Below are 242,858 nucleotides of genomic sequence, written 5' to 3'. Positions count from 1 at the left end.
AACCTTCAGCATTGTACAGTATAGTGCATCGAAATCAACAGTTAGAGTGCTCTCATTGCATACACACGAGTACCTTATCTTCTAATACTTGATTCATATTCCTATGATTAAAAATGAGTCCTCATCTGATGAAAAGCAGCACTGGAATTGTCAGAAACTGCAGAAATTGACTATGACTTCTTGAGAGGCAATCTGCTTCCTTCTCTCCAAATAAAATAAAACCTAGCCACCAAAAGAAACCCAACGCATATATTGTATATTTCAGAATATATAGCTCTCAACTTTATCCTGTATCAGTGGCTAGCACTATATATCCTGAGCTTAGAAACACAATTTAGTTCAATTTCTTCACAGGCACTTGTCAGTTTAGGTGCCTCTTAATAGAACGTAACTGGGGCCAACAGCACTCCATCTGATTTTTGCAATCCTGCTGTATCTCTCCCAACCAATTGCTATCAGTAGAAATGAAATATATTGAAGTATTAGTGGTCATCAAGTGTCACATCTAGCTATTGTGATGACATCCCCAATGTAAAGTTAGCAGATAGTCAACCCTGTGTTGAACTGACTTTAATTCGACAGGTTGCGTTATTGATCACAGTCATTATAGTAGACTACTTTGAAGCTATCAATCTGTGAGATGGAAAGTTGCGCGAGAGTGCTATCCCCATTTGACTTGTCGGCATGCTGTACTTCTCAGAGGGTCTGGAGATTTCCAATGGAGCACCTCCGAGAGTTGATAGCTGTTGCTGTGAGAGTGTCTGTGTGTGAGCTCCTTTTGTGGCTGCACTTCAGCATTTGTAGTAAGGTTCATTTGGTTGGGGGTCATGCCTCAGCTATTTTCTAACATCATTCTGCCACTATTCTAGGGATTCTCCCATTGCTGATGACAAACTCTATCACTTTTCCCAAGCCAAGAGTTGTATATCACACTGTGAAACACCTTGGAGTAGGGAAGCTCCCCAATGACATGTTAGGATCTTTGTGATTGAAGACAAATGGATGTCTAAAACCATCCTCTTAGTCTATTCTATCTATTAGCGATACTCTTCTAAGCACCCAAGGCCTAGTATATTGAGAACTAGTGTTCTGAGCTTTTGACGGATGTTCAGGACAGACTTTGGTCCTTGTCTTTTGGAAACCGAGCCCTGTGATATTGGGTATGTGTAGAGTAACACTGGGTCCTGTATGTGTCAGAGGAGTTGGCAAGTCTGTACTCCCCTGCCCCACAACAGCCAGCCACTCTTTATCTTTCCTGAGAAAAGTCTTCCTTAGGAAACTGATATATGTCTTCTCGTTTTCCTGCAAGCAGTAAACACAAAGAGGACAAAATCATGACAAATTGGACAGAATTTGTTTTCTTAGCATCAACTTCCTTATTTTAAAAGGATGCACCCTGAAGACATGCTTCTCTGAACACAGTGGAAACAACCTTAGCCAACAGTTCCCTCCTCAGAAAACTCCCCATGAGTTGCTCCAGACAGCTCTGTGTTTAAGCTGCTCTTTTTCTTCAATCCTCTCAGCAGTGCGAGGATGTGGAAAGAAAGCAGCTACTGCTGCTGGAGGCCTGGTGTTCTCAAACCCCAGTGTCTGATCTCCATCCCTTGCCTCTCTCATGGTTTGAGCCTGGTCAGCAGCCAAACACCCTGCAGCCACTCACTTCCCCCTTCTCTTCTGGCAATGAGAATGGACAGATGAGCCAGGCTTGGGATTTAAGATAGGACCAGGAGGGGCAAATCACCCATTATGGTCATGAGCAAAAGGCAGACTCGTTAGGGGAAGAAAAAAAGAACATACATTTATTACAGACACTAACAGCACTTAACAGAGTAGGACAGTGAGAAGCATTGCCACATCTTGAGAACACCTTCCCCCCACCCCTCCCTTCTTCCCCAGCTCAGTTCTGCTCCTGATATCTCTACCTCCTCCCCCAGCAGTGCAGGGGCAGGGAATGGGGGGTGCAGTCAGCAGCTTTCTAGAGCTCTTCTGCATTCGTGTACCTCATTGCAAAATCTCCAAAATAATTTCAAATTAACGTCTTCATAGGAGGCATGCAATAAATGGTCATAAAAGGGAAAAGCAATACAGTTTCTGATTTGCCACTGCCCTATGTCTATGCTACACTGTGTGTTGCTCCACTTTGTCCTAGCTCTCTGTAACTTTGAATATTGGAAGCTCTGAATAAGTTATGGGTATAAGTCCTGTGCACCAGTGTACTGTGCAGTGGGGAGAGAAAGAGGAGTACAGAAGACCAATACTGTTAAAAGGATGCTTTTGTAGATGATGCTAATATCACAATTCTGACAAATGCTGGTATCCATCCATAATACAAATGAGTATTATCTACTGCATAAGCCTGTTATGAAACTTAGTATTTATAAAAGCATGTGCAATTCTGAGTTCACAGATCCACAGAGGAATGTGTTTTCAATGCTCTCACTTGACTCCTCTCCCCAAGATGCCTTTTGTGTACATTCCCAGATGTGTCTCTGTCTTGAAAATGCTGAGTTTAAGTCCATTTAAAGCTACAAGTTTTAGCAAACAAAACTTCTGGAGGAAAGTGTGGAAATGTTCCTCACAGGGAACCTCTTTTTGCAACTTGCTTAGACAGCAGGGCATTTACTATTTCATAACTTGCCAGAGCAATGTTTTCTTCTTCTCTTCTGCTTCTTATTAAGAAATATGATTGTTGAAATATGTCTCAAGATATAATGCAATTAGAAGGAATGTGCCTTTATTTTAATCCATTTTCAATAATTCATAAGCCTTTTGCCATGCAATTAATGAAACAGAACAGGAACTAGACTCTTCTGATTTCAGATTGATTGTGAACCATATAAATCTGATGTGTAAAGGGAAAAGTTCACTTCTATGTTAAAGAAATTTGTGGACAGATGGTTTGGATTTAAAGAGAAGAGTAGCAGGATTTCTGGAAAAATTACACAGGATTAATAAAAATGTAAGTTGAGTTCAAGCTCAGTTCACCAAGAATCTGAAGGCAAAAGAATTTGAAACTCTACTTCAGTGTGAGCAGAAATGAAAATGCCCAGAAATATACATTGAAAAGTCTTGCTAGTCATTTACATTTATGTTAAAATTTTGGGGAATTACTAACATCCCTGTAAGCATTTAATATTGTTATCAGGCTCAGATTATTGTTTGTAAAGGGTTAGTATACCTTTACCCATTCAAAGACAGACTTCCAGAGGAAGATGACACTGTACTTAAGTGCTACCAGAGCAGCACTGGAGAAGCATGTATGAAATAGAAATCATTTGCAGAGATTAGAGCTGAAAGTTATTGATATTCTCTTAACAAGTCCTTTTTCAGATGTGAGAATCTGCATGCTGAATATCTAATCTTAACTTTTTGTTACGACAACAAAAGATTAAGGTTTTAATTTTCAAAAGGATCCAGTGGTGGTTTAGCTAAATTCTTGGCAGTTTCCAAATTCAGCCTGGGACATTGCTGGGACCTGGTTTTCAGCAGCTCCCTGCTTTACTTTTTCTAAGAACAGTGCTGCTCTTGGAAAGACTCTTCCACTTAAACTTGCAGAGATTGATTCTTCCAAAGTCACTAAAAATACAGATGGCTGTGGAGATGATTTTTTGTTTTGTTTTCCTGAAAGAAATAAATATCCCTTACAGACCTCTCCTATCATTCTGCAAGAGCTAGGTATATTACCAAACGCAGGGGTCTAGGAGGGCACATCCCATTTATCTGATTAATGTAACCATTATCCACAGCTATTTACACTGGCTGACATCTGAATACAGGAGGGGAGTTTGTATAAAACTTACAGGACCATGAAAAAAGCTTTTTGTCTAAACACATACGAGGCTGTTTGGTGGCCAAATAATGACTTGATTGTAGCAGTAAATGCCAGAGTAAGAGCATTCATTTCAACAGGGGGAGATGGGTCTAAATGTAGTGTAACAGAGTGGATCCTGGTGTTTTGGGTTGTCCTCAATGGATGCTTATGCTGGAGAAATGAGGATGAGTTATGATTGGCTATTTGTCATTGCCGGAGACTTTATGGCTGCATCTCTTCTAGTAAACTCTGTGGTGCCTGGGCTGGCTCCCAGGCACAGGAACACGATCATATATACTAGTAAGCTGTCAGCACGATCCCACACCTTTGCCAGCTGGGGGTCTCCCAAATGTTCGCCAGGCACAGTTTAGGAATTTGGACAATCTAGGGACGATTCTCAAAAGCACTTTGTACATCAGTCTCTTGTTTTGGACAGGATTTTATTAATTATGGATGTAGGCCAGACTGGCACAGGGCCCAAGGAAATCACTGGGCATAATTTATTGGTATAGATGTAGTCTCTGGGTCCATCTGTTGAAAGAAGGTTTTGGAAATGGATAATGCCTTTAGTTTTTGCTTTGTGAGCGTAGAGGAAATTGTTGCTGATAGTTATGATAGACAAAAGTGAATCAAAAGCATCTGCAAAGCTCTCCTAGTCTTCTGGATCTGGATTTGGGGACTGGGTCATTTATAAAATGAGGCCAAGTAATTTGGGGTCTGTGTAGGAAAAAAAGAACAGTAAATTGGCTGAGATTTTTTTCTTTTTAGTTTCCAAGCCTGACTTTTGACATTCCCATGATATGATGTGGAGTGCCACAATACCAGCCATGAGGGCTGACTCAGTATTTGCACAGGCCTGAAGCCCAGGCTCTGAAGCACAGGGTTCTCACAGGTTGTGGGCTTTCTATTTACAGACTTGAGAAACGGTAAGGTAGTGTTGAGAGTTTGAGAGCAGATTAAGCTGTGCAGTCATACCTACTGTGTCTAACTAGATGCTTATACCTTCTACCTCAAAATAAAAACCCATTGTTACTATGGTCCATGCTAGGTATTGACAGGTACCTCGATGGTGGTAGTAGAGCTGACAAAACGCAGCAAGGTGCCTTCTAAAGTCCTGGGTGCTGCATCAAGCACAGCCCTTTCGCCAGCCCATACACATCAGCCTTTTGGTAGCAGTAGGGGAGTGAGCAACAAGGTGGTGTGATCCACCTGTGAGCGGTGGGAGCGCTTCCTGCACTTCTCCCTCAGACAAATGTGTGAACCACAAGATGGGGCATGAAGCATGGCGCTCTATTCCCCTAGTTTGAACTGGGTCAGTGCAGAGCTTATCCATGTCCCCTCTGCCTTACCTGTGTCAGTGAACAAGAGATTTTAGCAGCTTTTAAATTTCCTGCTCCACCCTGCAAAGAGGGCTCCAGGGCAGAGCATAGGACATAAAGCTATTTGCAAAGTGCACATCAGTCACTGACTCCAATGTGTAAACATGGCATTAAAAAAGGAACTGTCGCAAGGGAGAAGCTCTTTCTGCAGCAATTAAGATGACCTCCGCGGAGCAATTAGATATGCGAGGATTGCATATGCATTCATCTAACGCGTCCTGATAGATTAAGGTAATTTCTTGCAGTATGTAGCTGTTACTACAGCTGGTAGTATATTTTGATGTAGTGGTGATATCGTGGATTTCCTAGAACAGTCGAGCTGTTCACACTCACAGTAGCAGCCAGGAAGCAGCTCCTATGATCCATGTATTTGCAGACACGGAAATTACAGTTAGAGGTGCTCTGAGAAAGGACGTGGGTAAAAGTCTAAGAGGAAAACCACCACCAGTAAATTCTGTTCTATCTGGTACAGGTGTGTACTAGATTAAGGGGAAGAAGAGCATTTGTGAAATTTATGAAGGAAGAGCAGTGGGTGAGCATGCTATCTTGATTTGGAATAAGGCATGTTTTTTGGCTAATTAGTAGCATTATTTTTTCATGAAAAACAAATTGGAAATCTCAGGAGTGTTAGCCGCTGGGCAGAAGTTCAAAGGTATCCTAGCTGGAGCAAAACAACAATGCAGGGGCCCACCCCTAGTGTTTCCTCACTTGCCCCTCTATGGCTAGCTGGGATCTCAGATCAGGCTCTGAGTTTTGGTTGGTATCTGAAGCTTGGGGCTGGCTCAGAGGGAGAGATCTAGTTGTGACAGAGATTGTTTCCTAGTGACTGGCTTGGAAATGTCAAACCGTTGAAAACAACACATAAATTTCAGTGTCTATGAAATATTTTTTTTCAAAACAGGGTAAAATATGTAACAGAATGTTCTGTTCTCATGAGTATCTCAGGGGAAAATTAGTGGAAGTAAATTATTTTTTCTCAATTTTACCTAACTGTGAAAGAAGTGAAGGAGGAACTAAAAACTCCCTGCACTCTTTTTCTCTCTTGAAGTCACACTCCTGTGGAGCCAAGATGGTGTATCTTGATCTATGACTTAGTCTGACACTTTGCAGTCTGTGTCTCTTTCATTTTTGTGTGTTTTTTTCTTTTTTTTTTTTTTTTTTTTTAATCCACTTCAGGTGTGGCTTAGATTTTGAAACCGTTTTTTCCCTCTTTTCTGTAAAAATGCCAGAACAGCAGCCCTGGAGTGTTGGTCCAAAGGCAGCAGAAAAGCTGAGGCTGTACGCTGCTCTGACAACCCGACTATCTTGGCAGGACCACAGCCAGTCCTTGGCTTTGCTGCCAAGAGAGCAAACTGGTGCTGTTGGCAGCCTTTCCCATGACATTTAACGGGGTGGAGAGCTGCTTTCTGGGAACTGTGCTGGAACCCCCAGTTCAGTTTTCAGCAGCTCTCCAGAAAACCCATCAGGTAGCGGTAGCTTTTGCTTGGGACCGTTGTCGTGCAGGCGGCGCTGGGAAGGCCTGAGGGTGCGCAGACGCGTAGGAGGCCACTGGCGCACCAGCAGAATCCAGGTTTCCACTAGAAACAGGAGATCCTATGGTTTCTGACACTACTTGGTTGCCTTCTGCAATGCTTCCACCATGTCTGGTTTGCAGATTCATGGGTATTTCTGATACTATACCTGTCCCAATGCATCCGGTGCAATTGTTCCTCTCTCTTCACCTTTAGTATGCTTGCTTTTTACTATTGTTGATTTTTGTTTCATTTTCCCATATTTAAGGCTTTTCAATATGAATTACTTTTCCAGGTTTATTCTACTTGCCCGCGGATATTTTGGGGTCATTCATATTTATGTTTTACGTATCTCAATCTACATTAAGCCTGTTCCACTGTTCGTGAAATCCATTTGCAGCATGTCATGACTATTCAGCTGTGGGTAGTACTGGAATGATTTATTTTGTGACCAGAACTGCAATTTGCCTTCTTCCAGTTCCTAAATTAGCTGTCACCTTTAATAAAGTCAAATGTTTCTTAGCATAAAAATAAAATATCTCCACATCTACTCACCTCTGGGTTATCCGCAGTTTGATTTCCCCTCAGCCTCCCTCCTCCCTGCGATGCTCCCAAGGAAACACTGCCCTCCGATGTTACGGATGGGATGAGTTTTTCTGGTCTGAATCCAAACTCAGTGCTTGTGCTCAGCCAGGTCTTTCTTTTTCAGCCATTTAGAGCACAGACGTTGACTTGGTGAAAACTGTCCGGACATTGTTCAGAGCTGGCGAGCCCTGTTGTGGCTCTCTCCGTGTGCCAGCCGCTGGTACCCTCGCCAGAGCCCTCTTCCCATGTAGAGTGACGAGGATCTTTGCCAGCAAGGAGACAGCTTTCTGGGGAGCGTTTGCCAACACCAGCATACTCTGCCAGCGAGAAGCACCTTACGTGGGACTGTGGCAGGAGCGGAAAGAGGTGAATTGCAGCAACCTGCCTCTGCTCTGAGAGAGTCCTTAAATGCAGACGTGTGAGTGGTGGGTTTTCATTCTTTAAAAGGGCAATTAAGCCTTTGTGTTCTCTTCCTTGGTTATGTTGGGCTGGCAGAATTGGAAAAAACTGTAGCAAAAGAGTTATTTTGGTGTAACCTCAGTACAGCCTAGTGAAATCAAAGCTACCCCCGGGTCCAAATTGCTTTTGGTTACTGTAAGCTATTACAAGGTCATTCTGCTGCGACTGAAATCTTATCTTTCTCATAGGAGCAGTGCAACAGAATCAACACAGCAATGACTTTCTGCAGCACTTATTCTCCTCTCCCCTCTAAAGGGTGTTTCTGAATATGTGAAAGTGGATATAGAGTAGTCTCATGAAGAAAATGGCTATTAGGGATCCCAGGCTGCTTTACTGGCTTTCTGTGAACGTGAAGATGTTCAGTGCTATCTCATGTTGCACATGTATGGTAAGAATAACATCCAAGCAAAAAGGAGTTATCCTTATTGAAGGTGGAGGCGTAAGAGCAGTCTGGTTCCTACCCAAAACCCAGCACAGTGCCTCACCGCCTAACCCAGTGCTGAGCCCTGGGGTATTCAGTTTGGTCAAGGCAAGGTGATGGTGCCAACTGTCATGTTGACCATGACTTGCAGCAAGTTGGGCTTGATTGGGAAAAACCGAGCACCCACCTAGCTGTGGAAGGCAGCCTGAAACCACCCCCAAATCTGCTGCTGCTTGCTGTGGGTCCCTGTGCATAAGCCCCTGCCAGGGGAGGCAGCTATCTGACCCCAAAATGAAGTACTCTCTGAGCTCTTCTAAAGGTACCCCCCTGCTCAGAAAAATCATGCCTTTATACATACTAGCACTTCTGTGGGAGAAAGTGCTGCTACCAGAAAGGCTGGTGGCCTGGTGGGACCCCATCTATGCTGTATTTTGTGGACTGCAGAGTACTTTGAGGCTGCATAAACAATTTAGAAAGGAAAGCCATTATTGTAAACCGTATTGAAAGCCGGCATTGCTGGTAGGATGAGAGAAGTGCCTGGTTCTCAGCTGCTAACAAACAGTGATATATATCTATATATATATATTGCAGGCTAGATGCCATACCTTTTCATGATCTGTTCTGTAGCTGACAGACAACTTGCAACAGAATGAATTTTTGCAGCTCCCTAGAGTCTTGCCTTTCATGTCTTTTCTCTGCCCGCCCCACCCCCCCACCCCCCACCCCCTCCTCTTCCTCTACTGTTTTTTGTATGTCAGGACCTACCTAAGATGGAGAGGAGTTTTTGCTGGTTTCCTTTCCGGAATATGCTGACACATACATTTAGTCTTGTATACCAAGACAGTCTCCCACACAGGTGTTTGAATCTCTTCGGGTCCATTGTGTGTTGTTTGGAAAGTGGTCTGAAGTAAAGTAAGATAGTCCCCTGACTCTCATCCTGAGATACAGGTGTTGGCATAGAGGACTTTCACCAGTAGACCTATACCAACTCTACTGGCAGTGTTTTGCTGATACATGTGGAGACTGGATTTCCTTTTTGCTCCTTACAGCAGCTCACAATGAAATAGTTACCGTAGCCATGTCAAGTGACATTTTCAAGCCTTAGAATTTGTTCTGCTGGAAGGAGGGATCTCCCCTTCTCCTGCTACCAGTGCTGAAAACCTCTGCTCTCAGTCTGCATGCTCCTCTGTGGCTACACCAGCAGGTCCCTTTGTGAGCAAGGAAGGCCACTCAGGTCCAGTTTTCCTGACTGCTTCTGCACTCCCTGCATGGAGGTAATTTTTGATTTGATAAAGTATTAAAGTTTTCTGAGTCAGAAATCTGCAAAGAAATTGGGCTGTCAGCAGGTAATTTTATAGCACTTGGGTTTCTTTGCTGTAGCTGTAAATAGCAGAAGAGGTAGATTTGTGTCCTCTCTGAGGATTTCTGAATGCTCAAATGATAGAAGTTGAGGTTGTAAATCCTGTCTGTATGTATTATTAGGTAATACCAAAAAATAAATTAAACTAATATATTACAATTAAATCAGAAATCTAATAAGCAGAGGCTTGTGTACAAAATATGGGGCTGTAGATTAACTAGTGAAGCTTGCAGAAATGTTTGCTTTTTATAACTGCAATGCCAGGATGATTTGGGAGTGATGTTTACTTAGAAAAAAAAAATTAAGAAATCTTCTAGATGTTCTATCTCCAGAACAATGAATCAACCAGCATATCAATCTAACCCATTTTTGAGAATCACCTGCCAAGTTAAGAATTTGGGCACATTACTCCCCCTATAATAGAGAAATAAATATTTTAAGAGGTCTTGAAAAGGGTTGACTGATTTTATTGTATTGAGCCAATTGCTTTTAGAGGTCTCCTCCTCCACATGAGACAGCAGTGGGACTTTCATTCTGGGTTCATTTGATGCATCATCTGTATCATTTTCCTTTTGTGCATGCTAAAATAAAAGTACCAAAAGTGCTGACCTGAGAGCTGACAATATCTGACATGATCAAAGAGCAAGACCATGGCAGGTCCACACAGCCCTGTGAGGGAGGGGAGGCAGCTAGAGGAGAAAAACCACATCAGGAGGATCACAAGAAGCCACTGTGTACAAGGGGAATGTGGTGGCCACATCAGTCTTTGGCACAATCCTTGCTGACCACTCACCTGCATTAGGAAGGACCAAGAGTCATGATCCTTCTCTCTCCCACCCGGGCACCCTAATCCACAGTCCCTCCTGGGGGTGGATGGTGTGTGAAGGCGGCCAGCAAGGGAAGGGCTGTGCTCAATGTCTGCTTGTTGTGCACCTATCCTCTGCATGCCATACTCTGGACAAGGATGAGCGACCTCCTGGTGGCATACAGGTGATGGAAGAGGAGCTTCGTACGGGTGATTCTACCTCTAGCCACAGCCATTTCTTAACTAGGAAGTGTCCTCTTCTGTCCTGGGCAGCTTTAAACACAGCATGGGGAACTACAGCACCGTGTGAGCCACACTACCTCACCGAGAGTTTTCCAAAGGAGAAGACTGAATTCTTCTGACTAAATCCCACCAACCTTATTAGGATGAATATTAGTAATGTGTTACTAAAGAGACAGTTACCCAGAGGAGGAAAATTATGTGCTCAGTTCATCTGAGCCATTGTAAGAACCAAGGTCAGTGCTGGAATAAAAATTCAGGATCAGTTTACATGCCACCTTCGTCGGTGTGAAACAGCCCGTGAAACCTCAGCAGCCGAAAACAAACTGATCATCTGGTTATGGAATGTGCTCTCCTGCTTTCTTATGCAAAATTTCTACCCTCTAAAGTAGATGCAGGGAAGCCTCAATAAGTAATTTCACTAAGTAATTACTCCAGGGCCACAGAAATGGTCTTCACACCTCATCTTGGAAAACTGTGATTATAAGAGGACAAATATTTTTAGTGGTGTCATCTGAGGTGGAGGTTGTGTGCAAGTATTGTGAGCAGTGCTGGTGACACAGCAGCTCTGTTAGAGAAAAAAGATGACTTAAAATTTTCTTACTGACAGACCAGGCTCCTTGTAGCAGGCTTTACAGAACAAGTTAGTACTTTCACTCCCTCAGTGGCACCATCTACACCCCACTTGAATTCTTGATTTGCTGCCTACCTAAGGAATAACTGAGTTTAAGGATTTTTTAACACCTGCCATGTTAACCTCTTCAGTGTTCTTAGCATCCTGTGCTGGGACAGTTCCCTGGCTCTCCAGGTCTCCCACCTAAGGTACTAGGAATATCCAAGATGTTGACCAGGGAAACTCTTGTAATAAACACTGAACGGTCCTGCTTTTGAAGCATTGCTTAAACATGGTCTGTAATGGCCTTCTGCATGTGGAGCTCTTCCCCTGCCTCCCCAGGGGCCATCTAGAAGAAGATGGTCTCCCAGCAGAACCATAACCCCTCCCCTAGAGGTCTAGCTGGTGGTGAGCCACAGCCCAGTTTGGTTCAGCAGAGCTGTGTGGCTGTGATCACATTGACTGAGAAAAAGGTTTTTGAGTTATGAGAAAGTACATCGGCTAAAGCCATACAAGATGAGAAAAGTGGTAAGTGATGGTGCAAAGTTGTTGCATAGATGATATTAGCAACTACAGGATGCAAAAGAGGAATAGTGACGTGAAATGGTACAAAACCCTAAGGAAAAACCCAACAGCACCAGAAGCAACTCAATGATCAGCTTTTCCCAAGAAACCACATGTAGTCTTTGCTGTCTACTGGGAGTGTCAATCAAGAAGTGGGTGCTCTGTACTCCCAGAAATTGTGCGTATCCAGTTGCAAAGTCCCTTTGCATTTATCTGAACAGAAGTGACCCAGTGAGGGATGGGTACAGAAGGCAACTTTCATAAGCTGGAAGAGAACCAAAGCAGGCAGCTGGTGTTTCTGAAGGCACACAGGTATTAAAAAGTTTATTTTTTTAAGATGGCCTGTCAGTGAGAGCCACAGTAATTATTGGAAATAGTGCCAGTGATGTGATAACTTCACTGATAACTCTATGCACCTCATTTCTACTCTGAAGTCATGTGACTTCATGGTAAGGTCACTGGATCTTGTGCCTACCTGCTTGATTGAGGAAAGTTATATTGCACGTATTTGCCTCCACAGAAATATTTGCAGACCTATGATCATCATGCCCCTGCTGTCTCACTAAACTTAAATGTGAGCTCCTCATGACTGGCAGCAGAATGTGTTGCAATACTTTAACAGCTCCCAGATTTCTTTCCTCAGTCTTCTACTTTTTCAAAAGCTTTCTTGAAATGTGGGCAGCAAAGCAGCTTGTAGTATTCCAAAAGCATTTGTACCAGTACTAAATGCAGATTTAATAGAGTATGAACTGCCATTTTCTGGATTTTATCCTAACAGAAGGTTATATTTTAATTACATCAATTCATGAAGAAGTTTTTATTTCCTTCCTTCTTCATACAGCTTATAAATTCTTTTATATGGTGATAGTCTAATATTCTTATAGATTTCATATGTCATATCAACTGTAATGTGTATGTTTAGATTACAGCATTGTTCCACAGACTAAGCCTAGACTTCAAAACCTGATCAAGACTAAGTAAAAATGTAGACAATTACTCTGAGCAGGTTTCTTTTTCAATGTAAAGTTAGCTTTGGTTTGTGCACTGCAGCCACAGCAGATGCAGTAGTATAGACAAATATCATAGGTTGGAAAGCATCCTGTGCTTCAGCACAAGCAATTTTGTACTCTTCTAGTATGTATGAGACATTCTGTCCCAGAATTTGTATATTCACATACAGAGTCATGGTATATTCTTATAGAGTCAGCAATGAAGCAAAAAGACACATTTTGATTTGGCTTGTTTTATTGTCCCCATGGTGGGCATTTGGCTATTATTGTTGGCTAATCAAGCTCTCTTGAATGTTCATTCTTTTCCATGAAGTGTGAACCTTCATGTAAAACACACCATTTATGGAGCAATTAGTCAGCTGTGCAAGACTGACTACTGGGATAATCAAAAATAGGAAACTTTCAACTGTCAGACAGTTGACAGCAATTGTCTAAATGGGTAAATTACAATTCTTTTGGAAATCCATATTAGTTTGGCTTAGAGCAGTACAGATGTTTTGCTCTCACGAAAAGCAGACACTTGGAGAGGGGAACAATGGGCACAAATTAATTGTCATTTCAAGTGAAAAACATACTTGGGAAACATATCAAATATTTAACTAACATCACCCAACAAAGAATGAAATCCCTCATGCTGATGTTATTCTTACTGCCTATGCCCTAGATCTAATAAAATATTGTTGCCGTATTTTCTTCATCCTGTTATATTACCTTTCTACCTTCTCCCAAATAATAGCTTTTTCATTGTTTTATGTTCTGATTAGCTGGTCATTTAACAGACCTGCAAGAGAAGGCAAGCTAATCAGATAGTGAAACCTCCAGCTTCCACCCTCAGCCATGAAAACATGCTTTGATCCCCCACAGATGACAGCAGGCAGTAGGACGATAAGGCTTCCAACTTCCTTTTCTTGTTAATCATGGTTGCAAGCATGGGATTTAATCTCTGCAGCAGTAATTCTAATGGAAGTAGGAAATTTTCCAAATTAGAAAGTTCCTTGTGAAAACTCTTCTTTGGTGACAATATAGCTTCAACATTTCATGACTTTACATGTCAGGGGAACACATAGAGGACTGAAGAAATTTAGAACTTCAGAATTCTTAGTTCAGGTGATTATAGCTATGCAGCAATTCTGCTGATTCAGGAGACAGCCTCCAGCCAATCTATCTTTGTTTTCATGAAGAAGCTTGCATAAGTTCGTAAAGAATTAACCAATAGTGATTTCACAATTAAAAACAAAACAAAAAGTCTGCTAGTCAGTGGGAAATTACAGTTGACTCTTGGAAGTCTTCTTCAAATCTGTGGTAGCTGAATATTTTGGGAAGATAAAATGTACATATGCAGTAGTGCAACAAGACAGAGGTATGCTAGAGTGGGCTGTCATGAATCATAAGGAATCTGGGATGTTCCCAGTGCCAAGTGAAGAGGGACCTGAGCCAGGGGATAGAAATACAGTCTGGTGATATTGTTTTCAGATTAAAAACACTTAGAAAAAAAATCTACTTCTGACCAAATATATTATTTTTCCTGTAATTTTACAAGAGAATTACAGTATGTGTGCTGCGTTCCACAACCTAGACATGTCCTGAAACTCATCTGAAAATCTTAACCTGAAATAATTTGTACTGACTCATTTTTATTCATGAATTTTCTGGTGTATTCCTTGGAGAAGGCTGTGATAAGAAAGATAAAAAAAATATTCCTAGATTAGTTCAAAAATAGGGTTTCAGGGGATGATGTAATGTCAAAGTATCAAGATTGAGTGACTGTGCTTTTTTTTTTTTTTTCCCCTAAATATTTTGTGATACCACTTCCCCATTTTTTTCTCTTTCCTCTGCAAGGTGAGATCTTGCACCACCTCCTTAGTGCTTCCCTGTGGAAAAACTTTCTGAGAAGTTCCCTCTCATTCCACCCCCTCCAAAGACACATTTGATGTTCATTGGTATCACTGATTTTTTTTGTACTCCTAAAAGACAATTTCAACACAACAGCGCATCTCTCTGTTATTCTCTGTTATTCAACAGATGCTGAGATAATTTATTCTTTCCATTAGAAACTGGAGGGAATTTACTGTGATAGAAATATAAGAGTGTGAGGTTTGTTTTCCCCTCATATTCTATTCCTATCTGTATGGATCACATTTAGAGTCTTCCTGGCAAACATTTCTGGTGGAACAGCTCCAGTTTGCCACCATATCCCCACTCTGCTTTCTTTTGGCAACATCATTATTTGTTTGGCCAGCACTGAAACCGAGCTCTGGTATGACCTGTGTAACAAATTAATTTTTAACCAGAGGACTTGTGCATTTTCAGTATTGCTTGGGCATCTTGCTTGGTCCTGGTGCCCAAGGTGCAAAAGAGAAGTATCAGGCAAGATGAAGCATGATGAAGTAAAGATGAAATAACAGTAGGTGGGATCCATGGGTTGCTGATGCATCCTTGGTGTAAAGCCAGAGCTGCACTCTGACATTGAATTGGTGAGTGAAAATAAACCCCTAGATACTGCACCACCTTTGTGATCAGTGCACTCCTTTGCACGAACCAGCTTTTTCTAAAATAGAAGTAATGATTCAAGTACTGTAACACCAAAAGAAGAATTGTCTACTAAACAAAATTAAACCAAGGGAAGAGAGATGTATCTAGTTATTTCACATGTAAATCTTGCTTTCAACAGCCCAGATCTGGGAGATCAATTGTAAGTGCAAATGGCTGTAAGCTGTAGGTCTAATTTAGTGATAGTAAAAACTACTTAAAAGAAAAAACTATAGAGCAAACAAATAATTCACCTCAGCGTATGAAAGTACATTTAATGTTACAGTGAAATTATTGCTTTATCATAACTTTAAATTATTTTGCTTTAAGTAAAAAAAAAAAAAAAACAAAACAAAAAAACCCAACAAAACTCTTCCATGCTATTTTATGCAAGTTATTAGGCAACAGTGATTGGAAGCCACAGAAGAGTGAGAAATTTATTGTTAATTTTTAGAATTTTCTTAAGACTTATAACAGATATAATATTATGACTATGCCAGGTTATTTTAAAAATCGATCATGTTGTAAGTGATCTCATAGCTCAAAAGGTAAAAGGATTGTTTCTGTAGGTCTCAAACACTAGAGTTGCATGTGGTACCTATGGAACTTGTTACAGGAGTGAGTTTTGTATGGATGTAACAGGACAGGAACTCTTTCACATTCCTGGTGGACCAAAATGTTGCCTTTATTTTGTAATCAAAAGTACTTGATGTGTGGTTCAACAACATTGTGTTGTACAGGAGCAGAATAATTCAATTATGATACAAACAGAAGGCTTTGATGTAGGAAAATTCAGTCAGTGCAGATTAGCAGCCTTCATAATTTTAAAGATATGATAATAGAATGATTGAACTGATGCATGGAAAATACTAACCCTTATCTGTGTTTCTGTAAGGGGAGCAGAGAAGTCAACATAAGTTTCACTGTGGGTTGCTAATATTTAGGCAGATGGGTCTCTTTTGCCCCTACATAGGTCCACGACATGCATTGGTTAAAGCACATCCCATTGCCATTTTGATTTATCCGTAGTTTATTATGGATGGTTACATACATAACTCAATTTTAAAAGTTAAAACAATGAGAATGAAAGCAAAATAAGGAAATTCAGAATGAAATTCAGAAAATGTCATTTCAGATTTTCCTTGCAGTAGTCTTCATCCACAACTTTTTTTTTGCCTAAAACGAAGTGATTTTGACAAAACCCTTCCTTTTTTACAAAGGAAAACCTCCCACATTTAAAAACAAGTTTTCCCTAGTTTAGAATCGTGTCCAGAAAAGGAAAGCATTCAGCATTACTTTGTCTCTTACAGCTTTACAGTTCAGAGAATAAAACCTGTAGTATGATTTTTTGGTCCCATCTAAATGAATGGTGAAATCAATAGTAAAATTGTATCCATTAAGACTGATTAATAGAAAACCAGCAGAGTGTATCAACAAGGATGTTCCTCTTCATGTTGAAATATAGAAGACTGAGGACCTTAATGCCCAGAGACAAGTAGAAAATACAGTCCTTTCTAAATGTACGGGAGAAGATAATCTTTTAGCTGCATAACAAAGTGACCTATAATTCTTATTGGTTCAATTACAAGAAGCTTTATGCTAGTTGTATTACTTGTTCTTGAACTATTCATCCAAAATTGGTAGAGAATCGTATTTTTTAAGAAGTGCTGTTCATATGAACACTGGCATCTCCTGGACAGCTTGGTACACGGTATTTGAAGACCCCAGGAAAGAGAACATAACTGAATATCCGAGGGGCATGATTTTTGACATGCTGCTGCTGCAACTGTCTCAACAGATGACAATTGTAACAATAAACAGAAGATGCATTTCATTTAGACATGACAGATATTGTCAGAACTAGAGCAAAACAAAGCTGGAGAAAGAAAAATGTCACAGGAATAAACAGGAACAGCAAATGAATGTGTAGGTATTTAAGAAGAAAGTTTTTTTTCAAACAAAGGGAGAAATAATATAAACAGGAAATGTGTATGCCTGACTTATACACACACCCCACCACACACTCCAGTGCAGCCCTAAGACCTAGCTTCTGGTTGCTGAAGTTTCCTTTTGCTTAAATACGAAAAAAGCTGTGATCCGCAAATAGTAATAATAATGTATTCTGGCCTTACAATGTTTTCACCTAATCTGATCTCCTGAGTAATGTGGGGCAAAATTTTGTCTAGAAGAGGTCTGAGTTGAGCTAAATAACATATGTTTAGCTAACTTTCACCCTCCAGAGAGGCATTCAGGACTGTCTGGAAATTATTTGTTTTAATGATTTTGCCGCTTTGTCCAGTGATTTCTTTCTAAGTGGTAGTCACCTTAATTGAAAATGTTTATGAAATTTTGCCTTCTTTCTGATTTGAAGTTTTCTGCCTTTTACTTATAGCTATCAGTTCTTATTCTGCTTTTTCTAAGCAGAATTAATGAGACTAAAACGATGGTAATGTTAAAGACAAAATAAATAGTTAGAAACCCCCCTCTTTTTTCCAATATTAAGTTCTAAATAAATTCAGTGATTGCTTTAAGGTTTAATTTCATTATATATGGATGTAATACCAAAATGATAATCCAGTTGGTTTCATATTACTAACCAGCCTCTCATTTACCAGGAATATGATGTATAAAAGTCTGTAGGCAGGTCTGAAACTGAATCTCAAGTTCTTTAATTAAAAAAAAAAAAAACATAAATTGATAGAAATGTTTGGGAATTATGACTTCTATCAATTCCATTACCTCTGCAAGAACAGTGATTTTGTAGAAGAGGGGAGACCCAGAAGAATATGGTCCCCCTTTGCCACTAGATAAGATGGGTTTTATATATATAAAATTGATGGAGAATCACAAATCAGAAGAAAATGAATGGTGTGTTGGGAAAAAAAAAAAATTCTTCCATCTATATAATCCCTCTTATAAAAATTCTTTTAACAGCTGAATGTCAATGAATGATTTGAGATGGAGAAAATTGATTTATCCTATGCATATTTTGGGTTAGATCCAAAAAGAGATTTAATCACTGCGCTGAACTTGTTCTGGTCCCATTTACCCTCAGATAATATACCTAGTGCTACTTACACAAGCATATTAATCAGTTTTGAAGAACATGGGTACCTTATTTCACATTACTGAGCAGTAAAAGCATCTCTCTGTTTTTACTGTCATTACACATATTAATCATGCAGCGTTCTGCCTCTTTCCAAATCCCCAGGGAGCTCCAATGTGCTCCTAGCCAAGGCACTGCACTTTCTCAGGAGCAGCCCCAGGGCAAACACTACCACACACACTTACAGCAGAGATCTTGGCTCTGCTATGTACAGGGGAGAATAACTATCCCCAAGGACCATACCAGCAATAACTCTCTGCTTGCTGTTGCTTCCAACCCACCCCCATTTCCCCCATTTTCCAGGAGACAGTAGGAGCCACAGGTGTAGCATCAGTGAAAGAAGCAAAACTGCAAAACACCTTCCTCAGATTGCCTGCAGGCCTGTCTTACTGACTTCCCACACTCTAGCTAGTAAAGCTTCCTCTTCAGTTTACCACATTTAATTCTAAGTCCTAACAATGAGCATTTATCCTGCTGACTTTTTAAATGTGCTTCCCTAATGCGGATTGACAAGGATGCGTATGGAGCCTGCTGAGAGTCACAAGCAGTAACAGCTGGATAAGGGAAGGTGGCAATGCCAGCAGCAGCCGGGAGGCAGAAGGACATGAGACACGAGATGTGATGACTAAGGACTGACAAAGCTAGGAATAACACAGCCTCCCCCACCCCTCGAAAAGTTGCAATAATTCTATTATCACCTTGAAGAAGGTCTTCCAGCCTTGCTGGAGTAGCAGTCTCCAGGGAAGATGGATGTAGCTAACAGGCTACTCATTTAGCTAGAGTGGCACAGCTGTTTGGCATCTCTGCAGCATGCATCAAAGTAATATGTTTTAATGACACACCATCAGGCTCTTCCCTAATGAAGATGAGCAAGGAAGGGGTGCAAGGGAGGAAACAAATCATCACAGATGCACTGATGTGGCTGAGAACGACAGTGGCATACGTTCACTTATTATTGCTAGTTGCCTTGCCATTTGTGTGCTCATTTGGAACCCAGCACAAAACCATCTTATATAGGTGCATCTTAATCTGCAAGATAACTCAAGGAGCCTTGGTCAGTGTAAGCAGTAGGCTCCCTCCAAAAAAAGCTGCTAGCCAAGCAGAGTTGCTGTGTTTGTGTGGGTTGCCGATACAGGGCCTTGTTTTGTTCATGGTTTGGTTGCTGGTTTCTTTGTGAGTGTGATGATGGGTACCCAAGGGTTATAAATCATATTCTTTGTGTTTCACAGCAAGAATTGCAGTCTAAAAGCTTTCAAAAAAAAAAAACCCCATGGCTAGCTTTAGGAAAGAAACCTGGAGAGACTATCTAGTCCTTTCTCCTATCCTAAGGCTTGATTAAGTCTGACCTGAACTATAGATACATATATCTAAAAAAAATATTTAGTTAATTTTTCTTTAGAAAGTCTGCCAAGGGAGGCAGTCTCCACAGTCATCTCTGCTAAAAATACTCTGGTAGTTTACTATTTTCATGATTAGGAAGTTATTTTTTTATAATCACTACTCTAAGTCTCCCTTGTAATGTAAGCTCATTGCTTCTTAACCCTTATGAGCTCTGGACTTGGAGAACCAATTGTCCTTTTGTTTGTTGCAGTTGTTTTTTGTGTATTTGAACACTGCCATTAGGACTCCCTTCAGTTGTTTCTTCTGCGACCAAAAAGTTTCAACTCCTGCCCTGGAACAACACCGCATTTTAAGGTAAGTTTGTTGGCAGGGATCAGACCCCTGAGATTGTCATGACTGAGATGCACCTTCCCCTCTATTATCCTCAGTGAGCTTCAGTTATCAACTGTCCAGCTAGAAAAGAGTTTGTCAGGACAAAAGTAATGCAAATGTTAGACAAGTATTTTGTAGTGTATAGCAGGGTTCAACAAAAATTAACCTAAAAACCTACAGGGCTGGGCAGAGAATTGTCTCCTTGATCCCTGTTATTTTCTACCACCTGCAGAATTCTCTAGGAGAGGTTAAAATCTTTCCATGTGTGATAAGACAATTTCTGTATCAACTCTCAGTGAGACTAAAGCTCTTGCTTTTAGCTAGGATTTTTAAAATGTCATCCTTTGTCTTTATGTTTCTGATTCTTGCTTGTGAAAGGTGCTAATGGTACTACTCACTTTCCTGAGGATGTGGAGCAGTCAGAACAGCCAGATAGTCAGGCGTAGTGGCAAGAAGGGATGCTAAAGGCCTCATCCTACATCACTACCCTAGGCAAAATCAGAATTCCAGCAACATCATGTTTAAATGAGTTTGGACCTTGGCAAGGATGGGTTTAGTGTTCTTAATTTTTACCAAATGACCTGCTATTCGCAAAGTCAAAACTATAAAAAAGGGATAAAGAAGTCAAGAATGGAGGGAAGAGCTGTGAAAAGTGGAACAGATGCAACGACATTCCTACAGCTCTGAGTGTTTTCTTTTAACATTATATTAATTTTGTCGTTGAACAAATACCCAGAGGTCTGTGGGCTTGTATCGTTTAACCTCATTGGTTTACAAAATTCAACATGAAATCTTGTATGACCTCTCAGATTTGGGAGTTGCCTATTTCTATATGCCTTGGAAGAGACTAGATGCTGGAGGAAAAGCCCCTTAAGATCTTTCTGTCTAGATGTAACTATCTCTAGCAACACTCAGAATTCTTAAATTATGACAGCTGTAAAAGGTAGCAGGACCTACCACTCTCTGTGTTTTGGTAATAGGTTCCCTTACTCCTCGTTTCAATGGCACATTCTCCTTTCTCTCTGTGTGTTTGCAATCACTAACTTTTTTTGATCAGTTCCTGGTCCATTCTGCTGCCACTAGGCTGCCAGCTCCTGCCTGCCTTGGGAGGACGGGCAACACTGGATGAGTCCAAAGACAAACTATATTTCTGGATTCTGAAACTGCCATTGATGTCCGTAGCAGGCTACTCTTTCTGGGAGGTGCAATGTGAAGCCAGTGCCAGCAAAATCTGCATTATTTCCATGAAAGCAGTCATGAGAATAACCACTACAACTAGAGTCCATGGATAGATATAGTTATTTTTGAGTAAGAAGGCCTCAGATCGTTTACAAAACAGGTTCAATCCTATTTTGCCAGTGTGTTGCAGGGCAGTAATATCTGAGTAGAGCAAAAGTAAATTTTCTCTAATATGTGCGTATTTATACAGCTTTAAGTATCTTCATGGTTCCTCGTGTCATAAACTCCCTTAGCTGCTTATTCTAACGGTTGTAAATTTTTTTTCTATTGTTTAACCTAAATTTTTGCAACTGCAGTTTAAACTCATTACTGCTTGCTCTATCTTCAGTGCAAATGAGAAAATTTTTTATCCTGGTCGTCTTTAAAGCATCTTTTTGTACATTAGTTAAATGTTAATGTCTCTTCTCTGTCTTCCTCTCCTCTGCTGAAAATCGTCAGTCCTTGATATTGCTGGGCCTTTTCCAGGTACTTTGTTTCTCTACTTGAAGTCTTTTAATTTGTCTCTCTTTAAGCAAAGAACCTAGATTGTAAGTGCAGTACTCCTGACAGAGCCAGTCAGTACCACAGAGAAATCTCTCCTCCCTTGGTTTATAAACACTGCTCCTCCAGGCAGCAAAGCAGAGCTCTTGTGTCTCATGTGACAGTGTTAACCCGCCTGTAATTATCCACTGGGATAATGAGATCCTACCATGGTAGTTTGCCATATGCTGACTAGAAAGTTCTTAATATATGACTGATTTTGATCAAGAGTATCAATTGTTTTCTTGCTTCACTGGTTTTAGATTTCTGAGCTTGAAAGAGTAGAGATTTTGTCCAGAGCTTGAGGATGTAAACTGGGCTATCTTTAATCCCTTGAATAAGGGTGAACTGGGCTCCAAAGTGGTGAAATACCTGGGGATGAGAACCTGACCTCTGCACTCTTGCATGGTACACAAGGGACCTTATGGTGACCCACTGACTGGCCACAGGAGTTTCCTGGGGAGCTGGCATGGGGCTTTTTGGGGAGCAGGCAGGAGGTGAGTATCTGGGGCAGAGCCAAGAGACAACTGAAGGAGCAGAACTGTGGCAGCTGGTACAGTGCATATCATCAAAACTGACAAATAGGAACCACTACTGCATCTTTCAGGATTGTCAAAATTACGAGAGAGACCATTACTAGAGCAGCCTACAACTGGGAGAGCTTTGTTTTGTTTTGAGGAGTAAGGTGGGATGAGAATATGGTGGTTTTGCAAATCCACACTGTGGGCCATGTTTCCATCTGCCATCATTCAGCTTATATCTTCAGATAGTTACACAAGCTGAAGATTTGGGACAATGTGTACACCTGCGTGTGCATGTACATATATTAGGTTCACATTAGATGTCTTAATCAGTCTGCTTAAGAGCTCCCTTTTAGAATATCTTCATTTCAGCCTAATTTGTCATCTTGTCAGATTACTGCCTTTACAGCAGTTGGTACTAAAATATGGCATTATGCTAAACTGTTAAGAGCTTCTATGGTGCTGTACCCTCTTCATAACCTGGCCCAGCCCCAGACTCTTGGCATATTATTTCTGTGTATAATTTTCAGCTCATCATGCTTTGTCCTTTGGGAAAGGACTGCTATTAGAACTGGAAAAGTAGCCGTGCGAGTTATTTATTTTCCATTCTTGGTAATGACTCGCTTTTAGTTAATGAATTGGAAAAAGTACATGAAATTAATGGAGCAAGGTGCTGTCTAACTGTAAAGCGGGGGATGCTGTTCCTGGCCCTATGATTCCTTCCCAGGTAAAGGTCAGGAATTTGCTGACTTTGGGCATGTTCTGCTTTATACTTTGTTTCTCAGCTGAAAAATAGCACTGTTAATCCCATCACTTGTGGGATCGGAAGAGATTTGCAAAGGCAAAGAGAGCAATCAGTCATTTAGCATCTATTGCAAACTAACAGGTGCCTAACTCACATTTGTCCTTTAAAGAAGCCCTCTCTTAATTACTGTATAGTGCTTGGTAATCCTGGGATAAAGCTTCTGTTTATTAAAGGATAAACCAGAATTACAAATCCTAGCTGGGCAACCAAGTGTGCACAGTTTTCGAATAGGACACTTCAGATCTGCTTCTATTCACAGCTCTGCTAATAACCTACTACAGGGCACTGAGCAAGCCACATTCCCTTCCTACTGCCATCTGGTAATGGGATTCTGACAAAGTAACAGCTGATATTGTGATATTGACCTCTCTGAGTTCTATAGATAACAAGTGTTATTTAAAATTTAACAGGCATTATGATTAATTGTTTTCCTCAGCACAGTGGAATTACACTGTATTTGCAGTTATTTTATCAACTTTGGGCTTTACTAAAGCCTACTGTGTCCATTTAGGTCTTCTAAGAATGAAACTCCTGTGTATTACTCATTTTGGCAATAGCTAAATCGAAATAGAAAAATTGTACTTTAATAAGTATTAGCCCCCTTTATACAATTTCACTTACCTGTTCCACTTAGAATATGCAATTAGTTTGGGAATATGGTTGCCACTGTGACAAGCAGAGGTGAGCAAGTTAAAGTTCACAGAGACTGCCTCTTGGCACAGACTGTACCATATGGATCTGGGAATCTACACTGCCTGAGCAAGCAGCAGTGTGTTGTGAAGCCCAAGTTCCCTCACGTGACTGTTTGGAAATGTGCTGCTTCCCTAGCTTTATGGGTTTTGTCAAGAGCAGATATTAGTGGGCAAGGATCAGCTTCATGAAAAAGCAAAAAGGAAGAGAAGACACTGCTCTGTAATGCTTAGCTGAGAAATAAGATTCTTAGCAGACAACGGGTGTCTTCTAGAAACAGCCCTGTGAAGCAGGTTTGAAGTACATAAGCAAGATTGCCTATGGAAACTGATGGTGTACCCAAAATCAGACAGTAGAATGTGTTGTTTTTTTTTTTTTTCATCCTTACCTTTTTTCCTTATCACTGCTGGATGGGCAGGAAAAACAACAAAGGAGACCTTCTGAAGTGGTTGAGAAATATTAATATGTCCATAACTCCATAACTTGGATACAAGTTGCACAACCCCCCCTTCAGGATTGGAAGAAAATTGAGTGGAGACCCAGCTACAAATCTGAAGTCAGGAAATGTCTCTACCAGAACCTGCTACTAGGTTTTGACGTGTCCCTTTGACCAGTGATACCAGCTTCATCTGTGTGCTCTATGGGCTATACGTTACAGCCTCTCAAAACCGTATGGGGTTGTGCCCTCAAAGTGGGACTGTTCGCCCTTCCATGCCTGCTGTGAATTTTTCTTTCTTTTAAAAGTTAAGTTTCTGGTTTTCACTTGAATTTCAAAGCCTTTTGAACTTTTTTGGAGAGCTCATTCCAGGTAAATTCAACCTACAGCTATTTTGGAGTATGTCACAGCCCCAAAGAGCACCTTCCCCAAGTCTGTCCTCCTCCCCCCTCTTAAATCATCATTGTTCTCCTGGGTTTTGGCTGGGACACATGAGTATCCTAATCTGTGTTACTGTTTGTGGTATGCTGCTCTGACATGCCAGAAAACAGGGCTAGCAGAAACTGGAAACCCAGCTTCTCAAAGGAATTTTCATTTAGGCAGAATTGTGAGAAAGGGAAAGAGAAAAGAAAAATCTGTGATATCAGACCAAACACACATTCATCTTGTGCATGTTCTGCCTTGCTGTTCTAAGTGACTGTTTTCTAAGATCTTTCAAAGCATTGGGGTAAAAACAGGGTGTATTTGATGCTGGATCGTTTTGTACTAATGATGACATTACCTGAAGAGAGAAAACACTGCTGAAACTCTCTTCATTGACATTTAGCAATGTCTAATAAACAGGAGTTAAAAAGAAGATGGTGTGAAACACCACTTGTGTTCAGTATGATAATTGCAAGTGGGAGTCTGATCTTTCTTCCCTTAAGTCAATGAGAAAGCGATGATTAACTTAACTTAGACCCAATACTATTTTTATTTACTTAATTGGCTTATTCTAGAGAGCTTTTCATGAAGCATGCCTGGGAAGTGCATTTAGAAAGCACTCCAGCTCTGAAGAAATTGCTTTTCTGTTCCCCAGTGGCGCTAGTTTTGACAGAAGACAGAAATAGATGTGGGAGCTGACACTCAGAAATTGTGGGAAAAGCTGAATAACATCCACCCAACAGTGACAGATTTTTGGGAAATTTTGCTTAAGAACCCATCTTATCTAGACCTAAAGGGTAGCAGAATCTGAGGTCTGGTCCACCTCCTAAGAATAACCATGCTCTGCTCTCTGCACACAGAAAATCTTAGTCTGTGTTTATCAGCAAAATGTCATTTCTATGGCAAGGTTATTGCAGTACATGGAAGAAAAGTGATAATGTCATACCTGCGGTCTTACCTGCCCTTTCCAAAGTACATTATGGGAGTGTGTGGGTGGCAGACATCTCAACTCCATTGTATTTTCAGAGGTCATATGTCGTCTTAATAGACAAGCAAGATGTTTTATCACTGACTCTGCAATACTTTCATTCAGATCTCACAACTGAAAAAGAAATCATCCAAAGCATCCGGTGGTATCTGGAAGCTGCCCGAAATGGGAAAACCCCACAATGGAAATGGATATTAATTGTCAGACAGGTTAAATTATTAGGAAGGTATTGGCCACGTTAGCAGTGAGTGTGTAGAGATGTGTGTTTTAGAGGAACAATGATATAAAATATTTTGAAGTCTAGGTGGAAAACTGATCCCTGTTGGGTGTTGCAGAGCTGTGATTTTCAGTAATGCATTAGTGTTTGCCTTCTAAGTTTATACATGTGGAACAACTGAGAGTCATTTCAGGCAATATTAGGGTGGTAGAGAAACTTGCAACAAAACTGAGGTGGACAGTGACAGATGTCTACTGTATATTAGGATCATTGAAAGTATAGCAGTCAGCAAAATTTTCTAGTAGGATTTCATTATGTTTTGAAGAAGTACCCAATGCCCTTCCTTCACACTTATTTTAACATGCCTCCTTTCCACAGGTTGCTGGGTTTTTTTTTACCCCACAGATTTTTGAATATATGACACTTTCTGTTTCCATTTTTCTCTGACTTAAGTGACATTGACAACTGTGTTAACAAAATATTTCAGGAAGGAATGGGCCCCTTTATTTAAATAGATTCATATTGGTATAACCTAAGAGGGGAAAAAATGGGATAAAAATTATAGATATTTATGTGCCAGCAAAAGTAGGTTTGGAAGAACGGTTCAAAAACCTAAGGGTGCTTCTCTAGGTGATTATGCAAGAAGAAAAATTTAATAAAGGGATAAGATATGTAAGCTATCAGAGCTGCCAGTAGCCTGTTGTAGGTCATTTTTTGTGCCTAGATTCACTTGGAGATTGAGGGTGGGAGTATTTGGACAGGAGAGAAAAGCATAGGGGATTTCTTCTGATGAACTGCAGCATGTTTCTGACTGCAAGAAGAGTTGTGAAAGTCTCTCTCAGATTTCTAGTGGGGAAGAGTGTGGTGGTGACCCCTGTTTTGGGGTGCATGGCAGCTGGTCCTGGGCTCTGCTCCCCCCAAGGCAGGCTCAGCCCAGCTCCTGCCTACCCTGTGCCATGTGGCAACAACATCTCCCACGCAGGGCCCCAAGGGGCTGGGGAGGAGGCCTGGCACGTAGCTTTGGGTCCCACCGTGGCACTGAGGTGGCTCCTGTGCAGCTCACGGGAGATCTGGGGCCTGGGAAACCCAGGCGGAGACCCACACCCAGATGTAGAGCCGCAGCCTGGCCTCAGGGAGGTGGCTACAAAAAGGAGCTCTTGGGCATGAGGGCAGCCACAAGCCGAAACTGTTCCTTTGCCCTGGCTGAACAGAGTGTAGCAACTTGCTACCCTTGTCTTTCCAGATTTGCTTTCAGAAAACCCCAAACTGGGTCTACTGAATCATGTGTAGAACATCTGTTTTAGTAATACTTAACTTCGGGGGGTCTGTGTGCTCCTCACATTTTTTTTTTTTTTTTTTTTTTTGTGTGAAAATACTAAGATATTTCATGTTTTGCACTGGAAACAAAAAGCTGGTTTGTTTGTTTGCTTGTTTTTTCATACTACTGAGATTTCTTAATTATTTAAGATATGAAATACTCATTATCTAGCTTCCAGCTAACTAGTTTTTTTCCATCACATTGCACCATAGAAATAGTTACATAATATTAATAGATGCTTTACATAACATTTCTGAAATACTAAGAAATGAACATATTTTATAGTTGCCATCAAAGGTTTCAGTAGCTCTAATAAATAATGATAATGGTGACCCGGGAAAATATACTCTCAGTAAAGTTTGTGGCTGGTTTAACAAATTGCAGTAGCACAGATTGTGTGTTTGATACACACTCTGAGTAAATTATCACATGTAAAAAGCTGCCTATCATCTCTATTTCTAATGCTACGTATAGATTTTATTGCTTTTTGAGATGAGCCATTTAGGTACTGATTTTCTATTCCTAGAGAGCTAACTGGAGTGTGTTATGAAGCCCAAGAATGTCTTTTTAGATGAAAAATATACTGATATTTGTAACAGATGATGTGTGAATGTAAGCTTGAGAGTTAACGTCAAACTCATAACACTTGCAGTTAGTCTTTCCATTATAGTCATTTGCTCTGGCCAAGTGAAAAAGGTATTGCAAATATCACTGAAAGCAGACTAAATAGAAAAATATCTGGATGTTGGATGTGTACAATTAGAAATGTCAGATTCTTGATTATCATTTTGTCATCAGCTGTCTATGAGAAGGATCTTCAAACCACCCGTTTCTGTAGATTTCCTTCAAGATCTGAGTCACCAGTCAGCTACCTCTGCTTAGGATAAATTTGTACCATTGTTTATTTTCAGTAATATGAGATTTGCAATTTTTTTCTGATTAGCTATTTACTCTGAGACAAATCAATTTTTCTGAATAATTGTCTAGATTTCTGTCGCAGCTGTTCAGAATAGCTGATTTTCCTGCATTAGCAATGCAAAAAGTCTTGTTGATCACGTCAGTATAGATCAATAGTTGCCAGAACTCTTTTCTTGGTAATGCATTTATTAGTATGAAATTCTATTAGCCACATAGCAGCTATTTGTACATATTGCCAGTTTTAGATATGGTAAGTAAACCAGTTTTAATAAAAGCTAAAAGGCCCCCATTATATCAAGATTGAGGTAATTTTCTGCATTTGGGTCACAATCCTGTACTCCCGAATGGATGAACTCTCCGATGTGCTCTGGGCTCTGTGTCAGTGCAGAGATATGCATATGCAGGTTACGCGTGTCTCTGCTGCTGGTGGACAGCTTGGCATTAGATAGTGCGTGTGAGTAGTATGTTCTCCCATGTTTTCTTGCTTCTGCTTTGGAAATGAAGAATTTTCAGTATTATTAAGCATGGATACCTCAGCAGGGAACTTCCTATTTGTAATAATTTTCTCATAATACAACCAATATTATATACTCTATGAGATCAAGTTTTGGTTTTCATTATCCATGCAGTCTGAGAATAATCCATGTGTCATTGAAAGCAAAACACTCATACATTTAGGATGTATATTTACATGATATACATTTAAACATCAGTAGAGATTGAATACTCTTAGCTACATTGAAATTCCAATGAATTCTGATAATGAACTTAAACGTGTCATCAATATGTTTTGCCAAACAAGGATTTTCTTGAGATCTTGATGTTTGCCATTTTTGCATTGTAATAAAGATTTTTTGAAGAATAAAAAAAGGTGAATTAAAAAAAAAGAAAGATGAAAGAAAAAGAATGGATGATATCTTCACACTACAGGCTGGAGGCTAAGGGACTCTTCAGAAATGATTTAATCTGTGTTTCAGATTACTCAGTCCAGGGCCTTGAATTTTGACCTCCCACATTGCAGCAGTGATGTGCACAAGGTGACAACCAGCTAGTAGCATAGTCCTGCATGCATGGGAGAGCAAAATTACACTCTTAATGCTCTACACACTGGTTCTGTGTCCTGTGTGAACTGTTCTGGGCAGGGTAGCCCAGGTCTGCTCTTTACTAACCAGTCCCACCTCATCTTGTCTTCTCCCCAGCCCTTCTGTGGATCTGAGCCACTACTTTCTCTGCAGTCTCTCTGCAAAGAGAGGGTGCACAAGAGCTGAGGGATCAGCCTTGCCACCTCTCCTCTCCCTTTCTGCATGGATGCTCTTTCTCCTCTGAGCAGGAGGGAAGCAGGGCTGCTGGGGGATTGGGGGCTCAGATGATGCTGTGCTGGTGGAGGGGTGCCAAGGCCCACCTGGCCATGATGTGTCCTTTCCAGAGAGGTCAGATTTGGTAGAAAAGATAGTAGGGCAGTGGGGATAGAAACATGCTACCCATTGCCCCTGTCCCCTGAAACAATGTTAGACTGTTGTCTAGAGGTTTAATATCACTATACCTAACAATGTGATGCTTCTTGGTCTCTTGAAAAAATACAGCTATCATGATATCCCCTGAAAATGGCCTAGTACTGATGCCACTGGTGCTACCAAAGTGGCTGAAGATCTGAACATTTGCTCATCTTTCACATTTTGATGAGAAATTTTATTCTGTTCTTATTTTGTTGACAGGCTTTTGACCAATTTTGTTTAGCACATAACCAGCATTCAGACTGTGGATCCACGCATAAGGGAGAAGCTTAGCGTATTGTTTTTCTCCATCCATTCAGAAAATACTTGATTTTATATAAAGGTCTTAGGCTTCTGTTTGCCCTGGTTTGGAAAATGCTGAGTCCCTTGATCTTTGGATCTGGTTGCTGTGGGCTTTAGTGCCAGCAGCAGTTTGCTGGATTAGGTTTTTGCTTGTCTGCCTGGAAACCAGAGTCCACCCGGCATATATTGTTAGCTGCTCTTCCACATGTTAAATACTCCATCTTAGATAGCAGAGCTGATGCTCAGTATCACTGTTAACTTAGTTTGGCAATTAGCTGGATAGTGCCAACGTAGTTCAGGCAAGGAACACTGGGGGAAAGGAGCAGTGTACCTTTTCACCTGTGCATGGCAATAATTCCTTTCTCCCATGGAAATCCAGCTCGTTTAGGGACATTAATTTCTCCTGGGAATTTGGCACCATGTTGCTTTGATGTCTGATTTGACAAGAAAGTAATGTCTCAGGGCAAGGTAGTAGGGCATCAGGTCTCAGTAAGCCTGATATAAAACAGAGTGTTAGAGGGTAGGTGGTTGCAAGCCAGACAACAAAGCATTTAAGAGTTGAACAATGAAGGTGGGGGCAGTCATATGATAACGGGGTTTGCATGTTTTACATCTCTACCCACTGCTGGTGTGACAGCTTGTCCCAGTGAATTCCCTTGTTATAGCATAGTAAATTGTTTGTCTGTTTATTTTGCCCAAATTCTGTATTTTCTTAAACAAGCTGATGCCAAATTGTACATCTACTTGACAAATGCATGTTGTGATGACTCTTATTTAACATTTGCTGTTCCTCTGTGTATTTGAGAGGGCTATATAATTTACTAGTAAGGTATTTTTAATTTACTTTATAACCACTTCTTTGTCAGGTATTGTCTGAGCCAGCTGCTAGATTCTTATTTTATATCTAAGTTGACTTAATCTTTTCTTCAGGGAAGAAATTACTGTACATAATGATAGACAATTACAGTGACATACCCCTTTGCATGAATATCTCAACTGATTTCTGTTTCTTTGTATTGCATATTTTGCCTAGGCTTTTTATTCTGAATTTCCTTGCCTTGTGTCTGTTCCCTGCTTTGTATTACTTGGCTGTCCAAGTGTTCTTACTTGACTGCTTTGTCTTCCCTGCCTGCAGATGAATGTATTCCCTTCCCTCATGTGCTCTCTCGTGTCTTGCTTCTGAGGAGTTGTCTGCTGTCTTTATTGCTCTTACTCTCATCTAATTTTTATTTCCCTAACTCAACCATTAACTGACTTATCTGGGGGAATGTTTGAGTGAAGTAAGTTTGAAGCTAATATTCATCTGAATGCCATTACAGATTTGACATAAGTTAATTACTCTTATCTGCTCTATTCACGTTCTTGCATTTTCAAAAGGCTTTGGCTATTTATACAGTGACACCTATTGCTTATTCAGAAGAAAAGTTTTTTTCAGTTTTTAAGACTAATATCTAATTTTAAACCATTGTATATTGAAAACTATGACTTTGCTGACATCTAATTTTCTCTGCTTGGAGACTTGCTGACCTGAATGACTCATCAGCCTGCTGGCTCTCTTCATATCTGCTGTCTTTGGGGAAAATTTTCAAGCTGGGTTAGGAGCCCAGTTCCCGTTCATTTTCATTTGGGGCGGGGAGGGGAGAATGTTGGAGACTTTTGAGAAGTAGTTATTTCCCAAGCCCGCAATTCTTATTTGGCTGGTACAAAGTTGGTTTTCAACATCAACACAAACCATCATGGGGTTTGTGAATGAAAGGGTTTGAAAAACAAAGCTGTTGCTGCCATGCAGACTTGTGTATTTGGAAAAAGTCAGGGTTGAGGGCTTCTCTGGCTCCTTCTGCTCCTCCCTCCTTTTTTGATTCTTATTTCCTAGTGTGGCTACTTTATACGTGGACTACTGTTTGGCCAGTTTCCTGGACTATGAAAGTGCAGTCCTTTGAAATTTATTTTCTGAGTCACATGGATGAGGGCTTCTACAGTACCCCCCCTCTGTCATCCAAACCTGGTTTCCAATACCCTTCAGCCTTAATGACAATGCTCTAGGGAAAATATTAGTCATTTATTTAATATATCATTTCTTGGGAGCATTCTTCCCAACACTAGATCACCCTGGGTTTCATTGAGAGAGGCAGCAGATAGACTACTAGACAAGGCAATGTGCTGGCACCGGGGACCTTTTCTCTCCTCTTCATCATTGTTTATTTTCTCTCCCTCTGTCTGGTTTATCTGTTTAGACAATAAACTTCTTTCTTTCTGTGTCTAAGGTTCTTTTATACTTCAGTTTTACAGTGCCTACATCAATTATAGTCACAGATGGAGCCCTCAGGTGTAGTTGTAATACAAATCTTTAAGAAGAATAATCTAGTTACAGCTGATTTGAATGTCTATTGCTTCTGAAGGAGAGGATAATCCCCAGAAATAAATAGGCAAGCACTGCATATAATGCCTCCAATTTTGTGAGTTCTTTAATCTGTTTTATTTTGTTTTTTCTTCTTTTCTCCCCTTCCTCCCCTAAGAATAAGAGAATCTCTTTGGGACACTTATAAGGCAAAATTTTCTGTTCACCCCTTCCATTTTACAGCCTATTCAACTCCATATTCTGGTCAGATGAGGTCTGTGGAAGATATTTTCAAAAGCTCATCTCCTAAATACCTGTTATAGTCAAGAGCAGACCAGATCTGGGCTTTAATTGCTTTGAATTTCACCCAGAGAGGATCTTGTTACAATGAGGGGAGCCAGGAGAGTTTGCTTCCCTAAACTAGAGGTAGCTTTGGGAAATAGCTTCTTAAGATTAAAGAACTGTGTTTTCTTCAAAGTCTGTAAAAAATTTTTTGTTGCCACTTTTGTTAATGGGCAATCCCTGACCTGGAAACATAATTAAAGAAACAAGTTAAAGTTGAAATTAGTGTTTGCTCTCTTTCAGATGCTGATCTAAAATTTACAAGTCAATTCTTCCTTCTTACATTATCTTGCTGCGCACATTAGATCAGGGTGAAAGTCTTTGCTTCCACTGACTTTACTACTGTATAGGTGAGATTTTTAACTGTCTTTCCTACCTGTGTTCATCTAAGTTTTGCTAAGGCTCTCTTCAAATGAGATCAAGACTGAGGGATTTCATAAACCTGTAATGCCTCTTGCTTCAGTGCTGACTGTGTAATATCCTGTTCAGTTCTCTGCAAGTCTTTTTTTATTCCACACTTACCCTTTCTTGTCTTTAGGAAACATTTGTCACATGCAGCACAAGTTAAATAAAGTCATCAGTGCTGCACACAGAAAATCCCTTGCTAGTGGCCTGGAATATGAGGCAGAGGAATTTGGGGCTGCTGGCAGCAGGTTTCCTTGGCAGAGCTTGCCCCAGATTGGCAGCCCTGCTCTGTCGAAAGGGGAGTTTGTTACCCTGTCACATCTTTATGTCTCATATATGATACCCTTGGTCTGGTGGCGTGCCTCCCCAGAGGAGGCTGTGGGGAGGCAGGTGGTGGCAGCAGCAGCAGTGGTTTTCAACATGTGTCATCCCCAGTTTATCATTAAGCTCAGTTTATCTCTCCTTCTTACTACCTGGGTCTATCTAATGCTCGGTGAACCTTGGCCTCAAATGAATCTGCAGTGCAGCCGGAGCCCTAAGGGAGGACGGTTATATAAGTAAATACTGTTAAAATCTGTCTTGGAAGATAAACATAAATTGGAGGCAGTATCCTGGATGAGTTTTTCAAATAACATGGCTACAGGACCTTTCTAACTGTTCTGGCTCTTCCTCTAATGGTGTTTCATAGCTATTTTAATTTCTTGCCCTTCTACTCCATTTATATATTTCTATTTGAGATTATAAAATGGGAAGAAAGCCCTGCCTATGAATTTTCGGATTATGTCTGATGTTAAAACTCAGCTCTGTTTTACAAGACAGCGGATCTGAGGGCTCTGTTAATTTACTCTGCATAGAAGAGCAGAACATTAGAATTGTGTATGCTAAAAATGCCAACACTGAGTGTAAGAAAACATGACAAACTGAGTTTTTCCTTTGTACATGGAGCCTAAATAAAGCCACCCCTACTTCCCCCGTCTGTTGTTCCAGTTGGGATTATATTATTTTCTTGATAAAAGAAAAATAATAATTTTTAAAAATATTGGTTTTGATTGATGAAGGTATTTTTATTCTATCTCCTGGTATTTTATTTAATTATCATTACTGAGATCCTTCAAAGGCTAAAGTTAGGCAAATTGTGAAACAAAATCCTTTATTGAGCCATCTGAAAATGGAAACATTGAGTTTCTCACTCCTTTTTCTCTTCCATTCATGCTTATTTATCCAAATTAAAGTCCTTTTTGGCTAAAAATGTTAGTTGAGTTTGGCTGTATCTGCAGTTGAAACAATTCTGACAAATACCACACAACCTTTTTCCCAGGATTGTGGCACATCATAAATGGTCCCTGCCTTATCTCTAAGGAAAGAATCAAAAAGGGAATTTTTAAATCTGATTAATAGTTCTTCCCTCTCTGTCACAGGGTCTTAGTGTTTTGAAACCACTCTCTCTTAAAGCTCTGAACACACAGCCACAGGATACCAAAGGTCTCCCCGATACGTTTAAAATGCTCCCACCACTGTTGCCTTTGAGGCAGGAACAGGTCTGAGAAAGCAGCTGCCCTCTTTGGGGGCTTGAGCCTTGATCTGACTCCTAGCTGTGCTGATGTGCATGGCAAATTCTTCTCCATATGACTCACCTTGATCGAGTCACTCATGTGTCCATGTGGTGCAGCACAGATGGCAATGGATTCACATTTTTATATGCAGCCTGTATCTTAAAACTGCAGAAGCTTATCAGACCCATGAGCCCTGTTTCCAGAGCTTTGTTTTCAGCTCAATCATCTTACTCCCTCTGCCCTTCTCCATGCTGTTTTACCTTTCCACAAAGCCTGCCTGCTCCTCCTGGGACAAATTTTTGGCAAGAGGCATGTGGGGTATAAAGATTGGCACACACTCCTTGAATGCCTCAGTTTGCCAGGCCTGCCTGTTCCCTGTGCAGGAACCCCAGTTCCTCTATATGTGTTTGTCTATACAAAGCCAAAACCCTAACTTATTAATTACCCATTAACTTCCCTGAAGATTTTGTATTTTCCTGTTTTCTTCTTCCACGGCAGATGCAGCTGCTATAACTTCTGGAAATCTGCTGTGGGAGTCATTTCTGGCATGCAGACCACCACTAGTATGTGCTCTGCTTTCAAAATCACCTTAGAAGTCTAGGGGGAAGGTGTCTGCATATCAGTTTCTAGATTTCTTCATTCTCTCTTAGGCTGGAGGTGGAGATGGGCCACCAGCATCACAAAGAGCATTTTAAACAATTTTGAACATGGTAGAACTTTGCTTAGGAAGAACTTTGCACTCCTTTGCATTATTACCAAAAGATTACATGAATGTCCTCTGAAGTTTAATTAATAGACCATTTGATTTTGCAGCACTGTTGATGTGGACAATAAACATAAATCTGTAGCTCTTTAGTGGGAGTGTTTTCCCCTGAATGTTGTAAAGTTGACCATTTCAGTTGCGTCTGAACGTAGCTTCCTTCCTCTTTTCTAATGTTCCCTGGTAGCTTTTTTGAGTTCTTCTTGTCTATTACTTTGCGGTGCAAAGGGCTTGCAGTGCTCTGTCTTTTAGTCTTTTGCGGGCTTGTTTAAAACATCCAGGTGTGTTTACTGTGAGGCCTTGGTATGTGTAATTTAGGAGATGCTCAGCCTTTTTAATAAAAGAAGAATTGCCTTTCTCCCAATACATTTAAGAGAATGTGCTACATGCATTTTTTTTGCAGAGTTTACTGACACCAAGAATTCATGAAAGCTGGTGGCTTCCCAAGGGGTTTGTGTAAATATGTTTTATTTCAACTCACACGATTTTTCTCAATTGAAGCCAAACATTTTGTGTTGCGCTTTCTCTTGGAAGAAAGCAGAGAGTAATGCTAGGACATACCACTTAGTCACACCAGAAAAATACCCCTGGCAAATTCCCTCAAAATGCTTGAGAGCCATTAGCAAGAATTAATCAGACAGTTGTTAACTGAGTCCCAGCAGAGAGCTGTCATGCCCATGGATCTTATGGAGGAGAAAGAGAGATCTCAAACACAGACAATGCTCACATCTGGAATTTGGCTCTGGGATCATATTCTTCCATAATAGGCCAGAGTAGCACCTTTGGTGGCTGTACAAAACAGGAGCTTTGAGAAGGGCTGAAGGCTTGGATAAGATAAAGGTAAAATTTATTGGACTGTCCTAAAAGCCATTATTCTTCTCTGTGCTATAGGCCATTTCATTTATTTCCTGTTGGGGGAGGGACAGCAAAGCAAATTTAGGTCCTGGTTTTGCTAGCCTGGCAGGAAGCTGAACTGCTCCAAATTCACATTGTTGCGACTATTGTGAGAATCCTAGTCTCCATTCTGAATTTAAGAATTCATAAAATTGCAAGTAAGTTTGTTAGAGAGGACTCTTTTTGTGGTTTAACTGTTATTAATAATAGTTACTTATTTTCCTAAGCAAAGATTCAGGTAAAAAAGTTCTAAGGCTAGAGCTGGACAGCTTGTGATCTTGTGGTCCCTAGAGTAAATAAGCACTCATGAAATGCTTAAATGCACATTTACAGAAGCTTAGACAGATTTGAATCCCAGAGTGTGTAGCCACTTTGGATAAAGTGTTAGAGTCTCTTGTCAGGCTTCAGACAGCCCACTGCCATATTACACGTCTGCTCTGCACCGTGGCTTTCCACCAAGCATCTTCTCAGACAATGGCAAAATGCAGGTTTTGAAGTGGCACCCGAGCAGGCAAGTGGAAAGACTGTGACATAAAGAAGTGTTACCCTTTCATCAGCTTGTATTGATGCCCAAAACTTTTAATTTTAAAACCCAGAGGAGACTTGCCAGGTTTAGGGTCTCCATCAAACATAGTCTGGGTTAGCTGAGCGAATGATGCTTGCACAAACGACTCCACTGGCTTTCTCCACTCTCTATATGAAACCAGATACAACAAAATGGCCTGAAATATACCTCAGGGTCTTGGGCGCACCTCCATGAGAATCTCAAAATTTGTGTCTGTACGCATCGGTGAAACAACAGCATTCCTTATGTCACATGGGTAACAGTATTTGTACTTCTCCCTTCCATCTTGTGTTAAAACATCCTTGGAGGCTTTGGGATAAGTTCTTGCACCCCTTAGCATGCTAATAAGGGCTAGTATTTAAGGATGACCTTGGTTTCAAGTAGAACCACTGTTTAGGGTCACATCACTGCATGCTACTGTTTACCCTCTATACTACTATTTACTCTCTTAGTTTATAGTGGACTTCAGTTAACTTGAAGGAAAAATATCCATGATTTATCAGTGGAACAAATCAAGATTGTTTTCTTGACTTCAGTAAATAACCTAATATTCAGTGGCTGATTTTCTAGTTTAACTACTCTGTTTTATTGTACATGTACTGATAGGGATTGATGTATTGACAGAGTTATCTCACACACTTATTTTCTCTAAAGAGCTTTAATAATTTTGTTTCAGCAAACTTGCATAGCATGTTAATCTGTGCTGGCCAATACATGTCACAATCCTTTATCTCAAGAGACAGTAAATAGGAAGATATGCCTTTTAAATGCAAACTGAAATCAGAGATCAGAGAGAGCAAAGAAGTGTTAAGTTATCTAGTCTGATATTCTCTGACAGTGCAAGATCATTCCCCAGAAAACCCCCTGTGTATGCATGGGTGTGTGTGTGTATACATATGTATTTACATTTGAATATGAAATAGATTCATTTCTTCTTTCTATGGAGAATATTTTGTCCTACTCTTTTTAAAATTAACATTAACAAGAGATTGGTCCACAAAGGAGAAGTTACTGTTTTTTATGTTGCTAATGGTTGTCAATGCTATCAGTAAAATAGAATGAATGCATTAAAAATTAATTATTCAACAGCACCTGCTGGTGTCCTTAGAAATACTGCAGCACATTTCTGGTAAATGTTTCTTCATTACCCTAAATTTTTTGCTGCCCTAGCCGTCAGTTGGGAGATTACAATATAAGGAAAGGAAAAAACATATTTTCTTTTAATAGCCATCAATTCTTTTTTTATTAGGCTTACATCCTACTCTAATGGAGCTCTGCCTCTCTAGGGAGCAGCGAACCAACCACAGATGATCTTGGTCCCATCTGTGCACTAACAATTAGAAGCATTTTAACTCTGTGTGCAGGGGGATGAAATTACATTATTCATGAAGTGATCCCTTGCAGCTGTCTGGCGTTACCTCAGCTTGCCTCACGGATTTGTCACTCACTCATTTTCAGTAAGTGGCAGCTATTAGCAGCTCCATGGCCTCCCCAGTTGTCTTAACTCATGCCCTAGAGTCAAGGAAGTACAACCAGTTTTAAACTCACTTGTGATCCATAGGTTGGTAAGTTACCTTGCTTCATTCTCTCAGTCAAAACTTCCATTGACACCACTGAGGACAAGTAAGGCTGCTATTCCATTAGGTATTTTCTTTAATTATTAGAGACATTTTAACAGTCAGCTTGACATGCCAGTTTAAATTATCATATGGATGTTGCATAGCTGTGAAATGAAGCATCTCAGCACCTCACCAAAAAGTAAAAAAGGGCTACAGGATGAGGTCTGGCTTATACACCAATACAAAGACATGAGTGAAAGTAGGTACTTCTTCTCTTAGAACTTTCTGTGGGTTGTCAAAATATGGAGTCAGGCTGATGATGTCATCAGCTGATGACAATAGTGACATGGAGCTCTGGCTCCATGTACCTACTATGTGGATAGAATACCCAAACTGTCATGGCAACAAACCTCGTTTTGCTCCTTTAGTATTACTCCTTCCTTTCTCTTCTGTGGAGAAAGCAGAGAAATGGAGGGACTCTATTTTCAGTTCGTATTTGCAACAGAAGTTGCCCCTTAGCCCAGCCAGGGTGCAGGGTACCAGGAATGGAAAGGCAGTTGCTGTTTGTCTCATAAATTATGACTTGTAAGCTGCTCACTCAGCTCTCCCTCCATCTCTAGATTAGCTATCTCTGAAAGGGGCTTCCCTATCAGCATGACGTTCACATAAATTTGTATGGGAGCAAGCCAGGTTTATCCTTCAGAAGGACATGTGTATGATGCTATATATTACATTGTCTCCTTGTTCTACAGATACAAAAATGAGTGACTGCTTCTGCCAGTGTAACATATTTCTTTATTGCTGGTGGCTGGAAAAAAAGAGTAAGCCTGTATTGTGTTGTACCTTTGAGAAAAGTAATAGGATGGGTGTTAGCTCTAGCTTTCAGCCATACTTGCACTAATTCCATGTTGACAAACAGTTTCTCTATCTTTGACCTTGAAGAAGCTGGAGGTCATAAAACAAGATGAGAAATCATTCAGTTAGAGATAACAGGAAAAATTTCTATGGCTCTGAGTCCATTTTATGGCCTTGGTGACATCTCGAAACAGAAAAATTCTACTTATCTGAGTTGTTTTCTTAAAGAATTACAGATATCAAGCATGAAATAATTAAGTTATTAGTTAAGGCCCTCTCTGAAAACATTTGAGCCTTACCCTAAATTGGTTTTTCCCTGGAGACTCAGCCAGACAATGAGACTAGACTGATTTCTTCCCATGCAGGCATTGAAGCTGTTACAGTGCAATGTTTCCCAAGAAACAACTGAATGCAGGGGCCACTAATTATTAGCCTTTCAGCCTGCTACAAAGCTCAGCTGTCTCTTTCTGTACCCTCTTGTTTCAGGTTGTCATTAAGAATGAATTGTACTGACAAGGGCATCCTCATTATGATAAGGCAAATTTCCTTCACAAGGAAATGCCATTCATTCTCTGGAGACAAAAAGCAAATCTTGTCCAATGACTAAATGACTGATGTGAAAAATGTTAAAAAGGGGTGAAATGATTGTATAGGTAAATAAGGTTTCTAAATAAATAAGGCAAGGAAAATGCCATATTGTTAATGAATAGCAAGATATATGAATCAGAAGATGAAATACTGATTGAGACTCAAGTATAAATAATGCAGTGAAACACTTGGGAGTGTTTTCCCATCCCATATTTTCTGTAGCTGCCAGGCCTTTTCAGGATGAGATGTAAGCTGTCACTGAGTTTGAGCTAAGTTGGGTTGGAGGTCTGGGGGCACTCATTTCTCTCCCTTAGTTGCACCAAAAAAAAAAAAAAAAAAAAGTATCTAAAGGAAATGTGTGTTTAGCTTATGGGAAAAGTAAAAAAGAATCTTGTTAGTCCAATTCAGCCAATCCTTTAGACTCAGCTCAAAATGAGCTGCTTCAAATGTACTGCAGCTTTTCCCTTTTCCCGCTCAGTTCTCCAGTGCATTTTGTGAGGCGCCAGGTCAGGTGTCAAGATTGAAGCATTAGGGGAAGTTTGAGAAGACAGCAGTGATTTAAGTACTAACAGAACAGACCCACCCGCCCCAACCCTCCCAGGCACTGCACCACCTCTGCTGTCTGTCATACAGAGGGCAAATGTTCCCCAAGATTTATCACCTTGCTAATTAAGCAGCAGCTGCAACCCTCCATGTAATTTCATCTGCTAGTGACATGTGAGCTGTTTGGAGAACTGCAGATTCCCTAGTCATCAAGTTTATCAGGGTGTGAATTTGCTCCCTTTGATGCTAAGAGCAATATATATATAAACCACACCCATCGAAGCCAGACACATTTACCTTAGCATTCTGGTGAGCCTTAATTGTGGATGTGATTCCTTTTGCTCAAGGCAAATAAGTAATTTTCATAGAGGGCTGAAGTACCAGCTGCTGCATGAACACAGATCATGTAGTTGTGAACAATTTTATTGATAGGTTTCCAGATTTAGTTATTTAAAAGTTTTGCTACATAAAATGTATTCCATTAAAAGTATTTGCTACATAAAATGTATACCTGTATGACTACAGGTAATATTTTGACTATAACTACTAAGCTCTTTTCCCTCACTGGATATTTAAGGAACACTCCAAATTGAAACATATCCAGGTTTATAAGGTTTAATAAATGTCTGGTATTTTGTTTCCCTACTGTAATTTTCCTTTTATTTTTTCATCATTTAGTATATTAAGCTAAATTAATTTCTGTCCTGTTCCTAGGTGATAGACATGCAAATCAGAATGACATTTTTCCAGATCCATCTGCACTCATGTCTAAACTGTGCAATGCAAGGCAGTGAAGAGATAACAAAGTCACCTGTGAACAAATATGGTCACACCAGTATGACAATCTTCCTGAACTGAGTGGCTGCATCACTTGAATAATTATCTCAGGCACAGCACCACAGTAAGGTGCCTATATGTCCCTCCAGGGCCATTGCCCTGGCTAGTACCTCTGTGCCCAAATACACAACATGGATGGGATTAGGCTTGCAAAGTGCCATCACATATAGCTCTCCATCATCACTCAAAATGCTGAAAAACTGGAGAGGGCTCTGTAAAACAATGGCAGAGTGACTACAAGGCTTGAAAATCTGCATTATACTGGGAGATTTAGAAATTCATTGATTTAGCTCATCACGGAGAGAGCATGAAGACATAAGATGGTTGTGGTCTGAAACAAAAATATATTCTTTTAGATAAAATTATGAAAAAAATTAGAGTCCAGGTAAAAAGGTAAGGGGGGGTTGACCTTTTCAGATGTGAACAGTGCAAAAATATACTTGAAGCTATATATCTTGAAGTTCAGGTATAGAGATAGCCTATCTCTGGTAAATATACCTCTAGTACATATACTAGACCTAGAACTAGAACTCCTTTTAGCCAATGGGAGAAAAAGAAGTGATTTGTCTAGGTCACTCTTCAGCTGATCTAAAATAGGTCAGCATACTGTGCTTAGGCAGTGCCTATTTTTTTCCACTGTCTATAAAAAGAGTCTAGCTCAGGCGTAGGTGTCTAGAACTGAGAGAGAAAAATTCTGTTCACAACATACATTTTAATACAATACGGGTCACTGTGAACTGGAACAACTTGCAAAGGGAGAGGGACAGCTTTTTATGCCATTTGCCATATTTAAATCAAGATTGGCTACTTTTTAAAAAAGATATTGTCTTGTTCAACCGGAACTTGGAATAGGATTTATTAGGGAGGATGGTAGATAGTCACTTGGATAGCGACATATAGCTGTGACCACTACAGTCCTGTTGAGGCAAAAATAATTAGTGGCCATAAAGTATGACGCAAATGAAAAATAATGAAGAATCCTGACAAGTCCTTGTATTGTAGCACTGGGTTACTTCTATAGCAAATCTTCATCCTGAAAGGCTTTGATGCCCTGGACATTGCTATTAAGCGGTAGTGTGAATAACCAGAAATTTTCAGCACATGGCAGATCATATCTGGGTATGATGCAAAATGAATTCAGCCATCTGAAAGTTGATTGAAAGATGGGGAACTGAAACCCCATCTTTAGTGCCTAGCAGAGATGAACTGAAGTCAGTAATGACAAAATGCACCAAGAGGAAGAGGCCCACCAAACCTCTGCAGTATGACAGCTGATTTTCTCACTGACTGGTGAGTCCAGTTGCTTCAACCTGGGGTTTCTTTTGCTGCTCACTGCTTGCTGGAGAATAGTACACAATTAAACATTGCTTTACCACCAAAAGGAAGATTCAAGCCTGGTCTTGGGAAAAACACTGTTCTTTAGTCATCTAAGGACTGTGACAATCCATTGTTTCTATAAATAGGTGAACTGTTTGGAAAAAGGCTATTAAAGTAATTTCAGATAATTTAATTGTGAGTAATTTTAAATAATTTCATTGATGATTATAAAACTGTGGAAGGTTTTATGGATGCTTGGATTTCCATATACAATATGCGAATTAGAAGTTGTGCCAATTTGTCACTATACCAAATTGGAACCAGTCAGCTTTAGTTTGGTGTCCTCATACACATGCAGAAGTCAGTGCAATCAAAAGTAAATTGTTTTTTTTCAGGATTTTCTGCTTTTAAAACCGAAATGATGCTAGCAAAACAAGAAAAAAGACCGTAAGATTTAAATATTGTTTTATCTTCACTAAGCACAAATTATTCTCTGCATGCAGTTTAATCCAATAAGAAGAAAATAAATTCTAAGTCAGTAGAGACATGCCAATAAAAATGTCTCAGCTCCTAAATCCTCACAAACTAATGAACTTAATGTCTTGCTAGAAAAGAAATAAAAAAAATACAGCTTATATTTTCTGTTAAGCTTCTTTTTACAGTTTGCAGTCAATTTATACGTCTGTATGTAATACCCTGGAATACAGAGGTAAAAACATACTGCCAGAGTGTTCATTTCACTTTGGGAAAGCTGATAACACTTCCTGATCAATAGCAATTCACTGTTTCAGCTAAGTGTAAATGTCACACCTGGCTGGTAAACCCTGTGAGGAGTTTAAGTCTGTAAGTTGCTACCTTCCATGAATGCACTTTTATTCAAAGGTACAGGAAAAAAAAATCATGAGTGTTCCTGTACAACCACAAGCCAAATGGTGTAGGAGATGAGTTAACTGGCAACAGATTTAAACTGTTACTGTGCTGTAAAATTCTTTCTTGAGCGAAGACTGTTTGTCAAATAAAAGGTCCTTCTCAGCCCTGCTCTTACACATCTCGGCCCCACCTCAGCCTCTGCTGGCAATTGCCGATGGGTGCAGCAGGGGGGAATAATCAGGTCTGGCCATTGGAATATTTTGGTAAGTGTAGGGGGAGTCTCTGGTTCTTTTACACTGATAGGGCATGTTATTGTAGTTTTAGATATAATTACATCCATCATTAAGGGGGAGAAGGTAGTTGCTGATTTGTAACAGACATGAGCTTCAGTAATTACTGCAGCATCTTAGATGGCTCTTCAGATCTCACAGCCAGAGGTCACTGGAACTAACAATCCAGTCCCAAAATATTAATGAGTGCACTCCGGTGGCTGAATACGCACTTTGTCAGCCCAGTTGTGTGTTAGCATTTAATTTTGGTGTTACTCTCCAACACGGGCTGAGGGCTTGCACTTCAGTAAGCAAAATGTTTGCTTGTTCTGACTTGGACACTGGTCCTCATCTGACACAACTGCCCAGGATATGCTGGTGAGGACTTGGGATTCCCTCAACTACATTCAGAACTCCTTTAGCATAGTGCATGTATGGTTAAAGCCAGGCGCTGGTGCCAGTGAAGTGAAGGTGGGAGTAGAAGGAAAGAGGGCCTAGGAAAAAAGCAGAAAACTTGTGTTTGTTTGGACCATTCCAAGGTGTCTTATCAACTGCATAATTAACAGGTCTTCAGAATTAATGAGGATCCACTAATTTTTTTTTTTTTTCCCCCAAATATCTCATTTCTTGCAAACATCAGAGCTTGTATATTTGGAAGAAGGAAGTTTGACACAACTAAAAGAGTATGTCATTGGTGTAAAGCACAAGGAATTAGACTTTTAACACTGCCTTCTCTTCCAGACCTGCCAGTGCCGAGTCCTACTTGCCACAAAACACAGAAAGATGTAGCCTTTGCTAGACTTTTAGAAATGTTGCCTTATTCTATTGCCACCAAGAGGCTGCAGCAGAGAAGGGCATTTGTGAGTAGTAGCTTAGAAGCAATGTGTAAATCAAAGCTGGGGCTTAAAAGGGAGCTTGTCCGGGGTTATCCATACCTTAGCATTTTCCACATGATACATGGTATGGGAGAGAAACACAAGATAGATTGGTGGAAACTGTCACAACTATATACTGGGTGCAGCTATCATATTATTAAATGAAAAAAACAAAACTGAAATGTCAACATGTATGGTACATGTCTTACCCGGCAGCAGTTTCTACTCTGGTCTTCTCATATCTGCCAAGAGGAAGGCAGAATTAGTAAAACTGTTCAGCAGATCCCTCTTGTTGCTGCTCTATAATAGTAAGACACATGTTGTAGTATCACAACACATTTATTGGAGGTTAGTGAGCCACTGTGCCTCAGACTATGAACTCTTAGGTTTGAGATATTAAAGGGTTATACATGGCAACGTTATTTTACATTCTGGCCATCTATCCTCCAGCATTGTTCAGAATCTTGTCTAAGTACCATAGAAAATAAATACCCTTTGCTTAAACCCTTTGGTTAAAATGACAAGCAAAAGTATTAATCACAAGGATAATAAACTAGGGGTTTGTACAAAAACGTTGGTGGTAGTTGTCAGAACAATAAACTTTTAACTAAACCTTTTTCTCAATTCTTTGTCTTCCACCATTGTGTAAACACATTTGATAGTCAGTTTCACTCAGTATGTCCAACCACACAGGGTTTTTTTTTTTGTGGAACCATAAATACAGACAGTCTCTGGGGAAGATTTTAAGAGCTAATAATTTCCATATGTCCAAAATGCAGCCTGGCTTCTGCATGGCTGTTAATAGGCACATATTTCCCTTCAGCTTCATGTCCAGGCTACTCAGATGGTGTGGTGACAACACAGAGAGGGAGGCAGATGGGGACTAAGGATCACAACGCAGCATAACAGATCACCCTTTCCTTCAGAATGTGAGAAAATGCACAAATGCAACCTGTGATGCCAAATAGGCCCGTGTGCTGCAAATACCATGCCTCAATTTAAAAAGTTTTAGGTCTGGCACCCTGATTCCATGCTGGGATGCATGAGAACTTTTGCTAGCAAGGAATTCTGGAGCAGCTTAGAGAAATCTGGGGATTTCTTTCCCATCTAGCTCATTTATGCAAAATTTCATAGGGCCTTTTTCAATGGGCACTTGTCACAACTGTCTACTGTTTTGCATCATGTTTTAAAAATAGCATTCAGGCTCAGGCACACCTTTTAGACAATGTGGATTCTCCCTATGGATCAATATGAAACTTAAAAGAAAATGTCTAATTTATTGGAGAGAGAGGAATTTTGTAACGGCTTTCCAAGCTATAAATCTAATGGGGTGAAAGCTTTGTTTCAGTCACTTTTGAAAGCGTCTCAGACGTTATGGCCTCTATGTCTTGCTATCGGAAATTGTTTTGAACCTCTGACTGCTGCTGTTGAATTTGTGAGGAGAACAAGACTGGGATTTTTCCAAATCTCAGCCATACAGATCGATAGTATATATTTGGTGCTGTTCTATAGGATTATTTTTTTCCAGATTGTGGACTGCTTTATTAGTGTGATGGATGCAGTGTGAGTCTTGCAGGTAAGGGAATGTAAGATAGCTGCCAGCTCTCTCTTCTGAAGCATTTCTGTAATCTGGAAGCTGCTGCAATGACTGATGCACACACCATGCAATGAGACGGTATCTTCCTTGTTATTGACTAGCAAGAGCACCGACGTGTTGGTTTCTATAGTGGTTGCCATTTAATGTCTATATTTTCTAGTTACCAAAAGTTACCATGTATGGCATCTGACTCATATCAAGCTTTATCCAAGGGACATTTTATGAGGGAAGAACATGCTAGCAAGCTTTAGTCCATTTTGTGAAACCGTAGGGTCAACTGCTTAAGGTAGTGTTTTGAAAGGTTGCTAAAGGAATGGGACATTGAAATGCAGTAGGAATTGGATGTCAAATTCCAGTAGGTTCATCTGAAATTCCAACTCCAGTAACTTGGCAAGAGGTAATGGGCTTCTGTTTACTGTAATACCGAGTCTTAGTGGCAGTTGTATCACTGGGAAGGCATCAGTTCAGGAGAGAAGCAAGCATATGTTTAACTGCACGAGTAGCCATTTTCACTTCCTTAATTAACCATGTGTGCAAGAGCATTCCCAGTAGTAATGCTTTCTTTAATGCAGTTTTGTTTTAGGACTTTTTGACAAGTCTGCAGAATATGAATATTGTTTAACTTATGGGGGTGTCATAAGGCTTATTTAATGAAGAACAAAGACCTGCTGTGTTAGAAAAAACTGCAGAGGAACTCTAGTTTTGGAGTTTGTTTTCTGTATGATCAAAGTATACTGTATAAATTGCAGGTTTTCTGTAGATCCTATTATTTTTATTAACTTTGCTTTTTTTTGACTATATTTGTAGAAATAGGTCTACCTAAAATGCCACTGGTAGGTGAATTTTTGAATCTTTTTTCCAAAATCATTAGGATCAGAGCAATCTGAATGTTTTAGTTATGAAAAAAACTAAAATGCAGTGACAGAGAACTGTCCCCTTTTTTCTTGTTATCCAAGAAACAGAGTGCATCCAATGAACTCATGGTGCTGCCACTTTAAAACAAATAAAGTATATTTTTCACAGAGCTTGCAGTTAAACTACCAACCTCACTGTTGCAGAATACTGGGAGGCCAAAAGTGTAAAGAAGTTCAAAAAGGAGCTAGAGACATCAGAGAAAGTTCTGCAAGCACCTGTTAAACACAGTCACAGCATAATCCTAAATGACTGATGGCCAGAATTTGGAAATATATAGTAGTGATATGACCCTTCTTTACATGCCTTCCTTGTTAAAAAGGGGATACTGGGCTATCCAGGCACTTCACTGATCCTAGCGCAGGAGGCCAGGTATTCCTAGGAATTTCGCTTGCTAGAATAAAGCAGAAACAGAAGCAGAATGGGTAAATAATTGAGGTATGGGCATCTGAAAATTGAGACAACCAGGGCCTCTGATTTTATTTTCTGTCCTCCCTTGCTCCCTCACCCTCCAGGTCTCCTGTACAACTTCTGCTTGGAATGTAGGCACAGATGCTCCAAATGACTAGATATTTACCAATTACTTGATATTTACTGCAGGTGCCTAAACTCCTTCAAGGCAGTGGGTGTCAAGTGTACTTGTATACTATGTCTCTCTGTAAAGTGAGCACTTTCTTACTTTACCAGCTTATGAGGATAAGTATGTTTTTAACACTCTAGAAGCACTGAGACATTACTGTAATAGCAGAGAGATATATACATTATAAGAGGTAGCTGTGTAATAGACTGCTCTATTAAAAACCTGTGAAGTGAATCGTCAGCTGATGTTAGCCGCCTACCTCCACTGAAGTTGAACTGATGATCTGAGTCCTTTATCTTCATGTTTTCAATTACCATCTAAGCATCAAGTTGTCATGTCTCACTGGATCCTGCACACTGAACCACTGTCAAAGAGGTGTCCCCACTTGTGTTCTGTGCAAGGAAAAAAAGTCAAACCCATATATTTTCTATACAGTTCTTTGGCTAGATTCACATACACCGAATATGTCACTGCATAGTATAAGGGGGCAGGATAATTGGATGGGGTGAGTAAGAATAAAGTCATCAGGATGGAGAATAGGAAAGTCAACATGCAGCATTCATATGCCTCAGCACCAGTCAGATCATTCAGGGGAAGCCAGAATTTGGCCCACATCCTCCTGTTTAAAAAAAAAATGTGTGGGTTGTACACTTGTTTGTGTTATATCCAGTTACAACAATATCAAACCAGATCAGCATGGATTTAAGCCAAAAATCTGGTTTCTCATTCTTCTGGCACAGAAGTGAGTATTCAAACAGTTACAAGATCTTAAATTCACACATTTACATAACTAATAGTCTTACTCATAAGAAAAGCAAGAAGTAATACAAGTCTAATTTGCCTTTCTTTCAGAGCAGATGCTCCTTCAGATTTATGTACTGAATTATTCATATCACAGTGAGTTGAGGACTATCATTCTTTGTGTTAGAAAATTTCCATAGTGGACAACATACTGCACATATAAAACCACATCACTTCATAACAGCTGAATATCTGGTCTGAAGTCTCCTGGGATTTCTACAACTGCTTTATATTTATAGCAAGACTGCAAATTATCTTTTTCTCACTCAGTTTGAAATTCAGTATTACATTCACATTGGTTATAAGCCCTCTCTAGATGTTAAGGGATCTGTACATCTTTTTTAGAAGCTATTTGCTCTATATTTGAGATCTAATATTAAATTAATGGTGGTTATAAACCTTTAGATGTGTGGTATTCTGGTTCATAACTTAGGATTCCTCACTGATGCATTAAATAAAAATTTCTCAGAGACACCCAGGGCACTGTATAGGCAGGTAACATGTAAAATAAAGATGCATTTCCATAAATCCAAACATTGAAAACTATGACCTCACGCTAATCCATTTTTAGATTTTGTTTTGAATTGTGTCATCAATAGTTTGAGTATTCTGTGATGTACGATTATTGTATATTTTACTTATGTAGTTTATGAAATCATTATTAACCATTTAGATAGCACCATAAATTTGCCATCACAGAGCAAAGCACATTCACTGTACAGAGGTTCCCCTGCATTTTGTAATGTAGCATTCTGAGTCAGTTAGATAATTCTGAATATGTCAACATCTAACTAAAAGTATAGTCACCAAGGACCTGGAAGTCACTCAAACTGCTGAAATGCTGCAGTGTCCACTGTATCAAAATTCATCTCTGAATTCAGTGTCATAAGAACTTTGGCATTCTTAATGTGCCCTTTCTTAAACAGATGCTGAAGGAAGCACAGTTTTGTCACTGCAATGGTTTTAGATGAGGTAGTGTATAACAGTTTTACAAATTATTGTTTGTATTTTTATAACAATTGGTATGAATGTTAACACACAATAGGTAAGTAGAGTCTAGGGTCTCTCAGCCACCCACGTTTTGTTGGTGTGAGGCTGTTCTCCCTGCATCATTGAGTGAGACGGATGCTGAGGTAAGGTGATCTCTGTGAATGTGGACATGCATGCTAGAAGTGCTACACGCTTTATAGGAAGATTATTTTTACTATGGTTGAAAACTGTGACAAGTGGGCTTGAAATCAGTATTTTCCTACTTGAATGCTCCAGTAGTTTGAAATTCTACCTGCTAAAGTTCCTGCAGTGTCCAAATTGTTATATAATTTCCGTATATAAAATTGTCACACATTTAAAGTCAGTAGTAGCAGGGATGTCCTAGGATTAGATGAAAGTGCTTAAATGCCTCATATAGATACTGTACTACTTGCTGCAATGGCAAGTTGATAAAAATCAGTAATTACAGTTTTGTGGACAAGAACTGTCTGCTGCAACAGCACTGGAAAGTTTCCACTTCTATTTCACTACCTTCCTTGAGACCACAATGTAGCAAAATTGAGTTTACTTGTCCTGAAAATGTTTCCCTCTGTCTTTTCTTCTTTCTGTCTGCCTGTCTCTCTGTTTTCTGTCTCTCTCTCAGCAGCATGGCTCAATAATTTCAAAGTGTAAGCCTTATTCTAAAGATGTGAGAGGCTGATTTTTCAAACCCTAGTTGTTAGCAAGCTTGAGAGGCTCAAACATATCCTGCAGAGGATAAATGGCCAGAACTGGGAACTGTGAGGCAGGGCCAGCCCTGTATCTGTGCTATGGGGCAACGTAGCATTTCTATTGCTAGCACTGTCAACACATGGTCCTTCGGTTTAATTCACTCTGCTTTTAAATCATTGTGATGCTTTTGCTTAATGTAATTTTTTCTCTGAGAACAATATTATTTCCTATTCCACAGTCCCTTGCAAAGGCACCAGCGTCTTAATGTGCTTGTATTAGGCATGCAGCTCCTGCAATGTTCCGGTGGGAACAGCGCTTTATAATTTATGGATGTGCTTTCTGAAATAATAACTCAAAATTACATTCTGTTTTATTTAATCTTTTTTAATTGGCATCTCAGAGGCTTTGCAGGAGTCTGGCTGCAGATTTTCCTCTTAGTATTGGATTATACTTTTTTTTTTTTTTTACTATTAACTACTGCATGCAGAGAAAAGCACACTCTTTGACAACAGGCCCTGCATGAAGATTCTTAATTAAATTGTACTCAGCATGTTGTAAAAATTGCAAGGTTTTGGAGACATGAGGTGCACAGATAGTGTGGCATTTTACATGACAGCTTTGCATTTCAGCAGGATTCCATGGCACTTTCTTCTTGGATGATGTCATTTTCTCCATTAACTGAGTGCTTATAGCTCCCTTCCTGCAGGGTGGTCTCTGACACTGGACCACTCTGGGATGCAAAGCATGGGGATAACAAGGTTTCCCTTTGCAAATAAAACTCAGTTTGAGCTATTAAGAGGCTTTTGCAACACTTTTTCCTGCTTTGGCCAAGCTTGTTTTTTCTCAGTTTCAGATGACTCCAGTATATATGGGTGCCTCTCTACCACAGTCTTTTGAAACAAAAGAGAAACCACAGCTTGCTAAGTGCAGTGCAGCTTGCTTCAAGGACTAATGCTAAAAAAAAAAAAAAAAAAAAAAAAAAAAATTAAGGAAATAAGGGGAAAGAGAGAGCAGTGAGGAGTAATGGGTGAGGGCAGACACCACCACTCTGATTAATGCTGATGGTTTTGAAACCAATATAATCAGCTTTATTTGAATGACTCCCAGTGTTATCTGGATGAAAGTGCAGACTGTAGCCTGCAGGGTATCTCCTCTTCTGTCCCCTTCTGCAAAGAAATGCCTCTGTCTTTAATGCATTAACAGCAGCTCTCTGAAGCATGCAGCAATGAAATAGGCCACCCACACTAGGGTGACTGGTTTCCCTCCTGGCCAGAAGTCTGTACCTGCCTGCTGTGCTGACTGTGGGAACAGCCTGGACATTAAATGCATATGAGTGAGAAAGAGTTTCCTCTAACAGATGCTCCTCCTTCCGTTCTCCATTAGGAAGGGCTATGTGCTGAAATGCTGCACACCTTTTTTCTTGTAGAGAACAGTTAGAGTTCAGGTTTCCAGTGGTGGCCAAGCTACCAGAAGAGGTCCCTCCTCCACTGTTGCCCACCCACACTCTTCCCTTGCCCAAGTGCTATCCTGATCCCAGCCTTTCATTCCCCATGTGGTCTCTTCACCTCTCCCAAGGCAGCTCTTCCTGAGGTGCATGGCAAGGCTGGCTCTGAAATGATCATGATGAAAGCATCACCCCAGAAAGCTTATTTTCTGAGCTTAGATCCTTCACCTCTGAGTTCACAGCACAGCCCTACAACTAGAGGCAGAATAATGCCATGCGGGGCAGGGGCAAGGTGCTGGCAACTCTTCAGGTAGCTTTACACTTAAAAAAAATGTCATATCCTCCCTGTTTTGGGGGAATGTGAGAAGGATATTTACTGGACTGCAGAGGAGAGCAGTTTGCAAGGAGTGGGTAAGTGTATCTTCTTGTGCACTTCCCTCCTTTGTCTCTAACCTTCTTGTGTGAGCCGCTGTGGGGGAAATCACAAGTCATGGTTTTGAAAGCTTTTTCCACACTCTTATGCCCACACCATCCAGAGGGACTGTGGGAGGGAAAATTAACAGCGACTCCTTTAGAGGTTTCTGGGACACGCTGTGCTGCTGTGGGGGGTGTTAGCTGTCCTTTCCCTTTCTCTCATGAGTGATGCTGCTGTAAGCCTTTGCAGGCAGGTGTGTGGGTCTGGCATCACCTTCAGGGGCTCTGGCGGATGGAAACGATCCCTGCTAAGACAGGGCAGACCTGCCACCATGTATTCAGGTGAGCCTTCCTACCTGCTCTGTGCTGAGAGAAAGGCTGACTCCTAGGCTCACATGGGCTGCAAAGAGCATAGAAACATGATCCAACATAATGATATGCAATTCTCAGCAGAGCACAGCCTATAGCTACGTCTTGCTTTTCGGGAACTGCCTGTGAATTCAGCCTTTGTAAGGAACCCCTGACTGAGATCCTTGCAAAGTAAGGGCTCTGCTTATCCCTGGCACATTCCCTGTATGTGTAGCATCCCCATATGCAGATGCCTCCCCTGCAGTATGACTTGTGGAGCATTCTTCCAGGAGGCACCCAAGTAAGGTCGTGACCTGCAGCTGCAGTGAAAAAAAAAAATCTATATTAGTAACAATCACAAAAGAAAGTCATAGTTAGGCCATGGTGTCTTACTGTGGGTTGTAACATGTGCAGTCCGGGTGAATTTCCTAAACAGAATTGGAAAGCGGGACACAAGAAGCTCACCTCAGCTTTGAGTTAAGATGTTTGGTCACATCTGTCCTGCCAATCCACCTATCCCTGTAATTCTTGTGGTCACTCATTAGAGGTGAAATCAGACAGTGACAGATGCATGTTTTTACAGATACGTGCCATTATGATATAACATACATGTGACTACAGGACTAAACAATGTTATGTGAAGGTCAAAGCCTCTAAGAAATACAGATAATTACAAAGTGGAAAAAATATCTTACTTTTTGTTGCTTACTCCTGTGATTGACAGGCATTCATTCCTCTGTCTGTCCTGCATACTAGGTATAACAGAAATACCCATTATTTATCTCTACGGAAAATATTTGATACCAGTGTAGCACATCTGGATGCAACTTAAGTGCCCACACAGCCTCAAGGGCATCTGAAACAAACCCCAGCCAGCTACTATTTTCAACAGGCTCAATATAAACCAGAAACAAGTTATCTCTATTTTAATTTCCTTCGGAGGGGATATGTTCCCCAGCCTTCAATATCCAGGTCTCTGATCAATCAATAAAACAGTCTGTCATAGATATTTGATAGCGAAAAATATATCTGCAACACTTACAGAAGAGTTCTCTAGACTGTGTACCTCTTTCCTGTTTAATTATTGAGAAAGCCTTATCCCTTACATGTGAAAACCATTCCCCCCTGCCCCATAGTAATTGCCTATTTTTGAATGAAAGCTCTCCATTAACAGAGAGATCTACATGTATGTCCTGTTACTGCTTCCCTGTGGTAGTTTCTTCAAAAAAAAAGCCATTAGAACCTTCATAAATTCAAGCAATCTGTAAGAACAGCTCTCTTCATTATTTCTGCAAAAGTTTTCTCTGCAGTGTACAAGGGTGTGTGGGAGGTGGTTCCTGCAGGGAGGTAAAGAAAGCCCCTGTAATCTAAGGAACTTGCTGGAAAAATCCAACCAATGCTTTTAGCACAAGATTTAATTGGTTGTTTTCAATTATTGCAAAGAATAGGACAGAAATACAACCTCTGTAACCAAAAAGAGGAGCAAAATAGCAGGTTTGCTAGCTCCCAAGCACCTTGATATGAATGTCTTGCTCCTTAAACTCTCTGTCTTCATTTGCAATATCTATGTATTGGTACAACTGTGCTCATCTTGGACAGTTTCCAAGCACAGCCCTTCTTGAAACCCCAGGAACTGGCCTGGATCCTTTACTTGTGTAAATCTGTGTTACCCCATGTAACTGTCAACAGGGCAAAGCCTGGATCTGGTCCTGATCCAAATGGGTTTTGATTATTTTTTTGTCTAAGGGAATCAGTGTGTGAGAGAAGCATGGGGGTGCTTCAGTTTTCAAGCCAACATTACCTTTATAAAGTGGGTATCCATATTCACAGCACACATTTGGTGCTGTTTGGGATATGGGACTGGAGGCTCTGGGTTGCCTTCTGAAACAGGTTAATTTTGCTGACTTGAGTGGGGTCACAATAGATGCCATGCATGGAAAGGCTGATTCACCTCAGGTAAGGACCTGACCCAGAGAACTGGGTTTATATAAAGAGAAGGAGACTTATCTTTCCATCACTCAAAGAAAGGGAACTTTCCACGGAACAAAAATGTTAAAGATCCACCAATCTCACTTGAGGCTTAACCTGACAATTGACGTTCATTCAAGCACCCATCCACACACACTCTGAGTTCAGATTAATTTTAGAGCCACTTGTTCATTAATATAATAATTAATTTTGCTGTTAGCTATTTTCATTTCCTAGCAGAATAATTGTATATCTCTTCCCTACTAAATCAAACCTACCTGCAGTATATCAGAATGAATAAGACCATCTATTTAATTTCCCAAGCATTAAATAATTAAAGCTTCCCTGAAGGGGAGGACTGTGTGTTACTGCCACTGGTGAACAGATATGACAGAGATATACTTTCTTTAGGGAAACATACAGAGGATGAAATATCTCCTACCCGTGTATGCCACAGTTTATCTCTATGCTTTGCATTTATTACTAATGAACACTACTAATTAACTGTGCTAAAATACCTCTCCAGGGAGTGCTACATATCTGAAGTGCAATATTGTCAAGTGGATCATTTCAGGATACTTGGAGTGGCTGGCTGGCTGTAGCCCACAGAAAGCCCAGTGAAAGCACTGTGCTGGAAAGCAGCATGAAGAGCGCTGTGGGAGGAGATCCCCCAGCCAGGGACCGTGCCATAGCAACATTCCTGTTGTGATATGCTGACACAGAGCAAAGCCACCCCCAAAATTATAGCCCTGTCATGCTAGTCTTGCCATGAGGAGTGGAGAAAGATCCCAAGTCTCCTTTTTTCAGGACCAACTCCTCTATTCACATCTTCAAACCCCCTTTACTGGGAGAGGTTTGTAGGGACCTGAAGTTCAGTTAAGCCAAAAAAAAAGAAAAAATAGAGAAAGAGAAACTTTTAGAAAACACTACAAATAACATTAGAGCTCTGTTGTGCAGTGCAGTGATGTTTGTGTAGCTACCTTGAGGAAACTCAAGTGTCCTGATGTTTGCCCTCAGGATGCAAGAGAGATGCAGCAAATTTTGCTCAGGAAAGAGAACTTACTATGCGGGAAGTCGTGACACTCCATCCATTGAGATGGAGATAAAAGGTTGAAGCCAGGATATATTTTGATGACTACAGCCATCATAAAAAAGGGCATGTGAAGGTGACCTGCAGGCTTTTCCCTGATGAGACTGTTTCCATTCTTGGAAAGTGGTTATTATGTTCTCTTTCAGTAGCTTTCAACTCCTGACTGTCAGGCCATGGAGTAAAGAAAAAGGGCTTCCCTAAGGCCACTTACGGAATATATTCTGTCTAGTCGCACTGGTGCCAGCTTTTGCTGGGCAGAGGGAGGACACTTGAGAAAGGGCCTTGTCCCAGTGGAGCCATAAGATGCTGGGCAGAGCCAGGGACAGGAGCGTGCCCTTGTGCCCGCCGTTGGGTAACCATCACCCAACCACCACTCTGCCCAGACAGGTAAGTAAGGCCTGATATGATCGGGTACAGGAAAGAGAGAAAAATGCCTCTGCTTCTTTTGCTGAGTGCTGAGATCTCAGAACAAAAGCAGGCCTTTGTTTTCTGCTTGATAAGGCTTTGACATTCTTTCCCTTTCCCCACTGCTTTAACTTGAACTTTTTGATAACGTTGCCCCCCAGTCAACGTTGCAGGCAAATGATGTATGAAATTATATGTTGGAGTGGGACCAGAAAGTCTTTGTCAAACCCAGTTTTTAAATGTTCCTTTTAAACGCTGCAGAGAGCACAATCTGTTGAAGAAACTAAGTGTTCCTCTTTGGTGTTTGATACTGAAGTAATGCCACATATTATGCTAATTCCTTTGATGCAGTAACATAACATAAGTGAAAGCAAGTATAATAATCACATGGCATAGTGCCAAAAAAGCAAGACAGCAGCTAGTGTGAAGCTAAGTGCAATTTTGTACGGTCTAGAGACTAATGAGCTGAGTTTTAACCACACCAGCCAATTTGAAATGATTGCATATGCTGGTGTCCAGCAATCCTGAAAAGTCAGAGCACAGGCTTGTACATACTCATTGCTAGCTCAGCTGTAAGGGTAGAATTCCATGTAGATGTATGGACGTGCACATTTATATGTTTGTGGCATGTGTGAAAGGTCTTTTGAATCTTTCTGTATTTAAGAGAATGCTTCGCAAGAACAATATAGATCACCCTCATATCTGAAGCTTATTCCCACTCATCTTCACCTTCAAGATAATCAGACTTGGCCATTAAAATGAGCTGAGCATTCAGAGCTGAATTCTGTTATCTATGAATATTGGATAATCTGCAATGAAACTGAGTGTAAATTCCAAATTATAACCTCCAGGATTATATATGAAAGTTCATTGTAAAAGCTCATTTTTGCTAGTGTTTTTTTGTTTGGTTTTTTTTTTTTTTTTTCCCCTGGTTTTAGGTGTTTCAGCCAGTCAGGAAATGGAAAAAAAAAAAAAAACAAAACAAAACCGGGTGAAAACAGATAATTTGCCACCCACATAATGATCAGTGAATAGCTGAAGTGAGGTTTCCACTAGTTAAACAAATTGTTAGGTTGATTAACTGACATAGAATTGCATGTAGTGGACACATAGTCAAATATCAATTTGGCTATTGAAAATATTCAGCTATTAAAAAATAAGCTGGCCTAATAATAAGGGAATATGAAAACCTCACTGATGCTGTCCTTTGCTTTTCCTAACTTTCATCTCACTTTCGTAATTTTTGACATTTGACTCTCTGTTCAGTATAACATGTAAAGTGCTGCTGTGTATGTTTAGACTGATAGCATGTGTCTGAAGTAGAAAATTCAGCAAATGGAAGGTCCTGTTATTTACTGGTGATGAGATGCTGGGTATTTGGGGTGCTTTCTCTCTACATCTGTCAACATTTTTCTGCTTAGTCATAATTAAATCTTCTTATTTCTGCTTCCCCTCCCTTTCCTACATATTCAGGGTGAGGATGTTGCTAATTACAGACTAGCTCTGGACCTTGCCGTGGGTTCAGAGCAGGGAGGCAAAGGCTGTGAGCCTGTCCCAGGAGGCCAATGAGGTCTCTCTGCCCAGGTAGTGGTTGGAAGCAGGAGGGACTTCTTATGCACAGAAAGGCACAGAACATCTTCTTGCGACTACTTACGTTTGGAAATGTTTAAATCAGCTGGTGCCACCTTTTCCCCCTACAGAGTTCCCTGCTTATCTAGGTGCGTGCCAGGTCTCCGGGCCAGGTCTCTGCTGGTGGCTGGCTGCGTGCAGGAGGGACTGCTGTGTCCAGAGGGCTGGAGGGAGAATAAATGAGGGATTTATAGCTCAGGGAACAGGAGATACTGGTGAGGAAAGACAAGGCAGGAAAATCTGATTCCAAACAGGAAGATAATAAGAATCACTGTGTTAAAGTCAAGTGCCTATTTTTCATGCCGCTACCCTTCTGGGCTGCATCTGGCCCTTAAGCACAATTAATGATTTTTTTTTTTTTTTTTTCTCCAAAGAAAATTTCTTTCAGAAATGTTCAGTCTCAGCCTAGCACAATTAAGATTCAGGGCAGGTAAGCGGGCAGGATGTAAGGAGGGGAGCCATAGTCTCTGTGCGTGTGTACATTTCTGTCAGATACAGTAGCAGGTATAGCAATAAAAACCTGTTTCACCTTATGAAACCTTGTGAACATACCATCCTGTCTTCTGTTACAGCTGTAACTGCAATGGCATGTCTCCTAGGAATCCTCTTTAGGATTTTGTGGTAGTCTACAGATTACATGGTAGACTATGCTTTGCAATTAAACTAAGTAGCGTATCTGTGATTTATAGAACAATAATAAATGATAGCATTGTATGTCTTAGGTAAAAATACCAAACAGAGAACAATATGATCCTGTTGATACTTGCTATCCAGCAAGCCTGATACATCAGGGGCTGGACAGGAGACGATGTTCTTAAATTTGCTTTGTAGACTATTATGTTCCAAAGAAGATAAAAAGCTGGGGGAAATTTGCTTTCCGGGCTGTAATGATGTTCAGGAATTTTATTGGTCTCTTTCGTTGTAAAGAGAGAGATGTAGATAGAGGAGTATTACGAAGATACATCAAAGCTTTTCAACTTGAGTTGTTGCAGCTTCAGAAATTCCCCAGGTTGGTAATTCACATCTGATTAATTGGGTTCTAAATCTCTTTAGCCAATACTTAGAGAATTTGGCCAGCACAGCCAACAGCCTTTGATTCCTGTTAGTGGCAAGAAGCAGATACTCTTCCCAGCACTTCCACACACACACCTGCAGCCATGGCCACAGGGCAACTGTGCAATGCCTGTGCAGTCAGTCTCAGTCCCAGTATGTTACTGGGGGTCTTGGTCTCCATCACTTTGAAAGGGGAGGCTCCAGAAGTGCCTCTGGGATGCCTCCTTCAACATACGGGGGGTGACATGTTTTACTATGTCTGGTGGCAGGGTTGGGCATTGGGGGGTCTTTAGTGCTCAAAAAGGCACCTTCCAGCTGTTCCCTGCGCCTGGAAGCCACTGATCGCTGTCTGGGAAAAAGCAAATTTGGTTTTAAAGGCAGTTTTGGAGCACACCTCAAAATAAAATTGGGGCGTATCTGTTATGAAATCAGGCTGCCATGCTATTATAGCCTTGGCCTTGCATGAGTGAAGGCTGATATTTGTACTAACACATTATCCTCATTATCATCATGGTTATTAATTTTATATGTAATTCCTTTATGTCCTCACAGATATTTTGTTTTAAACTAGGTGAGCAGTCTATAACATCACCATTTTAATCCACTGCATATATTTTAATCCATTAGCTGATGACAGTCTGATAGCAGGACAGAAGAAAATAGGATTGGATCACCACAATTAGTGAGGAAAATGTCTCAGTGACATTCATATGAATTATTCAGTTTACTTAATAATCCACAAAGTTACAATCCTTTTATTATATGACGAAGCCAATGCATTAGGGACTATGGAAAAGATAAGTTCTATCTGAAACATGAAGCTTTATTAATATCATTGCTTTCCATCAACATTCTTTAAAATCCATCCTGACTTTTTTAGAGATCATAATACTTCATCTTTCTCCAGTCTTCTCTTAGGAGAGTTACTTCTGTAGTAGATCTTTATACACTGTAAAATAGGTTTGCCAAATACAGGGTAAGCATTAGCTTTCCAGGTCAAGCTTCAGTTTCCCTTGCATGTATATTTTTCATTCTTGTCTGAGGATAGACAGGCTTATGTATGATTGCACTGCAGAGGAAGAGTTATTTATTCAATGGTTCATAGACTTGTTAGTATCAGAATGACCCAACACTGCATTTACAACTCTATCATGGTGATAACATTGTGCAATATAGTGGATGTGAAATACAATTTGTCAATGTTTTTATGTTCTTATAGGGCATACTAACGGCAAAATTTCTTGCTGAGTGGTTGCTTTTTGATATATAAAAGATTAATTTGGTGACACTTTTATATAATGAACACTAGGCTAAACTATAGCACTGTTGTATTCAATACTCAGCTGCAGGATCTGCATAAGGCTTTTATTCATTATATTTCTTACTGGCAGGAAAATAAATTAAAACTTGGTACACAGTTGAACATTTATTTTTAAGCGTCATGTGGCTTAACAAGTCTCCATAAACCATCTGAGCTCTCATAACTAGAAATGTATGTACTTTCAGTCTAATTAAAAAATAAAATGCATTAGCTCAAGCTATGTATTTAGTCTTGTGTTCATATACTGACCGTGACTGACTATTTTGTTATTCCATTTTTTTATGAAGGTGTATTTCTTTTGCCACCCATAGTACCTTAAACATTCTGCTTCTGTTTTCAGGTAAAGGGACTTGGTTTCAGTTTCTAATACATGAATGTCTAACATAAGTCTTTACTTGATGCATTTAAAAGGAGAAAAACAAAGAAATTGCATCCTCTACCGATGTGGGAGAACTTCTGTTGGTAGGAGTTTGTTATTTACCTTCACTATCGGGAGACTTTCAGTCACTGTGCATGTGTCATTGCAACCACCCTACAGGAGCAGATTACTTTGCCAGTCTGTATTATTCTCACATTGAAACATGCAACAACAACAAAAAATACTGTAGATATATACTCAGACATTCATAGATGTATACATCTAAGCATTTAAAGCATCACCATATTGCCATCTTAACTACTTTTCGGCTTAATAAAAAAAAAATCCTTCTTGGTTTAAGATTTCATAACATCCTTAATTTTTTTTTGTTGCTGTCTTCTGTATTTTTCTACCTTGTACTTTTCTCTGTTTTTACCATTCCTTTCTCTTCACTGGTATACCACTTATAAGGGAAGAGACTCTGCAAAGCCCAGGCTGAGGTGGGAGTAGTCAGTGAAGAGCACAACTCCTTCAGAAACTCAAGTATCCTCAGCCATACGGCTCCATTCACAGACTTGAATCCATTCAGTTGTGGGAATAAACACATCAGCCCTCTTGTATATATCAGCTAAAACCAGCAGTCTGGGTGAAAAAATGAAAATTGGGCAAGCAGCTACAGTGGTAGAGAGACTTCAGGTGGCAGAAGTCAAATAATTGGAGAATGTGCTGTTATAATTAAAAATTACTGAGAAAACTGCTCAATAACTTACAGTTCCTAGATGCATCAAAGCACACCTGTAAAATTATTCTCTGTTCAAAAATCCCATTCAGTGGAGATGCTGTGGCACATTTTCACTTAGTTTATAGTGGTTGAACACTTTTTCCTAAAGCTCTGTACCCTGTGGATTCCTCACAGAAAATTACTCTTTCTGTAATCCATCAGGCAGCTAAAATTACTTGTAACAGCCCACATCGATAGCAGCTATTAAGACATTACTCATTTCTTTTCCTCTTCAATACTTCATATAGTAAATGGCACAGCTATTGACTTCATACAGACAGCAGTTTTAGGGAAATGGAGATGCCTCGAGACAGTTTCCTTGAAGTGTTTTTTTTCCCTGACCATAGGATGTTAGTCTCAGATTGCTGAAGTACAGTATCCTGATATAAAATCTCCATGCTTCGGATGTCAAAGTAAGCACCCTCAATGGAAGTAAATGACTAGATGACACACCACAAATATGTATCTCAGGGAGTTTCACTTGCAATTTGTGTAAATGTTTGACTTCTGAGCTTAAAATATATCCCTGCAGCTACACCCTCTGTAAACAGTTTTGTCAGCACCATTTTAGACTTAATATCTGAGCTGGCCAGAAATTGAAAGAGTCTGGTTAAAGCAGGTGGTAGGAAGACTGAGACGCTTGGTGGCTGATGCAAATAGAAGAAAAAGAGAGGCTCAGGGGATGTTGGGAATATCCTTAGACTTACAGGAAGTCAAGGAGATCAAATGGGTAACAGGAGAACAAATGGCCAGAGGTTCAGGTTTCCCCATAAGCTATTTTAGTTTTAGGGCCAAAACTGTCTGGATCCAATATATAGTCTTGAAGAAAGAAAGGAAATATCTACCTTGATGCTTTTGCAATGCAGGCATGTCAGTATTTTCTTGGCAATTCGCTCTTGGTTTATCCAGTTTATTTCCAGTTTTCATAGTACTTGCAGCTGCTGAGGGTTATTGTAGATGCTGTAGCAAATTGATAAACACTGTGGCTGAAGTCCCCCAGTGGGAGAGTTCAGGTTGCTTGGCTTACTTATTGAAGGTATATCTGTTGCCTATAGCAGCTGCATCCTTACACACCAACTGCATTCAGATTTTAATTGTGTTGAGTCTCCTTAATTGTTAGTCAGATGTGGTAATCATAAATGCAAAAATATGGAGGATCATACTGATATGCAGAATGTATCTGCAGTTTCTTAGAGTCATGGACCTTATGCAGAAAAAAATGGGGCACAGTGATTTAAAAGCCATTTCAAATCATGAGAGCTTCGCTTCTGAGCATTCACTGACTCTGAAGCAATAAAAACCCATGCCAGATTTTGATTAGTCAGCGGATGTTATTTTTGAGTAAGAAGTCCTTCTGTTCTGATTTTGGCTTCTTGAACAAGAATAGCCATGTACAGAAACTCATTTTTGAAGCTGAAGATGGTGCAACGCTCTTTTCTTGACTTTTCTCCCTTGAAGAAAATTATAGCTTTCAAACAGTTAGGTCAGGCTGCACTTCAGAATATAAACAGATCTTTATCTCAAAACAGGTCAGTCCCCCTCCTGCCAGCTTCTTAATTTCATGTGATAGCAAATGTCTTACCATACACAGTTCTTCCTCATTGGTTTTCAATTAGCCTTCTCCAGCTACCCAACTGTTTGTTCAATGGAGAGAAAGAGGCTTTCAGTCATCAGTGAGGTAAACCACTCCATAAATAAAACATCCAAGGTTTAGACTTCTGAAAAAAAGCAGAGAAGGCAGCTGTTAAAAAAAGTCAGACATGAAAAGTACTTTTGTATGTTGAAAAAAGTCAAAGCACTGTAATCGTCTCACCCAACAAGAGGACAGAGCAAAATATCTGATTAACAGTGAACTGCAGTGTTGCATTAAAATTTACTGCAGGAAGGCAAGAAGTGCAATGGGCTTAACGGAAACCACAGAGGAAATGCTGATTTCCAGTGTGTTATTAGAAAAATTAGAATGAAGCCTTCCTTGTAACCTTAAATCTCGGGGGTTTTCTGAAGAAAATGCGATGATTTTAGGATTCTAATCTATGATTGTTATTTGTTATTAGGTTTCTATACTATTTTGACACAATAAATTTATTCACAGGTGTAACTTTCTGTTCTTCAAAATAAATAAATACAATTATTTAATTTTCTGTCATCTGTCATGCTCTGACTATTTCTTGTCCTCTTTCCAGATACGCTCATATTCAGCTCCCTTTTCTGCAAAACACAGGGGAAAACATAGCAATAGATTGACCATCGCAAAGGGAAGCATATGCTATACATGCTCAGGCTCATGTGACAAGCTTCAACGGTGTCGTGTGTGTTTTCTATTGCAATTTAAACTTATTCGTACCTGAAGGAGGGCCACACACTTAGTCAAATGAAGAAATAAACATACAGAGAAAGAACTATGGGAGTCCCACAGCGATGAATTAGGTTAAACTTTGCCATTAGTCTGGAAAATTATGCTGATGTTGCTCTTCCTGGGGGCACAGAAAGAAACTCCAACTTGAAAATAGCTGTTCAATGGGTACGTCAACTAGTTTTTTTGATTGAGTTATATCTGTCAGACGGCAACAGATAAAAGCACAATTTATTTTTCTGTTGATGAAAGATAATAGGGATTTGCAAGGACATTGTTTTCATATCTGTGCAGCACACACAGCTTAGCACAGCCCTCCTTAATTTGTGATCACTTGTTCTGTCCCTCATTAAACCAGATGCCTCTGCACCTACCCTTATGTAGGACAAGGTCTTTTGACTTCACTCTATTTATACATCATGTACAACACAAAAAAAGTAAAGGGCCTTCTGAATGAGCAGGATTGATTGGAAATGTGTTATCTTTCCTATCTGAGTTGTGATGTGGCTGGTTCATGCAGAATGGTCAAGGTCCCATTTGCTGATAGCAGTAAGCTGACCTTGCTTCTTCAGGGAGACTGCTAACAGATTTCTAAACACAGAGGCAAATTAGCAGCTTTCTAGTCCAAGGTGACTATAGCTGGTCTAGAACTGTTGCAGCATCTAAAACTAGACACCAGAGTTTCCCATAATGGGAAGGATATAGATTTCTCCTCTGTCCCTTTTCCACAACTCCAGGAACTTATCCCTCCCACCTCTGCATGAGAAGAGCATAATGCAGAAGGCTGGCATACTATGTGGGGTCATATAATCAGGTACCACATGTTATTCTCATTATGTGACCTGATACAGGGAGTGTTTGGTTTTTTTTTAAACAGATGATAGGTTGCCCTAACCTGGCTGGCTCTCTTGCATGGCAATAAACTGCAGACTTTCCCTCTGTATTGCCACCTATAGTGGAAATAATCTTATCTCCTAGGCAAGAGAACTCTGTTGCACTTCAACAAATTTCAGTTAAATTGAAATATATCTTTCAGAAAGCCATCACATGGTTTAAGGATTGAGTGAGGATGAATAGTTCCTCTCAGTTGGTGCCTGTACTTGCTTGCCTTAATATAGAGTTGCTACTTCTCATTTACCTTTTAGCTTCTGGCTACTGGCTGTTTTTACAACCTGTGTTCATCTAAAGAGCTTTTAAAATCAGTTGTTCCCTGTGCAGGTTCATACAGATGTCAGTTATGGACACTTGCTCTGGAGGACTAGGCCTCCTCTGTCTATTAGGTGGTGAGATGGTGGGTGAGTGTGCAGGAGGACAGAGAGGCAGAGCTAGAAACGAGTCAGTGCGATCACACTCAGAGGTCCCACGCTCCTCCTGCTGACTGCCCTCAAAGGGCCACGTCATGGACACAGGCTTCCACAGCTGAGAAGTAATGTGCATGCCTGTGGATTTCCAGTACACTTTTTAGACTTGAGTGCAAGACGTTCTTGTATTTAGCAAAGAACGAGCTGTCACAGGCTGTTTAAGTTTTGTGAATTTAAAGCAAATGGAATGAAAAAAAAAAAAAAAGAGAACAGACCCACCATGTGCTCCAGACTTGACCCTGTGGCTTTGTTCAGGGAAACTTCCATAGATGTAGTATTTAAGATGGGCCTGAACATTAGAAAACTTGTATCCAGAAGTAAAGTATAATGTTCATTAAAATTAGCTGTGATTTGACTGGGGCTTCTCTGTTTTAATGCTGATCCATCTCACCTGTCTCTCGAGTGTGATAAATTGCAGAAAGATTTCCTTGCCATCAGCTTTGAACCTAATAGTTAAGATTGGTTGAACAGCTGAATAATTTACTTGATGATGAATTTCATACTGTTTTTGAAAGACTTTTATCTGCAAGTTGTTTCTCACTTTCCATATAGCTCTGTGATATAAGTGTTAGAGGAGTTCCTGACAAATTTCTTGGAAGTAAAAGCAATTACTGTTAGCAAACAGCCTTCAAAGAAACATATGTTCATCCATTTTAGTCCTGCCTGTGTTGTATATCTAAAATTAGAATGTATTTTCACTGGAGAAGAACCTACACTGTTAAATCAGTCAGTGGACTGTAACAGGATGGTGCCAGCCAAGAAAATGTATTTTGTTAGAAGTGGACACCTCTGGCTCTTCTGAAGATAATTGGCTTGGTTGTTTGAGACAAGTCATGCTGCTCTTCTGGGAAGAAACATGTATTAAATGCCAGTTTGAATAGTTAAAGAATGATTCCCCTTCCCATGGAATCACCAGTTTTCATCTTACATTAATGGGTTTAAAACCTGCCTTAACAAAGTGGGTAGCCCAGAGAATTATTGTGTGTTTCCCTCTGACTTCATGAAATGTAATGCATCCATGGAAGGAAACTTAGTGTCTCCACCTCCACAGAATCAGGTCGATGTTTCCATCCTCATAGCAAGACAGATGGTTTCCACAGCAGAGGATTATTTTTGGGTGGTGGTGAAGAACAGAAGTGTAAACATCTAAACTTTTGAACAACACTGAGAAGATTCTCCACCTGCGAAAAGCAGTGTGGGAAAGATCAAAAACAGCCTATTTTGTTCACATCAATGTGGTATCTCCCACATGTCCTGACACTTCATTTACTCCAGTTTCTGAATAAAAACAAGTAATGGGATTTCCAAGGTAGTGGTTATTGCTTTTTATCCTACATATCCACCTCATAGCATGTGGAAATTATAGTTTCCCTGCTTCTTTCATGTCTCTTCTGATTACTTCTCTCATAAATTGGTGTTGCTCTTTTTCTCCTCTGCCAACCCACAATTATTTATCTACTTACTCAGAGGCAGCATGACTGACTCAAAGGATAGTGCCATCTCTCCTGGGAACATGTACAGACCATGTGCAACAAGTCTGATGTCCCCAGAATTACAAATCTGTGTATATAAATCTATTGTCAGGTGGGGAATCAGCCACTCTAGAGTATAGGACTCATCTGTCTTTAGGATGATATATATGTCCTGCTTTACCAAATGTGTACGACAAATGGAGTGGGGAATGCAAAAGCTTACCCAGTGGATGGTCAAGCAGGTCTGGAGGACAACTTTAAGTTCAGTCTTGTTCACAGGGTGACAGGAAGCCTTTGTTTCATGCTTTAATTTCAAGATTAAAGCCATTCATTTTGCCCATAAATTAATTTAATCCAGAACGAATGTTTTATCTGTAGACTTAATGAAGGATTTCCTCATATCCTAATGACTTCTTCACTTCTGGAAAGGAGTATTGTTTCTTGTAAGAATCTGTAGTAATTAAGACAAGCAGCCAGTGTTCCTAATTGCTTCAGAAGACAACAGCAACATGGTGATATCATGCTGTGTCAAGAAACAGTAGAGCAATTCCTGAGAAAACATTTTTTTCCAATTCATTTAAGTGCTTGGATTTTTTACCTCTGTGTCTCCTCTCATTTTTTTTTTTTTTTAGCAAAACAGCTAGTACCAAGCTTGTTACAAGACTCTTCATCTTCTCAGAAGAAGTTCTGATGGGATATGGACACAGGCAGTGTTTGTTTTCACCTAGAGAACGTGACGTTCTCAGCATTTTTTCCATAATAAATGGATTGCTTTCTTAGTTTGGATCTTTCACTATCCCTCCTAATGACTCAGTTATAAATGTACCACCTTTCATGAGGCCACCCCGGATAGCCAAACATTGCCAGTTGTAGTATTTGGGAATGTAATAATGTTCCTATGACGGCCATACACTTGCCTTCCATGGCAGCTGGTCCTGCTTTTGTGAAAGCATTGCCTTTGGGTTCTCTTTAATCTCTTTGAGACATGAGCTAACTTTTGAAGGAATGTGGATCTATTTGTGAAAAGAATATCCCACTGATTTCCAACTCTTCCACTATGCTATGCTGTGATAGAGTCAGATTTCTGTACCTCTTGCATCCAGATCACCAGAAGATGCAAGCTTGTTTGGTGCTTAGGCAGTACTCAAGACAGAGGTACTGGAATATCTTAATTTGATGTGGAAAAGTGGAAGACTAGGACACAGTTCTGGATAACAAGTTTTCCCCAGACTTCTCAAGCCAATGTATTTGCAGAAAGCTAATTAAAAGTTTCATTGAGCAATCATGTAAGAAATCTCCTGAAAGCTAAAGTTATGTTCCTTTAGCTCTGGAGCATAAATAATTTAATGTGACTCTCTGACTGATCACAACTCTGCAGTGAATCCTGATTGTCTAATTCTTAAATAAATTCATAATAGAAACAAAATTTATTTTCATACACCCCCAGATGTATAATTCCAATATAAAATTGAATGTGCAATTATTGTACTAAAAGTAGAACACAAAATTAGCTGATATAACTATCCTTCACTGTTCATTCTTTTCTCACATGTTGCAAACTCTGAAGCAAATTAGGACCTGAAGCACAAGCTCCTCTTATTATGCCTTAAGCACAAGACTATATTTCTTTTTAATGTATTGTAAAAATCATGTCATTAGCTACTTATTCCCACCCACAGAAGAGTAAGGAAAATTCTTCAGGGACTTTAGGCTAGTCAAGAAGAAGATATAAGAAACATTTCTTGATCTAAAGGATTATTTTATAATAATGTGGCTAAGACGAAGTATCTTCTAAGAAGTGTTTTACTGCTGTCTGCAAGGAATTTATTTGCAGCAAAAGGAAATAAGTACAGATGTAGTAGCACTATGGCTACTACTTCATGAATTTAATTCTCCTTGACCCTAGCAACGCTACTTCTTCACTTGGTGGTCTGCAGATTAAAACAAATGTGCAAAAGAGCAACAGAACCAATGAAGTCAGATTTCCGACAGATTTGTGTGCTACATCTTCTCTTCCCACGCAGCCACAACCACCTTAGCTAATCATTCATGTTTCCTTTGAGTCTGCACCGTACTGCTTCAGTAACACGCAGTTAAAATCTGTGCTTAACGTACACCAGTTATTGCTTCCTGGTACATGGGAGGAACTTCTGTGTTGTTGGCAGATATTGTTCAGCAATAAGCAAGGACAGCAATTGCTGTAGACAAAGTCAGACTCTTTTCAACAACGTCACAGACAGGAAGAGGTAGATTATATTTATCAAACAGTTTTAGCAAAGGTGATGGGGTGAATAATGTTTGTGCAATTTCTCTGTCAAACTGGCCATTTCAAAAACAAAATAGAAAGAATTTGTTCATTATAAATGCTCATTATCAGTCAGCTGGAACTACATATGCTTAATAACTTAGTGACCTACCATCATGAAATACCTCTTTGGGCCAGGACCTTGTACCAGTGTCTGTTTACAGAGCAATCTGTTGTTTGCAGAATTTATAACTAGGATATTCTTGTGGCATGAGGCATCATTCAGACTGCTGTTCCTGTCACAATATTTGTCAAAGACATGGCTGAGGACTTCTTTGTCCTTAGTGAATGGTTACTTCTGTGTCTTCCTGCAGTAATGTCCCATTTATAAGTAACTGCCTGTGTGAGGTATGGCTGTATGTGCTTCTCAGGAGTGACTGAGCTACAAAGGGTAAAGTATAAAGAGGCTTCACTGTGTTGTTCAAATGTTTCCTAGCACATTGGAAAGGCCTCACTGTAAGTCTCTGACCCAACATAGTTTTCTGTGGCAAAGATGTCCCTATCTGGACTGTTCCCCAAGTTCCCATTCTGGTCAGAAAAGAGAAATTAGCATTTGTAGTACACAACTTATGTTAGTCTGTTGTTGACTTCTAAACTGAGTGAGCTGCGTCCTTAAATGCCTATGTCTTTCCATGGACAAAGTCAACTGAGAGTGACTACATCAGACCTCCTTTGTACACACCTTGGAGACTAGCTCCCCGTTATCACAGACGGAGCTTAGTGAGCAAGCTCATAGGTCCCCTCATGTGGACACTAAAGTTGGGTAAGATGAACCGCAGTGCTCTTGGCTGTTTGTTCTTGTATTTTCAGAAGCATTTGCAAACTGTGTTGTCTGCTTTTCATTTATACTTTAGTTTCTTCTTACCTTGGCCTGGCTTTAGCTAAAAATGATATTTAGGTAACTGATTTATGTCAAATAAATGCATCCTCTACTGGACATTGAAAAAAATTTCATACTAACGAAGGACAGGGTTATCCTTCAGGTTACTGAAGACTGAACACTGTAAAGCATTAGAAATATAACAGGAACTTACAAGCAGTTTCAGGCTCCTTTTTTTTTCTTTCTCTTCTCTCCCCTTGATTATTTTGTTAGGGTTTTATTCTGTGTCTTATGAGATCAATAATACATCTAGTTAAGTTACACATAACATTCTATAAGAAGGAGTTGGAAAAAAGGAAGGGAGCTAGGACTGCAAATCTCTCTTTCCCTGATGTTATCAAAACAAACTTCCACCTCCCAAATTAACCTCTCAAATTCAACTTTATCTGTCTGTGAAAAGACATAACACATTGCTGTTAACCACTTATTTGAAGAGAATAATACCTGATCCTTCTGTAATGGCTTTTGACTCTAGATTGCACAGAAGATCTGTACCAATAGCCCTGCTTCACCTCTGCTGTGCAAACGGAAGGCCATGGCCATCCAGCAATTGCCAAGTCAAGAACTGAACTCAGAAGTCCTGAATGTTAGTCCAGTACACAATCCACAGAGTGCAAAATGCCAAAACACTGTCTAGATGAAATTGGTTATTATTTTGCTTAGGGATCACACAGAAGAGAATTTGAATTCGTTCTCTGTATGCTCAGTGGACTTCCTGCTACAATCTTTGTCTTTCCAAGTAGCACTTCTTTCTTTGCAGGAGACAGATAAACATGAAATACAAATTTCCTCAACTTCTCTGACGCTCATTGGATGCCTCACAACACAAACAGTGAGGTTCACTGTCGCAGAAATCTGCTGTGTGGGCAACCAGAGAATATTTCTAAGGGATAAAATAGATATCTCAGAAAATCAATAAGCTTTAGTGTAGGGAGTAGCCATGACAAGACAATGCGTTTGCAAAACCCCAGCCTGCACAATTTCTGCCAGTGGGCTCAAGTAGGAGAAAATCAATAGTCATTCACACCTGATGTTATTAGCTGAGCTCCTACTTTCTGAAAGAGGCACTTCTCAGGGCTGGGTAGCTTGGGAAATGATGCCGTGCAGGGTGTTGGGCAATCAGCAGCATGTTATATGCATGTTTATGCCTTTGGATGCCAGATGGAATAATTTAACTGGCCTGCTCCTTATTTGGCTCATTTATTAATGGTATCAATAAATGGCATTAGTCCAATGCAAGTTAGTTGAGAAGGAAGCTTTGTACAAGTACAGAGCTGAAATTAGGCATTCAGGTAGAATTAATACAAAATAATAGATACATTTTCATCTGATGAAAATATGTGCTAAAATTCATGGTATGTCACACTAATCCGTTAGACAGCTGTATGTCACAGTTACCCTGGTGCATGGCAGGTCATGTCTTGGTCTCTGTGCTGCCATAGTGTGAGACAGGTGATAGAATAACTTTGAAAGCCTCGATATATGGCGGCGGAAGCTGTGCTGTGATTTAAGTGTAGTGTTAAGGCATGTAAGAAACTGGCTGGTCTTGCAGGCATGGTGCTGGCACACCACTCTGCTGAGGCAGTTCCTGGGGGTGAGCGGTGCACACACCACAAACCACTGTCAGTAAAAAGGGACTTATCCTCTTTCTGGAGGGGAGATATAGGCCTGCTCTGCATGAGGGGAGGCCACTGGTCCAGTAAGAAAAGTTTTGAGGAATTGGACACACTCTCCTCAGGTCAGAGCAGACCTGCTAAGCATGTTGACAGCATCAAGGATAGTAGGAAGCTTTTGACAAAAATAATGAAATGTCTGTTAGACTTAGAATTATGTTTAACCAAACAGTAGCAAAATGATTTTTACAGGGAAAAATTTAATATCAGTGCTCCCCCAAAATGGAGCAGTCTGTAGCTTACTTTAGTTTGCCAGAAATCCTTTACCTCTTTCAAATAGCAGATGGAGCAGAAACCTGGGTATGTTGGTACTACTGCTCAAGTATGTGAATAAAAAAATAGTAACTGTAAACAAAGAATTTAAATTCCTTTGTTCAAATGGGAAGTAGGGGTTGTTCTATGGAGCTGAAACGTGCTTTTTCCCTCCACAATTCACTCTGAAAATTTTAATGCTGCCTCAAATTAAAATATTGAGTACTACTTGGCTTTGGGAAGAATGTAGTGTTTATGCCTCTGAGGGTTCTGAAGAAAAATTGCTTGGGTTGGCTTTATATTATTTTGCTGTAACTGGGGCTGATGTGATTATATTGACATAACAGAAGTCTAAGAAATATGACCCACCACAAGTATACTGACTTTGGAATAACTTCTCCCAACTTTTTTACAGTTTGTTTGTTTTTTTTTTTTTTTTTTTCCCTAGTTTTCTACCTACTAAGTCCCTATGTTTCACTCTGAACACCTCTAAGACTTTGAGTACAGCTTCAGGGTACACCCTTGTTCAGGATAAGCTGAGTTTATAAGTAAATTCAGAGCTGAGCTGAGTCAATGTTAGCTTATCCAACTAGCAAATGACAAGCTTTATTTCAAGGCTCCATCAGGCCCCCAAGCCCAAGATTCCAGCTCCCCCAGCCCAGCCTGGCTGGGTGGGTGGCAGAAGTTCAGAGAGCATTGCATCCCTAGATTGCTTTCTTATCTTAAAAATTAATCTTCTCAGTGAATTGGCTCATTACCTCTATGTGTAAGACCACCTCTTTATTCACTTTGTTAGTTCATACTGCTACGTCCAAATTACAGCAAAACCTTTGGTTACTAGAGAAAACACAAGCATTGGAGACATAATTCCCTTCAGCAGTAGTAAGACAATACTTACATACAGAGTGCTGCAGGGTGCCAGAGCGATCATTTCTGCATACCTGATTCTGGAGCATTGATGCTTGTACTAGTTGTTTCAGTTGCAGTCTTTACGCACTTTAGAAGGTGTCTTTGTTCAAAATAATCAGTTATGGGTATACATAATATGGTTTTCTATGTTTTAGCTATAGGATGTGTATACAATTATGCACCACAAAGTTCCTGTTTTCCTTCCACTGTCTTTGAGATGTAACATCCTCATAACTAATGGCTTCATTAACACAATCTTGCCATGCATACCTCTTTGTTACAGGGTTATTTATTTCATTAGGCCCTAAAACCGGTCCCTCTCATAGTTGTATTCCTTTAGTGAAGAGTAATCAGCCACTCAAAATGCCTATTTATAGCACTGAGGCTGCTGACTTCTTCCTGTGCCTGCATTCGCAAAACCTCTTCTACACTCTTGTGAGAGTTGGCGCTACACATTCTTATTTTAGGATCATTGATAGTTCAGCCTACATGGTAATAGCCACTTAGAATAATTTATATAATCCTTTGGTAAGGGTTTGTTATTCATACCTGTGGCAGTACCATTAGCATGTTATCAAAATTGCTTTACAACAATATATAATGTACAGCCACTCTTTCCAAGTGGCTGATAAAGCTAAAAAACTCTTACCAACCTGTCACCTGCTTTTCTGCAGCTGCTAGCTGGCTTTTGTGCTGCAGTGCTTCTCCTGTTTCCCTCCATCCACTCACTTCTGAGAAGTGAGCTTGCAGAACTACTGGGTTGGGCTTCGAGTTTCTGCACTTCTCTCCTTCCGTGTCAGTCATTTTGGATGGCCTCCTATTGCTTACATATTTTTGCACATTACTACATCTCCCATTTTCCACATCACACTTTCCACCCCACCCCACACCCCCCTCATTTTCTTTCCCTTTTGAGCAATTATCCTGGTTACTAAAATAGTAATTTGGTTTGGAGACTGTGGTGTCCTTGCTGCTGACTGTGTAACTGGTATATTTGTTTCTCAGGATTGGCAGCTTCAGTGTTCTCTCACACAGGCTGTATATTTGTTTCTGCACAAGGTAAAATAAAGGCTGCAATGAGCAGATGAAGGTATAGCGGTAAGATGTGAGCAAGCTGCCAATATTTCCTGCTCAGGAATCAATATTTTTTTATTCCATTTAGTTCACTGTGCAGTTAGTCTGAATAGGCAAATAAATATTTCTCCTCTGGGTCTATGGTCAACAAGATGAGAATCATTAAAATATTATCTCCATTCAGTTTTTCTGCAGAAAAAATATTTCTGGAGGATAATGTTTTTCATGCTTTCAAAGGCTGTGTGAAAATTACCAGCAGAAGATATTGTCCTGATGAATATTAAGCCCCTCACCTGAATATAAATTTTCATTTTCTTCTGACAAGCTTCAATGATAATTTCATCTGCTTGTGCAAATGACCTGATCACTACTAAACATTTCTTAATTTGAGCAAATCCTCCAGACCTTTGCTCCATGTGGCCGTAGCCTTAGTCAGCAATTCATAGCTAGTATTATAGACTGATGGCATCCTGAAAGGTGTCCACAATCTCACTGTCAGCCCAGGGCTGCTGGTTTCATTCAGTGTCTGCAATGCAGGGATGAGCTGTGCAAGTTGTACTGCAGATGGGATGGAGTTGTAATGCCTAGTTAGCTGCTCTGAGGGCACCAGAAAGCACTGCCCGCCCAAAAACCTCTCAGTGGTGAGAGCTGGGGAGGGAAGAGTCTCTATTCCAGCCATGAGGGTACCTCCAGGATGCTCTGACACTGCGAAATTGGATTACTGTAGGAGGAGTGCATCTCTGATTGCTTTCAATTTCCTTCACAAGGCTGAGCCATGCACAGTCATTGCAGGTACTTCTCTCATGATGTGTCTTGAAAAAAAAAACATCCCAGCTCAGAGGGCAGGTGTACACAGTAGCTCAGAAGGTGAAAATCAGTATTCATCTTTTCATAATGATTTATATTTGAGATGACTACTAAACCTACCAGTTTTACAGCTGCACGTAGGGGCTGACTGGGGGCTTGTTTGACTCAAATGCGTATGACTGAAATGTTTTTGATTGGGCAGTGAATAGATAAAGGTGAGGAGAATGACTTTATTTTTTCTTAATTTGAAAAATGACTCTTCTCACAATAACAGATTACAGAATCAATATCTTTTTCCTCAAAACTATTACTGTGATATAATTTTCCCCAAAAGTGAAAACCCCTGACCTTGCTAAATTTTTGCCACAAAAATAGATGTTCATATCTTCATAATGTATGTATTGGTGCTATTTTATTTACCACAGTCAGTTTGACAACTACAACAGGAAATAGTTCCCTCTATAATTTTGACTTTAATCTTTTTCAAAACGGAGGAAAATCCCACTGTACTTTAGTTAATGAGACTAATATGACTGTAGTCACAGATACAGTTAAATTGCCTGTATTGTTCCTTTCATTCCTCACTATAATGTCACCACCACCATCACTTACGAAATTTTACATAATGCGCAGCTACCTGAAACAGCTGTATAAATAGACATTTTAACTACTGCAGGGCTAATTCCTCCCTGCTGCAACTCCTTTGCTTACAATGACTTACTTCTAGCAGTGATTTCGCATGAATAATAACACATCTAACATTTGTGCCCACAAGAGCTCCATCTACTTACAGATATGATGTTTCAATTAGAAATTTCTAGCAGGTCAACCAAACAGAAATACATGAGAACAGACAGAGTAAATTATCCATGTTGTTAGATCTAGCTGTTGGAGGTCTCAGTGGGGGACTTAGATGAATGTATTTTGGTAATGTTAATGGGAATGACACATTTGTCTTCCCTCACAACATTGACATTATAGTCCCCTATGGCTACAGCTGAGCAGATCTCAGAATTTTTATTTTCATGGCATTTTGCAAGCCCTCTGAGCATGTTGCCCGCCATAAACATTCCTCTTGCCCACCTCTGTCTGATCTTCCTTTTCCTTACACATCTCCTAAACCCTCTGCCACTTTTATATCCTCTGCCATTTATATATTATAGCTGCACAAGGCAGCTCCAATTGCAACTGGAATCCTGCAGTGTTACCCATTGCACAAGTAATAAAGATACTAACTTTAAAAAGTACCATGTAAGTAGACAAAACACAGCAGAGGCAGAGATTGATGGCAAATCCAGCTTTGCTACTCTAATGTAATCTACCTGATTAGGCTAGTTCTTCCTCATAGGTATAGTTTCACCTAGCTCATTATTCTTTCCCAGATATTTTTGTTGCATGTCTGTTTCCATGTTCTTTCTTCTCTCTGCACACATCCTTTTCCAGTAACAGTTTCATCCAGTTGTTACTCTAATATATTTTTTCTTTATTTTCTATACATTTCTCTGACGTCTCCAGTATCATCATGATGCTTTCTTCAGTTCTATCAGACAAAATATCCTCCCCCCACTCCTAGTCTTCATTATGACTCAGTCCTAAGAAAAAGTAGGTAGGCATATACACATAATACCTTTAAAAACCTTAACCAATGGGGTTAGGAAAATCTGGTGAGCTTGCTTGATGAACTCAGCACCAGCACATTTTGGAGAACTGGAGCTTGCGTCAATTTTCTTCTGGCTGGGAGAAACATCTGCTCTTTCAGTAGACTTTTATTCTCTTTTGCTTGAATTCAAAAGCTACAACTGGGAACAGCTAAGACCAAGAAACAGGTTTTGAGTTGGGATTTAATAGTTATACTGTCTTTTAAGCAGTGGGGCAGTTCCAAAGTTCTTGGTTAGTCCAATCAGTAATGAACTCAAAGGAAAATAACAGATTAAGACATGGGATACTTATAGTAAGAGCCACAAAAATTTGCCAACACACATTAGCCTTATCCTCTTATGTGAAGGTAGATCTTGGCAAAATGTCTGTCGAATATTTGTTTTAAAATGCTGCTGCCAATGCATTCTGATTACTGTAGCAGTTGTCCCGTGTCTGTCACATTGGCTTTGCTTTGGTTATACTAGAGAAGGGAGTAGGAACATTATGTTGGGCAGAGGGTAAAGACTGAAATAGATGGAACTAAGCTGCTGAAAGGGCACTGGAGACTGTATTTTCCCCATCCTCTGGCTAAACATTATTAATGATCTGAAATTAATACTTTTATAAAGTGCATAAAACCTTCATTAATGCACCTTCTGGAATCTTTAAGAACTAACTACCTGGGGAATGGAAGCAGTTGCAGTTGAAGTTTTTATAGTTGGATTTGGTTAGGGTTTTGTTTTTTTTTTTTTTACATTTTCTTGGAATACAGTCACTATTAAAATACTTGTCTGTTGAAAGATTGCATATCTCTCTTTCTTTTCTCAGTGCAAATTCTTCTGCCAAACTTTGTTAAACAGGCTTCTGAAGGTGAGGAGAGATTTGATCTAGAGACATTGGAAAAGCCAAAGTACAGATGCTAAATTCTTAAGCAGCGAATCTGACTAGAAAACAAAACAAAAAAACACACAGAAGGACTGAATAGTTTAAGGGATTAGTAATGGATTTGCACATCTCAATCAGTGGCTCAAACCCAGAGCAGGTTAATAAGAGGAGCTCCACCCTTCACTCAGTGCCTAACTACACGCAGTCTCTTCTCTAGGGCTTTTGTTATGAAACTTCACTTAGTGAAGACACCTGGGCACTAATCCCTTTAAGACTCCATACATTTTTAACATTTCTTCATGAAACCCACTGTGTAAATCCTGTATGACTTTTTCTGCTGTTACCTTATTACACCTTAGTTCATCTAATCCAAGCAAGCTCAACTACCCTGTGACAGTATCCCACACCCTCTGAACCGTGCGAAATAGCACCAGTGGGATCGCACAGCCACGGAACTACAGGCACCCACGGACTTCTGTGGGACCAGAGGCGGGCTCTAAAAGGGCAAAATGAACAACAATGTCAGGACCAGAGCTGGGATCTAGAAGGACAAAATGAACAACAATGCTGGGACCAGAGTTAGGCTCTGGAAGGACAAAACGAACAACAATGTCACCAACAGAGAAAAAAATGCACGTACCTTCCCACAAGGCTGTGCAGAGACTGATTAGATAATGGCCCAAATTCCAAATATCCCCATTTCTCACTGAGTTCATTGTTTACAAAGCGCTGTGAGTACCATTTGTGCTAAATATTGCTAGTACATGCCTGTCACAGCTAGGGATGTTGTTAAGTAAAGTGACCAGACAACTGCTGGAGATGTTAATGGATCTGGCTAGGTAGAATCATAGAATAGTTTGGGTTGGAAGGGATCTTAAAGATCAAACAGTTCCAGCCCCCCTGCCCCGGGCAGGGCCCCCTTCCCCCAGCCCAGGGTGCTCCCAGCCCCGTCCAACCTGGCCTTGAACCCTTCCAGGGAGGGGGCACCCACAGCTGCTCTGGGCACCCTGGGCCAGCGCCTCACCACCCTCACAGTAAAGAATCTCTTCCCTACATCTCATCTAAATCTACCCTCTTTTCATTTAAAACTGTTACCCCTCATCCTATCACTACATTCCCTGATAGAGTCCCTCCCCATAATTGAAGAAATTTTTTCTGCTAAAAAATACCACCTCATCAAAACCCAAGAAGTCTATAGAAAGATGTACTTTATATCATAGATGTCCTCAGAACATAAGATAGTGTCTGATCTACTTAACATAAAGATCTCAACCATTTTTTATTGAGCTGAATAAGGAAGTTGCCTATATTCAGTGTTCATGCAAATATAATGCCTGACCCAGCTGTTGGCAAGTGTTGTATTTTGATGCAGAGAAAAATTTGTAATGGTTCATTTTTTGGAAAGGATATTAAAAAAACACCAGGGTAGGAATTATCTCTTTTTTTCACTAATAGCTTGGGCACAAAATACTTTGTTTCACAAAAATTGTTTTCTCTGCAGCCCTTATTATTACTCAGAACTCAGTTGCTAGATTCTTTCCCGAAAGAAAGGTTAGAAGATTTGAAAGATTTCTACTGGAAATAGGACCCCCCCTCAGTTAATGCTCGGTAAACCAAACCATGCAATCCTTCATCACACTCATGCATTTCAATAGTAATTCTAAAAGGAAGAGGATTGCAGAAAAGGGTGTGTAATAAAGATGTTTCAAGCTGGCTCAGTTGCCTATCCTGGGCTGGTTTGTACTCTTTCTAATAGTTTTCAATATAGTATATGTTACTCTGTTAGAAGAGAACTAAGCCCATTTGGAGTGAGCACCCAAGGGACTGGACAGTCTGAGTCAGCTAATTCTATGGGGTGGTCTCCAAATAAACAAAGAACAGATATATATTTATGATGGACCAGATGAATAGATGAGGGCCTTTCTTTTTATTTCCACATGCTTTGGAAGATGCCTCTGCTTTGGCAATCTGCCTAATACACTTGATCAGTCAGCCTTTCAAAAAGATTTTATCGTATTTCAGAAAAGCAAGGAAAAAACAAATCCCCCTGAAAACCAACCAACCAACCAACAAACAAACACAAATGAATAACCGAATAACTTTTCAGAGCAAGGAATCTCGATTTCTGAATCTGAACTCACTGTGGTGCCTTTTGCTCTATTATGCCAGAAGTAGTAACTCAGATGTCTGTAGTTTTACTTTCCAAGATTTAACTTTTTTCCTTTATTTTTTTTATTTTCCAAATATACCCACTTACCCAAATATGAAACACTTTTCTCTTAGCCCCCTGTAAGTGCCGACTAGGGCAATTATCCTAAGCTTGCATTGATGTGTGATGTTTCACTTGTAAGGAGACTAATCTAAGCCTGCCAAACTCTGCATCTAGAAGCATTTATAGCTGTCAAATCTAATGAAAGTCAAGTGACTGATCTTCTAGGTAGCAGCTGCAGCATCCTCCAGAAACTAATTTAATATGAGACCTGTGGCAAATCCATAGAAATAATGTTGCTTAGATGCTCATTTTACTTTCCATTTTTTCTTTGGTTTGTTTAAACACAATGAGCCAAGAGAGGATAATCAGGTTGTAGAAGCAGATGTGAGAGAATTTCTCCTGACAGGTGTAGCACTATTCAGAAAGAGCTGGATTGCATTGGACATTCAGAGAATCTCATTTATTTTGAGGATTTTGTGTTTGCTCCAGCCCCAAGTTGCAAATATTTTCCTGGCAGTATTTTGGCTGTTTGTCTCATGCATAACAGATGCTGCAAACAATTGTATTGTTAGTAGACTCTGCATTCAGTGTTCCTGTAACTCCTGAAGCGATCACTAGTAAAAATACCTTGTTATTTGTCTTGTCATGAGTCAGTTCTCAGTTTTGGTTTATTAATATATCCAATATAGCAAGTCGTCTCTCAGGTTGCAGATGCATTTAAGACTTTCCTGTCATTTGGTCTGAACTTCCTCTTGCGCATGCCAGAGTGTAGGTGATAAACTATAAATAATCATCCCAGAGAACAGGACTTAAGTTCTGTATGAAACACAGGCCCTAAAAGTATTTTGTTCTTTTCAAGCACAAAATCATCCTGCCTGTGACCCTGTATCACAGTGGAGCATCATTTATATTATCAGTGTACGACCAGAAGACAATTTAAAGATCAATTCTAAGTGTTTTAAATCCTTCATTCTCTTGAAATTTGCTTGCATATTAATGGCTTATAGAGTAAAGCTAATGAGCCAGAAATGGAGTCATGTAAATTAGAGGTTTCTCCAATATAATCCTGCTGCCTTGAAAAATGATACAAAGTATTTGTCAATGTTTCTTACCCTCCTGTGCTTTTATAATGGTCCCCAAGTCTGAGACATTCATCATTTTCTTATTTGCTGCATAGTTAACTCTACATATTTGGAGAAGTACCTATATAGTGACATTCAGAAAGAGTGAAGCTAGCTGGATATGTCTATGCAAAATGTTCATATACCAATACACTGTCCTGTTATGTGCAGGAAAACGTTTTAAGATGGTTCTGAGAAGGCTGTTTTCCATGTGATTCAAATGGTCCAAAGGGCTACATTGTGTTATCAAATCTAAACCACACTTGGCCAAAATTAACCTGAACATGATAGGCAGAAACCAAAAAAAGGAAGCCATAAGCTACCTCTGTCAGTATTGTTTGAGGGGGTAAGAAATGCTGACAGGTGCAGATGCCTTCAACTATGCAAAACTTGAAGTATATTTTAAAGAATAAAAATTGCACCGGTGATCTGCTACTGGCAAAGGGTCCAGGAGAAGAGTAGCTGGGGGTTATGAGGATTGTAGCTAGCCAGAAATCGAGGGTAGAAGAGAAGAGGTATGGCTGAGGCTGATGTGGACGTGAAAGTGAGTGGGAAGATACTGGTGGATCTGAAAGGGGATCCTGCATGAGCTGATAGGGAGGGTCTCACGTGCAAGAAAGGGACTGGAAGCATCTCTCCAAGGTGGGGGGCATGGCTAAACCATTCTTCTCTCTTCCTCTGACAGTCAGAAATCTGGAGGTCTGACAGGTAGAAGCGGACAAACTGATCCACTTTCACTGCCCACTGCACACGTGCTGGTATCTAGAGAAGCCCACAGCCTGCATACAGGGAATCACCCTGCAGTCTGCAGGAGACCTTCACCTGCTCTGAACCTGCTCATATATAAATAGGCTGTGGGGGCTTAGCCTTGGTGTCTTGGACACCTCTCCAAGACCTCCAGACAAGTTATAAATGCCTTGTATACCTTTGGGTCTTGCACCTCTCATTACCACCCTCACATGAGAAAGAGTACAAAGTCTTTTATCTTTCAGAGGTGTTGAGTGAAGGGAGAGCACAATAGTCAGCAGAAGGAGAGATGTAGCAGCTATTAAGGTCCTGATTTGATGTCCTCTAATAAGCTGCTGGCTGTGATGTGCCTACACAGCAGCAATAAGTGTCAGTCAGCAAAGATCAGCTTTTTTTTTTATGTCTTTACTACTAGTACTAATAGCTCAATAGCACATAATGACAAGGGAGTGGTGGAAGAAGTGCTGGAAGTGGGAGGAGGAGGAGAAGTGAATGTTGAAGGGAAATTACTGTAGAACAGGTGAGAGAGAAGGGCCAGTTTCTCCCAGCTAGCTAGAAGGCTCCCTGATGATAAGCCCGTCAAGATCTGGGATTATTGACCAAGGCTGTATCTACACAGATATACGTGGCGAGACGGGAGCTCAGCCTGTCATGGTGTAACCTGCATCAGCCCAGGGCAGGCCCGATTCAGCAGCACAGTCATGGCAGAGCTCAGGTCCCTTTGCACAGGCCCGTCCTCCTCTTTCCCCAAGAGCAGACAAGGCTTGAGGGAAGAGGCCCTGCAATTCCCACCCTGACACGTGCCAGATCACTCGGGGCAAGCCCGTGTGCTGCTCCCTGTGCTGCTCCACACCTAAGACTGAGACTGAGATGCAAAGCTCAAGTGTAGCCACGTACCATAAGAGAGCTACCAACATCAGGTAGTTGTAACAAATCTTGTCAGCCAGCTAAAAGGGCACCTTCAAATTGGAGAGATAACTTAATTTGCTCAACTTCAGAAGACAAACAAGTGTTTATGAATTTCAGACTGACTAGGTTTTGTATTTATTTATTATTTGGTATTTTTATTATTATCTAAAACCAGGATCGTCACATTCCAGAGCTCAAACCTGAGAGATTAGGAACGGCATTCAAGCCCTAATATTTGCCACACCTTAATTTATACACTTATAAAAGACGGAATATCTGTTACATTGGTTGTTGCTGGTCAGTAGAAATACGTCTTAATGGTAGAACTGGCCTCTGTTCACTAACTAAATAAATAAATACCACAAATATAATTCAGTGGTTATTTAGAAATTAATTCAAATAAATACAAATTCTATCTACTCATTTAAAACCAAACAGTGGCAGAATGCCCAGCACAAAAAGTACACCTTTAGACTCATGTCTCAAAAATTAATAAGCATTATTTCTGCATTAAGGTGCATAATACTGACTGGCTGCATTGTTTTTCTGCTGCACTCCTCTTTCACATTTCATCAGAAGAGTAACAAAAGTAATTGAAAAATAGCTTGAAGATTTTAATATATCTTTATCAAATGAGATGATGTAGCCACTGCTTATTGTGCTGTCTGATCATGAGGGTAGAGCTCTGATGCTGAATCTTTCACTGTCAGCAGAATAAATCACTTGACAAGCTTAAAGAAAAGAAATAGACCTAATAACTGTGTAAGATGTTTGCACAAATCATAAATATTCATTTGAAGATTTCTCTGATTTTAAGAATAAAATAAAATCCAGATTACATTTACATATATTCTTTTCATATATTCATATATTCATTTCCACATTCTAAAGTCACATCTTCCATATATGTGTGTGACTTCTGCATACACATTTAAAGAAGTCAGGCACATAACTATTTCATTTTATATTCAGCAATCAAGAACTCTTACAAAGTGACATTCTTGCAGCTAATAACATTTAGTATTTTTATTTCTATTTTTCAAAAAAATTCTTTTCCCATCAGTCAGACCTAGTAATGAAAATTCCAGATTCTGCCATCCATGCATAAACATACTGCTCCCACTAAACTCAGTGTTATTTCCTATTTTCTGAATATGAAACACAGTACTGAGCCTAGAACTACATTCATGTGAGAAAGGAAGAAACTTTTTTTAATTAAGTATATAGATTTGAGGCAAAATTCTGGATACACTTGAAAACTTCAAGAAATGTGAGTCTGTATTTTGTTAGTTATATTTGCTATCCATATTTTATTTTATTTTAAGGATCATTTTAGGAATTTGACTGCTACCCAATGTGCAGAAATAAACTGCATGTTCTTTCTGTTCCATTAACTTTTCTTTATATCCCTCAGCCAGCTACTTTTTCTTCTTTTTGTATAATAACAACAAGATGGTACAAGTATAAGAAATAATGATCAGAAAATGCAGGAAATTGAGGGCGATTTTGTGAAAAGCAGCTGGAATTCTAGATCTGTAATGCTGGTAGTAATTTACTCGATTTTGCATTTAACCTGTCGGTCTTCAGAAGCATTCACTTTGCTTCAGAGAAAAATAAAATAGCTCATGAAGTTATTACTAAGATGACAGCATGAGAGAATTTTGAAAAAGTTTGCCGAGTAAAGTGCATTTGAAGAAATTATGCACTCATACAGTTAATAAAGATTCTGCTGTTGTGAATGGAAGTTACTGAAGCTGTCTAGCCCTGATGCAGTGTGGAACCTAGTGAGTCAACAAGTAGAATAAAAAACCCCACCTAATAGATCACCGCACATTACACCTTGATCACAGACTTTACTATATCTTATGGCAAGATAACTCTGAAAACAGAGACAAAGCCAATGTGAAATATTAAGCCTAGGGACATGGATGACACCTAGAAGGTCTTAAAGTGGATCCATGAATTTAAAAATTGATGTGGATGTTGGCCCACCAGTCTTTAAAGATTTTCAGCCTAGTTAATCTGGATTGGATTCTGATTTTGCAACCATGTAAAACAAGGATAACTATTTCAGCTAAGTTACATCATAGTTTTTGTGATGTGGTTACATATGATATATGTTTCCTCAAATATATTCTAAAAGTTACAAAGATATTGGAGGCCTTACCCAACACTTTTAGGGCTGAAAATGATCATTCATTAGTGGTGATGGGGAAGACACCTCCACTCTGCATCAGTTAACTTTTGGGATTTTCTGGTACTCTCATAAATTGCAGACAAAGATAGTTGCTAAGTGAAAACAAAAACTGACCTAGGTAGAACACTTGTTGGATTTGGAGTAACTATTCTTTCTTATTTAGGTGGAAATCTCACATTTAAGATACAACTCAAAAAAATTATGATCTTGCACTGGCAGTTATCCCATCAATATCTTAACTCCATTTATTTTCCTGAAGTTTTGCATTTACATTATCTTGCTATCCACAGAACACTATATATATATATATATGTGTGTGTGTGTATATATATATATATATATATATATATATAAAGACAATGTTCATCATGAAAACGACTGCTTTGGATTTATGCAAATGAAGATTGTGTTTCAACAGTGGTCCTGCCACTGAATTCTGAAATACAGAACCTCAGAACAATCCAGGTAGGAAGGAAACTCAGGAGAGCATCTATTTCCACCCCTAATCAGAGCAACCAATGCCAAGCCAGATAGGTTTGTTCAGGGCCTTGTCCACTCTAGTGTTGAATCACTTCAAGGATGGAGATTTCACAGCCTCTCTGGGAAACCTATTCCACTGTTTGACCACTCCCATGGTGAAAAAATGTTCTAACTGGAATCTCCCTTGTCGAAGCTTGTGTTTGTTGCCACACATCCTGTTGCTGTGCACCTCTTGAGAAGAGTTTGGCTCCACCTTCTCTACAAGCACCCACTGCGTAGTTGCAGACAGCATTAAGGACTTTCCCTGACCTCCAGGCTGAACAGACTCAGCTCTCTCAGCTTCTCCTTGTACATCGGGTGCTCCAGCCCCAGCCAGCTTCGTGGTCCTCTGCTGGACTTATCCCAGTTTGCCAATACTTCTCTTGTACCAGGGGATCCAAAACTGGGCACAGTACTCCAGATATAGCCTCAGAAGTGCTCCACAGAGGGGAACAATCACTTTCTTTAGCCTGTTGTCTACACTCTTTCTTATGCAGACCAACATGCAGCTCATCACTGCAAGGGTGCATTTCTGACTCCTATTTATATCTGAGTAAAACCCATATTCAGGCTTGTCTTCAGCATTACTTTCAAGAGTAGCTCATTATATGTTTTGTACAGATCTGTGTTCATGCCATCAACATTATAAATCAGCTGGATAGAAAACACCTCTCTTTGCAAGCCCTGTATCTTCAGCAATGTGACTGTAGTCGCCTGAGCACAATGCCTTTGAGAGCTTGTTTGGATTGTCTTGGTGACATGTAAAGCAGATCTGTGTGACTCTTAAGGGAGGGCTGTCCGTAGACTTCCAACATAAAAGAAAGAGGCTCCATACACTGTAAACAGATATGGAGTGAAAATATAAATTATTTTTCTTCTGAGGGAAAAAGTTGCAGTAACTTGAATGCACAAAATCACTACTGCAATTGGTGTTTACATGTATGTATATATTCTATAAGTATAGAAGAATAAATAGAAGCAGAATCTAATAACTAGATAAAAATGATTAATTGATTTGATTCAACTGATGTCCCTACCCAATTTTGAACATCTGTTAGAGAACAAGGGCTGTTAAACCTGCACATTACAACCATGGTCACGTCAACTCAGAGAGGAGCTAAACTGGCCTAAAATCAGCTTGCTTTCCAGTTTCATGAATTGTGGGTAGTTCTAGCATAGACAGTGCACATGCCGAACATGGACAGACTGCTGCCAGTCCCAGTTTATGTGCTGTATTAGCCCAGTAGGATCCTGCTCACACCTGGGATATCTGACTGTGACAGCGATTTAGCCCCTGGACCTGAGCAACTGGCAGCCCATTCCTCACATCATTCCGCTGCCCACGTCCACAGATATTCCCTTACTTTGTCCCTGCTTTGTGTGAGAGTTATGATGTAAATAAAACCCCGAAGAGACTGGAACCCCTTCAGTCTTCTGCACTGTATGTTGCAAGTCTTGGTTGTAATAGTGGCACTTAGGGTGATGGTGTGTATGGAAAATTCAGGTAAGCTGAAGATTTTTAAGTCATTTATAATCCAGCACCACCCAGAAAGGTGGTAGAAGAAACAATTTTATTTGTGCTTATTCACATTTGGAAAAATTCCTTTTTTAAGATAGCAGTAAGACACAGGTATAAGAGTGGCAGTGATTGTCTACCAAGAATGGAATGGCTCAAGTGACTTCTCTGTTGTTTTGAATGAAGACTTCAAGCAAGACTAGATGGAAAATACACCTGTGTGCAACAGGCTGTTGAGATCTGACCTGGTACAACTGGATGAAACTGTATGGTGTGTTAGACTCATGGTGAGACTACAGAATCTATGGAGCTATTTATACCTTCAAGTCTGTAAAACAAAATTACTATCTCAGATGATGGGAGGAAAGAGTTATAAGTTGTGCTCCATGTCAGGCAAAAGGTCTGGGCAGCTGTAAAATGTCTGTTTCAAAAGCTTCCTTTAAAACCCCCCAAAGGTGGGGTTTTTCCCTCCATCCATTATTAAGACTAAAACACTGCGTGGCAATGACTGATTTATTCTTCCCTGATTCTAAACCATGTCCTGACTCTGCCAGAGAGGACTAGCACGCAGTGCAAATTCTCTACTTACAGAAAAGAGTAAAAAAAATCTTTCCTGTATACTTAAATAGTTCATATAACACGTGAACATATTAAACCCCCCCCGTAAGAGCAAAGAAGAAATATAAAAGTTTGCAGGATCTTACACAGCCACTGCAGGACATGACAGGAGAGAGTCAGCACTGAATGGTCTGTAGTCTGTGTCTGTGTCTGTTTCTGTTCCTGTTCCTATCAGAAATAACAGAAAGCCAAGTAACTTCTGCTTGGATTTTGGAATTCATTTTTCTGTCCAGGAGTAATTAACAGTTTTGGGGACAATTGGGCTGTAATGGCTCTGGTTGGGAAGGAGCTAACTTGCTTCATGGTCCTGTGTTTCCTCTCTACCACCTTCTGATTTTCCTGTGGCATTTTACAGCTCATGTCTAATAACTTGTGACTGATAGACCTTAAAGGACCTTAAAATAAGGGACATTAAGATAAGCTGGACCTTAAAATCAGCTAGGACCAAGGCAGTGCAGCTCTGCTACGTAGGAAGGCAGAGGTGGAGGGGCCCATCCCAACAGGGGGGCTGTGGGGCTCATCTCTCTGCTGTGGGGAGGTGTCTGCAGGTTTGGATGGGACTGGAGAGTGTGTAACTCAGGGTGGTGGGTGCTGCTGATGAAATCTCTCTTGGACATAAGTAAACAACCCCACCTCTCCACAATGTCACAGAATCATAGAATGATGAAAGATAACAAGTCCCTGATAACCTGACATGCCATGTCTGTGTTTATCACAGACTCCTCTCAGCTGCTGTGAAGGTGGCCCTTCTTAAGAACAAGATGTTTCCTCTGACCTTTCCACTGCAGATAGGAGCTATGCTGCAACCTGAGATCTGTACTTCTGATACAGGTCCTGCAGCCAAGCCACTATCAGGTCTCCATGTCAATGTCCTGAATGGTACCACTTAACTGATAGGGTGCAGACCCGTAGCCCACGGATCAGCCTCCTTAGGTCAGGGAGAGGTAACACTGAGGTCGGTGTGGTTGATCGCTGCTGTTTCCTCCTGGGAGAAGAGAGGTGCTTGCAGAGTTGTCATAGTGGACCGGCTGGACAGATATAGCAAAACCAGAGGTGCACGCTCCTGGCCACCAGACTCATGCTGCAACACCTTAGCCGGCCCTGGGCTGTCACAAGGACATGGGCAAACGAGATGTGGTGCAGTCAGGCTGTCAGCTGTCCTGTGTGAGGCTCCCTGTAGGTCTATGTGCAGCTTGGGGACCTGGAGGCCTCCATTTCCTGGTGGCCAAGCTTGGCTCCCCTCTGGCATTTCCCTGAGCCCAAGGTTTCCAGACAGTTCCCTCAAACGTAAACTGCATTGTCTCTTACCTCAGGAATAGCCTGTCTATTTGGGTTGGACCCACCAGAGACCTGGCACAGAGTGCAACAGCCTGCATGCTGGGCACTGTCTTTCTGTGTGTGCGGACACAAGTGCTCCTCTTCCCCTTGGTACAGTTCCACTGGTTGTGACACACGAGCCTTCCCGGGGTAGCTGTGGTTATCTGGACTGCTGGTTTCCTCAGCTGCTGGGTTTAAAGGCAGTGTGTGAAGCAACAGGATAACAATCACCATCAGACGTGTTTGCTCTGATTTTACTGTGTGCAGTGATGCTCCACAGGGTGCAGGCTCAGAAGGACATACATCTCAAAAGGCTTTTTTTCTGTAATTTATCTGGCTCCCTATAGAATACTTTAGACTACTATTGTATGTGTGCTTCAAAATAGCAGACAATTTATGTGCAGTTATGTCAACAAATCAAAACAAGATGGAATCATTTCAAATCACTAATGAAGTTAGTAACATCACTTGAAGTGCTAGTGCACCAGCAATAACAGGGTGGCTCATTAGTTTCTGTCACTTAATCCTATCCCAGTAAGCCTCCATGTTAGTTATGACAATAAAGACAAGAAGAAAATAAACCAGTCTTTCAAGGCTTCTCCTCTTACCCTGGGGACCTTGGAACGTCCCCAGGCAATTCTACCCTGACAGAGAAGCACTTGCCAGGGAGAGTGCTTACCTGGCTGAGTCCTCCTGCGTGTACAAAGCATCACCTTTTTTACCCCGATGATGGTTAAAATTCTTGTTTGCTATTCTTTTTTGCAACCCGCCCTCCCACCCCCACCCCACCGGCCGAGTCCTGTCTTCATTACCTGTGTGTTCATGCTTTGAAGGTGCAGCTGCAGGGCAGGAACTGGGGCAGCAGTGGTAACCTCACAGCCGTGGCATTTGCCTGCCAGCTCTCCAAAGGGCACAGCTCTGCTGGCAGCAATAGGATTGTTATGATTAGCTGTATCAGCTGTGGATCTGGCACAAAATATCCTCAGGCAGTGATTTGTCGGGAGAGGGAGAGTAAAAGAAGGTCAAGGAACTATATAATCTGACATGCCATAAACACAACATGACTCTGAACATATGGTTGAGTTCCTTCACAGTACACTTAAATGCAGACGTAGCTGCTACAGATAGCAATGCCTGTGAAATCAGACTTCTGAAATCAGAGTTGTTAAATCATAGTACTTGATTAGTATTGAACTGTGGGACAACAAAGGGAGGCTTCTCTGCAGTAGTCCAGACACTGCGAGAAATCCTACCAGATAAAGGACTGCTGTTGGAAGTGTAAAGCGATGCAATGCCCCTCCCAGTGAAGTGGTTTTGTCCAAGTCACACTACCTGATAGCTGAGATCAACTCAGAGTGCACCAATGGAGAGCTATTGCAGCTCAGCTGAGTCTTGATGTGTTGTGGACAGCCCAACATCCACCCTGAAACTGAGGGGTTTTTAGAACCACAAAGAAGCCCAGGGTTAGGTTCCTAAACTGTTGACCTCTAGGCACCGAGGTGTCCTAATTTCCCAATCAGTCTGAGCATTCATGCTGTATTTAACATTTTGAAGGCTGTTTCTGTTAAATAGTCATTCACCATAAACTTAGAGAAACACTTCAGCTGTAACATTAAAAGAAGTAGGGATGTCATTCCGCGATAAGGGAACGCAAAGGTTGGACAGAGTGATCCCTACAGAAATGACTCTCTGGATCACTGTGGTGAGAAGTTGGACCTGTGCAAGGGACTACAGTTTACCTGTAACAGTGGATTTCCTGGCTGAAACTGTACTGAAGATCAGTCTTGCACACTTTGTAACAGCAGCTGTGTTTGATATTCTGCACTGAAATAGTCTTGGAAGATGTCACTCCTTCATCACTGTTGGAGAGCCTGTGCACAAATTTTACATGGATGCACAGGGACAATCTTTATGCATATAACTTCTACTAATTTTAGGTCACCAATATATCTGGTGGAGAATTAGAGCAACAAAACCTTATGACCAGAGGTGTCAGTTTTACCTCTCCATTCATTAGTCATTAGGACAAGATTGAAATATTTAATGGATTTAGGGCATTTCAAAAAATGAGAAAACAGATGTGTGATAGTGCTAGCTAAAAACATTCAGAACCCTGTGGATGTACATCCAAATTCTGACTCATGCAACCAACACATATGACTTCATCTGCATATTTTCCACAATGTCACTATTTCTTTTAGTACATGCTGCCTGAGATGTGTTTGGAGGGGAACAGTATTGATTGGCCTCAGTTAAGAAATCTTCAGTTGAAGAGGTTGTACACAGTACTGTCTTTTGCCAAGCAGAGAAAAAATGATGAGCCTGAAGTGGAGGTGGCAGGGCAGGTACAAAACTGTCAAATTTTTTGAGTCATTTAAAGCAACAGAAAGAAGTCGCTGACTCAGACAAGGATAAAGATGGGAGGAGGTAAGTTGGATACAGAGGCAGAAGGAGCTGGACTGAAGCAGCCTGGGAGTGCAGTGTCCAGCTACCAAGCTGCATATTCCTCAAACCAGAGAGAGGCCCTAAACTCTAAATTTAACATCGCTTTCCTGATAGCAAGTATCTGTGAAACACGCTGGTGAAATGCATGCTGCATTGGCACCGCCAATGGGGCCAGAGGCCAGGACGAGGACAACCTTATGCTGGGAGAAGCTTCTTCAGCCAATAAAGGAAAAAATTAAAGTCGGATTGAGGATTTGGCATGGCATTCTTTATACATGTGCTCTCTTTGTATAATGTAGCTATAATAATGTAATTTTAATGCTTATGTAGTTAGCACATTTTTTCTAATAACTTAGTAAGAAGGTGGGTTTTTTCCCTGCAAGATGCTGAAGACTCTCTTATTCCTTAAGTTACTGCAATTCAAGATACCATACCCTGGCAGGGGTGGGCCCTGTTTTCCAAGCCCAGGCAACACTTGAGGAGGACCAATTTCAGTTTGACTCCCCTGGATTAACATTATGCATGCTGAAAAGAGAAGCTAGTATAAAAAGCAATAGATTTTATTTAAGAGAATTGGAATTTTCTTTGCTACTGTGTTGCTTCTGTTTTACACCTTGGCCATTTCATTTGTGAATGATTCATTAAGGTTCAAGTGATTAGATTAGGCAAATGTGCTGACTCAAAACGTAAGAGGAATGGAGGAAGAAATGAAAGGGAAAAGTCATAGTAAATATGCAATGCATTTTGCAATAAGCACTTTTTTTGCTAGGTCAAGGTAATACAGTTTTATTAGCTTGCACTAAATGCATACAGTGGAATGATGACTGCAAAATATGACTTAGAAATCTCTGTATTCAGGCTAATAGAGATGTTCAGAGTGACACAGAAAGAGAAATCTTTATGCCCCCAAACATACTTTGTATATCTGAAGTAACCAAAGTGGAATCTTTTGACAGAGGATAGATTTTTAAGGATTTATACCCTAAAATATGAAGTGATATGAAGGTCTTCAGACTGAAAGCAAGAGAAGAATGTTGAACTTCTCATCACTGAAAAATCCCCAATTTCTACCTGAGCATCAGTTTTCATGTGTTTCTTATACTCTCACTGACTTGATTACCTCCTGGAAAGACTCCCTCATCTTCCCTTATGCCTAGTGGTAGGGAACTCCAGAGCATATTTTCCATTATTTTCATCCCACCTGGCCCTGCATAGCTGGAATTTGGAGTTTACTGGTGGCACAAGGCACATTTTACAGGCAGTAGCTGTTGAAGGGCAACTTTACAGGTAACACAGGTGAGAAGATGATTGCTGACTTCACTTCTCTTTGACTGGTAGGCTGGCAATACTGCAAAGAAAAGAAAAGAGGGAAAAATCTATCTTACAATGCTGGCTTTTCTGGAGATTGAATCAGAAAGAAGCAAATACGGAAGCTGGTAACTGTCCTTAGTCCTTGTGAGTAATCTTGACTGCTCAGGTGTTTCTTGGAAGGGCGTCTCTGATCATTAACTTCTTACCATGGGTCATAGGAGGTACATTTGGTAGTCAGCTCCCATGACCAAACCTAAGTTATCATAAATAATAAAACAAGAACTGGGACCTTGGTAAACTTGAGAAATTTCCTGAAGGACTGCTTTATTTTTAAACAAGGTTCTGAAGTTGAGTCAAAGACACTGAAGGGCCTCAGCTGAATATATTGTAGGAGGCTTTCAATAGGAAGAGTGAAACCACTGGATATTTGAGGAAAATTGAAAATATTAAGCCTTCCAAATTGTTTTGATTCAAACTTGAGCTATTTATCTTACTCTAATGCTTTCACATTTCTTAAGGTCACTTTAAACAAAAGTCGAGCTTTCAGTTTGAAAAACATCAATTACGATTTCCACAGACTCAAATTTTTTCAAAAAGTACATTTAAAAACAGGTAATTAATTGAGAACTGCCTCTTTCCTGCAAGTGGCTTTTATTCTAACGAATTCACATTTTTTGTGTAAAGATTTAAAAACTTTCAACCACTTCTGGTCATGAAACATGCAGAATTCAAGCCAATGTTAAATATCTATTTTAAATTTGTGATTTTTGTTGTCCATAGTCTTCATATGGAGACATATGACAGCTTAAAAAATGATTGTGTCTTTAAATGCCTCTGTTTTTAAGATGCCTCGGGCTGAAATTCTAAAAAGTTCAAAAAACTAGTTCCTTAACATCACAAAATTCAAACATTTGGAATAGATTTGCACTTTTGAAAATTCAGGCTGTTGTATATTTGGTAAAATAAACCAAAAAATATTTAATTCACATAAAATAAGACATTGGTTTTGTATTCAACAGCTTTTTCCTTGGAAGCTAAAACAGCTTCCAAGAATGTGTAACTTACAGAATAACCATATTAAGCATATTTGAAGGCAATATATAATGTTCATTCTTGTAATTTTCCACAATTAATACATTTTGACTATTACCTCATTACTTTATCTGGAGAGCTAATAAATGACAAATGACATGTGTTTTCCATGACTCTGCATTTCAGTTATTTATCAGGTTACCTCTAATATTTCAGTTTCCTTTATCAACTACCTGGAAAAATCAATATCTGATAGGACTCCATGGCGGGTAACAAAGTATATAAGCGTGAAGTTTGTATTGCTTGGTCTCAATTTGTCACTTCAAACCATCTGACTAAGAAGTGACCCTTAAATCCCCTTGTCATTTCACCATTATCTGATTTGCAGGAATCCAAGACTTAAGCAAACATGTCCAACCAGAGTGAGGCAGAACTCATTCACAGGTTTAAGGGGATTTCCTTTACCACCAGGTCTTCTCCAGATCTTTTAAAATCCTTGGATACTTTTGATGCTAGAGAAGATGATGTCCTTTTGGTTTCCTATCCCAAATCTGGTAAGTTCTACTTTTAGGTGTTAATTGCAAGAAGTCTCAATTGTTTGTTTCATGTTCTTTTTTAAACTACTTAGGAAATGTACAAGAAACAGGGAAGGATATTTTAGTATGTGAATATATTATTCTGTCAGTAAGTGTTCAAATTACAAAAAAATATGGGTCATTTATCTAAATTTTGATTCTTTAATTGAAAATAATCTCAGGTGTTTTCATATTGGAAAGCAAATAAGTATTTATTTCTTGTAAGCAAAACTGTACTTCAAGGATTTTCCTGAGAACTTTCTACATTCAATTATGAACAAGTCAAGAGTTGTATTAAGTTATTTGTACGGCTCTTGGCTGTGGATTTATTAATTTCTTATTCACTCTCCTCACACCTCACTCAAACATATAAGCACACACCAAAGAAGCTCAGTCAGTACTTCCCAAATATACAAATCCAAGTTACTACGAGGAAAAAAAATCCAAACAGGTTATTCTAAAATTAATAATAAAAATAATATAACCACCTATCAGCTGACAAGCAGTTTGTCTCATGAGATTGTTTTGGTACCAACATTAACACTTCTCAGAGTTACTTTGTACTTCAGGTACAGCCCTAATTTTTACAGTTGGAAAATTGGAGCCAATGCAATTATTCAGTTATGCAAATATTCTTGAATCTGGGTGATTAGAAGTATCACTTGTGCACTAGTGAGCTGTTTCAATATGCAAAACATGTTTCACGTATTTTCTCAGTAACAAATCTTACTTCTTTTCTTTTCTTTTTTTTTTTTTCCTCTTAAAATTACTATTCTGCAGGCACACACTGGCTTGCAGGAGTTATAACAAAGCTTTACAATACTCAAGTTACACTAACATCTCCCATTGAATTTGGAGACATATCCAAACTGGAGGAACTGAATAAACTCTCATCAAAGAGAATCATCCCAACGCACTTAGACTACAACATGCTACCTCCAAATTTTAAGAATAAAAAATGCAAGGTAAGGCAAAACCATATAAAAGCAGTAAGATATGTAAAGTATCTATTAGGAATCTATTTTTTCTTGTTGTTTCTTAATAATTTTCAAATTATTTACAGTTTCCAGAAGTGGTTTGCTGTGAATCTTGGAGACACAGCTGACCAGCAGTCAAAGGCAGTGTGAGCAGAGACTTGGGCTAGGCACTGGGTTCTGCTCCTGCCCCACTGCTCCCACTGGGTGATTTGTGTAGCAGGCACCACACAAAATACATCAACATCTTTTCAATCAGAAATATATTATTAGGGATGGGGGCTTGTTCTCATGGCACCATTTCCTAGTGGCTGGAGCATTTACTTAGAAAACAGTTATTTGGGGCATTTAATGGCTGTTCTGGGGGTAAAGATACTCTACGCCTCCTGTTCGGGAAACATAAGAATTGAAATGTAGGAGACAGATTCAGATCACAGTTTTGGGTTCCTCCCATGCTAATGTGGGAAGCCTTTAAAAAAAATCAGCTTTGGGCCTCAGATTTTATGTTAGAAGTTCAAAATCTCAGGATTATTCAGATCCAGATTTTTGGGACAAGGCTGATTTGAATGAAAGGCCAAAATTTATACTTTGCAGCTGTTCTGTGAATGTTAATTAGTAAAAGGTTTCATATGTTAGACTTATGAGATAATATACTCGCTCATGAGTTAAAATGAACACTGCCTCTTTCATAAAACATAAACACTACCCAGCTGCAGAAAACACACCTCTGTCCACATTGGAATTGTTTACTAACCACTTCTGACTCCAGCCTAAGCAGGGACAAATACATTTCTACCTTAATGGCATGGTTACTGATGGAGAAATCCTAAAGGAAAGGGTTCTGACACTGCAAATTGCCTGTTAAAATGCCACATTTATGCACAGAGCTACTCTCAAATAAAGGAAAGATATTATCATTAATAACCATATCATCTTCATTTACAGATGATCTACATCAGCAGAAATCCAAAAGATACCGCAGTTTCCATGTACCATTACTACAGAGATAACCCAAACCTTCCCACTATAGACACCTGGACTGCTTTCTTTGACTTGTTCTTAAAAGGAGATGGTGAGGATAAATGCTATGTTTTCTCCTTGCAGCTTACATTAGCTTATTATGCACAGAAAGAGTTAAGAAATGTGAACTGTGTAAAAACTCCTTATTGAACTCTGTATTCATATGGCTTTAGCTAGGGTTTTCTTTCAGGACAAATTCTAATGCCAAACTAAACAAGAGCAAATAATAGGATGCTATCTTCAGCCCTGCAAGTAAACATTTTGATAAGTGGCTGCATTATTTCAGCACAACTGCTCTTTGCAGGTTTTTGCTGCTCTCTGACACATCTGTTGAAAAACACGTTCTCACAGACAAGTTACTGAATTCATTTCTTCCCACAAATACTCTGAAGCCCCTGACAATTCATTGATTCTGATGTAGATTTGCCTGTATGAAAACATTTCCAACCTTGTCTTGTGAACCACAATAAGACTGATTCGCACCCAGAATTCCTATTTAACCTGTGACAGAGGAGGTACGCGTGTGCGGCTCCTCCCAAGCAGACGTAGGGCAGGCCCGTGGGGCAGGCGCTCTGTTTGAGGGTGCTCAGCCAGCTCTGCGTGGGTCACTGCCATGCAGGCAACAGGGCGCAGGGGGAGAGCCACCCCCAGGCTGCACGGAGAGCTACGCTGGCAGGGGTGGTGCCTTCTCCAGCCTTGAAGACAGCCTTGGGTGGCCCTTTGAAGGGAGTCTGGATGCTTTCATAAAGCCCTCCTGCACACTCTCTGCCTGATGTGTTGTCTTAGTAGCAGGGTCCAAAGACCAAGGACAAGAGTGAGTTTTTTATGAGTGGCAGTAGTGGCATGGAAGCTGTCATCAGGAACATGTTATCCACTCCCATTTTTAGTGTTTTATTACTCTTTTCAGGACATACGTTCCTGCTATACAACCATAGTGATGACAAAAGCAACAGTGATAGATCAGCTTGAAAACTTTGAAAGAAAAGTTCCATTGCAGTCATCATGGGCTTACATCAAAGCTCGAGGAGTCAATTTGTTTACTGGCTTGGGTGGGCTTTGTGTCAGATCTTGTCTTCCTAGTTCAGAGCAACCTTAAGGCTTGTGCTTCAGTGGTTTGCAGGATCTTGCATTGTTTAGTATCAACTCTGAACATACAATAGTGAAAACAGGAAAAGAAGATTACATTAAATTTTAAAAGCGTCTCCCATTTATTTGTAAATTAGTAGCCACCTTCTATTTTCTGTGTGCTTATACATGGCATTAAAAAGATAAATATGTTGGTTATAATAGAAATTTATGTAAGAGGTGATACTGAGAGAGGGAGTTTGCCATTTTTGCTCCTAACAGCAACATACAAAGGTTGTGATGCTTGATTCAGATCTTGCAGAGTTAATCTCAGTTCAGAACACCGGTGAGGACACACAGAGACAACTGTGATGCTGTCCCTGGGGTCTCTGAGGCTGTATATGCTGTACCCCTGAAGCCAACAGCGCTCTTCTATGCTATTGTTGGCCCCATCCCCAGTGTGGTTGACCAGAAGGAGAGCAGGGTTTAATTGAACACTGTGGAGCACACATACCCTGCAGTTAGACAGTGGTTTGTGTGCAGGAGATGGCTACAGGCTGGAGCATTCAGCAAAACACTTAACTACATCTCCAGGCTTGCAACCAAAATGATGCCCATTACAATATTATATTTTTCTGGTAGTGGTTATAAAGCAAAGTCACAGTTCTGGAGAACACTGGCTGTGATTGCTCTGTCCAAGCCTCTTCTCACACCCTACAGGAGTCTTTCAACTCAGCTTTCAATGCAGTTCATCTTGTCTTTCAACCAGAAGTGTCAGAATTTTGGTTTTTAAAAGAAAGCTGAAATTTAAATCTCCTCCCATGGTTCACCAAAAGGAGCATTCAGGCAAAACAAGTACTATGAGTCAACCATAAAACCGTAAGTTATCTGTGTTGTTGGGTGAATGATGTATTTGCGTAGTAACTTCTTTACATAATGCTTCTTTTACTTTTAAAAACAATACAGTTTCCCCTCTGCTGGAACAAAATACAACTAACAGTGTGCTCTATTTAACAGATTCCTTATTTAATTTCCTAGTGAAGTGATTATATTTCTAGCTGTGACCACAGACCTGCAGACATCTTCTGAGATATTTGGATCTTGTTAGGCCAGTGCATTTTCCTTCATTACTGGCCTTTCCTTAGATTTGAAGCCTGTTTCCACTACAGAATCGTATCTCAGAACATTACTTGCATCTCTGATACAAAACCAAATTTCAACAAGAACGGTAACCTCTTTGGATTGAAAATTTCAGTCACTTCATAAAAAGGATTTAATCTGGTTTAGAGGAACACAGGGTACATATTACGAAGGGACCATTCCCCTGAGTGTTTGAATTATAATCAGAGTTATTTATGAATAAAGTTTGTATGAATCTCTTTTACATCGGTTTCCTTTTCAGTTGTCTGCGGATCCTGGTTTGATCATTTCCTAAGTTGGGAAGAACATGCAAATGACAAAAACATTCTGTTTTTGTTCTATGAAGACATGAAGAAGGTAAATATGCTCTCTGCTCTTACTTCAGAATGTAAATTAACATCATTAAAATATCAAAGAGCAAATTATGACGAAAAAGGAGAAAGAAAGAAAATATGAATGTATGTCTTTGAGCATATTTTATATTTGCATAGAACTTTATATTAGTGAGCTAATTCTGACTGCACAAATTATATAACTATCAAATCCTGTGAGAGTTGTATTTCATAGATCCAGGAGTGGGATGAATATGACATGATTTTCCCCAGGCTACAGGAAGAACTTTAAGTTCCTCATTCTTGGTCCTATGGAAGGACCTACCAAGCACATCTGTTGAGGGCCACACATTAACCTGCTATGCCTGACATTTCAGCTGAAATTTTCAAAAATGACATAAGACAACAGAACCACTCACGGTCACTGGGACTTCTGCTCCCATTAAAGAAGAAAATTAGAGGCCGGGGAGTAAAAAAAAGTTTTTATGAAAGGAAATTACAATGCAGAAAACTCAAATGCCAACATACCTTAGCTTTCAGATAATGAATTTCTGGGTGAAGATAAAACATTTTCTAGTGTTTCCATTAAAATAGTTTTGTTAATTTTGGGGGGGAAAAAGAATCTACTACAACAAACATAAAAAAGCCATTTGAGATCCTGAGTCACTTGTTGGATTTCTACATATAACACCTTCAATTAAATAAGCTACTTCTACAGAAGCTGAGCTGTGAGTACTTCTCTATTCCCAGTGAAATAATTCCAAGAGACAGGAGAGCACTTTGCCTTAACTAGGAGTAAAATTGGCAATGTACACTGTATTTGTTATCACAGACTCAGCATTTACTCATTTCTGGAAGTATAGCTAAGAGGGGAATCAGGTTTACTGTACCTGTCATCTATACAGTCTAATTACATGTTTATCTTTGCCTGAAAGCAAATAAATGTGTGATAAACTTGATATGTAATAAAAAAGATAATTTTCGTAACAGCTAAAAATCTGATAATCAGCTCAGAAATATAAAAGCTTTATTCTTGTATCTCAGAATCTCCCTAAGATTGTAAAGGAAATTAGTCTGTTCCTGGGTTTAAACGTCGGTGACAATGATATCCAAGACATCTGCAAGAAGTCCTCTTTCTCAGAGATGAAAAACGACACAGAAAAGGAAAATAGCGATCCCAACCACACCGTTTGTGCACTGACATCCAACAGGAAGCTGATTTTCCGAAAAGGTAAGTTCCCTGGGTCAGACTTAGCACAGCAGGAGTGGGAATCCAGCCAGAGGCCGCAGTCCAGGTCTTTCCCAGGCTGCAATGACACTTTGGGTCAGCCCCGGGAAGCCTCAATCAACAGGATCCTTCAGTTTGAAGGCATCTTAAAAATAACTTTCTAAGTTCTCTGGTTGCAAATGTACATTTACCCTAGAGAAGCATGGAGAAATCTGAACAACAGGCTGACTAATGTTGTTCCATGGGAGCTTTTGAGCTAAAAGGAAAGGTTCACGAAGCATTACTCTTTATCTGTCTTTTTTTATCTAAAAGTTGACCACCTCAGTCTTTTACAACATGTCCCCTTGATATCACCTGTGAAGGTCACTTAGTTTACTAGAGTGAGAAAGAGTGAGACACATTCCTTCCAAATGAGACTGCTCATAGCCTTTATCTTCCGTACCACCTCTTATCTTATTGAAATGTTCCTGAAAAAGGACTATGCTGACAATGACAACAACGAAAGATTGGTTGACTCAATCACCTGATGGCTTCATAGGTAGCCTTCAAACCTTGGCCAAGTTGGACTCATGGTAAAATCTTCAACAGTGCTTAGCTCAGATGTGACTTTAAAATACTTGCAGGAGCCGTTTGCTTGCTCCTGCTATTTCAGAAGCTTCCTCGGATTTGGATAAGTAAATCAAATCCATCACGTCTAGATGAATTTTGACTATTTTTACTTAGTTAATTTCTGAACAATAAATGACAGTTTAAAACTAAGAGTTGTTTCAATTAATAAATAGGGAAATGGTACATTTTGCTAATTCAGAATGTTTTTAACAATGAGCTGAAGCAAATGCCAAAATACAAGCTGTCAGTAAAAAACAAACAAAAAATCAGGTACACTTTTCTAAGTCAGTGAACTTTGACAGAGCTATGTTGAAAAATTTGGAAAATCCCGACAATTTCACTTCCAAGTAGTTCCTATATAAATCCCAGGGGTTTAGCTAGTTTCAGCCAGTTTACAGAAGATTTATATGTATATATTATTATTCAGGCTCTCTCTTCTTGTCCTTGCTATCTGGAATGCTGTTTTAATCAGCACTTTTGGGATGTCGGGTCTTTAGAGGATGCACGTGAGGCGAAAATGTAAGCATTGTCTCACTAAAATACGTCATTTTAAAATCCAATTTCCTATTTGCTCAAACTGGGTAACAGTTGAAACACTTTACTGAACACAAGTGTGAGTGGCCACCTAGATGTAGTTAATTGCCCACTGAAGTAGTGGGACATCTTGTCCACAGAAAGCCCTAAAGGTCTGGGCTCCTTTTTCAGGAGTCTTTTTTAGTCAAGGAGAGATATAGCTGCTTTTGGGGCACCGTTAATTTGATGAGTTTTAGATGTTGACTAGGATGAGATGAATTTCAGCCAGGAAATAAACATTTCCTTCTACTGACTGTGAAAGAGCTGAGGGGATGCATACATCTAGGGTGCAGCAAGATGCCTCCCTGCTGAGAGGACCAAGGGCTCTAATTCCATCTAGGAAACCTGCTGCTCTTCATGTACTACTTAGTGTTGTTAGTCCCAATCAAGTCTGAGGCTGAGGGTTTATGGATGATGATCCAGTTGCTTCCATCAGAGTCTCACCAGACCAAAAGAGCAATTACTCATAATCATGACCTACTGCAGAGGCTACGCTTAATACTATATTAATAATTTGTGCCAACTGCAACATTGACAAAACTGGGTTGCCTTTAAATAATTTTCTGCACTATATATTGCTAGCCTCACTGTTCTTTTTCTGCTCCTGCTTTCCTAGGTGCTGTTGGTGATTGGAAGAACCATTTCACTCCAAAACAGAATCGAAGGTTTGAGGAGATATTTAATGAGAAAATGAAACTCAGCAAAATGGCAAAAAGTCTCACCTATGAATTTTGACTTCACGTGAAGAACAATACCCAGTTATCAACAAACACAAAGCAATTGGTGGGAAATTCTCATTCAGTTTACAATCCTCCCAATAGAAAGGACTGCAAACATGACATTTTGAGGATGGGAAAATTCTGACACAATGCCAGAGCTGAACTCAGTTTTCAGCAGGCAGATATATATGGTTTAACAGCCAGGTGTCAGACCCATTTTTCTACAACCAAATCTACTTTAATATTTATTTATTTTTTTCTCTAGAGGGATACAAATGGACTTCTTAGATTGGATTTAGGAATTTTACCTAAGACATTAAGAAAAAAACACAAAACAAACCCGTAAGAATCTGAATATATAAAAAGTCTAAAAGCACATCATAAGAAAATGACCAAGGATTTGACCCCAGACTCGCTCCTTCCCTGAACTACCATTATTCGGAAAGTGCCTATCTCATCAGGCTTTGTTATTGATACTGAAGTTGAAAACTGCAGCTGTACATCTGAAGATCTGGATTAAAGTTTGTTTATAAAGGTCTCTCTCTTTTTTTTTTTTTTTTTTTCATAATACGTAGTTCTTTGATGTAACTTATTTCTGGGCTAGGTGTTGTATAGTGCATGTGTTTTAAACGCAACTGACACAAATCCACATAAATTTCTGCACCATATGTTGGGGAACTACAAATGTGGGCTTTTTCCATTTGACTTGCTTCTTGCAAAATGCTTGTTTCCAGTGTTTTGATGAGAACCATTTTACTTCACAGTCCTTGTGCAATAGAATTAAACAGTTCCACTGTGGCAAACAAACTGCCACGTGGAGACAGTTTAATCTGAACATAACTTATTTATTTGCCCTGCCCTGATAAGACAGATTTTCTAAGAATCAGCTGTCTGTGTTTACATCCTAGGGACTGTTCTAGGAACCTAATGAAGTTTTAGTGTGATGTGTTTTTTGTCCTTACCTTCCATTTGCTTTGCAGGCTGGCTTTAAGAATGCTTCTCCCCAAACTAGTTGTCCCCAGCCATAAAATTCCAAGGAAACAGCAGGCAGAAAAAACAGAGCAAAAGCTGAAAAGAAACTCGTGCAGACAAGCATGATTACTCTGCTTTGCCTCCTGTGTGCTCGGAAGGTACACATCTGCAAGGCAAGCTCATCCCCTGGATGTGGTGGTTCTGAATGCTGAGCTATGGCTTTATTTACAGTGAACACTAGTGCTCTCTCTAGCCACACATCTCACACTTGCCACCCAGCCCCTTCATTTCATGCCTTGCTTGTGCCAGCTGACATCAATACATAACGATTTTGCATCTGCACAAGTGATGTGCAGAAGTTACATGCTGAAGAGATCAGTGAAAGAAAAGCCTTTTCGACTGCAGTCCCTTGCCATTTGCCAATTGAACACAATTTAAGGGAGATGCTGCCCTGAGCACTGGTTTCTGCAAATGACCCATTTGGAAACCAGAAACTTGTTTCTTTGCTCTTCTGACACTAACATGACTTCATCTTCCTCTAAAAATGACACAAACCACTGCTGTCCTCCTCTCATGTGTCATTCTTCCACTAGTAATAAATGGCAAGAAATCAGCTAATGAAGATGCTTGAACATTTTACTTAAAGACTTATTTTTTCTAGCCCTGTAAGTATGGTAAAAATCCAAAGGGTCCTTGGGCAAACAAAGTTTGCAAGTGAGTTTATTAACTCCATTAAGAAGGAAGACCACTGTAAAGCAGCATTGATATGTATATTCACAGTATGAAAATGTGTGTGAAGGGACAGGGTGAGGACATGGCATGTGGTTGACTGAGGGGGTTAAAGCATACAGTCCTGAACTGGCTGAAGGGATAGCATTAGAATATAAGGGAGTGAGTGTTTTCCCAGCTGCCTGACCTCTAGCACTGCCTTGCAGAGTTAAATGGACTTCTAAAATAAAGCTTCTCTTAGAAACACTTTGTACTTACACAGCATTTTCAGTCTCCAAGTGCTTTATTCAAGCTTTACACAATGCATCCACACCTGAGATAGAGTTCAGCAACTGGTTGGCAGCAAGTAATAGCCTGAGAGAGAAAGCAGCTTCTGCTAGTAAAACTACAGGCTAGCAGGTCCATCCCAGGCACCAGCACAGCTCAGTGCAGCTGCAGACAGCGTAACAAAACTTGCCTATGTCAGAGGTCCAGAAAGCTCAGCTGGGCACTGCTGCTCAAGGACAGGGGTATGTGACGGTAGCTACTGGCAACCAGGGTCTCCCAGCAGTTGCTACGCCTACCCTTTCTTTCATCCTCTTTGCTCTTGCTCTCCCCGCTGAGCTGCTACCCCCTCTCCCCTTCTATGAATGTAGCAGAGGGATTCAAATTTAATTTTTCAAAGAATTGTCAATCTGGCTCCACAAGTCATTTCAGCAGGTCATGGAGATGTTAAAAAATTTTCAAAACTTCCATAGTAAGATGTTGTAAAAATGTCTCTTCTCTCAGTTTTTCTTTGGCAAATAAAACTTTTGGAGAAAATGTCAAAAATTCAAATTTTTGGAGAGAAATTTCAGCCCTAAAAAATATAAAAATACTGGTCTAAAGTGTACCTAGACTGCAGCAATATTAGGTTTGGAAGAAATAAAGCCCTGTGCAATCTCTGTTACACATAAATGGTTACAATACTGTATTCCTATTTGCGTAATATATTCCACCTTCCTAAGGGCTCTTCTCAAGACTGATTTAATTAAAGAGGCCAGCATTAAGCATTTATGTCATCAGAGCTGAGATGTGAAGCTTCTACCTGCTCTTGTCAAAGTTAGCCTGCTTTGCCTGCTACGCAGGCTTACCTGGCCTTTGGATCAGATGAAAAAAAGAGCAAGAGCATTTGGAGGGCCAGAACTCTTGTGAGAGGAACACATGAATTCAAGGCCTTGCTTCAAGAACTTTTTTTCCTGAAAACCTTCTAAAGTAGATCTCAGAGAAGAAAAGGTGCTCAGGTAAAGACCCTAGCAACCTGATTTTAAGTCACATTAGTTCTGATACAATGAGTTTGATGCCTACAGCAGTTTCTTGAGGGAAAACAACTGGTGAAAAAATCTCTCCGAGTAGCTTCAGGAACACCCTGTAGAAGATGATGTGAATCTCGACAAGTGGGGGTAGGGGAAGGAATCTGAGCCAGTTCTGGCAATCTTTGAAGCCAGAAGTCATAGGAAAATAGAGAAGACTCAAGACAGGAGATCAACTGGTGGGTTTCTTCACTGGGTCTAAGTAGAACAGAGATGCTTAGGGGATCAAGACAAGGGTTTACTTGTAATCATCTGTCAGCTGGAAAAGTAAATGTGGAAGACCAGAAGTAATTTCCCTGAGACTCGCTTCATGACCAGCTGAGAGAGGAAAGACAGTCACAGACTACAAAGAGCAAAGGGCACTCCTGCTGCAAAGGAATCAAGCCTGGCAGAAAGGGCTGAGTGTGTGCGCGAAGGCAATTGCTGAAAGACCATGTTCAGAAAGGAGGAAAAGGACTGACTGGCCATATCACTCTACCAGTTCCAGACTCACAGGTGACCACAATCCACCTTCTTTCAAAGGACCAGCAACCATGAGACAATTCTGCAGCACCTTCTCTATTAACTTGGATAGGAAACAGTTTTCCCCTTTCCCAAATATTTTTATCTGTCCTGCATACCACAGAGGATAAACTGTAGGAAAGGATAGTGAGACACAGGTGTGTGTGTGTGGTGAGGCATTGTCCTTCCTGGGCTCCCACAGAAAGGGCTTCTCCTTGACTGAGCAGAGGGGAGCAGCAGCACCTCGTGGCCCCAACAGGGAGGGAGTGGGAGCACCCAACAGCTGCTCCAGCAAAAAACCCAGCAACAGAAAAGCATGCAGTCACAAATTGCAGTGCCATGCCTCCTTTCAGCCTCTTTCCGAATTGGTCCCACAGGCCAGTGCTAAAAGGAGAAACAGCTGTCTTGGAAACAACTGCAGCCCCGTGGCACCAGAGACATGTCCACGCTGGTGCAGGCTCTGCAGCCATCCAGGTTTCCTGCTAGTGAAAAGGGAAGCAGCACTGCCTCTAAAGAGAACAGAAATGTTTGTTCTTCACTGACATCTATTGACTGCAGCGTTTTAACTGCAAAGCACTGCAAAAGAACTAGGCATTAATTTTCAGAGGATGCTGCAGGGCTCAGAAGCAGACTCTGAAGGGGATCAGGCACAGGTTTGAAGGCAGGTCTGTCTCTGGGACAGTCCTGACACACAGCCTGCTTATGAAGTCTTTCATTCCTGACTGCCAGTGTCTAGAAGGATGTATCTGGGAATGATCAGTCCACACCACTGAGAATCTACTAGCAGCCATAGTAGAGACAGGATGATGGGACACATGATGGCATTCACACGTAAGCAAATAATGACACACTCAGGAGTAATAAAAGCAGATTTTCCTTTTCTGACTGCAATGCCTTTTACTAAAACGAAGGATAACTGGTGGTTTGTTCTCTATCATTTGTGACCTTGGTAAACTACTTGGATATAATCCAACAGCTAGATACGTATCACTGTGCTGATCAAACTGCAGTTAGTTGCCTAGCTACTTAAGAGGAATAAAGAATTAATCAATCTACAGCATTGCTTACTGGCTAAATTAAGGATTTACCTACATTACAATAAAGAAAAAAAAAAAAAAAAAGAAAAGGTACAGCAGAACTTCACTGGTACGCAAATGAAACACAATATAAAGCTATCTCATATATTTCTGTGCTATCCAAGCTCAGACACCAATGACAGCATCTTAACTGAAGCAGCACCGACTTAAGTCCCCTGCCTCTTGGCAGGGGCATCAGTACAGATGCACTGCAAGACACAAGTCCAGTTGGCTCGTCATTCTCTATGCAGCCATGCACTGCCCACAACTTTATCCTGAAACCCCCTGAAATCTCTTGGTTTCCATTACAAATCAAATGTGTGCTTTCTTTAAACCAAACTGTATTGGTTTAACCCCAGCCAGCAATTAAGCACCACGCAGCTGCTTGCTCACTCCCCCTGCATCAGGATGGGGGAGGCAATCAGAAAAGTAAAAGTGAGAAAACTCGTGGGTTGAGGTAAAGAGAGTTTAATAAGTAAAGCAAAATCCATGCACACAAGCACAGCAAACCAAGGAATTCATACACCAGTTCCCATGGGCAGGAAGGGGCTCAGCCATCCCCAGGGCAGCCGAGATCCATCACGTGTAACAGCTACTTGGGAAGTCAAACACCATCACTCTGAATGTCCCCCCCCTTCCTTCTTCTTCACCCCAGCTCTATATGCTGAGCATGACATCATATGGTCTGGAATATCCCTCGGGTCAGTGGGGGTCAGCTGTCCCAGCTGTGTCTCCTCCCAACTTCTTGTGCACCCCCAGCCCACTTGCTGGTTGGGCGGTGTGAGGAGCAGAAAAGGCCTTGGCACTGTGTAAGCACTGCTCAGCAATAGCAAAAACATTTTTGTATTATCGACACTGTTTTCACCACAAATCAAAAACATAGCCCCATACCAGCTACTGTGAAGAAAATTTACTCTATCCCAGCCAAGACCAGCACAAACAAATAAGGAACTTGGGCAGCCTTGCTCGTATGAGTGGCAAGGCGCTCAGTGACATGGTGGTAAAAACCTGGCAGTGCATAAAGCATACAAGAGCAAGAAGTAAAAAGCAGCATGGCTTGCAGACAGCCAGCAGGTTTTTTTTTACAACAGGAGTGCACAAAGACACAAGGATGTTGATATGCTGATGTGGCAAGTCAGAACTAGGGCTTGTTTGCAAGTCATCAGAACTACCACCTGTAAAACCTTTTCTGGCACAAGCATAGCTCCCCCTCCTTTAAGGGAGCACATGGAAGCATGCATAGAACTAATTAATCCAAAGGCAGATCACAACAAACATTCTGAAGAAATCTTTGAAGTTCATTAAATCAAATGAATAGGGGGCGGTTAATATTTGTCTAGGTCGGATTACTTCGTCCCATTCCCAAGGTTTTTAGATCTGGCTTCACCTAATCAATCACAGTATTTCAGCTGGGCATTATTGATCAGAAGGATCCGTGACTTGTGACACACTCCCTTCCAACCTGAGACTGTGTTTCTGCGGACAAGATGTTGCCAGGAAAAAAAGGTAAGAAAATAAAAGTAGTAAAATTCTTAGACGGAGTGTACAGGCAATAAAAAGTTGTTCAACTACAGCCTTCGTTAATAATTATGTCCCTGGAGAGACTATCTCCATGTTTAACTTTAATACAAAAACGGCCATACTGGCTCAGATATACATTAGTTTAGCCCAGAAACTTGTCTGCAAGAGTACATGAACAAATAGGACAAGCACATGATTTTTCCTGAGTATTCTCCCATCATCCAATTACATTCTGTCCAACAACTCCCTAAGCAATTTACCATTAGTATCTATGACTGATGGATGCTGATTCAGCTGATTTCACACTCTGACACAGTTCTGAGTGCACTTTTGCCCTATTTTCAATGATTTAAGATTAGATGATTGATTCCTACTGGTAATAGTAATGCCATGTCCTGCTTCTCACTGTGCCAGAGCTACACATTGACATTTTAGAAGGAACCACTGATATATATTGTGAAATAAGGATAAAAATGCACTTTGGTATTTCCCATACAAAAAATAAGATGAAGAAACCAAGGAACCATATCAGGTGTCAGACTCATGGAACACATGGCCAAAGGCTGTTTTAAGTGTGCTGAGGCTTTTAAAGTGCCTGTAAGCCATGCCCAGCTTTGGAAATCCACGAGCTGCAAATGTTTCAGGGCCACAGGTAAACTGGAAAACACTGTCAAATACAACATGGTAAATTTATGTTCCTCAGGCATCTGCTTTCAGTCACTACTAGTTTCTTCAGTGGTCTTTCCCTACCTCCCTGTCCCTCTTAGTTTTACAGACATCAAACACAAATCCCTTCAGTCACCTTTCTTCCAAAGTGAAGAGTTCTTACTCGGCTATTGCACACACTGAACCCAGTTCTTTCCTTTCATCATCCATTTTATCCTCCCACAAACCCTTTGAGTGCTACAACCTTTTTAACATGCAAGAAACAAATCACAGTATTTTACATATGGGCAAATCACTGACGTATACAGTGGAATAATTACTTTCATCCTTTTCGTTCTATATGGGTTTTCTATTAATTCCTAAAATTCAGTTTGCCTTTTTAACTGCTGGCACATACGTCAAACTAGTAAGTATTTTTCTGGATTATAACTTCTTAGTATAAATGAGTATTTTTTATATATGACATTATGATTGTTTTTCTATTAAGCTCATCTTCTTATACAAATCAGCCCTGGTCTTTACTAACCTGAATAATTTGGCATCATTGCCTCCAAATTGCCCGCTGCTCATTCCATTTGACACCATTTTTACAAACAATTAAAAAAATCCTTCCATCTGCAAAAAGAAAATAATGGCAACGGTTTTAGGGTAAGTGGTCTGTAATGCTAGAGGTGTGGGAGAGTCTCAGAATGGAACTGCTCCCAACAATTTCTCTTCCCTCCAGTATCTCTAGCAGTGGGAAAGCTCTATTAAACCAATGCCACATACATAAATGTACGTAGGATCAGAAATGGGGATAGGCAAACCTGTCCAAGAATGAGAAGCAAACCTGCAATCCAAGGATTTTTCAGACAAGTGCATTAGTGACAAGTTTTTATAACTCATTTATGCAACAGGTTCAGACATAACAGTATTTTTCTTCCACTGGACATACCCTATTATTGCTCTTATAATGCTGACATTTAGGATAATTAGTCCTTCTGGGTCTAACTAGACTCATTTAGAGTTATTTCTAGAAACAGGAAATAGTGTTATAATACAAATAGAAAATATAATTTAAAAAAAAAAATACCCTTCTCACATAGGCTCTGGAAAAGCTAGTTAACTAATGTGTGCTCAAGGTTTAAAAGTATTAAGACCTTGAAATCACCAAGTATTATAAAATCTCTCTAACTTCAAAAGGCTGTTTTATATGATTCATATTGATTTGAAATGAACTAAGGTCAGAACACGTTGGATCACCCTACAGGAAATAGCACAGAAGTGGAGAGAAACATATATTGAATAGGACAAAGATCAGATAAAAATAAATTAATGAAGCCAGAAGTAGGTGCAGGGTTAATCCCTACTCCTTGTGCCAAAGTCAGCAAATGTAATGTCAATGTTACAGTCTACCCTCCTCAACTCTCCTGGCAAGAGAGTAAACAGCCAAAACCAGTAGAGATCTCAAGGCCTAACCTAAATGAAATGGGAATTCTCTCCGAGAACATCCTGCCAAATAATTTTCACTGTTCTGCTCAATTTACAAGAATATCCTTGCATAGAAAGAGTGGGCTAGATTTAACAGCTTGGAAAGAGAAAGGAACCCTACCCTTTCACACAGGCACAAAGCACACAGCCTATGAAACCAGGTATTCGAAAACATGGAACACAGGCAAGTGAAGGAGTTTATTTAAGAGGGTATAACCACACACACAAAACACTCAAGATCTGCCTCGAAGGCCAGATCAAGATGAAGGTTTTGAGTATCTGTGTGTGCATGTAATTAATTTGGGCATTAAATTTGTCCACCTTCATCAAGTATAATCCATTTGTGTAGCACATGAACTTGGAATGGCATGATTTACAGTATACGAACTCATCACAAATCACCCTGTAACCATTCTCTATTTAAAAGACTAAAGAAAACTGTTTATTTTAAATGTTAGTTAACCATCTATTTTTTTCATAATGGCTTACCACAAATTACTACATATTTTACTTTTCAGTTTCACAAAATCATGATAAAACAGCCCCCATTATCTAAGATCTTTATTGGAATATACCGGGCAATTTAAAATAACATGACTGAAAAAGATTATTCCAAAATCCACTGTAACAAAAATGACCACTGAAATCTAGTCTGAGTGAACTACACATCTCTAATGAAAGGCAATCGTGGTGTCAGGATATGTACTGAAACAACAGGCATTGGCAAAAGAGCTGAAACTTGCCTGGGACTTCGGATTTCCCCTTTAAGGTGTTAGAGTTATCCTCACTATCTCTCTGTGACCTCTGAATCCTTCATATGATTGAAGATCTTCTATAAAATCAAGAGTAATAAAGATATCCCTCATGCTACTCTGGTTTATAGTTAGGCTTTCCCTTGCAGTATGGGCAATACAAATCTGAACCTTCCAGGTAGTAGACCATTCATCTTCAAAATCCCCAGACAAGCTTTATTTTGTAAATAGTCCCTATAACTCTTCTATTCTTCACATTCTTCTTATATTTCCAATGCAGTATGATACCACGTTTTTCTAAACAAGAATTTGTCAAAGTGAAAACTTTTATATATCAGCTACCATTTCTTTCTGCTAATTACTAACATTGGTACAAAAGTGTTTCTGCATTTATTTTTGATACATTGTCATGGTTTAACCCCGGCCAGTAACTAAGCACCACACAGCTGCTTGCTCACTCCTCCACCCTCCCAGTGGGATGGATAGGAGGACTGAAAAAGAAAAGTAATATTTGTGGGTTGAGATAAGAACAGCTTAATAACTAAAATAAAATATAATAGTATTAATTATAGTAACGAAAAGGAATATAACAGAGAGAGAAATAAAAGAGAAAAAAAGACAAGTGAGGCACAATGCAACTGCTCACCTCCAGCTGACGGATGCCCGAGCAGTGATCTGTCCCTCCCGGCCAGCTCCTCCCGGTTTATGTACTGAGCATGATGTTCTGTGGTATGGAATAGCCCTTTGGCTAGTTGGGGTCAGCTGTCCTGGCCAGGCTCCCTCCCAGCTTCTTGTGCACCTGCTTGCTGGCAGACCATAGGAAACTGAAAAATCCTTAATTTAGGATAAGCACTACTTCATAACGACTAAAACATCAGTGTGTTATCAACATTATTCTCACACTGAATCCAAAACACAGCACTGTACCAGCTACTAGTAAGAAAATTAACTCTACCCCAGGTGAAACAAGGGCATACACGTAGAAATTTTGGGTAGAAACCCAGTGTATATGCAGCACATTCAGCAAGCAGCTGAAACATCTGAAGAGTTTTTGATTCAAACAGTAAGCTACAAACTGTACTGCCAACTCATATTTCTATTATAATTACACTTAGTTATATTTTTGCTTTCTCTAACATAAAAGGGATGGGAATCAGGTTCATCACCGTCACCTTGTTTAAAGCTATCTATACGCAGGAAACTCTTCTTGAAATCAAAAGTGAGCAAGTTATTTGATGATGACAAGGTGAAGTAACCAAAAATTTGGCCATTCCTATATATTATCAAACCTGAACTGTTCATCCAACCTGGACTTCTGAAGCTTTGCCACATAGTCTATACAACTAAAATAATTCATCTACCTATATCAAAGTCTAGTTCTGTCCAAAATATGGCGCTCTCATTATCAAAGTCCATGGGATTTATCCAGCACAGAAACCTAAAACCTCACTGAAAGGCAATACTTAAATGAGAACTTAGAGCTGATAAGTACAGTAAACTATTCACTTGTTAACCTTGCTATTGTAGATAGGTGGTAAAAGAATTTCAGTTTAAAATTTTGCTTCGTATAAGGAAGTAAAGACAAAGTTAATCAGAGGGCAATATATCAGGTGCTATTATATTGGGAGTGTCTATTTAACAGAGTAACAAAAGAAAATGACAAGCCATTATTATTCACCTCAGTAGTAATTGCCTGTGTACCATGGGTATTTTTTTATTTTTAGAATAACACAAGTCACTATTTGACTCACTGATAAATGCTAGGACTGAAAACTGATGCATATTTTCAGTGTCAGTTCTACAAACTTTTACGGAGTTCTTTAAATCATGACCCAGTAAAAACTGTATTTTTCATAAATACGAACATAGATGTATACCAGCTTTAAATTAACACACTATAGTCTGAATATATATATTTATATAAACCCACAATCAACAATAGAGTTTTCTGGGCTTTTTTTTGTGGGTTGGTTTTTTTTTGTTTGTTTGGTTGGTTTTTGTTGTTTTTTTTTTTTTTTTTTTTTGTTGTTGTTGTTGTTTTGGTTTTGTTTTGTTTTTTTTTTTAAACAGCATTTACTTTCCCATACAATAAACATTAAAGATTTTATTTTTTTCTACTCATTAGTGGTTGTAATAAAGCCTTCATAGAAAGAAACTGAGCTTCTGCAAAGGAAAGATCTCAGAGTTAATGGGAAATTTAATTTCAAATTTGGCAAAGCATTTGGGTATGTTAGTTTAAGCATTGCAATAAAACCCAATATAAACAGATTCAAAGATAAGAGGCATAATTCCAGATGCCATTTAATTATTTATGAGCTTGAAATTGAACACATGCTTAACTGCTTTTCTTAACTAATACTAGCATTAACTGCTTTTACATTAACTGAGGTGTCTTAAAAATATAGGAAGAAGTTTGATAGTTATTTTATACCTGACCTCTGTGTCATATGATAAAACTCTTCCTTACTGGAACAAAACCCATAAAAAGCAAGCACACAACTACATCATGTTGACAGGAAGGGTAAACCAAATGAGCAAAACTGATGCAATATTTTTTTAAAGTCTGAATTACAAATCCTCAAGTCATGCAAACTCATTGATCCCCCAAAATATTCAGATTATGAAATAAAGACACATCATTCCTGTAGAACAGGTGTAATGATCAAGAGCAGGTTTATAGGACACTACTTTCTGTAACATTCCTTCCATTGCACTTAAATGGCTTTTAAACTAATCATAAATACGATCATGAATATCAGCACTCAGAGTGGGGCCTTAAATTAGAGGGAAACATCTTTTTAACTCTACAGCAATGTAAAAGTTAAAAGATAAGCCATCCTTTGGGATACAAACTTAACAGAAAGGAAGAGAAAAAGAAAAGTGGGATTGACCAACTGTGTTGTTTTGTTTTTTTTTTTTTTTTTTTTTTTCATTAGTCCCTTATTTCCTCTCCTGCTGTTTTCATTTCCCTTCCATTTTCTTTCCTGCTGAACTCATTTCTTCCATTTGCTTTCTTAAAGAGTTCACTTTTTCTAATAATATGAATATGTGTTCTGCAAACTCCCGGACAGCTCCACTGCCACCACTGCTTTTACAGATATAACCAGCAGCCTTCTGAGCAACTGCGCAAGCATCAGCAGGCACACCACTCATGCCAGCTTTCTTCAGGCATTCCACATCACACTCTTCATTTCCTATGGAGAAAGGTGACAGACAAGGCACAATATCACAGAGGGGAAAAACTGAGCAAACTCAGTATTTTTCTGTCTACATATTAATCTGTTTTTCAAAATCTGTATTCTTGCCACAATTTTCATCTCAGCAGTTCAACAGCACTTTGAATATATGAGTCAGTGCTCAGAAAAACCTTAGTGATACATGTCAATACTTATCACACTTCACACAGTCTTCCGGCAAGAGAGTAGTAAAATTATATGGGCAACTGAACAAGCATTTACAGGACTATACACTTAAGCTGTCACTGAAAGATAGTTTTGTACAGAATCATATGGCTTTCAGTTTTAATTCTGTCCATTTTTCTATTTCTGTTTTGCAATTCAGAATATAATCTATACAATATCCATCTGAAATGAACGAGAATCTGTTTAAAATTGTGAGCTTTAACTGTACGCTTGTGTAATATCAAAAGCTTTCTTAAATCTCATTATAAAAACAGCTAAGACTTCCCTTACCAAATTAGACTCTGATTGACCAATGCCTTTAATAGAGACCATACTCTGATAAGCCTTAAAATACGTACCTGTTTTTTGTGACTGTGTGCTGTAATTTGCACACTGATTTCATTAAGTTTAGTGTATTAACAAAGAGCAAAGTGATTTGAAGCTGAGCAGCTCTATGAAGTTTGTATTTATGTATACTACATGAATTTTTACTACCAAAAAAAAAGGAACTAACCTAAGTAAGCGACTTCTTTCCAGCTCAAATCCATGTCTTTTTGCCAGTCCTCCAGGACTTGTAATTTATTCGTTGCACTAACTTTTGCTATACATCCCAGCTGCATGGCTGACACTGTTTTTGAACAATCTCTTTCAGAGATGAGTCGAACCTATTAAAATAAAGTCAAGTTAGAATAAATTCTTCATACAAAGAAATATGTAAGTTGATTTAAAACAGCTGAAGTTTTTCTAACAGAAGCTACCTCATATCAGAAAGGCATTGAATAACTGGCTTGTTTGATCAAAACTCAGAGCAGAAGTGATTTGTGTCCAAAACCACATTACAGTCTCGAAGTTGCTTTGGGAAAGTGAAACACCATTCTACAGGCTTCTCTGAGGTTCAAAAAAAAAAAAAAAAAATTACATTTGTCTTTTTAAATGCAACATGTACCAAATAAAACACTGGATATCACAGTACAGTGACACGTTGACTATCTAGTGCAATATAATGTAATTAAGCCACAGTAGGGAATAAGAGAATTCCCAAGGAAGATTTCTGTAATATTTGTAGAAGTAGAATATAATAAAGTATCTTCTGTGACTCTTCTATCTAATAACATAATTTTATTTACGGCAGGACTTCAAAGCATCAACAGAACACTAAACAAACTGAAGTAGCACAGCACATTAATCTCCTGAAGCTCATTCCAAATTTGAAATTTCAGAATCAATGTAAAAGGTAAGCTAACACCAGCAAATGATTGCAGCAGGATTTTTAAAAGTGTCAGACACAACCCCCCCAAGTTTTCTGTCCAAGTTGTGGACAAGCTTATCTTCCCTAATTGCTTTTAAATACTAACAAATACTCGGCACTGTTTTTAAGTACAGAATGAACAGGAGTGGTGCACAAAGCAAGAGTATATCAGTAACACATACCAGAAATACATAAAGTGCAGCACAAAGACCAGGAGATTTTTAATGAAAGATTCCAAGTCACAGCAAGTATGGAAATGGGCTCCCACGGGCAACAAAACAATGATTACAAGCCTACTCCTCTTTTTGTCTCACAGCAAAGGAGGCTGAGGGAGTTTTGAAAAACTATCTACTCCATTTCACTGCCCCAAGGCAGCATCAGCTGCATTGAAGTATGTCGTGAATATCTTGCCTAACCTGTTATAAAAAAAAAAAATAAAATCCTACAATAGAGACTCCAAAAACGTATCTGGAGAAGTCTACTTGGGGTATAGCTACCTTTGTCTTATCCATGCCTATATCTGCAACAGAACCAAGTTAAAGCTCTTTGAAGGCAGCCTAAATCGCTACTAAGTTCTTACCCCCCAAAATTTATTCTAGATATATCAAAGGCAGCAGCACAGACAGAAAATAACCAGGAGGCTAAATTTACATAAATGCAAGCAAAGACTCAGATCAGCAGAATTTAGTAGCAATAATAAAAATCAATAATAATAATGGAAGTAGCCATGCTATAATCCGTGTTGTTTCAGTTTTTCACTTACACTGAATTCTTACAACTTCAAAGCACGTAAGTTATGGTTAAAACAGCTATGCAGACAAAAGTGTTTGGGGTTTGATTTCCCTTCTTTACAACAATCATGGGTGATCTAGGATGAACCACATAATTTGACTGTTTTTTTCTTCCTATTCTGTAGCCAGGAGGTAACAACACATCTCTGCTTGGTAAAGATGATTTCTGAGTGCCTAGACTACACAGAGAGCAATACTCTTGGTGCTATCAAAGCACCAAAAAAATTTCTTCCCGCATTTTTTCAGGACAAAAGGAGGAAGATGCTATAGCAACTGTGAATGAGATTGAGAACTTTTTAAAAAAAACTTTTATTTTCCTCTAAGGGATCCAAGAACATTTGTCCAAACCCTGAACCAATGTATTATGCTGCTTGACCACAAGTACTCTGATGACACTTCCATTTATATGCTGCAGGGTTTTAGAATCTTTTAATGTTCAGGTTACAGCAGACATAAAGCCTCACACTTCAGAGCAACACTTACCTGGATTCCTCTTTTCTTTAATAGATCGATACCAACAATGTCTCTATAATCGTAGGAGACCATTTCCTTCTGATCTTCTGTCACATAAATGCGACCATTTGTCAGGCATCCATCAATACTGCAAACCAATAGCTTCACCTCTTTTAATGGCTCTTTGCCAAAATATCCAAAGCTAGACAAAGAAGTTATCATTTCAGGATGGAAGTTTCTGCACACTCCAAAACCAAATATTTCAAATGCAACCGTGATCTTCAGGCAGAAGAATCAGCTTTGAAATACTTTTTTTTTTAATGTCTTTTCTCATCATCATCACTCTCCAACTATATTCTTCCTCTTCAAAGAAAAAAACCCGGAACTATCCAAAAGACAGCTCCGTTACGGTATCCATTTAAAAATAAGGTTGAGATTTATTTCCTTAGCATAAAAGGTTATGTTCTGTAGCATATATTTGGGATAAAACCAAAATGGAGTAAAGGATGAAAAAGGCACAGACAATATATTCCTTTCCCACCCATTATTTCCTTAGAGAGGTGCAGAGCAGCTGCAAGGACAAGGCAGCTGGCAAGCTGTAATCAGCTCATGCCTTCTACATGAACACTGTCATGTGAATCAGTAAATGTGGTCCAGACCATGGAAGCCTAGGATAAATCGGCTAGAAAAGCCAGAGATGATGCTAAAACACTGCTATCATATAGTGAGGCTTACAGTTTTCCCCAAGTTGAACTTTAAGGGAGAAAGGAAAAAAAAAAAAAAAAAAAAAAAAAAAAAAAATATCACACCACAAACACTAAACAAAACATATAGCAAAGGTAATTCAGACAATTTCAACAGATAGGAAAAAATGATGGGCGGAAATAAAGCTGTCCAATTATTTTTGATCTTGATTACTTACATTACATACATGATGAACTCACATGACTCATACTTTGAAACAATGAGCAATATCAAAGAAATAAAGGAATAAAAAGTGCTTTTACCTCAATACTCTCTGCTCTGCAATAGGCCAATCAATGTCTATATCAATATCCACACTGTGCTCTGCGCGCATTTCATAGTAGGCCATTTTACCACCCTAAATAAAATCGAACCCATTAAAATTTTCTGTTTGGGTTAATACAAATACAAAACTGTACAATTTAGTACCATGTAACAAAAGCTAAGTATCTGGCTACACAGTGGTCACGATAGCTTACATAAACTGAAGCATCAATAACGATGTTTTTGCCAGTGACAAAGAACCAAGCATTTGAAACAACATTCTATAGGCAGTGGTTAGTATGTATTTTCATTTTGCAACTAGAGAAAGCACTCAAGAAAGATGTTATGCATTATAGTCATTACGTCACACTGATTTCACTAGGTCTTTTAATCAGTAAAATACTAATGCCTTTAGCATTTACTTAGTAAGAGTATGCTTATTTTTTCTTTGCTATGTACACAAAGACTTAATTTGAAGTGGAAAAATATCCACCACACCCCTCACCTCACCACAACTCCTCAGAGAGTTAGCAGCCCAACCTTCATAAAAAATACATTTTATATATATAAAACACAATTGTACTATCCAGATCAATGCTTGCAAGTCCACACAGCACTAGCTGGCACTGCATGGGGTCTATGCAAACTAGAGAGACCTAAATCTAGTATCTCTGCATTACTGAGGTATCTAGAAAAGAGAGAACGAACCTGACATTCTTGACATACCTAGTAAGGTATTCCCATTAGAAATATGGAAATATCTACATTGGTCTTTTTTTCAGTTCTGCTGACAAATACTGGAAAGGATCTGTAAGATGGAGAACTTGTCTTGCATGAGAAAACTAAGAGACTATACTTGGAGACAAACAAAATGAAAGCTGAAGTAAATAAATTTGTTCTGCATTACTACACAGGAATGTAAACATCAGAAAAGGGAAAAAGCCTGTTTGAGTACAAAACAGGCGTAAGACTGAACTGGCCAAGAATACAAGATTATATGAGGAGCCTATGACACTGCATGAAGGTCAGTTTCACACCTTAAGAAACACTAAAATGAATTACAAGATACACACTTACATCCTGATGAACTGATACTGGTTCAGGCTTATAGCTATCTACTGCTCAATATTATTTGTATGAATTGGTTTTCTGTGGAGGATGCTGTTACTGGAACTGCCCTAGATACAGTTAGCCCTAAGAAGTTACAAATAATAAGCAAGCTGTCCTGAGGTCAAAGTGCTGCTACTTCATACTGTCTTCATCAGAAGCAGAAATACATTATTGAATTCAGAACCCTCTATAACAAGTACTAAAACATGTACTGTTTTAAAGAACATGAAAAACAGAAGCACTAACCTGCAAGTAGCCTTTCTCAATCAAATGTCTCTTGGCAAAATAAAACGAGCCATTTTCATACAGCTCCCCAGGCCAATCTTGCCTCCGGTACCGTTTTGCTGGATTCAGGTTTTGTGGCTCTGTCATTTTGTTTTCTGTTAACAGAGAAAAATGACAAAATAAGTTTTCCAGAATCCCTGTTCAGTCACTTAACTTTCTTTAAATAGCTTTCTGTTGAAAAATTAAGGAGACAATTCAGTGACCAACTTCTTTTGTTATTGCCTCTTGTTGCTTAGCCTTATAGAGAATCAATGAACTGCTTCTTTCTTGGAACTGTGGATAACAAACTGGAGGACTGCCCTGCATTTCTAGCACAGGAAACGGAAATTTTTCATTCCAACTTAAAAAAACCCACCCGTAAACCTGAGAGGTCATCAGCTACAAAACTGGTTGCAGGGACAGGAACGGGGGGGACACATTATTCTAGACTGTCCTTGTCAATGTGAAAGAAATACTACATTCTTTCAGTACTCTATCTCCTAGTACATGATAGGAAGGGGTTTAACTCAGAGTGAGTTAACTCAGCTACCTACGTCTAAAACCAGGAATGCCCTGAATGAACTATGAGAGGACCAACCTGAAATCTGGAAGGTGAAAAAAAGACTATATGAGAAGAAATTTTGCCTGTGAAAACAACTTGGCACTTCCCCAAAATATTACCTATTAATGGATACACATTTTGTTAACTTTTCATACACGGTTTAATCAGTGTCCGCAAATAAACAAATAAATATCTTCAAACAAACATGATCCCATAAGATCCCACATTGTTATCAATGCCAGTAGTACATGCAGCAGAAACTGAACCAGGGACCAGAGGCTTCTGTCCTTATGCCACCCAAACACATACACAAAGCAGCTAAAATTCACTAGGTCTCATGGTCTCGTTCCGGGGCATTCTCAAACACACAAAATGTCCTAAGGCTTTAGTATATATACGTATTGCACTTCATAAATACACTAGAGCTTTGTGCTCAATGACATAAACATTTCCAGTCAGAAAGACACACCCTTCTCTTTCACAGCATATCTATATTAAACCTTAATGCAGAGGGAACAGCAGAAATACACAGGAAAATAAATAGAGTTCTATTAACATAATCAGTACCTTAAAGCCATGGGGGTGGGAGGGGAAGGAAGAGTACAATAGTAAATTGTATAATGCTTCTGTGAATGACTGTCACCTGAAACACCACACTCCTGAAAGGGCATTTGCTTTTACCCTTAAGCTACTAACGTCTGCACAATGTGTTCCTTGTTCTCCTCGTATATACTCCTTGCAATCAAATGATTCTTTATCTCTTGCTACATTAAAATATTTTGGATATTGTTTTATACTAAGGAATCATTTGCTCTTTTAGGTAGGCTTTGAGGCTTTTTTATTTTAATAATCTACCTATCGAGACTAGGTGGCGCACAATCACCTCAGAAAGACACATGGCACGTGCAAACGAGACAGCCTTTCATAGATGTCCATTCTAGCATCTCCAGTTGTGAAGTGGACTTTCACCTGGTTACCTGAAGTGCAATCCACAGAATCCTAAACTGTCATCCACGATTCTGATACCCCTCTCATACTTTATGAACAAACTATGTCATATTATTTCTCCTCTTATGAGGAACAATTAGAATGTTCAAGTTATTCCTTTATTCTAAACAAAGGCCCAACTTATCTCTAATACCAAGCTTCATTTATTTTGTATGGTCTATTACAGCACAATGCTTTCTAAACTCAATTTTTTTTTTCACCTGAAGCAATTTATCTCTCAACAGAATAACTGTAATGTCTGAGGAACACATCAATTTTTAAAAAAATACAATGGGACAGTATCTGAACTAACCATTTCTAGAAAAAGAAGCGAACATTTCTGCTTTAATCACAGAAACAAAACCAAAGTAGATAATGTGCGTAATAGTTCTTTGTACATTGACAAAAGGTACTTCTGTAGCTACAACAAGGTACAATCTTACTTGGAATTAAAGAGTTCAGTCTTTAGTCATCTTGGCAACTGTAGCCTAAAGGCATATTTTCTCTGGGAAAAATAGTCATATTCTTCTGTATGAGCCAATTAACATGAGTTCCTTATGACTCAAAGGCAGTTTGCAATTTGACAGAAGTCAACAGCTAAATTAGCAGGCTGAAACAAACCCTAAGACTCCAGGCTAAGAGGTTGCCATCCTATCCTCATTTATTAGCTACTGCATTGTAAGAACAAACTCCTTCCTAGTTAAGACAGGACCTTAGAGTTGCATCTACATATGCCTGAATACCCACCAAGCAGAAGTTAACACGTAAAGTTTTTGGGAGCTGTATTCTGTGGCTAGACAAGCTAATAACATTTTAATTTTCAATACCTTATCACTTCTACAAAACAATTACAGAAAGAGTGAGCAATGATCAGTAATATCAAAATAGGACTACTTAAAAAGAATTTCTAAGCCATCTCACACCTCTCCAAGAATTCAGCCCCTGCCTCTGATATCAATTCCTAATGTAAATATCATTGGTAGGAAAATAAACCATTTAAAAAAAAATTATTATTAAAGTATAACTTTAACCAGAAACAGCTAAATATTACCTCCTTTTTTTACCTCGCTCCATCTAAATTGATGCCGTCTCACAACAGAGAAGACAGAATCATACCCCTCCTTCTGGATCAGATCTGCCACTTTTATAAGATCACTGGGATGTAAACAGGGAGACGTTGCTTGGATATTTCCTACAATATCAACCTCTGAAGAAAAACAAACAAATATTTATGAAACAGTGAATATTTTTAATAGACACAACTACAAAGTGTAGTATGAGTGGATGCCACAAAAAAAAGGAGACTCACTCTCACTTTTATTTACTAAAGGCTTTACTTATTTTTCTAGTAAGTGAATCATCCTTCTGGGACTACAACATAAAAGCTCAGCATACTTCATTACTGATTTACCCTGATGATGATTAAGAAACTCTCTGATAGCTTCTAGAGAAGTTGAGGAGTCTTGAGAAACTTCAGGGCTTCTGCGATGAACTTGAGCACCAAACTGCTTTGCAACCTTCTCAATTTCATCATGGTCTGTAGAAACCCATACACTGTTGGCAGACAGCAACAGAAATTAATATAAAGAACAAATCCCAGCATTGTTGACTTGCCTTCCATAATCTAACCCAAACAACACCCTGGCTTACGTATGTGCTACACCCTGCAATGAAAGGAAATAGTTCTTGTAGTTGTTAGTAAAACTATCCCTGTCAGTCCAACAAGCAACTTTTAACAATAGAGATAAAAAAATACACATTCACTAGATTGTAAAATCTCAAGCTTGGTTTGCATTTCAGTTTAATTCTGTAGGATGCTTGATCTACCTTCCGTGTATGAAGCTTAAGCAACATAAAATTCAGAAGTGTCACCAGAAAAATCCACTGTCAGCACGCCACAATTTTGTTGGCATGCTAAGAGATCAATTGATTGTGAATGGGTTGAATGAGGCATTCATAATCATTTAAGAGTTCATAAACAAGGCTGACAACAAGTAAAACTGCCACACAGCTAGAAGATTAGCTTATTCTGCAAATGTTTTAAAATGCATTAATTAGGCTCCATACAATGCCAGAGAAAGAGCCGTTCAAATCACAATCATGTATGTTTTGGCACAGAAAACCTTCAGTACTGGTAAAGCAAGATTTTGATTGTTCGGAGATAATAAACATTTACAAAAGGAAGGGCTAAGTCTGAATATCATGTGATGATAAACACTGGCTGAGCACTGTGAGGCCACTGCTGCCATCACTGTGACAAAAAAGCACGTAACATATAAAAACAAAAACTATGAAAAATAATCCTTCTTCTCTCAGCAACACTGGCATTCTCAGTGCACTGTACATAGCAAATGGTGCTTTAGTTAGGTTTTTCTTAATACAAAGACATCATGGGATCATCAGAACAAAAATATATATGACAGTGACAGCAATGCCAAGTCACACCCATGTGAACAAATGCGGAAGAGGTATTTTCCATAAATCACTCCAGTCTGGTTAGCTTAAATATACACTCCCTATTCAACTAACAGAGTTTTGTTGCGTAACGTGTATCCTGTCAGCACAGCTGCTTCAAAGGTGACTGGAAAACCTAGCACACTTCCATCTAAGGCACCTGTTATGCCTCAAAGTTAGGCCACGTAACCCTAAATGGCTTCCTGTTTGGCCAATTCAGATATCAAATAGAAAATGAGGCAGTCACTCAAATCACCATATCCACCACTTGTCATTAAGCAATGTGGATTCACATGCATTAGGGAATTATCAGTAACCTAGGTCAGAAATGTTTTTGACTGCTTATTAAAATAAAACCAAATCAGCAATGCTTCCCTTACTTTTCAGGTACAGTGAAAAAAAAAATGAATTTCCAGAATAGATAAAAGGTACAGCAGCTGTAAGACACAGAAGGCTCGTGCTTACTTCCAGCTCTGAATCTATCTGGGCTACATTTCTACTTGACTACACCACGTCTCTGCTCTGAACATAATGCAGTAGGTTTGCATTGGGAATCTGCGCCACAGTATGCTACATACCAAGTGCATCCTAACCACATACTGGTTTTTATTAAGTTTATCAGTACGGGTGTAGAAAATTCTGTTTTGTTCTGACAGAAAAGAGCTATTTTTAATGCCCATATTCTTAACACTAACAACATACTTGTTTCTATCTAGCTTTAATTATCGCTACCAAAGCTTCATGCACTTTGCCACAAACTGAGCTTCTGTTGTGTCACATAAGCACACGCGATTATTTCCTTTTGCTCAACATTTATGAGACACCATCTGCTATGCTGTGTCCAGCTGTGGGCTCCCCGATACAAGAAAGGAAAACTGGAGCAAGCCCAGCAGAGAACCAGCACGATGACTGGGGCCTGGGAGCATGTGCCTGCCAGGAGATCCTGAAAGAGCCGCGTTGGTTCATTTTGATGAAGAGAAGGCAAAGGGGCGACTTTATTGCTATCTTCAAGTACCTGGTGAGCAGGTAGAGAGAAAACAAGACAAATTTTTCCTGGACAAGCACAGTATGAGGATATAGACATGTACTGCTAGAACAGAAGCGCCAGTTTGTTAATCACAAAACAATTTTTCAGCCATGAGGGTTATCAATCACCGAGCCGGTGCCTGCAGGGGCTGTGGGGTCTCCATCCTTGGAGATACCCAAGCTCAGCCCCACGCGGCCCTGAGCAACCCTAACCAGCCCAGCTTCACGCAGCGGGTGGGACCTGACGGCCACCAACCGCAGCAAGCCATCTTGTGATACAGTGACTGGCCGGAGATGATTACCTACAGCCCGGCAGTTTCATTTAATGCAGCCATGCCACTAAAGCGAAAACGTCAACGCTCACTGGTAATCATCATCAGCTGGTGGCTCCCTGCCACGAACCAGAAGAACTTTAATTTCAAATTACGGTGTCGCAAGGCTTATGACTCCTGCATTCCTTCGCAGCTCCCCCTCACCAGGCAGGGCCCGGGGAGCTCACGGCAGGGTGCGGCCTGCCCGATTCATAACCCGGTGCCACCTGGCCTGCACCCCCCCGCCTTCACGCCGGATCTCCTCCCACACACCCGCCTCGCTCACGAACCCGAGGGAGCAGCTTCAGCGCGGCTAAAGCCGTCCCGGGGGAAACCAGCCGCCCCGCTATCACGGCCTGCCGCCAGTAGTTCGGCCGGGACCCCAAGCCTCGGAGCCGTCAGGGAGAAGCCGGCTGAGCAGCGGGGAGGTGGAAGCCCCGGCAGCCCGCACTGGGAACCCCCCGGCACCCCATCCCCGGGCCGCACCCCCGCTCCTACCCCCCCCCAAATCCCGGGGCTGCCCGTCCCTTCCCCACCCGCCCGCCGGCGCATGCGCACCTGTGGAAGACGCCGGCGTCAATGGCGGCGCGCAGCACCCAGCCGACCAGCGGCACCCCCGCCAGCAGCTTGATGTTCTTCAGCGGGATGCCCTTGCTGCCGCCGCGCGCCAGCACCAGCGCGGCCAGGTGGGCGCGCGAGCCCCCCGAGCCCGCTTCCATGCCCGCGCGCCCCGGCCCCGCCCCGCGCCGCGCCGAACGTGCCTGCTGGGAAGTGTAGTCCCCCCGCGGGGCGGGGCTGCGCGGCTGTGGGTGGGTGTAGGGGCCCGGCGCGCCGCCCTTTTGGGGGGCGGGGGAGGGTGGGGCGTCCGTTCTCCCGCCGGGGAAGAGAGGGCACGGTTATCCCCTTCTTGGCACGGGGCACCCCGCAAAGCCCTGTCCTGGGCGGGAGGGAAGGAGGGCAGTCGCCCGGCGTCTCCTCAGGTAACTCCTTTGAGGAGGGATGGAGGGTCCCCAGCGCCCCGCGCTACCAGTGTGGCCCGGTCTCTTTGTTTAATACTTTATCCACTTAAAATAATAACTAAATAAATAAACAAACAAACAACCGGAGGCATAGCCGGCCGTGCGGGGGTTCCGCGGGTACTGGAGAGCCCCGGCAGCCGGGGCGGAGCGCACTGCGGCCTGCGTCTGGAGGGCTGCACAAGCACCGGGCGACAGGATTCGCTGGTTTTTTTTCGTCAGCCACCAGCATAAACCTTCTAACTCCAGTGTTTGGTTTTGTTCTGTGGTTTTGGTTTTTTTTTGGTTTTGTTTTTTTTTTTTTTTTCCTTGCGTCATGCCCTTCCCGCGTGAGGAGTCCCGGCAGAGGGCAGAGTAGTCACACCGGAGCGTTTTTTGCATGGGAAGGGAAACCTTCCTTCGCTTACCGCTTCTGCTTTCCACCTCCTAAAACAGTGCGTTAAAGCATTAAAACACCTGATGTTAAGTTATACGAACTTACCTATAGAAACCGGATGGGACAAAATAAAGTATTACACTGCCAGTATAAAGCTGGGCAGGAATTCGGTTTTTAATGTCATTTGGAAAACGGAAAGTAGAGGCTGTTGAACAGCACCATAAAGTTACTTCTGCAGACTGTGGGTCTCAGTCCATAATGGAAACGTATCACATGCAGTTCACTGAAGTCGTCCTTAGGTTATTTAAAATGCGTTCTGGAGCAGAAGGACTTCATCTACCACTGCCAAAGGAAACACTCCCAGTTACATTCAGCTGTAGACAGGCATTTAAGAAGAATAATTGTGTGTGTGGTTTTTTTCTTTCTGAAGAGGATATCTGTTTAAAGAAACCCAGCAGAGATAGATAGCTTGCTCTTCTCTTACGCAGATCAAGACAGAACCTTTTAGACCTCTTATTTTTTAGATGAGATTGAAACTAGTAACCCTACACTGTTAAGTACCATATTTCCTGCAGGTCACTTTCCATGCAATTAATTTTGAAATTTGTTTAGAGTTTCAAACCTTTGTCACATCTAAGCTCCTACCTGTTTAGCTAGTGCTAAACTGCTTCTGCCAGAGGTTACTGTGCCCACAACAGATCGAGTTCAACAAAATATGTGCCTGAACAACATCAACTTCAGTGCAAATTCTAGCGGTCTGGCTGAGAGCTGCTAACTCTGCTGTACAGGCAAGAATCTCCATGAAGGTCTACAGAAAAGTGCTGTCAGCGCTAACTTTGTAACCTGGGACAGCTTGTTTGCTAGACCCTACCTGTCAACCCTTTTAGACATAGATACAACAGGAATATCAGATGCCTGCCAAACTTCTGAACAAACACAACACCTACATGGTGCACTTCTGCTGCAAACTAAGGTCCTTTTTGTTGAGAAGAAAGATACAAGTCCTCCTGAGGGCGGCTTTATGGACTGACTTTTGCTCTAAATCATACGCTTTTGTGCAGTTCACTGAGAAATTCTTCTAAAGTTCCCAGAGATGGCATCTCTATTGCATGTTATGTTACAAAGAAAATATACAAGGCTTTAACAACTGAAGAATGAGAAATCACATGCTATATTAAATCCCTTTCAGAATTTCTTACATAACTGTTATGATATTCAAAATACCTACCTGTTAAGTAGAAATGGGTTTAAAACATCTGTATTTTGGTTCATCACCTTGTGAAAATTGGATGATTTATCAATAATAATATTTCAGCTACATAATTCAGTAATGTCAACTGCATAACCTTCCAGACAACCTAGCGATTCGTATGATAGCAAAGCTTTTCCTAATCCTTACTGAATCTTATTTTATGTAATATAAGTCCATTAATTCCCATTTTATCCAAAACAGATCTAGAGAATAGATTATTTCCTATCTTTCCTCAGCAGGTATGTGTGTATTTGAAAACAGGCACTCTCGCAACTCTTAGACTTTTCCTTTTCAGGATCGTACCCATTAGTTCAGTCTTTCTCCTAGTTCAAATCTTCCAGACCTCACCATTGCCATTATTCTCCTCTGGACAGCTTACAATGTTAGTACTCAAAATTAAACAGAATATTGCAAGTGAGCAAAGCAGGAGGATTACTACTTCACAGACCTTGAAGGTTGTACTCATATATACATCTGTCTAATTTAACTTTTCTTGCACAATACTGACATAGTTCAGAGAGTGATTTGCTATGACCTAAGATTTGTTTCTGCAAGAGCCGGTACATAGCCAGATACTTCCAACCCCTGCTTTTGCAGCTGGCTATATCTGCCCAAATGCAGTATCTTGCATTTATTCCTGCAAGAACCAGATCTGTCCCCACCTTAAAATATTTTCATGTAAACTACATTCCTCTAGTTTATTTACATGAAAGCTATGTGAGACCTTATCAAGAGTTTTACTAGGCTTAAGATATATGGTATCTACTCCATCTTTCTCTAGCCATAGGCCTGGTTTTCTAGATTGAAAGTATATTGATTTGAATTGTTCTAGGTAAATTTTTATTGACTGCTATTAATGGCTTTGTTTTCCTTTATGTGCTTACCAAAACTTGTTGGTAATTTATTGCAGCATTTTTTTCCCCAGGATCAGGTGTTCAACTAGTGGTTCAAATGCATCTCTATCAAAATTCTAGTTCAGATCTGGAGTGCACTTCTGAACTGACTCTCAAAGCACGTAAACTGTTACTGTGACACGCTACTTGCTAAAGCAGATGTAGTGGGTAGTTCCCAGGCTCTTCCTTTCCTCCCATTTTTAAAGATAGGGGGCATTTTATCCTTTCTAGCCTCGGTAACTCTACTTGTTTCTGAGATTTCATCAGCCAGCTGCTTCAGTATCCAAGGATGAAACTCAGCTCTGAGCTAGTTTGAGTACATATTACTCACCTAAATACATCCTGACTCATTTCTTCCGTATTTGTACGGATGTCTTGCTCCTGAAGGGACTGTGTGGGTAACAGCACTCAGTGAGATAAGAACATATGCTATTCTAATAATAGAGCAGCGGAGAGCAAAACAAAGAATATAATGCTTTCTGCTTCTTTGGAATATGTACCCTGTTTTATATAATCACAAAGTGGCCTGCAGGCACAGGTTTCCCAGTGTGGAGGAAAGGGTTTCAGCTCTCTCATCACTGCTGGCTGGCGCAGCACGTATTCCCATATCACATAGTGTGGTCAAGGTCTTGCGACTGTACAGCCTGCCTGGCCCTGGTCCTGTCCTGCCCGACTGTCCCTGAACAAGTAGGGCCAAACTGGCTCATTGCAAGGAAATACTGGTATACTAGTAAAATTAGTGGGAATAGATCTATTTTAAAAACATGTTCCATGCCATATGATTCCACTGGGGATAATAAAATCTGTGAATTTCCTTTCTGGCCACTGTTCAGTTGCTATAAAGTATCACATTGTAGTTTCTCTCAAGAAAGTAAGTCTGTTCATTCATGTCTGAGTGTAAGAGCAAATGAACAAAACTGGAGGCATTCTGTAGGTCTGTGCTGAAGTGTTACTGTGGTCACTGTTGAAACGTTATAATCTACTAACAGGGATCACATTGTGGAATTTAGGCTATTAATTAGGGAAATGTTTTTTTATGCTGTGTTTAACTGTTGTTAATGTGTATCAGGCATGGCTGAACATGCAACCTCACTAGTAAGGATGGCAGGGGTCTGCTTTCAAACTAACACCCCCTGAATTGCCAGTCATGAGATCTACCCTGTCCTTCCATCTTCTGAATTGCCAGTCTTGAGGTCTGCTCTGCTCTTCCTGACATTCACACTGTTGGCAACACTTGTCATAGGCTTTAAGACAAGGAAAGTATGTAATAGTTATTCTCTTAAGCTCACACTGGAGCTGCACGAGCAGACCATTGTGGTGTGCTGGTCAAAGCCAAGGGCCTTCAAAAACAATGGTAAAACAGCTGTTGACTTAACTGGGGCCAGGATTTAATTTTGTGTGCATGGAGTCTAATTTGGTTTACGTTAGTAAGGCTCCGTAAGTAACAGTGCAGGTGGGTCCAGTTGCAGGGTCCTGTCTTCTTCTAGGACATTCCAAGCTTAATGAATCCTACAGAAATAGATAAGAAGGACTCAATGGAAGCATGTAGGGGAAACCTCAGGGATATGCTACACCCAGGTAAACTAGGAGTTACTCTTTCTAGGCCTCTGCAGCAATAGGAAAATTCAGAGATCTAGATCTCCTTTCCAGGCCCCGAACCATGGATAGCTCCAGTGAAATCCATGGAGAGTTACACGGGAATCAAACCAATGTAAAGGAAATAAGGAACGGGCGTGGGAAAGTCTAGCAAATTACCCGTTCCTGTTATTGGAAGCTTCATGCCAGTCTTGGGCTAATATAGTCTGTCCATACATGAGAGCTAGGTGAATAAAGGTTAACATATATTTATAAAAGAGGCCAATGAAGTGTTCAAGGGTCTGAGATTTCTTACAAGCAGACAGGAAGGAATATGATTACTTGGAGCTAACACTTGACCTGCTGTATTACTTGGACTTTCTGCAGAAATGAAACGGAGCAAACTATTTTGCTGCAGCGTAATGAAATGCACTGTATTTAATTCAGTGCCTGCTGGATGGATTGTGTTCCCTTTGGCAATCTTATGTACACAGAAGAAATCAGAGAGAACTGGAATAAGCATAATTCCAAACTACTGAAATGAAGTCTTTATTATTATTACCAAGACTATTACATTATTTGACAGATGGTGTTGAGATTACATGTCTGACTATAAAATAATTGTCAATTCTTGTAATAACGACACTGATTTATATTTGATTTTTACCATAAAAGAATCCAAACAACTTTGTAAATCAAGTCAATGTTGCAGACATTTACACTTACACATCGTTTTTGATACCTTAACTTAGATTCATCCTACCTAAATCCAGATGTCTAAATGAGGCAATAAGCTGGAAACTTGAATATCTCAGTTTCTTTGTATAGCCAAAGTATATAGTTCAAGCATCCTTCAGAAGGTACCTTTAGAGAACAGTTGAAGGCATTTAAACTTTGGATTGCCCTCAGAGAGGGTACATCAACAGCTTTCCCCAGCTGGAAAGTGAGTTTTAGTGGTGCTAGTTATCCCACTATACTCAGGTTTTTCAGATGCCAGGTTAGTGTGTCCTGATTACATGGACAAGGTTAAGCTTTTTGCCAGATTTGCAAGCAGAAAGAAATTTCCCACTAGTTCATACTTGCAAAGACCTTTGTTACCTTGATGGTTGTTCTTTAGATTTTCTTCTGTAGTGTGACTTAGTTGCGATCCTCCATAAAACCTTCTTCAAAAATTCCCTCCTACTTAAGGGACTTAGTACATGAATGATATTTTCTTCCTGTAGTTGGTGGATTTTCACTCTTTTTATTCCAACTTGTATGTCTTGTTACAGCATCAGGAAATTTCATGGTTTGGCATTTTGCAATTTTTCTTGACTAACCCTCTATCATGCGTATGACCAGGTGATTTTTTCTAGCCCATTATTCTTACATCTTCCCTCCATCAACTAGCCTCTGGGAGACTAGCTGAGCCCCAATAATATGAGATAGTTGTTGCCAGCTGGTAAAGCAAAGGACTGAAAATCCTGCCTGGTTTTCATTCTTAGGCTGAAACTGTGAAGAAACATTGAGGGTAATGGAGGTTTTTAATCAAAAGAGGAGAAACTGAGAGGGGATGTGATAGTAATTGTCACACAAGTAGAAGATTGTTGCAAGAAAAAAGAAAAAATCTGTCATGTTAGCATGCTCAGGACAAGAAGTTACAAGCTTGAGTTACATCAGTGAATATTCAGGCCAGATATTAGAAATGGTCATTGGAAGGGCAACTACCCCTGCATTGCTTAAGGGAGGATGTGACATCTCCCTTGTTGGCAGCTGAGACTGACACGGGGTTAGGATTTGTTCTAGGTACCATTGGATGACTTAAACGATCTCTTTAAGTCCCTTCCATGTCCCTTTCTTTTTATTTTCTTAAAAGTATGATTTGCAAGGAAAACGATCTAACAAAACAAAACAGAGAGAGAAGAACCCCAAACCCACTATCATTTGCAAGCCTCAGAGAAGATTACAATAGAGAGGAGTTAAAAGAGGTAGTCAAGGGACATAGGAATATAGGTTTTTAAAAAAGTAAAATTCATCAGAACAAAACCTAATGCTAGATCTTAGAGAAAGAGAACTCTTATCTATTAACAAAATGTCTATGTGAGTTGATGTTATGCACTAACATTCCCTCAAATATTTCACTCACTCACAGGCCCATATCACAATTACAAGCATGTACGTGTGTCTCCCTGGCAAGGATCACCTGTGTGCAACAGACAGCAAAGGACACTGTCTGTCACATGTTCATAATTTCTCTGGAGTTCTTGACTGACAACAATAAACTTGTTTTTGACAGATCTTTTATACCCTTTAGGAATCAATGTTTGTTTTAGGGCAGTCCTGTGTTTCAGGCTCTTGCTTATATCAACTTCCATAAATTTTAGGCAAAGTTGCTGCGTTCGCCCTTTTTTTCTTGTTTGTTTGAAATGTATGTCTGTTTGCTGCAGCCTTGTTGTCGTCTTCCAATGGTGAGGATGCAGCATCTTCTGCTGACAAGTTATCTTGTCCTGTGGTCTTAGAGTGCAGGCCTCTTGAGCCTGACCTAAACACCACATTACTCAGTTTTACTGCTGAGAACAATGTTTTGGGAACAGTGTCAAGGGAATAGTGTTCTTCATTATCAGTACAGGCTATTCTTTTACCCCTTGTTCTGCTGTCTCATCTGATGCTTTCACACACATATGTTTCCATTCATATTGTGTTCATAACACTTAGTAATTTTTTGTTACAAATCTTTACAACTTCAGCAGCCAGCTCACTCATTTTATCTGTGCACTGGGTCATTAAAGAGTTTATCTGTCTGAGTCCATAAACATCCTCAATCTTCTGCTGGTTTGCCCACAATATATGTCAAAACTATTTGAAAAGCATGCTTATTTTACACGTTAACAAATTCTTTCACTTGAAGCACATGGACATGTATATAATGCCTCTTTTTTGCCTGACACTGAACGTCCCTGACTGCTGCTAATGGTTTTGGTCTGCCAAGTGCAAAGCTTTGCATGTTGTTTCTCAGTAGAAGAGAAATCCAAAATTTGAAATTGTGGGCTAATCAGAACAGAGCTTGCTTTATTTGTGCCTAGTCGAAATCATTTTATACCTTCCTTTATCTAAAGCAGTAGATTTGATTATAGATTCATACAGCTCATAGTCTGCCATCTTCTGAAACTGCTCCTGTAGCATAGGCTGGTATAACCCTGCGTAACAGAATTAGCAACAGAAAGTACTATTTGCATGGCATTTTGGCAGCTGTTGGGAACAGTGCCATCTAGTGCCAGTATTATAACAGCAGTTACACCATGTGGTCCAGAAGCAAGTAATCATCAACAGAAGAAATCATCAGCAGAGGTGCAATAAAAGCTGTGCTTAAATTGCCCTTCTTACTCTAACAATGATGTTGAAGCACGTCTGTGGAGAACTCAGTAAAATCACCAACTATTTTTACTGTAGACAGATTTCCAGACAGTTATATATAATTTTTGCACATGAAATAGCTTCTACAGATGCCATTACAGTATTACATCTAGCAGTTTCTAATTACTGTATTTTTTACTTCTTTTACAGTTATGTTGATTTGGAATTCCTATTCCTCACAGAGAAAGACTTGCAGGTATAGAGCAGATGTTAGTTTCCCTTTAAGTGAAATTAATCCCTTGTGCACGTATGTTGTGCCTCTTCCTTTCAATGTAAACACCCTCCCTCTGTCTAGGCCTCAAGCTGGACGGGAAACAAGTACAGTAAAGTGTTGTTGTTTGGACCTGTTCCTATTTCCAGTCTCATTGCTGGCTGATGACCCACAGAGCAAGCCCTAGATAGAACGCACATGCACAGCCTGAACATGATTTTGCAAGGTCAGATAAATAGTCCTCTTAATAATTTCTCTATGAGCATGTGAATTGCTGAAGACTGTACAAAAGATCAGGCAGAGATCAAGGTCTCCTGACACTACCTTTGTAATTCATGCTATTAGGAAATCCTCTTCCCATTCCCCATTGCTTGCGCAATGGCCAGTAGAGTCAGAAAGTTCTTGTTGCTCTCGTGCACCCATGTTTAGCTAACTGTCTTCTCAGACTCAGAGATATTTTGCGTCACATTTGCGTAGGGTCACTTGCCTCAACGCAGCTGCTGAGAGTATTACAGAGCTCAGGTCTGCACGTACAATCTTCCTGTTTCACTACAATGGAAATTTTTGGAAGATGGTTCTCACAATTAGCAAATGGTCATTTTGGACTACCCATACAAGAACATGAGCCACGTTTCATTCATAATTGCTTCTGGGAAGGCAGGTAATTGAATACGTACATGTAGAGACATACAGCCATGGAACATTTGTGACAAATTTTGATTTTTTCATTAACCCTACCTGAAAATAGTACTATGCTGATTATGTAGTGAAGAATTATTTTATTTTGTTAATGAAGACACAGAACAAAGTATCTGTAATATAAAATGACTTTATAGTGTGTTTTTTTAAAAGCAGCTTCAGTCATTCAATTTTGATTGATTTAATCCTGATTTGTAGTGATCAGCTTCAGTCATGCAATTTTGATTGAAGCACCTCCTGGGGAGAAACAGGTAGCTGAGGTGACCATTATGTCCAAGAGGTGACTAAAGGGACATTAGGTGACTCGTGCTCTGGACTTTTTCCTTGTTATATCTTAGTAAATAGTTGGACTAAGAAATCTCTGCTTTGTAGAGACAGACATGATCTAGTCATCTTATTGTCTTCCATCTTATGATACCCTTACCCTTGCCTTTGCAAGTTTGGTGGTTTTTTTGTTTGTTTGGGTTTTTGTGTAATTTTTCAATAAAATCTCTGAAAACAGTTCAGGAGGTTTTGGTAATGAGGAACTAAAACCTCAATCTGTCCCATCATGTAACCGTAAACCGTATTCTAAACCACAGTCCAAGCCTGGTCTAGAGCTGGTCTTTTAAATGTTCTACCCTTCAGTGCTACGCAGGGGTCTGCTTTCAACTATTTGGGCTACAACTTGCATGTATTATACAGCATGTGTTGTAGACCATGTCTTAAAACAATTAGGAGATTCACAATTATTTGTTCTAAGTGATCTGAAACAAAGATCTCTGTTCTAGTGCAGGAACAAGCTTTCCTGGGAAGTCTAAGGCAAATCAGGCATCACTCCTTGTCTCTAAGGAAAAGGCTCCTGGAAAACAGTAGTAACTTGACAATACAGCACTTGCAAGGACCTGTCCAGTGACTGGTGCCAATTAGATCTCTTACCTGTTATAGTGTATGAAATGCATCTCCTTTAGCTGTATCTAACTGTGAAAACTACCTAAAAATATATATTTGACATGGAAATAAGTATTTTTCTTAGTCTGGATTAATTGTGCTCAGGCAGAAGGCGCAGAGATAGCTGCAAGGGGATGCTGTTCTGGAGCCAGAGCTCCTCCTGGTGCTGACCACGGCCACACTGACCATAAGCATGCAACTGTTCTGTCAACCATTTTTGTCTTCAGGTTAAATCACTCATTTAAATACCATTGCAGGCTAATCTTCCTCCTGTCTGTCTTCCCATTTTCCCTAATCAATTACGCTATTAGCTCAAGCCAAGAACTTTTTGTCTTCATGGATGTGTTTCTTAGAGCTTCAGAGGGAATGACACATACTGGTCTGGCAGCAAGCACTGATCTCCTTTCTTCCGCAGCTCCATACAAAGATGGAGGATGACTGAATACTGGTACACCAGTGTTGAATGCTTCAAACTATATATGAAAAAGAGGTTGTTTTAAAATGATAGCGGGATCATTATTAACAGTTACAGGCCAGGAACTTGCGGGAAGGTACAGTGGCAGTAGGCAAACTTACCTTCCTTGGAAGACTTCACTGGCTTCTGTCTGTGCAAGATAAAGTTTCTAAATTTGAGACTGCTAATGCTTTTGTATTTTATTTATTAAACGAACATAATGTTTTAGCTTCTGAGATTCCAGCAAGCTCAATACTTGCTTCAAAAGGACTACAGGAGAATGTTGTTGTAGATGTCTACATAATATGGTGGATGCTGTATTGAACACTTTTACTGGTGGTACCTGATAATGAAACAGAATATTTTGATGAGGGAACTATTCCGCCATTGTTACAAACTTCATAAATTTTCATGGTGAAAGCTGAAATGTATATTTTCAGGAAAGAAATCTTTCTGAACAAAATCTTGCTTTCTACTATTCAAAGTGTGCACAGAAGCTGTGGGAAATGTAGTGGGAATATTATCTATTATATTATAAAATAGTATTTCCATTTGTTTTGTTTATCAATATCCCATTTTATTGGGACATAATAAAATGTGTTAGTACATTAAATAACTACATCATCCCATACATTCCCTATCTTATTTTACTTCAATTAATGTACCTCTCTCTTTTTAGCTCTGGAAAATTCCTCAGAAAATCCAGTTCTCAGTAATATCAGGAATCTGCATCTCCTCCCAGCTTCAGTGGGAATGTACTTAACAGTGTTAGCAGTGGTTCTTAGGAAGGTAAGTTAAGATTTTCAAAATATGGGGCCTAAAGTTAGCATTTTGCATTTTGAAAATGCTGAAACAAATGTAATAGGAATGAGATAAAATTTTCATGCATAAGACTTTCCACAATTTTGTCATCATTTTGTTCTCATCAAGTATGAGATACTAAGGACTCTCAGAATGCCAGAAAAAAGGTTTTCCAAATTCTTACTCTGTGTTTTGCTACTAAAAAGAGTGAGGACATAAAAGAAGGATAAAAAGATAGAATAAGAAAAAAAGGCTGTATTTTTCATAAGTAAAAAGTAAAAACATTACAAAAATACTTCAAAAAAAATTTTTTTTTTTTAGATGAGTAAGACAAAAGCTTCTCAAAGCAAAATTCCAACCAACTCTACTAGTCACATTTTTCCTACCAGCTGGTATTGAACCATCTTAATTGAACACTAGTTACCTGGGCTGAGTGATAAGGATTAGGCAGATTACGAATCTGAGAGACTTCAGAACACCGCTGCTCCACAATGGGCCTGCTCGTCTTCTTTGTTCCTGAAAGTGACCAGATTCCTCTCTCCTTTTTAACTGGGATCTTGCCTTTTGAGTTACTTTAGCCAAATATCCAGCTCAAATGAAGCCACCATGTCTTACAAGAGGGTCTGCTCAATGAAGGTAAGAAGGACGTGCAGCTGTATTTTTCCTCAAAAACACAAATGTTCTGGGAGACATCATCTGAAGTGTCTCTCTTTTCTCTTCCCCTTACCTTTTCTCACAGTTTCTTTCTCTGTTCTGTGAAACAACACAAATCAGAATATCATTAGCTACTTTTTCCAACAACATAATATTGCCATAGTAACAGATAAAGTGAGTTTGGGTTTTTTAGTCTAAATAAAAGAGTGCACATACACATAAGCTGCTCATAACACAATACAATGTATGAAATGCATATTGGATGTATTGCATTCCAGTTTCATGAACTCATATTTTCATTTAGGATTTTCTGAACAGGGAAATGGGAGTTTGACTTCCTGAAGATACCAGTTCATCTTTTCAGACATAACATGTGGTATGTGTATGTTTCTTATCACTAATGGCTGTTGCCTTATGTTTCAAATCTAAAACCAATTATATTCAACTGCTCTCAGGCATCCCTTAGCCACATCTAACAGTCTAACAGTTAGTTGCTGCAAGTTAGCTCACAGAATCTAACTGTAGATAAAAAACTACCCTTTAGTTTGAAACATCTGCTGGATGATGATACATCTACAGACCAGATTTGGACCTGAGTTGTACAGATGGGGTCCATTTTTAATTACAGCTGGAGTGATAAGCAGTACATTACTTAATGTGTAACACACTCATGTACATATATTTGCTTGGTCTTCCTATCCCTGAGATAACTGGGAGGAGGGACGAATTAGTTCATCAGAATAGCTGAATGCAGGAACCTGTGCAGTCAATTTGCATAGCAAGTCACAAGCTGAAAATTTGGCTAGAGTGATTCTGGTCGTAATTATTTGATGACCTCCGGATTGCCTCAGCATGTCAGCATTTCCTGTGCAAAGGTACCAAAGAATCCTTGGTCCACTTGAAATGAGATAGTGCTCCATATCAAGCCCATGACTGCTACAGGAAAAAGATGTAAAACAGAGAATGAACACTGATGAAAGTCTGTTTAATTCCCTTTTACATTTCTCAGACCACTTGCCTTATTACAGCAAATATTATATATATCTCCCTGAAGTCATATTAATAAATCTTATATTGTCTGCCAAGAGTCTGCCTTGAAGCATTATACACTTCAGGGTGATGTTTTACTACTACTGTTCTCCAGGAACTGCTGTTTTCACCCCCAAAGACTGTTTTATTTTCTATAATTTTTGTACCATATGGTATTATCTTGTTGCTGTCTTGAAACCGGACCAAGCTGTGTTGTAACAATTCACCCCACTTTTCCTTTACTTGTATGAACCCTTTGACCATGCTCTCACACTGCTGTCACAGGCTCATAATGAAGCATTACAGAAGTACCTTAGATATATCCTACCGAGGAACTTCAGAAAGTGTTTTGGGAGAGTCTGTGGGGGTACCATTCCTTGTGACGTAATGTTTCTGCAGTGTGCTGGTTGCTGGATAATTTAGGAAATTTTTCTTTGTTTTCATTAATGGGCTTTTGTGTTCTGCTAAGGCACAAATGCTGTGCCATTAATGTGTCTTACTGTCAAGAAATAGAGTTATTTTAAATTATTCTTAATTCTTTTGACTAATTTTTATTCCAGTTTTTAATCCATGTAAGCATGGGATTTAATAAAGTTATGTGTGCTGTATGATGGACTTCAGACTTACCTTACCATTTCCTGATTTCCAGTAAGGGTCACAGATGACATCAGCAAGAAGAAAATAAGAAAAGATCAGAGATCCGGGACATCAACATTTAATACCCACTAAATACAGAGGTAGCTAATAACACAAAGAACAGGGCAGTGCATATTAAAGCCTCAATTACTACACTTACACTGCAGCAGTTGAATTATCCAGATGACATATGAATACAACTGAAATACAACATAAAACGTGACCACAATGATTTTGAATATATTTGAGGTTTGCCTTTTTTATGAAAATGAATTTTAATAGAAATGCCTTTTTGTTCCCAGAAACCTAACAGAGATTTTGTTAAAAAGCTTCCAGCTTTGCGATATGCAACTTCAGAGACTGGACTATGAGGATTTAGATAAAAGGCAGATGTAGGACTTTTTATGGTTTAATGTTTTTTTGAAAAGCAGGGCAACTGCACTATATATCTTGCCTGAAAAAGAAGATACGGATCTTCTTAAGGATTGAATGCATCCTCTTATGGTAGTGGCTTTTTGAATAATGTATTATATATGGTGCAAATAACAAAACAAAAAAAAATGCTGTATTTTGTGTACAGCAAAGGTTAGATTTCAGGGTTAGTATAGGCAAACAAATTTCATCTTTTCCTATAAAAATTATTTCTTATAGTTTTGATGATTCATCTTTCCTTACCTTTATCCCAGCATAGAACATAACAGTGCTCAAGTATGACAACTTCTGGAATTACAATTGGAGATGGTAAGGGATATGGGAGAAGGACCATGTGGCTTCTACCAGGTCTAGTAAAAAAGGTGGGGATGACTTCTACAAGATATTTGTCATGATTATTACCCTTTTATCATATTCTCTTGCTGTACACAATAACATAGATACATGCAAAAATATCTCAGGCTGAAAATTTATTTCCATACCTCAAGGAAGAAGAAAATAAAAAGATATAGGGTAAAATTTTAAAAAATGCTACAGTGATTTAGTTTCATTTACAAATGTAAGCATAGCATGCATAGCAGCAAGAGTCCACTTCCCTAATTCTATGTGTGAGAATTACTTAAACCTATAACAATCATATTGACTCTTTCCTTCTCCATGGGGTGAAACAGTCATATCCAGAGGGGAATGAGTTCCCACTATCTTATATACCTGTCTTAGGATGAAAAGAATTATCATCTGAAAATGTATTTTTCTCTCCCAGTGCTGTATAGGGAGTCCAGGGAGAGACATAAGCAATCAAATGTCTGCCAGCTAATCCCAGGTGAGTTCTGTGTTTAGTATCTAACTTCCTTTTCAGGCATTCAATCTGAAATTAGGCACCTAAACATCTTTTTGTTTCTGACTACTCTGTATCTAAAAGACAAAATTTATAAATGGGACTAAACAACGTAGGTACCTTGTTGAGTTCAATGCGAGAAAATGAGCCTGTTCCTAGTTTAGTTCTGTCTTGTTTGCAGGGAGGATAAAATCTGACTGGTAGGTTTGCTGGCTTACAAATAAGTGAAGATTTTCTGGACAGTGTACAAGAATAGTCTGAATTGTCCAATGTCAGGCTAGAGAACACAAATTCAATACAGCAAAGATAAAAACAAAAAGACAACTCTTTCTTCCAGCTCCACACATACAGACACAAATGCAAAATCCATGATGTTATTGTCATTTATAATACAAGTGGTTCTAAGGGTTTGGTAGAATTTAAATTATAGTACAAGAAGTCTGCTTTATGATATTTAGGATGAAACTCCTCTGTGCTTAGAGGACGTAGAAATTTTACATGGTTCTCGATGGCCTCAAAAAGCCCTGCAATATTAAAAGAACAGCTCACAGGTTTTGTGGGGTTTTTGAAGCAAAAAAGAGTGTAACACAAACCATATGTATTTTGTTACCAATGTGACTGATTTAAAAAAAGTCCACCTTTTGTCAAACAGAATAAATAAAACTGGAGATCTGAAAAGTTATATTGTGTATAGCATCTAAGCTTTAACTTCGCACACAGATTCAGCCAAGATAAGAGCCACCAAGACAAATCATAGTGTTGTGTTTGGTGCCTCTGACTCCACTATTGCACCACTTGCGCAGTTGTCCATCAAAGATCAGACGGTTTGCAAATCCCTGTTCAAGTCCTGTGGCTTTATACACCTTTTATAGTGATGAACTCGGAGGTCTGGGGTTTTCTTGTAGTTATCCATATAGAGTTCTTTACTTAGGTTGCTGTGTTGAACTTTTGCAGTATATATTTTCCACAACAGTTTTCCCCATAGAAACCAGGAATAATAACTTTAGAAAAAGCTGTGGAAAATATTTCAAATAATACTCAGCTTCTACTGCTTACCCCCTCCAAAATTAATCATAATAAATATTTAAGACAGACAGAGAAGTTATTCAAAGACTAGCCTGTGTTTTCCATTACATTAAAAAAATTAAAATAGAAAACGGAGTGTTTGCTACTTCATTAACATTTTCTTGGTAGAACCAATTTTTTTTTTAGATAAAATGAGCAATATGTAATTAAAACCAAGACAGCAAACCTTCTGGTTTTTTTTTTTAATAGGATTGTAAACGTAAATAAAATTAATCTTGAACCTGTGTCAATCTGATCTTTCTAGGTGATGGCAGGAGTTCTGACACGGCACTGTGGGAATTCTGTCACTGTGACAAATTTAGAAGTAGACTTGATAGACTGTAGCATACAATTTACTCTGAACATTTGATATATATTGCTATATTAGCATAAAGCCCTGGTATAAATTATATACATAGGTTTAAAATAAGTCAAGGAATTTATCCCCACTTGCTCAGCAAAATATCCATGAGAGGTTTTCTCCAAAACAGCTACTTCAGTGTCAACAGTTCAAAGTAACCTGCGCGCGCGGGTGAAATGATGGCGATTTCAGCTGTTCACCTAAGAACTCAGAGAGGCTAGGAGCCTGCGTGCAGCTACCTGAGTGTGGCTAATGAGCGGTAGCTCGTTATAGTCCAGTGACTTGATTGCTAGTGTCGGTGTGCGATGAAGTACACAGAGAGGGAGGCCTATGGACTGGCCCACTACATGGCAAGGGGCACGCTGAAACCAGAGCGGTTTGTGATGTGAACGCTGCCCAGGGCACAGACACCCTTCCCTTCCCGCCCGCGGGCTCGGTGAAGCAAGGCAGCTGAGGGGGAGAGTGCTCAGCTGGAGCTACTGCGGGTGAATCCAGACCCGCAGCAGCTGCCGGGTTATTTCCCTCACATCGGTGAGTCCGAAGTTGCTAAAACCCCCCTTCTGCTCCCCCTATTCCTCCACCATTTCGGTCCCTTTGGGTTTAGCCGGTCAAGCTGATGGAAGCCCACCACAGCGTGCAAGCCACTGCCAGCTGGGCCGTGGATTTCGCCCGCCTCGCAGCGATGACCCAAACCTCAGCGGATTCGTTAAAATCGGCTTAGCATTTTTTGCACTCAGCACCCCCCCCCCCCCCCCCCCCCCCTTAAGCCACCAGGTAAAGCAGCTTCTGCCTTTAAGCCGCCCATTCGCCACGGCCACGTACGCCCGATTCCCGGGGGCAGGCGGCGGGCGGACCGACCGCCCCCCCCCCCCCGCCCTCCCGGGGCCGGGGCGCTCGGCGGGCGGGCGGCTCTCGGCACCCCGCACCCCACTCCCCCCACCTCCCCCCCAGCCCCCTCCGCACCCCTCCCCGCGGCGGGGGGTCCCGGGGGGCTGCGGCGCCGAGCATCGCCCGCCCCCCCGCCGCTGGGCCCGGGGCGATTCGGGGCCGCCCCCCCCCGCTGCGCCCCCCCCGGGGCAGCTCCGGCTTCGGGAGGCTGCCGAGGGGAAGGATATTGTACCCGGGGATACATGAGAATCGGCCCCTGTTTTTTTTCCCATTCACTGACAGGTCCAAACATACACTGAAACATTTTGAACTGCCGTTATTGCCTTTTTTATTTTTTTTTCCCCCATGTCCTCCCCCCAGGAAATTGAAAAGCCCAGATACAAAAAATCATTTCAGAGCAGAGCAGAATGTGTTCTGACATTTAAGAGCTTTTCAGATTTTTTTTTTTTTTTAAATCCTTTTAAAAGTGCGTTTCAAAACGTTTTAGCTTGTCATGTAGAGGAATGAAAGCGCTTCATTTAGAAACAGCAAAATGAAATATGCTGGTTGTTTCCACGTTCATTTTACCTTCTTTTTCCCCTTCCTGTTTCAACAATTCAGTAGAAACGACAGCTGAATGACAATGAACCAAATTTTCATGTTTTGGGAAATAAAATTGTGCATAAATGCTACTCACTTCTGTCTGAAATTCTGTGTATTTTCAGAAATATCACATGACAATGCTATTTTAGATGAGTTAAAGATTTTATTTTTTATCTCCTCTAATGAAACAAATATATTGCAGAATTCATAGGCTTTCAATCCACAACCTTTTTTTTTTTAAAAGCATTAGACTTTAATACATGAAAGGGAAAAAAAAAAAAAGGTAAATGCAATGTGATGAAGGACTGCTGAGAACTGTTGCAGTTGCTCTGTGTAACGCTGTGTTGATGTTTGAAGTCAATGGGGGATAACAAAATGTGTTAATTTTCTCTAGATCTGAGGTTTACGCTTTCTTATCCCTACAATTATAAGGTAAGACACATCAGAGAAGAAGGAGCAAGCTGAGTTTGCCAAGATTTTGATGAGTCCTGCCAATGTTTGGCCTCAGCCATCCAACTACACTGTCAGCTCAGAGCTCGCTGCAGTTCCTTTCATGGTGTGAAAACAACTTTGACCTCAATCAGTTGGAAACTGTTTGCTCTCTGGTGATTGAGATGCAACCCTTGAATTCTGAGAGGTCTGAGCAAATTCTGTCCCAAGGGCCTCCAGCTCTGGTACCTGACGACTGAGCAGCCAGGCTCATACCCACCCTGCACTACCATGTGTCCTGTGACACACCAAGTCCTGGATCTTTGCTATTCGTGGCCTTGAGTTGTAGGGCTCAAGTGAAGCTATCGTGATGGAAAATTTGAACCTCAGTATATCTTGGTTCAATGGCACTGAAAGAAAACAAGCAGACAAACCAGCTGACTGCATGTAGGCTCCCTTGGGACTTCCTTCTCTCTAAGTTATCATATACAATGTATTTTGCAGCCAAAAAACATTATCTCTTGTAAATAAGGGCTATTGTACTGAAAACAATATTCCTGTTATGAGCATCAAACTAGTTTTGAATTTTATTTCAATTTTTTAAAAATCTGTTTCAAATGAAGCAGACCTGTGTGATTAAGAACTGGAATTTGTTCTGTATTTTAAGCAGAAGAGTCTAGAGGGATCTAGGGTAAAGTAAAATATCTGAGCAGACTTCTCTGTGCTCAAGATGATGGAAGATGTGCAAAATTATGTTGTCAAATTCAAATTATCCAAGATTAATTCAAAAGAAATCAAAAGCTGAATCTCCACTAGCCTGCCAAAAGTTAGACTACCTTGTCTAAATCAATTACTTCAGAATAGCCATCTGCTGATAGTCCATGCGCTGTAATGCAGCCTCTTGGAATCCTACTACTCCAGTGAGAGAAAAATGAAAATAAAAGCAAGCAGAAGAAATCCCAGGGGACTGTAGATTCAGGAGGCAAAAAATTGGTGCTTTTTGCTTGCCTGTCTCTTCCCAGTTTCCTGCCCCCTTCAGCGTATGAGAAAGACAAGAAGAGTTTGTGCACTTTGGAAACTCGATAGGAGGCAGCAGCTGATCTTCCCATCACCAGCCTAAAAATAATCCACTCCAGGGCTTGGAGCGGCTTCACTAAGTGGAGGAAAATCCTGCCATCGGGATGATATTGATCACATAACACAACCGAGTGACAGTTTGGGTTGGTATTTTGTTTTTGTGTTTACAAAGGTAAGCTACAGAGTTTGATCTAACATTCAGCAACCAAACGGGGCATGCGATGACCCTCCCCCATTATCTCCCACTAACCACCTCCTCCTCCTTCCCTTTATATCTGTGGGACAGGGCTGCTCCTCGTTCTTTCCTGGGATTGCAACTCCAATCTCTTTTTCCTTTTCCTTTTCCATTCGGAGGCATTCTCAGCCTTTACCGTCCCCTCCTGCTGATGTTTTCTGTGCTGCTGTTCACAGGGTTGTGTTTCTTTTTTTAAACTGTCCTGTCTTGGCATGTGAAGTCGAAGGTTTTACAGCAGGCAGCGTAGCACGCTGATGTTGGAAATTGCACTGTGTTAAGAAGCTTACCAAAAAAGACAAAAGCAATGTATTAGGTGTGTGAGACCACTGGAGACATTTGTGTGAAATGCTTTTCAGTGCCAATAGCCTGTTTAGGACCACTGTTGTTGTGATTCTCTCTGTGTTTGGAGCCTGATTCAAAACCGTACTGAAGTCAATGAGATTCTTTGCACTGACTTCAATAACGTTTGGATCAGGCTGCTGGTATATGCCAGTTAGTGATGTGAATGCTGACAAGTATCAGAGGTAATTCATCACCTTAAGGCCCAGGGTAACTGGGACAGTGCTTAGCAAGGAAGCAAGGTCTATCTAGTATAGGTGGTAACAGCTGAAATAGGAATAAAAAGGAAATTATATTTTCTACATGTTCATTTTTGATAAAATAGATTTTAAAGAGGCAGCACTTTTTACCATGACCTTAGGAGAACTCAGTACAAATAATGCATAGCCTATAAAGCACATAGATTGCTTTAGATCCAGTGGTTTTAGGAAGGTAAGAATAATAAGCTAGTAGGTCTATATCTAGAAAGGAAAAAGATTCAGTGCATGAAACTAAAATCTGTGGCAAAACTCAGTTAGGCCTTCCCTTGTGCTTAGCCGAACCTATAAATTCATAACTAGTCCTTAGTCAACATATTCAAGAAGGAAATACAAATTCTTGCTTTTGCAATGACTTAATTATTCAGAAGATAAGAACTACCTATTTTTGTAAAACTCTGAGTATTTTCTTCATTCTGTGTCTGTATGCATATACATATTTATATCTATCTATCTATATACATGTATATATGCATATATGGGCATATAATGCACATTATATGTAAGACCAGGACAAAAATATCTTAACTGAGACCCAGGTATGCTCTGTAAGCTGATATGTTTCAATAAGGAAGTGCAGCTATTAATTTTTTTGTTTTTTTAAAATGTAGGCAACAAAACTACTGAAATAAATGTTTTTCAAACTATTCTTATTTCCCCCAAACAAGGTCCACCTGAGGAGTGTATTTATACTCTTTTCTTTATAGTCATAAGTATGTTGCAGAGCATGCTGAACAGTGTGATAATCCAGGTAAGATGAAGTTCTTGAATATGAAGACTTTTAAGTCCACTTTAAAAGACCGTAAGGCAATTAAAATGTCTTTAACTAGAATTCTTACAGTTTCACATTCAGTGAGGATGTTCTCATAACTTTTATGGAAATATAAATTATCTACCGTTTTCCCACTGTCTTCAGAATTGCTTGTGGAAAATACATCTCAGGAACTGGCTTAGTGCCCTGAGAATCCCCATTTATGATTGTTAAAATTAACTTTTTAAGTGTTTAGGTTCAATGATATGTTGTATTAATGTTTACAACTTTGTCCTGTCTTATTTCTTCCCAAAACAATTTTCTTCTTCACAGTGAATATTTATTCCTGGATCTCTTTTGTAATGTTTTCTGTTTGTTATATTATGACTATGTCTGTACACCTTAGACCAAAACCAGAAGGTCTCAACTTGCCCGTAATGGGGATGTCAGCATGAAAATGTAAATGCTGAAAGGACGTAAGTTTTTTTAGCTATTTAATTGCAGGGTGAACTGCTGTTCAGATAGTTCACATCCTCATTAAAGTAAACCAACAGGGAATTAGATTCCCAAATGATGTAAAGGAGAGTTGAAACTTGTCTTCCACTGGCACCATCATGGGCCTGTCCTCCTGACTGTTCTTTCCATTCCCTTCCCCTGTAAGGTTTTGCTCGTGGCTTTAGCTTGTAGCTGACCGCTCAGCAAAATACATTTTCAAAGGAAGAAAGGAAAACCACCTCTGAAAATTTCTGACCAGTTCTAGAGTTTGTAAGGACTGAAATTAAAGTGAGCAATTTGTCAGTAACTTTGGAGGTCAGAGGCCTTCCAGCCTCCTAGTGTTGAAACAAAAAATTGCCTGGTACTTGGCACTCCTATTGGGGTGCTGAACATAGTGGGTACCCTCAGATAGCACGTGCTTATTACTGGATGGATGGTCTTTATCACATCACTGCATTTCCCCTGACTGAATGCTAGGTTAAACCTCGTATGCTTGCCAATGTTATTATAAAGTATAACATTCCTGCTATAATTAGTAGTGAAGCAAATGTTTTGTGATGTACTCACTTTGGTGTAATCACTTCAGCATAATTTGGTAGCCTACTATATTCAACAGAAAGGGAAATTATCTCTGGGAAAGACATTTTTTGCAGTGACTATGAATAATGTTGTCATCTTATATGAGTATATGAGGATCTCAACAGTTACTCTGAAAGGCTGCTACTACCCAGTGAGTGGACAATAACTTCAGATGACCAACAAATTTCAGAACAACTTGTTACCCTTTCATCTGTTCTCTCCTGAATATTCATGTTTGGGTTATGCATTTTATTCATTTTATTGTTTTAATGTGGCAGTTGAACTGCTTCCAACTTTTATAGACATTCCTATTTGCTAGACAAAGCCATCTGCCTGTAAAGAAGCATTCAGCTCCAAAGATTCCAACCTGACGATGAGCTTAGAGAAAAGGTCTTGGCAATCCATATGAGAAAAATATGCCTTTGCTTTCTGGCGACTATCCCTCCCTTTGGAACCCATAGATAAAGATTTGCTAAGAAACTAGTGGACATTTCTCTGCTCATACTCCCTATGGCTCATGGGTGCTTGCGCTAGTCCTGCATAAGCCAAGTTTGGAATTGAAGTATGGCAACTGCAACGACTCAGCACTGATGTCAAGCTTGCTCCGAGCAGGGCTTCTTATCTTGGGAACAGCACCATGGTGACTAAGACCATTAATTCTGAGACTGAACTAATATTTACGTGGCTCTTTACTAGACTGTGTAGCCTTCAGCAAAGTGGGCAGCTGCCTAAAGCAGCAGACTGCTGAGGATGATAAAACCATCTGGCTTTGCTGCTTAATTCATCTATGTACAGTTCCAGGAATCCCAGCTTTGTGCTGCTGCCAGTGTTACCAAGCAAGGGGTCTTGGCAGGTGTAGGAGGGCAACTGCTACTATAGAACATGATAACCTCTCTTAGTTGCAGCAATAACTGCGTTTATATCTTCCATCCCTTGACAACAAAAATATCTTCAAATTTCTCCTTTTGTGGCTCTGCAGCCCAGTTTTTCCTTTTTGATCTCTCCCTTCATACTTACTGTGGCCTAAAAAACCTGTCTCCTCATCTTTGGTAAGGAGAAAAATCATCTTTGGCTACACTGTGGGAAACCTTGAGTCAGCTCTGTATTCTGACTTGCTTAGGGCTGGTTCAAAAGATCATCAGCTTGGCTATTCGTTATGGCGTTAGACTGTTGTTCAGTGTGGTCAGCGTTCTGTCTTTGGCAATGATCAAAAACTGTTGCTTAGGAAAAATATAAAAAGTCTTCAGTGCATTTAGTTATGTCCTTGCACAATGCTCAGCACTGAGTGAAGCGAACAGCACTTCCTTGCATAGGCAAGTTACCTCTGTTCACCTCTCTTCTGTCTGATTGAAGCCCAGCATTGGCTTACTAGAAGAGTTAAAGCCAATGGAAGAATAGTTTAATTATTATTAAGGAAACCAAACTGGGTCAGTGATCAGTGATAAGAGTGTTCCATCTTCCTTTCTAAATCCAGCTGCCATTTTTTGTGAGTTAACAGTAAGCACAAGTGCAATTCTTCATGTTTTTTCTAATTTGTTGTTCTTATATTTCACATTTTCATTTCATGAAATGAAATCTTATGGTCTTACAGAAGAGGAGGGAATAGTGCCTTTTCACTCTGCCTTTCATTGGTTATCTGCAGTCAAGATCTTCCAAACTGTCTTTATTTCCAGGCTCAGATTTTTGAGTGAAAATTTTCAAAACTGGGACTCATTAAAAGTCAGTATAGCTGAGTCCTTTTAAAACTCCTCAAAAATTTTAGAATTATTAAAGATCTCTTTAGCCTTAACTCCCAATACTGAAATACTGTTTGAAGATGCAGCTTAGACACTCAAACTGAAGCTTTTGAACATGCTGCTTGCACTGTTTGCAGCCCTAAGAATGTGTTCATCTGTAGCTATGCTGAACTTTGCAAGCATGGGATCTGAGTATGTACACAAGAAATTTTGCCATTATATTATCAAATTTTCCTTTGAAGAAGAATGAAGGTTACATTGTTTCCCTTGATCAGCAATTGCATCTGGAAACTTGTCATGGTCCAATTCCAGTTAACTCTGGTGGAGCTGTGCAAGCATTGTTGTAAAATGTCCCATACTGTCTAGAGAAATCAAGGACTTGTTCTGACTTAGGGGCCTTCATTCTGTCCTTCTTTGGAAATCAACACAGCTTGTTAAACTGTGAGGCCAATGAAAATGAGCTTCTTGAGGCATGCCCTGATGCAGCAGAAAGTAACACCTAATTTCAGCTTCAAACCAAATGTGAGTCTCACTTGCATTGACTGTAACTGCAAAGCATCATCTCTTACATGTTGGTAAAATTTCATCCAATATATTTCCCCTATCCTCGAAACTTGAGCAAATAAGTAGAAACCACATGACATCCTTTACGCCTGGGGTGATGGGCCTGTGCATCAGTGCATCTCCAGAGCCTCCTGTGTATTTAATTTTTCCAAAAAAACAGAAAGGTCCAGTGGTTTGAGTCACATGGGTGAAACTGTGGAGGGCATATCAGATCTGCCTTCTACACCAGAAATGGATGGGAAGGGAATGATGGAGTGGTTTCTTGCTTTCTGTGAGTCACACTGGGGATCGAATTATTTACTAGAGCTCTAATGTGCTGCAGTGTATTTTCATACAGCACTCTTGAAGATACAGAGAACTACTGTCAGCCTGTCTGTGTAAATGCCAGAAAGTGTCTGTGAAAGTTGGCGTACATCAACAGATGCAGAACATGAGTCCTCCACTTCCAGTCACAGTTAATTTCTAGCACAGTGGTGATGGCCAAATGGATGGGAAAAAGGAAGGAAGGGAGGAAGGATGGATCACGGGACTATTAATACTTCTACAGTTCTTATCTCTCCTGTTCCCTATAGTGCCATATTGTACTAGTCGTGTGTCCTGAAGTGGGTGCTGCTAAAAAGGGAAGTTGTACCTGCTGAGCGTTTTATGAGGCCAAATCATAAGCTGCGTTGGGTCAACACAGCATCATGACACTGATCAGAATATTTTGATAGATTCTAAGCCTGTGGAGGTTTAATGAATATGGTGATTAATGATGAAGTATTTTCTGATTTATAAATTTGGGAAATTTTTGTCAATTACCCTATCTCAGTTCATTGGCAATGTGATCTTTTTGATTTTCTGTTTTGTTTTGTTTTTGTTTTTGTTTTTGTTTTTTAAAAAAAAAAAAAAAAAACGAACCAGCCTAGGCTCTTTGATTTTCTCTCTTATTTAAGATAAGACAATCGAGTTCTACCTCTTTTTTTGAAAAGAACTCTTGAAAATTATTGTCAGCATGATGGGCACTGTCTCTTTACATCAGTATTAAGAATAGGACCAGATTCTTTCCTCAGCCCTGCCAGCATGCAAAGAACAGTTGGTTTTAAGAGTGTGTTATTGGACATACTTCATTGCAATACTAGGCCCAGCACAGATTGTTGTGGAGATTCAGATGTGATTCTTGAAAGATGCATCATTCTTGAGAGCTTTTAGGGACTATTGCTTGAGGTATAATATGAAGTCTCTATGTCCTGGGTTGAGTGAGTGGTGGAGTTTTTTTTGGTGGCAGGGGAGGGGGCCATAGGGGCGGCCCCCTGTGAGAAGCTTCTCGAAGCTCCTCCAGCTCCAAGTCAGCTCCACTTCTGTTTGGAAACTGAGCCAGTCAGCTACCCCTCTGCGATAACGTATTTAAGAAGGGACGTGGTGACGGGCAGTCGGACTGGTGAGGAGGAGTTTCTGCAGCTGCATGAACAGCAAGGTCAGTGGAGGAACGGAGGAAGAAAGGAGGGGGGAGGTGTGCCGGAGCAGAGACCCCCCTGTATCCTGTGGGGAGATGGCAGGGCAGCCTCCCCCTGCCACCCATGAAGATCTACGGTGGAGCAGACATTGATTTATGGCCTGTGGCTTCTGCTTAGATGATCAAGGTGCTGTGCCCAAAGAAGGCCGGGGTCTCATGGGAAAAGGTAGCCCCGCTGCTGTAATTCAGTGCTGGGAGGATTTCAGCATGTGGGGGTGTCCCACGCCGGAGCAGCTCGGGAAGGGCTGCAGCCGTGGGAGGGAATCCAGTCAGAGAAAGTTAGTGACCCACAGTGGAGCAGTGTGGGGAATGCTGCGGCCCGTGGGAGGAATTCATGTCGGAGAAAGTTTGTGGAGGACTGTCTCCTGTGAGAGGGGGACCACGATGGAGCAGGAGGAAGAAGTTCCAGAAGCTCCCCCCAGTGAAGGTGGAGAAAGCAGCAGCACTGACTGGACCCCCCATTCTCTGCCCCTGCACTGCTGGGGGAGGAGGTAGAGATATCAGGAGCAGAGCTGAGCCCAGGAAGAAGGGAGGGGTGGGGGGAAGGTGTTCTCAAGATATGGCAATGCTTCTCACTGTCCTACTCTGTTACGTGTTGTTAGTGTCTGTAATAAATGTATGTTCTTTTTTTCTTCCCCTAACGAGTCTGCCTTTTGCTTGTGACCATAAAGGGGGATTTTTCCCCATCTCAGTCCTATCTTGAACCCCAAGCCTGGCTCTCTGTCCCTTCTTATTGCCGGAAGAGAAGGGAAAGAGAGCGGCTGCGTGGTGGTTGGCTGCCAAGCAGGCTCAAACCATGATGCTCTACAAACTGATGGTAGGTCCTAGCTAGCAGATAGCAGTCTCTGTGCAGTTGGTAGTTCTTTCTTCCACAGGAACGTCTACTGCTTATATTCCATTTTTCTTCCAGAAAGAAATGGAAAAAAAAGAACAGTTCCTTCAGCTTCTCTTGGACACAGTTTTAATCCTCTCTCGCAGATCTATTTTTGAGTAGAAGCCAAAAGCTACACTGGATGTCAATGATTCATTGCTTATTTGAACCCAGGATCTTCCTGCCTTTCGGTACCAATCCAACCATCAGACAACAATAGCATCTTATGCTGTCTCAGAAAAGTGTCCTCTTTGTGGGAAAGGGAGGAAAATTCCCAGCAGAACTCCCTTGGACTTCTGACCTTCGATAAAAATGAGAAAACAACACTTCTGATTTTCAAGAGATTATTATTACCATTATGTTTCTCTTAAAGGAGACATGTCCAGCTTTTATAATTTAAAAGCAAACAATCTCTGTGTAGTTTTTTGAAAACTTTCATATTTGTTTTGCTAATAACTCCTCAGTCTGTTCAGATGGAATTCATATTAATATAATGTTTCTTTTGTGTTACTAATCATATGCATTTATGAATATATTTTTATATAAAAATAAAATGATAGAATGATAGTGGTCATATCATTCTATTCATTATAGAGAATGGGCCAAAATCTCTATCAAACTGTGTTCTACTGAAGTTCGAGTGGGTTGCCCATCAGCTTTTGCACCACAGTAAGTACATGCATGCAGTTTTGCAGGATGTGGTCCACCATATGACTCTGTTATGCTTAACTTCTGGCAAATCTCAGACCATAAATTGCTGATATGTTTGGAAAAGGGACTGCATTTATCACATTCTTTTCAATGAAAATCCTTCGCAAATTTCACTGGTGTATTTTAATATGGATTAGGCTTTTCAGATCCAGTAAAAAGTTAGTTAAAAGCAAAAAGGGGGTTTAGCAGAGGTTCAAAGTGCCTCTTTGAACTCTGTATTCTTTTGAAATCTATGTTTCTGCTCTCTCTAATGGAGTACTTGAGTAGTTTATTCTTACCTTGTTATGCTTACCTTGTTTAAACGACTCATAGAACTAAACTGAACTATTTGAGGAAAGCCTTTTTCTCCTCATTCAACTATCTTTTTTTAAACTGTGTTCATGCATTTTCTGCTAGTCTATATTGTTCTGATTCCCCAAAACTTATTAATGCTAGTGTTGTTGCAGAAAAATACGTTCACCAAAATATACATATAGTTTACTGAATTAAAGATATTTCCATTTCAGAATGTAAAATTTGGAAAAAAAAAAAAGATGTGAGCAAATGAGTTCACACAACTTATTCTACAGCACTATGTTGTTGTGTATAAGTCTTGGACAAAGGAATCAGTGAGGGAACATTTTGGTTTCAATCTTGTTCCATCTTCTTAAAAAGAAGAAAAAAAAATATACTATGCACAGGTTGATAAAAGCCAGAAGCTGGCCATAACTCTGGGTCATACGATGGCCCATACTCTGCAAGCACGAGCACATGAGCTTATCTTGGTGTACAAAGATAATCTCATAAGAAATCATGGAAGACAGAGAAGTGCATAGATGAAGGTAAGCACGTGCATTAGGATTCGCAGGATCAAACATAAATGCTGATTTACTGCCTATACACTCTTCAATACAACCTAGTCTGAATAAGAGTTTCATAATTATCTGTAATTACTGGTGTATATGACTATTGTTCTTTAGGACAATGAAGAAATACAAAATACCAGTGAATGCAAAGCTGCCAACTAACACATATCAAAGGTTAAGAGCTTGCACTCAGAATGTAGTGCAACAAATTGTATGAACAGAGGCATTGCACAGAGAATGTTGGCTCATCGAAGAAGCTGGAACACACAGGAGTCAGATTATGTGCATTTGAGTTTTCTTATGAGCAATGGAAAAATTTTTTTTTAAAACTTTCTTGTTCTTTGTATTCTCATCGAGCATTTTCAGCATAACATTGTGCATATAATGAACACTAGAAGACATAGCATAGTGTATTTAATAAATAGTTCTTGTAATAAATAGTAAATATAAATAAATATAAATAATATTGACTAAATATAAATAATAATAATTTAATATAAACACAGTCTTCATTCTAATATGCTTACACTTGATGGAGCCCAAAAGAATTTTCAAAATACAGCTGAATTATTCTCTGTGGATTTTTCAGGGTGCTTCTTCTGTATCTCTTTATTTTATTTATTTTATGTTTAGTTAAAGGAAATGCTAGCAATCTTGGTAGTCAACTATTCTCTCTTTTTTGTAGTAGTCAGACCTTCTGGAAGCGATGAGGCTTGCATTTTGTGGTAACGACAATGCTTCAGCCTATAACATCAGTGCTGGTGTCCTAAGAAATGTCTGCTTTGTGGATGCCCTCAACTTGGTTCCCCATGTCTTCTTGCTATTTATCACCTTCCCAATTTTGTTTATTGGTGAGTTATTTAATGAACGTGTACAACTCTACAAACACTTGAGCACGTATTTACACTCAGTCGTGTTTATATGTGCTTGGAGGCCTCTGGTGCAAACCACTGGATGCTGTGTATTTATTAATTTTAACAAGGAAGAGATAGAATGGCTTGAGCCAGAGGACATGACGTCAACCTGCTTGAAATATTGGGAATTTTAGATAGAAATCTGAACTAAGCGGCATGAAAAGATGGATGAGAACCAGAGAAATCAGATCCAAATGCTTTGAAACTTTTCTCTGGAGAAGTTTTCTTCAGCTCTGAAATTGGCAACTTGCAACCTTTGCTATTATTAGATATTAGAAGACTTAGGGCAGTGGGTCTGAATTCCATTCAAGTTATGTGAATTTCAGAGAATATACAAAATGTGCATCTTGGATTTAGGAGAAGTTTAGGAAGGAAACTTTTAAAACAGAATAACTACTTCTTTTGCCAACATTTGTAAACAGAAGCAGAACAAAAGAGATAATCTTTTTTCCACAGGAATGAAAATAAGAAATGATAAATTTCTCTTGATGAATTTAGGACAGTAGAGTGGCTCTAACTCACATATTCTTGTAAAAAGCCCCATCTAAACTAGTACTCTGTAGTTGTCTATCCCAGTTATTTGCAGTGATGAAATAAATACAATTTAATAATTTTTCAGAGCTATCAAACAGTGGCATTCTAACTGATTATAGGAGAGAGAAACTTAAATAACTGTCAAAAGGAAATAAGTATTAATAAAATAAATATCCTCCTGACATCTGCATGAGAAATGGCATGTCAGTTCTTCCTGGTGTCATGTATATCCATAGTAATACACTTCTTCCACAAGGAAGTTTTTAATTTGGGACTATATTCAAACTAGAGATTTAAGGACTGCCGTTATGCAAAAAGACTGTAGTGATTGAATAATAGGCTACAGGAACCTGTGGGCTAAGACACTCAGTACCTAGCAATCAAAGGTATAACAAGATCCAGTGACTTAAAACTAATTAAATAATTAAGAAGGGGAATAAGAAACAAGTTCTAACAGAAGAATAACTAAAGCCAAGTGTTATGGAGAATTCTTTCCAACAGTGCTGGATCTTTATGTTAGTGCTGGCTCTTTCTTTGATATGAGATAGAAGTCACCCTTGAATTACGGGGCTTTCTGCAGAAGTGTTTGATGAAAACTCATTGCAAGGTCTGAGGGTAGAGATAGTCTTTTACAGCATTCTGTGTTATTCATCAAGTAGCAGTAGGCTGCTTTAATTTTTTTACTGGTATTAGCCAACTGATTTTGAAATAGTATTGCAGCCACTGAAAATTCCTTCATTTTTTTAACAATGTTAGGAAAAAAGTATAATAGCTTAAATTGTATGTTATGTATGTAATTACTTGTTTTCTATTTTGTACCTTGATTATCAGGACAAATAGTTGTTGAACAGATCATTAAAAGCCAGCTGGAATCCACAGCATTGACTGACTCCAAAACTGAAAATTGATGACGAACTATGTTTGTGTAGATATATGGGCTAAGAGGAAATAAAAATGGAAAGAAGCTTGGGAGAGACAAAGATAGGAGCAATGTCAAAGAAAGCCATGTTAGATTAGGAAAACCTCAAGAAACTGTACAAAATGCTTGAGATATATATGGAGAAGAGAGAATATTTTATTCCTGGAGTACTTTGCATATTAAATAAGGATGAAATGGTGAAATCCTGACAGTTTCCAAAAATTAGTAAGCCTAGGTGCTGGTTTATGTGTTTCTGAGTCACCTGATAAGCCTCTAGGCACAATGGGATGCTACATCATTGTGTATCAAAAGCATATCCTGGATTTTAAATGCAAACTTTTTTTTTTTTTTCTTTTGTTTTGTTTTGTTTCTTTACTTACCTGAAATGTGCTGTTCTTGGGATTCTCTATGGGCTTGGGGAAGTCTGTCAGGGAATTTCAGGAGTTGCCTTACAGTAAGAGGGATGTGTACAGCTGTTTGGGCTGACTGGCTCAGGAGAGCCCTGTACCAGGGTGGGAAGAGACAGAGACCAAAGAAACACGCAGGGCAAGACCTGTCATCACGTGAGGCTAACCCCTGGTCAGTCCTCAGCTCCACCTGGCTTCAAGATTAATTTGCTGATCAAATCAGCTGAGTCTTGGTGCTGTGCTGGGAAGTTTTAATGTGCCAGGAATGCACAGGGCAAGGAGGCTGGGCTGTGCCTGAGGAGCAGAGAATGGGAAATCGCCGTTCAGCATCCCCTGAGACAGTGCTCCCAACCGGGTCTGAAAGAGAGATGATAGATGTTACTTGTTTGGAGTAAATGTATCTCTTTGAGGCCTTATTGGGGAACACAATTTTTATATCAGTTGGAAACTTTGCCCACTCTTGTCTGTGACCAAGACAGACATGTGGATGCCATCACTTAAGATCTGGCTGTGCCAGTTGTGCAAATGTGAAGCCCAGCTGTTTCTTCTTTGTTTCGTCTCTGTTCTTGGCCAGGGACCTCTTCTCTTTGATTGCAATTGTCTGTTGTCCCATTTTCTACAGGGTTAGATCGAAATCATGGGGGGGGCTGCATGGCAACTCAGATGCTCCTGGGTCATCTTATTAGTAACAACAGACCCCATCATCCTGTAGGGTTTTTGTGTTCATTGCATACTATTAAGTGTGACCGATGGATTAGAATAGGGAATTGATAACCATGTCACCTACTGGCCTCTTTCATTACTATTATTTCCCAGGCTGGGGAAGCCAAAGCTCCAAAGTCCAGATTCACCACAATACCTGGCTGCATTTCCCTGGACACAACCTGCGGTGGATCCTGACATTCACCCTCCTGTTCGTACACGTGTGCGAAATAGCAGAGGGCATAGTTTCAGATACGTAAGTGACGGTGTTTGGTGGATAGCCAAGCTAATTGCATTCGTTAATGTACAGTGTTAATGTGTGATGGGCTGGCTAGTGAGGCATAAGGATTTTTCCCTAAAAAAAGATCGGGCATCATTTCATCAAATGTCTGGATTTTAATGGGATGGAGGTGAAATGATTGTTCTTAGCACTTTGTTGTTCTCCTCTCAAGCTATAATGGCAAGTAAATATTGACAAAAGTTAAAGCATTCACATGGAAAAAATCTTTTTGTCTCTAGGAAAGTCATATTTGTCCTCTTAAATAGATTAGTAGAACACCTGGGAAGGTAGCAATGGTGAAAAAAAGACACCAAATTCACTAATTTATACCTTATTTATTTTCAGACAAATGAAGTCTCGCCATCTGCATCTCTTTCTACCAGCTATAATGGGATTTGTGGCTGCCACTGTGTCCATAGTCTATTACCATAATATTGAAACATCTAACTTTCCAAAGTTATTGTTGGGTAAGTCTAAATCTGATATTTATATACACTTATAAAACCCAGTAGTTTAGCCAAAGTCAGCTTGCATAAATTGAAGAGGATGGTGAAATATGTGAGAATATTAAAAAAGAGAGGAATAATTGTTTGCTCTTCAAACTAATATTGTAGGAGTTACTGCATCTTTTGTAAGGCATACACTGAAAACTGCTTTTAAAAATTATCACAAAAGGAAAAGCATTGTATACCCATTGTATTTCTAGCATGAGCTTTCAGGTATTTTTTAACACTGCTCATTATTTTGAGGCAAAAACTTGTTTTCATTCAAAAAGGCTATTTTAAAAGTCCAATTTTAATAATAGTGATCTGATCACAAACCATCCTGTGCAGATGGCTGTTGTTTCTCAGCAACCTTTTAGTTGATTCTGAGATTACCCAGTCTGCTGTCTCAGTCTGGAGATGATCAGAAGAATTTGACTAGAGATTGCAGGATAACGTTTCATATAAGTATACTGTCCAAATTACCTATAACTCAACAACCTGAACTTACAACTCAAGAACCACTGAGAGATACAAGCCAGGATGCATGATATTATTAAACTATATGAACTCCTTCTCAAAATGACCATGTTTCCATATGCTCCCCTGGGATGCACCCTGATTTTTCAAAGAGGCATTATGATATTTGTCAAGTTTAAGTGACTTTTACTTCATTTTAATAACAAAGTTCCCCTTCAGCTTACCTTCAGTAGACTTTTGTAATTGTGTGAAGACCCACTATTGTGAATGTCTTTGAAGGGTGATGGCCCAGGAAAGAAAACAGTAACTTGGGAAAAGGAAGTGCAAAGCAAATCTCTTGAACCTCAGTTCCTGTCTCTGGCTGACACTGCGTGTTCCCAGCCTGCAGGCTGGTGATATAGAGGATCACCATACCTGCATTGCACTAAGCCATGGACTATTTCTGTTTGAGAGAGCTAAAACTTCTGCAGCCCTGGTGTAGTTAATTAAAAAAAAAAAAAAAAAAAATGCATGTGAACCTGTTTTACAGCTCTCTTTCTTTACTGGATAATGGCCTTTGTCACCAAAACGATCAAGCTTGTCAGATACTGCCAGGATGGTGTGCCTTTTTCTCAGCTGCGTTTCTGCATCACTGGAATTATGGTCATTCTCTATGGGCTGCTGATGGCTGTGGAGATCAATGTCATTCGAGTTAGGGTATGTGGTTTCTTTAGCAGGATCTGAAAAAATATCACTAATATCTTGGGCATGAAGATGGGTCTTTAGTGCCAGTAACTCTGGCTTGTGTCAAGTTTAGGCCTAAGCTTCTCTTAGTCATAAATGTCTGGTTAATTCTGATGAAATCAGTGGGACCTGGCATCTCTTTAAAATTTATGTCCTTGATGTGTCCCCTGTGCTTGGTATGTATGTGTGCCTGTGTATATGTATACAAGCAGAGGGTGCATACATATTTGTACAGATAGATATACAAGCATATTTGTGCATGTAAGAGTATATATGTGCATGTATGTATTCTACACAGTATATGCTATGTTCATGCAGATAAACTATATATGTAGTGAATGTATGTTAGCATGTGTTCTTACCCATGATAATTTAAAATATAATTCAAACCCAAGAATTCTTTTTTATTGTTCTTCAGATAGAGATGGGTGGTACTGGTAGACTACAAAGCTTTGTCCATATCCCATACTGCTCAATTTCTTGCCAGTTATGCTGTCAAAATGGAAATGTTCCTATTTACATGTAAATTTATATTTTAATTTAATGTATAATTACCTTTAAATGCTTTTAATACTTTTAATTTTTTACTGTAATTGTATTGTGCATAATTTTTACTAAAAATTACAGTTAATAAGATAATTCCTGAGCACATGCTGTCTATTTTCTCCTCTCCAGAGGTATGTTTTTTTCATGAACCCTCAAAAAGTAAAGCCACCAGAGGATCTCCAGGACCTGGGGGTGAGGTTTCTGCAGCCATTTGTCAATTTGCTTTCAAAGGCAACTTACTGGTGGATGAATACTCTTATTATATCTGCTCACAAGAAACCTGTGGACCTGAAGGCGATCGGAAAGCTTCCAATTGCAATGAGAGCACTGACAAATTATGTTTGTCTCAAAGAAGCATATGAAGAACAAAAGGTAGCCAAAGATGTTCATGTCACTGTTTGGCCTTAGAAACTATACTGTCACTATGATTTTTTTCTGCTTCTATAAAATCCTAGTTTTAGGAATTTTTAACTTAGGACTGTTTGTTCCAAGGTGAAACATGGTTTACGAAGTTCCAATCCATGGTTACTGTTTGGTTTTAAGTGAGTTTACAGCAGAGGAGAGTTCCTAGATTGAGAGCAACTGGAAACTAAAACGGTAACAGACTGATCACTTGCTAGATTTAATTTTAAAAGTGGAAGCTTTGTTTAAATCTTAGCTACTTATGACAGCATCTTAAATTAGAAGACATGCTGTCCATAGTTTCATCTGGAAACACTCATCTTCACTTTTTTTCTCCAGACAGAGAAATAGCCAAAAACACACATGAAGAATAGCCAAAACACTGGTGTGTCAACAGCGTTTTAGTCACCAATCCAAAACATCACCATAGGGGCTGCTATGAAGAAAATTAACTCCATCCCAACCAAACACAGTACAAAAACTATGGTTGGGCAAACTCACTGGGTAGGGCAGAAGTTTCCAGAGAAACTTCTGGATGCATTTAGGCAAAACTGTGATGTTTCATTTGTGCTTAAAGCTGGTGATTTCTGCCAAAAACCCAAGATTTTGTTTTGCAGAAAGGAGGAAGGATTTTGGAGCCTGCCTCCCTGATTTGTACATACATATCAATTCTCAAGCATAAACAGAGATAATACGGGCATTCAGAGGCCACTTTGGAAAATGTAGCACGTAGGATAAAAATACATAAATCCCGTTCCTGCAGACATCAGATAAATGTGTTTCCACACAATGTATGGTTTAGAACTGCAGTGCAAAGGGAAGCTGGGAGGAGCAGCTCTCTGCTCCCATCAACTGATGGAGCTGCAGGCTCCTTTCTGGGCTTTCTGAAATGAAACTGTAATCAGAACAATTGTTGCTATTTTAATAGATTTAGGTTGTTTCTCTTTCCTTTTGTAATCAGTGCTTACAGAGACTAGAGACCAAGAGCCTTCTGCTTTAAGCAGAAAACTACAGAGTCATTGGAACTGAGGTTTTCACACCAAAGGGAAAATGCAGCCCTCAGGCCAACCCCTTAAAGAAGCATTTGATGCCTAAATCCTACTTAAAGAGACCAGAGAGTCTTAGGCATCAACATGCCCTGAAGATCTGAGTCTCTGTGCCATTCTTAATGACAGGCATAATGTCTGAGTGCAAACATTTGTCTGTAGCTCATTTACATCTGCAGATACTGTGTGCCTGCACAAATATGTGGTTCAGATGCCAAAAGGCAAGTTAAATGTGCTATTGATCATGTGCATGAATGCAAATATTCAGCGTGTAGCTTCCCTTGGCGTGTGTCATGCATGTATGAAGACTTGCATAAATGTACCCATACAGTTACTTGCGCCTACATTTATAAAGCTGACTTACATCAAAATGTTTGGTTTCTGTAATTGTTTAAATTCTTGAGATTACCACAGCCTCTAGCACATTTGTGCTAATTTTCAAAAACAGGCTGTAACCCTAAAGTAAACTGATACTTCATAGATAAAGTTAAAGTAAACCAAAGGACTAAAACCAATCCAAAGAGCCAGGCAGTGGAACTTGCTGCAGTTCACTCCCGTGGAGAAATGTGTTGGTTTGTGCATGGTTGGGTCAGAAAACAGCCACGGAATTAGGAAAAATCTTCGGGTTGAACCATGGTCTGCAGTTTGGAGGAGATGATATGTCACTGTCTCTGCTGCCAGGGTATATTTTAAACTAATCTTCCACAGCCAGCGAGGGGAGCCCCCCAGCATCCTCTGGATTAAGTGGAGTTACCCCTGCCTGTGCCTGAAGATAGCTGATCTCAGCAGTGCTCCATGGCCCTGCAGAAAAAAGGCTTCTGTTCCTTTCCAAACCCTTCTTATTATGCCTGATGAAAGATGCTGAATACATCCATGAATATTCTGTATTGTAAAATGCCCTTGAGATAGCTCACATGATGTTGCTTTGCTGTCCCTTCTGCATGCTATGAGAATTGAAAGCAGCTGAGTTTCCCTACCAAATAATATCATGAGGGAAATGAGTCAGTTTAAATTTTGATTACTGTTTTCTCAAAATCATCATTTTCCAAACCTGTGTCCCAAGCATACAGGAGTGTAATGTAGTGGGTCTCAGACTAACTTTTTATGGTTGCTATATTCTGCTAAAATAGGATATTGCCACTTGCATAACCATGAAGTCTGTGAACACTGGCTTCAACCTTTTCTTGTTTTCTTTGATGTCAGTGGACGACTCCTGAAAACTGTATTCAACCATTTAGACAGAATTCTTCTGGCTCCTACCATATGAAGTTTTGCCCACTGACACCAAACTTAAGCTAACATTTCTCAGTGACAAATCTGAACTCACTATTAATTTCTATGTTTTTTTACATTTTTAATTTTTCATCAAGCAGTTCTTAGCATTATAAATACATTCACTACTCAAGATTCTTTAGTTATAAGTAATTTTTTCAAAGCATCGAGTAATTTAATTTTAATATCACTTTCATGCTAACTGGTATTTTATAGAATTTTAAGGCCAGCTATCAGTAATTTTATTATAATATTAAGTAATATAAAACAACAAAATACAAGGCTAAATAACTGGTGATTGACATTCTAATTAGCTATTAGTCTGGTAGTTGCTACTGCAAAAGGCATTCCAACTCTTACAGTAAGATATAGGTCATTTGTTACTGGTTTTATAGATTGTGTTTGGCAACATAGCATAACACAGCCTATCATAAGAAAACAATATCATGTGTTCTTTCAAACTAGAAGATATATAAAGCTACAGGTAAAACAAGCTCTTTTGATAATTAAGCTTACTTAAATATGCTGTTTGAGGATTTTTCCTAAACAAAAGTATTGCCAAAAACCACATGCAATGGGCTTTCCTTATCTCATGCCAATTGTGTCCTGGGCTGCATCAAGAGCAGTGTGGCCAGCAGGTCGAGGGAGGGGATTCTCCCCCTCTACTCCACTCTTGTGAGACCCCACCTGCAGTGCTGTGCCCAGCTCTGGGGCTCCCAGTATAAGAAGGACATGGACCTGCTCGAGCGGGGCCAGAGGAGGCCACGAAGATGGTCAGGGGGCTGGAGCAGCTCCCTTGTGAGGACAGGCTGAGAGAGTTGGGGTTGTTCAGCCTGGAGAAGAGAAGGCTCTGGGGAGACCTTATAGTGGCCTTTCAGTGCTTAAAGGGGGCTACAGGAAAGATGAGGAGGGACTCTGTCCAGGGGTGTAGTGATAGGATGAGGGGCAACGCTTTTAAACTGAAAGAGGGTAGATTTAGATTAGATATAAAGAAGAAATTCTTTACCGTGAGGGCGGTGAGACACTGGCCCAGGGTGCCCAGAGAAGCTGTGGCTGCCCCCTCCCTGGAAGGGTTCAAGGCCAGGTTGGACAGGGCTTTTGGCAACCTGGTCTAGTGGAAGGTGTCCCTGCCCATGGCAGGGAGGGTTGGAACTAGATGGTCTTTAAGGTCCCTTCCAACTCAAACCATTCTGTGATTCTATGATTCATTATTTTCTGCCATCACTAAATATTCTGAAAGATGGACACATTATACTTTCTTGGTTTTTTTCTGGTCAGTCTCCTATAGAAACAGAAATACCTCATCTTACAACATTTTTATCATACCTTTGTCAGAAACCTGGAGAAAGTCAAACTGGATAGGAAGGTTGCGTCTGCAGAATAAGCAGCAATGCACATCATACACATAGGTTTAGACTCATGACTTTAAATTCATATATTTACTTTAACACACATGCACAGTTTCTACTATATTAATGGATGTTTTGGCTGAAGATAAAGGATTCTTTAATAAGATTAAGAATATAAAGAAGTTCTTAATAATATGCAATTAAACTCTCACAGACGAATTTTTGGTCCAAGGTATTATATGTGGCTAGTACTTGCCACATAATCTCCAGCCCACTCCCCCCCCTAAAATAATTGGTCCTGTTTCTGCTGTTGCTTGGCTTTTGTTTTGGTTTCTATACAAGTGGTTTAGATCTTTCAAACCACATGCTAATGCATCATACATCACACATCCCAAGGTAGGTTTAACACATTGATATTACACTTGGTTTACACCATCAACCAAAATCCCAGTTAGTTTGCTCTGATAGTCAATAGAAAGTTTAAATTTTGGGATGATTTAATAGAAAATGAAATTTTTATAGTCAAGGACCATCAGAATTTCCTATGCCTGCTATTCATGTGGATCTTAGCTGTTATGGCAAAAAGAGGAGGAAAGAAAGTGTGTTACATAGATAGAAATCACAGAGTGTTGCCTTTCAGCATCAGACTGACACTGTCAGCTCCAGCACTAAGGAAACAGTCAGATTTCCATATTTACTGAGGTCCTTACAGGTGGCTTGATTTACCAGCAAGTTCTGTCTCACTGCCTTTATTTCAACTGTTGAGTGCCCAATGTAGAGAGAATTACAGTCATTTAAAAAGGAGGTGACAAAGACAAAAGAGTCTAAGCAAGTGCCACAGGTGAGAACAGCAGTCCAGCCCAGTCATTCACGCAACAAAAGCTACCAAGCATACCAACAAAAATAATCAAATTTAAACAAACACCAAGATGCGTAGTTGTGTAAACTGATTAAGTTCACATTTGTGTTGCTGCAAGTCTTCCCTGTCTTTAGTACAGCTCCACCCCTTTTCTGTAACTGGATCATTTCTAACATTATGTTTTAAGATTCTTTTTCTCACCTTCCAAAAGGGAAATATGTCCTTTCAGCCTCCTGTGCCCAAGAGGAGTTCTTGGCTTCAGGTGGCTTCCCAAGCCACAGTGGCTTGAAGGGACTAGGAAACTGCAGAGAATAATCATCATGGTAGTAACGTTTTTCTGATGCAGAAAAACCCAGACAGAGCTTTTTATTTGATTCTTATGATATTGGCCAAACTTTCAACTGTGGATTTACTGAAACTTGTCAGTGGTTGTCAGAGAGCTATAATGAGTGGTGATTGACAGATTATCCTTCAGCACCTAAATAAAGGATAGGGTTCACATGTACAACATACTATAATGCAAGCCTGTAACACTAGAACTCAAGAATTATTCTAGAATAGAGTGTAAGATTAGAAAAAAAATCCACTTTTCTTTCTCCTCTCTTCCCATTAGATGCTTTAGCTAATTTGAAGTCCTGATTAAAAAGGAAGAAACAGCACTAGAGATTATTAGATAGTTCAATTTATTTTGTATTTTTTTCAATGAAAAGCAAATAGATTTCAAGTAGCGATGACAATTATGTGAATTTTATGGTAGTAGTGAAAATGGCTGTTGAAATATCAAAATCTTTTTAAAGAAATAAAAATTTAACATTGCCATTTACCAAATTTACCATTAAATGCTCAGAATTATGTGCAATTTTTTTTCCGAAAGGAAGCAGATGTGCTTTCCTTATAAGTTAGCTTAGCTTCTATCAAACTATTAAAGTGCAGATCATTTATTTGAGGAGGATGACAACACCCCCTGTAGTGCAATCTAGCTCAAAACCAACTAGGCAACAAATTCAGAGCTTTTTGTCTGGGAAACTCACGTGAGACCCTTGTGCTCTTTCCCTCATCAGAAGAAGCAGCTTCATTCTTACCACTTTCTGAAATGTTAGCTCTAATTTTGCCCCACGCTGTTTATTTCTCTGTACTAAGATTCTTGGCATTGGGTATGACCAGCCTGGCCTAATCTCTAGAAGCCAGTAAGCAGCTATCAGGCCCTCCTGTACACTTGTATATTTTTGGCACCATGCACATGTTCTATCTCACTGTTGAAGTAGCATAAAAGGAAAAACAAAGAAAAGAGGAAAAAAAGATGAGGCAGCCAGGCAGGGTACAGGCTTTTCTTTGGTTAATTTGCTGGGGGCAGGGAGTTGTTATTACTGGATATACTTAAAATGTCTCTGTGAACACTCAAGAGGGCTTGGCTTGGGTTATAACTTGCAGGCATCCACGCTACTTGAAAAATGACAGATGCTTTTTTAAAGTGTCAAAAGCTGCTCTCTGAAGCACAAGGAAGCACCAAGCAGACCTTGGATCTGTTAAGTAAAACCCTTTCTTCTTTAGATTGAAAGGACCTCAGGAATATCAGAACTCCTCTGACTAGATAAAGAGATATCTGCCAGTTGGTGTTCTAGGGCAAGAGCTGTGATACTTCAGGGAACTGAAGGCTAGAAAACACCCTTAGTTGATTTAATCTTACCTCCCAACAAAGTCTGTTATTTTAATCTTTTTGAGCACAGTAATTAGTGATCAGCTGAAGTGTGTCTTCTTGGAAGGAATCCAGGAGATAGAAAAAAATCCAGATAAATTAAATTAATCTATATTCTTGTAGATGTCTGTCTGTGTTTTTTCCATCAATCCCTTTCTCACATCAGAAGCTTTTACTGGATCAAGTGGTTTCACAGCTACTGTGAAGGTCAAGATTAGCCATATGAGCAAGGGCTTGAAAGGTCAGACCTTGTCCTGAGTGCATATGGAACAAGGAACAATGGCTATGTGCCAGTACGATTAATCTGTATTTGCATTCCTGTGTTCACAGGTTCAGAAAAGTGTTAGAATTTAGAGGTGAGGAACTACAGTTACCAAGGGGAGGCAGAATTTGAATTTGCTGTGAAGAATATATGAAATCTGTTGATATCTACAGCATGTTTGCCACCTTATCTACTCCAAAACACCCTTCAGGAGCCATTTGGACATCCAGACAGGAATGAGATAGAACTTGCTGTATACAGCCAGGGAGGCCTCTTCCTGGTGCACTGACTGATACCTGTTTCTCTGTTTTCCAGAAAAAGGTAGCAGACCAGCCCAATCGGAGTCCCTCTATATGGTTAGCCATGTATAGTGCTTTTGGACGACCAATTCTTCTCAGCAGCACATTCCGTTACTTGGCTGATTTGCTGGGTTTTGCTGGGCCATTGTGCATTTCTGGCATTGTTCAGGGCTTCCAGAATACAACCAATAATACAAATACAACAGAAAAGGTAACCTGAAAACACGGATTGAAAGACTGCTTTTAATACATTTGGCTGCATGCTTTTATATGTCTATGATCATTATTGTATTATTTCATTATTTCTTTCAAACAAATTGAGTAACTTTTTCTGAGAAACAGTCAAGTTATAAACCTGAGTAGTGGAAGTCTTTGGTATGAATACAGCACAGGTAGCACAGGCTTCACCCACTTGCCCAGCTATCTGCCTTGTGGTGGAGTCATCCCTGCAGTTTTGGGGAAAAGGAACAGCTTTTCTGCTCCTCTTCAACTGTGCCTCCTTGTTTCAGGCAGGACACCCACTGGTGGTGACTCAGTGGTGCATCAGGCAAGGATGAGTCTGGGAATTTTGCTTAATATCTGTCCATCTGTCCTTTTGTAGTTCATTGACAGGTTTGAGCTCTCTGAAACCTGTTTTCCACTGGGAAGCTGAGAGTAGTCACTCCCTGTTTGTGACTGATGATGCTGCTTGCTGCTGTGATGAAATGCACTGGTGCACGTGAAAAGTTGAAAAGCATCCACTTTATTCAGTGGCATTCTTGATACTAGAGATGCACAAAAGATGCTAGTTCACAGCTCATTTCATGTTTCACCGAGACTGAATTTTTCGAGATCTCCTCTAAGCACTGAGCAAGCATCTGATACAGAACATTTTCTATCATAAGAAAAAATAATTGATTAGTAACTAGTGAAAAGATATAGGTAAAATTATTTTACTATCTGACAGCAGAGAAGACATGATGAAGAAATTTTCCTCTGTTTGCCTTCTGATACAGAAACATCTCCATACACTTTAAGCGGCGAGTGTTTTGTATTTGAATGAGCAGATAGGTATGTAATGGAATAACATTTTCCCTTCCAGATAAAGCATTTGACTATCATCACTACCCAAATATGTTCTTCTTGGCTGCTCACTCCTGGCATTCATTTTCTTGACGGATGGTCTGAATTTGGCTTTAGACTCTCATTCAGTCATTGCATTGAAGAATGAGACTTTAATTGTGCAGCTTATCAGATAAACGTCTTCATCATCCTTGAACCTCCACATGTTGGATTTGAGCCAGAGAGTTAAAAGGCAAAGTGCATATTTTGCCTCAGAAATGTGGGGTTATTTGCATGTTGAACAAATAAGGTATTTTATCTTGAAAATTATAATTACTGGATCTCAAATTTAGAAATCAGTACCTTGTGTGCTTTATTTATCTTCTGTACACTTCAGTGTAGTGGTTTTAGTTGTGAGGTTTTTTAATTTTTAATTGACACTGGCTAAAGGGAAGATTAAAATCTTTGGAGAACTTGAAACCACTCCAAGACCCTGGCTTGGTGACAGTCACTATTTCTCTTGGATACATTTCAGAATACATTTGCCTTTGATTTATGGATTTTGATAAACTTTCTCTTGGTTGTTCTTGCTATTATATGTTTCTCCTTTAAATTCTCTTTAGTTTCAATTAATGTGAATTAACTGAATGTTATGCTTATTTGCTCTTAATTCCTGAGAACTCTATGTACATTGATAAAGGTATCTACTAATGTTATTTTATTATTGATATCCTCACTATGTAAACATGGGGAAGTTAGATGCAGCAGAACGTTAAGAGTTTTCAAATACATTTATCCGACCAGTCATGCACTTAAGGAACCCTCATTTCAAGGAGTCTTGGGTTGGTAGAGCCACTTAGTCCTATTATTTCAATGGGATTTAGGTGTCTTACAGACACTGGACATTTTGAAAACACTGTTGGGTGCTTATGCACACCTTCTGAGTGTCAGCAGCCTGTGGCAGAGGGAGGAGTGTGTGGTGTAGAGAGGCTGGGGATCCCTGCAGCGAGGTGAGCTGGGCTGCTCGGAGCCCCTCTCTGATGCCTGCAGTCTCATGACAGATGACAGTAATCCAGAGTGATGAAGGAATCTTAAGAGCCTAGATACATGGCTTACTTTCCAGTATTTCCCAAACCTTTCACCTCAGTAACAGGTTGGGTATTTCAGTAGAAAAGGCTTTTTCCTTTTTTTTTTTTTTTTTTTTTTTTTTGTTTTGTTTTGTTTTGGTTTTTTGTTGTTGTTTTGTAAGAATTTCAGTACATCCTGCTTCCAGCTGGATTGGAAATACCAAGGGAATAGCCTTTCTTGCAGTATTTTGGTACATTTGTTTCCTTTTTTGCCTGAAACAGAGCAGCACAGTGAACATAAAAACTAGAAAATAAAAAGAAATAAAGTGATTTCAACAAGATATTTCCCCCCACCTGCTGAGGCATTTAAACCTTGTTTTGTGTGGAATATGGGCATATATATTCTTATTTTATTCAGAATTTACAGGTATCCTAGACTATATTGTTTCCATAATATGCAAATGCAATGTAAGTAACTAATCCCATATAATAAAAGATATTTTCTTGCAGCTTTGTGGTGCAGGTTGAATGAGCTTTATTTTCTACTGGGTAGCATTCCTATTCTACAAATCATCAGAATTCAATGGAGAAACTAAAGATAAGGCAGACATGGTGATCTCATTGTCCCTTTCCTGCTAAAAACAATTCATTTTTTAAGATCCTAAGTCTTTGGAGCATGAGAGGAGTATTTAATTTGTATCCAAAAGGTTTTGATACATAGAACAGGGAGAAATCAAATTTCTATAACTTTCCCTTAATATCATCAGTATTTTTTATTCTAATGCAATGACTGAATTTCCTTGTTTCCAATGTCTCAAGAATATCCACAGTCCTTCTTATGCCACTTTCATAATTTTTTCCTTTCTTTTCAGGTGAAGGACCCATCAAATTCATATCTTTCCTCAGAGGAATTCCTCAGGAATGTTTATGTTTTGGCAGTTCTTCTCTTCTTGGCCCTTATCTTGCAGAGGACGTTCCTGCAGGCATCCTACTATGTGACTACAGAAACTGGCATCAACCTACGAGGTGCTTTACTGGTGAGCAAAGATGTTCCCATGATCTGCCAAGAAATTCACTAATAAGAACTCCAGCTTTGTACTTTCATTTGTCTCATTCTTTATCTGAAGACTCAGTTAACAACTGTTTGAGAGAAGATATGCACTGTATTTTCATACAGAAAACCGGAAAAAGTAGTATCACTGACACAGCCAAACTGAGGGCAGCAATTCCTTTTGCTAAAAACTAAACTCATCATACTAGCGTGTAGGAGTTTGACATTCACTCTCTGCATGTAAGAACATATCTCTGCAGATGATGTTAGGTATATGAAGATAAGCAGTGTCATTTTGGCTCTGCATCCGCTTTATTCATTTGTTTATGAGGTTACTTCTGCTGACTGTGAAAAGAGTCATCTGCAGCGTATCTTTGGCCGGGCTGTGTTTTATGGGGACATTGTTCCTGTATAGTAAGTGGTGATTCTGAATATTTATGCCCTTTTGCACAGAGCCCTGTGGGATGGGACAGGAGTGATTAATCTCCAAAACTCTGCCTCTAAAACTGGCATCCATTAACCCCCTGTGAAAATGGTGTTTATGAAATGGAGCCAGAAGCTCCAGCTCAGCACGTGGGTGGGTTGTAGCAGGGATCTACCAAACTCCATGGATGGCAGTAGCACTGTATGCAAAACAGAGGCTGGAACTGATGTTTTGCCAAGTGTAACTAACCACAGAAATATCATCTCATCGTGGAAGCTCCTGGGTTTTGTGCGCACTGTGATTGATGTAGCTGTTTCAAACATTTTCTGCCTTCTCCCAGGATAGATGGTACAGACTTGGTGAAGAAAGAGTACCTGGTTATCTCCTTGTGCTTTTCTGACTCCCACTTGCCAAAATGGGGACTCCCAGGACCATATGCAGCTGATGTAATTCACCATGGTCTGTAGGCATTTCTGATTAATTCTACAAGATCTACCTTGCTCATGAACAAAACAGAGCAAAGAGCTCAAATTATATTAAAAAATTCCTTGAAGCTGCAGTGTTTGATATTTGGCCATAACTGTGAACTGAGCTCAGAATATTTGTCTTTAAAAATCTGGTAGATATAAACCCTGATTAACTTTAAACCCTGCTAAGATCGTACAAATTTTATGGAAATTGATGGCCAGGTAAAGGAGATAAACCCAAAGGAATACACACCCACCCTGATAAAAAATTCAGAGGATGAGTTTAACTATCTTACCAGAAACAAAGATCTCTTTGACAGACAATGTTACAGAAAAGCAGGCTTACAAATGTTTGTTAAAAAAAGGTCTTTGCTCAGTCTCCTAAATTTTGATGTTTTGTTGTCATTTTGTCCTGTTTTAGGTCTGCATTAAACAGCAAAACTTTTAAGAGGAATTGGAGTTTTTCTAAGTCAGTTCTCTCTCTTGTGCTTTCTCTCACTCTGTCTCCATCTCTCTCAGGTGAGAGACTGGGAGAAGGACTGTCTTAGGTAAAGACTGATACCACAGTTTGAATCATCCTGCTGCTCCTGCTGTTTTATATTTATATCATTTTCATATATTCCATTGTATTCCTTTCCCACAGGCAATGATATATAATAAGATCCTGAGGCTTTCTACATCCAACTTGTCCATGGGAGAGATGACACTGGGACAAATCAATAATTTGGTTGCCATAGAAACAAATCAATTAATGTGGTTCTTGTTCCTGTGTCCCAATCTGTGGGCAATGCCTGTTCAGGTAAAGCATCAAAGTAAAGGCCTGATTTCAGAGATCCTCCAACCTGGTTGAAAAGAGTACATGTCTGTGAGACTACTACAGAGTCCAGAGGGGAACCTGGGCTTGACACTCATTTGCCAGGAAGACTAACAAGCAGAAACATGGCCCATCATCTCCTGCAAGGGCTGGGAAGCTGTCTCTGCAGTAGAAGGTTTTTCTGAGCAGGATTTCCATGTCATGGATGTGGTCTATGACTTTAAAAATGATGACCTGACATCCTTTCTCTGCTCATATTTTTTCCACTAGTGACACAAGCACTGTGTCACATGGCAGTGGCACAGGCATCTGGCCAGTGCTAAGTATTGTATTTGCAGTGTCCACTTGTAACTGCGCTTTGTGACAGGAGCAAAAAGCAATTGAATCCTGCTTAGTGACTGACAGCAGCACTGACATTGTGCTGCACAAAATGCTCAGAGGAGCTCTCATCTAAACAAGCTTAGCCACTGTAAACATCTGGTACTTAACAAGGCTGGGAAAGATCTGTAGGCAGGTCTGTAGGAACAAAAGGTAAAAATTATTAGCCTGAAAGAATTCTTTAAAAGTGCTAAATGACTTAATGACCTAAGCCATGCTGATTTTCCATGAAGCTGGACTCCTGTAGCACCTTCAGAATTTTAGCTTGTTGTGAAATGGGCACGGTCCTTAACTATAGGTGATCCTGCTGACATTAAACATGTTTAAAAAGGGATGAAACCCACTCTAATAGTGGATCTGTTCTGCTGAAATTCCTGGAACTATATCAGTAATCTATTCTAAGAGTCAGCATTATTGTTACTACTAATGGATCAGGTAGGCTTTAGAGAGTCATAAAATAATTTATGTAGAAAAAGACAAAATTTTACATGGCAACAGAAATCAGAAATAATACAGAGGTTTTAATTTTAAGTCACTGTTTCACATCCAGGTTTATTTTGGAAGTGCTATTGTTAATACTTTGAATGTTATTAAATGAACAGGTGGTCTGATTGTTGTGGCTAGTGAATAATTATACGTAGCCTAAATTCATCACTCATTTGTCTCTGATAAAGTCTCTGTCCCAGCCACTATAGAAATGTAATGACTTTCCTCACCACAACTGCAAAAGCCCGGTTTAAGGAAACTTGTGATGATCTTGCTGGTTCCTGTAGTTCACCTTCAGGCAATCAGGGGACAGGGAATGCAGGGCTAGCTTGACCATATCTTTGGCTGGGAATGAGCATAGTATCACCCATGAATTTGCACTTGATGGGTGCACTTTGTGAGTGAGCATCTGTGGACAAGCCTAAATAGGGTGCCTTCTGCTCTGAAGGTCTTAATCATAGTGACTACCTTATACCTCTGCTCCAACAATAAAAATGAAAAGGGAACACTTACTATTTCCTTCTCAAAATATAATTTGCAGCTGATATCAATGACACTGATTTTGTGGTAATATGTCTTTCTGCCTGATAAGCTCAATTGGCTTGGTTTTTGGAAAAAAGAGGGAAGAAACTAACCCTTGGTAGCTATGAGCTGGATTGTAACTATACCACTCTGTAAAAGGTGATAGGACTGTCCTGTCTTGCCTAATGCAATGGAATTGAACTTCAGGGGATGTGCCAAGAAAGCGCAATTGTCAAAGTTGCCCCCTCCTTGAGCAGAACAGCTGGTAGCAGATACTGAACTAATATCTATCCAGTGTGATCAAATGTCGGCATACCCTGCTGCAGATTGGGGTGAATCTTAGAAAGTATATTGTGTATCCACCAGTTATGGCCTGTTATCACAGGCAAAAGTTCATTGCAGGATCGGCCCCCAGTAAGGTCTTCAGTTTACGACAAGTACAAATTGCTACCTGTAACGTTGTATTATTCTGCTAAGAAAATGTCATCTAGGTATGCTGATTTACATTACAGAAGCCTGAAAATCTAAATAATGCTTTCAAAATGTTGAACTCCACTGATTCTTATTGCTGATATTGTATAATAAGAAAGCAGATTTAAAGACAGAACTGACTTGTCTAAGAGATAACAAAAATACAAAGTTCTGTATGGCCTGTTATCACTGTGGACATCTCTACACCACAAAGTGGAGCTTTTAATAAAAATACTTAAGTAGTAGAGCTTGTATTAACTCAGGAACCAGAATCCCAGTAGTTGCATCAGAGCTGTTCCCTAGTAAACCTCTGTAGGAAGTGTTCCCAAACTCTTAGTAGGGCTGAAGTAGCGTCTTGGTATTTTCCTACAGAGCTACATGGTATTGATGCACCAGCTCAGGTTTGTGTCACTCCCAACACATCTCCTTCATGCTTCAGTGCCTTAGACGTGCCTCTGTCTGCAGTTGCAAGAGGACCACTACAACAGAATACAACTGTGATTCATCACAGTTCTAAGACCTTTGAATACTTCCTGAGTGGTGTGAGGAGCTCTAGTGTAAATAAGACTTGAGAGCACTGATTCTGTAAAATGCATTGGGGCAGGCACTATCATTTTAGTGCTCCTTTAGTTCTGTGGAAACCACATCTGGAATTAGGACTACCAGGCAGCAACACAAACTATCCAGTTAACATAAAAAATAAAGGCTCTGGGTTAATTTCCCATACTTTCCAAACATGACCTTCTGAAGCATGGGCTCAGCTGGTTCCTGTGAACCACTCAATTGTTTATTGCAACAACAAATATTATTTTCTTGCTATCATTCTGGCATACTGAAATCTACTTTCTTTTTTTTTCTATGTTGCTTTTTTTCCTTCATAGATAATAATGGGTGTGATCCTACTCTATAATTTACTTGGAGTGAGTGCCTTGGTTGGTGCTGCTGTCATTGTACTATTAGCTCCAATACAGTACTTCATAGCTACAAAGTTGGCTGAGGCTCAGAAGAGCACTCTCGTAAGTAAATTATTTCAGTGATATTTGTGACCCAGAAATGAGAACGGGTTCTGGATTCTGTTCCTGTTATTAGTGAACATTCATTGCAGAGGTTTTCGGCAAACTTTCCCTTAATTCCGTCGTCACTCCCTTTCTGTTTTTCTGTGGTTCAGTACCTTTTCCTTCCTAACATTTGTCAGAAAAGAATCTGAAAAAAGTATGTAGGCCTTAATCTGCCTTCTCTGTAGAGAGTATATTTCATCCAACTAGCACAGTTTCACCTGAACTCAATTCCATGAAAAGGTTTTATTCTTACATTAAGACATTGTACGTATTTCACGGGATGTCAGCAAACACTACAAATGACTGATAAATTATAGGAGGACAGTATTAAAGAATGTGTACAACCCCCCTCTGAAATGGTTAAAGACTTTATGCTCTCACCCCTAGATTTGGTATTCTCTAAAAATCAGCTGGCATTGATGGATTAATATCTATTGTACTTTCTTCAGTGCTGTAAGTTTATTTTGCTGTCTAATTTAGTTCACTGATTAGAAATGTTTTCTGATACTTTGTCTAATTTTTAACTTTATTCTTGTGACCCTTGAACTTCTTTAATCAACCTTTGATGTTTGTGTTGTCAAATATTTAAAGATCATTGTTATCTTAATATTCAGTAGGCATATTATACATTCATGGATCTAATCTTCAACACACTTCAATCCTATTGAGTTATGCTAGTTTATACCACCAGAGGATTTATCTTTGCATAATTTCATGAATAATCTAAATCTTTATTTTTGCTCTTTTCTGAGTTCCTCTGACTCATAACATCTTTTGGATTATGATTTTACTAAAATTTATGATTACTGTTTTCTGGTGAGGGGCAATTAGCTAAATATATCAATAACTATCTCAATTATTTTCATGACTGGTGTGTATAAATCCCAGAATGAATCTTGTATCAGCAACTGCACACATGCAGTCTTCTATCTATTGTTACAGACACCATTGACCTATTAATCCACCTCCCCGAGTTTCACCCTCCAGTGTGAGGATTTGGATGTTTTGGTTTATTTTTCTTTTCAGAACAGGGTCACTTAATTGCCTCTCATGATTTTAAGCATTCTAGTATCTCCAAAGAACATGGAATTTTTAATTATTTTCCTCAATATGGCAACTGAAAGCCTATACAAAATCACAAACAAACAAAATTATAAATTTTTAATGAATTTTAAAACAGAAGTGAAGGGAAAAGAGCATTCTCATTAAAACTACAAATTATTATCAATTTCTTATACCTGTTTTCTTTTGAAATAAAGGACTATTCTACTGAGAGATTGAAGAAAACCAATGAGATACTAAAAGGCATTAAATTATTAAAGCTGTATGCCTGGGAGCACATATTTTGTACTAGCGTGGAAGAAACAAGAATGAAGGAACTCACCAGTCTCAAAACCTTTGCACTTCATACATCTCTTTCCAGTAAGTAACTATGCTTTTAGCTCTCAGGAGTGGTTCCTGTTCTTCATGTCAGCATTCCTCCTGACTTCAACTAAAGCAAGATACAGCTGTGCCTGTGATACCTTTTTTTGTGTGTGCATGTGGAATGCATTTAAAATAAAATGACATGACAAATATATAACACAGAAACTTGAAAATATAGAGCATATCTTGTTGATCTTATTTTGTAGTAAGTTTTCTGTTACTTAGATTATGACATTACAGCTATGAGTTGCTTTATAGTAAGGAGGCTCTCAATAATATTAGCAGCACTGATTACAGCAAAGTTAATTAGTGTCTAAAATAAATTGTATTTTGTGTAATGTAGAAGAGCTGAGAAGATAATGTTTTAGTTGTGTTGCATAATAATTGTGCATATAAATCTTTTTATACCAGTTCACTAAAATATACAAGTGAGATAATTCCTTGATTTATTTGTTTGTGTGTTTAAGATTTCTTTCCATCCTGAAATGAAATATCTTCCTACAGAGAAATTTTCCTTGTGGAGTTTTAATTACTTGAATTGGAAATAACTGGATTCTTCTAGCGCCATACAACTAATTGTAAAACTGTTTTTTCATATTCCAGATAATCTGATGCCTATTTTATTTCTCTTTCACAGTTTTTATGAATGCAGCCATACCAATAGCAGCTGTTCTTGCAGTAAGATACTTTTTTTCACTTTTCCTTATAAAAAGATAAAGAAAAAGATAGGAGGAAAAAGAAAGAAAGGACACCATTGTTATTTTAGGACATACTCCTCATTAATGTGCCTTTGATAACTGTAGAATAGCATGACACTGGAAGTGCCCATTCCCAGAGCTGGTATTTCAACAGCTGTGGTTTGGATTGGTAAAAACAAAAAGAAATACAATTTTTTACTGTAAGAAGTAAAGAAAAAATTAATTGCAACTTGAAAGAAGACCCATTTTGAGATGCTCTCATTTTGAAGGAGTTTTGGGTGGCTTTGCATTCCTATTGTCTAGCAGCGAAAATTGTTCCTGTTTCAAAGTGCATTATAGACTACCATTTCAGTATTCAGGAAAGGGCACTCTGCAGTTTAAGGAGAAATAAATTTTGCTTGTCCACGGGAGAGGTTTAAATCTCAGCCTAATGAACTAGAGCAACTACACCATGCTGGTCACTAAGGAGTCTTCATATAGTGAAGTCTGAGGGCATTACTCAGAGTATGCTGACAGTATGTACCAGAGTTGGATGAAATATGATCATAGCCTGCATCTGTGAAAAAACCCATAAGATTGATTATATTCTGACTGATTTTTCTGGGTTGTGTGTTTCCTCTAAACGCTGAAGTCAATTACAAAGCTTTACAAAACTAAATGCTTTGATTTTACAAAGAAATTTTTTTAATTCTTAAATGTGTAAATCTATTGAAATCCGTGGCAAGTGTTTAAAAACTTTAATAGAAGTCACCTTTCTCTTCCGTTTGATGGGATTCCCAATAAATTGAGGTATATAGTTATTGACCTTACTCGAGTAAAATATTTTGCTTGCTGTCCTTGTCCATCTTTTTCAAGAGTCCTTATTCTGACATGCTCTTTCCTGATGTGACAGACCTTTGTGACTTACGCATATACGAATGACAAGCCACTGCAGCCTGCTCAGGCCTTTGCTTCCCTGTCCTTGTTTCACATCCTGGTCACACCATTGTTCCTGCTCTCCACTGTGGTTCGTTTTGCAGTCAAGGCTATCATAAGGTAAGTGGCCCTTCTAGTTTCTCCAGCTCTTGAACACCTACATTCAGTAATACAGCAGGGAAGGTGCTACAGAAAAATGTTTCTACCTGCTCACGTGGAAGAGGATTTAGAGGTGGGCCTCCAATGTTCAAAAATGTGAGAGAAATCAGAGTAACCATTTCTTTTTATTGCATGATACAAAGAAATGTTCCATTCTTTTCATAATTTCACCAACTTCAGCATATCAGTTTCAGAGCTGGACCATCCTTCCTTGGAATATGCTTCTCTTCTCACAGTATGGCCACCCACCATCACTCTTGCCTAGTACTCTTCTGGGGTCTTGTCAACACAGAGGGAGATGAGAGAGACTGGCGTGAAGCTATCTAGCAAGACTGGCCCTGCTGATGCAAGGAAGAGCTACTGGCTTAACTCTACCTCCATAATAAGTGCTTTGGGCTTTAAGTGAGAATTTGGTATTGTCCTACCTCTCATTGTCTAGCACTAGCATAGATTCTCTTAGGAAAGAGAGCGGATGGAGGAGCATCGGGCACAGAAGGTCTAGTTACTCAAGGGAAACTGAGCCCTACGAGACTTTCCTTATAGAGGAAATGGTGTCCCCCTGAATGGCAGTAAAGAGACGCAGGAGAGGAAGCATGGCCATGGGAGTTTTATCTGTGAAGGTTAGGGATCTGCATGGCAGGACAGTGAGGAAGTTGGCATAAAGTGAAAAAGTTTTTTTTAAAAAAAAGGAAAAGGAACTCATAAAATGTGTTCTTCATTGGGAACTTATATGTTCCAAGTATTTATTTCTGCAAATAGTCCAAGAAAACATCTTCCTCTGTGCTGGGCTATAGAGCACTTAACCTCAAGGGAGCTGGTTGGTAGTAAGTCAAATTTTAGACTTTTGGCTGTTACATCAGTGGTCTGTATGGAAAGAGTCATGGTCATGGGGCAGTTATGTAGACATACACACTGCCAAGATGTCCCAAGAGGCACAAACTGACACCTGACTGGCAGTAACACGTCAGATGCCAAGAACTAGCAGGATGTGAAAACCTAACTAACCTTCCCATCCAGAAATAGATCCTTCTTGCCAAGACTGAGGCACGTTGGCAAGGTATTGCATTGCTGCTGCCACTGCCTCTTTTTGGTGGGTAACAATAATAACAAATAGCAGTCAAGGGGACTTCAGGCATCACAGCTGTCATTTGCCAGCACCATACTCACTTTTAAAAAATTAAAAAATTAAATAGGGTTTATTTTTATCAAAGTAGCAGCAGGACCACATGAGAGATTTTCCCTATGGTTGAAATGATTTCTGACTAGTCGAAAATCTCAAGTCTCCTTTATAAATCATCCCAGTTTCTATATCACTGCACTATGTTTATCATAGCCCTAATATCAAAATGGTGCATACAGTTTCCTTAGCGCTGCTGGCCACCCCTCAGGCCATTATTTAAAGATGGTATTTGCCAAAACAAACTTTACCCTTTGGCAAACTTATTTGCTAACATCTTTCTCCCATGACCATCATGTCCCCCCAAGTGAAGAATGAAGAATGCGTGCTTGGCCACTCCATGGCTCTATCATAAATCAAATACATGCACACATTTGTGCTATGATTAAGTGCTTTTACTTTGGTCATAATCTCCATTTTATGTTAAAGAGTAGTTCTCTTTTGAGGGTACCTGTCCTTATTCAAATGTGAAATAATGGTTGATGTCTTAGGCAGATGATCAGAACAAAGTCCCTTATCTTCTACAAGAAGATAAATTCTTGCTTGATGCATTTATGTGAGACTGAAAATCTGATATGGGAGTTAGACATATAAATTTTCCTTTCAAAAGAGGAGACAGGAACAGGTTTACTGGCAGGAGGAAATAATGACTGACATAGCAGTACTTTGTGGCTTGAACATGTATTGATAATCTCATACGAAATGCTCAGACAGGCCTTGAAACAGAACTACTTTCCCATTTTCAGATTACTGTTCAAATCACTGGTCTGTAGTCATATGTCCTTCTGCTTTCTCAGTCTCTGGCTCAGCGCACCTTGATTTTAGTTTTTGCAAAGTAGCATATCTCCATCATGACCACTGGGTGATTTTGTGGGTGTTTTTTGTTCTCCAGAATGATAAAGATCCAGGTGTTTACAGCACTCTGAAAGGAAGAGAGGCAGAAAGAGAATCAAATCTTTCTGTGATGAAGAATGAATTGCACCCGTGTGTTGTAGTTCTGAGGGGACAATTTTAAGAAGCAGGCAAAGAGAGCTCTTGCTGGATTTCTCCAAGGCTGGCCATGGCCATGCCGATTTGTGCAGTAGTCAGTACTGTTTGCATGCAGTGTATGCAAAAGCTCTGTTCAAGATTCACCTAGTGCATTGGCATTTTCACTGGATGGAGGTGGGCGAATGACTCATTTATGCACCCTGACTGTGTGTAGGCATGAGAAAGGCACAGAAGAGATAAGCCTGCCAAGATGGAAACCATTCCTGCAGAGCTCTAGTGGCACTCACATGCCTACCATTCCTCTTCATTCCCAGCTACCAGTACTATGTTTAATTATTTTCACTTCTCCTTCTTCCACATAAATAAATTTTCACTTGCCATCAGGGTGGCAGATCATCCAATAAGAAACCAAAAGTATCCCATGAACTTCTTTTGGAACATTTCTGATACATCCTGCTGGCTGGGCTGCACAGAAATGGAAATATGGTCATGGAGACCTAGCGTTATTTACTGTCCTGTTTTCTTTCAAGTGTACAGAAGCTGAATGAGTTTCTCCTGAGTGATGAGATTGGAGATGACAGCTGGAGAGGTGGGGACAGCTCTGTAGCTTATGAATCCTGTAAGAAGCACACAGGAATTGTAAGTTCTGTTTTATGACACTGAGTTTCAAAGCAGAGGGGCCATACAGCCCCATACTCAGGAGTTTGGGCTTCTAGCCTAATATTGATCAGTTGTGCCTCTTCTATGTTGGTATCCTGTATTTCTATGACATGAAGGGTCCCCAAACACATTTAAGCATTGCTGAAGTGCCAATAGTAATAAAAACCTCATAACGCACCATCATATTTACACATGGTTCAAATTCATCCTTCTCAGTTTTTATAAAAGGCCCAGGTGCATTTCCTGTGGTTATGGGGATTATACTGTATATTGCCAGGACAACCCATTGTTTGTTGGGCATATACAGGTAGGATCAATTCCTGCTCTGGGAAATTCAGAATTGGAGGTGACAAAAACAACAAACTTTGTGAAATAGGAATTAATTCCAAAATGCTGTTTCTGGACTGTGAAACATGTAGTGGATTTGAGTAAAATTTAAGGGAAAAAAAAAACAAGAGAGATGATTTGGGAAAAGATTTTCAGCTGTTTCAGACTGGTTATTTAATTTGAAATGTGACTGAAACTTAAAGATGACAACACAAGGAAAGGATTAACACAAAATAAGTTTTATTTTGAGCTGAATTAAATTAGTTTGTGAACATGAACCAACATTTTTCTGTTTTTTCTGGGTTAACAGTTACAATAAAGAAAACAAAATTTAAACTCTTTCAGCATTTATTTTGTTTCTCTAGTCCACCTTTTGCCTAACCCTACAGAGACAGACAAAGTCTAGATGATGGGGAGAGGGAAAATAAAGGTAATATCTGTAAGGGTTAAATCAGTCACTGTATACAGCCCAGCTATAATGAATTATTAAGATTATGCCAATTCAGGTCAATACAGTGGTGCTTACAAATACCACAGGTAGCTCTGAATGAGCTGGCTCCAAAATCACTAGTATGCATTAGCGAAGGACTCTGCACAAGATAATTTGATATGCTTCTCGCTCCTGCAGCTATTCTGCTTCCAAGGACCAGACTGGTAACTCTGCATGTCACTACACTTTTACTGACACAGCTTTGTTTGGAGCTGCCTCAGGTAGGGCAGATTTATCTAGTGGTTTGAGGAGGAAGACAGAGCTGAAATTTGGGGTGGTTATGCATGGGAAACCAAAAATCAGGTATTTCCTGTGTTTCATTTAAAGGTGTTTTAAACATTACATTACATGCATCATAGTAGTGTGTCTTCATTATCACACATATTGAAAAGCACTGGTTTCTTTCTGTAACCTAGAACAGTGGTAAGAAAGGGAATGGATTGTTTGTTTTATAGGGAACCAAATGCTTCCCTCTTAAGAATTCCAACTTTTCTCCTTTCTTTGTTTCACTATGTAGCACACCAAGGCCATCAACAGGAGGCAGCCCTTGAGGTATCAGCTTGAAAGCTGTGAACAGCCAGCAAGGAAGCAAACACGTCCTGTGGAGATAGATGATATCGCAATCAAGGTTGTTTGAAAACATTGCCTCATTCTTTACAAGGAGCAGGTCCTCCTCCTTCCTGCAATAGTAACAGCTAGTGCCCAATTGATGCTGTTTTTCCAAAGGCAAATTGTCCATTTCAAGAACAAGACCTTAAATAAATTACCATTTTAGCCAAAAATAAAATGAGAAGAATTTGCTTCAGCCCAGGTCTTTATAGTGATTCCCTATCTTCACAGGAAACAGATGCATCATGAGTTTGAAGGAACAAAACCTAAGTGGTCTGTTATGCAGAAATTAATATAGGTTTTTTAAAGTTTCCCCTCATGCACTTCTCTTTCACTCTTAGAACCAAGATCAGAATTTTTGAGTAATTTTTTTATATTTATTATGATGTGCCATTTATTATGACACAGTTTTAAGTCATGGCATCCAACTTTTCCCCACATATGTGCTCAGTGCAAAGAATGTTTCATGGTCCTGTCAACTCCAAAGGACATATGCACAGAAAGGGCCAGGGTCAACTGGGGAACATTTTTCTTATGTCTTGTGAATATTCACCTTGTGAATATTCAATTTGTACTTTAAGAATACATTCACAAGTGGCCATATATCACATTATGCAGAATGATTCATTCCTTGATAAGCTATGCTATTTAGATTGTCACCTGTGAGGTCTTGTGATCATTATTCTTAGTCTTTAGTCTTATATTGACAGAATGAAAGTATTTGGTAGAGTTCAACTCAAGATGATCCCTTTATTGCATTTCATACAGTATATATAGTTGTATATATAACTTTTCTTATTCACAAACTTTTCTGATTTTGGCAATCTTTAGTAATGTAACTTGCTTTTTTTTTTTTATGTATGAGCATACCTCACCATGTCTATTAATCACAGATTTATTTTAAATGCAAACTAGACATTCTATTTTTTCCCCCCTCATATATTTATGGATCTGACATGTGGTAATTGTTTTGTAGGTGACCAATGGATACTTTTCATGGGGAAGTGGTTTAGCTACATTGTCAAACATAAACATTAGAATCCCAACAGGTAGGATGAAAGAACATTTTAAATATGAAATATATAATATCAAATTGTTACTAATTCCATTTCTTGATGTTGTGAAAATCACAAAACCACACATTTAGATTTTTATAGGAAAAAAATGAAGGTTAAAATTGTATACAAGGTCATAAACTGTATTGGTCATATAGCTATATCATTAACCTAAGGTACTATAAATAAACAAAAGATCACATGGTTTTTATATATCTATATAGTATATATAGTTTTATAATAGTAGGGACAAAGTCAAGAGTAAGAACAAATATGAAAAAGAATATTTCAAAAAGAAAATTATTATTTTTAATAGACAAATTAAAAAAAGAAAGAGGGAGAACTCCAGAGCAAGGGTTGTTCAAACCAAGGGTCAATCTAATTCAGTGTTTCATTTCCAGCAGTGGTTACCAGTGAGTGCACAGGGACACCCAAATATTATACTCCTCCTGCCATTCTTCGACATTACAGTCGCCTCCCTGTTCACAACTATTTTCATCTCAGAAAATTCCTCGATCCTCATGCAGTTTGTCTGTCAAGAAATCCTCAATGTTTTTCTCTTTCAATGAAATTCTCTTCGTCCGGCTGGCCTCCTGTAATTACTTGCATCCTCAATGTCTTTTGGCTAGGACTTTCCCAGGTTTACAAAGCATTGATTTGTTTTGGAAGCCTTACATAACAAGTGTGAAAAGTAGCAACTATTATTTTCTATTATTATTATTGTTGTCATTGTTCTTATTATTAATGCTGTAAATTTCCTAACACTGTCTGTTGGTATTTCATGTTATGAAATAGTCTTATATTTTATTATCCTATAAAGTGCTTAGTTTTAAAATAGCTTATTACTTTAGGCTGACACATTTTAGATGTCACATAGTTATTAAGTAATCCCAAAGTCTGTATCGTTTGTTTCACTGTAGCATTAGGTGTCCTATACAGGGATGAACATTTCTTTGTACTGGCCATGTACAAAGTGCCAGGTACAACAGCAGCAGAAGGTTTTTGCTCAAAGGAGTTTACAACCTAAGGCCACAGGTTCACAAGCTGGGTGAGCCAGTCAAAGAGTTTCCCTCATTTGGAAGGAATAAGACCCTTAACTCCCCAGCTGGCAAGAAACTTACCTGATAATATGCACTAGTTGGCACAGTTAGTGAGTTCAGTCAGTTTAGGGGAATATCTGAGAAGCACCATTGACACTACAGAGTAGGACTGAAGGTGAGAAAGTGTTTGTGTGGAGGGGGAGTACAGCAAAGCAGAGAAGAGTAATGGATCTTCTTTCAGTTGCAGTCACTTATTAGGTTAGCCCAAATTTTCATGGAACCCCAGACTGAATAATCACTCCCCACTTTATATCATTTGATCCCAAATAACTTCCATAAAGTAACACAGTCCCACGCAATGTATGATAATATATGTCAAAGCAATAGTCTCATTCCTCTGGAGATTAGTATGTACTTGTAGTGTCCATTAATGTAGATTTCCATAGATGAATACATGCAATATTGCCCATTTACGTAGTGGATGCTAACAAATTTGACCAACTAGTTCAAGTGCTGGATCTAGAACTGGATCTAGCAGGACCTCGTGGGCTTGAGTAGAATTGTGTTGGAGTTTTTTTTTTCTTTTTGAATATGTGTTTGTTATTATTATTGTCATAGGTCAGATGACAATGATTGTGGGTCAGGTTGGCTGTGGCAAGTCATCACTTCTCCTTGCTATATTGGGAGAGATGCAGACGCTGGAGGGAAAAGTTCACTGGAGCAAGTATGTTTCATCTAGATACTAATTGCTGTATTCATTTAAGAAGGGGGTACTTGGGATTTGCTGAGAGAAATGTAAACTTCATGTCTCAGAACTGCATGTTGAATGATTATTATAACCCAGATCCTCTCTGGAAGGCATCACCTGCAAACTTATGAAGGATTTTCATTGCTGTTTTGTCATGGTTCAGAGCAGGCAGAGCAGACTGACTCAGGAAGGGAAAGAGGCTAGTCTGGCAATTAATATCTAATATATTAGCCCTAGCAAATGACCCAGATAGAAAACTTACAGTCTTCTTGTTATCAAAGAGGCGTCAATACTCACTATAATTGAAGTCAGCATTGTTATGCTGCTACTGTACGCATCAGTGAAAGCATGACGTGTTGGAGCTTCTTCAGTCAAGGGATACTGGCATACAGGAAAGGCTGTATTTCCCACTCAGTGATGCTGCTGTTGCTAGCAGGAAAAAAAAAAAAAAAAAAGTGATATAATAACATGTGAACAATGCTTTCCCCCTTCCCTGGTATCTGCCCAAGCCTTGCCTGTGGAAGTCAGTGTTACTCTTCACAGTAATATATTCTGAAAGCAGCCTGAGGACACCGAATACCTCAAGAGTAAAGGCTGTGAAGAAGCTGTTGCTGAAGAGGGAACTGCCAGTGAGGTCAGGCCTCGGGATCCACATGGATTCAGCCCCAGTGAAAGAGAACTTCCTACAGAAACTAAGTGGGCCAACAGCCACTCTTCCAGCCTAGGCAGGGCAGAGGCTAGGAAAGGGATGTGCTGTAACTCTAAGACTCATTCTTTGATTTTAACTATCAGTTCTGTTTCCTTAAAACTACCATGCTAAAGTCTTGTTAATTAGTTTTTTGAGGAGACAGGGTGAATTTTGTCAGACACCAATATTTTGTTGCCCCATCCCTTGACTAGTAACCTCCTTTGTCATCTTTTTCTTACAGCAATGTTGCAAGCTGGATATTTTTGCTTTTTCTGTGCTAGTATGCGTGGCATTTTTTGTTCTCTAGCCATATTTCACTATCTGCTATTCTAAACATATGATCTCACTGGAGTAGCAGGTACAGTTGGAGCCAAGGCAAGACTAACTTTATTTTAATTATATGTGAGTTTAAGCTTTGAAGGAAGAAGAATATGTGACTTACCACAGTTAATTTCTTTAAGACATATAATGAAGATTTTGACCTCACAATCAGGCGCTTTTTTTTTTTTTCCTGAGTAATTTAGGAGAAGTCAAGGACTGAGTAGTGTACCTTGAAATTATTCTCACAATTGTTTTCAAAGATATATTTGAGAAAGACTGAAATTTGTCCTAGAGAAAGATATGAAATCTTAGGAAAATTAGAGAAAATGAGAAATCTTAGCAAGAAACTAGGGAAAATTTATGAAATACTATTTAAGTTTCATATTGTTCAAGAGAAATTACGATCATATTGTCAGTTGATTAGCAGTCTGTACATAACCAGGCAAGTCAGGTTTTAGCAAGCATCTGGGGCCTTACTGAGTGACTTTTTTTCATTGCAAACTATAATTTAGTACCGTGGTATAGCTGATGCAAACATGGTTATGTTTTGCTGGTAATTTCAGACTGCCTGACAGACAGATGAATACGGAAGGATACTTCAGGTATTTAAGTGGATCCTTTATTTTACAAAACCATAATAAAGGTCCTATTTACTTTCTTAAATCCCTTTCCATGTGATTCCACATGCATGACTAACGCAGCTACTGATCCAGGGATGAAATACAGGCGAGGTGAATTCACCAACAAATTCAGGTATAACAACACAGTAATAATAATGATGGATAAGATTTCAGCCCCAGTTGTATTGAGCTAATCCTGCGATGCACCATTGTGAAAGCCCATCATGGGGCTTGAATACCCTGTTGCTGTTGTGGTTGACTGCAGTGAGAGCTGTATGTCCTGCTGCCAGGGTCGTCGCTGATTTGGGACCTTAGGGTATTACATATCTTTCTGTAAGAGATCTTGGCCAGGGCAGATCTTATGGGCCAAATCTTAGTTCTTCCCACTTACATGAGACATGTCTCAGATACATTACAAACCTTAGACAAGGAGCTGGATTTTTGTTTTTTCCAGTGAGAAATAAGCTAGGGAGACTTCTTAAACACTGAAGCGTGAGGCTATCAGGATGCAGCAATTCAGCTGAGCCTGTTTCATATCTGAGTTATCAACTGTTAAGTCTATACAGGGACAGACGTGGTGAATATGCAGACATATGTATTCCCCTCATCCACACCAAACGGAACAATCAGAACCATCTTCTCAGGCTGCCAAGCAAAGAAAAGTGGCTAAGTGGAAGCCCTTCATTTTCATTTGGTATACATTTTCTGTACATTGAACTGGTTTCTGTGCAAACAAGTTGTTGTGTACTAAGTGAAAAGCACACAAAACACAAGAATTATGACATAGATTCTCCCAAATGGCCTGTTCTGCCCTCAAGCTGTGGAAGGTTTCAAGAAAAAATAGGAAAAGTCAGTGCTTCCATCAGAAGGATTGCCAAGTACAGCTGCTTACCAAAAGGCTGCAACCACAGTAGCTCATAGAAGACAATGAAGGGCATTATAGGCACTGAAGGGATAAATGATCAGCCAGATAAATGTCCACAGCCAAATTCTGCTACTAGTGTCACTGTACTGCTATAGCTGGTTTCAGGGATGGGAACAAATTCCTCCGAACTACTGGATAGAATTTGTGTAGCTGCTGGGTCCTTGTCCTGCCTCAAATCTCTTGTCTATATTAGCAGAGGAAATGGTTCATTCTGTCATTACAGTGATATCCTAGAGAATTTGTATCCCTTTTTTCTCCTCCATTTTCATTTTGTAGGCTGAGGGAATCTGGGCCTCATTAGATATGCATTAGTCTATTTTAAAACATCCAGAGTTAGCATAAAAGTTGTCCAAACTTCATCAAGGCTTCTTTTTGACTTTTCCTTAAAACTTTGATTTAAATACACTTCTGACAGATCATCTTATATATTCAAAATCCTATAAAAATATCTAATCAATCTAATCAGTTTGGTCTTGCCTACCATTTCAGATCTGAACTCACCATGCCCCATTTTGTGGAATATGTATATTTTATAGTACAGAATAAAGATCAGTATAAATACCCACATTTCAATAAATAAAGAAATTAGAGCAAAGTTTACTAATCCCAGTGGGCAAACAAAATAATCTCTTTAGAAGCCTCAGGAGCTTCAGTTTCAGCCTACTCCCATGCCCTGCAATTGCATCACTCTTTCAGATTCAGTAGGGTCATGAAGTACAAGACCAAATACTTAATCCCCTTATTTGTGAAGATCCTAGCTCAGCAAAGGTCTTACATGTGTTTATTCATGAGATTATTAATGAACATGAGTTCTCACAGAAATCTCACTCAGAATTTGGAAGAATTAAAGTGTATTTGTCAAGCTAAGCATGAAATGAAATTTCTAACGAAGAAGAGTTTAAGATGTTGAGATCCTAAAATTTGTATTTGCTTATTCAGGGAATCTATTTGATTATAACCACAAGCATATTAAATCTAATTTTGAATTGCAAAGGGTCTTGCAAGGCCTGTGCCCAGTTTTTGTTAAATTCTACTTCACAGGTCACTCCCAAACCTATACAGGAATGTATTATCCCTTTCTCTACCATTGCAATTCTCTGCTGATAAAAGTTTGGAGGTTTTTAATAGGGGAAATTTAGATTTTCTTCTTTTTTGTTTGGTTTGATCTAATTTCTGACGTCTTTTTAATCTCTTATTAGACTCCATCTTTTGCTTTCTTGTAACTTCTTTCCATTGTAGAGAAGACTGGAAGATTCTGCTGAATAAGGGACCAACTCTGGTGAAGCAATGTCTGTTTTGAGCCTCAATTCATGTCTCTGACCCTTCTGAGATAACCAACAGGGCCTATTCACTTCTGATGTAACATCTTCTCTGGGGATAGGTGTACGAAGGAAACACACTGATTGTACACTTTAGGAGGCATGAATTATCAAAGGGGTTAGAAAGCTGATGTGTAGCACAGAAAGCAACATGTCTCAGTTCTGGCATTTTGGGAAGATATTTAGTATGTGAATCTGGCATTATGAGGGGTCTGCTATAAGAATTTTTATGCCCTTTGCCAGACTTGGATCATCTGCTTATGAGCGCGGCTGCAGTTACTGGTATCCCAGCAGGCAAGCAGAAATTTCTGTTTCAGCAGTAACATATTTCATCTGAAGGATTTGTTTGTTTGAGGCTTAAGTCAGGCACATGACACATTAATATAATTTTTCTAGTCCCTTCTAATGCCTGTTTCCATTTATCTGGCATAAACTTACTCTTTTAGGTTTTGCACTTTGCAGTGATGTGTTGCCATGCCTGGACACGAGCACCATCGCTGGTCCAGAACTGCTTTGGCTGCCATTCCATGCCCTCAACATGTTAATAAGTAAATTAACAGAGGGAGCTGCAAAATCATTCATGTCATTACTGACATTGCATGTTCTTCAAAATGTATTTCATTGATATGAACCTTAAGAAGTGGAGGTTGAGAAGAAAAGTCTATGTGTCATAGTGCCATGCATGGCTTGATGCAGCCTTACTGCTATAAACAGGTTGAAAATCTGTTCTGATTCAAAAGTGTGTTGTATTTGCAAAAGTGTTTGCACCTTGCAAAATCATATGTGCAAAGCTTATCTTTGCTCCAAGAGAAATGTGACATTAGGGTAGTTACCAACTTTTGCAGGTCACTGGTAGAACTGTGTGGAGAAGCTAACTTACCGCTTGTGAACCTTTTATATACGCAGGCAATATTATTAATTTCATTTTTAGTAGGTTTTACAATACACTTTTAATTTTTAATACATTTTCTAACAACATAGCTTTGCCTGTTTATCCACTATGCACTATAGATAGGAAACTGTTGTATTTAGAAAAGTTATATAATTAGAACTTGTTTATTTTCCCTTTAAGAACAAAAAACCTCAGTGATGTGAGTTCTTAAAATACGTACTTAACTCCAGCTTCCCTGTATATAAAGCTTGTACAAAATGTTATTCTCTATTTTTCCTGCTTACTAAATGTCATTTACCATAACTTACAGTGTAAATGAAACTGAACCTTCTTTTGAAGCATCCAGAAGGTATTATTTCTGTTTTAGTGTATCATAATATACTCATTTATTTCTTCAGAATTTCTTCAAACCTTCATCTTTGTGCCCTTCAGCCATCTTTGTGTTTTCTTACCATGTTGATAATCATTTACCGTAGGATTAACTGAAGACTGTGTTAAATACAGTGGATCCCAATCTTCTCCAGCCATTGTACCACTACCTCAGTCCAGTCTGAAAGATGTTCAGTGCTCCCAGCTCCCATTTGACACCACTGGGAGTTCAGCATGTTCCATATCTTGCAAGACAGGGCCTCCAGATACAATACATCATTGCGTGTACCCTCCCATGTGTTTGCATGTTTTCTGATCAGCACTGGGTTTCATGTTGCTTGCAACCCTGCGTGACAGCTGTGTGATGGAGCAGGGTGCGCAGCGTGTGAAGGGAACTGGCTGTGCTCCAGCTGAAGTCAAGCAGTGACTCCATGCCTGGCTTCAGGGAAAGGGCCTTCAGGTTTAAAAGAAGGACAAACTAAACTAAAACCACATCATAAATGATAGAGAAGTAGTGGCACACATAGCTGTGGTTGGGAGCCACACCGTGATTTGCTACCTGATAATCCTAAGGACGTATTTCATACTAGTGCATACTGAATTGCTAAAACTCCTAAAATTTTGGGGATACTACTGACTGCTTCTAACCAGCTATTTCTCATACCCTGGCACCCTCTCTCTCAATAGCAAATCCTAGATGCTTACATACAAAGCTATATCAAATGTTTGGTTTGAAGCAATACCATCAAAGCAACTTAGAAGGAAGATAAGTGTTCAGATTGACAAGCTGGTACCAGTTCTCAGCTCCTTCCTCACACATCTTGGGGATCTCAAAAAAATGTCTGAAATTACATGACCTTTTTTGCCTCTGTACATAGGCAAAACAGCCAGAAGTAAAGAACATTCATACCCTTATTGTACACATGTCATTAAGTATTCAGACATGTTTAAAGTATGGCTAATAAATACCTGGGAAGTTGCAGTGATTCCTTCACAATCTGTATTAAACTGCCCTCTTTTCCAATATAATGTCAGTCCACTGAGGATCTAATAGACTTAAAGGAAAAAAGCATTTACTTAGAAAAAAGTATTTAATGTGTATGGCCACATAAGATAACCTAAAACTTCAGAAAGCAGCAAGTCAAGTGTACTGATGTCATTTGAATAGGGCCTTTTCACTACCAGTTTTGATGTTAGACAAAAAAATTCCAAAGAACTATTCCTGTGAGAATATAAAAATTTAGATTAATTATAATTTGCCTTTGGATTGAAATTGCAGCTACTAGATTGAGGTAGGTACCAGCTATTTACAGTAGAACAGAATACAACCTAGAGTGTAGATTTTGCCATCAGGGGAGAGAGTGGGTGCTTTTCTAACAAAAGCATCTAATTTAAAACTCTTGCCTTCACTTTTGTAACAGGTGCTTTGCCTGTGTGTTTCCCCGTATTTTTATAAATGCACATTCACAAGGTTAATTTTAACAAATCTGATTCTCAGACATTTCATAATGTGAGTGCTTTGTTTTTTACTAATGTTCATTATCTGTCTACAGTAGAAACAGATACTCAGTGGCTTATGCAGCTCAGAAGCCGTGGCTGCTGAACGCAACCGTGGAGGAGAACATTATCTTTGGGAGCCCATTTAACAAACAGAGGTAAATATCAACCCCCTTGCAAAAACACCTGGCAGCTTCTTTTAAAGAGGTTTTTCGCTTCTCCTTCTGGAGGAAGTTTGTAGATTCTGAAAAATATCAAGGCACATTAACTCTGGGTGGATTTAGTTAACCTGACTTTAGCCATCTCAAAGGAAAGTTTCTGTTTTAAATTAGTCTTTCAAGGCTCCCCCTCTAACCAGAGTGCATGTCTAAGATGTTTGTGAGAAATCACGCAGTGGCAGTGGCTCTCCATGAAATACAGTGGAAGCCATATGTGTATTTTTCAAGCAGCTAAAGTTAGATGAGATGAATCCCATCTTTGGAGAATACAGACATATTTTCATTTTGTTTAATGGATGCTGAGGTTACCAGAGAACTCTGGAAATAGGGATTCTAGGCATGCTTCCACTGAGTTTTTGTGCTAATCCTGCTGTGATCAAGTTACTGGAGAAGCCACTTTACAAAAGCACTGCATGTATGAAGATGGGGTGCCTCAAGAAAATAAACTTAATTCTTCCTTTAGAAATACAGGAGAAGGGAGTATGAAAGCTGATGTGCACAGCTTCTCTTGTGTCTATCCAGCACTTGCTTCTTGTGTCCTTCTAAAAGGTCAGCTAACAAATGCAGTGGAAAAAGTGACTTGACTTAAGGAAAACAAATTGCTGATGTTTTCAAAGGCAACACTCTCTTTGTTTTAAGTTATTAAAAATATATCCCATTCCTCTCAGTGTGTGCTTTGTTAAGATGTATGGCTCCATTGCCTCTTAATAAAACTTAGCAGTGACCAAATATCTCAAAATCTGGATAAGCATCTAAAATTTCAGGGACCAAATTCTTCAGCTTCTGCATCCATCAGCCTAACTTCACTCATATAAAAGGGGCAAGGCTGAATTACACCACTCATCGTCTGATTCCAGCTGCTTATTAGCAGATCATCTGTGATACCCCCCAGACCTAGAAATCTCACAACAAATTTCAAGGTTTTGCAAATAGTTTCCTGGTTCTGGCAAGATCAGAAGCACTTTTTACTGTCATATCACACTGAAGTATATGAAGAGGCACCTAAAGGGGGAACAATAATAACTTATTGGAAAATGGCTTCAAATACTCCAGAGTCCAACAAAACACCCCCATGATAGGGAGGAATGTACTCAATAATTTACGTAATTGAATCATTAAAAAGTAGGCTTGACAATTAAGATCTCTAATAATATGTCATTGTTTACAATGCTTAATTTACAATGCTCCATGATTAGTTGCTGAATAATCATTTTGCCCTTCTTATTTTTGCAATTATCCAGCCACCACAGAGCCATAATAACTTAGCAGTGAATTCGAGCTGGAGGTTATTGCATTAGCAAAATAAGTGGCTGCTTAAATAATTGCAATGACCTTATTGTTTTTATAGGTACAAAGCTGTTACAGATGCATGCTCTCTGCAGCCTGACATTGACTTACTACCGTTTGGTGATCAGACAGAAATTGGAGAAAGGGTAAATAATATGAATGCTTTTATGTCTGCTTAGACTAGGTATTAAGAAGGCACTCTCTGACGTCACTCAGACAGGTGTAGTCTGTATTGGGCTGCCAGCCTGGTAAATAATTGTAACTCACCGGGATTTACTGCAAAAAAAGTTGAAAACTTTTTTCCTTCCTCAGCTGTTTCTCACATGGGGCTTTTTGATCAAAGTCTCCTATATTTTGCTTGCAGAACTTGATGCTAGTATTGGTTGCATTTTTTAATCTAAGAAGCCTACTGTGCTTCAAGAAGCTTTTGATAATTTGCATTTACCCATGATTAGTTGCTGAATAATAATTTTTCTTCTGATATTATATGAAGATTATGCTTGTTTATCAACAGGATTAGCATTTTAACAAAGTTTTTTATTTTTATTGGAACTCTGTATAATTGTAAAAAAACACATTTCCAAATTCCTATCATAATGTTTATTCAAAGATGCATATTTCTGATCCATTATACTCATTAGGGGATTAATTTAAGTGGCGGCCAACGACAGAGAATCTGTGTAGCTCGAGCACTCTATCAGAACACCAACATTGTCTTCTTGGTAAGATTTTTGTTTTTCACATGGAGCATGCAAAGTTAGTAACAGAACTGTTATTCCTTGTATTTAGCTTTAGAAAAAAAAATGTTAGATTTAGAAAACTAGGGACTTGTCTTCAACTCCAAATCCAAATTACAGAGATAGGAAATAAACATCCACCAGAGGCAGCATCAAAACATACTGGGAGACGGATGAAGGTGGGATTTCCTACAGAGATTAACACTGGAAAAGCAGAACAGATTATCTAATTTCTGCTTGCTCTCAGTAGTGACCTACTATTAGCACAGTCCCACTGAAATCATCAGGACTTCTGATAAGGGAAAGCACCACAATGCAACTACTTCTGAGCAATGAACAGACTGAGGTTTCAGCACTCTTCTGCAGTGCTGCATATTATTACAAATATTCCCTTCTCTGTTACCAATTTCAAGGCATGTCAGGAATTTCAGGAGGCTACTGCTTATGAAGGGGCTGTCTGAAGCTTCTTCAAAATTAACCAAGGGTTTCTGTTAGAGAAAAACTGTTTGCATATTAATATCCTTATCTGAATGTTGTCTTATTGCTAGCCACACTCACTCAAAGTGAAGACCAAACACCTCTAAAGTTTAGTTTGGAGGAAATCAGAACAGTTCCTAACCTTGCTTTAACTTTCCCATGCCAGTTTCCCATCAAAATTAGGCCCAAGTTTGGCTCTGGATCTTGGCATTTTCAAATTTGGATGGGAAATTTCAGTTCTGGTGTTCCTGATTAGGATTATTCCACACTGTCAGTGTGGCACCAGCACGGGACACATCTAGATACAATAAATTAACTGAGTCCATTGCTATGAACTGAAGAACAATGGATTCTAGCTCACTGTTTTGCAGTGCAGCCCTCTGACCAAGTCTTAGTCATTAGGGAGAGATGAAAGGTTAGTAATGGCAGACACTTTCTATTTTAAAAACTCTTGAAAGAAATAAAGCTAATATCTGTGTCCTGTTCTAATATTTCTAAATTTTATTTGATTTCAGGATGACCCATTCTCTGCACTGGACATTCATTTAAGTGATCATTTAATGCAGGAAGGGATTCTGAAGTTTCTGCAAGAAGACAAGAGGACTCTTGTTCTGGTGACACATAAATTGCAGTATCTACCACATGCTGACTGGGTAAGAGAAGAGATACCATGATGCAGATTTGCTAATGATGAACATACACTTGAAGTTAGCACCGTAACACTTAATAAGATCACTACTTTTCTCTGTAATAGAGTCCCTCCTTCTTAATTCCATGTCATGTGGCTAACTGCCAGTTTACATAATACAGATTTTATAGTAGAAGGAACAATTTTATTTTTACATGATTTGTATAGGTTTCTTGATTGAAAGCCACCAGAGAATTATGACTTAATTGCAAATACAGCTATTACTTATTATGTCTTGTCCATGCTTTTTACAAGTACAGGTAAGCATGGTTTATAGAAGTTTCAGTTTATGAGCTGTGTCAACAAACTTAAGAAGATATTAATAAAATATTGAATAAAATGAACACAGAAATTTGCATAATGGTAATCTCACCAATACTGAGAAACGTCTTGTAGGATCCAGGTCAGTGATTATGGTATCTATGTTGCTGAGTAGACCTGTTGCATGCTTTCTCCCCTAGATCATAGCAATGAAGGATGGAATGGTGCTTAGAGAAGGGACACTAAAGGATATCCAAAACAAGGATATTGAGCTATATGAACACTGGAAAACTTTGATGAATCGCCAGGATCAAGAATTGGAAAAGGTAAATAGGAGCATTTGAGCAAGAATGACCTTTCTGAAAAGAAATATTTTTCAGTTGATTTCTAAAAAAAAACTAAACCATGACAGAAAACAAGTTTTAAACTACACATTAAGGAAAAAACACATGAACTGCAAGGAACTTTAAAGACCTGAATAGATTATCTAGGAAGTGTGTGGTATATCTGTCATGGGTGGTTTGTAAGGACACATCAGGCAAACATCCTTTTGAAATGTGGTGCACAATTGATCCTTTGCTGGGGCAATGGATGGACTAAGAGACATCATAAAATATCATTTAGCCTTTTATTCCATTATTGCCATGAAAATTTAAGATTCTCTAAAGACTTTTTTTGAAGTTTTTATCATTCCAGAAGAGAGGGAATGAAAGAAAGGAAGAAAGAGAGAGGGAAGGAAATGGACAAATCAGGATTTTTTGAAAGATAAATCCTAAAATACTGAGGTTTTGCATTGTGTGAACTAAATGATCCAAATAAAGTCTCTCTGAGTTTATTGTTGGTGAAACCACAGTGGCAGATAAGCTCTCAAATTAACAAAAGTTTCCTTATGACAGGATATGGAAGCTGACCAGACTACTCTTGAGAGAAAAACCCTTAGAAGAGCCATGTACCCCAGAGAATCCAAATCACAATTGGAAGATGAAGATGAAGGTATGCTTTATCATTTTGCTTTATATACTCAATTACCATGTTTCATTGCCTTTCCACTTGAATAGCTGACAGTTCTCAGCAACAAACCATGAAGATGTTGATGACACTTGGTAATAACAGTGGAAAGTCCAATAGTTTGACATGTTTATAGTATGACTTGTTCAAAGGATTCTCAATAGATTTCTCTAAGCATTGTGCAAGGATAAGGGTGTAAAAAAGCAAGTTAATTTCTTTGCTAACTCATACTGCCTGGAGGTATTGAGGGGTGAGATAGAAGTAAAACAACAGTAGGAATTGTAATTAAACCAAATTGAGGTAGTTCTGCCTAGTCATTGGCACAATAATGTTAGATCACCTGTAGCCTTATCCCTCATGGGATACCTGTGAATGGTCTTTTCTGGGCTTTTAAATATCATCATGTGATCAAACTTGTAGTTATTTTCAATTCCTTTTTAGATATGGAGTTAACCTGCTATCTTTCTAGCTGAGATTATTTATGGGAGAAGATTTAGGTTTTATTCTCAAGCTTATTTTCTTGTTCCCTCCTGGTCTCGATGCTTTTAGAAGTGCAGATTCAGATTGACATCACTTTTAAAGTTGGGTGGGGGGGCAGAATGGTTGGATATTGGCAGCTGGCAACAAGACCTGTGAAGAGCCTCCCTATGATGCTAGACCAGGCCTAAAGGGAACAGTCAGACCTGGCAAGCAGTAAATTTGTGCCAGGGAAGAGAAGAGGTGAACTGCAGGCTTCACCTTAACTCAACAGGAGCACTAATTGCAGGGATTATCATGGTGATGTTGGCTGGAGTGACCGCAGAATACACACTGGCTATTAACAGGCTTTTTATTGCTGCCTTGTGTTTCATCTGGCAATGCTCATGATGGATTGTCATCTTAAGTCAAAGGTGTTTAGGTCCTGGATTGCTCCATTTTGAAGAGATTCCCAATCACTGTACAATAGGCAGAGCTGGACCCCAAAGCCCTTGAGATTGAAATACTATGCTGGCTTCATACTTTGGCAGAGATGATAACACCTCTTACTATGTCATCAGTACACTTTATCAGTTAAATTCTTGGAGGAGTTTAAAATGAGGTCATTCCCAAGGTCCTCCTTTTGGTCTGTGCAAAAAATCCTTGCCAAAACCCTGCATCTTCTTTGTGGGGTAAGATAGAAAACGGGGGAAAAAAAATCTCCATATAGTCCACAGAATGCCTGTAAAAAGCAGACATCATTCAGATCAAAAAACATATATCAGTAACTTCAGGACAGAAATATAACCTGATGTTACACTCTAGGTTATCCATATGTGACCTAGGGAATGTACACAAAGTCTCTGTGTCCCAAGAAGTGTAGAATTTAAACTTCCAAGAAATCACTTACTAATTAATTTTTAATGTTCAAAACTAGAAATGAGTGGAAATGTTGTTGGTTCAGGGCTGTCAAGAGCAGGTCAACATTTCTCTTGCCCAAATGCAGCCTGCAAGGTTGTGAGATGTAAATTTTTATTACCTGGAAAAAAAAAATAAATGTCATGTTTATGCATCCATGAAATATATATTTGCCATAGCAGAAGTCTTCCACCAGTTGTATTTCAGTGTAATGTGAACAATTATAATTTTATCATAGACAAAATTTTAGTATACTTGGATGAAGGGAGAATTGAATTCTCTCATGCAACAGATAATAGAGCCTCTGGTTGTAAAGCTTTGAAGAGCTTTCTAGAACCTTCCATATGACTCAAAGTGCTCTGCTGACTCTATAACAAAAGCAGTTGGCCAGGTTGGGAAAGGCGTAGTCTCTATAGTCAGTACTGAAGACCTGATTTACAAAAATATTTTATTAACAAAACTGTAAGAAGTCAAAGACTGACAGTCTATAGAGTTGCTTGAAGAGCACAGGAGAAGTCTATGAAAATGTCTGAAGTGTTTGCTGGTTTTAAATAACAAATTTAATATTGCCATTAAAATTAAAATTCAAAACAAACAAAAAAAAAGTCAACCAAATCCAGTAAAAACAGGTATAATTCTTAGTACTGAATCCAAGCTAACTTGATCAAATGTCTGAGTCACAGAGGAAGAAGAGGAAGAAGATGAAGATGATACAATGTCAACTGTCTTGAGGCTCAGGACAAAGATGCCATGGAAAACCTGCTGGAGATATCTAACCTCTGGAGGATTTTTCTTGCTCTTTCTGATGATTTTCTCAAAGCTGTTGAAACACTCAGTTATAGTGGCCATAGATTACTGGCTTGCTACGTGGACATCCATGGACAATGCAAATGAAGTCAGGAACGTTGATGATGTTAAGAGCACAAATAAGGTGGGCCATATCTTCAGCTTGGAGGGGGGGTGGGTGGGAAATAAAGAAAAAATGTTCTAAAGTAATTATTTGCTCTTCATCTAGAAGCCATCTAGATTGGAAAGACAGATAAATATAGTAAGATTGATTATTATATAGGATTGATGAATTGTTCATGCTAAAAGATAAGACAATTCAAATTTTATCAGTCTTTACAAACATGCAAAACTGAAACAGAAGAATGTTTGAGGTTAGAAAAATGATTGAACTTTCAAAGGAAGGAATCTCATACTAAACTCTTCCATCTGGATCTTTTAACACCTAAGTCACTGACCCCATTTTCCTAAGTACTGTCTGTCCAGTAATGTCCTGCCAGGAAAAAAAAAAAAAGTCGTCTATTTAAATACAATCTGCTTATAGCTGTAAATTTGACTCATATACAAGTATCTCACTGGAATCCACTTAGTAAACTTTCAGGAGGTTTAAATGTGTTATAGCCCTGGCAGATTAGTTTAGGATTTGCTCTGGGAATTTTAGTGGTGCTTGAACTGAATAAAGTGGAACTTTCCAACATCTCTCAACGGCCTTAATTCTTGAGAGGTTCCACTTTGACTGTCTGAGTTTCTTGGCTAACAATTTGCATACTTTTGTATTTGTTCAGTTAGTCTATCTTCACAGGTCTATCACTTCAAGGTCTTGAAAGGTAGTCATCAGCAGGTTGAGGGATCTTAGAACTGCGAGATATTCTAATTATGTGAACTTAATGAATTGCAGTTCTATCATAGTTCTTTTATTTCCCAAAGAGTATATTAGTTTAATTATATAATATAAGTGATGTGACATACTAGCTCATTGGTACCAGGTATCTTGGGAACTTCCTAGTAGAAAAGAGAAGTGGGTGTTTATTTCTAGGATTGATGTATCTGTCATTTTACTAGACTTATCATGTAGCTGTCTTCAGCATCCTCTCTGGAGCAGGGATTGTCCTTTGCCTCATCACATCTCTGACTGTGGAGTGGATGGGCCTCACAGCAGCCAAGAACCTACACCATAATCTCCTCAACAAGATCATCCTTGGACCAATCAGGTACAGCAAAAATAACATCCTTCCTGAAAACCTACATGGTCAAAACCTGTCCTCTTTATAACGGGGAGGGTATTCCTGTGAAAAGCTCTTGTATTTGCCCTGTTTCCTTCAAGGTCTCAAAAAGTGAAAATAACTAGTGAGGTAATCAGGGGAAAAAAATTCCATGTCAGAACATGTGAAATTCTGTACCCTTTTTTATCTGGCTGAAATGTGTCAGACAGCTGGCACTCCTTTCAAGGCTGGGGTGTCAAGGATGGCTTTGAACGCAGTTGTAGCTCCAGGGCACCCCGCTCCAACTCTGAGCAATGGGCATGGTGTCAAGCAGTGGGGATACCAGACTTCTGGTGGTCAGGGACATTTTCTGCGCACAATAACCACAGGCTCCCACAGGCAGCAGGATGGCCAAAAGGGTGCCTGCATAACAAACACAGTTATCATGGTGCTTTCCTGAAACAGCGCAGTCGTGGTGCCCAGAACTATGCAGGAGGTTGAGTAACAGCCAGGGAAATTCTGTGATCTTTGGAAGGGATCTTAACTCTTGAGGGAGCATGGATGAAAGAGCAGGAGGCAAGACAGTAGGGTTCTGGAAGAGGAGACTTAAAAGCTTTGGCGGGGGAAATGACAAGAGAAGCATTTAGATAGTCAGGATGCAGACATTATGATCTGTTATATTATTCATATTTATGGGTTGGTTTTAGAAAATGGCTGGACACAGCTGTGTGTTCTGTCTGACCAGGCTTTTTATCCAAAACTGGAATTCCTTTCAGGTAACTTTTTGGTTTTAATTTGTTCAACAGGTTCTTCGATATGACTCCTTTGGGACTAATTCTAAATCGCTTCTCTGCTGATACAAATATCATTGATCAGGTAAACCTATAAATATATTCTGTTTTATTACATCTTGGCGCTGTAAATTTTCACTTAGCTACTGAATAAAATGGTGTATTAAAATATTCACTAGAGAAAGACATAGCAAAAACAGGCTCTGGGAATGATAATGGACAAACTCAAAATAGAAACTACACACATTTTTAGTAGTGAAGGCAGGTAACGATTGGAATAAGGATGGTGGGAAATTGTGGCTCTTAAATTTATTCGTATGCAGACTGGTTTCTTCTGGCGAAAGATCTGGATTAGCAAAACATCAGATTTGGGGCTCAAAACAGGAAAGAGGGTATAATTTAAGCTATATGGGAATACATGTGACAAATAGATGTTCTATCCTGGCTGTAGCACATGTGAATTTAGAGCTTTCAGGGAGAGGAAGGGATGCTTTCACTATGGCTGTGAATTAAAATGTTTGGATGAGCAATAATCCTGAATGTAAGGGTGATGGGAACATGGAAGGCAAATTAAGAGACTATGAGAAAGAACGTGCTGTTTCTCTTAATATTTGGGATATCAATAACAATTTTCTATTTCTTGCCTATTATATAAATGAGGTGGAAATGGCTCCTATTTCCTCATGATCTTTGAAATACTGACCTTTAGAAAAAAACTTACTGACTCAATTTTTAACCTCTGCACATCTGAGTAGCAGACCCATAGAAACATAAAAGCTCCTAATATAAGGAGAATATCAATGAGTGCACAGTGGTATCATTCCCCTTTCCCTATCCTCTATAGGAAAAGGTGTATAGTGGTACTACTGGTGACTTTTGCCTTATGTATGTTTTTCATTTCACTTTAGCACATTCCTCCTACGCTGGAGTCTCTTACCCGGTCCACCTTACTCTGCCTGTCAGCCATTGGAATGATCTCCTATGCTACTCCCTGGTTCCTTGTTGCCCTTGTGCCTCTTGGGATAGCATTTTATTTCATCCAGAAATACTTCAGAGTTGCTTCCAAGTATGTATTAAAAAACTGTCCTGAATATTTATTCTAAGAATGTATATAAGAATTGTCATGAAATGTGAGGTTATAGGAACTAGTATGAGGGTGAAATTGCCATGGTGTCCTGCTTTTGATCCTGAGGTATGAGTTTGAGACATACGTTGGAGGATGTTTCCAGCTGACCTGATTACATGGGGTATTTGAGGAAGTAACACTAGATGTATCACTTTTGTACACTGTTGGCTTGATTCAGATGAGCATGAAATTTGTTAATCAACTGAGCCAGCTCCTCTTTGACCTTTTAATGGTTAGTAGAGAATGGAAAATAACTTCCTAGATTAACGTCAGTCACTGCTTTTTCTTAGTATTGGGAAAAAACTCCACAGGAAGCCATTTCCACTGTACAGCAACATTTCATATTCAGAATGGTTTGGCTGGTTATAAAGAGTACAATTTTTCATCAAAAAGAGTGTCATGATTTCTTGGAGTCATGCTTCTAGTGCTAAATTCATTATATATTTTAGTAAAACTTCTTAAGCAAACCATTCAAAGATTTTCTTCAATTCAATCAGTCATGCTTCTTTTTTTTTTTTTTTTTAGCAGCCAGATTTCTGGCTAGATTTACTCCACTTTCTGATACTTACAAATACCCATCAATGTACCTTCAGACCTGCAGGGAGGCCAGAACAACCTTCCATCGTTAGCAACTGTCACTTCTGGCCCTGTCCTTGCAGTAGCCAGTACCATTGCATAGCCAATGGTAAAGCATCCCATTAAGAGACACAGTGATTTTCAACTGAGTGTACCAGTAGAGTTGGCTTCACAGATAATACTCTCACTTAGGTAGCCTGAGAAAGATTTATGTCAGTTATTCCCCTTAAATCAGTGGAGCAGGAGCACAGAACAACATATCAATAATTTAACTTCACTTTACTTTTCTTCTGCTTTCCAAGGAGATTTATTCATAAGAAGACTTTATAGTCAGAATTCAAAAAACAAAGATGTTTAATTCTGAAATAATTGGCTTAATTTCTCTGAGGTTTTTCAGAAATCTTGTTCTTTCCTCACCAGGTTTCCACACTAAAGCTGTACATTTCAGTACACCAAGTCTCAAGATGGCTGAGGAATCAGGAGACCTGGTTTTCATTGTTAAATCCATTGTGGTCTTCTGAATTGCTGAATTGCTCCCTGTCTTGCTACACATGGCAGTGCACACTGTTTAAACTTCTTATTTAAAATAAGCAAGAGTAGGCAAAATCTGATGCATCAGACCCCAGGGAAATACTACAGTTTCTATCTGTATTTTATATGTGAGAGTAAAGTCTCCATCCATCTCCAAACCTTTCCAGCATGCTGTAACAATAGTCATATCATTCAAGCTAGATCACCCCTGTAAATCAGCGCACACACACACATGCATCCATTGGCTCTGCAAGTCCATAACTACCTCATTCATTTTATTCCCTTACAGTTTTATGAGAAAATGGGTATCAGCAAGTGCTTTTTAAAAAATCTGTTCAAATTAAACTCTTTTAAATCACTTGTGAGGCATTCAGGGTTGAATTGTGTTCTTTCGATCCACAATAGAAATTAATAAATCCAATTTATTTCTAGAAATAATAGGCTTGGGAAATGTAGGATGAAGGAATAGCTTCAGCCAGTATTTATAACTTACTTGCATGCAGTACTTTCCAGGCATATAAGCTTCACTAATTTTCAGAAATGCAAATATTTACAGTATTTCTTGCAGCACTTTGACCCTTTGTTGTATTTTCCATTACATCTCTCAAAAACTTTTGTGTATTTTCCACCATAAATTTGAAAAAGAGTGTATTTATCATCAAAACATAAGCAGTAAATTCAGTTCTGTGTACTGTAACATTCAGCATCATGGAGCAGATATTTCTCCTGGCCTATCTAATACAGTGTGCGAACATAGCAGTAGTTTAATAGAGTTTAAATAGCTAATGAACTGGCCTCTCTTCTGTTTATACAACTGGCTGCTATGCCAATGGCAGTGTCACAGAAAGATGAATTTGTCTCCGTGGCTTGGAAAATGTTCCTGTTTCAGGAGGCTGAAACTTTTTAGACTTAAGTATCATTGCTGCATGCGGGTCTTGAAAATACCTTTGCTGAAAAATTCAGGAAATTTCTCATTCATATTATTTCTCTGTCAGTGCTGTCTCTATTTCAACCAATGTGATAATGTTAACACTACAAATAGAAGTTCTGCTATAGTCTGTTATACTCAACATTCAGCATGTTGTGGTACTTACAGATACCCAAAATGAGGCAAAGTTTATATGGAAAGGCACCCTTTTTGTTAGGGCAGCTGATAAAATTGCAATAAAATAGATAAACTTGCAGGTACACAAACTATTTTATACCTGATGTAAGAGTCACAAATAACATTCTGTAAAGTTTAAAATCAACTGTTTTGAATTTAAGTTAATGATATTAGTTATATTAATAAATGAAAATGTTTGAGAGTAAAAGGTAATTAGGATCTGGCTAAAATGGAGAGCAGGTTTTTATCATTGTCATTATTACTGTGGGAGAAAGAGAAGCTTAGCTGTGACCAAAAACTAGATTGTGGAGGTGGCTGGGAGATGATTCAGTCTCCTATGGCAAAAGAAGAATGTGCAATACATAAAATGTCTGTTCTGTCTGTTACGCAGTAAAATTTCTACAGAGGTGTTTGCACTGTAACGGCTGTGTGTTCTTTTTTGTACTCCAGGGACCTCCAGGAACTTGATGACAGCACCCAGCTACCTTTACTCTGTCACTTCTCTGAGACAGCTGAAGGCCTCACCACCATTAGAGCATTCAGGTCAGTAAAACAAAATACTAGAGGGAGGCTTGGGTTTTGGTCTGGGCCATGCAGCTTGCATGGAGCGTGTCTGAGGGCGATTTGTTGGATTTGTTGGACTTTAATTAATCCATCTCAAAAAAGGGAAGAGATTTTGTTTTTCTGTTGTTTTGCCATGCCTCTAAACTCTGGGGCATATTTTCAGTAACATGCTAATTTACCTGTATTGTTTTTTTCGCTGAATTGAAGATGATGACTTTTTTAGGATATGATATCTGACCTTTCAAGGTGTGTAGTTTAACCGTGCCCTAGTTGGACAGCAGGGAGCTCTCCTTTGCCAGGCAGGCACAGGCACCAGTCCTTCAGACCCTCCTGCTGTATCCTACAAGCTGTGCTATCCAAGTGTCCCTGAGTCATTTCTGTATTTAACCCACTCCTCAGGCAAGTAAACATCATTACAACACTCTCCAATAACTGAAAGTCAGTATGCAACTTGAGAGACTTTTCAAGAAAACTACAGCAGAACAAAACTCAGTCTTAATGTTGTAAAACTTAGCCTTGTCAATCAAAACTGAAAAATAAATTACAGCGGATTCAGAGAATTCTTCCAATTCCATGGATATGTTTTTTCCCTACTTACTACATAAAATATAGGCCAAATTCTCCTATACATTCACTGCTTTATTGCTCCCCAGTAAGCATAACTTGCACCCATTCTGTATAATGTAGAATTCTGAATCAGTGCAGATCTCACTGCAATGCTATTTACACACCTATTTGATCAGCTTAAGACTGGTTCATCACTTCAAGCTAGCTTTAGGGCCTAGGCTACTAGTACAGAGTGATGCGATAAGGACTGTGGCAGGACAAGCAAAAATGCTGCTGTGTGGAAGCGATGTGAGCCAGTGGTCAACAAGAAATGTTTTAACAAACTTTATTAACTAGAATGATGTCTTGAAACTGTAAGTTGTAATTAAGGCCTGATGCTGATATATGCTGAGTGCTTCTTGAGAGGCTTAAAGTGGCCTTTCATCATGCTATCTCTTGAGAAAGATGAAAGAGTGTAGGGCTTCTTGGGAGTGGTTCAGCTCTTCTTTACCTTACAAAAAGGCCTTGTGGGCTTGGATGGCAGACATTAAAAGGCAGCCCTAGGGAAGGACTAGGCATCATAGCCATCACTTGAGTTTTCCAGGATCTCTCATGCTAATCAAAGCCATTTCATTTCCCGGTCTATGCTCCACTGTCAAACAAACCTGAATTCTCCAGTGTTTTTTTGTCAGCAAGCTCATATTTACCAATAGTCCTGTTAGTCATTCTCTGCAGTTTGAGTTCAGTATGTTCCAGGGTAAAATAGAGCAGCTCCTCACATAACTTACAACAAAGTAGTAGAGTTGGATCAGAAAGCAATTTCAGTGACCTTTGCTGTTTGTCATCTGACAGGATAAAAGTCTAAAACTGCCCAGAAGATCAGCTGGACATGGATGAAAAGATACAGCTTGAGCATGTCAGATTTTCCATTAGGAAAACAGGAGTTTTGCTGCCAGAAAAGCAGACAAGCTGAATAGTCAGTGTATCTTTGCTCCTCCACATGTCATTACTGCTACCAGTTGTTGTTTTGGGGAGGTAGCTTGCCATGTTTACAAGCTGTGTAGAGGGAAATAAAGTATCAGTGGGAAAAGTGTAAAAAAAAGAAAAGAAGCTTCTGGCAGAACAGGGATTACAGGTGCTTCACAGCAGGGCCCTGAAACTTTAAAATGGAAGAGTTTGCCATAATAAAACAGATAATAAACTGTTGAATTAAGTTCAGCTACTTTATTTAAATGAGGGTATTTAACAGACAGTAGAATTTGAAACAACAAAATGGTTTCCATCTGACTGCAGGTCATACCTAAAGTACTGCAAGGCACCATGAATTTAATACACTTACACCAACAGAGATTTGCTCCTCCCCACCCAAATTGTACCTCAGCTCTTAGGCTCTCTGATATCCATGCACTGGTTTTTAAACATGACGGGCTTTATGTGGGGAAGAGAGAAACAAGTGACTGCTCATTTTTGTAATTCAGAAACAATCTCTAGCTCTCCCTTACATTGTAGTTTGCCGAGTTGCTTAGGCAATGTGTGACTGGCTGAGAAAACAGCTGAGCTGAATCGCTGAAAGTTATTGATCTGCTGATCAATCTCCAGTCTACATTAGTTGAAACCTTAGAAATGTCACTCCTGGTGAAGACTCCTGCAGCTGGCTAGGTAACTTATGAAATCAGGTTTTAGGCTAACAGGTGATCCCTCTGCCCCTGATAGGAGCTTGTGAGGAAGAAGCAAGGAGCCATGGTAGCACTCGCTGGTGAGAGGACCAGAGGGCACCAGTAGCCACAGTCCACAGCTATAAAAGCAGATATGCTCTGGGAAGTAAAACCTGGCCCTAGCACACTGGCATTGCAGTGTCTTTGAGGGGACAGGCTCTGATCCAAAATCTAGTCCAATATAATTGCTTGTCTAAAAAATTCCTCTCCATTGTACATGTAGCTCTGTATGGTTAAAGAGAACCCTGGCAACAGGTACGGATCCTTAGGGAAGAGTTTGTAACCCAAAATTTGGTAAAAGCAGAAGGACAAAAAGGGTTTGCGGGGAGGGGAGAGAGAGAAGAGTTTAATGCTTCATCCTTTTGTGTATGAGTGTGTAATGTGTTGTAATATAACAACTTTGCTCTTGGCAGGCATGAAGCCAGATTTAAACAACGTATGCTGGAACTAACGGACACGAACAACATTGCCTACTTATTTCTATCAGCTGCCAACAGATGGCTGGAGGTCAGGACGGTACGTTCGGTTTCGTCCCAGCCATAGTTTTGAAACCTTGGAAGCAAACAGAGACTTTGCCTGATGCAGAGAAGATAATAATGAGAATTAATCTCACAATGAGATTATACACACTGTTCCTTAAAATAGATTGGAATTGTTTATGTTAAACACATAAGGTTTTTTTCAGCTTTCTTGGCCAGGAGTAAGAAAATACAAGTCTTCCTCATCTTTTGCTGTTGTGATGTCTAGCGTCTGAAGAAAGTGCAAGAAGAAACATTTACATAATTTGAATTAAGGCTCTGCCTACTACTGTGCAGCATCTGCAGACCTGCTGCTGCAAGTACTACTTTCAAAGCAGAGCATGGCTTTTTAGTAGTTTTGTGAACTATGTCGTCATTCTGCCAGGGTTGTTTTAGGCACCACTGAGCTTCCAGGTCGTGAGATATCTCCAGCAACAGGTTTAATCCTACAGTTGTAATTTAAACCCCTCCTTTGCAGTGCCCTTGCTGCATCTGTGAGGCCATACTGTTTGTGATTTTACTGTTCAGTATCATGAAAGGTGGCAAAAGTAGACTCCAACGGGAAAACAAATGACAGTAGGGAACAATGCAGCCATTGCCTGTGAGACAGGCTCCTGGCTTTTCAGTGGGGTCTCCAGGGACAGCACATGAGGAACTTTCCTGATATTCAAAGTGAGAAGAGGCAGGCAAAGTAGCTGTGATTTCCTTATTCATCTGACACTAAAAGAGCAGTGAAGAAACAGAGCAGTGACCTGATTCTGGTAGACACAAATAGTAACAGGCTTGATTAATCCTCACGTCAAAGGCTGTACGCTCACCTTCATTTCCTGGTATGCTGGCGGAGCAACAAAATTGTGCCCCATTTCTTATGATGGCAGAGCTTGCTCTTGTGCATGAAGCTTTCAGCTTCTTACAGCATCCAAGATCAAGCTGAACTTGCTTCCAAATGAAAGACAGATAAATAACAGAGCAATAGCCAATCTTTGAATAAGCTGTGGCAATGCCTGTTAATGTCTCACAGTCTTAGACTTGCTTACATGCGGAATGAACTTGATCCAAGAATATGCATCACTTCATCATAGCATTAGAAATAATGTGGTCTTGCCAAGGAATAGTTCATTTAGCTCTGCCTACTGGCATAGTGGTACTAAAATCACTCAAAAGTTTGTAGGATTTAATAGCAACTGTGAAGTCCTGTCCCAACTGCTGATGGAGACTCAAGACCAATGTGCTTCTACTTTTCTGTAGATGTTAATTTCTGTAGTCTGTCATTTACTCATCAACACTTTTTACTGACAGATGAACTAGGCAGCCCTCATTTCAAATCTCAGAAGGAAAGATTCCAGGAAGGATATTATCAGACAGGAGGAAAAAAATGGATGGAAAATGCTAACTCTGTAATCCAAAGTAAATATAATGCAGGGAGCAGTGGGAGAGTGGGAATACCAGCAGTCTCATGAATCAGGCACCTTGACAACTACATGAGATCACACGTGGCATTCACTTCAAAACTGAGGTACACATCAAGAAGATGGGGTCAAGCTCCTGCAAAGCTTGTGAGAAGTCAGCTCTTTCTAGTACAGCCTACACAGCAATATCTGTAAAGCAAGTCATCACCATGCAACAGATCTGAGATCCTTCAGGTATCTACCACAGAATCACTCTGAAACTCAAAGTGCTGTGGCCAGAGCAAGGCTTAGAGTAGCCCATTTGCAGCACCACAACCACACAGCTATACTGCTTTCAGAGTCCACACTGCCAACACCCACATGGTGTTTCACTGCAGGCTGTGAGTGTATAGCAGACTTAGGGATGCCTTCACCACGCACAGTGTCCCATTGCATGACGTAGACACCGTCTGTCAGTCTGCCCACTTGTGCCAATAAAACATGTGCATGACCTATATAAATTCTACCAAAATTCTTCATGGACTTTGTGAAGTCACTGATATTTCTTTGGGGGTGTGTGTGTGTGGGGGGGTGGGCTGTGGTAAACCCATGTTTGAGACGACCTGAAAGAGAGTAGAGAGAGTGGAATAGATTTGTTTTAGAGGTAGGAATTAGAAGTGTCATCGTTATGCCATTCTTATGATTTTTTTTTTTATGTGCTCATTAGATTTTTTGATACCTCCTCTTTTTGGGGTGGCCACAATGAGATACCCTAGTCCAAATGGATTTGCAGAAAATACTGGCCTGTTTCACTTGTGTTCAGCAAGTTCCTTTAGAGTGTTTCAGGTTGGGCACCACAACCCTTGACTTTTTCCAGGAAAAACAAACCAGAATTAAGATTTAGGCGTCATTATAGAAATAAACCTCAGTAAAGTGAATCTGCTGTGCAACTAAAGAAATTTTATTGTTGCTGCATTTTAATGTTGCCTAGAATCTTTCTCTCCCTGTCTCTTTCATTCCAGGATTACCTTGGTGCTTGTATAGTCCTGACTGCGGCTGTCACTTCCATCACCGAAGGGCCTAACTCGGGGTTTGTGGGGCTAGGGCTCCTGTATGCTCTGACGGTATGTACCAAGGCAAAGCGTAAGAACCTTCAGACTAACGCATAAATTTTATAATATTTTTAAAAATACATATACATGGTTATCTTCCAGCTTTCTTAATCTTGAAAAAAACAATCTTGCAAATAATGGATTCGAGCCAAAGCTGAGAGAGTTCAGGGCAACTTGGACTTGCTTCAGGTTTCATGAGCCAATTAAAAAAACACAACCATTCCCAGGCCCTGTGTGCTCCCAAGCAGAGCAGGAAAATTAAAAATGCGTAAGAGGACCTGCTGTGCACTCTGCTTTGCACAACACAGTGTTGGTTCCGCCTGTATATGGCAAAGCCTGACAGAAAATACTGTTCCACAGACTGTCATAACCTGGGTAATCTTTAACCAAAGACCAAATAAAATAATTGCTGAAGAACCAAAAATGCCAATTCTGCCTTTGGAGGGAAACTACTCAGATGCCCAATATTGTCTATGCAATTCTGAATGAATATGGGGATTGTGACCTTTGGGGCTGGTAGGCATGGTTCATCATAACAGGTAACAGTAGGAAAGCAGAGGAGATGGGGTTAGGAACAATGAGATTTTGGTGGCACGCTAGCTGATTTATTTTGACACTATCTTTAGCACTGAGCTATTTGAGCTGAGTCATGGATAAGAAACTGTTTTAGTGTACGAGGCGATAGGAGAGGCTGAGAGTGCATCATGAACACAGAGTGAGTTCAATCACCATAAAGAGCAGAAATATCAGTGAATTAAGCACAAGAGTGGGGACAAAAGCAGGATGAGGATAGTGGCAGGAAGAATTTTTGAAATCATAGCTGCCATGGCAAAAATCTGGCTGCTTTACAGCACTGGTATGAGGGAGAGGTATGGGTATGGGTCTAACACTGACATCTAGCTTTGCATGTAAATGCTGGCGAGCCCATGGTTACAACAGAAAGCTCTCAGCAGCTGCCTTAGGCTGGCCTTAGATCCCCTTCGTGAGAACGTGCCAGCAACTGAGAATCAGTCTCAGTGCTTCAACTGTACTCTGAAAACATTCCTGGTAATCCTGCTTCATTAGCAGAGATCTGGAAGCGCCAGGATGTCTGCATCATCTTTGGCTTCTTTGCATTTAGTCTGTGTTTGCAAACAGATCATTAGTAGAAATTAGCCACGTGCTGAAGTCTGGCATAGCAGAGGAAAAAATGCTGCAGTCACCAAGTGATTACCTGTCTCTCTCCTGCTCCACAATAACACTGATGAAATTCTGAATATAGTTGAACCACTACCTGTTTCCCCTGACACAGGTTTTTGTATCATTTCTCTTTGGAGCTAAAAGAGGGCTGATGTTTGGACCTGGATAAGAGCAAACTGTTTGTACCAACACTGTGTTTACAGTAGACATCCATAAGCTTATTTTCTCCCCATGTATAAACACTGCCAACTCTCTTGCACAACTGTATCGAAGGTTGAAATAATGGGTGGAGCCTTTTGGATGCCAGGCTCTGTTATCAAATCTGCCACAACTGTGATTGCAGCCTGCTACTCCGCAAGCAGCAGTTCTGCAGAGCATTTAGCTTACCTGCAAACATACCCTTCCTGTAACTTCCTGACTCAAAGGCTGGACACCAAATGTGCAGGTTTCTAAACAACAAAGAAAATAATAGCCCCTTGAGTAACTCTATCTTAAGGATAAAGCAAGCAACTAAATCCTCTAAATTGACAAGTATTATTACTGAATCTCACTGAAAATTATTTACTGTATGCCTATTGCATCAGTATTAGGTTAGTGGAAAAGAAGTGGTGATGGGTGGTTGATTCATAATAAAGTTCTTATTTGGCAGATTCAGCAATCTCCCACAAATAAATGGCAAAACCCTTCTCTGAATATGTTTGTGTACAGGATGTTTTCACTGTGTTAAGTTTCTAAACCTTTATCAGATATATAAAGTATCTCAGTTTTCAAAGGTGCTCAGCAATCAACTGTTCCTAATAAGATCAGGTTTTTTTTTTTTTTCATGTGAGCACATAAGTACAGACTTAGGAACGCTGGAAATGTTTAGGAAATTGCTTTACAATTTTCAGCCTTAAATAGTTAGTCCTGACTAGAGATCAGTTTGTCTAAGCTACTGGGTATTGTTAGACAACTAATTATCAACTATTATCTACTACACGTAATACCTTTACTGTTGATCAAAAACAGGATTATAAACAGGCATAAAAAGCAAGAAGGAAATACACTGAGCTGACAATACATTTTTTCTCATATATTTCTAAGCTAAAAAACTCATATTTTCCACAGAGAGAAATTAGTTATCTAAATATGCACAGACAGAAACAGAAATTAAATGCCTGTCAAATCTTTTCAATATATTTGCAAATAGTGACCTTTCTTAATCCTTACTTACCGTCTTTGAAATATTAGAAAATGTAATATTTCCAAACAGCACTAACAATTTTGGTTTTTTTTCTGTGTTTATGTGCTTAAAGAAGATGCCTTTCAGTATGGATTACTAGATACTGAGAACGAGAGATTCCCTTAGTCAGTCACATCTTCAGACTGTAGGTACAACCTCTTGTTAGTGCTCCTTAAAAGAACAAGGATGAGAATACCAAGCACTAAATTACTATGTCAGGGTTGTTTGTGTTAGAATGCAACTGGATTATTATGTATTTTATTGTATGCATTTGCTTATGTATTTGTTGCACTGACTCTTGAACTGTTGTAACGTCAATAAGAGACCCGCTGTGCTGAGTCAGGCCAAAGACTTTTGCAAATTTATCCAACCTTTATTCACAAACAGGTAGATGAATAGACAGAAGGCTGAACCCTGTCCTTGCTTTCATTTTGTGATGCAGATAACCAACTATTTGAACTGGGTGGTGAGGAATCTGGCTGATCTGGAGGTGCAGATGGGTGCAGTAAAAAAAGTCCACAGCTTCCTGAACATGGAGTCGGAGAACTATGATGGCTACTTGGGTATTACTCTCTAATCTTGTTGGGGTTTAATATGGTAATACGAAAGCATGCAAAATGTATATGCCTCTTTAGCCAAAATCTGTTCTTATTGATGTGTTGGAACTCCCACCGATCTGAGTGATAAGGATAGCCAAAAGCAACTATGAGATACATAGCCCATGCTAGTCAACATAAAAAAACCCCAACCCTACCAAATGCCAGGGAAACAGTATGGCCTTGTAGTACAATTAGTACCAGGGCACAGTTATAGGTGGTATGAACAAAACATCCATATAGCTATTTAGAAAACAAAAATATGGATAAAAATTAGAAATGCACCATCAATCACATGCTTCAAAATCTCTGATCTTTGCAGCAAACGGGGATTTCAAGACAAGGTCACATTGGCAATCAGATCTCAGTAGCTCCTCCCTGAACTGCACATTGGTGAAATATGTGTACTCCACATATTTCAAATTGACTTTGATCGGTATTTTAGAAGTGCTTGAAGTGCAAGACCAAAAAGGCACGCAGGTCAGCAAGCTTCCCTGGAAAGCCAAGTCCCTTAGTCAGGAGACAAAACCTGCCTGCCTATTTACAAATCAGGATGAAACATGAGCTGTGATAATGTCAACAGCTCATGTTGTAGGGCAGTAACAACATCCTTACTCGCACTGCACTTCCTGTGCCGGTTACTGACCGAAGAGCATGTTAACACTGCGCTGACACTACATTCTTCTCTGCTCATTTGGCTTCTCCCAGTTTCATTGCCAAGAGCCACTTCAGCATCTGCCCTCTCTTCTTATGTGTCAAGATCTGGAAGCTAAGTGCTAACGTGCCTGCCAGGCAACTCCCAGCTCCCCCTTGGCAGGGAACTGGGACTCAATTTCTCGAGTGGCTTCAGGAAGGTGCCCAGGCAGGAGAGAGAGGGGAAAAGGGAGTGTCATGAAGGGTCACCCTCTGACTGCATTTGTTTTGGTTGTTTTTCTGCAACTGTTTCAGATCCCTCTCAGGTTCCCAAAGACTGGCCACAGGAGGGGGAAATCAAGATTGAAAATTTGTGTGTTCGATATGAAAACAACCTGAAGCCTGTTCTTAAGCACGTTAAGGCATATATCAAACCAGGACAAAAGGTATCGTGTCCAGCAATTGCCTATCATCCTCACTCTGGAGCAGATCTTTCCTTATTATGTTTTCTTTGCTGAGGTGGCAGAATAGCAAGAATAGCAACAACAAGTGACAGCTATATACGTTGATGGTCCTCCCTGAGGTCCCTGGGCATGGGCTGAGAAGCTTGCACTGATGACATCTTATTCTTGGTTGGGATCAGTTTTCCTTCTGAGAGTCCCACTTCTTTCCAAGTCTATCTCCCTCGCATAGAGTGAGCCTAGATGGCCAGATGAGATTAGATGGACACCAGACTGGAACTGAGTAAAAATGCAAGAATATCTCACATTTCAGCATATAGCGTCACTGGAATCCAGGTCAAAGTGCTGAAGTTCCAAAATGTTCCTGGGACAAGTCCTCACGATGCTGCGAGGCAGAAAAGAGGAGTGTGCTTGCTGTGCCGGTCTGCCAGTAGCCATTGGGAAAGACCTTTCTACTCACCACCAGGGCAATCCAGTCCATCTTTCCCAAAAGGACTGCAAGTCTGATTTACAGCTTCCGCCTATAAGTAACATCTTGCTTTCTTCTGCAGGTTGGGATATGTGGTCGTACTGGCAGCGGCAAGTCATCCCTGTCTTTGGCGTTCTTCAGAATGGTGGACATCTTTGATGGTTAGTTTTCACTGGAGTATGTTGTCACTCCAGACCTGCTCCTGCCTTACTTCTTCAGAAGAAGCGAGGAGAATTTTTGATAGTTTATAAGTTTATATGTCTTACTTGATTAGAATGGAGCTTGTTATGCCTGATCCTTCAAAGTACAAAGTGTCCTAATATGAGTGGCGCTTGGTTCTTCCAGGAAATGTTATGCACGGATTATACTTCTAATTTTTTTTAATTTTTTTTTGTGTATGGTCTGACAGAACAATATGCCATTTTTGAGACAGGAGGAAAAAATATGCAATTCTCTGGAGCCTCTAAATTTCTCCCTAAAGAATAACTGCATTAACTTATAATAGCTGTCAAAATATTAGCAGAATAGAAACTAGAGCTCAACAAGTCCATTCCCTTGATATTTATTTTTTATTTTATTGTGGTTTCCCACAACTACAGCCGAAATGGACTAAAGGTTTTGGAAACATTTTGCTGTTTTCACTCCTGCAGTGTTTCGCTCTCCCAATTAATTAGCATGAAATGGTATGCAACAATATGCACCCTAGCATTTATAATACATACACATATGTACTGTTGCGAGGATAAGGAAACCTACTGGAAAACCATCTTTCTGTTTCAAGGATTTCCGTGTTTCTAATTTAGCCATTATGCCTGGAATGTTTGCTAGGGAAGCCCCAGTAGGATGCGAAAGGATAAGTAAATATGATGCAGCTAATACTTGCTTATGTTGTGGTTCTGTGTCTATATGTATCTATGGTAATAGGTTTCTGATTCATGACCGGGATTCCTGGGTATATAAATAGTGCAAACAAATAATAATTATGGTCAACTTTAAGCTTCCCTCTACTTTAATCTTCTTTCTGTATCTTTTCTTTGTCTGTTCCTTCTGTATCCCTGATTTTTTTCCCAGTGGGAATGCCTAAGTCTTTTCTAATCAAGCTCTGTTTATCCTTTGTGCACATCCCTCTCCCTTTCAGCTAGACCCATATTTGGCCTCTATGCTGGTCCACTTCTGGGTGGAGTCCTGGATCTAATGAAAGTTGCATAACAAGATTTCGAGTAATTTTACTAGAGCCAAGATTTCATTCATGTTGTCCATCTTGGTCCCTTATGTCTCTGTTACTTCTTTAAATTTGTATGTGTTCCATTTTATTCCCCTACTCTCACTTCCTTCTTCATTCTTTAGTGTTTTCCTTTTATTCCTTCTGTTCAAACTACCTTTCATTTCTCTTCTGTCTTGCTTGGCCGCCCCTCGTTACTTTCCCAGTTTCTCAACTCCCCTCTAATTTACTTTTTCCCTTAGGTATCCTCATCTGCTCTTTTCTTTTCCTTGAGCACACTGGCTTCTATCAAAAATGCATTCCCCTATTCCCACAGCATGCCATATTAATTTTTCTCTCATTAGTCCACCTCATCTCCTGCTAATCCTCTCTCATGTCCTCATTTGTGAAGAAAAGGAATTGCTTAAGTTTATGCAACCACCAGTGTCTCACGCTGAAGTCTTATGATCTGATTCAGGCTTTCTGAAAGTCAATAAACAATTGGGCTTTGCACACTACAGATGAAATCTTGGTTTCTATGACCATCTAATAAAAATATAAGACTATTAGTAGTCCAGCTATGTGGGGATTAAGTCTTTCATTGGAATAGGGTCACACTGACTAATCTACAAAATGCAGTATCATGAGAATTGGGAATGACAGAAGATGCATATGTGCACAGCTTTGAATATCCATGTATTTGTCAGTTCCCAGTTAGGTTCTAACTGTTGGGAGAGAGAATTGATAAACTTAATGTTAGGTACCTCCCAGGGGGGAGTGCAGCTGCCCAGTGAAGTAATCCACATGGAAACTGCAGAAGTGAGCCTAATGAAAGTAGCCCTTATGATATCCTCATTCAGTTTGCCCTGGTCCATCCCTTCCCCATAAGCTAGAGAAAGTATCTGTGTCTGTGGAAAGTCAGTGGGGTCAGTAGTTCCTGGTTTTTATTTGAGGATTCAAGGGAAGAGATTCCTTTTGCCCTTCTCACCCTCTTGTACTTACAGAGCAGCCAACCAGTTTCTCTTGTATGTTTCCCCCAACTCCCTTGCCTGAATGTCAGTAGTTGCCACACCCAGCACATCATAAATCAGATTTTCAGATGAGATCCATATGCTCATTGACCTGAAGTAGTGACTAGAAAAGGAAAAATCCTCCTACTTTACCAAGTATCCCAGCTGTTGCAGCAACTTCTTGTCGGGGAATTAACTACTAGGGTAAGGAGTGATGAATGCAACTGCTTCCAGTAATCTTATTCTAGCAGAACAGTATGTGGCTAATTCATAACCAAATACTCAAATTAAACTGATCTTAGGAACCAGCATGAATGGTATTAAAATGCCTTGGAGTAAGACATCCTTTTTTTTTTTTTCTGATCTGCCTCTTGTTAAAACGTTAATGCTACCCCATTCCTTCTAGAGTTTGAAGGATAGTTTTGGCTCCTGATGTATGGATTTCAGATACATACATATATTATGCAAAAGAAATTGTGCACAATCTCAAATTAAATATCTTCTGCAACTGTTCAGAGGAAGAGAGAAAGACACAGGAGGTGGCTAATTACATAAGTTGCTCTTGTCCTCGCTCTGACCGTAAAGCTCAGGTTGCCCCATCATGAACTATCCTTCTGGTGCTATCATTAGTCACATAGCATAGAAGCCACGTATTTCCTTTAAGGGAGGGGAGGGAATGGGGGAAAGAAGGGGAACAAGGCAACAGTGTCACTAATAATTCCCTCTGGCTTGTGTTACTACCTACATTCACCTTCCCCATGTTTATACGACAGTGCTGAGAGATCGCAGAGACACGCTGCCTTCTCACCTGGATTCCAACCCAAACTAGCTGTTTTATCTTTCTGTCTGCTACCTGCAGCTCACACGCTTTGTGAAATTCCCTCACATGTCTTTTGCATGTTGTTTTAAACAGGGAGGATCGTGATTGATGGAATAGACATCAGCAAATTGCCTCTTCATACTCTCCGTTCCCGACTCTCCATTATTCTCCAGGATCCAATATTGTTCAGTGGCTCCATTCGGTAGGTGTATGCCATCAGGGGGTGACAAACAGCATTGCATGGCGTGTTTGTGAGGGGTGCTGTGGAAAAGGAAGGGATGGAAAAGGGAAGGAAGGAACCTTCCCAGCTCAGTCCAATCTATCTACAGAGTCTGCCCAAGGGAAGTCAAGTGACATACACAATGCCAAAATGTTCCTTTGCAGAAGACCTGAATGAACTGTTAATTACAGTAACAAGACACCTGTTATGGTTTTCTTTGCAGCTTTAATTTGGATCCAGAATGCAAGTGCACCGATGATAGACTCTGGGAAGCTCTGGAAATTGCTCAGTTGAAGAACATGGTCAAGTCACTGCCAGGAGGCCTTGGTATGTCTGAACCAAGTCTATGGGAACATAGGCCAGTAATAAAATTTTGCATGTATGAGCATGCGCGCATATAAACAGATACATGGATCTTTACACTCTGAACCATCATGTAGGATTTGACAGGCATCTAATGAATATTCTGTCTCTATGCTAGAGAGAATATTCTTACTAAAAAGCTGAAGAACAGTCTGGTCTTCCACTCATTGCAGAAAAATCCTGCAACACCTCAGAATCACAGTGGGGTGACTAGTCAGCAAAGAGTTTAAAAAGAGCAGTTTTACATTTGTTCCTTCAGCAGAATCTGGCTCTGCCAGCAGAGCTGTAGCTCTTGTCTCGAACACTGGCAGAGTGTTTTCCTTATCATTTCAGATCTGGTTCATGAAGGAAACTCACATATTTCCTTCCGTATTAAATGTATTTCATATTACGAAGATATTATCCTGCAGCCTACCAGATTTGCTAACTATTTGTGACAACTATTTGTTTAATGATATATTGTTCCTTCCCCAAGAAGCTGTGCTCATTTGTCTTGGTATCACTCCATTCCAGTGTTCAGTCAAGATCATGCTTATTGTCTTTTACAGGGATTTTGCTTGACCCTGGAACAGTGCACAAACAGACCTTTCACAGTGCCCACTCAAAATCACTGGGTCATGACTGTACAAATGTACAGCATTTCAGTGGGGTGGCATTCAAAGTAACTGATTCTATTACAGATGCAATGGTCACAGAAGGAGGAGAGAACTTCAGTGTGGGGCAAAGGCAGCTCTTCTGTCTGGCCCGAGCATTTGTCCGCAAGAGTAGCATTCTCATCATGGATGAAGCCACAGCATCTATTGACATGGCCACAGTGAGTACAGCAATTAGCACCATATCTACTCAGAGAAGAGGCATCTCCCCTAAACGTCAGCCATGAGATCTCTTTAGCAGGAAAATACTCTCAGCTTTTTTGCTTTTCTCTTGTGTTTGGTTTCAGCCATTGCTGTTGGTGTGTGTTGGGGATTGATGCCTATGGTGAGGGGAAAAAAGACAAAATGAAATTTTTAGAAAGTCCATGCTTTCACAGGTGTGGCATTTAATTACTGAGAACCTGGTGTGCAGATCAGCGATAGTATGGAATATGATCCTCTCTCTTATGTGCTTGAAGACACATGAATTAAAATGTTGAAGGATGAAATAACTGAAGTAAACCTTTTCCTTTGATAGGAAAACATCTTGCAGAAGGTTGTGATGACTGCTTTTGCAGACCGCACAGTTGTAACAATAGCAGTAAGTATTGATGCCAGCAAATGCTCTCCTTCTTCATTCCTCGGGCAGTTATCTTGCCTTTCACCAGTTAAACATCACTATATAAAACTAAAAACATCACAAAATAAAACTAAAACACAAAGTCAGAATATTCTCAGATACTAGAACAAGTCAAGACACATGCTATCAACATGAAATTTTGCAGTAAATGCTATCTTGCCATCAAATAGGCCAAACTAAAACACTTAGGTCTGAAGAAGGACTTTACAGGGAACTTCAGCATCTACACTGTCTCTGAGAAAATTTGAACTCATTCTCTCTAAAAAATTGAAACCAAACTTGTAGGTTAAACCATTATTGAATGTTGCATCAAAATCTGTATTTGAATTTTGCCTCTGAAATCTATGCATTTATAGTGTCTACAACCATGGCACAAATTTAATGAAAGATACGAGATTTCAAAATCTTTTTGGTGTGGTTTCTCAAATTGGGTTCTCTTTTCTCTCTTTCAGAATAAAAAAGTTGGGTTTATGATAAAGATTTTAAAAATTGGAGTCAATGGAAATTGCTCAAAAGTAAATACCTGTTTAACTAAGGCTTTAGGATATTTTTTCCTGTTTTCCTACAATTTCCAGTGCCCAAAAATTCCATGTAACTCTGAAGATATGCACATGTACATGCATACATATGCATGCATACACATGCACAACATAGGGTGGATACCATTAAGAATAGTTCCACCTTGAGACAACAGGCTTACTCAACAAACAGATGTTTCATCCACAAGATAAATAGATGTTTTAACAGCTGTTTCATCTGCTTTGTCTGGAATCCAGTCCTGTGGTTACAGATTAGAATTATGCCTCCTGGACTCTGGTTTCAAGTCTGTCAGTGACTAGTTTGTGTCAGGCAAACCACTTAACCTAGCTCATTTACAATAGGCTCTAAGGTTCTTGGACATGTAAATGCTGAAGATGCTAGTGGTAAGCATATTCTCCTTCAGTTACTTGCCATTCAAATTTTCAGTGTTGTCCTTCTGACTGGAATCTCACTTTTCTCTTGCTTTGACTTTCCAAAGTTGATGTCTCAAGCCAAATAGCACACGGTAATATTTAGCTTTCCTCACAGAGTTGGCTTAATTTCCTTCCTCTTTTCATTCATGGCTGATCCTTCCTTCACCCACCTGTTTTTCTTTTCTTTTTTCCAGCATCGCGTATCTCACATCTTGGATGCCAATATTGTCCTAGTCTTTTCCGAGGGCTTTCTAGTTGAATGTGACACTGCCTCAAACTTACTCCTCAAAGAGGATGGCCTGTTCACCACTTTGGTGAAGACTCACAAGTAGACTCTCTCAGGCCACACTATTCACAAGACTCCTGGCTCTTTGGTAGTTATTTTTACCTCTACTATCCTTTCGCTCTGCTTCCTTTCTACTGCACAGTTTCTGACATGACCGTGAAAGAAGGTGTTTACTGTGTGTTTTCTGGGTTTGTTTCATTTCATGACTATTTATGCTAATCAAATTTGACTAAAAGCTTAGACATGCAGCTAACATTGAATCTATCGTGTCAAAGGAATCCACCCCATAAAGTAATCCCTGACCTTCAGTCTATATAGTGAAATATCACAGTTTGTCCTGTCTATACCTGACTGACTGTATTCATACAGCATTGAAATCAAACTTGGCCTGGTTTGATTCCTGTTGCCTATGGGGCTAAACTATTGCCTGTAGCACACTCAAATTTAAACTCAGAGGGAGTGAATCCATTTACAGAAGGAGACAGCCCAGGAGTGCCCTAAGATAGATGCAGAGTAGTCCGTCAGGGTACAGAGACCAACGAGAGATGCAGGATTCTAAAATGATAAAACACCTGACAGTGCAGGCATACCCAGGGTGTTTCTCACGCATATTTCCTAAAGGGGAAGATGTATTTCAGTGATGCTGTAGGATTTATTCCTACAGCTGTGCTGTCCAGAGTGGCAATTGGTGGACCAAAAGTGAAGTGAATTCTTAAGTATTTTCAGGCTTGGTGGCAGAGGCTGTAAAGTAATTGGAGATCTCTTCACATTAAAGATCTAGTACAAGGACCTAATCCAGATACCACCGTAAACAAGGTCTGTGCCTTTCACCAAATGGGAATGCTTTGCATTAGGCCCGTTAATAAACTGAAGTGGGACTTATCATAATGAAAACTTCTGTCTGCTTTTCTTTATGGCAGCATCGGGTTCACACCATCCTAACTGCAGACCTGGTCATTGTCATGAAGCGAGGAAACATTTTAGAATATGATACGCCTGAGAACCTACTTTCTCAAGAAGATGGCATCTTTGCTTCGTTTGTCCGGGCTGACATGTGAATTGCATGATGCATTTTAATAGCTTATTTTTAAACAAATGAAATGCAAATATTTTCTATTCAATGTAACATCACTCGTATGTTTTTTTTTTTAGAGTTTCTTTCTTCACACCTCCATATTCCAGAATAATAAAACCTATTGCAACATACATATGCCTCAAAACAATAAAAATGTCACTTCATTCAAAAGCTACTAAACTTCACACACATACATGTACATGCACACACAGAGGCAGAAGTTTTTATTTCCTGGGAATTTGGCATTTTCCTTAGACTTTTAAATGACTTTATTTTCTTTTATTGGAGCAGAAGTATGGACTGATTTTCTAAACTGCATATGTTTTGCTGGAGCCGGAAATCAAATCGTGCAGTTTGTCAAGGAAATGAGAGATCCCCAGAAGCATTCTGTCCCCAGAGGGGAAAAATTAAAAAAACCCCAAATCCAAACCCATAACACTGGGGGCAACCTGCTGCATTCCAAAGGCATAAACTTTACTCTTCAAGTTGTAGTGGAGGAGCAGTGAATGCGGGAAAGGAATTTAATCGGAAATCAGGAAATTCTTCCTGTCCTTCACATTAGTTAGCACACTATAGTTGTCACAGTACTATTTTTCAGTGCAATGATGGCTTAGCCCCACAGTCCGTTCCCAAGTCCATATTTGTTCTTCAGACTTTTTTCAATCAAATATGCAAATCATCCTATAATTATGTATGCTTTGATAGGCTTATAGATGAATTTTGTATAATATCTTAAGAATTTGTATTAATCTGAATTTATAAACTTGATTTTAGCCAATTTTTTAAACATGTCCACTGAAATATTCTACTTAAAATCACATGTAATTAGCCAACCACTAATTGTTTTGTATGTCTTTAGTCCTTCACATTATTTTTTATCCTGAGGTAACCTTTGTTTTCCTTTACACATTTCTGGCATATCTCTACATCAGATCTAGTCCAAGAATGTATGATTTTCAAATTACTACTGTATCTTCAATAATTTAGGTGAATTTAAATACATGCTTATATCATACAGCTTTGAAAAGGTTGCTTGCACCTGACTAACGCATATGGCTAGATTCTGAACCATGACAACTGCACAATGGACAGTAAACTTCCAAGAGTTTTACAGACACACTTCCACAGGCACAGCTTGAGACATCAGCTTCACTAGCAGTATTCAATGTGATTCCCATTCATCTATTGTTATAAGATTTAGGTGCACTTAAACCTATTTCTAATATAATTAAAAGAACATAAGGCACAGTACCTGGCAAAAAGAAAAACCATGAATTTTGGAGAAGTTGTAGGACTTAAAACTGGGATTACACTTAGTCTGGTAGTGTAAAAATGATACAGTGGTTTATCTTTTTTTTTTTTTTTTTTTTTCCATCTTGACTAGTAGAAATAAAAGCTGTGTGATGCAACTAAACAAAAAAACTGTCTTGAACATTTTATGAGGGGAAGTACTTCTGTGATTTCCTTGTCTACTGCTGTGAAAAATTTTTGCTCTTTTCTGGATTAATTCTCTGTGTTGACCTTTGTCGTACAAAGAAAATTAAAAAATAAAGCAGATGTTTACAGCGGAAGTGCATGTTGTTACACAAATTTCAGAGCCAAAAGGCCAAAATCAATGTTGATTTAATTTCATTCTCTTTAGTGAAAAGCTAATTGGATTCATTGCTGTCAGACTCAGTCAATGTGAAGATGAAGCACAAATAACTCTGTTTATCTGCATATCTTTGATGACAGTGCAATCCCGATTTCTTTTAAGTGGTGCCAACTATTTCAGTGAGATCCCAGTTTCCACTACATTAAATGGCTGCCGTGGGTCTGTAGTACTTAAAAGGGGCCAATAATTAGTTCCTCTTTCCTCTTACATTTGTCCCAGAGCCATTACAGGTGTAAGAAGCATGTTCTTTGCTCATCCATCCCTCCAGAGCTGTAGAACTTAACACTGCTGTTTAAACATGTAGAAAAGAAAATATATTATGGGATGAGAAAAACTTACCAGCATGCTTCATTCATTTTGAGGGAGGTGTGCAAAAATATTGGCCCTAGTATTACGTTAACTATGGTCATGATCACTGTATGATCATTGCAGCATATCCCACAGCTGCCTAGCAGGTTTAAAAGCACAATCTGATTCCTGAAGCAATTAATCCTATTTGACCTACACAAATCCCAAGAGAGATAGCAAACATAAACCAGCTGCTATAGACATACCAGATCTCCTCACGTTATAGCCACTGTGCATATGTTATATATTCACCAAGGGCTTAGGCTGAAGTTTGCTTTTTTTGTGTTTTCCTCTAATGGAGGAGGGTATTCCCAACAGTCACACAGCTGTTTTGTTACTAAGAAGGGTGCTGAAGGGACAAAGTCTTTGAAGCAAATTTCTTTTAATTTCATGTAAAGGTCTTAAATGTGTACTCTTTAGAAGCAGTTTCCTTAGGCTGTGGCACATACATGGTAAAGGAAATGTCACCCTGAAGATTTTGCTTCTTTGGCTTGTCACACTGCTTCTTCTGCCAATCAGCCCTTATTCTCTTGCCACAGCCTCCTTGCTTATTTTTCTTCACTGTCTCCTTATATCATACCCTCCTTGAGGCTCCTGCTTGTATCCCTGAATGATCCTTATTCTGCCTGTGGCCTCCCACTCCTTCCTGATTTAGGTCTATACCCTCTGCTCCATTTTCTCTCTGACATAGCTCTGTCCTCTTCAGGCGGACAGTTAATCTAATGTCATCATGTTTGGGGGTTGCTTGTTTTTTTTTCCAAGCATTAAGCAAGCTTTCATTATTGTGATATTATGCTCTAGAACTATTAAGTTCTTCCTTTTCCAAATGACCTTTGAATGCAAACACTGACCATGTGTATGTTTCTTTTAACTATAGACAGGAAAGTCATCTCTATGAGAGATCCTAAATTATGGTTCTCATCTCATCTGAATTTCTTTTTCTGTTACGTTTTTCTGTGACAGAAGAAGCAAAATAGAGGGAGTAAGATCCCTTGTTGCCGATCACAGAATGGTTTGGGTTGGAAGGGACCTTAAAGACCATCTAGCTTGAACCCCCCTGCCCTGGGCAGGGCCCCCTTCCCCCAGCCCAGGGGGCTCCCAGCCCCGTCCAACCTGGCCTTGAACCCTTCCAGGGAGGGGGCAGCCACAGCTGCTCTGGGCACCCTGGGCCAGTGCCTCACCACCCCCACAGTAAAGAATTTCTTCTTTACATCTAATCTAAATCTACCCTCTTTCAGTTTAAAACCATTACCCTTCATCTTATCATTACACTGCCTGACAAAGAGTCCCTCCCCATCTTTCCTGTAGCCCCCTTTCAGTACTGAAGCTGCTTGTGCAACTGCTTGTGGAGCCACAGCAGTGCTTCTCAACCTTTAACTTCCAACCAGTGGGTTATCTTTCCCACTCCTTGAGCCAGGTCTAATGGCTGGTGTGGATGAGATTGCTCCCTTCCTCTATGTGGCCTCTCGACAAACTCAAAACAGTTAGCTGCTCATTAATGATTCTTCTAAACTAGAAATATCCCATACAACCTTTGTGTTTATTACTGAGTCAAAGCTTAATTGTGCTGGGAAATGCACTATAGGGGTTTTAAGTAGTTCTTGAAGCAGGTCCACAAGCCTCTGCCATAAAGCAACACTGTTGACAGGTAGCAAGGGGAAGGCTTTTCCCTCCTCGAGATCCAGTGGTTAAAACAGATTCCTCCATCTATTCACTTTGCTGGGGATCTGCATCAGAACAGTGGATGCTGGGATTCATCTAAGGTGAATTATTTTGTTGTTTTCCAGGCAATTGCAGCTTGAAAGACAATGGGAATCTCCTTAAGAGTAGCTTTGCCTGAACCACTTGTGTTCTGCTAATTGTTATTTATGCTTCAGGGAGTTTGGGAACATGACAATTATTTGGACTTGACATTTCAAACAATACAGTTACCAAATAGGAAATTTGCCTTTTTTTTTTTTTTTTTTTTTTAAGGAAATAAATCAAGTCAGTGGCTGTGAGGATTCCTAATGCTGAGCTGTCTGAGTGTGCTGCTTTTTTGTAACTTCAAACTTGTTTTAGATCAATATTATATGTTATTTTAAAGAGTCCCTTATAACTAACTGTTCATACTCCCTTTGTTTCATTATGAAGAGTTCTTAAAACCACCTGAATAATTTTTCTAGTTGATACACAACATGTTGTCTGTTTTGTGTGTGTGCTTATACACAAAAACACACATGCAATCTTTTATTCTAAAGAAGCTTATGGTACAAGCAACTCAAGGTTCATCTCCTTTCTGCTCAGAAGAGCAGTTTCTAAGAACAAAAGAATGCTTTTTTCAATACCAGGCAAATGTTCACGTCAAATCAGTCAATAGCCCACCGGAGGTGCCTGTCTCTCAACCACATCTGCAGGAGTCCAGGCAGTGAGCTTGAACTAGATGTCTGCCTTTTTGATTGCTAACTTTATAGCCTCAGGGAGACCCTGAGTGGTAGCAATAGACAATCAGTGGGATTTTCAGCCATGTATTAACAGAAGAGGATGCACTGATCTGCCCGCATTTCCTGCAAGGCAGGAAACTTCCCTATAGAAGTTCGGGATAGCTCTGATAAACCAGAGGCATAAGCAAGGCAAAATCTGCAGGGAGAGATTATTGGTTTGTTAGGCAAATTGATATGCAAAAGAGGTATTTCAGTTGTTTATAAATTTCAGCCTCATTGCACCATTCAGCCAAAAGAACATATTATAAAAAGCTTCTCAAGCGCTTGGCTGAGCCTCTTTTAGGTTCGTGTAAACTAGCAGAACACCTCGACTATAAATTAATGCACTTCCACTAAATTCAATTAGTACCAACGTGAATATGGCCCAGAGGATTTGGCATTTCATTATATGTAAAACCTCTGTCAGCAAAAAGTAATTGTATTGAATTATGTTTTCTTAAAATACAGATTATGTCGATTTTGATCGTCAAGTAGGTCTCTTCAAACTTCTTATACAATAAATAGTTTGATTTAATTAACTGTATTATTTTTCCTTCATAAAGCAATGGGATCTTGTGCTTTGTTGTGAAAAGATGCCGATGAGTTTACATACCATTCTGCTAACGTGTCATGAGAAGCTGAAGGAAACAGCACACATACATTTTACACAAGATATGTAGGCATTTTATCACAAATGGAGATATAATGTATTTGAGGCAAACAGCTACTTCCTAAAAAACTGTGGACAAGGCCCATCTTTTCATTATCATGTTTCCATTATTTAATGGCAAAAGTTGGAATGTGTTTCCGTTGCAAGCACTATGGCCCAGCATCCCCAGTGTGATACTGCCAATAGAAATCAGTTCTAAAATATGTAGTGAAACCACAGTGATACTTGTTAAAATCTCTCTGGAGCAATGATTCTCCCATAAAATGTGTTTTAAAGCAAAAATTAATTCAGCACATTTACTATTTTATACCCTCAAGTAGTATCTTTTGAAAGCCTAATTTAAAATCAAAATATGTTATGTAAATTATCTGATATTAATTCAATGATGGCATGTGAAGAGCTCTTTAGTTTCTTTGGAAATAAATCCTTTCAAAGGCAAAACTAAGAGAGTACTAAAAAAAGTCTGAAAACAAAACTGTAAATCAAATTCTTCATTGCCATGCAAACATCCCAATCATTTCCACATTGTTTTTTTACTGCTCTGGTTTTTCTCCACCAGAACCAACCTCAGTGTGGAATTGTGGGGAAAGATTATCAGGTTTTCAAATTATCAAAAAATTTTTGTGAGGCAGAAGTTCTCTGACTCTTACAAATTAGCGATGTGCTGATGCTGTTTTGGCAGGACAGCTTAGAGTATTGGCTTGTATGATGCCGTGGAGTTCAGAGAAGCTTCCAAATATGATCCTTAAAGAGAACAGAGATTTTTATAAAAGTCTTAATCTATTTACTACATAGTTATTAATTATTCACTATTGATAGCATCTGTCTGCTGCTAGACACTACCCATGCAAACATAACAGACATTCCTGGCAGGAGCTGTTTATTTCTCTAATATAACAAGCCACATTCTGAAAGGACTATAAACAAGCAGTCATTTAAGATAGATATTTTCTTTTAAAAAGTAGTTTCCATTTGGTATAATTGACACACACCACGTGCAAGATGCCTTCTTTCATTTTCATTGAAGATAGAGATTTTCATCCTATGAATTACTATATAATAATGCAGCATTCAGCTCATGTTACCATGCTGCACATTTCACTGCCCAGTGCATTCATTCCCATGTATGTATATTAGTCTGTTTGATATATAAACACATTACATGGTTATACATCCTTTGGATAAAAGGTATAAATAAGTAATGAACAGTGCCAGCTAGCACTGGCCATAAGAGTGTCTCATAGCTATTCCCATGACATTTCTTAACTCTCCCTTTAATTTACTTCAGGATTTTCTGGCTGTACCAGCTTACATCCATAAATATCACTTAAATGTCCAGTAAAATATTTGACCATGTAACTAAGGAACTAATGCAGCTTAGTGTAAATGACATGGTCCAGAACCACCACCCTTCAGTATCACAGTTACAGATGCCCCAAAGCAGCATATTCTTTGAAAAGCAGAAAGTTAGATATTCATATCTAATGGTTATATGTGTTTTTATCACACAAGCTAGATTAGGCCCTCACTTCTTCAGCAATACCAGCTATGACCATTAGACCTCTCCATCAGAGGCAGGAACGTGAGGTTCTAAAAGGCTCTGAGTTCTGTGGATTTTCACGGCTGAATCATTCAGGTTTGGGGCCATCTCCAGGTCTCACCACAGTGTTGAGACCAGATGGAATGGAGTTGCCAGTTGTTCTGTGATATGATCTTAAAATAAGAGATGGCATCTATCTTCCATCAATGGTATAATCTTAATTTAACCCTCACCCTGCAGCCAGCAGTGATACCAATCACTTGTAGGCAAAGGGGACCTGGAAGCACAAAGATGGAGATACAAAAAAAATCCATATCACAAATCAGAAGAAAAATCTCCTTCGGTGGGTGGTATGGTGCTCAGAGCCAGCTCTGGGCTTCTCAGAAGAAGAGACAAAATTCTGTTATACTCTTCAGAGGCTGAAGCCAGCCAGAAGCCTTCTGGTCCTGCTACGCAAATGAAATAAGCACAGTTTGGACAAGGAGATGGAATGAAGAGCCCTTGATACTCTCAATACATGGCTTTGTTGCTCCAGATACCACCAGAAGAAAAGGAGAAGTGGCAGCTATCATTTGTCCCAGCAATAGGAGTTCATACCCTCTCTTAGTTTATGAGGTTTTGTTGCCTCCCACACTTTGACACCAGAAGCAGCTTTACCTGTTCCTAGAGCCAGCTCTTAGGCTCTACTCACACTGCTAAATAAAATGGGAAAAGTGACACAGCCCTCCTGTGAGAGCATCCACGTGTCTAAAACCACAGCTATTCCGCCCCACCCCCCCCACCCCCCCCCCCCCAAAGAAGGTTGCCTTGTCCATTCTGCACATTTAGAACAGTCTCTGGACCATGTTTTGGGCATTCCACATCCAAGCTATGCCTGGTTAGTGAGTGGAAAGATGCCATCCAACACATGTGTAAACCCTGCTGTGGAAGAACTGGAGAAACAACATTGCAGTGGAAGATGCTTTTTAAAATTCAGGTATTAGATACTTAGAGGAAATCATTTAGTGAGGAAATTTTAGACTTAAAATCCAAATGTTGTATGGAAATCTGAGATGAGACTGAGCAGAGGGAAGAGGGCAATGACACCAAGGAAAGTACAGAGTCCTGTCTGTTTGCTGAGAAGCAGGTTAGCAGACCTAGCTCTGAGACTCTCTTGAGTTTGGAAACAGCTCAGGCATTTGGAGAGCACTGCTGGTTTGAGTGTAGAGTGTACCCTGCTATGGGTAGACCTATGGGGAAAAAATGGGGGGTTGCAAGAGGAAGATGCTAAGGAATCCAAACCCTCACTTACCTTTTCCCCAATGCCCTGGTGATGTGAAGTACAGAACTGAAGCTTCCCACCAGCTTTTCCAGCCCAGGTACAGGGAGCCACCTTGGCACTGTGCAGCAGATTAGGAGCTCGTAGGAAGTCCTCTTACACTGTGGTTTCATCCATCACTGAACTTAAGCCATTTGATGACTCCATCTGATGACTGATCATAAGAGATTGGCAAAGAATGGTAATATGAGCATCCACGTTTCCACCAGCTAGAGGAGGCAAAGAGTTCACATCTCTACTCTGCCTATTCAGAGGTTGGTCTGGCCCATACACTCAGAAATGAGAATCATCATAGATCAGTCAGCAGCCAGTTTTTCCACAGAAAAGAGTTATCAGGGAAATAGCCAGTGAAATAACACTTCAGTGAATTAACAACACAGCTAAAAACTTATTGTAACCATATTCAGCCTACCTAGAAACTGATTTATAGCCTTTCCAAAAATTATGGCATGAGGAGGCAAAGAAACAATCCCAAACTGTTCTCTTCACAGAGCCTTAGAAGAAACTCCTGCTCCAGGAAGGGGTAGGTAGCGTGACAGATGTACTTCAGAGCATCAGGTATCAGAAAAAGGCTGTACCACTTTGACTATTGCCATCTCACCCTGTAGCAGAGACTGACCTGGGTAAAGTCCCAGATATGACAGTGCAGTATTTCTGTACTTTAAGCTAAGGCTTAAACTGAAGTATGTGGGAGCTAATATCTGCTGTGAACTGCAAAACAAGAGGATTACCTAGCTTTGCTGGTCAGGGATACTATGACCCAAAAGGTGGACTGGGTAAAAGCAGCACCAGTGTTCCTGATATGGAGGTGTTGTGGCAGGCTGAGTCTCTGCAGCACTGAGCCTCAGCAAAGTGCAGCCTTTGGTTTTCAGCCTGCACTATAAACGAGAGATCTGGGAAGAAACAAACACACAGCTAAAATTAAAGACAAAGATAGGGAGAATGAAAAGTTGTGTGGGGCTGCAAGAAATTTTGCTGGGTTTTGTGCAAGGATTTAATATGATGTGGTCACCTCTAGAGGGAAACGAGGCTAGGGTTTATGGCAGAGAGTGAATATAAGGTATACCCTAGAGCACAAGGCATTTCTTTCAGCTACCCCTTTCTTGGCTCATGCATGTCCCTGGAGCAGAGGTGGAGTTAGGGAAACAGAGGCTAAAAGATGTTGGATTTCATAAATCAGATGACTGTAGGAGCCATGTAATCTGGGTGTGATAACCTTCCCTCTCCTCTCCCTCCTCCTCCCCCCACACTGCTAGCTGTGCAGGAGGCCAGGGGCTGCAGCCCCAGCCCAAACCAGTTCCCTGCCTGATCTTTCATGCTGCGAGGCTGAATGCATTTCTCCAGGACTGTGCCCTCTCTCACCGATGCATGCTGGTGGCCCCTGTGCTGACCCTCTGCAACACCAGGTGAGCCCCAGCACTGCTTCCCAGGAGAGGCCAGGGGAGCCAGCCAGGGAGTGTGTGTTGCACTGCAAGCAGCAGCAAGGGCCCAGCTCTGGGCAGGTTTGGCTGGAGCATCACTGCCCTCCAAGCCCATGGAGCCAGCTGTGAGCAGCGATAGTCTGAAGTCAGCCTAATGCTGTTCAAGCTATAACAAGCTCAGATCTGCTTGAAGAGCTAATGACATGCTCTAGCGGATATAGCTGCTGCCAGTTAAGATGGTTCACCCAAAATCGTGCGGGTCTCTCTTCCCCATGCTTCGCAGGGAGCAGATACAAAGGTAAGGGAAACCTCTGCCATGGCCAGCGGCGCCCATCAGCTCACTGAACTGCAGAAACTAAACCACAACATATCACCTCATCTGCTACCTGGTGGCTTACACACAGGGGAGTAGAAAATACTAAACTCCCAACGACAAATGCACCAGGCCCCATTTGTCGGCACTGGAAGTAGCAAAACAGAGATTTACAGAACTGCCAGCATATCTCTAGCTTTGCAGAGGGTCAACAGCCTGCGCCCCATTGCCTGACACGCACAGAGAAGTCAGAATACCAGATTTGTCAAAAAAGACTGATGTATCATTTCCGAACCAGATAGTTTTAATGGGAAATAACCCCTCTGCCAGCAAACCCACAGAACATCTACAAACTTCACCGTGTAACTTAGTAATATTGGATGATGGGCACAAGTTACATGTATTTTGATGATAAAGACTATTTTTGTCCTACTGCTCTTGCATGAAACAGGGAAAAAAAAGCTGGTTCAGGGTAACAGACGCCCTTAGTTTGCAGTTTCTTCTCTTTCATGTTTGATGGATCTACTGCCAGTTCAGCTGGGAAAGAGTTTATCCATGCTATCTGAATATGGCTTATCAGCTTTGTGTCTTTGTGGAAGCCTCGTGCTGAGTGCATGACATCTCTGGACGCCTGCAAAGTCATCCTATCTCTAAGCTAAGATTAGAATTTCAAACAAAACTTATTACAAAGCAGGATTTTCTGGAAGGGCTGGACACAGCTATAATGTGGAAATTTCAGATTCATGTCTAAGCACATTATTTAATCCTCTTCTAGATAGGCATAATTGTAAAGTGATATTTACCATAATATCAGTAACTCTTGTGGGAGGAGGGGAAATGAAACAGCAAGAAAGGAGAAGCATGAAGGGCTGTAACAAAACTGGACTCAAACCTGCCATCAATTCTGATAATTTTTTGCCTGAAAAGGCTGTGTTCACAGCACTCAGACACTATGTTCCTTACAAAATGGGTTAGGAGACATTTTGGGAGATTTTCCCAGCTATTACTTAAATCTCAGACTAAAATGTGCATGTGGCAACCAAACAAGTATTTAAAAGGGCAAAGGGGAACATTTTTAGTAGATGTCACTCTCCAGAGCATATTCATACACTGTAACTTGGGGAAGTGGATGCTGTGCTCAAATCCATGTCTCGTAATGTTTAACCATGAAAAGGGAATAGTCCTGGTGCTCCTGATCTTCACATCCCAGTGGTCATGGCCAGCAGGCTTCCATGAAGCTAATCTCAAGTGTAAGAGAGGAAGAAGGCATCCCCTCCTGTGAGGGGGAAGGTCTTTCAGTATTGAACAGGCAGAGATGGGAAGATGGGATTTTATGAGCACTTTCCTTCCAATGTATCATGACATGTAAAACAATCAATAACTTCTGTTTAGTCACACTGGGATTGTGACAAGACTATTTGTGCATGTTTGGTGGGACCCCTTCCTACCTCAGCTCCAAAAAATCCAGCCTCTGCACAGTGCCCAACTGAGGGGGAGGAAACCTCCAGCACCTTAGCGGGGAACAAGTGGGGCTGAGAGGTCGTAGGGGTCTCTGACAGCACCAGAGCTGGCAGCAGTTTTTATTCCACCTGACCAGCTTGAGGAAAGTCCCTCCTTCCTCCTACCTGCCCCCAAAGATGATTTGGTTCCATTTTGCCAAGCCAGCTGCTAATCCACACACTAATTTTGTGTCACACAGTCCCAGGGACTGCCAGGAGACATGGGGTGAGGAGCACAGCGGCACCTGAGGGGTCCCTGGCAGAGCGAGGAGGGGCTGAGGCTGAATACAACTGCCGTGGTGGGTTATGCTCTAAGGTAGCAAGGAAATAAAAAGTGACATTTCTTGGTGCTTCTGTGTCCCTGTTTATAAAGCTGTGGATTTCAGTAACTTGGAAACCGTGCAAGTTAGCACGTGACATGATTAAATTTGTGTCAGGAGCAAACTAATACAATTCAAGGGTGTCATGAAAAAGGAGGGGGGTTCCTGTGCAGTTCTTTGAGATGCAGCCAGCTGCTATACTGGGGAACACCAATCTTGTTTCTAGCCCCGGCATGGAACAAATATTTCAGAGGAGCTAAAAGGGAGAAAGGAAGAAGAAAAAGATAAAGAAAAGAAAAAAAGGAAAATGGAATCTTTTTTTTCATGTGTATTAAATCAGTTATTTTCAATAGTTACACCCAAGCGAGATGCACTTTTGGAAGCTGCATGAAACAAATGAGTCGGCCCACCAAGACCAGCCTCAGGTACCCCACTTGTAGCAGAGTAACATCCCGAGAGATCCAAGCCCAGGCCACAGAGTGCCACAGCTGGCACAACGGCACTGATCCTGCTGGTTAGAATCTAAAGGTAATTGATTTAGACCAGACTGGTGCTGCTCATCTGCCTAAAGTTTATTTCATAGACAAAAGTTTAGCTGATTGCCTAGTATGTCAAGGCCTCTGCGCCTGTCTCTTTTCTGACTATGTAGTATTAGAAAAGAATAGTGCTGGAAAAGTTTCCAGCAATCACTCATCTACTTAAAGCTGAGCACGTGCATGTGTTCAACAGGGTGGATGTCTTCAAGCTGAGGATTACACTGCCTGTCAAATGCACCTTCTCAATTTTTCCAAGCATGAATACCCTTAAAACTTTCCTGATGGCAGCAGGACTGTCAAGTGTTTCTCTAGTTTACAGAGAGAATTAAGGTATTTTGTTCTGTATAAGTTTTATACCGTATAGGTCATTCGCATGAGTGATACACAGAACAGTTTAGAAACCTCCCTACTGTACACACACACATTCCTTGGACATGGGGGAGTTAATCTGACACAATGAAATCTGTGCACTTTGCTTTATTCAAATCTAAATTTAGATCTTTTCATAAAGATGATGTACTGTTTATTCTTCTTACTGCAAACCCTAAGACTTCGGAAAAAAAGCTGCAATTTCCAAGAATGCAAGTTTCCATTAAACACAAGAGCCAAAACTGTAAACCTTGACCTATGGGAAAAATAAATTACTTCTGCAATTTTGCTGTTTGTTTTTTGCCATTGTGCGTAATTTCTCCTATACCCATCCCATATGCAAATACCCATCTGCCAATGCCCATTACACCAGGCCTGACTCTGTGCCCAACAAGAATTGCCACCCATAAAAAAGGAATGTCTTTTTTTCTTTTCTTGCAGAAACAGGTAATTAAGTTTGTCAAAAGCAGCAAAGGCCATGAGATTCTGGCTTTGGTCCTCCAAACACTTACGCACATGCTTCGCTTTCTGCCTGTAGGCTGTCTCAGCGAGATTCGATGCAAGATAAAGCGAAAAAGGCACAACTTCGTGGCTTACCAGCGGAAACGAGCGGGCATACCCAGGCAGAGCCGGCTCCCTACAGAGCAGGTACAAGCAAACAGCGTCAGCACCCTGCCCCTCCGCTAAATTGGCCGGACCCATCCCAAAACACCCCATCGACCTGCCGCAGGCACCGCTCCCGCGAGTGGAAGCGTGTGCGTGTCCGTGCCCCGCACCGCTCCGCACCGCTCCGCACCGCTCCGCACCCAGCCGCGCCGGGCTGCGCTCCCCCCCGCCCCGCCCCGCCCCGCCGCGCTGCAGTAAGTGGCGGGGGGGGGGGAGTGTGGGGGGGTGGCGGGGTCTGGGGGCGGTGAGGCGGAGCCGGTGGGAGGGATGTGTGTGGGGGGGGGGGGTCTTAGGGGTGGCGGGACGCGGGACGGTTGAGCCCCGTGCCGGGCCGGGGGGGGTCCCTGCGAAGCGGCGGGGGGGGTCAGGCAGCTCCTGCCCTCCCCCCGGTGGGACGGGCCAGCCGGCGGGGAGCTGCGGGGGAGCCGGGCTTTCCGCGGGTTTGTTCTGTCACCCGTCTGGGGACAAAGTTTGGGAATAAAGGGCGGGTTTCCCCGCCTGATCCCGGAAAGGAAGGAGAGTTGCGAAGGGGAAATGCGACCGCCCGCTCCTCGGAGTGTCGTTCCCTGCGTCCCGCACCCCCGGCTCGGCTCCTTCTTGTGATGCTTTCGGGGGACCGGGTAGGGGCTTTCGGCAGGGCTCCTGGCCGCCCGGCCGGGCTGTCGCCGTAAGAAATGAGTCTCCTCGGTCTCTCCGCAGACTAGCCTTGGTTCAGACCAGGGGAGTCTGATTCCTCAAGTCCCGAAGGATGCGAATAACTTAGTGCTCCGTGTCCCTGTACCCACCTGGGCACTGCTATCTCCTGGAGAAACAGCCTTGAGGAACCGACCTGTCGTATGTCCTGTTACTTTACACCAAGTTTGCAAGACTGTTCTGCAGCCTCCCTTCCTTCAACGAGTTCCAAAATAGCATCTTTCGTTCCTGTTCTGAGCAGATACCAACTGCTCATATAAAAATGATGGTCTGAAAGAGCGAGGGCACTGCAGAATAAGTGGCATTTAATGTCATGGTTGTTGGCAGGGGGTACCTAATTGGTGCTTCTTGCTGTAGCGCATCGGTGACAAATCTGACGAGGTTCTCTCTTTTTGCAGGGTAGAGGGAGCCCTGCGGAGACGCTCTAGAGGGACCACCCCCCATTTCGCATCTCGCTGAGCGGACTATGGTGGCAGGAAGATGTTGGCTCGGAAGAGTATCATCCCTGAAGAGTATGTGTTGGCGCGGATCGCTGCCGAGAACCTGCGCAAGCCGCGCATCCGAGACCGGCCACGCAAAGCCCGCTTCATCGCCAAGAACGGGGCATGCAACCTGGCACACAAGAACATCCGTGAGCAGGGGCGATTCCTGCAAGACATTTTCACCACCTTGGTGGACCTGAAGTGGCGTCACACGCTGGTCATCTTTACGATGTCCTTCCTGTGCAGCTGGCTGCTCTTTGCCATGATGTGGTGGCTGGTGGCTTTTGCCCATGGCGACATGGACCCCAGCACCGAAAGCACTACGAACAGCACAAAGTGGACACCATGTGTGACGTGTGTCAGGTAAAGTACGGCCGGTGGGATAAAGAAAGGGGGGAACAGAGCTGCTTGCTGTCCTGCCAATGCCTAAAATGCAGCTTTGGGTTTACATGATCCATTGTGTTTGGTTGAGACAGTTGAAAAGTGCAGTCTTTTCCTCTAGACTACGTAAATTCAGCAAGCCTTCTGGGCTTGGAAAATACTGTACTGTAGATTTCTTTGATTCCTTACAGGATCTGAGAGAGAGGGAGACCTGCTGCTTTTCATGTGTCTCCACACTCTGTGGGTAACATACCTTGCCTGTCGAGATAAGAGCCTGCTACAAGAGTGGGTATGTGTTATATGTATTGTAACGTTGTCTACGGCAGCGGGAGCATCCCCAGCGTGGTGCGAGCCACTCGCTGCGCCAGTGAAAGGGGGGCACCCCAAAAGCAGTGCCTGAGAGTCAGGGTACCACGCCATGGGTGTCAGGCAGGGCACCAGCCATGGGTGTCAGGAAGGGCTAGCAAGAAGAGTGCTGCTTAGGGCAAAACTAGATGTCTTTCAAGATGACTCTCATTGCAACAGCTAAATATGGGGTACTTCAAAATACCTTGGTGAAGCCATCAGCCAGCAGTTTGACAGAGGAACAGTTTACACAGTGCATGATGTGTCAGACAGTGAAGGCTTAAGGGACTACTAGATTAAATGTCACCTGTTAAAGTATTTTACTCTTCATCCCCAAAGCCATGGCAATTTTCAAGGCGCTGATAAACTGACACACACATGCACAGAAGAGTGTTTGTTAACTGGAGGTGGGGTAAGCAATAAGATTGCTTCAATATCTCATCAGTAAAATCTCTTACTATAGCACTAGGTTTTTAAGCAGAAAAATCCTGATTTGTTACCACCAGACTGCCCCAGCAGATCAGCTGCCTTTACACATTGCAGTGCTGTGAGGGACTGGGGCAGGGAGGAGGGTGCTGCAAGGTCCACTGAGACACTGGAGTATCCCCTTCCCTTTTCTTCTTTCTCCTGCACATAGTTTTGAGACACCTCACCAAGTCTGAAGGGTCATTGTATCTGACTCATGAGGGAGCAGAGATTTCATTCTCCCTTTGTTTTGTCACCTTTTTGCTAAATTGGGATTTTCGAAATGAAAGGAAATGGGGATTTTTCCAAGATAACCTTCATTAGGCTGGAGAGTTGGGACAGAGAGGAGGGGTTGCTGTCTTACTCCTTTTCCAATAACTGGCCACAAGCAGTTGCCTCTGAAATGAGACGTCGTGACCCAGTTTGCACCCACTGGGGTGCCACCCCTGGCGTTTCTGGGATTTGTGGGATTTGTCCAACCCAAATTAGTGAGCAGCTACACCCCGCTGGCTCTTCAGAGCCATCTGGAGGGACATCCCCTCTCCTGGTTAGTGGCCCCCTCGTCTTGGTGCACCCCATGGGGCTCCTGCCCCTCGCTCCCTCCCCACAGCACCGGCTGCGGCAGCCCCACGGCCACGGCTCTTCCAGGGTGGCTGCTGACCTGCCCTGCAAGGACAGCCCGGAGGGGTGTGACAAAGCAGAGCAAATGAATCGGTGTAATGTTCTGGTGTAGCCCATGAGAAAGAACACACATCGGTCCCTGTTGCGAGTGCTTGGGGTGAGTTCAGCCAACAGCTGCTCAAGTGTCTGCGTCCAAGCCATGCAAAACCTTTTCCCTTCCTAGTGAAATACTTCATCTTGTTAAATCTGGCTACCGCTTTGGACAAAATCGTGCAACAGTAATATGATTGCTGACATTTTTAAGAACGGTGAGTTGCTGGATGTAAAATATATTTAATATTGCAGTGCTATGTATGCCAAGATAATGGCAAATATTTTCTAACCTACAGGTATTTCAGGAGAGCTTTCTTGGGTAGGTGTCATTACAGATTTATGGGAAAGAGGGGTTTGGAAATTTTAACCAGTGCCTAGAACATGCACAGCACTTTAATTTTTCAAAGTACTGCAGAAATTTCTCAGTCTCACAGATCTTGTCCACAGAAAGCAAACGTTATCCAAAGAGGTGAACTGTTACACAGCCCTAAGGGGAAGGACCTGGGAACAGTGTGATTTGGAGTTTCTGACTCCCTCTTCACCTCGTCAAAATGCTGTACAAACTTGCTGCTTCAGTTGCTTCCACCATAAAACAGTGAATTTTCTTCTCTTTTTTTTCTTTTCTTTTTTTTTAAGAAGGAGTACTGTTAAGGGAGATCAGAATATTTACTCCACAGAGCTTTAAGTTGAGTTAAGATGAATTAAGTTTAAACTAGAATCTTCATTCTGCATGTAACTAAATATTCATGAACATAAGATATCATTCAGTGGATTCTATTAATTGACTCCTTCGTCCTTGATTTCTTTCAAGTGAAATGCAAAAATAAACCCCTCAATACAAGTAAATCTGCCAAAGTTTAAATATATATAAAAAACAAAAAAAAAGACAAAGTTTTTTCAAAGGTATTTCTGCAGAGACTGGATGGTTTTCTGAAAGATGAACTTTCTCATTCTACAGAAAATTATCACTGTTATTGCCTATGCTATTTTAATGTCTCCTCATGACCCCGTGAAAGTATGGTTAGGAAAAAAAATGAAAATTTATTTAAAAGCAGATTAAGTTAAAACCAAACCAAATCTAATTAATGGTTTAGAACTATCTTCATGGGCAGGACATATTTTCCATAGATAAAGACATGCTGAGCATGGCGATTCTTCAGATGTTGGTAGATTGCACTGTGTTAAAAGGGTGACTATGATCTTGGTTCATATGAGACTCAATGTGCTGCAAGTCTACCAGATAAACCCCAAGGTACTGATTTGAGACATAAGAGACTTTGGTGAAGGATTATCTGTTTATAAAAGGAAATTAAAGACCCTGGTATATACTGAGGATATGACATTGTAGACTACTATAAATAATGTATTTTGGAAATTTTGTGGACAGCATCATCTGATGTCCAGCACTATAGCATATGAGGGACATTTAATTTAACCCACACTTGTACAACCCACTTCTGTGTTGAAATTTTCCAGCTAGTCTTGCCACAGCAGTGAGCTAAACCCAAACCCTAGGTCACAGCCTTGTCCTCCTGCCAGGATGTGCAGAGGGGACCCTGGAGGCCACTGGCCTCTCTCTGCAGCCTGGTCCTACAGGCTCAGTCACAAAGGCAAGCAAGGGTTTGGGAAGTGTCACAAATCCAGGAGCACCCCCTTTCCCCTCCAGGGAATCCTGCTAAAGGGGGTCATGACTCAGGTAGTATGAGTGAAATGCTGCAATTTTCCCCATTTCCTTTCCCTGCACAGGCTGGTGGAAGAATCTCGGTGTGCCCACCGATTGCTCACTATTGACAAAAAACACTGCTCTCCACCAAGAGCTTCCAGGGATGGAGAAGGTGGAAAGCCCAGCTGTTACAGCACTGTCAACTAACACAGTGGGCAGCATGTGTCCCTGAACAGAGGATCTAGTGAGCTTCTCAGGGTCTAGTGTTACAGATGGTCTTTTAGGAGCTCAGGCTCTGAGGTCTTCCCTGTCACTACCAGATACTGCACCAATCATACAAAAACATAGTCACTGAGCATTCAGTGCTTTTGCTAGTGTTAACAGAAGGCTTAAGTGTACCAGAACTGTACAAAAAGGTCCTTAAGTTTGTTTCTAGAAAGTATAGTTCCAGCTTCTCAATTTGTGTTGGATGTCCTTAGAGTTAACTTTGTACAATCTTCTTCTCCAGGTCTTTCACCTCTGCTTTCCTCTTCTCCATTGAAGTTCAGGTGACCATTGGTTTTGGGGGCAGGATGATGACAGAGGAATGTCCCTTGGCCATCACGGTCTTGATCCTGCAGAACATTGTGGGTCTGATCATCAATGCTGTCATGCTGGGCTGCATATTCATGAAAACTGCACAAGCTCACAGGCGGGCTGAGACCTTGATTTTCAGCCGTCAGGCAGTCATTGCAGTTCGAAATGGCAAACTTTGCTTCATGTTTCGAGTGGGAGACCTGAGGAAGAGCATGATCATTAGCGCCTCAGTGAGAATCCAGGTCGTGAGAAAGACTACGACCCCTGAAGGAGAAGTCATACCCATTCACCAAGTAGATATCCCTGTGGATAATCCCATTGAAAGCAACAATATTTTCCTCGTGGCTCCCTTAATCATTTGTCATGTCATAGACAAGCGGAGTCCTCTTTACGATATCTCCGCTGCTGACCTGGCACTCCAGGACCTGGAGCTCATCGTGATACTTGAAGGAGTCGTAGAAACAACTGGCATCACGACACAGGCAAGAACCTCCTATATAGCAGAGGAGATCCTATGGGGTCACCGCTTTGTGCCCATTGTCACCGAGGAGGAAGGTGTGTATGCAGTCGACTACTCAAAGTTTGGCAATACCATCAAGGTGGCGGCACCACGTTGCAGCGCTCGAGAGCTCGATGAGAAGCCATCCATTCTCATCCAGACCCTGCAGAAGAGCGAGCTGTCCCACCAAAACTCCCTGCGGAAACGCAACTCCATGAGGAGAAACAACTCCATTCGGAGGAGTAACTCCATGCGGAGAACCAATCCCTCCCTCATTGTGCCCAAAGTGCAGTTTATCACACCCGAGGGGAGCCAGAGTGCTTCAGAAACGTGATACACAGCTTTGTGCGAGGTCAGTGAGCTTCAGAAGGAGGAGTCATCCGTGGTGTTTTGTTCAAATCTTCTTTTACTTAAGAAAATGAGAACACGATGCAGAAAAGAACCATGCAAGAACTATTTATTCTATTACTTATTGAAAGCACCACCTAATGGCATTAGGAAACACTCTAGCACTTAGTGTATGAATTAATAAAAAATGTCACGTACACTAAAGAAAACACAGTTCACTCATGTAATATAATGTGTATTTATACTTGTTTTAATGGCATGCTAATTTTTTAAATCATTTTTTCCTATCAAGGGTCTCTTTCTTACTTCTGCTGGCTGTCACAAATGTGTGGTTTTTTCTACATAAGTGGGTTACCCACCTGCAGGCAGAAGAGAGTGTTTTTTTCAAAACTGCTGCATACAACAGCTCTCACAGATTTTGTGCAAGATATTTGGATATCAATCTTTTGGGGTGATTTCCTTGTTCTTTTGAAAGGAGTAGCTAAATTCCTCAATGATTTCACTGGAGTTTTCCAGACCTTTTCTTTCTGTTGCTTTATGATGAAGGCATTTTGAGAGCAAATTATGATCAGCTGAAGTGACCTGACCATCGCACAGGAAAACAGATGCTGCTTTGGGCAGCACCAGCAGGAAACCCAACGGCACGGCCTCTTGCAGAGCACTGCTCTTCTCTGGGTGAGACACGCCACTGCACAACAGCATGCACGTGTAATGCAGCTGTAGCCCAAGCTGAGAAACTCAAGTCCTCCTGGCTGCCACCTGAGCATCCACTACACTGAAATTATTCAAGCTGAAAAAAACACACACCTCTTTAACATCGTCTTCATATCCATGGAAGACCAAATCCTGTTTTGTTTTCTCTTATAGACTCATACCCTGAAGGCAACAGGTGTACTTCCTTCACTTACAGTATTTTTCATAGGATTAAGTCTGCTTGCTTCAGCAAAAGGTTACTTTCTGCCAGTGGGAATTCATGAATGGGAATTAGAGGGAACCATGCCGATAATATTAAAGATAGTATTTTCAAAACTATCTGAATAATTTTCAGGGGGACTTGGGTGCTGCTGCTGGACTACTGTTTTTCAGCAGAGTCTCACCTGTGTTTTTATATAATATGGCATTGATAATTGGTGGTAAGCAGCTTTTCTCTTCAAATTAAAATGGGCATTTGTTATCAAGAGCCTTTCCAAAAATGTCATCACAAGGTTTTTTACAAGAATAAATAAATGTATGACGACTAATTGTATCACATTTGGTAGTGCTAAATTGATGCATGCTTTTTTCATCTGTAAATAAGAAGTGCAATTATTGACAAATTACTGTTCAAATTTCTTACAAAAGTTGTCTTATTATGTCTGTGGCTCAAAAGAAGTACTTTCTTTGTACCGACTCTCTGAGCCGCTCAAACACTTAGATACTTTTGCAATTTTAGATATTTGCTTATTCCTATTGGGTAAAACAGTCAGAAGCAATGTTGGACTCTCATTCTCTTTGGAAGTCACTCTATCAGCACTTGTATGGATGGTTTGCAGTCTTCGTGTGGTGCTGGGTGGTGGCATGGAGGGGCATTGCTCTCTAGTGTAGGCTCCCTTCATTTGGAGCAGGTGCTCTCCAGAACATAAACACTGACAAAATACTTCATCTGAAGCAATAATGGAAACTGATGTTTCTGCTAAAAGCATTCATTCCCTGGCCTGCCCATTAATATTCTGGGAGGATGGATGGTGAACATCTGGAGATATTAATCTGTCCATTGCGTGTCCAGACAATGAACATCTGTAGCTTCCAAGAAGAGTTGGAGCAAAGCATATACAATTTGTCTCTGGCCTGTGTTTCCAAGGCTGTGAATTTCTTTGAGGCTGTCTGTTTGATATATGGTTAAGTCAGATGCTGTACAAAAGCAAATTTTCTACAAAATAAAAAAGAGACAATAATGATTTCTTCCGTCTCTGATTTTTCCCTCTTTCTTTCCATTTTTTTCTTTGTATTCTCCATTCTTTCTTCTATACTCTTAGTCTTTCTTGTATCCCAGCCTTTTCCACAGTCCTTCTGAGTAATAACTTTTTATTATCTCAATATTCTCACGGTATTTCAGCTGAGATTTTTTCTACCCAGAACCATTTTATAATTTTCTCCTTAACTACATTCTTCCTCCCAATTCTTATTTTGCTCTCATCTCTCTCTCTGCTTTACACCTAATATACTATTTTTCCTGTAAGGCTATTGTAGAGATATTGGTATTTTTGAGATAATGCTAAGACACCTCAGTCATATGCAAGGATGCTGAACAGATACACATTGTCTCATGAATGTCACGTTCATATGTGCTGTGCTCCTGCTCCTTGAAGAAAATCCCTTAGTGCAAAGACCCTTTCTTGAGCAAGTTTTGCAGTCCTGGAAGAGGCTGGCAGCAGAAGCAGTCAGGGTAAGCTGCCCAGCTGGCCATGAAGAGCAGTGGGGAGGTTTTGGAGCTGGGAGATGCGTTCCTCACTGAAGGACAGATTTCAGACCCAGCTTTGCAGCATCGTGCCTGCCAAGAGGAGATGAGCTGTCAGCACCATGGTTTAATACATTTAATTATTTATTCTCCCTGGCAACTTTATCAGATGAAAGGGGCCTTATTTTAAATTTGAAGTTTTCTGTGTTTAAAGTACACTGACAAGTTAAGAAGGACAGCTGAGATTTCCACCAAATACCACTGACAATTCATGCTGGCATTTAACAGTCCATCTCTCTTATTGATAATAATTCAGAAAATCAGAAGCAATAATGTATAAGCATCATCTGACTGCTGTACCTTCACACTCATTTGTATCCTTACCATTCCCATCCCCCTGTAATACGGTGTGACTAGAACTGCATTAATCAACATAGCTTATTCTGTGCATTTAGTGTGCTTTGGTTCTTTGAACAACCTACCAGGTTTTTTTTTGCTGGGGAGCAAAATGATTTCCTAAAAGTAGAAAAGTGATTTTAAAGTCCTTCCAGGACAGGTGCAATACCTGGGACTGCACTTTATTCTTTCTTTCAAGCCTTAACTTAAAGAACTTCTTTATTTTAAACAGAAAGATGTCAGAGAGACCCTTTCTCCTCTCTTTGGACACCCAGAAGATTCAGAGTTACTTGTGGTGGGAACACGGAGAGCAAACAAACACAGACAATGCTTACAGGGGATATAAAGCTTAATGCTCCAGGGTAGAAGCCAACCTCTGAGTAATGAGATTTGGATGAAACTTTCCCTTTTGGCAGGTTACTCTGTAGCTGTCACCTTCAGCATTTCTTGCACTCTCTTTTGAAACATCTGATGCGAGCCAGGGACAGAGGCAGGACCCTGGCACGGGCGCGCCCTCAGCAGGGCGGGTAGATCAGGTGTCTACAGGAGGGCTGGCAGACCACAAACCCAAGGGCTCTTCCTTTCCTCCTGCCCAGACTGATGCCATGAAACCCCGCAGTGAAGCCAGTCAGTCACAGGAGACACCCAGCTGCAGCCAAGCCTTGTCAAGATGTGCAACGTACGGTCATTGAGTGATGCTCAGAGCCCAAAAAGTCTGGCTCCAGGGAAGAGCTCTCAGTGCCTGTGGCATGGAGGACAGTGCTGCTGAAGAGGACAGGGCTCAATGTAGGGTTTGAGGCTGCCTGCTGGAGCGAGTAACCTGGCTCAGTGGGACTGCCAGGCTGCTCTGCACCAAAGACAAGGCAGTGGGGTTGCCCTTCAAGCCTAAGGCTGGACCAATGCTGCTGAAAATGCAAGCAGGATAGGCACCTAAGCATTAAAATTAATGGAAGTTGGAACATGAATCATTGAGAAATAACTGAGTATATTTTGGGTGCCCTGGCCCCCACAGCTGCTCAGATAGCCACTGGTCTCCCATCAGCACCATGACATTCCTGCCTGCGCAAAGCACTCCTCTTGGGCACCCTCCAGTGTACTCAGATGCACTCTGCTCTGCGTACCAAACCCCCCCTAAAGCCTGCTGCAAGCCACACTTTGAACCTCTCCATAACACTTGGAGTTACTGTGGCCTTGTAAAACAACACCCCTTCTGAGTATTGCTTCATGGACATGTGTTGCACCACAGCAATTTACCCTTG

At 40.0% G+C, this 242,858-nt stretch overlaps 4 protein-coding genes and 1 long non-coding RNA gene across 11 annotated transcripts; 3 read left to right on the top strand and 2 right to left on the bottom strand.

The window, feature by feature from the left end:
- Positions 1-90,915: 90,915 nt before the first annotated feature.
- Positions 90,916-110,192, bottom strand: LOC116960019. Its single transcript, XR_004406148.2, has 2 exons — positions 108,059-110,192; positions 90,916-91,506 (listed from the first exon to the last, which is right to left on the bottom strand). It is a non-coding gene; the product is annotated as an uncharacterized LOC116960019 (long non-coding RNA).
- LOC104360105 (sulfotransferase 6B1) lies at positions 92,833-102,368 on the top strand. The gene is made up of 6 exons (XM_009965990.3): positions 92,833-93,055; positions 93,857-94,041; positions 94,996-95,122; positions 97,538-97,632; positions 98,652-98,838; positions 100,634-102,368. The coding sequence occupies exons 1-6, from the start codon at positions 92,911-92,913 to the stop codon at positions 100,750-100,752; spliced, it is 858 nt and encodes a 285-aa protein (XP_009964292.1). The 5' UTR covers positions 92,833-92,910; the 3' UTR covers positions 100,753-102,368.
- Positions 110,193-111,421: 1,229 nt separating the features above from the next.
- Positions 111,422-124,159, bottom strand: CMAS (cytidine monophosphate N-acetylneuraminic acid synthetase). 3 transcript variants are annotated; one of them, XM_042795494.1, is made up of 9 exons: positions 123,929-124,159; positions 120,991-121,133; positions 120,631-120,786; positions 118,013-118,146; positions 116,656-116,750; positions 115,679-115,850; positions 113,670-113,820; positions 112,761-112,948; positions 111,422-112,730 (listed from the first exon to the last, which is right to left on the bottom strand). In XM_042795494.1, exons 1-9 carry the CDS (start codon positions 124,087-124,089, stop codon positions 112,716-112,718), a joined length of 1,215 nt encoding a protein of 404 aa, XP_042651428.1. In that variant the 5' UTR covers positions 124,090-124,159; the 3' UTR covers positions 111,422-112,715. The 3 variants fall into 3 exon arrangements, with proteins under 3 accessions (XP_042651428.1, XP_042651427.1, XP_032842278.1); XM_042795493.1 differs by having other exon boundaries at positions 111,422-112,948; XM_032986387.2 differs by lacking the exon at positions 123,929-124,159 and adding an exon at positions 123,362-123,637 and having other exon boundaries at positions 111,422-112,948.
- Positions 124,160-134,930: 10,771 nt separating this feature from the next.
- Positions 134,931-221,055, top strand: ABCC9 (ATP binding cassette subfamily C member 9). 3 transcript variants are annotated; one of them, XM_042795484.1, is made up of 45 exons: positions 134,931-134,958; positions 135,929-136,000; positions 138,485-138,544; positions 142,907-143,133; positions 144,500-144,543; positions 150,878-150,952; positions 152,525-152,690; positions 155,430-155,571; positions 155,941-156,062; positions 157,087-157,253; positions 157,956-158,198; positions 165,028-165,222; positions 167,992-168,156; positions 169,705-169,860; positions 172,614-172,748; positions 174,050-174,212; positions 174,853-174,893; positions 175,806-175,948; positions 178,685-178,793; positions 180,149-180,259; positions 181,217-181,289; positions 182,954-183,059; positions 184,656-184,694; positions 188,159-188,197; positions 189,771-189,872; positions 191,281-191,365; positions 191,861-191,941; positions 192,949-193,086; positions 193,583-193,708; positions 194,279-194,375; positions 196,448-196,695; positions 197,613-197,761; positions 198,559-198,628; positions 199,452-199,609; positions 202,332-202,424; positions 205,120-205,222; positions 207,635-207,736; positions 210,568-210,688; positions 211,670-211,800; positions 212,367-212,445; positions 215,409-215,517; positions 215,759-215,862; positions 216,579-216,712; positions 217,069-217,131; positions 219,330-221,055. In XM_042795484.1, the coding sequence occupies exons 7-45, from the start codon at positions 152,546-152,548 to the stop codon at positions 219,465-219,467; spliced, it is 4,725 nt and encodes a 1,574-aa protein (XP_042651418.1). In that variant the 5' UTR covers positions 134,931-134,958; positions 135,929-136,000; positions 138,485-138,544; positions 142,907-143,133; positions 144,500-144,543; positions 150,878-150,952; positions 152,525-152,545; the 3' UTR covers positions 219,468-221,055. The 3 variants fall into 3 exon arrangements, with proteins under 3 accessions (XP_042651418.1, XP_042651417.1, XP_042651419.1); XM_042795483.1 differs by lacking the exons at positions 144,500-144,543; positions 150,878-150,952; XM_042795485.1 differs by lacking the exons at positions 134,931-134,958; positions 135,929-136,000; positions 138,485-138,544; positions 184,656-184,694 and adding an exon at positions 218,318-218,497 and having other exon boundaries at positions 142,717-143,133; positions 144,461-144,543; positions 219,330-219,416.
- Positions 221,056-232,502: 11,447 nt separating this feature from the next.
- KCNJ8 (potassium inwardly rectifying channel subfamily J member 8) lies at positions 232,503-240,703 on the top strand. 3 transcript variants are annotated; one of them, XM_032986441.2, is made up of 3 exons: positions 232,503-232,582; positions 233,692-234,138; positions 237,852-240,703. In XM_032986441.2, the coding sequence occupies exons 2-3, from the start codon at positions 233,774-233,776 to the stop codon at positions 238,750-238,752; spliced, it is 1,266 nt and encodes a 421-aa protein (XP_032842332.1). In that variant the 5' UTR covers positions 232,503-232,582; positions 233,692-233,773; the 3' UTR covers positions 238,753-240,703. The 3 variants fall into 3 exon arrangements, with proteins under 3 accessions (XP_032842332.1, XP_032842331.1, XP_032842330.1); XM_032986440.2 differs by lacking the exon at positions 232,503-232,582 and adding an exon at positions 233,010-233,220; XM_032986439.2 differs by lacking the exon at positions 232,503-232,582 and adding an exon at positions 233,010-233,434.
- The last annotated feature ends 2,155 nt before the right edge of the window (positions 240,704-242,858 follow it).

Source organism: Tyto alba, unplaced genomic scaffold (genome assembly GCF_018691265.1).
Source record: "Tyto alba isolate M040663 unplaced genomic scaffold, T.alba_DEE_v4.0 Super-Scaffold_21, whole genome shotgun sequence".
Lineage (NCBI taxonomy): Eukaryota > Metazoa > Chordata > Aves > Strigiformes > Tytonidae > Tyto > Tyto alba.
The sequence above is the reverse complement of the archived record's forward strand: the minus strand, read 5'-3'. Positions and strand labels throughout refer to the sequence as shown.

Excerpts from the sequence above, each read along its gene's own strand:
- LOC104360105 (XM_009965990.3), top strand. The coding sequence starts at position 92,911 with ATGTCCAACCAGAGTGAGGCAGAACTCATTCACAGGTTTAAGGGGATT. Across the intron at positions 93,056-93,856 it reads GGTTTCCTATCCCAAATCTG|GCACACACTGGCTTGCAGGA; the intron begins GTAAGTTCTACT and ends ACTATTCTGCAG. Across the intron at positions 98,839-100,633 it reads GAAGCTGATTTTCCGAAAAG|GTGCTGTTGGTGATTGGAAG; the intron begins GTAAGTTCCCTG and ends CTGCTTTCCTAG.
- CMAS (XM_042795493.1), bottom strand. The coding sequence starts at position 124,089 with ATGGAAGCGGGCTCGGGGGGCTCGCGCGCCCACCTGGCCGCGCTGGTG. Across the intron at positions 121,134-123,928 it reads GACGCCGGCGTCTTCCACAG|TGTATGGGTTTCTACAGACC; the intron begins GTGCGCATGCGC and ends GTCTGCCAACAG. Across the intron at positions 120,787-120,990 it reads GTTTCTTAATCATCATCAGG|AGGTTGATATTGTAGGAAAT; the intron begins GTAAATCAGTAA and ends GTTTTTCTTCAG.
- ABCC9 (XM_042795483.1), top strand. The coding sequence starts at position 152,546 with ATGAGGCTTGCATTTTGTGGTAACGACAATGCTTCAGCCTATAACATC. Across the intron at positions 174,894-175,805 it reads CAATAGCAGCTGTTCTTGCA|ACCTTTGTGACTTACGCATA; the intron begins GTAAGATACTTT and ends CTGATGTGACAG. Across the intron at positions 181,290-182,953 it reads AAACATTAGAATCCCAACAG|GTCAGATGACAATGATTGTG; the intron begins GTAGGATGAAAG and ends TTATTGTCATAG.
- KCNJ8 (XM_032986441.2), top strand. The coding sequence starts at position 233,774 with ATGTTGGCTCGGAAGAGTATCATCCCTGAAGAGTATGTGTTGGCGCGG. Across the intron at positions 234,139-237,851 it reads CCATGTGTGACGTGTGTCAG|GTCTTTCACCTCTGCTTTCC; the intron begins GTAAAGTACGGC and ends CTTCTTCTCCAG.